General features: G+C 44.5%; 2 protein-coding genes and 1 long non-coding RNA gene across 3 annotated transcripts; 1 reads left to right on the plus strand and 2 right to left on the minus strand.

The window, feature by feature from the left end:
- The first annotated feature begins 65430 nt into the window (after window positions 1–65430).
- SYNGR3 (synaptogyrin 3) lies at window positions 65431–204842 on the plus strand. Its single transcript, XM_073636462.1, has 4 exons — window positions 65431–65792; window positions 165820–166054; window positions 183674–183816; window positions 191427–204842. The coding sequence occupies exons 1-4, from the start codon at window positions 65694–65696 to the stop codon at window positions 191634–191636; spliced, it is 687 nt and encodes a 228-aa protein (XP_073492563.1). The 5' UTR covers window positions 65431–65693; the 3' UTR covers window positions 191637–204842.
- Window positions 136752–155192, minus strand: LOC141147655 (uncharacterized). Its single transcript, XR_012245082.1, has 3 exons — window positions 155127–155192; window positions 154390–154632; window positions 136752–137892 (listed from the first exon to the last, which is right to left on the minus strand). It is a non-coding gene; the product is annotated as an uncharacterized lncRNA (long non-coding RNA).
- An 18821-nt stretch (window positions 204843–223663) lies between the features above and the next one.
- Window positions 223664–283146, minus strand: ZNF598 (zinc finger protein 598, E3 ubiquitin ligase). The gene is made up of 13 exons (XM_073636464.1): window positions 283008–283146; window positions 280085–280266; window positions 255497–255609; window positions 255275–255401; window positions 253223–253434; window positions 241753–241970; window positions 239493–239595; window positions 236286–236473; window positions 235687–235786; window positions 233941–234728; window positions 232249–232384; window positions 230901–231045; window positions 223664–227646 (listed from the first exon to the last, which is right to left on the minus strand). The coding sequence occupies exons 1-13, from the start codon at window positions 283033–283035 to the stop codon at window positions 227296–227298; spliced, it is 2691 nt and encodes an 896-aa protein (XP_073492565.1). The 5' UTR covers window positions 283036–283146; the 3' UTR covers window positions 223664–227295.
- Window positions 283147–288358: the final 5212 nt, after the last annotated feature.

The following is a 288358-nucleotide window of genomic DNA, read 5'->3' on the forward strand; positions in this document are numbered from 1 at the left end:
TTCACTAGGTCCCCCCATGTGGTTCTAGGATTTTTGCTCACCGTTCTTGTGATCATTTTGACCCCACGGGGTGAGATCTTGCGTGGAGCCCCAGATCGAGGGAGATTATCAGTGGTCTTGTATGTCTTCCATTTTCTAATTATTGCTTCCACAGTTGATTTCTTCACACCAAGCAGCTTGCCTATTGCAGATTCAGTCTTCCCAGCCTGGTGCAGGTCTACAATTTTCTTTCTGAGTCCTTCAACAGCTCTTTGGTCTTCACTATAGTGGAGTTTGGAGTGTGACTGTTTGAGGTTGTGGACAGGCGTCTTTTATACTGATAACAAGTTCAAACAGGTGCCATCAATACAGGTAATGCGCACACGTAGGCACATGACGACGGGCACACACAGGTGCGCAACAGCGGGAGCGTGCAGACACATGCGTTAACGCGTGCGCATCGCTGTAATCTTCGGCGCCCTTTTGCCTATTTAAGCCTGCTGCTGGTACACGCTGGTTGCTGGATTATCATCAGCTTCCTGTGTTCCTTGTGCCTGTCGTTATACCTGCTTCCTGTTACTACCGAGCTTGCCTGACTACTCCTGTGTTCCGCCTGCATTGACCCCGGCTTGGACCTGACTATTCCTCTGCTCTGCATCTGTACCTTGATCGTCCTCCCGTGTTTAACCCCTGGCTCGGCTACGTTCTTCGTCCCTGATTATCCTACTGTACCTTACCTCAGACTGATTCCTGTGCTGTATGACCATTGGCCTGGCTCTGACTCCGCTCCTGGTTGCTTCACGGCTCCATACCTGGAATCTCTCCTTGCACGGTTGCCCTTCAACCTTACCAGCGCACCCCAGCAGCTCCCTGCTATCAGCTACTCAGCAACAGCGCTCTGGCAACCCGTGCACCTTTGGGCATCGTACTCCCTGTCTCATTCCCAAGGTTACGCTGTACTTAGCCGCAAGGGACGACACCCCTCTGCAATCCGGCCTCACATCCAGGACTCTGACAGTATAATCCAGCCATGACTGAGGCAGGCGGAGGTGCATTCCCAATAGAGACTTTGTGCAAACAGGCTACTACCCTTACACGAGTGGTCCAAAGTCTTCAGGAAGGATACCTCCAATTAGAAGGAAAACTCCTACATCTTATGCTACCATCTGCCTTTTTGGATCCTGGTCCTTCCTCCATCAATCTCCCTGCTACGGCCTCTTCAGTACTGACTTTGCCCCCAGAACCATGGGTACCTACCCCTGAACGTTTCTCCGTTGGCTAACAAGGGGGTCCATCTTCAGGCCATAGTCGACTCAGGGACATGCAGCTGCTTCTTGGACTTGGATTTAGCAGTAAAGCTTGGCCTGCCTCTGCTCCCCAAGAAACGTAGATTGGAAGTTCTCCTGGCTGATGGCACCCTGCCTAGCTCCGGTCCTGTGACTTAAGAGACTGTTCCTCTTTTTGTTACTACTCCTGATGGTCATCAGGAATTTATACGTTTCGACATCCTAAGCTCACCTATGTTGCCCGTCATCTTGGGTACCCCATGGCTCCAAGCCCACAACCCTCAGATAAATTGGATCAAGAAAGAAATTTCATTTACTTCACTTTATTGCCTACAGCACTGTCTTGCTCCTGAAACCAGCAATGTAACCTGTACCTGTCAATAACCAGAATATACCACCAGCCTTCCAAGAGTTTTCAGACGTCTTTGACAAGAAAAACGCTGATGTCCTGCCACCGCACCGGTCATACGGCTGTCCAATCTAATTACTCCCAGGAGCCGAAATCCCATTCGGTCGCATACTTCCCCTCTCGGAGATGGAACTAGGAACATTGCGACAATACATTGATGAAAACCTGGAGAAAGGCTTCATCCGTCCCTCCTCTTCTCCTGCTGGAGTCGGAATCTTTTTTGTCGAAAAATTGCAGGGAATATGTCAGTTCCTGCACCATTTGTCAACCTAACAAGGGGTCTAACATCAAATCTTGGGGTTTACTACACCCATTGCCTGTGCCGGAGCAACCATGGAAAGAAATATCTATGGATTTCATAGTAGAGTTACCACCCTCTGAGGAATTTACAACCATCTTGGTAGTCGTTGACCGCCTGTCCAAAATGGCGCATTTCTTGCCCATGATGGGTACACTATCTGCTGCTGACGGCGAAGATCTTCATAAAGGAGATAGTCAGACTTCACGGCCTACCGAGCAACATTGTGTCTGACAGAGGGGTGCAATTCACCTCTAAGTTCTGGAAGGAGCTCTGCAGAATGCTTTCCATTAAAGTGTGCCTATCTTCAGCTTACCATCCTCAAAGCAACGGTCAAACCGAAAGAACTAATCAAACCTTAGAACAGTATTTACGTTGCTTCTGCTCCTTCTCCCAGGATGATTGGTCCCTGCTACTCCCGTGTGCGGAGTTTGCATACAACAACTCAATCCATGCTTCCACCAATCAGTTACCTTTCTGGGCCAACTACGGTTTCCATCCCTCATTCTTGCCTAATGTTATACCAGAGACTTCAGTCCCCGCAGTCCAGGACAGGATAAATGCCATTCAGGCTAATTACATAACTCTCCAGGCAACTATACAGAAAGCCCAAGAGAATTATAAAAAAAAACATTATGACAAGGGGAGGAGAGATCCTGTCTTTAAAGTTGGAGATAGAGTATGGCTTTCCTCAACAAATCTCAAGCTTCCTTGCCCCTCCCGGAAGTTAGGTCCGAGGTTTATCGGTCCATTCACAATTAAGAAAGAAATTAACCCAGTGGAATTTGCATTGTCTTTACCAAGTTCCTATAAGATCCACCCAGTATTCCATGTTCCTTTATTAAAATCTGTTGTTTCCAGTCCTTTTCCAGGGAGAGAAGAAGCTCCACCGCCTCCAATCTCAGTGGACAATGAAACAGAAAATGAAGTAGAAGCCATTCTGGACTGCCGTTGGAGAGGTAGGACTATTCAATTTCTTGTTAAATTGAAAGGTTACTCTGTAGAAGATAATCATTGACGCCCTTTTGCCTATTTAAGCTTACTACTGATACATGCTGGTTGCTGGATTATCATCAGCTTCCTGTGTTCCTTGTGCCTGTCATTATACCTGCTTCCTGTTACTACTCGGCTTGCTTGACTACTCCTGTGTTCCGCCTGCATTGACCCCAGCTTGGACCTGACTATTCTTTTGATCCGCATCTGTACCTTGATCGTCCTCCCGTGTTTGACCCCTGGCTCGACTACCTTCTCCGTTCCTGATTATCCTGCTGTACCTTACCTCAGACTGATTCCTGTGCTGTATGACCATTGGCCTGCCTCTGACTCCGCTCCTGGTTGCTCCACGGCTCTATACCTGGAATCTCTCCTTACACGGTTGCCCTTCAACCTTACCAGCGCACCCCAGCAGCTCCCTGCTATCAGCTACTCAGCAACAGCGCTCTGGCAACCCGTGCACCTTTGGGCACCGTACTCCCTGTCTCATTTGCAGGGTTACGCTGCACTTAGCTGCAAGGGATGCCCCCTCTGCAATCCAGCCTCACATCCAGGACTCTGACAGCAACCCATGAAACAGGTCTACCCTGAAATACCGCTCAGTGACACACTGCATCTATGGTCAGGCTGCTGGTGGAAAGTGTCAGCCCCCCTCCCTCTCTGTCCACCACCCTCTCTTTCAGCACCCCACTCTCTTTCAGCCCCCCCTACCTGTTTCAAGCAGAAACACCGCACATACTCCTACCACCATGACCACTTCAAATCACTGAAGTGGTCATGGTGGTTAGAGTGTTCCTTTAATATCTCTCAGAAGTAAACCTCTGTATACTGATTCTATCTCATTTCATCATCCTCTAGTTGTGTTAAATTCGGGGGGGGGGAGCACGGGGCGCAGAGTGCCACTTCCTTGAAATTAGTTTGCGCCTTCATGGGCACGGGTATAGCTGCATCTAATTGGCACTGGTAAGGCTGCATTCTATTGGGGGGGTTTGGCTCTGGCGTGAATCGTCACCTCCCTGAAATGAGTTTGAAACCTCCCTGAAATCTGCATACAGTTTAGCTAGATCTCACTGTGGTCTGTTCCTGGTGTACTGTTTTTAATATACTTCAGGCAGGCAGGCGATTCAGTGATCTGCAGTGCATAAAATATATATATACAGTCTCCTACATATATATATATCCACTGCATTCTAGTCTAGCCAAGCCTATATCGGACTGCAGGTAGTTCCTGGTGTACGTTTTCAAATACACTTGCAGGCAGGCAGGTGATTCAGTGATCTGCAGTGCATAAAATATATGTACAGTCTCCTACATATATATATACACTGCATTCTAGTCTAGCCAAGCCTGTATCTGACTGCAGACCGTTCCTGGTGTACTTTTTCTAGTAAACTTCAGGCGGTGTTTTGCTAATAAAATTTTACAGCATGTTTGGAAGGCCACCAAGGAGAGGCAGACGCTCACAGGCCACTAAAAGAGGGCAAGCAGGCTCTGTGTCTGTGTCTACAGCCAACAGTGCTGGTCATGGACATGGTGCATCCTCAGCACGTGGCCATGGGGCATGCTTGTCCTTTTTTTCGGCAGCTGGCCATGTTGATCCACAACATGCAGAAGAGTTGGTAGAGTGGATAACTAAGCCGTCCTCATCCTCTGTCACCCAGGCTCAGAGCAGTTTGCCTGCCAATGCAGCTGCCAAAGCGGCCTATTCCATCAGCTCAATGTCACCAGTCACTCCTTCCCTAGCCCCACCATCATGCACGGAGGAGTCCCCCGAACTGTTCGATCACAGTGTCAGGTACATGCTGCAAGAGGATGCGCAGCGTTTTGAAGGCTCCGATGATGGTACCCAGGTTGAGGAAGGCAGTAACGTGAGCCCAGAGAGAGGGGGTGCCCGAGAAGGACAAGAAACTGGCAGTCATGTTCCCCCAGCTGCAGCATACTGCCAGGTTTGCTCCAGTGACGAGGAGGGAGGGGATGATGAGGTCACTGACTCTACATGGGTGCCTGATAGAAGAGAGGAGGAGGAGGCACATCTCCAAGAGGCAGGATGCCCTCCAGGGGCCAGCTTAAGAGCCCTTTCACACTGGGGCGGGGGGTGGCGTCGGCGGTAAAACGCCGCTATTATTAGCAGTGTTTTGCAGTCTGTATGCGGCCGCTAGCGGGGCGGTTTTACCCCCGCTAGCGGCCGAGAAAGGGTTAAATACCACCGCAAAGCACCTCTGCAGAGGCGCTTTGCAGGCGGTATAGCCGTGCCGTCCCATTGATTTCAATGGGCAGGAGCGGTAAAGGAGCGGCATACACACCGCTCCTTCACCGCTCCGAAGATGCTGCTGGCAGAACTTTTTTTACCGTCCTGCCAGCGCATCGCTCCAGTTTGAAAGCCCTTGGGGCTTTCACACTGGAATGAAAGTAGCGGCACGTTCGGGTCAGTTTGCAGGCGCTATTATTAGCGCAATAGCGCCTGCAAACCGCCCCAGTGTGAAAGGGCTCTTAGGGTAGCCACCCGACTGCATCACACTGCAGAGCTCCGCATGTGCAGGGCACTTCTGACTCCCCTTGTATTTTGAAAAGTTCTTTGGTGTGGGCCTTTTTTGATACGTGTGCAGCAGATCGCACTGTTGCTGTTTGCAACATATGTCTGAAGCGTATCAAGCGTGGCCAAAACAGCAGCCGCTTGGGCACCACATGCATGACCAGACATATAACGACCTCCCATGCAGTCCGTTGGCAACACCAAAGAACAAGGCAGACCTTTTCTTGCTCCTCATCAGCTGGGATCTCCAACCCCACTATACCTTCAGTCAGAAACCTGCACTGAGAGGAATGAAGGTGTAGAATTAGGTGTGCCAAGTACTTGTGGGCAATCTGCTATCGCTACACCAACATCCGATTGTAGCAGGCAAATTTCCCTACCCCAGTTGCTAAACCGTCGAAAGAAATTCGGTCCCAGCCATCCACATGCTAAATTGCTAGCACTCCAACTGCTGCCTTTTCAGCTGGTAGACTCTGCCCCCTTTCGTGAATTTGTGGAATGTGCAGTAGCTCAGTGGCAGGTTCCCAAACGCCATTTCTTTTCACGGAAGGCCATTTGGCTCTCTACCGGCATGTGGAAGGCAATGTCTTGGCCTCGTTGGACAGGGCGGTCAGTGGGAAGGTGCATATTACGGCTGACTCATGGTCCAGCAGGCATGGACAGGGACGTTACCTTTCTTTCACGGCGCACTGGGTAAGTCTGCTGGCAGCTGGGAATGATGCAGGACAGGGTGCAGTATTGTTGGAGCTTTATCCGCCACCACGCCTCCAAAATGCTAGTAGTGGTAATTCTGCCACACCTCTCTCCTCCACCCCCTCCTCTTCTTCTTCCTCTATGGCCTCTTCCTCTGCAGATTTCTCCTCTGAACCAGCAGTGCTCTGTAGGCGTTCAAGGGGCTACGCAAGCACTCAGGCAAAAAGATACCCTGCGGTGCTTGAGTTGGTCTGCTTAGGGGACAGGAGCCACACTGGGGCAGAGATTCTGTCAGCTCTGCAGGGGCAGACTCAGAGGTGGTTGACGCCACACCAGTTTCAGCCAGGAATGGTGGTTTGCGACAATGGCACCAACCTTTTCTCCGCCCTCCGACAGGGACACTTGACCCATGTTCCCCGTCCTTAATTTGGTGGTGCAGCAGATCTTGTGCAGGTACCCGGGCTTACTGGATCTCCTGAGGCAGGCCAGGAAAGTCTGTGGGCATTTCCGTCAGTCGTATAATGCCAGTGCTCGGCTGGCTGACCTTCAAAGGGAATGCAACCTGCCCAAGAACCACCTCATTTGTGACATGCCCACCAGGTGGAACTCAACGTTGGCAATACTGCAGCAGCTGCACATGCAGCAGAGGGCCATCAATGAGTACCTGTCTGAGTATGGCACCAGGACAGGGTCAGGGGAGCTTGGCTTTTTTCGCCACACCAGTGACTACTGATCAAGGATGCATGCACTGTCCTTTCACCATTTGAGGAGGTCACGAGGATGGTGAGCAGTGACAGTGCATGCATTAGTGATACTGTCCCTCTTTTCTTCCTGTTGGAGCACATGCTTCGTGGAATAATGGACAGGGTACTTGAGGCAGAACAGAGGGAGGAAGAGGAGGACTATCTTACCTCTCAAGGCCCCCTTTATCCTGACAGTATTCCTGTGGGCCCGCCAATCACACAGGAAGAGGAGGAGGCGGAAGATGAGGATTGTGTCAGCATGGAGGTGGAGCCTAGCACTCAGCATCAGCAGCAGTCTTCAAGGGATTGTTCTCAGTCCCCAGAAATCCATGGACTTGTACGTGGCTGGGAGGAGGTGGCTGTGGATCATGTCATCCTTAGTGACCCAGATGACTCCAGATCGAATGCCTCAGCAAACCTTCGCTGCATGACCTCCCTGATCCTGCAAAGCCTGTGAAAGGACCCTCGGATTCGTGGTATCAAAGAGAGGGATCAATACTAGCTGGCAACACTTCTTGATCCAAGTTACAAGGGTAAGGTTGCGGAACTTATCCAGCCTTCGCATTGGGAGCAGAGGATGAAACATCTTGGGGAGGCCTTGCAGGTTTGTGCAATGCGTTTCCAGAGCCTGGGAGGTTATCATTTCCTGATCCTCCTGGACAACGTGTTGCTGAGGCTTCGGTCAGTCACAAAAGGAGCGGTGGAGAAGGTGGCCGTCTGACCGATGCGTTCAGACAATTCTTTAGTCCACAGCCCCAAGGTCTGATCGTTTCCAGCAACCATCGCCAGCGTCTGATTTACATGGTGCAGGAATACCTAGGGGCAAGATCAGACTTGGAGACCTTTCCAACCGAAAATCCACTGGGTTACTGGGTTTTGAGGATGGATCACTGGCCAGAGCTTGCACAATATGCAATTGAGCTACTGGCCTGTCCTGCATCCAGCGTTCTTTCTGAATGCACATTCAGTGCTGCTGGAGTCTTGGATCACCAGCTACCAAGCACCTGATGCTGATGTAACCAATTATTTTTTCTGTGAATGTGAGATCTGCCTATGCTGAGTGACTATCCTGTTATGCTGAGTGACTATCCTATTCTTCCTCAATGTTCATGTTGATAGCTTCTAATGGGGCGTACACACGGTCGGACTTTTCGGCTACAAAAGTCCGACGGATTCCGACGGACCAAATCCGGCAGACAATCCGATCGTGTGTGGGCTTCCCTGGACTTTCAGCTGACTTTTCCAGTCGCAAATCTGACAGACTTTAGATTTGGAACATGCTTCAAATCTTTACGTCGTAACTCTGCCGGACCCAGAAATCCGCTCGTCTGTATGCTAGTCTGACGAACAAAAACCCACGCTTGGGCAGCTATTAGCTACTGGCTATCAACTTCCTTATTTTAGTCCGGTGTACGTCATCACGTACGAATCCGTCTGACTTTTGTGTGATCGTATGTAGGCAAGTCCGTTCGTTAGAAAGTCTGCCGCAAGTCCGCCAAAAGTCCGTTGAAAGTTTGTTGGATGGGCTGTCTGACTTTTGTAGCCGAAAAGTCCGACCGTGTGTACGCCCCATAAGAACATTTTTGTTTCAGGGCACCACCACCTGTGCCTAAGGCCCAATTTTTCTGCCCCTGTTTAACACGGGTGTATAATTATAATTTTTGCTGTAATATTTCGGAGCAGGGCTTGTTCTTGTGCTCAACTAGAGTATCTGTGAGGGGTTGCAGTGTTGTGGCACCACCACCAGTGCCGAAGGCACAATTTTTCTGCTCCTGTTTAACAAGGGCATGTAATTCCAATTTTTGCTGTAATATTTCACAGCAGGGCTCGTTCTTGCGCTCAACTAGAGTATCTGTGAGGGGTTGCAGTGTTGTGGCACCACTACCAGTGCCTAAAGCCCAAGTTTTCTGCCCCTGTTTAACAGAGGTATGTAATTACAATATTTGCTCTAATATTTCACAGCAGGGCCCGTTCCTGCGCTCAACAAGAGTATCTGTGAGGCTCTACAGTGTTGTGCCACCACTGCCTAAGGCCCAATTTTTCTGCCCCTGTTTAACAGGGGCATGTAATTACAATATTTGCTCTAATAGTTCACAGCAAGACTCGTTCCTGCGCTCAACAACAGAATCTGTGAGGGGTTACAGTGTTGTGGCACCACCACCACTGCCTAAGACCCTATTTTTCTGCCCCGTTTAACAGGGGCGTGTATTTACAATTTTTGATCCAATATTTCACAGCAGGACCCATTCCTGCGCCCAACAAGAGTATCTTTGAGGGGTTACAGTGTTGTGCCACCACCACCACCTCTACTGCCTAAGACCCAATTTTTCTGCCCCTGTTTAACAGGGGGGTGTAATTCCAATTTTTGATCTAATATTTCACAGCAGGGCCCATTCCTGTGCCCAATAAGAGTATCTGTGAGAGGTTGCAGTGTTGTGGCACCACCACCAGTGCCGGAGGCACAATTTTTCTGCCCCTCTTTAACAGGGGCGTGTAATTCCAACTTTTGCTGTAATATTTTGCAGCAGGGCTCGTTCTTGCTCTCAACTAGAATATCTGTGAGGGGTTGCAGTGTTGTGGCACCACTACCAGTGCCTAAAGCCCAAGTTTTCTGCCCCTGTTTAACAGGGGCATGTAATTGCAATATTTGCTCTAATATTTCACAGCAAGGCTCATTCCTGCGCTCAACAACAGAATCTGTGAGGGGTTACAGTGTTGTGGCACCACCACCACTGCCTAAGACCCAATTTTTCTGCCCCTAATCAACAGGGGCGTGTAATTCCAATTTTTGATCTAATATTTCACAGCAGGGCCTGTTCCTGCACCCAACAAGAGTATCTGTGAGGGGTTACAGTGTTGTGCCACCACCACCACCACCACTGCCTAAGACCTAATTTTTCTGCCCCTGTGTAACAGGGGCGTGTAATTACAATTTTTGATCTAATATTTCACAGCAGGGCCTGTTCCTGCGCCCAACAAGAGTATCTGTGAAGGGTTACAGTGTTGTGCCACCACCACCACCACTGCCTGACGCCCAATTTTTATGCCCCTGTTTAACAGGGGCGTGTAATTAAAACTTTTGATCTAATATTTCACAGCAGGGCCCGTTCCTGCGCTCAACAAGAGTGTCTGTGAGGCTTTACAGTGTTGTGCCACCACCACCACCGCCTAAGGCCCAATATTTCTGCCCTGTTTAACAGGGGCATGTAATTACAATTCTTGATATAATATTTCGCAGCAGGGCCCGTTACAGCGCCCACCAAGAGTAACTGTGTAAGAGTAAGATCAAAATTACAAATGACTCCTGCTTGCAAATGGAGGGAGACAACAGGAAGTGAGAGGAAATCTACCCCTAGGAAGGGAAATTCTCTCCTGTAAGAGTTAATATGGGAAAAAGGTGTCTCCACTGATGCTTTATCACCAATCCTTGTTTCTACAACAACCCAACATTTTCAAAATCCATTTCTCATTGGGACAGAAAGTGAGGTGAAATCTTCTGAACAGGGGCACAGAAAGCAAAACATATGTTACAGGGGTGATGATAACCCTTCCCTATGTTATCCAAAAAGCTTTTAAATAGATTTTTTGGCTGGAGCTACACTTAGAAAATGTACCTGTTCCAAATTACAAACAGATTCAACTTAAGAACAAACCTACAGTCCCTATCTTGTTTGTAACCCAGGGACCGCCTGTATACTGCTGCTGTTCAGAGTATATAGGGCCTGGGGGCACCCCGCCCTTTTTTAAAAATTTGGGTGCGGGGTTCACCTTAATATCCATACCAGACCCAAAGGGCCCATTAATGGGCTGGGGGGGGGGGGGGCAAGATTACATTACAGCCGCAAGCAGTTTTGAATTACTTTTTTCCTTTAGAAATGTCATTTTGTACAGGGACTGTTCTAAACACAGGAAACATGCGCCACTTTACAGGCATACTATAGACACCCCCCAGGTACGATATTTAAAGGAATATTTCACTTTTATTTTTTCACTTTAAGCATTATTAAAATCACTGCTCCCGAAAAAACAGCCGTTTTTAAAACTTTTTTTTTGCATTGATACATGCCCCCTGGGGCAGGACCCGGGTCCCCAAACACTTTTTAGGACAATAACTTGCATATTAGCCTTTAAAATTCGCACTTTTGTTTTTTCACATTCGAGTCCCATAGATTCAAACGGACAAAAAAAAAAAAAAAAAAATTTTGGCGCTCAGCAGATCGATGTATAATAAATGTTGACAAAAGCAATAATAGCATTGTGATAAATCCACTATAGTTAATTGATATATAAAAAGTGTCCAATCAACAAAGAAAGAAGGTCCATAATACCTGATATGTGGGAGGTGTCCGATCAGCAATAATTAGTGCTTGATGTGTAGGCTGAAAAGATGAATCAGAAAGATTTGCTCACTGTCACAAAGGGATGCTCTTCTCTGGAGTGAAGCCGACTCAGAGTCATCAAGGAAAAACAAAGATAGAAGAGCGCCTCTCAGATAAAGTGTTTTATTTAGTATTAAAAGAAAGTAGTAAACACTTACATGTAAAAATGCAAAGGCGCTCTACACAGGTTAATCATCAGCAGGAAGATGTGGCCGTAGTCAGAGGCATGTTTCCAGGAGTTTACAATTCCATGCTGTGATAGCCTCAAGGAGCCGGGGAGGAACCTGGCTGTGTCTTGCAGAGGAAAGTAATGGTCAGCTCGTGGAGACAGCATGTGATGTCAGCAAGTAGGGGAAACACAATGCTTTTCTGAGCATGCGCGAAGTCTGTGAGGCGCGTGCGCACTCCTTTCTCAAGTGTAGGGACAGGGAAAGGGAAGGACGGCACTTACAGTGGGGACGGAAAGTATTCAGACCCCCTTAAAATTTTCACTCTTTGTTATATTGCAGCCATTTGCTAAAATCATTTAAGTTCATTTTTTTCCTCATTAATGTACACACAGCACCCCATATTAACAGAAAAACACAGAATTGTTGACATTTTTGCAGAATTATTAAAAAAGAAAAACTGAAATATCACATGGTCCTAAGTATTCAGACCCTTTGCTCAGTATTTATTAGCAGCACCTGGATTAGGGATTCTCTGCCATTCCTCCTTGTAGATCCTCTCCAGTTCTGTCAGGTTGGATGGTAAGCGTTGGTGGACAGCCATTTTTAGGTCTCTCCAGAGATGCTCAATTGGGTTTAAGTCAGGGCTCTGCCTGGGCCATTCAAGAACAGTCACAGAGTTGTTGTGAAGCCACTCCTTCGTTATTTTAGCTGTGTGCTTAGGGTCATTGTCTTGTTGGAAGGTAAACCTTCGGCCCAGTCGAGGTCCTGAGCACTCTGGAGAAGGTTTTCGTCCAGGATATCCCTGTACTTGGCCGCATTCATCTTTCCCTCGATTGCAACCAGTCGTCCTGTCCGTGCAGCTGAAATACACCCCCACAGCATGATGCTGCCACCACCATGCTTCACTGTTGGGACTGTGTTGGACAGGTAATGAGCAGTGCCTGGTTTTCTCCACACATAACGCTTAGAATTAAGGCCAAAAAGTTCTATCTTGGTCTCATCAGACCAAGGAATCTTATTTCTCACCATCTTGGAGTCCTTCAGGTGTTTTTTTTAGCAAACTCCATGCGAGCTTTCATGTGTCTTGCACTGAGGAGAGTCTTCCATCAGGCCACTCTGCCATACAGCCCCGACTGGTGGAGGGCTGCAGTGATGGTTGACTTTCTACAACTTTCTCCCATCTCCCCCGATTGCATCTCTGGAGCTCAGCAACAGTGATCTTTGGGTTCTTCTTTACCTCTCTCACCAAGGCTCTGCTTGGCCGGACAGCCAACTCTAGGAAGAGTTCTGGTCGTCCCAAACATCTTCCATTTAAGTATTATGGAGGCCACTGTGCTCTTAGGAACCTTAAGTGCAGCAGAAATTTTTTTGTAACCTTGGCCAGATCTGTGCCTTGCCACAATTCTCTCTCTGAGCTCTTCAGGCAGTTCATTTGACCATGATTCTCATTTGCTCTGACATGCACTGTGAGCTGTAAGATCTTATATAGACAGGTGTGTGGCTTTCCTAATCAAGTCCAACCAGTATAATCAAACACAGCTGGACTCAAATGAAGGTGTAGAACCATCTCAAGGATGATCAGAAGAAATGGACAGCACCTGAGTTAAATATATGAGTGTCACAGCAAAGGGTCTGAATACTTAGGACCATGTGATATTTCAGTTTTTCTTTTTTAATAAATCTGTAAAAATGTCAACAATTCTGTGTTTTTCTCTCAATATGGGGTGCTGTGTGTACATTAATGAGGAAAAAAAAATGAACTTAAATGATTTTAGCAAATGGCTGCAATATAACAGAGTGAAAAATTTAAGGGGGTCTGAATACTTTCTGTCCCCACTGTACATACTCCGTCTACTAACAGGACACAGCTGAATGCATGGTACATTCTATGCTACATAGATGGGACAAGGAAATAAATGATTAAATGATTGTACTGCATATCTTACTAAGAATAAATGAGTAATCAAGTAACGTAATACTATATGGTTAATGCAATCTGAGAATAAAGTGAAAGTGAACATACTATGTGGCAAGTGAATCGTGGTTGGCATGGCTGCGCGCCCAAAAGACAGGTGTGCAGCTAAACTGGAGTGCGCACCCGCATCAGAAAGCACACACACACGCCGACCAGATTAAAACACTAGTTTGGACCTTAAATAGACACTAAACAGCAATTATACTGACAATAGATAAAACAAAAGTAAAGATAAAAATGATGTAAAAATACCTATGTATACACATACACAGAAATGATTAAAAATCACTTAAAATTCACATAAGACATCAAGATATTTTTTTTAAAACATTTAAAACCATATCAGGACTTCGAGAATCCCATAACTAAATTATATATATATATATATATATGGGAGAACCGTACACAAAACAATTGTAAATTATGAAAAGGAATAGAATCAGTATTTTTACAGGAGGTGTGTATTGATGGTAGTAGAGATATATATGTTCATAAACATGCATGCACACGCATGCAAAGACACCCATATGCTTGCATACAGATGCACATGCACGCACCCACACGCAACTACTAGTAGGTTAGAAAAATGACTAATATATGCAAATTATTATAAAAAATGATAATAAAAAATTTATTTAAAAAATAGCCCAGATATGATGTAAAACAGATATCATGGAGCTATATATCAGAGGAGACCCAAAGGAAAACGATGAAAAAGAAGAAATAATCTGGATAAGCAAGCAATATGGCTGTCTAGTCATAAGAGGACAGGCAACGTGGGATTATAGAATAGTGTTTACCTCAAGTTCCTCGTTGAGGCCGTTGGGTGCAAGGGTGTCCAAAGTGAAAATCCAGAAAGTTTCATGTTCACATAGTCTTGAAAAATGTTCTGCTTCAGACAAGCCCCCCGGGTGTGGATTCAATAACCCACACCCGGAGGCCCGCTGTAGACTGGGCATGATACTCCAAGAAATGACGTGGCTCGCTATGTTTGTCGCAACCAACTTCCACGTGAAGCAGAACGTTTTTCATGGGGTGGTGAAAAATGGGGAGTACTCGGAATGGTCAGGGGTGGGTAGTGGGGTTCCCCAGGGTTCTGTGCTGGGACCAATCCTATTTAATTTGTTCATAAACGAACTGGAGGATGGGATAAACAGTTCAATCTCTGTATTTGCAGACGATACTAAGCTAAGCAGGGCAATAACTTCTCCGCAGGACGTGGAAACCTTGCAAAAAGATCTGAACAAATTAATGGGGTGGGCAACTACATGGCAAATGAGGTTCAATGTAGAAAAATGTCAAATAATGCATTTGGGTGGCAAAAATATGAATGCAATCTATACACTGGGGGGAGAACCTCTGGGAGAATCTAGGATGGAAAAGGACCTGGGGGTCCTAGTAGATGATAGGCTCAGCAATGGCATGCAATGCCAAGCTGCTGCTAACAAAGCAAACAGAATATTGGCATGCATTAAAAAGGGGATCAACTCCAGAGATAAAATGATAATTCTCCCACTCTACAAGACTCTGGTCCGGCCGCCCCTGGAGTATGCTGTCCAGTTCTGGGCACCAGTCCTCAGGAAGTATGTACTGGAAATGGAGCGAGTACAAAGAAGGGCAACAAAGCTAATAAAGGGTCTGGAGGATCTTAGTTATGAGGAAAGGTTGCGAGCACTGAACTTATTCTCTCTAGAGAAGAGACGCTTGAGAGGGGATATGATTTCAAAATACAAATACCATACTGGTGACTCTACAATAGAAATAAAACTTTTTCGCAGAAGAGAGTTTAACAAGACTCACGGCCACTCATTAAAATTAGAAGAAAAGAGGTTTAACCTTAAACTACGTAGAGGGTTCTTTACTGTAAGAGCGGCAAGCATGTGGTAATCCCTTCCACAGGCGGTGGTCTCAGCGGGGAGCATTGATAGCTTCAAGAAACTATTAGATAATCACCTGAATGACCGCAACATACAGGGATATATAATGTAATACTGACACATAATCACACACATAGGTTGGACTTGATGGACTTGTGTCTTTTTTCAACCTCACCTACTATGTAACTATTAATAAGAAACAAGGAGTATTCTTTGGTATATAATGAACATTACAAAATATACAGTGATCAAGGAATACAAAGAAAGAAGTATTGGTAACGGGGCACAAAGCAGTGTAGGGTGGTAATGAAATTATGTGGACTCAAGGCCTCTGGGGTGTTGAAAGACACTTATGGCAAAGGCACTTTAATGTGAGCAGAGAAGAAAAGTATCACTTCGGGAGTTGGAGACAAAAAAAACAGAGTTTTTTTTTTTTTTACACCAATGCACCACTCTACCAATGGTGTACATTGGGAGGGGGGATGAGAGAGAGAGGATAGAGAAAGAACAGTCAAGAAAGGGGGGGGAGAAGAAGAGGAGAAGGCTGTGAGAGAGAGGTTGGGGGCACCACATGAGCCCAAGTTTTGGAGTACCATAAGTGCGGGGGGGGGGGGGGAGAAGTCAAGGTTCTAAGAGGGATTCATCGAAGTCCAAAGGTAGAAATTGATCTACCCAAGGTTGCCAAATTTTAAGGTGCTGAGGGATTCTATCTTGAATAGTGGCCTCAAATTTACCGTGAATCATGGCTTGACTGATTCTGTTTTTAACTTAAACAATGCATAATTTAGGGGATTTCCAAGCTCTAGCTATTGTTTTGCCACAGTCATAAGCTGTAGAAGGAGACGGAGCTGAGCTGTAGTGCAGTCTAAGGTGACATGGTTCAATAGCTCAAGAGATTGGTCAGGGTCTAAAGAAACATGGAGCAAAGCAGAAGCCATATGGAATATTGAGGCTTTTAGATTATTTTTAAGCTCACAATACATGTTAAAATCTGACCATACAATGTTTGTACAATCAGCCCTAAGTTTACCCCAAGTATGTAATATCAGGACCTACTGTAGCTATCCATTCAGGCAGACATTGCACCATATCGTTGGTATATCTAAAGGAGATTGTATGGTCAGATTGTGACAAGAGTGGTGAGCTTCAGAGAATAACGGTACTTTTAGTACTGTGCTTTGAGCTCAACTATTGATGGGCTCAATAAGAATAAATGGTAAATTTACTGTGCATGTGCAGACTGGCTGGGAGACTTTTGTGCATCACCCAGTAGCCTCACCGCGAATATCTGCATGGACCGTGAACAGGTAAGTAGAGGACTTGAAAGACTTCTTGGGGAAGAGGAGACACCTCCAAAAGCTTGCCACTTCTGCTGCTTCCCAGAGCATTCTGATTTACAAAACTCTCAACACTTCCTGCTAGTATTGACACCGCTCCGTCCCGCTACGCATTCCTATTGGTCACTTTTTATGTTAGGCTGATTAAGGACCAATAGAAAGGAAAGTGCAGCCAGCAGTGGGCAACCAATCTCCAACACTGCCTGGAAATGTCAGAAATGTGCCTTCCAGAATGGCCTGGGATTTGGCGTAGTGGCAGGGTCCTTGGAGGCCCCCTCTGTGTTTGCACTCTGGAGCTGATTTTCATTCTTTGCCCACAATGTTTCTTTAAGCCAACTAAGATCTGCAAAAGATGGAAAGGCTCACATCTGGCTTAATAAACACTTTTTGGACTTGTCTTCACTGGAATTTTTACTACTTCTTTTTTCAGAAACTTTTTTAACCACAATTAAAATATAATTTGTGATAAAATTTCCTACTAAGATGTGTGGCTTAATCTTGTCTCTGTAAGCAAGAATGTGAGGTGTTGTGCAATGTATAATACGAAAAAGTGCTTGCTAATGAAAATTCTCTGATCTCTCTTGAATTGTATTGTAACTTTACTGTCCCTCCATTTTAAAAAATGCTTCACATACTCTTTGCACTGTATAAATCGTGCATAATAAAATAATATCTATGAAGCCACCAATCATTCATTAGGAGGAATTATCAAAAAGGATTGGGTTACTAAAGCAAATAGGCTGTTTACATTGCAAGGGAAATGCACTTTTTCCCAGAGCTTAGTGAAAGTGGAGAAATTCCACTTTGCAAATAATAACCAATCACTTGCAAGGAGTCAATGTCCCATTCGGACTGCCGTGGCTCAACCATTTAGAAGACGATCTGCCCAGCAGTAATCCCTGCAGCTGCTGTGATTCTCACAGAGCCAACAGCAGGCGGCAGGGCAGCTCTGGACGAGTTAAGAAGCAGGTAATTGGTTGCTAGGATGCAGGGCAGTCCTAGCAACCAATCACCAGCTTGCAGATCCCGCCCTCTAGATCTGCTGTGCCTCCTGCCCTCCGCCCTGTCTGTGTAGGTGGGACAGGAAGAGGGGGGCAATGTGAAAGGGCGCTGAGGACAGTAATGGTGGGCTGAGGACAGTAAAGGTGGGGCTGGGGACAGTATTTCGGGGGGTGGGGGGGGGGGGTGGGGCTGAGGACAGTAATGTGAGGGGGAATTTGATGTGATGGTGAGACTGAGAATGCTGTAAGAATGGGATTCTGATATGAGGCTCAATTCAGATTGGTGTATGTATGGTGTGCATGTCGCAGGGGGGACAGCCCATTTATTTTAATGGGCTGCACTACCCACAAAAAACGCAGGGAAAGACGTCCCAACCCCTTTTTTTTTTTTTTTTTTAAACCAAGCCACATGCTACCACACTGTGGTTTCGCAGACACAAAAATGTGCTGTAGGTGCTGATGTGTGTGGGTCCCATTAAGAATTAGTACCACCCCCATGCATCTGCTAACATACAGCGGGCTGGGAACATATGCGATTCCATTAACGTTCCCCAGCCACAGAGGTGTGAACCTAGCCTAGAAGGAGAGGAGAGCTGTGATGTGAAGGATCTGAGCCATTGCACAAACATGTGATTCAGACCTCTGCTGGAAGAATATTTTACTGACTGGACCTCTGTGAATTGTAATTCAATACCCCTGATGTATAGGGATAAGCTCAGGCATGTTTTGAACCCCCAAGGAAGTTATAATTGTACTGGGCCAATCGTAAGCAGCCGATGCAATCTGTGTGTAGGTGGGGTGCAGCATGGTGCGGAGACAATAATTCACAAAGGCAGGTGCAATGAAACTTGTATTGTAATAATTCAACAATATTTCACAAGAAGCTGGTGGGACAGTCACCCAGCCAGGGACATTCACAGTTCAGAATTGTTGCAGGATTAGATTCCAGCTGGAATGACAGCATCTGTTGAGAGGGGACCAAATGCGGCCTGGCCGTCTGCCCCACAGCCACACGTATACGCGCCCCTTGTATAGCGCAGCTGCTAGGCAGGGAATGCCTTAGTTGCAGATGATTGGCTCAGTACGGGTGATGGCTACATGGTGGGCTCGCTAAGGGGGGTTCGGACTAGGATCTGAATATGCCTGACTCTGAGCACATCCCTAACAATGAACACTTGGATCACCTGAGCATTTATGTTTATAGCTGCCGCTGACCCAAAAGACCCTCCTCTGATATATCATTCACTCATTGACTCATTCAAGCATCATCTGGGTTTTTTTACTGCTCTTTGCAAACCTTTATTACTCTTTGAACTTCCTTATTAATTAACACATTGTGGCACTAGTAGATTAAGTGAGGTGGCTCATTGTTATTAATATATGTAAAGGCTTTGGGTAGGGCACAGTTTTTTGTCTATTTCAGCTTTTATATGTTTGTTGACAGTTCTTCTTGGTTACCCTCATTATTATATGAACAGCATACTTCTTATTGTAAGACCGGCTTTTCTGGATAATAAGTTGCTCCAACCACATTGCGCAATCTGAAAGTGATACAGAAGAAGTGACTTTTATATTTACAGTTAATATGTTAAATGTATCCCAGATAACAAGGATAACTTGCCACAAATTTGTGCTTGTGTTGAATTGTAAGTCTGTTAACTTGCTGCACTTTTTCACTGGCAAGTTGTACGCTTGAAGAGCACTTGAAGCACAAGTTCTAGTTGTCACTTTTCCAATTTGTAGCAAATTTGCGTGGCAAGTCTCTAGCAAGAGCAAAGGTGCAGTGGTGAGTCTACAGCAAGAGCTCTGCAAGTCTACAGCATTAAAATTCAGCCACAGTGACCCCCTGTGGTGAGACGACTATTGCACAACGTAACTGAACCAGAACTTGCTGCAGACTTGCAGAATGTTTGCAAAGAATGTTGATCTGGAGTAATGCAATGCGGACTTGCTGCAACCAACTTGTGAAGCCTGGCAAGTCTAGTAATAGCTTAGCAAGTAATTTTCATGCTTGCAGCTCAATTGCTTGCTACCTGGGATTTTAAGCGCTAGCCGACCAGCCGCCGCAGTTATACTGCAGCAGGTTGGCACAGCTGTGCTGTACGTCTTTTCTTTGTGAGGTCACAGACGTGTCCCCCCGGAGCCGATGCACGATGACCACTGGGCACCCGCGATCGCTCATGGCAGAGCGAGAACCGGGATCTGTGTGTGTAAACACTCAAATCCCAGTTCTCTCAAGGGAGAGGAGACAGATCGTGTGTTCATACTAAGTATGAACACTGATCCTCCCCTAGTCAGTCCCATCCCCCCTACAGTTAGAACACACCTAGGGAGCACAGTTAACCCCTTGATCGCCCCCTAGTGTTAACCCCTTTCCTGCCAGTGACATTTATACAGTAATCAAGAATATTTTTAGCTCTGATCGCTGTATAAATGTCAATGGTCCCAAAATAGAGTCAAAAGTGTCCGATCTGTTCGCCCTAATATTGCTGTCCTGATAAAATCACAGATCACCGCCATTACTAGTAAAAAAAAAAATAATAATAAAAAAATGACATAAATCTATCCCCTATTTAGTAGAAGCTATAACATTTGCGCACACCAGTAAATATACGCTTGTTGCGATTTTTTTTTTACTAAAAATATGTAGAAGAATACATATCGGCCTAAACTGAGGAAAAAATTTGTTAAAAAAAAATTGGGATATTTATTATAGCAAAAACTACAAAATATTGTGTTTTTTTCCAAAATTGTCACTCATTTTTTGTTTATAGTGCAAAAAAATAAAAACCACAGATGTGATCAAATACCACCAAAAGAAAGCTCTATTTGTGGGGAAAAAAGTACATAAATTTTGTTTCGGTACAACGTTGCATGACTGCGCAATTGTCAGTTAAAGCGGCGCAGTGCCGTATCGCAAAAATTGGCCTGGTCATGAAGGGGGCAAATCTTTCCGGGGCTGAAGTGGTTAAAGTCCTAGCAGTATAGCAGTGACCTATTTTAACCTTCAGGTTTTTTTTTTTGTGAAATTTCTTTCACTTCCTGTCCTGGTATCAACATTGAACATTGTCGCTGTGACAGGAAGTGGGGGCAATGGGGACAAAGACAGCAATTAAAGCTAAACTCTGGGAATTGCATAAAACACCCTTGCAGTGGAACTCCCCATGCACATGCATAGGAGATGCGTCATCCTGCACCAGCCAATCAAGATGGCTGAAGACCAGCACCTGGAAGAAGGCAGTGAAAAGATAATGGTGCCATCAAAGGACTTCACTAATGTCAGACCATTGGAGCTAAGGTACGTATTACGGAGTATGTTTAACTTTAATCCAAGGTTAGAGGAATAACCCTCTAGTGTGTGCTACTAGAAGTGAGAGTAGGCACACTATAGTCTGGCCCAGGTATAAACCTGAGTCATTGAATCTGGGTCAGAGTTATTACAGGCCAGGGCTGAATAACTCATCTTGGCAGCTTTCTGGTGCCTCCCCCTGTTTCTAGAATGTTGGAGAATGGTCTAGAAAATAGTGGGTGGAGGCTAGGAGGGGTTGCTTTAAATATTTGGGGGCTGTTAGCCAATCCCCACGTTGGAGGTCTGGCAGAGAGAGATAAATAAGCCCCTAAATAGACATGAGCCATGCCAGCAGAGGAGTTGGGTAGAAGATGGAGAAGCAGTGCTGAGGGAAGCTGTCAGTAGCTCTTGAGGGACCCCTGCTGGGGGGGTGTTTACCTCAGGCTAGAGCTTGGGAGGCTTGCCTGGAAGGATCCCACCACAGGAGGCAGCTGGAGGAATTCAAGGAGAGATAGTGAGTAGATCAGCACGGTACAGGGACAGACAAGGGGAGAGACTGCCATCTGTAGCAGTGCTCTCTTGAAGACAGCATTGTGCCAAGTCTTTATCAAACCTTGCCCTGGGGAATCTCCATGTGTATGTCAGTCAGGAAGACTGGGAACAGGAAAGCAGCCAGGTGCGGCTGGTGGCAGCCAGGAGGGATGGCATTTTCTGTGAGTAATGGAACTGGGATCAGTGGCCACCAGGAAGCAGAAGGTGATGTTGAATGCTGCTCCTTATGTGTTACTTTGATAAGGAACTGAGACTTCCTGTCTGTAAGAGGCTGTTGCTGAACTGACAATAAACTGTTAGTTCCCTCAGGATTGAGCCAGCAGAAGCTGTGCAAAGAGGAACCAAGTTTGTGCAGGAGGAAGAAAGAAGAGGAGTCTGTAAATAGGGAGGAAGTGTCCCTGAATTGTTGTTGTTACACTGGACACCCCATAATCCCCATCCAAGTTATCATCCCCTAATAAAACTACAAAAAAAAACAAGCCAAAGACTGATTTTCTGTGTCCGGATGAAAGAAGAAAATTCTGCGTGACTGGCTTTGTAGCAGTGGGGAACCCTGACTTCAGCAACTCCTACTCCTGCTACACATACCTTATTCCTCCCTCCAGGCAGGTTTCATCCGCGCTGTGCGAACAGGCCCCTAAAGCTTGTGCAAGACACAACAATGAAGCATATCAGTTACAGTAAAGCTCTGGTTATTTTTATTAATGGTTCCCTAGGAGGTTAAAAAAATGTAGCTCAAGCTGTAACATTTACCTCGACTTTGGTGCTGCTCCATGCAATACCTCTTCTTCAGCATAGGAGGTCCTCTGGGGTTGAATGACACAATATTCTGAGTACAGGGGGCCATAGACCCACCCCTGAGGGAGCATCTCACAGTGTAATGATACAGAGAGCAGCACTGACATCATCATGCCTCATTGAGGTCTTTCCACTTTGCCGAAAAAGATCTGAAGAGGACCCTGCAAATCACACATCCAGCCTCAAGAATCTGCAAAGGATAAAATAGACATAAAAGCAAGCCTCGGGGGTAGGAAGGAGATCCTGAAGTTGGGCTCTTACAATACATACAGTGTATTGACACAGGATTGGTCAGGATTTGTCTTTTGCTTGATGGCTCTTTTAATAAAGGATTTTAGTGTATGCTTTGTTATAACACTTTATAGAGCTGGACTTCAAAATAAAATTATGCCCAACATGGATTGTTATATAATGGTATCAATTAAAACAGCAATGTGCAATGAATGAATGCAGGATAAATTGAATGAATGCAGGATAAATTGACAGTGCAACTAGAATGTGTAAAATGGTATGCAATCTGTGTGGAACAGGATATACCAGTCTATGGAACCTATTTCAATGGCATGCTAGGAGTAGTTCCCACACTTGACCACTAGGTGACAGTGAAATATAACAGATTCCTAGAAAACAGGAAGCTCATTTACAAAACAAATTGCAAATCAATATAAATGCAGTTACTTGCGGTTCTCTGGGAAAAGGGTGCAACACCTCTCCCACTAGGAGACTGGCTGTAGCTGATAGTTAGGGTAGCTGATCACAGGAATCCTGAGGTAGGCTCCACAAGCAGTACAGGTTTTTCAGCGCCCAGGATTGCAGTAGAATGGGTGTACCACCCTGCGCCCATACATGCAGTAGAATGGGTGCGCCACCCTGTGCCCATACATGCAGTAGAATGGGTGTGCCACCCTGGTTTCCATGAAGTGTTCTTGAAATTTTTGGCCAATTTCTTGCTTTTTAGCATATTGAAGGTACTTGCATATGCCCGGTGTGTTTTTTCTTTTATTCTGTCGGTTGGGGTTGGGAGTGGGCAACTGGAACATTGTGGCATCAGTAGCTCTCAGAATAGAAATTAATCTGTGCCCTGCTGGTTGCTAGAAACTGATCTGGGGGTTGCGTGTGGTGAAGAGGCGCCCTCCCTACCACTGCGCCCTGGGCGGCTGTTTCTCCTGCCCACCCCTTGTCCCGGTCCTGTCCACAAGGGTGTACAGTAGTTGGAGAAGTCTTTGGTCTGGAGGTTAAGGTGGTTGAAGGTAATGCCAACTCACTGGAAGGGCAGTAGTCCTTCTGGCACAGTGTCTAGCACAGTGACTGGGGCTTAACCACTTCCTGCCCGCCGTATAGTAAAATGATGGCGGGCACGATGCACTCTCGTTCTGGGATGACGTCATCTGACAGCGCCTAGAACCACCGCTTTCGTGCGCCCGCGAGGGAGAGCAGCGATCTATTCATGCCGTGTTCCTAGGACATGGCACGACCCCAATCTCAGTAAAGAGCCGATGACGCGGCTCTTTACCCATGTGATCGGCTGTGTCCAATCACAGCCAGTCACATGTAAACAAGGAAGTGCCATTTATCTGCTCTCCTCACCTCACACTGACAGAGTGTGTGATGAGGAGAGCTGATCAGCAGCATCTCCTGGCAGGGGAGACCTGTACAGGTTATTAGGGCACTGATCATCAGTGCCTTGATTACAGTACAGCCCCAGCAGTGCCCATCAGTGACACCAATCAGTGCCCATCTGTCACGTAACTAGTAGATGAGCCTGATATGCAAAGGAAGGCCTCTTCTACTCCTCTGACTCGAGACCCCTGAAAGAGCAGACAGGAGGCGCGGAAGTGAAGACTAGCACGAGTGCCTGGCAGGATCACTAGCAGGGGAGCTGGTCCGGAGTTCCTGATGACACCATGGAGGGTTGCCATTGAGATGAGAAGCTTGGAACAGTGGACTGGCTGGAGCAGGCTAGTATCTGGATGTCACACACAGGAGTGCAGAGAGTAGCAGGCAGAGAGGAGGTTCCAAGTGGTCCACAAGAGATTCCCTTAATTTTCAGGGATTCCCTCTAGCTTCCTATTTGGCCATAGGACAGGAAGTGAAGGAAAATCTTCGCAATGAGACACAGATGGCGGAAAAAAAATCTGGCAGGGGTTAAAACTCTCCTTTGCTCTATCCAAAAAAAAAAAAATTGCCTCTAGTTCTACCTTAAAAAAAAAAAAAACCCTGCATGCTCTTGTGATCTCCCCCAGTGGCCCACACACTAAACATCGCAATGAAAGACCCAGTAGCTGGTTCAGCTCTTGTGCCCAATCACTGCTCCATCAGGAAGGGTCTCTCTGAGCACCAGAGGGTGGGATAAGCTGCATCCCTGGGGTGTGTCCATGAGTCCAGGGGATGATGGAAGCCTAGGGGATTGTAGGGAAGAGAGTTAAAGGAGGCTGTACCCACCACTGGGGAAGGCAAATAAAGGGGCACTTTGCTACAGATTTATATCGGAATTGCTCTTCCCCCATCACTTAAGTATAACAGAACACCCGCCCCCCCCCACAATATCATCCTACAGGCATAAAGGGGAACACATCATAGCAGCCAAAGCAGGGAACTTCTGCCTTTTTACTAATTTCGGAAAACCCCTTCAAATTGTTCAACAGAAGCAGAGTCATATGGAGAACTTGGCTGTTTTAATGATAAACAAGCAGAAATAAAACGGTAATGGTGAACTGGGAATGTGAAAGTTTAATAACAAGATATAACAGGAGATGCAGTAACCTTGCCCATATAATTTTAATATTATAAAAGTTGTTGAAGACGATTAATTTTCATGATGTAATTTGCCCTATATGGGAGCTTACTAGTATCAGTGCCAGCACTCTAATCGCTATATTTGATTCACGAGGTTAGCAAATGGCAAACTTTTGTAAAAATATGGAATAATGAACAACCTATAATGCAAAGCATAGTCTTTGCTCCTGGTCAAATGAGCCAATAATTTAAAGGAATGGATAATCCAGCCCCTCACTAGAGGAAGGTAGGCTCATAGCAGCCATATTGAAAATTGGCAAGTCTCAATTTGGCATTGGTACATGTCCTTCCCGGCAGAGCCTGGCTTGCCAGGCCTTTTATTTGACAATAGCCCATTTATGAGCCCTAAAACAGGCCCAGGGTACACTGGGAATTTGCCCGGTGGATTGGAGCTGTCAGACCACATGTCCTGGCAGCAGTGGCCTGTTGGTGACCAGGCCATGTTACGGGAGGTGGACGGCAGCCACGGTCCAGATGGAGCTGATGTGGGCCCTGGTTGCCTCCCGCTTCCCACAGTGTGGCCATGCCTGTGTCCCCTCTTCCAGTGTAGCTGTAGTGGATTGAGGCAAAACAAGCCGAGCGCCGAGCTGCACCCAAAGAGGTAACTCAACTAAATGTTAACTCCTTACATGCCGAATGGTCAGTGGGGGGACACAGGCACGACACAAGCTCAGGCACTTTGACAGCCAAGCGGTGACACAGTCGTGAGTCATCATTATTAACAGTGGGGATACACAGGATTTCACAGCAGTTGTAGGATAAAGATTGGGTGGGTTAGGTGTCTGCCAGTGGTGGAAGGTGGTGGTTGGGGGTTGGTATTTGGGTGGTGAAAGTCTGTGAATGGGAGGCGGTGGTTGGGGGAGGGGATCTGTCAGTGGTGGGGAAGGGGAAGAGCAGTAAGTGGGGGATCTGTCAGTGGAGGTCTTTTGGGGAGGTGACCCCCGTGGGCGCCCTCCCTTCCCCCACTCCCTCACCCTCCAGTCCCCTGGAGGAATTGGCTGCTCAGTCTGGAATGCCTCGGCCTGTTTTTCTCCCAGTCTGGGTCTGCCTACAAATGACCAGAATTAAATAAGAGGATGCAACCCAAATTAGCTTTCAATAGGATTTGCCTGAAAGGTTGTGAAGTCTCAGCAAGATTCACAAAAATGTTTTGGCAGCCAAATCCAGGCAGCTTCACTCATCCCTACCTGTGATGTAAGCACAACTGGGCCCAGTGACATATCACAGTTCTTAAAGTGGACCTCTTTTCTGTAGAGATTTTGCCTAATTTGATTCGATTAAACAAAATTGCCGGTATTGCATTTGCCAAAATGTAATCTAAATTAGCCTCAAATTTCACAATGTAGACTGCTACACAAAGCCTTTTCCCTGACAGCTGCCACCTTCTAGCTGCACTTGAGGTGCGCTCTCAGAGTTTTATTGGTTCCTATGTCCGAGTGACCCCTGTTCCACTCATTTCCTTGTCTTTGAGCAACTGGGACAGAAATGAAGGGAGAGTCTCCACAGGGGGGCACAGAGAGCAATAAAAATGCGAACATGCATTTAGTCCCACAATCTCTTTTTCAGTATCTTTGACAACATGCCTCACTATACAGTTTTCCTAAGCGACCCCGTTTTGTGAATCTGTTGCAAAGTTTTTTGCTTGGAGATCCTGCCAGTAACAGCACTTCCTTTTGCAGGCTAACAATACTAGGTCATTGCCTCTAAATTAGCAGCAGTGTTGTCAGCCTGCAATGCATGCTCTTTCAGTTGGCTGTTGGGATGCCTTATCAAGTCCTAATGAAGTACATGTAGTGTAGACCTGATATGGAGCAGAGTTTACATAAAAAGTAGAACATTTTTGGCTAGAGTTGAGATTTAAAAGGTTCTTTTGGGAGTTAGATTACATTTTAAGATTTCAGGTTGGCAAGGTTTAAGTGTAAGCAGGGTGCTTTAGAGTTTTTGAAACTTTACAACCCAATCACATGTAGGGGAACATTGGGTTTTGACCCAAAAATCACATCATAAAAATGACAGAGCCATACTCTTGGCACGGAAGACTAATATAAACTGACTGAAGATTCCCTTTAATATTAAATGTTTTAGCAGCCCGATTCATTAGTCGTGTATCATGGGTTTTACCGATCGAAATCTTTTTTACATGTATGTCTTTCTAATGAATGCTAACCACATTACTGGACTACACAAGTCATAAGCCAACGTTCAGTCTTGCATATGTGATTTACTCCCTATATTTATTATCCCCTCGTGATCCAGCACATCGTGAAATACTCTGCATGTTGAGGTTTTGACAAATGCTGATACGCGCAGCCATGTCTCAGAGCATGCACTAATAATAATTTAGCACCTCGCCATTAATAAGCAGTAAGATGTCATGTTCATTGATCTCCAAGGAAGAGACAACACTTTAAACGGCAGAGGATCTCTGGAAAGTCTTCTCATGGCCAGAGAGGTGAGTCACCAGCATTTGATGAAGATAAATTCAGCTCCTGGGTAATGCTGTTACACATTATTCTCCAGAGTTCTTCTAGATGCTATATCACAGAGTTCTAATGTCGCGTTGACATAAAGCAGATGCTTTCTGATGCTACTTTCAATATGTCTGGCTAATCATCTCTGGCCAGCACATTCATCTTATGTCAGTCTATGCTTCTGATTTGTCTGTATACACAGGGCAGGCTTTAGGGTTCATATAAATCTCTAAGACACCTAAGATCACCTGGACAAGAAAAAGGAAAAGCCCCTCTAAAGCTGGGTTTCCCGCCCTTGTGCAACCGTGTTGTGCAAAAAAGAGGAAAAAAAAAACTTTAAAGCACACTTTTTATTTTTCTTACAAACAAAAAAAAAAGAAAAATCATTGACCTTTCTTTGCATGTGTACACACACACGTGTTTGAATTCAAAGATACATTTAAAAACCAGAAATATGAATACAAGATTAATTATTTGTAACTAAACTAGAGACAACGGGTTTTAATGTTGGCACGCGTTATTCAAACAATTTGTCAAAATGTATTGTACAGGATGAGACCAACTACCTGCGGTCAGCAGTGGGTTAATTCTGAGCAGGAAAAGGTTCATGGACTTAAAAAAGTTTAAAAAGGTATCTGTCTTGACAAAGTTTCCCCGCATCCAATTCGCATGACAGGAGATTGTGACTGGCTCTCTATGCAGCCGATTCACATATCTCCGTTGTGGCTGCGGAGCAGAGCGGCTGCGCGTTTTTTGGCTCCATTTCAGGGCCAAATTCAGGCAAAAATTTGGCCCTAATTTGTCCCTGAAATGGAGAACAGGGACGCACCAGACCCCTGCTGCGAGCCGCATCCGTCAGAGATGTGAACCCAGGCTAAGTGTAGACTGTAGTGTACTTTAATAAAGCCAAAAAAGGCCACTCACATCATGTACATAAAAGATCTGAAACATGCCAGGAGGTTCCATCCGTGAGGATAAATGCCAAGGACTGCTGTCACTGTGGGTAGACATACAAGGAAGCTGGCTGGAATCTCCCAAGATGGTATTGAGGTGCAGCGTGGACCTCAATGTCTGCAAAGTGACGTCACCAAGGAGGGACTGGAGAGATACACGTTTTTCCGAGCATGCGATATGCCGACTTTGGGCATGTGCCCTCCTTCTTCAAGCTCAGAGTGGGATCAGAAAGAGCTGAGTTATATATATATAGATATAGATATAGATATATATATATATATAGATATAGATATATCTATATCTATATATATATATATATATATGTATATATATATATATATATATATAGGTAGGTAGGTACTAGTGTAGTGTTTGTGTTTTTTCTGCCACTGCAGGTACTTTTAGGCAGGCCTATGCTGTGAGCTAGGTCTGTTTGTTTTGATCTGGAGGCAGGGGAGTGGTTTTTACCATAGCAGCAGGTGATTGATATGTGCCTTAGCTCTTAGGCACCTCCTCTATTTCCAGCGAGAAGGTTCTGGAAAAGGGCAGAGAGCTGGAGTGACATGGGCAGCATGTGGGAGCTCTGACCAATCCCCAACTAGGATTGGCAGGGGACAGGCCTCCTATATATGCCCATGGTCAGCCTGCTGTGGGAGGAGTTGTCGGGTGGAAGAACTGAGGTGATGGTGTGTTAGACTGTCATGGTCTGAGGGAATCCCCTTTCTAGGGGGGTGTACCTCAGGCCAGGAGCTCGGGAGCTGGGAGGGAGCTGTCATTAAGAGGTGTCCTGGAACAGGAAGAGGACAGTTGGAGGGCACGGCCAGGCAAGTCACTCAGGAGGGATCCATGCCGGGGTCAGTGTGTGAAAAGCACAGTGGAAAGCACTGGAAGAGACATGCCAGGCATTGGATGTGGAGCCAAAGGGAGAGACTGTGGGGTTGTTGTGTAGTCAAGTCACTGCAGCCAGGAGGGCTGGTAGGATTTGCACCAGACGTGCTGGGATTAGTAGTCCACCAAGTGCCAGTTAGCACATTTATTCTTCTCATCTAAATGGTTGCTACTGCAAAGGGGACTGCAGACCCCTGCCTGTAATGGGCCATCAGAAAAACGTTAGTGCCGCGTACACACGGGCGGACTTTTCGACGGACTAGGTCTGAATGAACGGACTTGCCTACACGCGATGAACCAAAGTCCGACAGATTCGTACGTGATGACGTACGACCGGACTAAAACAAGGAAGTTGATAGCCAGTAGCCAATAGCTGCCCTCGCGTCGGTTTTTGTCCATCGGACTAGCATACAGACGAGCGGACTTTTCGACCAGACTCGAGTCCGTCAGAAAGATTTGAAACATGTTTCATTTCTAGGTCCATCGAACATTTGGGGAAAAAAAGTCAGCTGGAGCCCAAACACGATCGAATTATCCGACGGACTCCGGTCCTCCGGACCAAGTCTGCCGCAAAGTCTGCTCGTGTGTACGCGGCATAGGACTTATTCAGAGTAAGGCCTAGCCATGTGCTAATGTGACAGGAATCTAGATTTGGACAGTGAAGTGAAGCAAGTGATCTCAAGTAGTGTGCTGGAGGAGATGTACAGAGGAAGAGACTGTCAGATCTACTCTTATTCTACTAAGAATGAATCATTATCTGGGTATCCCATGTCCCTTTTCCCCATCCAAGTTTAATCCCCTTAAAAAAACAACAAAAACAAGCAAGATCATTGTCTGGAAAAGTGTGCCAAAATGGATGTCTGACTAGCAGTGTGAAATGCGTGAATGTTGAAACACGCAGCGACCCCACGGGGCCATCACTACATATATATGGATGCATTAGTGATGTCAAACCGCAATTACGTCATTTAAAGGGAAAAAACATCTGCCAACAAGATCCTGCACCTTGGTGCCGTGTAAATGAGCCTCCTGTGACATGACCCTTGCCGATTTTGGCATAGCACATGCTCTGAAACTTGTTGCCCTCCAGCCCCTCCCCGGTGATGTCTCTCCGCAGATGCTGCGGTCCATGCTGCGCTCCAGTACCATATTAGGAGAGTTCGGTCAGCTTCCTTGTATACCTACCCACAGTAACAGCAGACCTTCGCGTAGTTCCTCATGGATGGAACCTCCTGGGCCTCGGGCATATTTCAGATGAGCCGATCTTTAATGTACAAGATGTGAGTGATCATTCTGTGGGTTTTATTAAAGTACACTACAGTCTACAGGTAGAGGCACTTTTCCTTTTCCTTGTTTGGATTTTTGCATACAGAGTTTGCTTCTGCTCATTGGATCAGCTAGCCCTAGTGGATGGATTTTAAAGTGGAGCTCCAGTCTCCACAAATTTTTTTTTTTAAAGCGCCAGCATTGAAACTGGGTCCTGGCTAGGCTTGCTCATGCTTATCCTGGCAGAAGTGACAGATGTTTTTGGAATTTTGGTCAACGTGGGGATGTCCTACATGTATGGTGGTTTTGCCCACATTTGATTAGCTTCTGGTCCAGGGTCTTTGGCCTATTGCAGACGTTATTTCATATGGCAGTCTGTAAGGATGCCCGACTGGCTCTCTTACATTGCCCTATACTGGGCCTTTTTGCACCCCAGCAGAAATTGGCCACATTGGCCACCTTTTTATCTCTGCCAAGAGAGCCACTGTCCATGCCTGGAAGACTCCGTCTGTTGCTTTCCGGGGGGTGAAAACCAGAATGACCGCTCTGATAAATGATGAGCAGATGTCTAGTATACTGAAGGATTCACATTCAAAATTTTTGAAAATCTGGCAATCGTGGATACGTTTCTCCATCCTATCCCTGCCCCCAAATTGGTTATGGTGGCTTTAAACCTTGTTTCTGCAGGTCCTGCATCCGTGGTACTCACCCTCTCTTGGGGCCCCTCTTTTCCTTTGTTTTCTTTCTCTTTTTTCTCTGCTTCCTCCTTCTTCTCTTCCTTCCTGATGTGAAGGCTAGCAATGTAGACTGCTGTACTCCAGGGTACAGAGTAATATAGTCTATGACATATGCCTAATTTTCAACCTGGTCCTATATGGCCCCGGTAACGGTTTATTGTTATGTTACTCACTACGCGTTCACACGCTGCTTCTCTACATGATGTTGCTCCTGCGTGGGCAAACCATGGCTTGTTATGACTTTTGAAACTTCAATAAAAATATTGAAACAGAAAAGCACCAGCATGATTGTTATTACTTGTACTGCAATAATTGGCTATTATTATAACTGTATTCATACGTTATTTTGATATCTGTAATCGATCATACAATTTCATCAGCAGGCAGGGGCCATGGTGGATGTGGGCATCTGATGCCCGCTGCTGTATACTTCTGGGATTCAGTGCAGCTGGCTACCCAGCATGCACCTCCCGATCTAACGCCTGCACAGTAATGACACTGCGTGGTGCAGCTTGTTCATTGCAGGTTGCCATAGCAACGGCAGCAGCGGCGGAAGTTCCTGCCTCATTGTTATGGCAACCTGTCAATCAGAAGACAACCTGAAAGTCAGATACGGTCGGGGAAATAATACGAGATCTCAGTATTAGGCGATTCCCTTGGACTCCTAGGATAGATGACACCGATATCCCAGGAGTCCAAGGGAATCGTCTCATGATGACAATGCCTAGGCAGCCGGACCGGAAGTGCCGCATACACAGATAAAAATAAGGTACTGAGACATTAATAAAAAATAAAAATTATTATCCATTTAGGAATGCACTGCGGATGGGAATGTGGATGAAAGTAACCTAAAAATGAGTGGAACTCTGCTTTAATAATGTATTGTGAGGTGTTTGACCAGTTTGCACCTACATTTCTCTCCTGTTCTGACCTAAGATTACCTGTACAGCCAAGCTTGGCTTGGCATTCATGCTAAAGTCATTGAAAGAAGGGAATGCCAGAAGTAGATGCTGCTGGTTTTTATCATTTCATGAGGGGGGCAAAAAGTTAATGGAGATGGATTAACCTGACCCATCAATATTCCCTAATAATGCCCTGTACACACGATCGCACATTCCGACTGTCCGCTGGAGCACACACACGGTCGGAATTTCCGACAACAAGCTCCGATCGCACATTTTCCGTCAGAAAGTCCGATCGTGTGTACAGGGCATTAGAGTTATTGGCATCCATCTGCTCCTATAGAAATGGCATTTTCACCTGATGTGGCCCTTTTCCATCTTCTTACTTTTTGGACTGAGCATATACACTGTATGTCCAAAATGTTAAGGACACCTTACTGTTACACCCTTGTGAGCTTGTTGGACACACAAGGGTTAATATACTAGAAGCGAAAAGTGCAAAATCTAGTGCAGCAGTTCATGGTAGCCAATCAGCTTCTAACTTCGGCTTTTTCAATGAAACTTTGACAAAAAAAAAACTGAAAGCTGCACCAGATTTTGCACTCTCCAGTTTTAGTAACCAACCCCAGAATTTTAAAACCATTCACATCAGGGCAGTTATCACAGCCTTCACTCATCTGGCAAAACTTCCCGGGTGTATCTGTTGGAATTTGTTCCCATTCAACCAAACTAAAATTAGTGAGGTCAGGTACCAATGTTGGATGAGAAGACCTGGCATACATTTCATGTTCCACTTCAAACTCAAAGGTGTTCAATAGAGGTGAAGGCCAGGGTTCTGTACAGACCTCTAATGCCGCGTACACACGGTCGGACTTTTCGACCGGACTGGTCCGACAGACTTTCCAGAGTACTTTCGACTGACTTTTGACGGACTTCCAACGGACTTTCTAACAAACGGACTTGCCTACACACGATCACACCAAAGTCTGACAGATTCGTAAGTGATGACGTACACCGGACTAAAATAAGGAAGTTGATAGCCAGTAGCCAATAGCTGCCCCAGCATCGGTTTTTGTCCGTCGGACTAGCATACAGACAAGCGGATTTCTGGGTCCAACGGAGTTACGACGTAAAGATTTGAAGCAAGTTCCAAATCTAAAGTCCGTCAGATTTGCAACTGGAAAAGTCCGCTGAAGGTCCGGTGAAGCCCACACACGATCAGATTGTCTGCCGGCTTTGGTCCGTCGGCGTCCGTCGGACCAGTCCGGTTGAAAAGTCCGACCATGTGTACGTGGCATAACTCCAATAAGATTGAGCTATCTCAAAAGAGAATCTCTCGTTCTGGCCAGCTCAGTAGATTGTTTTTAAAAAGAACTGGATTATAACATTTTAGATAATAATACCAGGGGATTAATAACATTTGGGGGGATCAAGAAGGAATTTATTTTTCCTCTGCTGGAGCAAATTGGATCATGTTTGGACAGGTTTTTTTGCCATCCTCTGGATCAACTGAGGGTGTAAGATTCTCTATATAGAGTTTTTCTATTTTTCTATGTATTTATTTTTCTGTTGGTTAATTTAGATGGACTTGGACTTGTATCTTTTTTCAAACTACGTAACCAGTGGAGAAATGGTTCATTTTTGTTGAACCAATGCCCTCTGTCCCACTTTCCTCTTCAGTGGTTGCTCTTTTAGGTCTCTGTAGACTATGTACAATTTAACCACATGGCATCCAGGGCATTTTTTCAACTACATGTTAAGATCTGCATTTTTTTTCTAGAGAATTACTTAGAACCTCCCAAACAATTATACATTTTCTGAAAGCAGAGGCCCTGTAGAATAAATATGTGAATGAATGAGATTGTCAAGCCTAGACAAACAAAAGCACTCAGGAGTGGTCTGATAAACCAGGCATAATGTGGATGGTAATATTAATTGTAGTGCACCCCCTAAGGAGCCGCAGATGAACTTGGATCCCCCACTCCTGCACAGCCAGGCACACCAAATCTTCACAGGCACTTCAGAGGCAGAGAACAGTCAGTGACTTTGTTTTTTGTGTTATTTATTAGGGGTTAAAACTTAGATGGAGATGGGAGGTTGAGGGATTGCCCACTTGACTTCAGCAAAACTTTGGCAACAACTTCAGGGCCTTCCTTTATACAATCTATATACAGTGGGGATGGAAAGTATTCAGACCCCCTTTAAATTTTTCACTCTTTGTTATATTGCAGCCATTTGCTAAAATCATTTAAGTTCATTTTTTTCCTCATTAATGTACACACAGCACCCCATATTGACAGAAAAACACAGAATTGTTGATATTTTTGCAGATTTATTAAAAAATAAAAACTGAAATATCACATGGTCCTAAGTATTCAGACCCTTTGCTGTGACACTCATATATTTAACTCAGGTGCTGTCCATTTCTTCTGATCATCCTTGAGATGGTTCTACACCTTGAGTCCAGCTGTGTTTGATTATACTGATTGGACTTGATTAGGAAAGCCACACACCTGTCTATATAAGACCTTACAGCTCACAGTGCATGTCAGAGCAAATGAAAATCATGAGGTCAAAGGAATTGCCTGAAGAGCTCAAAGACAGAATTGTGGCAAGGCACAGATCTGGCCAAGGTTACAAAAAACATTCTGCTGCACTTAAGGTTCCTAAGAGCACAGTGGCCCCCATAATCCTTAAATGGAAGACGTTTGGGACGACCAGAGCCCTTCCTAGAGCTGGCTGTCCAGCCAAACCGAGCTATCAGGGGAGAAGAGCCCTGGTGAGAGAGGTAAAGAAGAACCCAAAGATCACTGTGGCTGAGCTCCAGAGATGCAGTCGGGAGATGGGAGAAAGTTGTAGAAAGTCAACCATCACTGCAGCCCTCCACCAGTCGGGGCTTTATGGCAGAGTGGCCCGAAGGAAGCCTCTCCTCAGTACAAGACACATGAAAGCCCACATGGAGTTTGCTAAAAAAAAAACACCTGAAGGAATCCAAGATGGTGAGAAATAAGATTCTCTGGTCTGATGAGACCAAGATAGAACTTTTTGGCCTTAATTCTAAGCGGTATGTGTGGAGAAAACCAGGCACTGCTCATCACCTGTCCAATACAGTCCCAACAGTGAAGCATGGTGGTGGCAGCATCATGTTGTGGGGGTGTTTTTCAGCTGCAGGGACAGGACCACTGGTTGCAATTGAGGGAAAGATGAATGCGGCCAAGTACAGGGATATCCTGGACGAAAACCTTCTCCAGAGTGCTCAGGACCTCAGACGGGCCGAAGGTTTACCTTCCAACAAGACAATGACCCTAAGCACACAGCTAAAATAACGAAGGAGTGGCTTCACAACAACTCTGTGACTGTTCTTGAATGGCCCAGCCAGAGCCCTGACTTAAACCCAATTGAGCATCTCTGGAGAGACCTAATGTCACGTACCTGGTGGTGGAGCCCAGAATGCAAGGAGTAGCCTCTCGTGTGCCTCTGCTTCGAGAGCCCCTGATAGAGAAGACAGGGACTCAAGAGCGCAGGGGGCCACAAGTGCTTGGTAAGTGGCAGGTGTAGGGTTGATCCGGACCTCTGGTGCAGCAGCAGAAGAACTATCAGGAACACTGGATCCACCGACAGGAACTCAGGAACAACAGGCAACTGGGAGGTGTTCTGTAGTACCACTGGAAGCACTTAACGAAGTCAGACAGGCCGGGTCAAAACACAGGTAAGCAGAGCAGGTACAAAACGGAACCAGGAGAGTAGTCAGGGCACGGACCGGGTCGGCAACAGACAGGCAGGTAATAACTGAAGGATGAGGCAGGAGAATCGTCAGACAAGCCGAGGTCAGGGACTGGCAGCAAACAGGAGAAGTCAGGAACGAGCCGGGTAACAGGAATCAGGTAAACAGGTATACTGGAAGCTTAGGGTCACAGGGAACGCTGTAGACCGGACAGCAAGGAAGCATGCTGACAGGCACCTTTAAATAGGCCTAATGGCGCCAAAAGGCTGTCACACCGCACGTCTGCGCGCCGCCGCGTGCACACGTGCACGCCCGAGTACCGATCGTACGTGCCCGTTCGTCTCATCGTGTACCCGCGTACACCCGCTCGTATTAGCGCGCACCCGCATGCGTCCGTTCGTGTCAACGCGTCTCCGAACGCGTCCTCTGGTTCTACTGACAATAGTTCTGTTAACCGATCTTCCGCCGACGGCTGAACTAACAGGACGTCTTTCATGACATTGCCCCCTCCCAAGGGGCAGCCTCCGGATGCCCAACTGTGCCATCTTACTTGGATGAGACCTTTTAAAGGCAAGTATCAATCTCCTAGCATGGATGTTGGACTCCGGCTCCCAGGAGTTTTCCTCAGGCCCATACCCCTTCCACTTTACCAAGAACTGGACTTGGTTACGTCTCTTCCTACAATCCAGAATGGACTCGACCTCATATTCAGTTTCTCCGTCAATGATCACGGGTTCAGGGGGATTGACCCTCCGGTTGACAAAAGGATCAGGAACTGCGGGTTTGAGTAGGGCAACATGAAAGACCGGATGAATCCGGAATGATTCTGGTAGCTTTAGTTCGTAGGCCACATTATTAATTTTTCTTGTCACTGGAAAAGGACCCACGAACTTGGGACCCAATTTTTTGGAAGGACAGGCCAATCTTAGATTCAAAGTAGATAGCCAAACCAAATCTCCAGGTTTAAGATCAAGCTCCCCCCTTCTCTTCTTATCAAACACCTCTTTGTTGTAGTTCTGGGTCCTTGCCATAGTCTCTTGCAGAAGCTTATTATTCGATTCAAAGAAGTTTAGGTTTTCTTGAACAGCTGGTACTGGACACTCCGGAATGTTAGTGGACAAGAACAGAGGATGGAACCCATAATTTGCAAAAAATGGTGTTTGTTTTGTAGCGGAATGAACAGAGTTATTGTATGCAAATTCGGCAAGGGGAAGAAGCGGAGCCCAATCATCCTGGGAGAACGAGGAAAAGCAGCGCAGATACTGCTCCAGCGTCTGATTCGTTCTCTCCGTCTGGCCATTTGTTTGGGGGTGATAGGCAGAAGAGAAGGCAAGATCAATTTTCAGGGATTCACAGAGAGCTCTCCAAAACCTTGAGGTGAATTGTACCCCCCGATCGGAAGTAATATTGGCAGGGATGCCATGAAGCCTCACCACCTCCTTAATAAATGTCCTGGCAGTTTCAACAGCAGTAGGAGTACCTTTCATTGGTAAGAAATGTGCCATCTTGGATAATCTATCCACAATTACGAAGATCGTAGTGTAACTTTCAGAAGGTGGCAACTCGACAATAAAATCCATGGAGATCATCCTCCATGGTTTCTCCGGGACAGATAGTGGTTTTAACAGGCCCCAGGCCTTAGACTTGCTACCTTTATTTTGGATACAGGTGACACATGCTTCCACGTAGTCCTTGCAGTCCTTTCTTAATGATGGCCACCAGAACGTGCGCTGAAGAAGTTCAGATGTTTTATGTACTCCAAAGTGGCCAGCTAACATATGGTCATGGCAAGAACTAAGAGCTGCCGTTCGCACCTCCTGAGGTACGAAGATCCTATCCTTAAACCACAGAAGATCATCTCTGGCCTGTAGAGTTGTATCAGGTGGAGCGGAAACGCTCCTGGAGGCTTGCTTAATCTGTGACAGTAGATCCCCTTGGAGTAACAGAAAGTTCCCTGCGGACAAGATGGTATCTGGTGGGGAAGGTGCTTCCGAATCGCTGTACATCCGTGACAGAGCGTCAGGCTTGATATTTTTTGACCCGGGGCGGTAGGTAATATGGAAAGAAAATCTAGTAAAAAACAGTGCCCATCTGGCCTGTCGTGGTTTCAACCTCTTGGCAGTCTTTAAATATTCTAGATTCTTGTGATCTGTATAAACAAGAATCGGGTGGGCTGCTCCCTCTAACAGGTATCGCCATTCCTCCAACGCAGCTTTGATCGCTAACAATTCTCGATCACCCACGTCATAGTTCCTTTCTGCTTCTGATAATTTACGGGAAAAAAAAGCGACTGGGTGCAGAAGAGCCCTAGGTCCCTGTCTTTGGGAGAGTACTGCACCGACCGCTATCTCCGAAGCGTCCACCTCCAGGATGTAGGGTAACGTGGAATCAGGATGTTTTAAAACTGAAGCTGAGACAAACAGATCCTTCAGCGTAGTAAAGGCCATCTGAGCTTCCGTAGACCAGTGGAACTTGAGGCCCTGTTGGGTCAATCTTGTAATGGGAGCAATGATGGTGGAGAATCCCTTGATGAATTTTCTATAAAAATTTGCAAATCCCACGAAACGTTGAATCCCTTTCTTGTCAGTGGGAGCGGGCCAGTCCAGAATGGCGGAGACCTTCTGAGGGTCCATTTTGATGCCTTCCACAGAGATAATAAGACCAAGGAACTGAATACTCTCCTGCTCGAAGACACATTTCTCAGGCTTGGCGTAAAGGCCGTGCAGGCGAAGTCGGGTCAAAACGTTTCTGACATGTTCACGGTGTTCAACTAGGGAAGAAGAGAAGATTAGAATGTCATCTAGATAAATAACAACAAACAGGTCAAGGTAGTCTCTGAAAATGTCATTTACAAAATGCTGAAATGTGGCAGGAGCATTACAGAGTCCGAAAGGCATAACTAAATATTCGAAGTGCCCAAACCGGGTACGGAAAGCAGTCTTCCATTCGTCTCCCTTGCAAATGCGGACAAGGTTGTAGGCACCACGAAGATCCAATTTTGAAAACACTACTGCAGACCCCAGCCTCTGAAAAAGTTCTGGCACTAATGGTAAGGGATAGCGGTTCTTGATTGTAATTTTATTGAGTGCCCGATAATCTACACAAGGGCGCAAAGAATGGTCTTTCTTTTCCACAAAAAAGATTCCTGCTCCTGCCGGAGATGTGGAAGGCTGGATGAAGCCTTTCTTAAGATTATCGTCAATGTAAGTCTTTAATACTCCTAGTTCTAACTCTGATAAAGGAAATATTCTCCCAAAAGGAATCTCTGCCCCTGGGAGAAGCTCAATCGGACAGTCATATGGCCGGTGGGGAGGAAGGGTCTCGGCCCCTTTTTGACTGAAAACGTCCAGAAAGCTATGGTAGACTTCCGGTACAACTTGACGGGTCTCGGCATCAGTTTCCATGCACAACAGGGCAGAGGGAGCTTGAGTAACTTCTGGTAGACTGTGTTGGTGGCAATAAGAGGAAGGAAATTCAATTTTCCCTGAGGCCCAATCAACTTGTGGATTATGGGCCTTGAGCCAAGGCATGCCCAATATGATGGGGAATAGAGGAGATTCAATGACGTCCAGGCAAAGTAGCTCTTGATGAGTGCCAGCAATGGTGGTGAGCATGGGTTCTGTTTCCTGGGTTACTGGTCCTGATCTGAGGGTAGAACCATCGGCCAGATATACTGAAAGTCCTTTCGCCCTGGGCCGGATGGGAATATGATGTCTGGAAGCGAAGGACAAGTCTATAAAGCCGCTGCAGGCCCCGGAATCAATGATAGCGCTGGTTGGTATATTCCCTCCTGGGAGCTGTAAAAGAAGCGGGACAGCCAGGTGAGACATATTATTCAGTGAAGCTGGGGTAAGAGCAGGAGAAACAGAGAGGCACTTACGAAGCTTGGCCGGGCATGTCCGTACAAAGTGTCCGGGTTCCCCGCAATATAGGCACAGGTTACCAGCCCGACGGCGTTGACGCTCTTCAGGAGTGAGGGATGGCCGTAAGAGTCCCAGCTGCATTGGTTCTGGTGTATCTGAAGTCATGGTAGTAGAAGCTGGAGGAGCGGAGTGGGGAGAACTAGGCACCCGGGGCAGCATCCAGACAGGACGAGCAGGGCCAGAAGATCGCTCTGTACGTCGTTCTCTTAGGCGTCTGTCTATTTGGATGGAAAGGTCTATGAGGTCCTCTAGAGTCTCAGGAAGGCCCACTCGGGCTAGTTCATCCTTCAAGGATTCTGAAAGGCCCATACGGAACTGATACCGTAGGGCGGCATTGTTCCAATTTGTATCTGAACTCCAGCGTCTGAATTCTGATGCATAGTCCTCAACAGGTCTGCGGCCTTGCTGTAGGGTGTGCAAGGCTGTCTCTGCCGTGGCAGTCAGCTGTGGGTCTTCGTATAGGGATGACATAGCCCGAAAGAAGGTATCCAGAGTATCAAGTGAGGTGTCTTTCTTTTCTAACAAGCGATGGGCCCAGGACTGGGGCTCGCCGGTCAGCAGCGAGATCACGAACCCCACCTTGGTGGCTTCCAGGGAGAAAGTCCTTGGTTGAAGGGCAAAAAAGAGCTCACATGAGTTGCGGAAGGACCTGAATTTGCTCCGGTTACCCGAAAATCTTTCAGGCGTGGGGACCCTGGGTTCAGGCGGCAACATGACCACTGATGGTGAAGCAGAAGTCCCGGATACTGGAGGTGTAGAAGCTGCTAGGGCCTGGACTTGGCCTTCCAGCTGGGTGTAGCCTTCTTGTAGGCTCTTTACTGCCTGGGTAAGTCCAGCAAGATGGCGGCAGAGTTCATCCATGGGAGAGGCTCCCTGCCTGGGCTCAGACATGGCTGTCCGGTACTGTCACGTACCTGGTGGTGGAGCCCAGAATGCAAGGAGTAGCCTCTCGTGTGCCTCTGGTTCGAGAGCCCCTGATAGAGAAGACAGGGACTCAAGAGCGCAGGGGGCCACAAGTGCTTGGTAAGTGGCAGGTGTAGGGTTGATCCGGACCTCTGGTGCAGCAGCAGAAGAACTATCAGGAACACTGGATCCACCGACAGGAACTCAGGAACAACAGGCAACTGGGAGGTGTTCTGTAGTACCACTGGAAGCACTTAACGAAGTCAGACAGGCCGGGTCAAAACACAGGTAAGCAGAGCAGGTACAAAACGGAACCAGGAGAGTAGTCAGGGCACGGACCGGGTCGGCAACAGACAGGCAGGTAATAACTGAAGGATGAGGCAGGAGAATCGTCAGACAAGCCGAGGTCAGGGACTGGCAGCAAACAGGAGAAGTCAGGAACGAGCCGGGTAACAGGAATCAGGTAAACAGGTATACTGGAAGCTTAGGGTCACAGGGAACGCTGTAGACCGGACAGCAAGGAAGCATGCTGACAGGCACCTTTAAATAGGCCTAATGGCGCCAAAAGGCTGTCACACCGCACGTCTGCGCGCCGCCGCATGCACACGTGCACGCCCGAGTACCGATCGTACGTGCCCGTTCGTCTCATCGTGTACCCGCGTACACCCGCTCGTATTAGCGCGCACCCGCATGCGTCCGTTCGTGTCAACGCGTCTCCGAACGCGTCCTCTGGTTCTACTGACAATAGTTCTGTTAACCGATCTTCCGCCGACGGCTGAACTAACAGGACGTCTTTCATGACACCTAAAAATGGCTGTCCGCTATTTACCATCCAACCTGACAGAACTGCAAGGAGGAATGGCAGAGGATCCCCAAATCCAGGTGTGAAAAACTTGTTGCATCTTTCCCAAAAAGACTCATGGCTGTATTAGATCAAAAGGGTGCTTCTACTAAATACTGAGCAAAGGGTCTGAATACTTAGGACCATGTGATATTTCAGTTTTTCTTTTTTAATAAATCTGCAAAAATGTCAACAATTCTGTGTTTTTCTGTCGATATGGGGTGCTGCGTGTACATTAATGAGGAAAAAAATGAACTTAAATGATTTTAGCAAATGGCTGCAATATAACAAAGAGTGAAAAATTTAAGGGGGTCTGAATACTTTCCGTCCCCACTGTACAGTCTCCTTGTCACTCCTCCTGCACACACTTGCTTGCTGGCTCCAGCTGAATCACTGTTAGCAGATCTGACAAGCTCTCAGTCAGATGCAGCAATGGCCCCTTACAGGCAGAGGCTTGCAGCCCCTTGTTGTGTAGCAGATGTCAGTAAAACCGCTTGCCCATCTCATCCTGTGGCTACTGATCCCAGCACCACCTCTTCAGGCACTGCCAACCCACCTGGCTGCAGCTGCCCTTTTCACTAGCTCCCCAGGCTAACTCTTCACCAGTCTACCCGGCTGACTCTCACAGGATATCTCCTGTGGAAAGATGAAGTTTTAGGAACACCACTGTCTTCAGGGACTGTGCTGATCTACTCATGCTGTCCTCTCTCTTGCTCCCATGCCTCCAGGAAGGGCTTCCTTTGTGTGTTGTGGCAGGATCCTTCCGGCCCAAGGCAGGATGCCCCCCCAAACTAGGGGGTACCCCTGATGGCCACCGACTGCGCCTCCTCAGCACTATATCTCCATCTTCCACCCAAATGTGCCTGCCGTAATGGCTCATGCCTATCTGTGAGTTAAGCTCTGCCCCCTGCCAGCTCACTACTAGGGGATTGGCTGAGGCCTCATAAATATTCTAGGCACCTCCTCCTAACCTTATGCCCACTAGCTCTAGAACAATCTCTAATGTTCCAGAAACATGGGAAGGCACCAGAGGAGCTGTCAGGATGAGTCATCCAGCCCTGAATCACTGAACACCTACCCAGATTCCACAGCTCAGACTTTGCCCTGAGCTTACCAAAATTGACCTACACTAACAAGCCCTACTCTACTTCTAGCACACACTAGCTGGTGCTACATAATGAATCTACCAAATGGATGGGTCATACAAAATGGGTAAAAAAACTAAAAGTACTAAATAAGAAAAGGGGTGAAAATTGTGGAAAATATTGATTGGTAAATGACAATACTAATACGTTTACCAACAGTTTTCAAAGGTTTGCGTAGTGCCTTGAAAAAGTATTCATACCCCTTGACATTTTTCACATTTTGTTATGTTATAACCAAAAACTTAAATGTATTTTATTGTTTTTTTTTGTGATAGAACAACACAAAGAGGCACATAATTGTGAAGTGGAAGGAAAATGATAAATGGTTTTCAACATTTTTTACAAAAAAAATGTCTGAAACGTATGGCGTGCGTTTGTATTCAGTCCCTTTGAGTCAATACTTTGTAGAACCAGCTTTCGCTTTCGCTGCAATTACAGCTGCAAGTCATTTTGAGTATGTCTCTACCACAGGGGAACTGCAAGTCCCATCATGCCTCTGCCTGTGGGAGGCATGCTTTTAACCATCAGCCTCATGGGACTTGTCGTTTCGCAACAGCTGGAGGGCAAGTTTGAGACACCTGTTCTACCAGCTTTGCACATCTAGAGAGTGACATTTTTGCCCATTCTTCTTTGCAAAATAGCTCAAGCTCTGTCATATTGGATGGAGAATGTCTGTGAACAGCAATTTTCAAGTCCTGCCACAGATTCTCAATTGGATTTAGGTCTGGACTTTGACTGGTCCATTCTAACACATGAATGTGCTTTGATCTAAACCATTCCATTGTAGCTCTGGCTGTATGTTTAGTGTCGTTGTCCTGCTGGAAGGTGAACCTCCACCCCAGTCTCAAGTCTTTTGCAGACTCTAACAGATTTTCTTCTAGGATTGCCCTGTATTTGGCTCCATCCATCTTCCCATCAACTCTGACCAGCTCCCCTGTCCCTGCTGAAGAAAAGCATCCCCACAACATGATGCTGCCACCATCATGTTTCACGGTGGGGATGGTGTGTTCAGGTTGGTGTACAGTGTTAGTTTTCCACCACACACAGCGTTTTGCTTTTAGGCCAAAAAGTTCAATTTCGGTCTCATCTGACCAGAGCACCTTCTTCCTCATGTTTGCTGTGTCCCCCACATGAAAATAGAACTTCTTAAGGCTTTCTTTCAACAATGGCTTTCTTCTTGCCACTCCTCCAGAGTTACCACTGGCCTCTTGGCTGCTTTTCTTCTTGTCCGGTCTGTCAGTTTAGGTGGACGGCCATGTCTTGGTAGCTTTGCAGTTGTGCCATACGCTTTCCATTTTCAGATGATTGTTTGAACAGTGCTCCAAGAGATGTTCAAAGCTTGGGATATTTTTTTTATAACCTAACCCTGCTTTAAACTTCTCCACAACTTTTCCCTAATCTGTCTGGTGTGTTCCTTGGCCTTCATGATGCTGTTTGTTCACTAAGGTTCTCTAACGAATCTCTGAGGGCTTCACAGAACAGCTGTATTTATACTGAGATTAAATTACACACAAGTGGACTCTATTTACAAATTTGGTGACTTCTGAAGACAATTGGTTCCACTAGATTTTAGTTAGGGGTATCAGAGTAAAGGGGGCTGAATACATACAGATATTTATTTGTAAGAAATTTTGAAAAACATTTATCATTTTCCTTCCACTTCACAATTATGTGCCACTTTGTGTTGGTCTATCACATAAAACCCCAATAAAATACATTTACATTTTTGGTTGTAACATGACAAAATGTGGAAATTTTCAAGGGGTATGAAAACTTTTTCAAGGCACTGTAAGATTGCTCAGAGTGCTAAACATAGCCAAAACTAGGAGCTGCCGCTAGAAAATCAGAGAGGACGCTTACATTCCAACCACTGGAAGAAAACAAAAGAGACAACAGCGCAACCCCAAAGTGTAGCATTAAAAAATAAAATAAATGACAATTTAATAAAAAAATAGAAATGCACTCACAAAAGTACGCATGAGTAGGGCAAGGCATAAAGGTGATTTGGGAGAAATGTCTGAGGGGCAACCAGAGGACCACCAGCCTTGACCATTGGCTGGGGATGAAGCATGCTGAAGATGGAGGAAGCCACTGTCACTGCAACTGCAAGCCTGGGACTGGAAATCCCAATGTCACTGTAGACACATGCGTTGTAGACACATTTCAAAGCCGATTGGCTTCTTCATCAACCTTCATCAAACTGTCTATGCTGGGCTATCCTAACCCTTGGCAAATCTAATCCTTGACAAATACACAGAACTCTCAGCACAGACAGCGATCTGTTTCTTCTCCCTCAAATTAACTCTGAGTTCAGGGAGAAAAAGCAAACAAATCTGTTAGTAAAAGCACATCTTACACTTATTAGGCACACAGTTAACCCCTTGATTGCCCCTTGATGTTAACCCCTTCAGAGCCAGTGCCATTAGTAAAAGTGTACAGTATTATCACTGATACCTGTATTAGTGTCACTAGTGATGTCCGCGTCAGTTAGTCAGCCACTGTCCCTCCCAGCCAGTATCAGTTAGCATCAGATTGTCCACCACACTATCACAACAGTCACACTATAAGTCCCTGTTTACCGCCATTACTAGCATAGTGTCTGTACGGATCAGTATGTTGATCACAATCAGAACTATACCAGTGTCCCCAATTGTATAGTGTCCCCAAAAACTCAGTTTGGTTTTTACCAAAGACATGTAGCAGAATACATTTTGGCCTAAATTTATGAAGAAATATGATTTTATGGGATATGTTTTTATAACAGAAAGAAGAAAAAATATATTTTTTCTAAATGTTTTGTATTTTTTCATTCATATAATAAAAGTACCACCAAAAAAAAGCTTAATTTGTGTAAAAAAAATAAAAATAAATGTTGTTTGGGTATAGTGTTGCATGACTGCGCAATTGCAAGTTAAAGTAGCACAGTGCTGAATTACAAAAAATGCACTGTTCAATAAGAGGGTAAAACCTTACGGAAATCAAGTGGTTAAGGGTCTGTGTAGGCCAGTTTTTGTTCCCATCAGTCTGCTTCTCTCCTAATGCAAAACGATGGAAAAGCAGCCTGAAACAGGATAATGAAGGAGGTCAAATGCAGGTAAGTAGGAGGTCAAATCAATGCACCTGTCAGTGATCATCACAAGCCCAACGTCCATTGATCCAGGCATTAATTCTCACCGCCAAGAGCTCCACGTAAGAAATGACCAGCACCAAGCACTCATCAACAAGAACTAATATGAAGGAATTTGGTTCATAAAGGTGGCCCAACTATTTTTGTAGTACATTCTTTGCATTTTTATAGTATTCTTTTTTTTTTTTGCCGATGTTGACCATTAAAAAAGCATCTTTTGCACAAGAGGCATAAAAGGTCATGCAAGGGCATTGTCTTTTGCCTTAATCGATCGGCATTAAAATAGCCCACATTTCCTGTTTCAGAAAGTTGGAGTTATGTTAGTAGAACCAGGCACACATTATGTAAGTAGATTTATCATTTATTATGTATTGCTGTAGGAAGAAAATGTTTCCGAACACAATTGTGCCAATAGCTGCCTCATATCCTTTAAAAGCCTAAGCAAAGGTCTACTGTAACTAGTTGTTATTATGCTCCTTCGTGAATGTTTTTCCAGCACAATTACAATTTTAGTTTCATTCTTAAAGTAGATGTAAACCCAATCTCATTTATACACTTTAACATGTTATTATAAATTAAGTCACTTTCTGTATTTTTTAATCTGTGGCTTTTCTTAAAATGGTGATTCTGCCATTAGTGCCTTTGTTCCTGTTATAGAGTGACAGCACTTTGTCCCTGTCTACCAATTGTGATGTTGTGTTGTCACCCTGTGACAGGGTTGCCAATCGTCAGTAAATTTACTGACAGCTTATAAAAATCTGTGATTTTTTTTTTTTACAACTGTCAGTAAATATCAGGGGCTGATAATTTGTCATGCTGTGTTGACTTTGTAAGTGTAAATCGGGAAAATTACTTTTATTAATTGTCAGTGTTTCCATATCATGTTTATACTGTTTAACCACTTGCCGACCGCCTCACGATGATATAGAATACAGATACAGAATGGCACGGGCAGGCAGAGTAACGTATGGGCATGTTACTTCCCTCCTGTGGGCGGGGGGCACGATAGCGCCCCCCCCAGTGCAAGAGGCAGTCAGCATCGTTCAAGGAGCGATCCGTCCTGAGGGAGCGGTCACTGATTCATGGCCTCTTCCTCACTATCGCTCCTGACCAATGAGAAGCTTCCTCTGCTTCTGAAACTGTAAACAGAAGCAGAGGAAGTGACCCCCTGTCACCCCCTTTCACCCCCTGTCACAGTGACACCAATAGCAGTTTTCATTTTTTTACTGATCACTGCTTTGGTGTCATTTTGTGACAGTTATAAGTGTTAGGGCAGTTAGTGGTAGGCCCCTTTAGGTCTAGGGTACCCCCCTAACCCCCCCTAATAAAGGTTTAACCCCTTGATCGCCCCCAGTTAACCCTTTCACCCCCTGTCGCCAGTGTCACTAAGCAATCTTTTTTCTGATTGCCGTATTAGTGTCGCGGGTGACACTAGTTAGCCTGTTATTTATTTAGGTTCACCGTCAGGTTTTTATAGCGTCAGGTAACCCCATATACTACTACTAATAAAGGTTTTAACCCCCTGATTGTCCCCTAGTTAACCCTTTCATCCCCTGTCACCAGTGATCACCGTATAAGTGTTACGGGTGATGCTGGTTACTTAGTTTGTATTTTATAGCGTCAGGGCACCCGCCGTTTATTACCCAATAAAGGTTTAACCCCCTGATCGCCCGGCGGGTGATTTCAGTTAGGTTATAGGAGCAGTTAGGGTCTGTGTCGCCCCAGGCAGCGTCAGATTAGTGCCAGTAGCGCTAACACCCTTGCACGCAGCATACACCTCCATTAGTGGTATAGTGTCTGAATGGATCAATATCTGATCTGATCAGATCTATACTAGCGTCCCCAGCAGTTTAGGGTTCCCAAAAACGCAGTGTTAGCGGGATCAGCCCAGATACCTGCAAGCATCTGTGTTGTGCCCCTCCGCCCAGCCCAGCCCAGCCCACCCAAGTGCAGTATCGATCAATCACTGTCACTTACAAAACACTAAACACATAACTGCAGCATTCGCAGAGTCAGGCCTGATCCCTGCGATCGCTAACAGTTTTTTTGGTAGCGTTTGATACATTTCCTGACACTACACTAGTGAGACTCCTGTGAGTCTCATTATTGTACCAGTAAATTTAGAGCCCAATATGGCAAATCAAAGGTACACTAGTGAAGAGGCCTACACGTTTCTGAGCATGACAGATAGTGAAGAGGAAGTCACTCATCTGTCAGATTCAGGCTCAGAATACGATCCTGTAGACCACAGCAGCTCCATGACAGATAGCTCTGATGACGGAGTTGTGGTCTCTGCCAAGGTCAGGCGTACCAGACCCCGATCTTCTTCTGCTGTTGTTGAGGTGCAAGAACTGCAGGGCTCTTGTATGGAGCAGATAAGTACTAATGCCGCTCATGCTTCTGATGAACTGGCAAGCACCAACTGCCTAGTACACCCTGGTCGTACATCCAGTACTGCAGTATCACGTGGTTATGTGGCGAGTGTCATAAGTGCAATTCAAGCTGGCGAGGTGGCAAGCACAAGTAGTGTCCCGCTGCCGCCAAGAAGACAAAGACAGTCCCGTCGTGCCCATAGCGTCCTTCCTGCAGAATTTGCCAATCCTAATTGGGAGTCCACCACTTCTGCAGCACCCGTACTTCCCCCATTCACTGGCCAACCCGGAATTCAGGTGGAAACAGTTGATTTTACGTCACTTGATTTTTATTCGCTGTTTTTCACGGAAGATCTCTATAGATCTATTGTGAACCAAAGTAATTTGTATGCTGGTCAATTCATCACCGCTAATCACCAGTTGTCCTCCCTTGCCAGAGATTGGAAACCAATTACGGTTTCTGAATTTAAGACCTTTCTGGGCCTATCCCTCCACATGGGCGTAACTAAAAATAGTGAGTTGCGGTCATATTGGTCCACTGACCCAATTCACCATACGCCCGTGTTCTCTGCTTCCATGGCCAGGGCACGATACCAGCAGATCTTGCGGTTCATGCACTTCAATGACAATGAACTCTGTCGTCCTCGTGGAGACCCTGGATACGATCGGCTCTACAAAATTCGGCCTCTCGTAAACCCCTTCAACCAACGTTTTGCAGCCTTGTTTACTCCCGATTAAGTTGTCTGCATTGATGAGTGTGAATAAAAATGTAGCGCATAAACGTGATGAAGGTTCTCCACAACACACCTTAGTAGTAAAAAATGTGCGTGATTTATCAAGACAAAAAACGTGAATAAAGGAAAAGTCCTTATAAATGTCTCTGCAGATGTGTATAAAGCAACAATACTGGCTGTGAAAAAGTTGGTGATGTAAATGGAAAATTAAAAAAGGCCCCAGTAGAAGACCTATGGGTCGAAACATGTCGGGCTTTTTTATCTTCTCTTAGGTTGCCCCATATATATATTTTTTATTCTGTGATCACTTTGTTTTTATGTATCTTGTTTTATTACAATAAAAAGATACCACCGTTTTATCTGCACTATGGAGAAGCTCTCTTTTTCTTTCCACATATGATTGGGAGAGGACTAATATAGCCCATCCTGGCTATACACCATATACTTCAGTCGCCAGAATTCCGCTTATAACCACTATAAGGATTCGTTTGATGATCCCGTGAGAACCCGGGGAATCGATACTCATGACCGTTGTTGATCCAGATATCGACCTACAGGCCTGTTGTGGTGTAACGCTCCCATGACTCCATGTCATACGACAGGGGAGTCCACGAGATCTGGTAAGAGTCCAGCTTACTATTGTTTTGCCCTGTTGGAATTCTAGATGGAAGTTGCATCCATGTGTTGAACCCACCTAATTTTCCATTTACATCACCAACTTTTTCACAGCCAGTATTGTTGGTTTATACACATCTGCAGAGACATTTATACGGACTTTTCCTTTATTCACGTTTTTTGTCTTGATAAATCACACACATTTTTTACTACTAAGGTGTGTTGTGGAGAACCTTCATCACGTTTATGCGCTACATTTTTATTCACACTATTCATTGTTGTTTGTCACATCGTGTGTAGCTGCTCTATGTTAACAATTTAGCGCAGTGTTTTTCTGTTTTTTCCTCATTTTGCATTGATGAGTCCCTGATTAAATTTTCTGGCTGCTTGTCTTTCAAACAGTATCTTCTCAGCAAGCGTGCCAGATACGGGGTCAAGATGTATAAGCTCTGTGACAGGGCCACAGGCTATACATATAGTTTTAAGGTTTACGAGGGAAGAGATAGTCACGTAGAGCCGACGAACTGCCCAGATTACACAGGGGGCGCTGGCAAGATTGTGTGGGACTTGGTGTCACCCTTATTCGGAAAGGGGTACCACTTGTATGTGGACAATTATTACACGAGCGCGACACTTTTTAGTCACTTGTTTGATCATCAGATTGGCGCATGTGGCACCGTGCGATCTTATCGCCGGGGCTTACCCCAGAGGCTTGTAGATTCCCGTCTTAGGCTGGGGGAGAGAGCCTGCTTGAAGTGTAATAATTTGCTCGCTGTGAAGTGAAGGGATGATAAGAATGTTTTCGTTCTGTCCTTCCTTCACGCAGACACGATGGTCCAAATTCCTACAGCGACTGATGTTGTGGAGAAACCCCTCTGTGTCCACGAATATAACCAAAATGTGGGAGGGGTGGACCTCAGCGACCAGTTGTTGGCACCGTACCTAGTTGCCCGTAAGGTCAGATGCTGGTACAAAAAAGTGTCTGTTTATTTATTTCAATTGGCTTTGCTGAACGCTCATGTGCTATACAGAGCTTCAGGACGAACTGGATCCTTCCTTAAATTCCAGGAAGAGATCGTCAGAGCCCTTCTGTTTCCAGACGTTGCTTCAGCTCACCTTCCCACCGCAAATGCAGTAAGCCAGCTGCATGAGAGGCATTTTCCGTATGTCCTCCCTAGTACCCCTACCTAACGAGCCCCCCAAAGAAGATGTTCTGTCTGTAGCAAGCGTAGGTATAGGCGTGACACCCGCTAGTATTGTCCCTCCTGTCCTGACAATTCTGGTCTTTACATTGGTGCATGTTTTGAACGCTACCATACACTAGTGGAGTTTTAGCATAGGGTACAGCACTGCACAGACTAGGACACACTTTTACAGGGTCTCCCAAGATGCCATCGCATTTTGAGAGACCCGAACCTGGAACCGAACCGTTACAGTTACAGTTACAAATAAAAGTGTAAAAAAAAAGTAAAAAAACAAAAAACAAAAAAATATATATAAAAAAAAAAAAATTAGTTGTCATTTTATTGTTCTCTCTCTCTTTCTATTCTCTCTATTGTTCTGCTCTTTTTTTACTGTATTCTATTCTGCAATGTTTTATTGTTATTATGTTTTATCATGTTAGCTTTTCAGCTATGTAATTTTTTTATGCTTTACTGTTTACTGTGTTTTATTGTTAACTATTTTTTTGGTTTCAGGTACGCCATTCAGCTGCAGTGCGGATTTATTTATCTTGACAGCAACATCGTTTGCTTCCACGATACATAAAGCCGTGACTCCAGCGCTGTAGGAGGTGATTTCACCACCACAGTTAAAAAAAAGAGCAGATATGCCGAAGCATGGGGGCAGCAGGGGTGGAGGAGTGATTTGCTCCTAACTTTTGGGGCGGATGCCCCCATGCTTCGGCATATATTTATTTTAGGCACAGATTGCGTTAAATTTTTTTTAATTTTTTACTATTTTTTTTTGTATTTGCTTTGCAGGTATGGTATGTCTTACTGTTATACTGTAATGTTACTTTGTTTTATTGTCAACCATCATTTGCTTAGCAGGTACGCCATTCAGTTGCAGCGCGGATTTATTTATCTTGACAGCAACAGCGTTTGCTCCCACAATACATAAAGCCGTGCCTTCAGCGCTGTAGGGGGTGATTTCACCACCACAGTTAAAAACAAAATGGTGCATGTATGCCCATCATTAGAAGTGGGTGGATGAAGGGAGGTATTCTAATGGTGGGCATACCCTCCGATCAATCTCTTTTTTTTGTTCAGCCCACAGGCTGCATGAAAAAAAAAAAGATTACAATATATGCCCAATGAGGACCAGTAACGTACTGGTATGTTGCTGGACTTTGAGTGGTTATACCAAAATGATGCCTGTGGGTTTAGGTATCATCTTGGTATCATTCTTTTCAGCCAGCGGTCAGCTTTCATGCAAAAGCAATCCTAGCGGCTAATTAACCTCTAGACTGCTTTTACAAGCAGTGGGAGGGAACGTCCCCCCTCCCACCGTCTTCCATGATTTTCTCTGGCTCTCCTGTCCCAACAGGGAACCTGAGAATTCAGCCGGTGGTTCCGCCAGCTAACCATAGAGCTTATCAGAGACCAGAATGGCTCCAATCATCTCTATGGCCTAAGAAACCGGAATCTACGAGCATTTCATGACTTAGATTTTGCCGGATATAAACAGCGCCATTGGGAAAGCATTTTATCACACCGATCTTGGTGTGGTCAGATGCTTTGGGGGTAGAGGAGAGATCTAGGGTCCAATAGACCCCAATTTTTTCAAAAAAGAGTACCTGTCACTATCTATTGCTATAATAGGGGATATTTACATTCCCTGAGATAACAATTAAAATGATAAAAAAAAAAAAAAAATGAAAGAAACAGTTTAAAAATAAAAAAGCAAAATAAATAATAAAAAAAAAAATCACCCCTGCCTAACCCCCCCCCCCCCCCCGCTCTCGCGCAAAGGCAAATTCAAGCGTCGGCCTGGCATCGTATGTAAACAGCAATTGCACCATGCATGTGAGGTATCACCGCAAAGCTCAGATCGAGGGCAGTAATTTTAGCAGTAGACCTCCTCTGTAAATCTAAAGTGGTAACCTGTAAAGGCTTTTAAAAATGTATATTGTTTGTCGCCGCTGCACGTTTGTGCGTAATTTTAAAGTATGTTGTGTTTGGTATCCATGTACTTGGCCTAAGATCATCCTTTTTTATTTCATCAAACATTTGGGCAATGTAGTGTGTTTTAGTGCATTAAAATTAAAAAAGTGTGTTTTTTACAAAAAAAATGTGTTTGAAAAATCGCTGCGCAAATACTGTATGAAAAAAATGCAACACCGACCATTTTAATCTGTAGGGCCTTTGCTTTAAAAAAATATATAATGTTTGGGGGTTCAAATTAATTTTCTTGCAAAAAAAAAAATATTTTTTCATGTAAACAAAAAGTGTCAGAAAGGGCTTTGTCTTCAAGTGGTTAGAAGAGTGGGTGATGTGTGACATAAGCTTATAAATGTTGTGCAAAAAATGCCAGGACAGTTCAAACCCCCCCCCCCCAAATGACCCCATTTTGGAAAGTAGACACCCCAAGCTATTTGCTGAGAGGCATGTCGAGTCCATGGAATATTTTATATTTTGACACAAGTTGCGGGAAAAAGACATTTTTTTTTCTTTTCTGCACAAAGTTGTCACTAAATTATATATTGCTCAAACATGCCATGGGCATATGTGGAATTACACCCCAAAATACATTCTGCTGCTTCTCCTGAGTATGGGGATACTACATGTATGAGACTTTTTGGGACCCCAAAATCCAATCACCGCCTTCAGGGTTTCTAAGGGTGTAAATCTTTGATTTCACTCCTCACTGCCTATCACAGTTTCGGAGGCCATGGAATGCCCAGATGGCACAAACCCCCCCAAATGACCCCATTTGGGAAAGCAGACACCCCAAGCTATTTGCTGAGAGGTATGGTGAGTATTTTGCAGATCTCGCTTTTTGTCACAAAGTTGGGGTCATGGGGTCATTTGGGGGGGGGGTTTGTGCAATCTTGGCATTTTATGGCCTTCAAAACTGTGATAGGTAGTGAGGAGTGAAATCAAAAATGTATGCCCTTAGAAATCCTGAAGGCGGTGATTGGTTTTCGGGGCCCCGTACGCGGCTAGGCTCCCAAAAAGTCCCACATATGTGGTATCCCTGTACTCAGGAGAAGCAGCAGAATGTATTTTGGGGTGTAATTCCACATATGCCCATGGCATGTTTGAGCAGTATATCATTTTGTGACAACTTTGCGCAACAAAAAAAAAGTTTGTCATTTTCCCGCAACTTGTGGCAAAATATTAAATATTCCATGGACTCAACATGCCTCTCAGCAAATAGCTTGGGGTGTCTACTCTCCAAAATGGGATAATTTGGGGGGGGGTTGTGCTATCTGGGCATTTTATGACCTTCAAAACTGTGATAGGTAGTGAGGAGTGAAATAAAAAATTTTCGCCCTTGAAGTGCTTGGTTTTCGGAGTCCCGTACGCGGCTAGGCTCCCAAAAAGTCTCATACATGTGGTACCCTGTACTCAGGAGAAGCAGCAGAATGTATTTTGGGGTGTAATTCCACATATAACCATGGCATGTGTGAGCAATATATTATTTAGTGACAACTTTTTGTAAAAAGATTTTTTTTTTGTCATTTTTCAATCACTTGGGACAAAAAAAATGGGCTGAACATGCCTCTCAGCAATTTTCTTGGGGTGTCTACTTTCCAAAATGGGTTCATTTGGGGGCCGTTTGTACTTCCCTGCCATTTTATCACCTCAAGAAATGAGATAGATAGTCATAAACTAAAAGCTGCGTAAATTCCAGAAAATGTTTGTAGACGCTATAACTTTTGCACAAACCAATAAATATACGCTTATTGACTTTTTTTTTTACCAAAGACATGTGGCTGAATACATTTTGGCCTAAATGTATGACTAAAATTGAGTTTATTGAATATTTCTTATAACAAACAGTAGAAAATATCATTTTTTTTCAAAATCCAGAGGGGCCCAAAATCCAAGGAGCACCTTCAGGCTTTCTAGGGACATAAATTATGCATCTAATTTCCTGACTACATTTTTTGAGGCCCTGGAGCACCAAGACAGTGAAAACACCCATAAAATGACCACATTTTGGAAAACAAACACCCCAAGGTATTTTCTAGGCATGAGGAGTTTTTTGAAGACTTAATTTTTTTTGCTACAAATTGTTTGGAAAGTGCGTAATGAAAATTAAAATTACCCTTTTTACACAAAGTGGCCAATTTAATAAGATATTTCTCACACACAGCATGGGTATACTCAAAGTTACACCCCAAAACACATTCTGCTACTCCTTCTGAGTATGGTGATACCACATGCATGAGACTTTTTCAGTGCCTGGATTGATTATGTACCAGAAATTGTATCTTGTGTATCACACAAATCAACCAATTGTATGAAAACCAATGTACTGATGTGGTCACCTTTATACGAGCAGTTAGGGAATGTACCTTAGTGTAGTGTCACCTATAACATTCCCTGTTTCTATAAGCCAAGCAAGCCTAGTCTACTGGTACGTGGCTGTCCCCCAGGAATGCAGGAAATACAGGAGGTCAGAAAGGAAGAACAAGAAAGGTTTGGGGAGTGCAGTTGTTTGCAGGAGATGGCTGGAACTGGTGTCTTGCAGGAACATAGTAGTGCAGATAGGTCAGTTCAGGCCGCAGGCAGAGACATGGTCCGCATACGGGCAAAGGATTGGTCCAGGCAACAGACAGAAATGTGGTCAATAAACAGGCAGGAACCCTAATTCTAGCTACACTGGTCTGTCAACACTGTGGCTTGTGTGATTGAGAACTGTGACTGGCTGCTCATTCATACGTGAGATTGGGGGGAAGCAAAACCTTGCGGTTGAGCTGCAGTTTTACTACCCTTCAACCGCTAGTTCCTTTAGCTGTAGAGGCAGTGGCTGGGGGTGTACACCTGCTGTGCCTGCAATGCTCTGCAGCTGTGGAAGGAATTATACCCCCTGTATGTGTATCAATTTTGACCTATTCAAGTGAATAGGGTTGCTTGTATGGGATCCAATGGGTCAAAGCAGGTGGTGAGGAAGTGATACAATGCCTCCTCCTCAGGGCAGAGCGGACATTATTTACATTCTTTCACTCGGAGGGGAGCATGAACAGGGGGACTGTGCCTGTGGATTTCGTTTGAGGCTCTGATCGAGGATATCATGTGGAGGTAGCATCTGGATATCTGTTGAGGCTTGTGAATTACAGTGGTTCGGTGCGTTTAAACCCCAGAGGGGAGTGTGACACACTGTCTTGAGGAATCTGGTGAACGGTGCATGTTTTACAGACAACACTAAGATTACCACCTGTGTCTACTCTGGACTCTTTCTCATCACCACCTGCTACCCCTGTTGTTGCTCTTTGTTCACTTATGTTGATAAACATTTGTTAGCCAGTCATTTTAAATAGTGACAGGAGCGCTGCTTTTGATGAATTGCTTGATACAGGGGGTCCCCTACTTACAAACATCCGACTTACAAACGACTCCTACTTACAAACGGAGGGAGACAACAGGAAGTGGGAGGAAATCTACCCCTAGGAAGGGAAATTCACTCCTGTAAGAGTTAATATGAGAAAAAGGTGTCTCCACTGATGCTTTATTACCTATCCTTATTTCCCTAATAACCCCAAATTTTCAAAATCCAATTGTCATTGGGACAGAAAGTGAGGTGAAATCTTCTGAACAGGGGCACAGACAGCAAAACAAATGTTACAGGGGTGATAACCCTTCCCTATGCTATCTACAAAACTTAAAAATAGATTTTTTGGCTGGAGCTACACTTAAAAAATGTACCCGTTCCGACTTACAAACAGATTCAACTTAAGAACAAACCTAAAGTCCCTATCTTGTTTGTAACCCGGGGACCCCCTGTACTGTGTAGTATTGGGAAGTATTTATCTTATGAGAGGAATGCCTTCTCACTGAATGTCAAATGCACTCTGAAACGTGATCCGGTGTGTGAGGTGTGAACTGGTGTGAAGGTGATTAGGGTCAATATGACTGATGTGGAGGTGATCAGGGACATTGTAACTGGGATGGCGGTAATTAAGAACTATATTACTGGTGTGGCGGTGATCAGGGACACTAACTGGGATGGCGGTGATTATGAACAATATGACTGGTGAGGTGGTGATCAGGGACACAGTAACTGGGATGGCAGTGATTATGAACAATATGACTGGTGTGGTGGTGCTTACAGGGCCGGATTTCCCAGGCCTCGGGGCGGCAGTGGTACAGGGGCGGCGCCGCCGCCCCCCACACTAACATCAGCATGCAGTGCACCCGGGCGCCAGAGAGGTGGGGGCGCTGAAGCGCTAGAGTGCTCCTCTCCCGCCTCCTCCTCTCTGTGTCCAGACTGAGGCGGCTCCCTCCGCAGGTCACCGCCGCCACCGCTGTGTTTTCGCTGCTCAAGCCCGTCCCCCCTCCCTCCTCCTGTCAGAGAAGGAGAGCAGCCGCCGAAGATCGGAGCGGCTGGTCTCTGTGCGGCGGCGGCGGGGGGGGGGGCGTGTTCTCCTCTGTCTCTCACCTCCCGCCTAAGCCTGTGCCTGTCTCCATCGGTTCTGTTGTACGCACTTGGAGGGGAGGTTGTCCTGGGGGGTCTGTACTAGTGAAGGGGGGGTTGTCCTGGGGGGTCTGTACTAGTGAAGGGGGGGTTGTCCTGGGGGGTCTGTACTAGTGAAGGGGAGGTTGTCCTGGGGGGTCTGTACTAGTGAAGGGGGGGTTGTCCTGGAGGGTCTGTACTAGTGAAGGGGAGGTTGTCCTGGGGGGTCTGTACTAGTGAAGGGGGGTTGTCCTGGGGGGTCTGTACTAGTGAAGGGGAGGTTGTCCTGGGGGGTCTGTACTAGTGAAGGGGGGGTTGTCCTGGGGGGTCTGTACTAGTGAAGGGGAGGTTGTCCTGGGGGGTCTGTACTAGTGAAGGGGGGGTTGTCCTGGGGGGTCTGTACTAGTGAAGGGGAGGTTGTCCTGGGGGGTCTATACTAGTGAAGGGGGGGTTGTCCTGGGGGGTCTGTACTAGTGAAGGGGAGGTTGTCCTGGAGGGTCTGTACTAGTGAAGGGGGGGTTGTCCTGGGGGGTCTGTACTAGTGAAGGGGGGTTGTCCTGGGGGGTCTGTACTAGTGAAGGGGGGGTTGTCCTGGGGGGTCTGTACTAGTGAAGGGGGGTTGTCCTTGGGGGTCTGTACTAGTGAAGGTGGGGTTGTCCTGGGGGGTCTGTACTAGTGAAGGTGGGGTTGTCCTGGGGGGTCTGTACTAGTGAAGGGGGGGTTGTCCTGGGGGGTTTGTACTAATGGAGGGGGGGTTGTCCTGGGATGTCTGTACTAGTGAAGGGGGGGTTTGTCCTGGTGGGGGTCTGTACTAATGTAGGGGGGGTTGTCCTGGGATGTCTGTACTAGTGAAGGGGGGGGTTGTCCGGGGGGGTTTGTACTAATGGAGGGGGTTTGTCCTGGGGGGTTTGTACTAATGGAGGGGGGTTGTCCTGGGGGGTTTGTACTAATGAAGGGAGGGACGGTTTGTCCTTGGGGGGTCTGTGCTAATGGAGGGGGTGGGGGTTGACCTGGGGGGGTTTGTACTAATGGAGAGGGGGTTTTCCTGGGGGGGTTTGTACTAATGGAGGGGGGTTTTCCTGGGGGGGTTTGTACTAATGGAGGGGGGTTTGTCCTGGGGGGGTCTGTACTAATGAAGGGAGGGGTGGTTTGTCCTGGGGGGGGTCTGTACTAATGAAGAGAGGGGTGGTTTGTCCTGGGGGGGTTTGTACTAATGGAGGGGGGTTGTCCTGGGGGGGTTTGTACTAATGGAGGGGGGTAGACCTGGGGGGGTTTGTACTAATGGAGGGGGGTTGTCCTGGGGGGGGTTGTACTAATAGAGGGGCGTTTGTCCTGGGGGGGTCTGTACTAATGAAGGGAGGTGGGTTTGTCCTGGGGGGGTCTGTACTAAGGGAGGGGGGTGGGTTTGTCCTGGGGGGGTCTGTACTAAGGGAGGGGGGTTTGTCCTGGGGGGGTCTGTACTAAGGAAGGGGGGTGGGTTTGTCCTGGGGGGGTCTGTACTAAGGGAGGGGGGTTTGTCCTGGGGGGGTCTGTACTAAGGAAGGGGGGTGGGTTTGTCCTGGGGGGGTCTGTACTAAGGGAGGGGGGTTTGTCCTGGGGGGGTCTGTACTAAGGAAGGGGGGTGTGTTTGTCCTGGGGGGGTCTGTACTAAGGGAGGGGGGTTTGTCCTGGGGGGTCTGTACTAATGAAGGGAGGGGGGTTTGTCCTGGGGGGGGTCTGTACTAATGGTGGGGGGTTTGTCCTGGGGGGGAGGGTCTGTACTAATGGAAGGGGGTGGTTTGTCCTGGGGGGGTCTACACCCAGGAAAGTACACCCAGGTCTCCAGAGGGAGAGGGCAGTGCTGAGGGAACACCATCAGAGAGAGAACCCTGCTGCCCTGCACCACCAGAGGGAAAGCCACACAGCCTAGCGCCATCCCTGGCGGAGAAAGGAATGGAGTCATTGCAGGAATACAGATCTGGGTGCTACCCAGCGGAGTCGCCACAGGCAATTCAGAGTGAGCTGACTCCTGATCAGGGGAACCATTGCTGTATCGCTGGGTCAGGTGAGAGGGCCGATCGGCCATTATCTACTAATGTTCATAGGAACTGCAGTCTCTGACCAGCTCCTGTACTATGTCTGCCGTCTCTGACCATCTCCTGTACTATGTCTGCCGTCTCTGACCATCTCCTGTACTATGTCTGCCGTCTCTGACCATCTCTTGTATCATGTCTGCAGTCTTTGACCGTATTATGTCTGGGGGCTCTTTCTGGTGGTGTGGTGTGAGGGGGGGCGGCATTGAAGGGCCCGGCCTTGGGGCGGCAAAGGGAGTAAATCCGGGCCTGGGTGCTTAGGAACAATATGACTGGTGTGGTGGTGATCAGGGACGCTGTAACTGGGATGGTGGTGATTAGGAACAATATGATTGGTGTGGTAGTGATCAGGGACACTGTAACTAGGATGGTGGTGATTAGGAACAATATGACTGGTATGGTGGTGATCAGGGACACTGTAACTTGGGTTGGCGGTGATTATGAACGATCCGACTGGTGTGGTGGTGATCAGGGACAGTGTATCTAGTGTGGAGACAATCAGAGACACTGTAACTGGTGTGACGGTGATCAGGGACACTTCAACTGGTACAGCGATGATTAAGGGGACTCTGAGTGGGTGGTGGTGATTAAGAACACTGACGTGACAGTATGTATAAAAAATATTTTATTTACACTTTTTATTTTTTATTTATATACTGTCACCAGAGTAGTGCAGAGTTACCATAGTGATACTGTACAACTCTGAGAAGGTGATCATGATTTTTTTTTCACTATGATTGCTTGTACAGAGATGATTACTTTAAAAGCAATCACTTTAAACTTTTAAAAATGGCTTCCATTTATGAATCATTGTTTACTATTGTGACTGGCTACAGCTATTACATGGTGCAGGGCCGCTGTAAATGGCCCTGTACCATGTGATCACTGTGACCAGTGATTGGTCACAGGGATCACGTGGTTACTGGGCCAGTCACAGTGGTGCGGTACCGAGCACTGTGATCCCCTGTGTCCACTGGAAACAGTGGTCACAGGACCACACTGCTGGTTTAAAATGAAAGTGATTGCTGTGATTAAAGATTTCCTTTAACAATGTATAGATGGATTAAAAATAAAACAGCGAAGCATGCTCTGAAATGAGGCCAGCACATTGCTAGAGATGATTTTTGAAAACAGGAAAAGCGAGAACTAGTATAAGAATTAGGGAAGAAGTATAAGAGTATGTAAACCCATGTCAGGTAATTTTTGCAGTCTGTGTCCCTCCGGGGAGATATAACTTAATTTCCTGTCCTGAAGACGCAAGTGGAAATTAGAGAAAATTTACCCCAAAGTGAGAGGAATCCCCATCTTAGACAGTTGTCACTGGAACATTTGCTCCCATTGGCAGATTTACTCTGAGCTTTGGAACTGGTCACAACAAGGCCCCTTTTACACAAACATTCTGATTGGTCCACCTGTCCGTTTTTCAAGCAGACCCAAGAGGACCATCCATTCTTCTCTATGGAGCAGCGGTTGTAAGCGAACATGTGTACTGTTTACACCCACCTACATCCAATCCAATCTGTTAAGTCCAGTGGATTGGATGGCAGGCGGCCCGTTTACACCTGACTGCCCAGAGAGTAGAGCGGGCTGTGTCCGTGTCTGCTTTGCATAAGCGGAGCGGACACGGACCTGTCATCTGCCTGTTCAGCGTGGATCAGCGGAGAGATCCCCTACTGAGCAAAAGGATCACAGCCGGAGTCCGTCCGTGTGAAAGGACTGTAAAATTTTGAATTTCCCTTGTCTCTCTCAGTAGCAGTGGTAGGCAGGATAAATAAAGGAGTCCCAGTGGGGACACAGACATCAATAAAAACTAACCCTCCCCGAATATTTTCAAAAATAATTTGGTTTTTGGTTTTCTCTTTTTTTTTTTCTTCTTCTTCTTCTTTAACATTCTGCTTAAAAATTTGTGAATCAGTACTGCTTGGACCTTGAAGAAGGGGACATACCCCGAAAGCTTGTCCTGAAAAATTGTATGTTAGTGCAAATAAAAAAAGTATCACGGACAGTACTCAATTTTCTCGGTCACAATTGCACTAATACAATCAATTAAAAAAAAAAAAAAGTTTTGCCTTTACATAATAATGAAGCTGAACTCTAGGATAAGTGAATATTGTCTAAATACAAGTGTCATGAGTATTCTTCCTTGAATCTTGGTGTGCTTTGCATCTTTCTTCCAGATCTGTTTGGTAATCCAGCATGAGACTTTCTCTCTGTGCAGGAGCTTCCTGTAATAAAGACCGCTCACTGCTGCACTCTCCCCTTGTGCAGGGTGACTGGTCTTGTCTCCGCCCCTTCCTGTAGTTTTTCTGCAAGCAGCCTGTAGTGGGTGGAGCCTGCTGGGCTCTGCTTTCTGCACAGGCTATGTACAGCACAGTGATGAGATCGCTGCTACACATCTGGTGCACACAATATACATTTATATCGTTTGTGGCTTTCGAGGAATAGATTTTCAAGAAAGGTTTTGTACCCTGGGTTCAGCTTTAAAATGGTTGTAAACCCTGTTAAAAAAAAAAAAAACTGCAAGACAAAGGCATAATGAGCTAGTATGCATAGCATACTAGCTCATTATGTATTAATTACCTGAGATCGAAGCCCCCCTCAGAGGTCCTCGTCCACCGTTCTGGTGGCCGACATCTCTCCGGGGGGTTACTTCTGGATATCACGGCTCTGGCGCTGTGATTGGCCGGAGCCATGATGGCGGCACTCCTGCGCATGCGCACGGGAGCCACCGGTAACGGCACAGTACAACTGAAGCAACGACACGTATGTGCCGTTGCTTCAGTTTGCTTAAGTACACATGTGCCGATGACGTCGACACATGGAAATACAGGGATATCGTCTAAAGCGTTCAGATTTAGGCGATATCCAGTGTAGCTATAGGTGAGCCTTATTATAGGCTTGCCTGTAGTATAAAGTGGTTGTAAAGGGTTTACAACTACTTTAAATAAGATTTATCTAAAGATGCAATATGGTTGGCTGCTTCCAGTAATAGTTTTTCTTGTGCTCTGGATCTCTTTGTAGAAAAGCTGTTTCGAAAAAATACCAGGCACGCCACCAAAAATGATAATTTTCCGGTCTGACTGGTCCCTTTCTTTTTGATACAACCTGAACAAATCAGAAGAATCTAAGACTATATAGACGCATGCTTTAACCACTTCAGCCCCGGACCATTTGGCTGCCCAAAGACCAGAGCACTTTTTGCGAATCGGCACTGCGTCGCTTTAACTGACAATTGCACGGTCATGTGACATGGCTCCCAAACAAAATTGACGTCCTTTTTTTCCCACAAATAGAGCTTTCTTTTGGTGGTATTTGATCACCTCTGCGTTTTTTATTTTTTGCGATATAACCAAAAAAATAGCGTCAATTTTGAAAAAAAAGCTATATTTTTTACTTTTTGCTATAATAAATATCCCCAAAAAATATATATAAAAAATATTTTTTTCCTCAGTTTAGGCCAATATGTATTCTTCTACATATTTTTGGTAAAAAAAAAAAAATCGCAATAAGCGTATATTGATTGATTTGCGCAAAAGTTATAGTGTCTACAAAATAGGGGATAGATTTATGGCTTTTTATTATTAATTCGTTTTTTACTAGTAATGGCGGTGATCTGCGTTTTTTTATCGGGACTGCGACATTATGGCGGACACGTCGGACAATTTTGACACATTTTTAGGACCGTTGGCATTTTTACAGCGATCAATGCTATAAAATTGCGATGATTACTGTAAAAATGTCACTGGCAGTGAAGGGGTTAACGACTAGGGGGCAGTGAAGGTGTTAAGTGTGGCCTAGTGTGTGTTCTGAAGGGGGGGTGGGACTGTGCAGGGGGAGATGACAGATTGCTGTTCATACTCTATATGAACAGACGATCTGTCTATTCTCCCCTCTGAGAACCGGAAACTATGTGTTTACGCACACAGATCCTGATTCTCCGTGTGCCCCAAGCGATTGCGGGAGCCCAGCGGTGATCGCGACCACTTGGCACTCGCATCGGCTCCGTGGGCGAGCAGGGGGCGCGCGAGCGTGCCTCCGGCGGCACACACACGCGCCCCTAGTGGCCGTCTATGTTACCGACATAACATGACGGCAATTCGCGCAGCCGAGCCATGTTGCTGCACTATAACTGCAGGGGCTAGTCGACAAGCGGTTAATCGTTCCTCGATCTAATCAGATTTTGCAATTTAAAAGATGGGATCAATATGTGCATAAAATAGATTAAAATTATTAAAAGCTGAAATCTAATTGGTTGCTGTGACAATTGATAGTATGGAATAATAGAAGCTTCTAGTGCTAATTTATTTTTCCATGTACGAGCTTCAGGACCTCCCTTCTCACACTTCATTCACTACTTACGGGAACAAGCATGTAGCCAGTGAAATGTTGGATTACTTGATATGCATGTGTTTGTTCACAACGACGGCAATTTCCAAGTCAACAATGGCCGTTTTCTCTAAGCTAAGTCTGTATGGGTGAAATGCGTCAGTAAGGGGTGGTCTTCTGGTGAATAACTCAGCATGTGCTTTGCTGGTTCAATAAAGTTTTTCAGTGAAGTGACGCCATCAGTGTGCGGTTGTTGTTTCCCTTGAGCAAGAATGGCAGCTCCCATATTTCAATCATGGCAACTTTCCTTGAGGCTCATGGTGCCCTCTGATGAGCGATCTTTGGTGGATCACTTTTCAAAGGGCATTTGACAGGCAGCAAGAAGTGATATGTAACCTCCTCACCACCTACTGTAACCCTATAATTGCTGCACTACTGCATCACAATCATGTGCATTGCACACAGTTGCGGTGTGGTTGCGGCACAGCTCTACAGGACTGTATTAGTCTTGTTGGGCAGCGGCTTTACCTGCTGAAATGCTGCTTAAAATTTGGTTGTGGCTGTGAAGCACAGCATTGTGGCCGCAGCATGTGCACATGCACTGCGTCATTGGATTTGATTGACAGCAGCAGGAGCCAATGGCTGCGCTGCTATCAATCTATCCAATCAAGAGCCAAGAACCCCGGGCAAAGGGACAGCGTGTCCCAGTGGGTTAAGTTCGAGGGCTCAGGTAAGTAAAACTGGGGGGGGGGGGGGGGCTGAGGGGCCGGTCACTGCCAGAAGTTTTTTCACTTTAATGCATAGGATGCATTAAGGTGAAGAAACACAAATGTTTACAACCCCTTTAAGTTTTCAAATGGAGCACAAGAAAACAAATTCAACAATCATAAAACTCCACACAAGGGCGGTGCTATACAAGTACAGTATATACAGTACAGTATGCTGTATATACAGTTTATGTTGAATAAGAAGGTTATTCGCACAGTCATAAAAATAGCAATCGGGGTGGAATACAATCCAAGCGCAAATGCATTTTTTATTATTTCCTTAAAATTAGCCGCAGTTTGATTTAGCATATCCCCTGGATGACCGCACATTTGTTTTTTCAATCAGGATTTTCATTTGTATTTGAATGTGTATGTGCGCCTTCAATTACCCCGCGCAGACAATTGCTGGTATTTTCGACACAATCCAAATTAAATATTGTGACCGTTTTCCTATATATTCCACTTACGTTTTTTTTTTTTTTTTTTTACAATCTAAAAGATCGAATAAGAAAAAATGAGCTCAATTTTATTATCTGCAATACAGCTGGTGGCAAGAATGGCCATTTTTCGATTTTACTGCTTTCTGATTTATTAAAGAACAAAAAAAATGTAAAAGCGCACAAATTGTGAAATTTGAAACGATCGCACGCGGGGGGCATTGCCAATTATTTTTCACTATAGAGACAAAGCCATATCACTCAGCGATGCAATAAGCAGATAGATGGGACCAGGATGGTCTTTATTAGAAGAGCTTTGCTTTGTATAATTCTGCAATCCTCATCCATGGAGGAAATGCCTTACCTTCCAAAACCACCTTAACCCTGACTACCAGAGGGAGAGAATGAAGAGCATCAAAAGGAGAGGAGGGAGGGTGTAAAGAGGGGGGGAGATAAGGAGAGGAGAACTGTGAAGGATGATAAGGAGGAAGCAGAAGAGGGGAGAGGAGAGCAGAGGGAGAGAAGGACTGGAGGAGATGAGGGAGGAGCAGCATGAGATGAGGTTGTAATGCTCATACACTCAGCACCACAGACAGAGACTGAGTGCACAGACTGACAGCAGCAGGAGGAGGAGGTGGGGAAGGGTGCAGACGGACAGAGGGACAGCGCAGGGGGAAGGACAGCCGCTCTGCCAACAGCTAAAGGAGAAGGCAGACAGTGAGACACAGAGGGGTCAGCTCAGCTCTGACATTGCAGACATGGAAGGAGCCTCTTTTGGAGCTGGAAGGGCAGGAGGGGGCTTTGACCCTATAGAATTCCTCAAACAGCCCCAGACCATTGTCAGGATATTATCTTGGGTAAGTGATGCTCTTGGTCAGACCATCCTTTAAGGGGGGGTAGAATGGGTATCACTGATTAAATTTTCGAGATTCTAACAGTTGAGCTACATTGTCACCAGCGAAGAATGAAAAATGAAGATAGATCTCTAGCTGCTGTTTATTATTAGGTGACAACGCTTGGGAATGGCCCCATACCTGAGCTTCTGGTGGTTTCATGGTTTAGATGCCAGTAGACCATTAACAAAGAACCAGTACCTAGGTGGTTGGTGGCAATCTTATATTTCGCATAGGCGATGTTATCTATCTATCTATCTATCTATCTATCTATCTATCTATCTATCTATCTATCTATCTATCTATCTATCTATGTTTTAAATTTGCTAGAGCTTTCTGTAGATTTTGCTTATGATCCCAGTTGCCTTGAGATGTGCCCACAAACCTAGGCTCGGTGACATGGACACCTATGTCCACGGTTTAGATGCCAGAATAACACGAGAACATTAATGGAGAGCCAGCCCCTTGAAGGGAGCAACGATATAATATGATCCCTGTTGCAATGAGATGTTCCCACAAACCTAGGCTTGGTGACCTGGGCACCTATGTCCACGTGCTAAATGCCACCATAACATGAGGACATTAATGGAGGGCCAGCCCCTTGAAGGGAGCAATCATATAATATGATCCCAGTTGCACTGAGATGTTCTCACACACCTAGGCTTAGTGACATATAGGCACCTACGTCCACCGTTGCCAGCGGAACATGAGGACAATAATGAAGGGCCAGTATCTTGGAGGTGACAATCATTTTATATGATCACAGTTGCATTTGAGATATGCCCCACACCTAGGCTTGGTGATATGGGCACCAATGTCCACCATTTAGGTGCCAGCAGAACATGAGGACATTAATGAAGGGCCAGGTCCTTGGAGGTGGCAATCCTTTAGTTCACAGAAGTGATATTTTCTATCTATCTATCTATCTATCTATCTATCTATCTATCTATCTATCTATCTATCTATCTATCTATCTCTTTTGCTTATGATCCCAGTTGCATTGAGATGTGCCCCCACACCTAGGCTCAGTGACATGGACACCTATGTCCAGTATTTAGATGCTAGCAGACCATGAGGATAATAATGAAGGGCCAACACCTCAGAGGTGACAATCTTATAATCCACAGACGTGATATTTCGTATCTATCTATCTATCTATCTATCTATCTATCTATCTATCTATCTATCTATCTATCTATCTATCTATCTATCTATCTATCTATCTATCTTTCTATCTATCTATCTATCGCTTATGATCCCAGCTGCATTGAGATGTGCCCTCATACCAAGGCTCGGTGACATGGGCAGCTCAGTCCAGGGTTTACATGTTCCCAGATGCAGACCACTTTGGCCATGTAATAAAATCATTAAAAAAAAACAGGGATGATATTTTGCAGCTGGTATTATCACAAAATAAAAAATAAGACATGGAAGAAAACGGTGTGGAACAGACATGATTATGTTCCGCTGTCTTCTTTCATTGGCTCATTTGCAGGAGATGGGACCGCCGACCATAAGGGAGGAGATGGCTTCTGTATGCAAAGGTTGTATGCAGTGAGTATTGTGAGAACACACGCACAGCGCTACATGTTATAATTACCATCCATGCACACACACTCTCCTGTGGCTGCACAGCCTTGTAATCATGTCAAAGCTTTGTAGTCCCAATGTATTATTAAAACGAACATTATTGATAAAAGAGTTGAACTGAATCTCTCCCTCTCCACTGCAGCTTTAAAGTGGACCTGTCATCCTGTACAGTGAAGGCAGGCTTTTTTTTTTTTTTTAGGGTTCAGTCTATTGGTTCAGGGAATTAGTGGCCACATTAGTCATATTGAGGTTTGTGTGCTTTTAAAACGGTTACTTTTCAGTGATTTCCAGTGAACTTGAAGAAGGAACCTACCCTGGCACTCTTGTCTCTAGGGATTTGTGTGCTTTGTGCGATTTGGGTACTGACCATTTGTGGATGTGCATGCACTTGGCCTTCTTTCCACTTGCAGTGATCCTTCACAAACTGCACTGTGATTGGTTGCCGTCTCACTAAAAAGCATTCTGGGTGGATTATGGTTGGCTACCATAGAGTTCAATAAACTGTCTGTTAGGTTGTAATTTGGATTGGTACTTTAGTTTCAATACTGAGAGATTGGTATTGGTGGTTTTTGGCTCAGAGTTCCTGATACAGAGAGCATGCCATTCCCTGAGGCCCCCCGCATTGATCCATCCCTATTGCTCTCCTCATAATAATAACCCTCCCTCTAACCTTATCATGGCTGGTTTTGGTATACAGCTGGGGCGAGTTGAAAACATTGCCTAATCATCTGGTTATGCCACCTTCTCATGCCCATGAAAAAAGGGCCTAACCCACCCTTTAACCCTAACAGTAACTATTCCTGTGATCCTAACACTAATTCATCCTATAACCCTAAAACAAATTCTCCTTCTAATCCTTAAACTAACACACCCTATAACCCTAACACTAACTCTCCTTGTAATCCTAGCACCAACCCACCTTATGACCCTGACACTATCTCTCCTTATAATCCTAACACCAACCCACCCTATGACCCTGACACTAGCTCTCCTTGTAATCCTAACACCAACCCACCCTTTGACCCTGACACTAGCTCTCCTTGTAATCCTAACACCAACCCACCCTTTGACCCTGACACTAACTCTCCTTGTAATCCTAGCACCAACCCACCTTATGACCCTGACACTATCTCTCCTTATAGTCCTAACACCAACCCACCCTATGACCCTGACACTAGCTCTCCTTGTAATCCTAACACCAACCCACACTTTGACCCTGACACTAGCTCTCCTTGTAATCCTAACACCAACCCACCCTAAAACCCTAACACTAACTCTCCTTGTAATCCTAACACCAACTCACCCTATAGCCCTAACACTAACTCCTTGTAATCCTAACACCAACCCACCCTATAGCCCTAACACTAACTCTCCTTGTAATCCTAACACCAACCCACCCTATGACCCTGACACTAACTCTCCTTGTAATCCTAACACTAACCCACCCTATAGCCCTAACACTAACTCTCCTTGTAATCCTAACACCAACCCACCCTATAACACCGACACTAATTGTCCTTTTAATCCTAACACCAACCCACCCTAAAACCCTAACACTAACTCTCCTTGTAATCCTAACCCCAATCCACCCTATGACCCTGACACTAACTCACTTTGTAATCCTAACACCAACCTATAGCCCTAACACTAACTCCTTGTAATCCTATCACCAACCCACCCTATGACCCTGATGCTAACTCTCATTGTAATCTTAACACTATCCCACCCTCTAACCCTAACACTAACCCTCCCTGTAATCCCAACACTAACCCACACTGTAACCCTAAACCTAATACTAACTCATCCTGTAACTGTAAACCTAACACTAACCCACCCTGTAACCTATAATCCCAACTCTAACATAAACCCATTCTATAGCCCCAACACTAGCACTTCCTGAAAACCCCAACGCTAATACTAACCATAACACTAACCCTTCCTGTAATGTTAGGCCTAAAATGAACCCTCTACCTAGTTTCCATGGGAGCCGGTTTCCATGGGGGCACTCGTGCTGGCGCGCTCCCGAGTCCTGCTGCTGCTTTCATTGACACAGACAGCAGGACTCGGCCCTGCGCCCCGGCTCCCATGTCACTGAATTTGATTGACAGCAGTAGGAGCCAATGGCTCCCGCTGCAATCAATCTAACCAATGAGGACCTGAGACACTCATGCTAAAAAATATGCACTGTCACTGTACTAATGACACTGGTAGGGAAGGGGTTAACATCAGAGGCAATCAAAGGGCTAACTGTGTGCCTAGCCAGTGTTTTACTACAGTCGTGGAGGTGCTTTTACTAGTGGAAGACATGGATCAGTGTTTCTGCTTTACCAAAACACAGGATCCATGCCTTCTGTACTGACAGAATGGCAATTTGCCTTGTTTATAGGTAGACTGGCATTCTGTCAGTGTACCGAATGATCATCAGGTCTGCGGGACCCACTTATCAGCTCCTGGCTGCCGGCGCGCACTTGTGCCTAAAACCCGAAAGTACAGAATCATGTATATATACGTGATTCTGCAAAGCGCGACCGCCCTGTCGCAGTAAATTTGCTATGGGGCGGTCAAGAAGTGGTAAAGAACAAGATCTCAACCCAAGCCCTAACTCTCTAACTGCTTGTGCTGTAAAATAATTCATTCTCAGAGATCAAAACAAATGACTAAAGTCAGCTTTAGACGTTTGCTAGCTTCTCAGGAACACCTTGCCTTATGTTTAAATGAGAAGGTTTAGTGGCTTCCAAGATTCTACTTCTCATAGCAAGTAAAGCAGAAAAGAGACGTGATTCCAGTGCCATTGTTAACTTTGAAGATTCATTTCTCCACAAAGTCTAAGGCTACAAAGCTGATTGACTGCTTATTTAAAGTGCTTTTTTCTGCTTGTTCAGAATATGTAAAAGATTTATAGTGCGTATTTTGAGAACAGGTTCACTTTAAAAAAATTTCCCTCTTAGATATTTGCTTATGGTTTGGCCTCAGTATCAGATAACTAAAGTCTACTTTCATTTTCAGTGTGACCTATAGTCTTTACAGAAAACCACCTGACAACATTTTATCACACACCGCCTATACAGGTTTTATTTGTTGATGCATAAAATAGAAGCAAAACAGAGACAGCCATACTGAAGGCTGAACTGATCCTTTGGCAATGGCATTAATCCCTAGTTAAAAGAGAAGTATGGGTTGTTTGTTTTTTCAGATTCACACTTACCTAGGTGATGTATACCTGGCTGTCCCCTGCCGGCTTTAAAGTAACACTAAAGGTTCATGTTTTTAAAAAAAAAAAATAACAAACATATCATACTTACCTCCACTGTGCAGCTCGTTTTGCACAGAGTGGCCCCGATCCTCCTCTTCTGGGGTCCCTCGGCGGCTCTCTCGGCTCCTCCCCACATCAGATAACCCCCTCGGAGAAGTGCTTTCCCAGGGGTGGGGGTTACTTTGCGGGCGCGATCCCGAGACGCTGAATGTAGGACTCGGCCCTGCCCTCCGGCGCTCGCGTCATTGGATTTGATTGACAGCAGCGGGAGCCAATGGCTGTGCTGCTATCAATCTATCCAATCAACAGCCGAGAACCCCCTGCAGAGAGAAAGCGCGTCCCTGTGGGACAAGTTTGAGGGTTCAGGTAAGTAAAACGGGGGGCTGGGGGGGCCGGTCACTGACAGGTGTTTTTTCACCTTAATGCATAGGATGCATTAAGGTGAAAAAACATGAACCTTTACAACCCCTTTAAGACTGGGGACCGAGAGATCAAACACCGCCGATCACTTTCTCAGAGCTCCCTGAGCAGAGAGCTGGTGACTGTCAGTCACCGCTGTCTGCTCTGCCCCGCTCACTGGCGTGCTGGGCTGTGGGGGAGGGAGGGGGCGGGAGGGGCCGGCTCAGGCTCTTAGCGGCTCCCTGAGAGGCTGAGCTGGGTGACAGTCCAGGCATGTGGGCGGATCCTGACCATATGGTCACGATCTTGCCCGAGCCTGGACCGGCTCTGTGACATCAGCCGACAGCGGGCTTCAGACCGCTGTCTGCTAAAGACGGGTCACAGGAGTGCAGAACGAACTTCACTCCTGTGATCCACAGTAGAAGTACAGCCCAACAAGCTTTGGCTGTACTTATCCTTTAAAGCAGAACAGTGTAAAAAATTGCAATGATAGTTCTTCCTCAAAGTGATACTAAAACACACACTGTTTAATTTTACATTCTCCCGTCTATTACTGTATGTGGATGATGGCACTGTAATTATGTAATAAAAAAAAAAAACCCTTTTCCTAATCGATATACAGCTGTCACATGACTCAGCTCTTTCCCAGCCTGTCTGCAGGGAAACATAAGCAGGAGGAGCTTCTAGTCCTCTCCTGCTGGTCACATGTTCAAAAAAAAAAAAAAAAAAAAAAAAACAGCCTTTCGAATACAGAGTAAAAATAAATAAGATCAATAAACTGTTTTAACCACTTCAGCCCCGGAAGATCTGGCTGCTCAATGACCAGTCCATTTTTTTGCGATTCGGCACTGCATCGCTTTAACTGACAATTGCGCGGTCGTGCGATGCTATACCCAAACAAAATTGACGTCCTTTTTTTTTTCCCCACAAATAGAGCTTTCTTTTAGTGGTATTTGATCGCCTCTGTGGTTTTTATTTTTTGCGCTATAAACAAAAGAAGAGTGACAATTTTGAAAAAAACACAATATCTTTTACTTTTTGCTATAATATCCCACATTTTTTTATCAAAAAAATTTTTTATTCTTCTGCATATTTTTGTTAAAAAAAAATCGCAATAAGCGTATATTGATTGGTTTGCGCAAAAGTTATCGTGTCTACAAAATAGGGGATAGATTTATGGCATTTTTATTATTATTTTTTTTCCACTATTAATAGTGGCGATCTGCGATTTTTATCTGGACTGGGATATTATGGCGGACGCATCGGATACTTTTGACACATTTTTGGGACCATTGACAATTATACAGCGATCAGTGCTATAAAAATGCACTGATTACTGTGTAAATGTCACTGGCAAGGAAGGGGTTAACAGTAGGGGGCGAAATAAAAAATGAACATAGCATAGCTTTCTATAGTGTTTATTTGCCTCAATCCAAAGTACCTACAGTGATTTCTGTCTGCTCTCTATTCCCTCTGCTATCTGCAAAAGTCACTTCTGACAAGTTATACTAACACCACAGAATCTCAGGGGGGGGGGGTGGTCCCTCCACCCCCTCCAGCACACAGAAGCCTCAGCTGTACATGTTTTCTTATGAGACATTGTATAGGGAGGAGTATTCACTCAGGTCACAGATTACACTCAGCTCTCCTCTCTGGGCTGTGCAATGTGTTAGATCAGATGCCCGCCCCCTGCCTTCAGGAGTTTAGAAATGCTGTGTAAATTGTGTACTTTGGAAGACTGTAGAGGAGAGATTCTGCAGATAAACAGGTACAACCCATGTAGAAGGATTTGTTTCATTTGAGGCTAGTCACTTCACTGGGTATATTTAAGGGTATAAATGTGATTGGGTGGGAGCAGGAAAGAGATACAATAGACTTGTCCTCATCCAAACAGTACATGCAAAACTATCCTACAATGACGGACTATATCGGCCACAGAAAGGAGACATATTAAGTAAAATCATCATCATTTTTTTTTTTTTAGAAAACAGTGGGAGCAGGGTAGGTAGAAGGGATATTTTGCCCAGAAATAAGCTTTGGCCTCTGTTTTGGACATTATACATATAACATAAGAGGCACCATTACAAGGTATTTGAGGGCACTATACAAAGTGCAGTAGCCTATCAGAATTGACCATTCATTCACACATGTGACTGCAGTAAACTGATTGCACAGCGTTGCTACACTTTACATATGATCACTGTGTGCATCCCAATGAGAGAAACCCATAAATCGCACACTCCTCCACACTCCATTACAGAAAGATTCCAGATTTTGAAGGGCGAATACTTGAAGAGGAGTGAATAAATAAAGGAAGTAAAAAGAATAAAGTCTGCCATTTATTTTAGCTTCCGGATTGCAGAGCTTCAGGAAAGTCCCTTAGAAATATCTAGCAGCTGTGTCATTGGGCTGGGTTTATACTTTGCACCTTGATCATATATCATGGATGTTACACGGATACTTTACATGCTGTGGCTGCTCATTTTAGATAACAAGGCACCGCCTTATATTGTTACAAGTAACATTTTATTCATTTAATTTCCAAAAATGGACAGTGACTTCACGTAAATTCTACGGAGTTGTGGAAAAATGCAGCATGAATGGAGCATATAGAAAACATTTGTTTTCTATGGGCCCTTATGGTGATTAGCATTGATCAGGTGCAGAAACACATCATTCACTACGTATACAGGCATAATAAAACTTTTAAGTACACAGTGGGACCAGAGCATGTACAGTATCTCACAAAAGTGAGTACACCCCTCACATTTTTGTAAATATTTTATTATATTTTTTCATGTGACAACACTGAAGAAATGACACTTTGCTACAATGTAAAGTAGTGAGTGTACAGCTTGTATAACAGTGTAAATTTGCTGTCCCCTCAAAATAACTCAACACACAGCCATTAATGTCTAAACCGCTGGCAACAAAAGTCAGTACACCCCCTAAGTGAAAATGTCCAAATTGGGCCCAAAGTGTCAATATTTTGTGTGGCCACCATTATTTTTCAGCACTGCCTTAACCCTCTTGGGCATGGAGTTCACCAGAGCTTCACAGGTTGCCACTGAAGTCCTCTTCCCCTCCTCCATGATGACATCACGGAGTTGGTGGATGTTAGAGATCTTGTGCTCCTCCACCTTCCATTTGAGGATGCCCCACAGATGCTCAATAGGGTTTAGGTCTGGAGACATGCTTGGCCAGTCCATCACCTTTACCCTCAGCTTCTTTAGCAAGGCAGTGGTTGTCTTGGAGGTGTGTTTTGGGTAGTTGGAATACTGCCCTGCGGCCCAGTCTCTGAAGGGAGGGGATCATGCTCTGCTTCTGTATGTCACAGTACATGTTGGCATTCATGATTCCCTCAATGAACTGTAGTCTCCAGTGTCCCCCAGCACTCATGCAGCCCCAGACCATGACACTCCCACCACCATGCTTGACTGTAGGCAAGACACACTTGTCTTTGTACTCCTCACCTGGTTGCCGCCACACACGCTTGACACAATCTGAACCAAAAAAGTTTATCTTGGTCTCATCAGACCACAGGACATGGTTCCAGTAATCCATGTCCTTAGACTGCTTGTCTTCAGCAAACTGTTTGCAGGCTTTCTTGTGCATCTTTAGAAGAGGCTTCCTTCTGGGATGACACCCATGCAGACCAATTTGATGCAGTGTGCGGCATATGGTCTGAGCACTGACAGGCTGACCCCCCACCCATTCAACCTCTGTAGCAATGCTGGCAGCACTCATATGTCTACTTCCCAAAGACAACCTCTGTATATGATGCTGAGCATGTGCACTCAACTTCTTTGGTTGACCATGGCGAGGCCTGTTCTGAGTGGAACCTGTCCTGTTAAACCGCTGTATGGTCTTGGCCACCGTGCTGCAGCTCAGTTTCAGGGTCTTGGCAATCTTCATATAGCCTAGGCCATCTTTATGTAGAGCAACAATTCTTTTTTTCAGATCCTCAGAGAGTTCTTTGCTATGAGGTGCCATGTTGAACGTCCAGTGACCAGTATGAGAGAGTGAGAGCGATAACACCAAATTTAACACACCTTCTCCCCATTCACACCTGAGACCTTGTAACACTAACAAGTCACATGACACTGGGGAGGGAAAATGGCTAATTGGGCCCAATTTGGACATTTTCACTTAGGGGTGTAGTCACTTTTGTTGCCAGTGATTTAGACTTTAATGGCTGTGTGTTGAGTTATTTTGAGGGGACAGCAAATTTACACTGTTATACAAGCTGTACACTCACTACTTTACATTGTAGCAAAGTGTCATTTCTTCAGTGTTGTCACATGAAAAGATATAATAAAATAATTACAAAAATGTGAGGGGTGTACTCACTTTCATGAGATACTGTATGTAAAACAAAAATGTATTTAAAGTGAAGCAATACCTTTTTTCACTTCTCAATGCATGTACTGCATTGCAATAGTCATTTACAGGTATAACTGATTTCCTAGCAAGCAGCTGACCCCACTTTATAGCCTTATGCACATGGGTAGTTTGAGGCTTAAAATATGCTCTAGCATAAAATCATGGCAATTTTCATTAGGGGCGCCCGGACACCGCCCTCTCTTTCCAGGCCACCCCCTATATGCATATATATATAGCATGAATCTATCCATGGCCACCGCGGCCACCCCCTATTCATGCGTCCGGCCCCTTTCAGGGCACCGTCGCATGAATTACAGCAGCCAGGGTTTTTTTTTTAAGCACCTGATTAGAGCCAGAGGCTCTAATAGGCTTTAAAATAGGATGGGTGGGCTTGGGTTGCAGAGGATGTGTCTGGAGCCCACCCAGGTGTGTTGCAACAGCGAATTAATATTTGCTGTTGTATCCTCCTCCCGGTCTGTCACCCGATTGGCTGAAAGGACAGGCGATCCTGTTGGATGCCTAGGATGAGGGGAGGAGACGCACAGCGGAAGCGAGGAGGAGAAGAGCGGCTGGCCGATGCCTGGATGCCCGGTCCCCGCCGATGCCTGGATGCCGGATCCCTGCCGCAACTCATCAGATGCCCGATCCCCACCACCGCTCTTCTGATGCCCGCCGCCTAGATGGGGTAAGTGCCGGTGGACTGACTGGCGGACAGCGGGGGGAGTGGGGGGGGTTTGAATTGCCGCGGGGGGGTTTGATTGTTTGCCGCCCCCCCAAACAAAAAACCACCAGCCACCACTGCAGTCACAGCCAGAGCATACAAGAGCCATAAAAGTAGATGGCTGTACGTGGCTGTACTCGGGTAAATACAGTACACACATGCATGTATGATGGATTCCCTGACTGTAAATTACGTCATATGGTCATGCGCGTGCTTAGTCTGCTTACATCAATGCATAAAAGCATTGGAATATACCTGAGTACGGCTATGTACGGATATTCACTTCTATTGGTCTATACTTTAAAGTGATACTAAACAGAGAAGTGTTAATTGCATTAATTCGTTCACATAAATTATATATACCATGGCACTGTATTGTGTTTTTTTCATTCCTCTTAAAACCTTATTCCTGCAGCACTGTTGTCTGATCACATGATCTCTCCCTGTTCTTTGGCATCTGCAGGGAAAGATCTTTGGGTGAGGCTTCTATTACACTGCTGATGTATGCTCCCTACAATGTGAGTCTGTGTCTGCACAGCCGTGATTGGTGCTGTGCCAGTCACATGATTAAAAAACAAAAACTTTCAGAAGAGCAATTCAAATAAAAGGGAGTGTCATTTACCACTGTTTATATGCCCACAGGGTTGCCACCTTTTCTTTGATCCAAACCCGAACAGTTTAGCGGCCTGGGACACCTTTGGGTGGCCCAAGGAGAGTAGTAATGCAGTGCACAAAGCGTGCCACAGCGAACAGTGGTTGCGGCCAAATTGCTCTTGCTGACATCATCGCCCTGCACCCCCCCGTGATGCCGAACCTGCCCCCAGACAGCCGCCTGCAGCTCCTGGACGGCAACAGATTTATGTGTGACTATCTTGGTTACTTGGGGAGCCACAGGCCAGTTTAAAGAATGTGTTTGGATTTTAATCTGCCTGAATCCTGGACACATGATTCAAAACCTGGACTGGCCGGGTGAATCCCGGACAGGTGGCAACCCTACTCTATAGTCATGTGGGCTGCACACATAAGAAAAAGGAGAAAATGAAGAGCTTAAATGGGAAATTAAATTAGAGCATGCTCAGTAGAGGACACCAGCTGGTCTACACAATCTCAGCCCGCAGTTGGGACATAGAGAAGATGGGAGGGACAGCTGAAGGCAGGATCAATCAGGTATCACTCTATACAAAGCAAATGCTTTAGTGGCTTTGTGAGTATGCACACTCTGTTATAAAGCGTGTAATGAGAGTTTTACATTGCCTGTGTGCACGAGGCCTACAGATATCTGAAAACCTGGTTCCAGGGTCTGCACACCTGCTGTGCCCATTGTAGGGGCTCCTAATTTCCCTGCTGGTAGTTATATTTTACATTAAAATGCAATGAGGAGCTGGGACCCACAAAAGTGGCCAGGGACACCTAACACTCCCAGGTGAACAGGAACAGTCTTTAATTAACCACTTCAGCCCAGGACCATTTGGCTGTCAAAAGACCAGAGCACTTTTTGTGATTCGGCACTGCGTCGCTTTAACTGACAATTGCGCGGTCGTGCGACGTGGCTCCCAAACAAAATTGACGTCCTTTTTTTCCCCACAAATAGAGCTTTCTTTTGGTGGTAATTGATCACCTCTGCAGTTTTTATTTTTTGCCCTATAAACAAAAAAATAGCAACAATTTTGAAAAAAAACGCATTAGTTTTCACTTTTTGCTACAATAAATATCCCCAAAAAATATATAAAAAACATTTTTTTTCTCAGTTTAGGCTGATACGCATTCTTCTACATATTTTTGGTAAAAAAAAATCGTTCATTGATTGGTTTGCGCAAAAGTTATAGCGTCTACAAAATAGGGGATAGTTTTATGGCATTTTTATTAATTTTTTTTTTTTTTTTTACTAGTAATAACGGCGATCAGACAGATCGGACACTTTTGGCACTATTTTGGGACCATTCACATTTAGACAGCGATCAGTGCGATTAAAAATGCATTGGTTACTGTGTAAATGTGACTGGCAGTGAAGGGGTTAACCACTAGGGGGCGCTGTAGGGGTTAGGTGTGTCCTAGGGAGTGATTCTAACTATGTGGGGGAGGGGCTATGTGTGACACATCACTGATTACTGCTCCTGATTACAGGGAGTGGTGATCAGTGTCCCTGTCACTAGGCAGAACGGGGAAATGCTTGTTTACATCAGCATTTCCCCGTTCTTGCTCTCCGTGAGACGATCGCGGGTATCCCCGCGGAGATCGAGTCCGCGGGACCCGCGAACATTGAGCGCGCGCCCGCAAGCTGCTTCTTAAAGGGCAACGTACAGGTATGTTAATATGCCTGTACGAGCCCTTCTGCCGACGTATATCCGCGTGAGGCGGTCGGCAAGCGGTTAACTGTGGCAAGGAGATCTCATTGTTGGAGTATCCAGTACATAATAGAAACCAATGGATGTAGGAAGCCAGCAGCCAGGTAGATAAAACATCGCTGCCGAGTGGACTGACCTATTAAGATTTGCATAATACTAAGGCCTCTTTCACACGGACGATCCGTATGTCCGTTTTTCATCCTTCCGTTTTCGGATGAAAAACGGACATACATTCATCCCTATGGAGCGTCGGATGTCAGCGGTGACATGTCCGCTGACATCCGACCCGCTCCGATCCGAAAAGTGTAACGGAGGAAAAACCTACTTTTCCATCCGTTTTCGGATCGGATCGGGTGACGACGGACACTACGGACCGTCATCATCCGATCCCCCCATAGGGGAGAGCGGCGCTCTGACAGGTCCGCCGCTGCACAGCGTGCAGCGATGGACCTGTCATCTTCCTGCTCAGCGGGGATCGGCGGATCGATCCCCGCTGAGCAAGCGGGTGTTCACGGGGCGGATCATGACTGATCTGCCCTGTGTGAAAGAGCCCTAATGGCACAATTTAGCCAGCTTTATTTGGACAGGCTACAGTTGGCATATCTATAGAAATTGTTGCCTAGCTCAGTGGTCTCCAAACTGTGGCCCCTGGGCGGAGTATGGCCATTTTTGCTTGCCTTACAACCAACCTATTTGTCCTGGGACTTTAACCACTTGCTGACCGCCGCACACAGATGTACGTTGGCAGAATGACGCAGGCAAATAGGCATACCTGTACGTCCCTTTGAATTTGGTACCTATTGGACACGCGCGCGCGCCGCGGGAGCGTGCCTGAGGGTCCCATGAACTCGATGTTTACCAGCGGCCTGCGATTGCAGTGAGGAGAGGCAGAACGGGGAGATGCCTATGTAAACAAGGCATTTGCTTGTTCTGCCTAGCAACATGACAGAGATCCACTGCTCCCTGTCATCAGCAGCAGTGATCTCTGTCATGTTGTAGTGAGCCCATCCCCCCGTACAGTTAGAATACCTCCCTAGGACACACTTAACCCCTTGATCGCCCCCTAGTGTTTAACACCTTCCCTGCCAGTGTCATGTATACAGTAATCAGTGGCTATTTGTTGCTCTGATCGCTGTATAAATGACAATGGTCCCAAAATAGTGTCAAAATTGTCCAAAGTGTCCGCCATAATGTTGCGGTCCCGAAAAAAATTGCAGATCACCGCCATTACTAGTAAAAAAAAAAATTAATAATAAAAAAATACAATAAATCTATTCCCTATTTTGTAGACGCTATAACTTTTGCTCAAATCAATCAATTTACACTTATTACATTTTTTTTTTACCAAAAATATGTAGAATAATACATATCGGCCTAAACTGTGGAAGAAATTAGTTTTTTATATATTTTTCGGGGGATATTTATTATAGCAAAAAGGAAAAAATATTGCTTTTTTTTTCAAAATTGACGCTCTTTTTTGTTTGTAGCACAAAAAATAAAAACCGCAGAGATGATCAAATACCACCAAAAGAAAGATCTATTTGTGGGAAAAAAAGGACGTCAATTTTGTTTGGGTGCAACGTCGCACGACCGCGTAATTGTCAGTTAAAGCGACACAGTGCCGAATCGCAAAAAATTGTCAGGAAGGGGGTAAAATCTTCCGGGGCTGAAGTGGTGATCACAGCTCTCTGTCAGGTGAGGTGTAGCCCCTCCCCCCCACAGTTAGAATCACTCCCTAGGACACAATTAACCCCTTGACAGCCCCCTAGTGGTTAACCCCTTCACTGCCAGTGTCATTTACACAGTAATCAGTGCATTTTTTTAGCACTGATCGCTGTATAAATGCCAATGATCCCAAAATAGTGTCAATAGTGTCCAATCTGTCCGTCATAATGTCACAGTCCCGATAAAAATTGCAGATCGCCGCCATTACTACTGAAAAAAAAAATAAATAAATAAAAATGCCATAAAACTATCCCCTATTTTGTAGACATTATAAATTTTGCGCAAACCAATCAATATACGCTTATTGCAATTTTTTTTTACCAAAAATATGTAGAAGAATACATATCGGCCTAAACTGAGGAAAAAAAATGTTTTTTTATATATTTTTGGCCAATATTTATTATAGTAAAAAGTAAAAAATAATGTGTTTTTTTTTTTTAAATTGTCGCTCTTTTTTTGTTTATAGCACAAAAAATAAAAACCGCAGAGGTGATCAAATACCACCAAAAAAAAGCTCTATTTGTGGGAAAAAAAGGACGTCAATTTTGTTTGGGTACAAGGTCGCACGACCGCGCAATTGTCAGTTAAAGCAACGCAGTGCCGAATCGCAAAAAATGCTCCGGTCAGGAAGGGGGTAAAATCTTCCGGGGCTGAACGAGGCACATTACATAAGACCAATGAATAACTCGTTTCCAACGTTATTGTTTAATAAATGAACAAATATTGCATGACCTCAAACTAATGAGGGGAATTCAAAACGAATCTTCGAAAGTATTATTTTACTGAATGTATAGTTGATGCTTGGAATAAACTTCCAGCAGAGATTGTGAGACAGTCAAACATGCTTAGGACAAACATACTGTAAATCTATACTCAGACAAAAAAGTTCATGAGAAAAAAAAAATGTATAAAACATAAAAATAAATATTAGGTAGACTTGACAGACTGCTTTGTCTTTTTTCTGCCGTCACTTTTTTTTATGTTTCTATGAGATCACAGTGAGGAGTGTTGTCAGTGGAGTAGAAGAACACTGATGAGCTCATCCTTCTGCTCACTCTTACAAATCCTTCCGCACAAGTATCATAGAAAAACATCCTTCTGCTGATACCGAATCGATTTCAGGTAGTTACATGCATTTTTAAATGCAAAGAGTGCAACAGTTTTCTAACTAATGTACAAATGCATGGAATTGTGCTTTTCAATATCTGCATGGAGTTTGGATTTAAAGCTACACAATAAAGAAATATATAAGAACTGTTGTACATTTCAGCAGATGTGTATGTCTGTCCATCCAGTCCTGAGATTTACACAGCTCTGCCCCACAGCAAGATCTATCTAGCAGGGAACCTGATTTTTCTATGCTGCAGTTTCACTTTCCCTTAGTGGTTCCCTCTCCCCCATCCCCAGCCTGTGACTAGATACTTAACCACTTGCCGACATCTGGCCGTCATATGACGTCCTTGACTTTGTGCGGGAATATCTGAATGATGCCTGCATGAATGATGCTAGCTGCTTGATCATTCTTACGGACGGCGAGGGGAGACGCCCCCCTCTCCCGCCGCCCTCCGGTGCTTCTACCATCTCACCGATGGCAGCGGTGAGTCGGAGAACGGATCCGCCGGCCCCGGATGTTAACCATAGAGATTTGATCACCGGAGTCTCTATGATCGTTCGGAGGCCCGGGCGCGATGTTATGACGTCACGCCTGGCCTCTGTATTCAAACAAACGACGACACCTTGGCTGGGAAGCCAGGGTCGTTTTTTTTTTTTTTTTATTTCAGGCTTCCCAGCCTAGAGGTGAAATGTGGGGGTCTTATTGACCCCATATCTCACTGTAAAGAAGACCGATCATGCCATACTTCTATTACAAGGGATGTTTACATTCCTTGTAATAGGAATAAAAGTGATCAAAATTTTTTTTTTTTTAAAAAGTGTTAAACTAAATGTCCCCGTGTGCTCGCACGCAGAAGCGAACGCATATGTAAGTCCCGCTCACATATGAAAATGGTGTTCGACCCACACATGTGAGGTATCGCCGCGAACATTAGAGTGAGAGCAATAATTCTAGACCTAGACCTCCTGTGTAACTCTAAACATGTAACCAGTAAAAAATTTGAAACCGTTGCCTATGGGGATTTTTAAGTACCGAAGTTTGGCGCCATTCCACGAGTGTGTGCAATTTTGAAGTGACATGTTAGGTATCTATTTACTCAGCGTAACTTCATCTTTCACATTATGCAAAAAAATTGGGCTAACTTTCTGTTTTTTTTAAACATGAAACAGTTTTTTTCCCAAAAAAACACGTTTGAAAAATTGCTGCGCAAATACTGTGCAAGATAAAAATTTGCAATGACCGTCATTGTATTCTCTAGGGTCTCTGCTAAAAAAACATATATAATGTTTGGGGGTTCTGTGTAATTTTCTAGCAAAAAAATATGATTTTTACATGTAGGAGAGAAATGTCAGAAGTGGCCTGGTTGGCAAGTGGTTAAAGTAGAAGCAGCATACTGATGAGCTCTTCTCTCTGTCACTCTGCTCTCTTCATCAGCCAGCATGCTGCTTCTCCCCATGCAGTAGAGTGCAAGAGGCTGATACCAAGTTAAATGCAGATACTTATACCACTTGTATTTAATGCAGTAATATTGAGTACAGGGCTACATTATTTTCTGTCACTTAGACTGGGTTCACACTATTGCGAACTGGATGCGGGATCCCCACATCCAATTCACAATAGCAGGAGAATGTGACCGGCTCTCTATGGAGCAAGTTCACACATCTCCCATGTGGCTCTGGTGCGAATTTGCATACTAGTCCTGTGCGTCTTTTGGTCCGTTTCAGGTCCGAATTTAGCCTGAAATTCGCAAAAATGTCACTCTCTAGATGTGCAAAGCTGGTAGAGACATCCCAAAAAAGACTTGCAGCTGTAATTGCAGCAAAAGGTGGTTCTACAAAGTGTTGACTCAGGGGGGCTGAATACAAATGTACCCCACACTTTTCACATATTTATTTGTAAAAAAATTTGAAAACCATTTATCATTTTCCTTCCACATCACAATTATGTGCCACTTTGTGTTGGTCTATCACATAAAATCCCAATAAAATACATTTACGTTTTTGGTTGTAACATGACAAAATGTGGAAAATTTCAAGGGGTATGAATACTTTTTCAAGGCACTGTATATAGTCCCAACAGTTTACATTCACATCAGTCCTTGCCCCCAAGGTACTTAGAATCTAAGGCCCCTATCCTACATACATATACTAAAGCCAATTTACCTTCCAGCGTGTCTTCAGGGAGGAAACAGGAGTACCCAAAGAAAGCCCAGGCAAGCAGGGGGAAAATGCAAACTCCATGCAGATAGCATCCTGGTTGGGATTTGACCCTAGGACTGCCAGACAGAAGTGCTAACTACTAAGCCACTATGCTACAGATGGATGGTCTCTGCTTAGGAGGACACACTGGGATCTGTAGCTCCTCGACATCTGAAGTGTTACTGCCTGCAGGTCTCTTCCTAGCGGGGGGCTTTTCAGGAAACTCCTAGAACTATACAGCACTCTACCACTTCTCTTGTCCCAATCCAGAGCACTAAGTGTAATTTCTGTCTGCTGCTTCATTCCTCTGCTATCTGCATGAGTCACTTCTGCCAAGTTTTCCTGACACCAAGAGAAAAATGGTGACAGGGGAGGGAGCTCCAGCTGATTGACAGCTTCAGCTCTGTTCCTGTGTGCTGTGTGAAGGGGGGGGGCTGTCCCTTCCCTTTCCTCCAATCAGCTCTCAGACCTCTCCTCACTGAGCTCTGCAGAATGTGACTCTCCACCCCCTTTTTCCTGACAACTCAGACAAGCTTTATGAATTCTGGACTTTGAACAGAGGTAGAGGAGAGAACACCGCAGATAAACAGGTACAACTTATGTAGGAGGATTTGTTCCACCTCTGTGTATCACCTGAAGCCAGTCACTTCACTGGGTATATGTAAGGCTTTACAACCACTTGAAATATTTTTAAGGAAAAAACACTGCTAAATGCTGCACCTTGTGGGCCTGCACATATTTGTGTTAAGCTGCGTTTTCAGCGGGAACGCAGGGGAACGCAGTTCCAACCCCTCCAGCACTGACTGTATCTAATGGCAAAGGGTGCTGGGGTGTGCTGCAGGGTCTATTGATGCTGGCTGCTGGGTAATCTATTCTAGCATTCAGGGGATCTATTCTTGCAGGGTGGTCTATTGTTGAGGAGCTCTATTGTTGCTGGAGGGGGACCTACTGTTGTGGGGGGGTGGGTCTTATTTCGCTGAGGTGTCAGATGTTGCTGGAAGAGATTTACTGTTGAGGGAGGGGTCTATTGTTGCTGGCTGATGAAGAGTCTATTGATGGTGGCTGTGGGGAGATCTGTTGTTGCTGCCGGGAGTCTGTTGTTGCTAGGGGGGGAATTTTGTTGTGGGTGGGGGGGCACTATTGTTACTTGCTGCATGAGATCTATTTTACTGCTTTTCATGTTGTCATTACCAAATTCCATACAAATTAATTTGCACCAAAAAAATTATAATTGGTTCTGTATTCTCTAAAAAGGCAGTACTTGGAGGTGGGTAGAGGGTGGAACCAAGAAATGATGCCCGAAGGTGGGTAGGGGTGGAACCAAGAAATGATGCCCGGAGGTGGGTAGGGGTGGAACCAAGAAATGATCCTCGGAGGTGGGTAGGGATGGAACCAAGAAATGATGCCCAGAGCTGGGTAGAGGTGGAACCAAGAAATGATCCTCAGAGCTGGGTAGGGGTGGAACCAAGAAATGATGCCCAGAACTGGGTAGGGGTGGAACCAAGAAATGATCCTCAGAGGTGGGTAGGGGTGGAACCAAGAAATGATGCCCAGAGGTGGGTAGAGGGTGGAACCAAGAAATGATCCTCAGAGGTGGGTAGGGGTGGAACCAAGAAATGATCCTCAGAGGTGGGTAGGGGTGGAACCAAGAAATGATGCCCAAAGGTGGGTAGAGGGTGGAACCAAGAAATGATGCCCAGAGGTGGGTAGAGGGTGGAACCAAGAAATGATGCCCAGAGGTGGGTAGGGGTGGAACCAAGAAATGATCCTCAGAGCTGGGTAGGGGTGGAACCAAGAAATGATCCTCAGAGGTGGGTAGGGGTGGAACCAAGAAATGATGCCCAGAGGTGGGTAGAGGGTGGAACCAAGAAATGATCCTCAGAGGTGGGTAGGGGTGGAACCAAGAAATGATCCTCAGAGGTGGGTAGGGGTGGAACCAAGAAATGATGCCCAGAGGTGGGTAGAGGGTGGAACCAAGAAATGATGCCCAGAGGTGGGTAGAGGGTGGAACCAAGAAATGATGCCCAGAGGTGGGTAGGGGTGGAACCAAGAAATGATGCCCGGAGGTGGGTAGGGGCGGAGAAAAAGGAGTGACTCGGAAATGGGGAGTTCCTGCACCTATTCTCTGAGAAAACAATCTCTGGAACATTCAAATGTCATTTGAAAGATTTAATGTGCTTTTAACATTTGATTTTGGAATAAATAGACTTCACTGAAAGAAAACCACATTCACTGTTAGAAATCCATTTTTTTAAGAAAAAGTTTCCATCCTGCTCCTTCAAATTTCGTTGTCAGTCAAAAATGAATGTTGGTTTAACCCACTAATTATTTGAAAAACAAAAAAGCTTTCTTAGAAAATTCTATACATTAGAATTTTTGTTTGGAATTCTGCCCTTCTATGGCCAGCTTTAGTCTTCAGACAGATTTCCGTGGAACTCCGAAGACCCTAGGCCCAGGCCGTACATAGGATCATGGCCACTGCCCAAGTAGAGATAAAGCCTTGCTACTTTCTGATGGAAAACAAACACAAATCTATGTGCAACTGTATGTACATAATACCACTCAACACTCCAGGTAACTGAAATGAAAGTTCATAGAGTCCAAAATGGGGGACAACTGGTGAAAGGTATTTTTGAAGCTCCTAGGTTAGAATCAAGCATGAATCCATTTAAAGCACATGCAACTGAAACAAAGCAGCAGGGTGCAGGAATTAGTAAAAACAATGTATGATCACTTTATTGAAACATACCACACTTACATCTAAGTTGCTCATGTCCAGCCCAGAGTGCAACAAATAGATGGAAAGTACAATGCCAGAAATAGATCAGGACTAGCAGATAAAGAAAGCCACTGTGCAGTGGCGCCACTGACAGAGAAGCCAGCCAGTAGCATCAATTGCCATGCCTTGTGTAGCTCTAGGACAGAATACTGAGCAATGTCATGGGAGTGGGCGAACGTGTTTCAGGGGGACCACCCCCTTTGTCAAGCTAGCCCACAGGGAGAGAGGTGCCAACTAAAGACACTTTTTGATAGCTAAGCCCCGCCTCTGTCATTCAAATGTCAAAGCTGCAATAGACAGGGGCGGGACTAAAAACTAGGAGGTGTGGCTGTTAATTTCAACTTGGGCAGAAGTCAAAGCTGCTTTTAATGTCTGAAATGTTGGAGGTAGGTGACCAAAAAATGCTTATCTTTTGTCTAAAGCCATTTGTGCTAACGGCGTTCCTTTTTCCCATTTTAAAGAACTGTGAGGTACATTAGAATGTATTTGAGAAATATAATGAGGTTTTATAATGAGGTTTTGTTGTCTTCCCTGGCATGCTGAGACCCGTAGTTTCACAGTTGCTGGCTGTTTTGTTAACGACTCCAAAAAGTATTAGGTGAAGAATATCCATCATTAAAGTGGTTGTAAACCCTTATATATACACAGTGAAGTGACTGGTCTTGGGTAAAACACAGAGATGAAACAAATCCTCCTACATAAGTTGTACCTGTTTATCTCAGTCTTCTCTTCTCTACATCCGTTCAAAGTGCTGAGTTTATGCAGCTTGTCTTAGTTTAGTATAAAGGGGGCGGAGAGCTGAAATTACACACTGCAGAGCTCAGTGAGGAGAGTTCTGAGAGCTGATTGGAGGGAAGGGACACACCTCCCTTCAAACAGCACACATGAACAGAGTTTAGGCTGTCAGTCAGCTGGAGGTCCCTCCCCTGTCACCATTTTTTCTCTTGGTGTCAGGAAAACTTGTCAGGCGTAATTCATGCTGATAGCAGAGGAACAAAGCATCAGACAGAAATGACACTTAGTGCTCCTAATCGAGACAAGAACAAACTATAGAGGGACATGCTTTATTCATATTTCTGGTTCAATATTTTTATTAGGTTTCAAGAGAGTATAATAACAAGCCACGGTTTGCCCACGCAGGGGCGACATTGAACAGGCACGTAAAAAAGCTTTCTTCATATTTCATTTCTGAGGTTTACAACCACTTTAAGTGAAACCATCCTCCCTCCCAAGATGAGCACGGCCCTAAAATAATTTTGCTGCTCTAGGATCCCACCATGGTAGCTGGTATAGAGACCAAAAGACTAAGCATTTGGTCTGGAAATCCAAGTTGATACAAGAGGATCAGATTTTGTATTAACCAATGAACAGAGTTCAGCTACGGGCGCATTTACACCTCCTGCGATGCAGTAACACGTGATTTGCTTTGAATGGAACCCCAACACACTGGCGCCTTAGTGCACCACCACATGGTGTATGCGGTGTACTGCAATAAATCAGTTTCTTGCTATGTCAAGGTGCATGTAGGGATTCTATCACATGGGTGCCTGTCATGGCACTGTAAATCAGAACTTTGTACTTTGTAAGGGAAGTAAATTGCCTGAGCAGAGAGGCCGTATTCACTGTTTGATATACAAGGCCTAATTTCCAGTTATAATAGTAATGTTCCATTAATATCAGGGCATTTGCTGGGGTAGCACTACAGGTACCTCCTAGAGGGCTGCTGGGTTTTTAGGTCCCCCTTGTTTTTGTTGTTTTATAGGGGAAGACAACGTGGAAAGGGTTTATGGGATGCCCAACTTGATAGAACAACTTAAGGACAACTTCCTTCACTATAAACACTAAAAAATGACAAATCCTGGACTGTATTCCCTCTGGAACAATATCAGTCTCTATGCAATTGGCAGTAAGAATTCCTTTTGTAGGAGCTCTGTGTCCCCTTAGTGGAGTTTAGCAAAATCTCAAAACTTGTAGGAGCTCTATGTCCCCTCTCTTGAAATTACAGACCGTCCTGGCTGCCTTGTAAAGTGTCCCAGGACAAGGGATTGGGTTTAGCTGTAATACTGACCCTTGAAAGATTGCTGGGGTGTAGAGGTACTCATGCTGTCCCTGGAATCCTGCTGCTTTGGAAAAGACTGTTCAGGCCTCCTGCTGCCCAGATCCTCCCATGCTAGCCAGGGTGTCTCCAAGAAGAGACTAAAGGGTAGTGGAGATCACTCTCGTCAGCTTCTCTCCTTCCTCAGCTCCCAGCCTGGAGGCGGAGCCCCCTCAGCCTCGGGGTTTCCTCCCAGGCTCCACAACACAGCCTCAGCACTCCATCTTCCACCCGACAAAAAAAAAAAAAAAATCCCAGCTGGCCAGGCTCCACCATATTTATGGGCTGACCTAACCACCCTGCAAGGCACCCTACCTGAGGATTGGCCAGATTCCGATGAATATGCAGATCTCAGCCTCTTTGCCTCCACCCACTAGCTTCTAGAAACTTCTAGCTGCTTCTAGAACCAGGGAGAGGTACATGAAGAGCCCTCCAGCCTGACCTACAGTAACCCCGACCAATTACCCAGAATCACACAGACTACTTTTCTTCACAACTAGACTACACACTAGTGGGTGCTACACTGGCCTCTTGGACATGCTGAAAATTATAGTTCCTCAGCGACTATAGGATCCCAGCTATATCCAATGATGCTCATACGCAGGTAAAACATGTTGCAAGGTACGGCATTGTCGGCATTGCATTGTCGTGCAATTTTTGACATGTCTGGTTTTTGGGGTGTTTTGGTGCATTGGAAGCCCATTGATTTCAATAGGCTGCTTTAATACAACGCGCATTAACCTGCGACCTAACGCACATTAACGCACCCATGTAAACGGGTCCTTAGTGTCACTATGAGGAACTGATTTTGCTACGAGAGAGTTTTGCTCCATTGAATTAACACAGACGAGCAAGAAGCAGACAACGTCACCGCGACATGCCGTTCAACTACTTAAATGTCGATAATAAAATTCAGATTGAAGTGAGTCAGTGAGTAAACGTTTATTGGAAGGAAAGCACAGCAGCCTATAGGGTGGTAATCTCCGTTCTTCCAATAAATGGAATGATCCTATTACCTAAGTGGGAATGAAACCCACAATGACAGTACTGAAAGGCGTCTCACTGCACTGCCTTTTAAACTACAAGGTCATTTCAATGTCATTAAAAAGGAAAATGACCGGATGACGTCTGTCTGCGGTGTTTTTATATTTATAGAAAAAAAAAAAAAAAAACCTTAAATGTTTTAAATTTTTTTTTATTTCTTTTTTGCTTCGCCCTTGCGTATTATTCGCTCAAGCGTTGCATTTAGCCATTGAAAAAACAGTAGAAAAGCCTTGATGCTGGAACAATGGGATTTTCTTTACTCTCCAGTGTCATTTATAGGGCTGTATTGATATAGTGGAGAGGCAGGGCTCTCCTGTCAGACAATAGACCTCACTCTTCCTGGAAACAGCATCACGGATTGCGGTGTGTCAGCGTGACATCAGCAATGTCAATAAAGCTGTGCTGTGATTGGTGGAGGGATGCCGGCAATGGGGATGCCACATTTTACAGCTAGGGAGATGGATGGATACAATGATCTATTCCTACAAAAAGGAAGAGAGTACAGCTGCTTGATTCCCCGTTATAGCAGGAGCTGTGATTTTTTTTTTTTTTTTTTGCATTTGATATATATTTAGCATGGATCTCTCGTACCTTGGGTGGATATTATTTTAATGAAGTTAGCTATTTTTAGAAGCTGAAAGGAGCTTTATGAAAAGAAGCGACACGCTGAGTATGTAATTCACTGCTTAAACAGTGCCACAATAGAGCTTTATAGGGAACGTATAGCTTTTATATATTTTTTTATTTTATTTTTATTAAGGACTTAAAAAATACAGTTATTATTATTTATTTATTTTAGATAGACACATATTAACTGTTGCAAAAAAAATTTTTCTTTAAGCTAGTCAAATAAGGAGTATCTATAAGATTAATTGATATTATTTTTGTTTTAGCTGGCAAAAATAAAGTAAAGATGAGCATAATTCACATTTTTTATTTTTATTTTTTTTAGCTAGACAAACATGAAGTATTGATAAGAATACTATATTTTTTGTTTTGTTTTAGCCTAGCAAATATGAAGTAGTGATAAGAATAAGCCTGGCCTCTCTAAAGCCGCAAGGCCAGTAAATTGGCCCGTTTGTTCAGAAAGTTTGGAGACCCCTGCTGTAGAGACATAGTGACATTGAACTCCCAAGGCAACCTATACCTATGAATAATGGAAACAAGTCCAAAATTTCACCTACTATCTCCAAAACAGAGGAGTGGCCTGGCTGTGTATAGTTCACGTAGTCTAAAAGCTGGGTGTAATTCTCAGTATCTGTTCTTATTGTGTATTTATGGACTCTGCACAGTACCACATCTCTTGTCCTGTATACTGGGTGAAATTCTTGGTATCTATTCTTATTTTTTATGTATAAACTCTGAATAGTATTACTCCTCTTGTTCTGTATGCTGGGTGTAATTATCAGTATCTATTCCTATTCTGTATGTATGGACCAGGGGCGGACTGACAACTCATGGGGCCCCCGGGCAGTAGAAGGTCATGGGGCCCCCTGTGTCTCCGCCCACATGCAAGCCACACCTACACAAAGCCCCACTTACATAAATCATGGGGCACACAGTAAGGCACATCACAGGGCACACAGCAGAGCACGGGGCACATCATGGGGCACAGGGCATGGGGCACACAGTAGGGCACATCACAGGACACATAATGGGGCACCCAGCAGGGTTTATTATGCTGTACACATCAGGGCACATTATTGAGCACAGCATGGTGCATCACAGGGGGTACAGGGCACATCAGTGGGTACACAGCGGGGAACATCACAGAGCACATCAGGAGATACACAGCAGGGAGCGGGCCGCACATCACAGGGCATGTGGCAAATAGTAGGGCACACAGCAGGGCACACAGTAGGGCACATCCTTGGGAACAGGACACAGGCGGTACACATCAGGGCACACATCCCAGGGCATGGGGCACACAGTAGAGCACATTACAGGGCACACAGTAGAGCACAACAGGCTGTACACAGCAGGGCACATCACAAGGCACATCACAGGGCAAGGGGCACAGAGTAGGGCACATAAGGGGGTACACAGCAGGGCACATCACAGGCCATGGGGCACGCAGTAGGGCAAATAGCAGGGCACAAACCAAAACACAGGGCACACAGTAGAGCACTGGGATCCTCCAGACTTAACACAGTGTCTCTCAGGGTAGCCATCAGGGGTGAAGGCGACACAGTGGGGGTGGAGGACACAGGAAGACACCGTGGGGGGGTGGGTGGCACAGGGGGACACTGTAGATGGGTGGGTGGCACAGGGGGACACTGTAGGTGGGTTGAGGGCACAGGGGGACACCATGGGGGGGATAGAAGACACAGGGGGACACTGTGGGGGGTGAAGGGCACAGGGGGTCACTGTGGGGGGTGGGTGAAGGGCACAGGGGGACACTGTGGGGAGGTGGAGGGCACAGGGGGACACTGTGGGGAGGTGGGGGGCACAGGGGGTCACTGTGGGGAGGTGGGGGACACTGTGGGGAGGTGGGGGGCACAGGGGGACACTGTGGGGAGGTGGAGGGCTCAGGGGGAAACTGTGGGGAGGTGGAGGGCTCAGGGGGACACTGTGGGGAGGTGGAGGGCTCAGGGGGAAACTGTGGGGAGGTGGGGGGCACAGGGGGGACACTGTGGGGAGGTGGAGGACTCAGGGGGAAACTGTGGGGAGGTGGGGGCACAGTGGGACACGGTGGGGGGCACAGGGGGACACTGTGCGGAGGTGGGGGACACTGTGGGGAGGTGGAGGGCTCAGGGGGAAACTGTGGGGAGGTTGGGGGCACAGGGGGACACTGTGGGGAGGTGGAGGGCTCAGGGGGAAACTGTGGGGAGGTGGGGGCACAGTGGGACACGGTGGGGGGCACAGGGGGACACTGTGGGGAGGTGGGGGGCACAGGGAGACACTGTGGGGAGGTGGAGGGCTCAGGGGGAAACTGTGGGGAGGTGGGGGGCACAGGGGGACACTGTGGGGAGGTGGAGGGCTCAGGGGGACACTGTGGGGAGGTGGAGGGCTCAGGGGGAAACTGTGGGGAGGTGGGGGCACAGGGGGACACTGTGGGGAGGTGGGGGGCACAGGGGGACACTGTGGGGAGGTGGAGGGCTCAGGGGGAAACTGTGGGGAGGTGGGGGCACAGGGGGACACTGTGGGGAGGTGGGGGGCACAGGGGGACACTGTGGGGAGGTGGGGGGCTCAGGGGGAAACTGTGGGGAGGTGAGGGGCACAGGGGGACACTGTGGGGGGGGGCTCAGGGGGAAACTGTGGGGAGATGGAGGGCTCAGGGGGACACTGTGGGGAGGTGGAGGGCTCAGGGGGACACTGTGGGGAGGTGGGGGGGGCACAGGGGGAAATTGTGGGGAGGTGGAGGGCTCAGGGGGACACTGTGGGGAGGTGGGGGGCACAGGGGGACACTGTGGGGAGGTGGAGGGCTCAGGGGGACACTGTGGGGAGGTGGAGGGCTCAGGGGGAAACTGTGGGGAGGTGGGGGCACAGGGGGACACTGTGGGGAGGTGGGGGGCACAGGGGGACACTGTGGGGAGGTGGAGGGCTCAGGGGGAAAACTGTGGGGAGGTGGGGGCACAGGGGGACACTGTGGGGAGGTGGGGGGCACAGGGGGACACTGTGGGGAGGTGGGGGGCTCAGGGGGAAACTGTGGGGAGGTGAGGGGCACAGGGGGACACTGTGGGGGGGGGGCTCAGGGGGAAACTGTGGGGAGATGGAGGGCTCAGGGGGACACTGTGGGGAGGTGGAGGGCTCAGGGGGACACTGTGGGGAGGTGGGGGGGGCACAGGGGGAAACTGTGGGGAGGTGGAGGGCTCAGGGGGACACTGTGGGGAGGTGGGGGGCTCAGGGGGAAACTGTGGGGAGGTGGGGGCACAGGGGGACACTGTGGGGAGGTGGGGGGCACAGGGGGACACTGTGGGGAGGTGGGGGGCTCAGGGGGAAACTGTGGGGAGGTGAGGGGCACAGGGGGACACTGTGGGGGGGGGGGCTCAGGGGGAAACTGTGGGGAGATGGAGGGCTCAGGGGGACACTGTGGGGAGGTGGAGGGCTCAGGGGGACACTGTGGGGAGGTGGGGGGGCACAGGGGGAAACTGTGGGGAGGTGGAGGGCTCAGGGGGACACTGTGGGGAGGTGGGGGGCACAGGGGGACACTGTGGGGAGGTGGGGGGCACAGGGGGCCACTGTGGGGAGGTGGAGGGCTCAGGGGGACACTGTGGGGAGGTGGAGGGCTCAGGGGGACACTGTGGGGAGGTGGGGGGCACAGGGGGACACTGTGGGGAGGTGGAGGGCTCAGGGGGAAACTGTGGGGAGGTGGGGGGCACAGGGGGACACTGTGGGGAGGTGGGGGGCACAGGGGGACACTGTGGGGAGGTGGGGGGCTCAGGGGGACACTGTGGGGAGGTGGGGGGCTCAGGGGGACACTGTGGGGAGGTGGAGGGCTCAGGGGGAAACTGTGGGGAGGTGGGGGGCACAGGGGGACACTGTGGGGGGTGGAGGGCTCAGGGGGACACTGTGGGGGGGTGGAGGGCTCAGGGGGACACTGTGGGGAGGTGGGGGGCACTGTGGGGAGGTGCTTTCACACTGAAGCGGTGCGCTGGCAGGAGAAGAAAAAATCTCCTGTCAGCCACATTTTTGGAGCGGTGAAGGAGCGGTGTATTCACCGCTCCTAAACCGCTCCTGCCCATTGAAATCAATGGGACAGCGCGGCTATATTGCGGCAATACCGCGGCTATAGCCGCGCTATACGAGTGGTTTTAACCCTTTTTCGGCCGCCAGCGGGGGGTTAAAACCGCACCACTAGCGGCCGAATACCGTGGTAAAACAGCGCTAAAAATAGCGCTGTTTTACCGCCGACGCCCCCTACCGCCCCAGTGTGAAAGGGGCCTAAAGCTGACATCATAACCTTGTCTGTCAGGGAGATTGATGACTGCCAGTATGTCTGCAGGCGCAAACCCCATCTGATGACACAGAAAATCCGTTACTATAAACCTCCTATCAGGGAGCTCCTCTCTGGAACCCCTATGCTTCAATCTGACCACATTTCTCCTCTGGCCTGACCAGTATAACTGTTACTGGTGGAAAAAGAAGGGGCCCCACGGCTCCAGGCATTCCGAGGAGGGACATGACCAGATGGACCAGCATTCCCTTGTGGAGCAGGTGGTGGGTCCACCAAAGGGGGGAAGTCCTGAGAGTTATTCTGAACTGACTCCTCCATCGCTACATTCTCAGAGCCCTCAGACTGCTGATGACCCCATTCAGATATACCAGCATTGATAACATCAGAATTATTCACCACATCATCACTGCACCTCATATCATCATTACTAGCAGCATCATTACTAGTTACCCCAGTGTTACTCCCCCCATGAACACCAGTCCCCCCAGCATGGCTCCCACCAGGAGTACTAGTGGCAGCAGCACTGTTCTCACAATCCATGTGCTGGGAGTCCACCATGTCACTCCTCTGAGTCTCCTGTACTGTGAATGTCTGCTGGGTTATACTGATGTTCCCACTATCCTCCAGAGCTGGAAATCCAGCAGGAGGATCTGCTCCAACCTCACTGTCCTCCAGAGGCTGTACAGTCTTCCCTTCAGGAGACACATGTGGTGGCTGCATGTGTTGGACCGGTTCCCCAGAGTCTGACTCTGTAGAAGACTCAATCCTTCCACTCAATCCCGCCTCAAATCGATCACGATTGTGGTACACCTCCGCCACTGGTCCCAGTTCTTCCAGAACAGTATCAATGTCCTTTGACACACCGGCCAGTTCAATGCCCAGGGAGTTTAGTTTGCTGTCATATAAAATTTCCTTCTTGGGGTTGGCAGCTTTAAGTCTATATACAGAATCAATCTGCTTCTGGATTCTAGCCTTGGCTTTTCTCAGGGACTTCATTCTTTTTACAAGGAAAGGAATCTTGTCAGCCAGGTGCAGCGCAGGTTCAGACTTTAACCCCTTCTGCTTTGCGGCTGCAGGACACTTGAAATCCTGATCCACCTTCCCATTACCAGTACTGGTCTGAGGGTCTCTGCTAGGTGTAGATGGTTTCACTGGGGCGGATTGTGGAAAATTATTACCACCCTCTTTATTCTGCTGCAGCTTAGAGCGCGATGAATGTCCCTGGCCGCTGTCCACCATTACACACTGTTGTAAGTTCTCTTTAATGGTTTTCTGTTCTAAGGAAGTTCTGGTGTATTTGCGAGGAGTACTGGGAGAAACCGATGTCTCTGCTCCACTCTGAGCTCTATGAGCTGCACTCTGCTGAGCTTGCTGTCGTTGTAATCGCTGGCTGGATTTGATCACGCTTCCAGAACTTGGACTGTACTGGGTGGTATTAGTATGTTCCTGGACTGAATGAGCCCCACTCTGCGGGGTTCTTTGAGTTGCACTTTCAGAGTTTGGACTGTGCTGAGCGATAATAACATGTCTCTGAACAGACTGAGCTGCACTGTGCTGGGCTTGCTGGGCCTGCAATAGCTGGCTGGATTGAGAACTCTTTTGCTGAATAACATCCCCAGACTTCCTCTTATCAGTATTATCGGTACTTTTCATACAAACATTTCCACATCTACTTACAGTCTCTGCAAGTGTCTTCCCATTCCCAGAACTCTGTCCTCCAGCTTCACCACCAACCACAGCTTCACCAGACAGTCCTTGTGTAGGCCGGAAAGCCTGGGACTCTCCTGAGAGAGATCCCCGCCCAGGGGAGCCCAACCCTGGGCTTGTACCACACATCAGAAGAGACCAGCACCACACAGACTTCAGCTGCTCCACAAGCAGCCACAGCCTCTGCACAGTACTACTTCTCTTGTCCTATATGCTGGGTGTAATTCCCGGTATCTGTACTTATTCTGTATGTATGGAGATTTTTATTTGTAAAAACAAACAAGATACATAATAACAGACTAACTGACTTAAAATAACATAAATACAACAATTACTGACATGTTGTTTAGGTCAAAAACTTAGCAGTTAAAAAAGGGCATTAATAGGAAACAAATGTCACAATAAGACTCCTTTCCATAAGTCTATACTTCTCCAACATTTCCTAATTTCCAAACCCTTAATCCATCGTAACTCGGATAACACTAAACCTGCAATTTTACTGGAGATAAACTGTTCATTATGCATGGCAACTTTAGTCCTTGCATGCCATTGATAGTACTTGACTACGGTAATGATGATGTACATTGTCCCTCTATCTACACCGTGTATTGTTGGGGGAACACCATAAAGCCTGTCTGAGCAACTTAGGTTTTCCAACCTTTGGATCCCAACTCCAGCAGCTACTTCCTTCCAGACTTCACGGCTTCCCCAACAATCCACCAAGAAATGCTCCATGGACTCCTCCTGATTACAGCCCAAAGGGCAGATCCTTTCAGATGCGGCCAGACCTTTCATGTTCCCCCTCACATACATCTTCCCATGGAGAGACAGCCAGGCAATGTCATGAAACTTTGAGGGTAATCTGGGGCTATTCAACAACTTTAAGCTTTCCTCCATAACAGCTGTAGTGCAGTCTCTGAGTACAAGTGGAGAACAGAAAAAGGTCCTACAGATCCTCCGGTATAACAATTTCCTTGGACTTTTTTCAAGGTAGGATTTCTCAATCCCCCACCTCCTCAGAGACTTCAGAGCTGAGTCCAGATATGGTGGGAGATAACCCTGAGTACATCTCTTCCTCTTGAGAGAACCGCCCCGCATCCAGGACTCTGCACGAGGCAATATCCAGGCCCTAACACTGTTTACCCACGGAGGGCCAACATCGGAGTCCAAACACCCAAAATTAACTTTAAGAAACAGAGAATCAAAAAACACCTTAGGATTTATCATATTCAACCCACCCTCTTTGTTCAGCAGGTAAGTAACCCCTCTTTTTATTGGATTCAGTCTATTACCCCAGAAGAGCTGAAAAAACAGACTGAAGAGCCTTACAGAGAAAGATTCTGGCAACGGAAAAACCATAGAGACATATAGAAAGATAGGAATTAAGTACGTCTTCAACATTTTGACCCTTTCTCTGTAGGTCAACTTGCAATTCTTCCATCGCTGAACCCTTGCATTACCAGCATCCAATTTCTCCTCCCAATTTAGCCTGGCATTATCTTCCCTTCCAAACTTAACCCCTAAGATCTTAAGACAACTTGAAGCTTTTGCAAACTGGGGCAGATCAAAATCTGGATCACCCTGCAGTGTCCAGAGAGCTTCAGTCTTCTCAAAGTTGATAAGAGACCCAGAGGCCTCAGAGTAAGTTCCAATGGAAGCTGCTAGCAACTGGGCCTCATGGGAGGTGGACACCACTACAGTGACATCATCCGCATAAGCGAATACGGATAGGGCCGAGGCATGGGGCACAGGTACCCCCCGAAAATCACACTCCTGCAGTGATCTCAAAAAAGGATCAATGGCAAAAACATATAAGAGGGGACTCAAGGGGCAACCCTGCCTCACCCCAGCCTCAACCCCAAAAGTACCGCCCTGCCACCCATTGATAAGTGGAAAACTCTCAGCTTTCCAGTATAAAGTTCTCAGCCAATCAACAAATAACCTTGGGATACCATACTTTAACAAAGTCGCCCACAGATACCCATGGTCAACCCTGTCAAAAGCTTTAGCTTGGTCTAAACTCACCATATACTTCCCATGCCTAAGAACCTTACACCTCTCAAAAGCTTCCCTCAGGGAAATGAGAGCACCATAAATATTCCGCCCTTTTACCGTGCCATACTGACAGTCTGTCAATAGTGCTGGAGAAAAACACTTCAACCTAGAAAATAATATTTTTGCCAGAATCTTCCGGTCTACATTTAAAAGGGCTATAGGCCTCCAATTCTTGATGTCATTAGGTTCTCTACCCTTGAACAGCAGAACTAAGGATGATACTCTCATGGATGGAGGCATCAGGCGTTTCTCCAAACAACTTTTAAACACATCCACAAGAATCGGAGCCAGGAGCTCTTTAAATTTCTTATAAAATTCAGCTGTAATGCCATCAGGTCCTGGTGCCTTCTTTTGACGTAATTTATCAATAGCTTCCCTAACTTCCTCCACCGTTATGTCTGCTGTCAAAGGAGAAAAATCCAAATTATCAACAACAGGACCTGGAACCGCCTCCAAGAACTGTGCCATCTTCTTCTTATCCAAACCCTTCTCCCGAAATAAGTCAGCATAGTATGATCTTACCACTCCCAGAATACCCTCCTGAGACTCCTGCAAAATCCCCTGGGAATCCTTCAGGCCCATCATTAACTTCCTAGTCACCTTGTCCCTACAATTTTCAAAGGGATCAGGTGTCCCTGGGGATCCATAATCCCGTTCAAATACCAGGGAGTTGTATCTGCTATATTGATATTGATTTAGCTCAGATTTTACTTGATCAATCTTCCTCCCTGCCTCCAACCCGCCAGAATAAAGCGACTCCAGCTCTTTCCTCAGCCTGAGATAATAGCTATATCTACTTTTCCCCATTTTAGCAGACAACTTCCTCAAGAGAGAAGAGATGTCCTTTTTAACATCCTCCCACCAATCCGCAGTACAGTCATAGAAGTCTAGTCTCTCATCATGGTGTTGCAAGAGGTTCTGTACTTGTTGCTGGACAGATACATCTTCTAAAAGATTAGAGTTTAGCCTCCATAGCCCCCTGCCCATATCAGGATGCTTACAGGTTCCCAGACAAAAGTAAAGGGCCACATGATCTGAGTAAGGTACCAGCTTCTCACTCATATTGGTCACCAATTCTGTAGGACTTACCAGTGCCATATCTAGTCTGCTTTTGATATTACCGCGAAAGAAGGTGAAGCCTGGCTTCCTGCCATTTTGTGCAAAAATATCACTTAAACCGGTTTGCAAAATAATACGATTAAGAACTTTGGAGTCACTACCCACCACCCTACCAGAAGAACGGTCACTTGATGTCCTAGTGACATTAAAGTCTCCTACCATAACCACAGGGACTGATGTAAAAAGATATGATTTCACATCATTAAATAACCCAATTCTTCCTGCTATTGTTTGAGGCCCATATATGTTAACTAATCGGAGTCTCCTGCCGTGAATTGTTACCTCCAATATAAGACATCTTCCCATTGACACCTCAGTGAGTCTATGCACCGTCACATCCTTAGTATTGAAAAGGATGGCAACACCTGCATAAGACTCCACAGCCAAAGACCAAAATGAGGGTCCTGTGTGCCACTCCCTCTCTGCCTCCCGCATAAGTCCAACAGATGTTAGATGTGTCTCTTGTAAAAAATAGACATCAGCATCCAGGTACCTGAGGTGTTCAAAAACGGCATGCCTTGTCCTCCTGTTTTTAATGCTGTTCACATTGCTGGAGACAATGTTTAGAGAAAAACCTGCCATCACAGCAAAGAGGAGAAAAAATAAGACCCCCATTATAAGTCAGAATCGGAGTCACTCTGCTGACTACCAGTTTCCATATCAGATTCTGCGGATCCAGGATCAGGGGGCGGACGCCTTTTAGTGGGCGGGTCATCCTCTGAGCCAGTCGCATACTCTTTTCCCACCCTTTTTAATTCCTGCTCCAGTTCCTGGGCCTCCAGAGAATAGGAACCCACATCCGAATCCGATAACGCTTCATACCTATTGGTGGAAAGTGCAGTACCCACTTCTGGTGCCCCTTTCACTTTTTTAGCTGACTTCTGCACTAATATCCAGTCACTTTCGGGTTTACGGGTAGACTTATCTTTTTTATTCCTCCTCTTCTGACCAGTGATCTTCACAGAGACAGGAACTGGAACAGAAGAAGAGTGTGGGGCCGGCTGCTCCTCAGCCTGCTGAACACTGTCCGCCCGCCCGGGAGTAGTCTCCTGGACCTCCGGGACCACCTCCTCCCTAGTCAATACAGCCCCATTCATTAAAGCTTCCTCCTCTAGTTGTTCTGCTGCAGCCAACAATTCATTGTCTGCAGATTCCCCATCCTTATTATGGAAGGCCTCCGGGCAATCCCTATGGAAATGGCCAAGCCCACCACACAGATTGCACTTAACCTTCTCACAGGTAGAACTGATGTGGCCAACCTCCCCACAAAGATTACACTTCAGGATCGTACAAACATTCGCCACATGGCCAGATTTACCACATTTATAACATAACCTGGGCTGACCTGCATAGAAGCAAACTCCTCTCTCCCGCCCAATGAAAAAAGAGTTTGGCAGGTGATGGGTAACATTGTTACTTTGCCTCAACTTAACAAGAACCCTCCAACCACCCGTCCAGATCCCATCACTGTCTTTAGTTTTTGTCAACTCAGAAACCATTTCACAATGTCTTCTGAGCCAGATGACAACATCCTGGGGGGGCACAGACTCATTCCAGAACATGATGGTAACATTTGCTGTGTCAGGTTTGGAGATGGGAATAAAGATGAAATTCCTCCAACCCTCTTTGTCCCGCAAACCACTGAAACTGGCCCAGAACCTGTCTAAGTCAGACATGAGCTTAAAGCTGACATCATAACCTTGTCTGTCAGGGAGATTGATGACTGCCAGTATGTCTGCAGGAGCAAACCCCATCTGATGACACAGCAACTCCCTTACTACAAACCTCCTATCAGGGAGCTCCTCTCTGGAACCCCTATGCTTCAATCTGACCACATTCCTTCTCTTAAAGGCCTGACCAGTATAACTGTTACTGGTGGAAAAAGAAGGGGCCCCACGGCTCCAGGCATTCCGAGGAGGGACATGACCAGATGGACCAGCATTCCCTTGTGGAGCAGGTGGTGGATCTACCAAAGGGGGGAAATCCTGAGAGTTATTCTGAACTGACTCCTCCATCGCTACATTCTCAGAGCCCTCAGACTGCTGATGACCCCATTCAGATATACCAGCATTGATAACATCAGGATTATTCACCACATCAATATTAGTGACATCATCACTGCACCTCATATCATCATTACTAGTTACCTCAGTGTTACTCCCCCCATGAACACCAGTCACCCCAGCATGGCTCCCACCATGAATACCAGTCCCCCCAGCATGGCTCCCCCCAGCATGGCTCCCACTATGAACACCAGTCCCCCCAGCATGGCTCCCACCAGGAGTACTAGTGGCAGCAGCACTGTTCTCACAATCCATGTGCTGGGAGTCCACCATGTCACTCCTCTGAGTCTCCTGTACTGTAAATGTCTGCTGGGTTATACTGATGTTCCCACCACCCTCCAGAGCTGGAAGTCCAGCAGGAGGATCTACTCCAACCTCACTGTCCTCCAGAGGCTGCACAGTCTTCCCTTCAGGAGACACATGTGGTGGCTGCGTGCGTTGGACCGGATCCCCAGAGTCTGACTCTGTAGAAGACTCAATCCTTCCACTCAATCCCGCCTCAAATCGATCACGATTGTGGTACACCTCCGCCACTGGTCCCAGTTCTTCCAGAACAGCATCAATGTCCTTTGACACGCCGGCCAGTTCAATGCCCAGGGAGTTCAGTTTGCTGTCATATAAAATTTCCTTCTTGGGGTTGGCAGCTTTAAGTCTATAAACACAGTCAATCTGCTTCTGGATCTTAGTCTTGGCTTTCCTCAGGGACTCCATTCTTTTTACCAGGAAAGGAATTTTGTCAGCCAGGTGCAGCGCAGGTTCAGACTTTAACACTTTCTGCTTCGCGGCTGCAGGACGCTTGAAATCCTGATCCACCTTCCCATTACCAGTGCTGGTCTGAGGGTCTCTGCTGGGTGTAGATGGTTTCACTGGGGCAGATTGTGGAAAATTATTACCACCCTCCTCTTTATTCTGCTGCAACTTAGAACGCGATGAACGTCTCTGGCTGCTGCCCACCATTACACACTGTTGTAAGTTCTCTTTAATGGTTTTCTGTTCTAAGGAGGTTCTGGTGTATTTGCGAGGAGTACTGGGAGAAACCGATGTCTCTGCTCCACTCTGAGCTCTATGAGCTGCACTCTGCTGAGCTTGCTGTGGTTGTAATGGCTGACTGGATTGGATCACGCTTCCAGAACTTGGACTGTACTGGGTGGTATTAGTAAGTTGCTGGACTGAATGAGCCCCACTCTGCGGGGTTTGCATTGACTGTAATGACTGGCTGGATTGAGTTGCACTTCCAGAGTTTGGATTGTGCTGAGCAATAACAGGTCTCTGAGCAGACTGAGCTGCACTGTGCTGGGCTTGCAATGGCTGGCTGGATTGGATCACGCTTCCAGAACTTGGACTGTACTGGGTGGTATTAGTATGTTCCTGGACTGAATGAGCCCCACTCTGCGGGGTTCTTTGAGTTGCACTTTCAGAGTTTGGACTGTGCTGAGCGATAATAACATGTCTCTGAACAGACTGAGCTGCACTGTGCTGGGCTTGCTGGGCCTGCAATAGCTGGCTGGATTGAGAACTCTTTTGCTGAATAACATCCCCAGACTTCCTCTTATCAGTATTATCGGTACTTTTCATACAAACATTTCCACATCTACTTACAGTCTCTGCAAGTGTCTTCCCATTCCCAGAACTCTGTCCTCCAGCTTCACCACCAACCACAGCTTCACCAGACAGTCCTTGTGTAGGCCGGAAAGCCTGGGACTCTCCTGAGAGAGATCCCCGCCCAGGGGAGCCCAACCCTGGGCTTGTACCACACATCAGAAGAGACCAGCACCACACAGACTTCAGCTGCTCCACAAGCAGCCACAGCCTCTGCACAGTACTACTTCTCTTGTCCTATATGCTGGGTGTAATTCCCGGTATCTGTACTTATTCTGTATGTATGGACTCTGCACAGTACCACGTCTCTTGTTCTGTATGCTGGGTGTAATTCCCGGTATCTGTTCTTATTCTGTATGTATGAACTCTGCACAGTACCACTTCTCTTGTCTTGTATGCTGGGTGTAATTCCCGGTATCTGTTCTTATTCTGTATGTATGAACTCTGCACAGTACCACTTCTCTTGTCCTGTATGCTGGGTGTAATTCCCGGTATCTGTTCTTATTCTGTATGTATGAACTCTGCACAGTACCACTTCTCTTGTTCTGTATGCTGGGTGTAATTCCCGGTATCTGTTCTTATTCTGTATGTATGAACTCTGCACAGTACCACTTCTCTTGTCCTGTATGCTGGGTGTAATTCCCGGTATCTGTTCTTATTCTGTATGTATGAACTCTGCACAGTACCACTTCTCTTGTTCTGTATGCTGGGTGTAATTCCCGGTATCTGTTCTTATTCTGTATGTATGAACTCTGCACAGTACCACTTCTCTTGTCTTGTATGCTGGGTGTAATTCCCGGTATCTGTTCTTATTCTGTATGTATGAACTCTGCACAGTACCACTTCTCTTGTTCTGTATGCTGGGTGTAATTCCCGGTATCTGTTCTTATTCTGTATGTATGAACTCTGCACAGTACCACTTCTCTTGTCCTGTATGCTGGGTGTAATTCCCGGTATCTGTTCTTATTCTGTATGTATGAACTCTGCACAGTACCACTTCTCTTGTTCTGTATGCTGGGTGTAATTCCCGGTATCTGTTCTTATTCTGTATGTATGAACTCTGCACAGTACCACTTCTCTTGTCCTGTATGCTGGGTGTAATTCCCGGTATCTGTTCTTATTCTGTATGTATGAACTCTGCACAGTACCACTTCTCTTGTTCTGTATGCTGGGTGTAATTCCCGGTATCTGTTCTTATTCTGTATGTATGAACTCTGCACAGTACCACTTCTCTTGTCTTGTATGCTGGGTGTAATTCCCGGTATCTGTTCTTATTCTGTATGTATGAACTCTGCACAGTACCACTTCTCTTGTTCTGTATGCTGGGTGTAAATCTCAGTAAAGATTTCCCCCGCAAGCTCATATAGGTGTGATAGTCAGGTGTCCCCACACCATATAGCAGACAAGAAACATAATTATAAGATAATGGCACAGCAGTGAAATAAAAAGCATTAAAATCACATCAAAATAAGACAGATTTACCACAACAGCTCAGAATGAAAGTACTGTTTTCCCTAGAAAAAGACATAAAAGTGAACTGTTTACAAGATTCACAGTGCAACAAATAAAGGAGAAGTCTAGCCATCGAAATAGAGAACCTAAACCTAGCTTGGTTCTCATTTTGCATTGTAAACATTTTAGTTTGGCACATGGTATGCAAGACATCTGATTTCTTTAAACAGCCATGACAGTCAAATCAAGCCTCAATTTGCAAGAATTAATGAGTCTCAGCCATCAATGGATATCTGTAACAATGCGAATCTCAACTATTTAATTGGTCTAACAGCTCAGCCTTACCGATCAGGAATTACTTATTTTTTCCTTATTTACCAAAATTCTCTAATCGTCAGAGCTGAGTGTCAGGACTGAAATCAGGCTGTAGGTGCAGCATCCTGTCCCTTGATAAAGTCTGTTGATGACGAAATGCGTCGGAAGGAGAGGCTGCATCATGCACGCTATTTTATTCTTCCCCTGGCCATTCAGAATGAGTTATCCTGGTTTACCTGGCAGGGTGCAAATATTTGTTTGCATACTAGTGCGGTTTTTCAGCACATGTACAAGTGAGTGTATTTCTCTTTGTGTATTTCTCTTTATTAATATTTTAAGAAACCGGGGAGTGCAAAATCTGGCGCAGCTGTGCATGGTAGCCAATCAGCTTCTAACTTCAGAGTGTTCAATTAAGCTTTGACAATAAAACCTGGAAGATGATTGGTTTCTATGCAGAGCTGCACCAGATTTTGCATGCCCCAGTTTTGGTAAATTCAGCCCAATGTACAATTGTATATACAAAGAAATAACGGGAAATGTTGTAACTCTCCACCATCCCCAATTATCCACAATCACAATTTTAAAGAAAAAGGGTGCTATCAAAATCCAAGAAAATGCCCAATTCCATCTACCAACCCATCCTCCCCAACATTACTTGGTCTTGCACCCCAGGATTGTAAACTGCCAATAGGTGGAAGGAAATTCAGCAGGTATTGGATTTCAATCATCTTTGGCCATTCCCACACAACAGAAGTCAATCTGATGATTGGCTTCTGTCGAACAGGACTGTTGGAGTCAGGCTAATCGAAGACTTATCTATATAAAAAGACTTATCTATAGGCAGGTCTACCTTCCTCATTATCCATTTCTTCTTCCATTCCCCAACGCCTATCCAACAGCTACCCCCACCTCACCATTTTAAGCAGAAAAAGTTAAAGTGTCACTTAACCCAGGACCCTGCATTCACTATATCTGGTCTCCCACAGTACACAGAAAATGCACTTATTTTATTAAATATAAACTGCTAAATACCTTTTCTCTTCAGCAGTATATAGCAGTCTTGTGACTTATATCAGTGTCTGGTTAAAGCTTGTAGGAGAAGTTTTCATTCTCCTCTGACTGTCCTATGAGGCTGCAGCACCCCTGACCCTCTGTCTGGACAGTGCTGATTGGCCTTGTGCTGAGCACATGCACCTTCCCAAGAAAAAAAAAAATTCTCTAACAATACAAACCAACTGAGCATGTGCAGATTGTCTCCAAAGACTCTGTCTTATCAGGAGAGGGATTGGGACAGTCATCATCAAATGGAGAAAATATGGCACAACAGTGACATTACCAAGAACTGGATGTCCCTCCAAAATTGATGAAAAGATGAGAAGAAAACTGGTCAGGGAGGCTGCCAAGAGGCCTACAGAAACATTAAAGGAGCTGCAGGAATATCTGGCAAGTATTGGCTGTGTGGTACATGTGACAACAATCTCCCATATTATTCATATGTCTGGGCTATGGGGTAGAGTGGCAAGATGGAAGCCTTCTCTTATGAAGAAAAACATCCAAGTCTTCCAAAAGCCTGTGGGAAAATGTGTTATGATCTGCTGAAACCAAGGTTGAACTTTTTGGCCATAATTCCAAAAGATATGTTTGGCTAAAAAACAACACTGCACATCACCAAAAGAACACCATACCCACCGTGAAGCATGGTGGTGGCAGCATCATGCTTTGGGGCTGTTTTTCTTCAGCTGGAACAGGGGCCTTAGTCAAGTTAGAGGGAATTATGAACCGTTTCAAATACCAGTCAATATTGGTACAAAACCTTCAGGCTTCTGCTAGAAAGCTGAACATGAAAAGGAACTTCATTTTTCAGCATAACGACCCAAAGCATACATCCAAATCAGCAAAGGAGTGGCTTCACCAGAAGAAGATTAAAGTTTTAGAATGGCGCAGCCAGAGCCCAGACCTGAATCCGAGTGAAAATCTGTGGGGTGATCTGAAGAGGGCTGTGCACAGGAGATGTCCTCGCAATCTGACAGATTTGGTGTGTTTTGCAAAGAAGAGTGGGAAAATATTGCAAAGTCTGAGACTGAGTGCTGTTATAAAATCAAAAGGTGCTTCAACAAAGTATTAGTTTAAGGGTGTGCACACTTATGCAATCATTATTTAATTTTTTTATTTTTACTTCCCTCCAACTAAAAGGTTTGTTGTTCAACTGAGTTGTACAGTTTATAGGTCACATTAACCACTTCAGCCCCGGATCATTTGGCTGGCCAAAGACCAGAGCGTTTTTTTGCGATTCGGCACTGCGTCGCTTTAACTGACAACGGCGCGGTCATGCGACATGGCTCCCAAACAAAATTGACGTCCTTTTTTTCCCAAAAATAGAGCTTTCTTTTGGTGGTATTTGATCACCTCTGTGGTTTTTATTTTTTTATTTTTTGCGCTATAAACAAAAAAAGAGCGACAATTTTGAAAAAGACACATTTTTTTTTTCTTTTTGCCATTAATAAATATCCCCAAAAAATATATAAAAACATTTTTTTCCTCAGTTTAGGCCGATACGTATTCTTCTATATATTTTTGGTAAAAACAATCACAATAGGCATTTATTGATTGGTTTGCACAAAAGTTATAGCGTCTACAAAATAGGGGATAGTTTTATGGCATTTTTATTATTAATATTTTTTTTACTAGTAATGGCGGCAATCTGCGATTTTTATTGGGACTGCGACATTATGGCGGACACGTCGGACAATTTTGACACATTTTTGGGACCATTGGCATTTTTTACAGCGTTATAAAAATGCATTGATTACTGTAAAAATTTCACTGGCAGTGAAGGGGTTAACCACTAGGGGGCGATCAAGGGGTTAATGTGTTCCCTAGTGTGTGTTCTAACTGAAGGGGGGAGGGGACTGTGTAGGGGAAGAGACAGATCGCTGTTCTTACTCTGTATGAACAGACGATCTGTCACTTCTCCCCTCAGAGAACCGGAAACTGTGTGTTTACACACACATCCCGGTTCTCTGTGTGACCCGAGCGATCGCGGGAGCCCGGCCTCGTGGGCGAGCACACGTGCGCGTGCCCCTAGTGGCCACAGGGCAAAGCGACATTACATAACGTTGTTTCGCCCAGCTGTGCCATTCTGCCGCAGTACAACTGCGGTGGCTGGTCAGCAAGTGGTTAATGTATGGCTCATCTAAATAAAATTTCTGTGGTGTTCCTAATAAATTTAATCTCTTTATAATCATTCTTCAATACCAATATTTAATCTGGATATCAAACGTTTGTTTGTGTTAATGGGTGCAACACATTATCATTTTAACAATATAGTATTTTTTTCTGAAATACTGGAATTATTATTATTATTATTAATATGTCATTCTTACCTGCTCTGTGCAATGATTTTGCACAGAACATCCCCGCTCCTCCTCCTCTGTCCCCTGCTGTTCTCAGCCACAGCGCTGGATCAAAATTGGGCTCAGGGAAGTATTTGAGAGGGCTGGGGGAGCTGACAATAGAAAGTTTTTTTTCCCTTAAAGCAGAGAATACATTAAAGCAAAAAAGAACCTTCAGCCTTTAAAACCACTTCAAAAAAAAAAAAAAAAGCCACACGATTTTTATTTTTTTGCCCTATTATATTTCTTTTATAACCCCTTTCCAAGAGCCTTTTAATTATTAAAGTGATTGTAAACTATCACCTCGTAAAACAAGCTATTCCATTTAAAATAGAAATGAAAGGCAAAACATTTTTGTATAGACATAAAAATACCTTATAAATACTGTTTTTCCTTTTTTTATAAGTGATCACATTCCCTCTGTTCTCAGCTGCATAAGACCTGGTGGAGGAGAAGCAGCAGCACACAGATCTTCCCAGTGAATGGCTGTACAACAGGGACGTGTCAGGATAAGTCTGATCATTGGAGGAGAGTACACCAAATTCCCAGCATAGCTAGAGAACTGATCACGCTGTGTTCTCCTGCTTAGTGTGGTCAGTTTTTAATAGGAATGCAGAGGGACTGACAGGACACCAGGGATTTCACATAAAGGAAGCAATACAAATAGAACAGGATACTTTCTCATACAAGTACATGACACAGCAGGCACATATCAGGAATATGAAGTGTTGAGGTAACAAACGCTTTAAGGCTTGGTTCACACTGGTCAATGTGAAAAACCTGTGAATCCAGTGCGGATTCCCACAATGCACCGGAATCGCACAGTGGTTCACACTGGCATATGTGAACCGCTGGGAGTGTCAATACAAAGTTAATGACACCCCCAGATCGGTTTGCATATTGCAGTGTGAACTGTCAGTTCAGACATGAATCAGATCGCATAGGTGTTCACACCCATACAATTCAATTCTGGTGCGGACCAAAAAAAGGTCCTGCATGACTTTGGTATGAATGTGATGCAAATTCAGCCATAAAATCTGTATGGCTGAAATCGCATCGCACAGACATCGCATGTGATTTCCGGTGCATGGCGCACCAGTGTGAACCGGGACTAAATCTGACTCTTTAAAAAGAATTATCCTCACCTAAACAGTTTATCCTGATGAGTAAATATTTACCATATGGAATGCATTTACCCAATAAAACTGGGTGCGACCTACTAGTAAGCAGTTGGTTTAGAGTAGAGTGTGCACGCTAAGTTATTGTCTTCTCATATTACTTTTATCACATATGATTGTAAAAAGCAAATTAAAATTGTTCAGACATGTCATGAACTCATCCAGTTCTTCCCGTTTACCATCCCAGACAATAAACTAGTCATCTATGTAACTGTGCCATAACAGAATTTGGCACAGGTACAGAGACAAGGTTCATCTGAGATAAGATGATGCTTCCATCTCCCCAGGAATAGCTTGGCATAGACAGTGCTTTTTTTCTCAAAGAATAGGTGCAGGAACTCCCCCCTCCTAAGTCACTTTGTGTCTTCGCCCCCTACCCGCCTCTGAGCACTGACCCTTGGTTCCGCCCCTACCCACCTCTGAGCACTGACCCTTGGTTCCGCCCCTACCCACCTCTGAGCACTGACTCTTGGTTCCATCCCCTACCCAGCTTCCAGTACAGCCCCTTTTAGAGAATATAGAGCCAAGTATCATTTTGTAGTGCTAAGTAATTTGTATGGAATTTAGTAATGATAACAAGAAAAGCAATAAAATAGATCCCCCACAGCCAGGAACAATAGACCCCCAGCAGCAACAGATCTCCCAGCATCAATAGACTCTCCAGCAGCCAGAAACACTAGACCCCTCCCTAAACAGTAGATCCCTTCCAGCAACAATTGACCCCCCCCGTAACAAAGGATCCTCCTCCAGCAACAATAGATTGCCATTCAAAAATAGATCCTTTCCAACAACAATAAATACCCCAACAGCCAGCATAAGTAGACCCCAAGCACCCCTTGCCATTGCATGCATTTAGAGCTGAAGGTGCCGGAACTGCGTTACCTTGCATTACCGCTGAAAAAAATGCCCTGGGCGTAGGACATAGCAAATCATGTCTTCATCGCTACGCCCTGCACCTGGAGGTAGCATCCTAAGGGGCTTCAATTGTGACAGGGTATCACTTCATCTGTGATGCGTTTCATTGTAGTTACCCTCCTTGGATGACCTTTGTACTATAGAAATGGTGATCTTTTGTTTTCCAAGATGGCACATGTGTGAAAATCTGAGGATACATATTTGGATCTAAACCTTAGATAATGCTGTGATTTATTACTTTGGAACTGATGCTGGATGATGTACTGTGCTTGATTTGCAATATTACACAGGACATTAATATGTTATTATGTGTGTGGCATTTTTGCTCTCTTCTGTAGTGCACTGTGACTATTTGGGTATACCATTGATTTTTCTCATTTTATGAAGAGGACTGTGATTAAGGACTCATTGGGTGTACTTCTGTATAAGTCTCTCCCACACCCAGGGCTGTCTTAATGATTGGGCACTGCCCAGGGGCCCCAAGTGCATGGTGGCCTCATAATCAGGGCCAGGACAAGGGGGTGGCAGGCACTCTGATAGGGAGGGAGGTGCACTGACGATTTGGCTGCTTGTCCTGCTCTTCTTTGACGGGATTAACTGCAATGTCACTCCTGTCAGAAGGAGCAGTCGCTGGCTTCTGCTAGAGAGAGGGTTCAGCTTTCTCCCCCCTCCTGCAGGGAGCAGAAGAGAGCCAGTACTGAGAACTAACCTCAGTCTCAGCGTGCGGGGGGCGGGGGGGGGTAGCTGCCTTCATTGCATGCAGGTGGGAACAACATTTGTAATCTGTGAGTACAAGGGAGGAGGGGTGGCACTAATGCAAGGGGGCACTGTAATGGGGGAACCTGATGTATGGGGACACTGTAATGGGAACACCTGATGTTTATGGACACTGTGTTGGGGACATAAGATGGATAGGGACATCTGATGTATGGGGACACTTTGATGGGGATATCTGATATAAGGGGACACTCTGATGAGGACACCTGATGTATATGGGCACTGTGATAGGGACAATGTGATAGGGACACCTGATGTATATGGGCACTGTAATGGGGACACCTGATGTATATGGCCTCTATAATGGGGACACCTGATGTATATGGGCACTGTAATGGGGATACCTGATGTAAGGGGACACTGTGATGGGAACACCTGATTTTTATGGACACCGTGATGGGGACATAAGATGGATAGGGACATCTGATGTATGGGGACACTTTGATGGGGATATCTGATATAAGGGGACACTCTGATGAGCACACATGATGTATATGGGCACTGTGATAGGGACAATGTGATAGGGACACCTGATGTATATGGGCACTGTAATGGGGACACCTGATGTATATGGGCTCTGTAATGGGGACACCTGATGTATATGGGCACTGTAATTGGGACACCTGATGTAAGGGGACACTGTGATGGGGGAACCTGATATATGGAGACGCTGTGATGGAGGAACCTGATGTATTGGGACACTGTGATGTGGAATCCTATTGGTTGGGGACACCTGATGTATGGAGACATTGTGATAGGGGAACCTGATATTTGGGGACACCTGATGCAGGCTGGTAGGGGCCCCAGTGCATTACTTTGCCCAGGAGCCCATGATGCTATTAAGATGGCAATGCCTGCACCACAAAGAGGCCTGTTTAATACATTTACTGCATTCTGTTCATTCATTCAGTATTATGGTGATTCATAATCAGTGCACCATATGGTCAGGCGTTCACATTTGCCAACTACAGTCTGTGATAATTAACACACACACAGCTCAACTTTATGTGTGAATGAGTTTTATGCTGGATATCTGTACCGTCCAACTATGAGAAGAAAAATATACTGTATATCTAGCATATTTATTTACACATCAGCCATCATGGGGAATAACTGAGGACTTCCTCTTTCAGCTTCCTCTATGTTCTGTTATAAATAACAGTGATGCATTATTGATACTGAATGTAATGGGTGAAGATAGGCTTGCTCCGTTTGCTGAAATACGCAATATTGGAAATAACTTAATATATAAAATGTTTGCTTGCTTTTGGATATTATAGTTGGGAATTATCCACATTTCTTTGAGACTCCTCCAAGGAAGTTCACCTTATTTAATTATACATACCAACCTATAATTGTTCGGTAACATCCTTGTGACAAAGATATAGGACATAAGCTAGATATGCAAGTTTATATGGACTACTATGACCTATGAAAGGGATCTTTTTTCTTGCTAAAGGAAAGAAAGAGGGAAGCGCCACCTAAGTGCAGCACCAAACATAAGCCTTTATTCACAGAAACATTCACAGGAGATAATAAGTAAATAGACTTATAGTATAGTGTATTGTCCACCACTCCTTCTACTCCTTCTAGAGGCCTTTAGAAGGATCAGGGAGCGCCGAGCAGGTAGCCTGACCTTCCCAGCCACCTCTTCCCCTCCTAGTGACGCCATGTCCACCGGTGCATTCCACGCTGGTCGGTGTGGACTTCCTGGTTTCCAACAGGGTGTCCATTCCTTATCCCAGGACCCAGGCGGCTCCTGCAGGACATAGAGGAGTGGCGGACACTACACTATAAGATAAGCCTGTTTCCTTAACTTCTGTGAGTGTTTTTAACCTGTGATAATAAACCCTAATGTTTGATGTTGCACTTAAGGTAGCGCTTCCCCCTTTTTTTCTTTTTGCATTTACACAGAGCTGGCTCAGCTCTAAGGACAGCCACCAGTGCACCACAACACATGCACTTTGTGTAGGGACTTTTATAGTAGTATTAACCTTGGACTTTACAGACAGCTACAGCTCAACCTGTTGTACACCCTCTTGAGCTGTTTCCACATATACTCCATGCGCCACTTGTATATTGTTTCTTTTTTTTCTGGCTAATAGATTTGATTTTTTGTAACAAGAAATAAAGTTTTTTTGTATATTCCTTTCTTTATATATACAATAGCTGCAATGCCTTAAAGAGGAACTAAACCCTCTCATCCTTTTCAGCCAAGGAATCTGCTATCCTAAGCCTAGTTCACACTATTATTTTTGAAAGGAAAAAAAACTGACAGTTCAAGTCGGATCTCCCTGCTGTGCTTTTGTGTTCTGACAGGACCCCCCGCCCTGCCAGAACACTCCGGTCAGCGCTAATCGAGAGTTGGTTGGCAGACCTTTTTGGTCATGCCTCTTCGACAGAAGCCAGCCAAAAAGCCGGCTTCTGTCGGCCTGGCTGCAGTACACACGGGCCGAATGTCGGCCGGTTTCTATTGAACCAGCCAATGTCACCCAACATTTGGCCAATGTGTACTAGGCTTTAGCCTCTGTTTGATCTGCAACTGCCATAGTGCTGCACATCTGCTCAGTTATGACACCAGCCATATGATGGTTTGACAGTTTGGATGAGAGCACAAGCAAATGTGACAGCTAGCATTCCCAGCATGCCAGGAACATTACTGTTTTGAAATCGATGGGTTTAGTCTCCCTTTAAAATGTATTTTGAAAAGTCCCATATCAATATTATTTTGAAGTCAGGGTGTTCTCTTATCTGATATACCACCCTCTACACAGCAATAAAGACATGTTCATGGTTCTGACTTTTCTCCACTCTAAGCAAAACCAGGAGTTGGGCTTTTATATCTTCCATGTCCAAATTCATTACCCTAGTTATGCAGCCTCTCTATTGAGCTCTAACATACTCTTTTAATTGTTTTGTGATATGAAGTATCTCTTTTCTGTTTTTAAAGGTTAGAAGGTAAGAGATATGGTGCCAAGGCAATAGTGTTTATGTAAGGATATGTTAGGGGTTCCTAAGGGGGTGGTGTTGTTATACCTTAATAGGGATGAGCCGAACACCCCCCGGTTCGGTTCGCACCAGAACCTGCGAACGGACCGAAAGTTCGCACGAACGTTAGAACCCCATTGACGTCTATGGGACTCGAACGTTCGAAATCAAAAGTGCTCATTTTAAAGGCTAATTTGCATGGTATTGTCCTAAAAAGGTTTTGGGGACCCGGGTCCTACCCCAGGGGACATGTATCAATGCAAAAAAAACTTTTAAAAACGGCCGTTTTTTCGGGAGCAGTGATTTTAATGATGCTTAAAGTAAAAAAAAAAAAGTGAAATATTCCTTTAAATATCGTACCTGGGGTGTGTCTATAGTAGGCCTGTAAAGTGGCTCGTGTTTCCCGTGTTTAGAACATTCCCTGTACCAAATGTCATTTTTAAAGGAAAAAATCTCATTTAAAACTGCTTGCGGGTTTAATGTCATGTCGGGTCATGGCAATATGGATGAAAATCAGTGAGACAAACGGCATGGGTACCCCCCAGTCCATTACCAGGCCCTTTGGGTCTTGTATGGATATTAAGGGGAACCCCGCACCCAAATTAAAATAAGGAAAGGCCCTATATACTCTAAACAGCAGTATACAGGCGGTGCAAACAAGACAGGGACTGTAGGTTTGTTGTTAAGTAGAATCTCTTTGTAATTTTGAACGGGTAAATTTTTAAAGCGTTTAGCTCCAGCCAAAAAATCTTTTTTAAGCTTTTTGGAAAACATAGGGAAGGGTTATCACCCCTGTGACATTTGTTTTGCTGTCTTTCCTCCTCTTCAGAAGATTTCACCTCACTTTTTGTCCCAATGAAAAATGTTTTTTGAAAATTTGGGTTTTTTGTGGAACAAGGATTGGAAAGCATCAGTGGAAAGGAGAAATTGTTTTCCCATATTAACTCTTACAGGAGAGAATTTCCCTTCCTAGGGGTAGATTTCATCTCACTTCCTGTTGTCTCCTTCCGTTTGCAAGTAGGAGTCGTTTGTAAGTTAGATGTTTGAAAGTAGGGTCCTGCCCTATATACTCAGCAGAAATTTGGGCCTTAGGTGTTGCTGTGGCCACAACACTGTAAGCCCTCACAGGGCCCTGCTGTGAAATATTAGATCAAGAATTGTAATTACATGCCCCTGTTGAACAGGAGCTGAAAAATTAGGCCTTAGGCACTGGTGCTGGTGCCACAACACTGCAACCCCTTACAGACACTCTAGTTGGAACGCAGGAACGAGCCCTGCTGCAAAGTATTGCATCAAAAATTGTAATTACACGCCCCTGTTAGACAGGGGCAGAAAAATTGGGCCTTAGGCACTGGTGCTGGTGCCACAACACTGCAACCCCTCACAGACACTCTAGTTGGAACGCAGGAACAAGCCCTGCTGCAAAGTATTGCATCAAAAATTGTAATTACACGCCCCTGTTAGACAGGGGCAGAAAAATTGGGCCTTAGGCACTGGTGCTGGTGCCACAACACTGCAACCCCTCACAGACACTCTAGTTGGAACGCAGGAACGAGCCCTGCTGCAAAGTATTGCATCAAAAATTGTAATTACACGCCCCTGTTAGACAGGGGCAGAAAAATTGGGCCTTAGGCACTGGTGCTGGTGCCACAACACTGCAACCCCTCACAGACACTCTAGTTGGAATGCAGGAACGAGCCCTGCTGCAAAGTATTACATCAAAAATTGTAATTAACACGCCCCTGTTAAACAGGGGCTGAAAAATTGTGCCTTAGGCACTGGTGGTGGCGCCCAGAACCAAAAATGTTCTTACAAGCTATCAGCGTGATGATTGAGGAGGAAGAGGATAATTACTCAGGGATAGTCACTCAGCATCAGCATAGGCAGTCTTTGAAGGGATCTGAGATTTCAAAAAAAATTATTCGGTTACATCAGCATCAGGTGCTTGGTAGCTGGTGGTGATCCAAGACTCATTCATTTTTATGAAGGTCAGCCGATCGACCGAGTCGGTGGACAGACGCACCCTGTGATCGGTTACCACGCCTCCAGCAGCACTGAATGTGCGTTCCGAAAGAACGCTGGATGCAGGACAGGCCAGTAGCTCAATTGCATACTGTGCAAGCTCTGGCCAGTGATCCATCCTCAAGACCCAGTAACCCAGAGGATTTTCGGTGGGAAAGGTGTCCAAGTCTGATCTTGCCCCTAGGTATTCCTGCACCATGTAAAACAGACGCTGGCAATGGTTGCTGGAACCGATCATACCTTGGGGCTGCGGACCAAAAAATTGTCTGAACGCATCGGTCAGACGGCCACCTTCTCCACCGCTCCTTCTTTGACTGACCGAAGCCTCAGCAACACGTTGTCCAGAAACAGGAGTTTGTAACCTCCCAGTCTCTGGGAACGCATTGCACAGACCTTTCTGCAAGGCCTCCCGAAGATGTTTCATCCTCTGCTCCCTCTGCGATGGCAAGATAAGGTCCGCAACCTTACCCTTGTAACGTGGATCAAGGAGGGTTGCCAGCCAGTATTGGTCCTTCTCCTTGATACCACGAATACGAGGATCCTTACGCAGGCTTTGCAGGATCAGGGAGGCCATGCAGCGTAGGTTTGCTGAGGCATTCGGTCCGGAGTCCTCTGGGTCACTAAGGACGACAACGTCTGCAGCCACCTCCTCCCAGCCACGTACAAGTCCATTGTTTCTTGGGACTGATCCCTTAAAGACTGCTGCTGATGCTGAGTGCCAGGCTCCACCTCCATACTGACACAATCTTCCTCCTCCTCCTCCTCCTCGTCCTCTTCCTGTGTGATCGGCGGGCACGCAGGAACACTGTCTGGATAAAGGGGGCCTTGAGAGCTAAGGAAGTCCTCCTCTTCCTGCCTCTGTTCTGCCTCAAGTGCCCTGTCCATTATTCCACGCAGCGTGTGCTCCAACAGGTGGACAAGGGGGACAGTGTCACTGATGCATGCACTGTCACTGCTCACCATCCTCGTGGCCTCCTCGAATGGTGACAGGACAGTGCATGCATCCCTGATCATGGCCCACTGGCGTGGGGAAAAAAAAACAAGCTCCCCTGACCCTGTCCTGGTGCCATAGTCGCACAGGTACTCATTGATGGCCCTCTGCTGCGTGTGCAGCCGCTGCAGCATGGCCAACGTTGAGTTCCACCTGGTGGGCATGTCACAGATTAGGCGGTTCTTGGGCAGGTTAAACTCCTTTTGGAGGTCCGTCAGCCGAGCACTGGCATTATATGACCGGCGGAAATGCACACAGACTTTCCTGGCCTGCCTCAGGACATCCTGTAAGCCCGGGTACCTGCCCAAGAACCGCTGCACCACCAAGTTAAGGACGTGAGCCAAACAGGGCACATGGGTCATTTGTCCCTGTCGGAGGGCAGAGAGGAGGTTGGTGCCATTGTCGCAAACCACCATTCCTGCCTTAAGTTGGCGTGGCGTCAACCACCTCTGAACCTGCCCCTGCAGAGCTGACAGAACCTCTGCCCCAGTGTGGCTCCTGTCCCCCAAGCACACCAGCTCAAGCACCGCATGGCATCTTTTGGCCTGCGTACTTGCGTAGCCCCTTGAACGACTACGGAGCACCGCTGGTTCAGAGGAAGAGGCCATGGAGGAAGAAGAAGAGGAGGGGGTGGAGGAGAGAGGTGTGTCACAATCAGCATTTTGGAGGCGTGGTGGCGGAACAACCTCCAACACTACTGCACCTTGTCCTGCATCCTTCCCAGCTGCCAGCAGAGTCACCCAATGTGCCGTGAAACTTAGGTAACGTCCCTGTCCATGCCTGCTGGACCATGAGTCAGCGGTAATATGCACCTTACCGCTGACCGCCCTGTCCAGCGAGGCATGGACATTGCCTTCCACATGCCGGTAGAGAGCCGGAATCGCCTTCCGTGAGAAAAAGTGGCGTTTGGGTACCTGCCACTGAGGAACCGCACATTCCACAAACTCACGGAAGGGGGCAGAGTCTACCAACTGAAAAGGCAGCAGTTGAAGTGCTAGCAATTTTGCCAAGCTAGCATTCAACCGCTGGGCATGTGGATGGCTGGGAGCAAACTTCTTTCGGTGGTGCAGCAGCTGGGGCAGGGAAATTTGCCTGGTACAATCTGACGTCGGTGTACCAAAAGCAGATTGCCCACAAGTACTTGGCTGTGACACACCTAATTCTACACCTTCATTCCTCTCACTGCAGGTCTCAGAGAGGACTGGAGGTCTAGTGGGGTTGGAAATCTCAGCTGATGAGGAGCAAGGAGAGATCCTCTTTGTTCTTTGGTGTGGGTCTTTTAGATACGCTTGCCAACGAACTGCATGGCAGGTCAACATATGTCTGGTCAAGCATGTGGTACCCAAGCGGGAGATGTTTTGGCCACGTGAGATACGCTTGAGACATATGTTGCAAATAGCAGCGGTGCGATCTGATGCACTCGTCTCAAAAAAGGCCCACACCAAAGAACTTTTTGAATAACGCGCAGAGACTGCAGCGCCCTGCACATGTGGAGCTTTGGGGTGTGATGCAGTCAATGTGCTGCCCTTAGGCTGGCCCCTGGAGGGCATCCTGCCTCGTTGGTGATGTGCCGCCTCCTCCTCCTCCTCCTCCTCCTCCTCCTCTCTCCTATCAGGCACCCACGTTGAGTCAGTGACCTCATCATCCGCTCCCTCCTCATCACTGGAGCAAACCTGGCAGTATGCTGCAGCAGGGGGAGCATGACTGCCAGATTGCTGTCCTTCTTGGGCACCCCCTCTGTCCGTGCTCATGTTACTGCCTTCATCGAGCTCAGTATCATCATCAGAGCCTTCCAAACGCTGGGCATCCTCCTGGAGCATGTACCCAACACTGTGGTCAAACAGTTCGAGGGAATCCTCATGAGGACATGGTGGAGCTAGGGAAGGAGTCACTGATGACATTGAGCTGAGGGAAGAGGCCGCTGCTTTGCCAGACAAAGCACCCTGGGCATGGGTGGAGAGAGGATGAGGAGGATGAGGACGGCTTGGTCATCCACTCGACCAAGTCTTCCGCATGTTGCGGCTCAACACGGCCAGCTGCCGAAAAAAAGGCCCAGCGTGTCCCATGGCCACGTGCTGATGAGGATGCACCGTCTCCACGACCAGCACTAGACACAGAGCCTGCTTGCCCTCTCTTATTGGCTTGTGACTGTCTGCCTCTCCTTCTTGGCCTTCCAGACATACTAATGGCCTGTAGCTGCACTAAGCTGGGATAGAACACCAGTAATTTTCTTCAGGTAGCTTTATATACTGTAACAAGACAAGCCTGCCTGTCAGTAGGAAGATAACAGGAACGGATCTAGCTGAACACTGTGAGCAGGACGCACTGTACTAAATGTAAATAGTCTAGCTGCCTGACCGTGGTACTAATAGGATCAAATAGAACACCAGTAATTTTCTTCAGGTAGCTTTATATACTGTAACAAGACAAGCCTGCCTGTCAGTAGGAATATAACAGGAACGGATCTAGCTGAACACTGTGAGCAGGACGCACTGTACTAAATGTAAATAGTCTAGCTGCCTGACCGTGGTACTAATAGGATCAAATAGAACACCAGTAATTTTCTTCAGGTAGCTTTATATACTGTAACCAGACAAGCCTGCCTGTCAGTAGGAAGATAACAGGAACGGATCTAGCTGAACACTGTGAGCAGGACGCACTGTACTAAATGTAAATAGTCTAGCTGCCTGACCGTGGTACTAATAGGATCAAATAGAACCCCAGTAATTTTCTTCAGGTAGCTTTATATACTGTAACCAGACAAGCCTGCCTGTCAGTAGGAAGATAACAGGAACGGATCTAGCTGAACACTGTGAGCAGGACGCACTGTACTAAATGTAAATAGTCTAGCTGCCTGACCGTGGTACTAATAGGATCAAATAGAACCCCAGTAATTTTCTTCAGGTAGCTTTATATATTGTAACCAGACAAGCCTGCCTGTCAGTAGGAAGATAACAGGAACGGATCTAGCTGAACACTGTGAGCAGGACGCACTGTACTAAATGTAAATAGTCTAGCTGCCTGACCGTGGTACTAATAGGATCAAATAGAACACCAGTAATTTTCTTCAGGTAGCTTTATATACTGTAACCAGACAAGCCTGCCTGTCAGTAGGAAGATAACAGGAACGGATCTAGCTGAACACTGTGAGCAGGACGCACTGTACTAAATGTAAATAGTCTAGCTGCCTGACCGTGGTACTAATAGGATCAAATAGAACACCAGTAATTTTCTTCAGGTAGCTTTATATATTGTAACCAGACAAGCCTGCCTGTCAGTAGGAAGATAACAGGAACGGATCTAGCTGAACACTGTGAGCAGGACGCACTGTACTAAATGTAAATAGTCTAGCTGCCTGACCGTGGTACTAATAGGATCAAATAGAACACCAGTAATTTTCTTCAGGTAGCTTTATATACTGTAACCAGACAAGCCTGCCTGTCAGTAGGAAGATAACAGGAACGGATCTAGCTGAACACTGTGAGCAGGACACACTGTACTAAATGTAAATAGTCTAGCTGCCTGACTGTGGTACTAATAGGATCAAATAGAACACCAGTAATTTTCTTCAGGTAGCTTTATATACTGTAACCAGACAAGCCTGCCTGTCAGTAGGAAGATAACAGGAACGGATCTAGCTGAACACTGTGAGCAGGACGCACTGTACTAAATGTAAATAGTCTAGCTGCCTGACTGTGGTACTAATAGGATCAAATAGAACACCTGTAATTTTCTTCAGGTAGCTTTATATACTGTAACAAGACAAGCCTGCCTGTCAGTAGGAAGATAACAGGAACGGATCTAGCTGAACACTGTGAGCAGGACGCACTGTACTAAATGTAAATAGTCTAGCTGCCTGACCGTGGTACTAATAGGATCAAATAGAACACCACTAATTTTCTTCAGGTAGCTTTATATACTGTAACAAGACAAGCCTGCCTGTCAGTAGGAATATAACAGGAACGGATCTAGCTGAACACTGTGAGCAGGACGCACTGTACTAAATGTAAATAGTCTAGCTGCCTGACCGTGGTACTAATAGGATCAAATAGAACACCAGTAATTTTCTTCAGGTAGCTTTATATACTGTAACCAGACAAGCCTGCCTGTCAGTAGGAAGATAACAGGAACGGATCTAGCTGAACACTGTGAGCAGGACGCACTGTACTAAATGTAAATAGTCTAGCTGCCTGACTGTGGTACTAATAGGATCAAATAGAACACCAGTAATTTTCTTCAGGTAGCTTTATATACTGTAACAAGACAAGCCTGCCTGTCAGTAGGAAGATAACAGGAACGGATCTAGCTGAACACTGTGAGCAGGACGCACTGTACTAAATGTAAATAGTCTAGCTGCCTGACCGTGGTACTAATAGGATCAAATAGAACACCAGTAATTTTCTTCAGGTAGCTTTATATACTGTAACAAGACAAGCCTGCCTGTCAGTAGGAATATAACAGGAACGGATCTAGCTGAACACTGTGAGCAGGACGCACTGTACTAAATGTAAATAGTCTAGCTGCCTGACCGTGGTACTAATAGGATCAAATAGAACACCAGTAATTTTCTTCAGGTAGCTTTATATACTGTAACAAGACAAGCCTGCCTGTCAGTAGGAATATAACAGGAACGGATCTAGCTGAACACTGTGAGCAGGACGCACTGCACTAAATGTAAATAGTCTAGAAGATAACAGGAACGGATCTAGCTAAACTGAATACAGTGTATATATATATATGCAACACCTGGGATGCATATATATACACAATACACTGTAAGTGCAGCTAACTGACTGACTGTTCTGCCTAATCTATCTAACTCAAATCAAATGACACTGTCTGTCTCTCTCTCTCTCTCTCAATGAACGCCGGAACACACACTACACAGGGCCGCCGTGCAGGCGGCCTTATATAGTGTGGGGCGTGTACTAAATCCCCTGAGCCATAATTGGCCAAAGCCTCCTTGGCTTTGGCCAATTATGGCTCTCTGTTCAGGCGGCGCTGTGATTGGCCAAGCATGCGGGTCATAGTGCATGCTTGGCCAATCATCAGCAAGCAATGCACTGCCATGCCGCAGTGAATTATGGGCCGTGACGCGCCACACGAATTTGGCGCGAACGGCCCATATCGTTCGCAATTCGGCGAATGGGCAAACAGCCGATGTTCGAGTCGAACATGGGTTCGACTCGAACACAAAGCTCATCCCTATCCCTTAAGAAGTGCTCTGCATGGCCCTGTGACTGGTGGATTCTTCTGGTTAAGAGAGTATGCATAGCTTGGCCCAGTTTTGTAGAAGCCTAAAGGTTGTGAGGTTGGGTTAAACAGAGAGCCAGAGGATGAGAAGCCACCATGTTATCGGTGTTCAGATTCTCCCAATCCAGGGGGGTATTGCATTGTTGGGGATGCTTCCCTGATGGTCTTAAGAGTATTCCCCTGTTGAGGGAATGGGTTACAGTTCCTAGTCCTCCATACAGAGTAAAGCCTCGTACACACGATCAGATTTTCGGCAGGGAATTGTGTGATGACAGACTGTTGGCCTAAAATCCGACCGTTAGTATGCTCCATCAGACAATTGTTGTCCAACTTTCTGCCATTTGTGTTGGATGGTAACACAAATGTTGGATGGCAGGCTAGTAAATTTTTTCGGTGGACAACAGCCTGTTGTCATATTTTCCAATCGTCTGTACACAAGTCCGTCACACAAAAGTTGAAAGTACAAAGACGCATGCTCAGAATCAATGCTCACCAAACACGACATTAGCAGAAGGTGCCCAAAGGGTGGCGCTCAAGAGCTGAAATTCCACGTAGTATGTCACTTTGTTCGTGTTTGTTGGCCGACAATTGTACTGTTTGTATGCAAGACAAGTTCACGGCACACGCCCTTCGGACAAAAGTCTGACGCTTTGTCTGCCAACAATCTGATCGTGTGTAGGAGGCTTTAGCCTAAAGTGCTCTTGTTGGCAACACTTAGGTCCATTTCACACATGCAGACAGTTTTGTCTGTTTTTCATCCATCCTTTGATGGATGAAAAGCGGACACCAATACATCTCTATTGAAAATCAGATGTAAATGGATGATTCATTTACATCTGCTTCTGTCAACATCTGGTTTTTGGAACTGATCAAAGCCCTGTTTTCTTCCGTTAAATATACGTGTCCGGGGGAAAACGGATGTATACGGACAAACAGTCTGTTTTTGCATGAAAAAATGGCTCCGGGACTCAAGCTGGACGATGTAAAAAACTGATGTAAAAACACATACAAAACTGATGAAAAACTGACCTAAACTTCATCCATTTTTTCTTATAAAAAAGTGACTGAACTGATGAGACAAACAGTCTGCATGTGTGAAAATGATGATAGTTTGTCACTGGTAACTTGGACAGGGATATAAATAACGTATGCTGCTGAGAAGGAACATTAATTTCTTGTGTCTGTGAACTTTAATCGCTTCATGTGCACCATAAATAAGTACCTGTCTGAAGGCAATCACAATTTATTTCAGACTGCTTTGCCCATCATGGGACAACGTACATTTACATATACATATACATGTTGCTATATGCTTCCCAAGTCTAGTTATGGGGTCCGACCTGCCCCATACCCTTCCTCCTGAAGCAAATCTGACAACAGCTAGGAAGGAGATGGACTCATCATAACTGCAGCTTATTCTGGCTTAGAGCACGTTCCCAGGAGAGGGAAGAGGAATGCAGAGGGAGGGGGGACATGACAGCTTCCCGTCTACATGCATTCTTCTTGTCTCAGGAAAGTGCTCTGAGCCGAGACAAGCTGCCATTATGAAGCAGCTGTCTCCTTCCTAGCTGTTGTCAGATTGGCCACGGTAGGAGGGGAGGGAGGCAGGTTAGGCTTTACAGCTAGGGTTAGGAAGCACATAGCAACATGGTACAAAGTGCTATGTGTACTTTGTCCCGTGAGGAGCAGAACAGTGTAAAACGTTGTAATGACAGTTCTTTTTCAAAGTGATACTAAACACACACTGCTTATTTTACATTATCCTTTCTCTTGTAAGTGGACAATGGCACTGTAATTATTTTATTAAAAAAAAAAACATCTAAGTACCTTTTTCCTAATCAATATACAGCTGTCACATGACCCAACTCTTTCCCAGTCTGTTGGCAGGGAAACATAAGCAGAAGGAGCTTCTAGTGCTCTGCTACTGGTCACATGTTCTAAATAAAAAAACAACTTTTGGAATACAGAGGAGGAATAAAAAATTAATATCAGTAAACTGTTTTAAGTCATCATACAAATATATATTTGGAATCAAATCTTTCTTTTTTGGCAATAACATGGTGTGGGTGGATTTCTGACAAGCCCCATCCTCCTGTGTCTTAGAATAACAGGGAGGTGAAGCCTCCATCTATCTACATGTAATATCCCAACCCCATTGTGTTTAGCTGGTTAGTTGTCATGGAGGAGGAGGAAGGGAGAGGGCTGTCATATACCACTGTGTATACACCCACATGTGTGACTCTATAGTCACTTGGGCTTGCTCAGATGTGATAGGGAGGAAATGCTCAGCATAGAAACTCACTGAAAACTGAGCATGTGCAGAACTGCCAACACTGCTCTGCAAAATTCCCAACTGCATTGGGGACATGTACAGAAGGGGGAGATAGAGAGCAGCAGGATCAACCAGGTTATTTGCAGAATACAGACAACGCATTTCATAGTGACTGAGTGAGTATGAACAGCATGTAATACACCATTTACTGCTAGTTTTTTATGATGGCGGTTTAGTGACACTTTAGTCGAAAGACGTCTACAGCGTGGGCCTTAATTGCATGAGCTGCCTGCGTGTCCTGTGATCAGCGAGTCAATGAGACTCGGCTGATCATAGATCGGAATAAGGGGCTGATCCCGACCCCTTACCCCTTGATCAGCTGTCAGCAAATGACAGCTGATCACGTGATGTAAACAGAGCTGGCAATCGGGACATCGGTCCTGAACACGGAGAGCCACCCTCTCCTCATCTGTGCCCACCAGTGCCACCTACCAGTGCAAATCAGTGCTGCCTATCAGTGCCCTCCTGTGCCACCAATCAATGCCCACCAGTGCCACCTATCAGTGACAATCAGTGCTGCCAATTAGTGCCCATCAGTGCCTCATTATCAGTGCTGCTTATCAGTGTCACCTACCAGTGCCTATTAGTGCCCATCAGTGCCACCTATTAGTGGCTTTCAGTGCCCTTCAGTGCTACTTATTAGTGTCACCTATCAGTGCCCACCAGTGCCTCCTCACCAGCGACCCATCAGTACCGCCTTATCAGTGGCCATCAGTGCCGCCTTATTAGTGCCCATCAGTACAGCCTATCAGTGCCCATCAGGGCAGCCTATTAATGCAGCCTCATCAGCACATATCAATGAAGGAGAAAAATTACCAGTTTACAAAATTTTATAACAAACTATGAAAACTGTTTTTTTAATTTTTGGTCTTTTTTTGTTTGTTTAGCAAAAAATAAAAATCCCAGTAGCGATTAAATACCACCAAAATAAAGCTCCATTTGTGTGAAAAAATGATAAAAATGTCATTTGGGTACAGTGTAGAATTTAGGTACAGTGTGCATACTAGCACATTATGCCTATACTTTGCAGGGAAGAAGAAAGAAAGGAATACCCACCAGGGAATTTATTGGGAATCATTAGACAGGTGGAAAAGAGGATCGGATACTGTGGTGTGTGTGTGTGTGTGTGTGTGTGGGGGAGAGGTACAGGTAGAGCCTGTGGGAGGTCCTGTCCCAGAAAGAAAGAGGAATCGCATAGTCGGGCACAGTAATTTAAGAAAGTGTGGCCCTGCAGTTTGAGAACTCTATTTGCAGTTAAAGATGACTACAGAAAAGCATCTGCAATGAAAGTCCAGTTCTGCCCTGGTGTAGGTGACACAAGGAGGTTTTTCATCTGCTGTAAAGCCACCCCTGAACCTTGGATGACATATACATAGCACTATTCAGTTAGATCTACATAGTCTCTGTTATGCTTTTCTATTCTTTTCTATCTGGTATTTGCATCTTGCACTTAAGCTAAAAATATGTTAAGTTAGTCACAAGTTGTCAGCTGATGGCTTTCTGCAGAGGCATATGAGTTTGCTAGTGCAGAGAAAAATGTAAAAAAACGCCAAGGTGTACCAATTCTTCTACATTCAACTAAATTAGGCTTTGCCATTTCTATCTGCTTTGAGAAGATTTCACCTCCCTTCCCATTCTTGTGAACATGTCACTGAAACAGGAAGTTAGGCGATATCTCTCCCATGGGGACATCTCCCCACACTGCGAATGGACAGTAAAAGGAGAAGCAGTACACTGATGAGCTCAGCTCTCTGTTGCTTTGTTCTCAGCTACTTCTTAGCAAATGAGCATTGAAAAACAGTAGATTGGCTCATTGGGCTGCTTTACCCACTCTCAGTTTGAGCTCTGCTTTACAGGGACTACAAGAGGCTGATGCCAACCAAATTCAGGTATTTACACTGCTTGAATTAAAAAAAAAAACACTATTTACTGATATTTTAATGAATGGCAAGCTGCATTAATGCACACAGTGCTCTGAACGGTAGTTTGAGGTGACTTGTAATGGACAGTGCTCTGGATGGTCTGAAGAGACCTGTAATGCACAGTGCTCTTGAAAGTCTAAGGAGACCTGTAATGTGCAGTACTCTGGATGGTCTGAGAAGACTTGTAATGCACAGTGCTCCGGATGGTCTGAGGAGCCTTGTAATGCACAGTGCTCTGGAAAGTCTGAGGAGACCTGTAATGCACACAGTGCTCTGGATGGTCGGAGGAGACCCATAATGCACAGTGCTCTGGAAAGTTTGAGGAGACCTGTAATGCACAGTGCTCTGGATGGTCTGAGGAGACCTGTAATGCACACAGTGCTCTGGATGGTCTGATGAGACCTGTAATGCACAGTGCTCTGGAAAGTCTGAGAAGACCTATAATGCACACAGTGCTCTGGAAAGTCTGAGGAGACCTGTAATGCACACAGTGCTCTGGGTGGTCTGAGGAGACCTGTAACGCACAGTGATCTGGGCGGCATGTGCTGACAGGAAACCAACTGGCAGGAATAGAGAGCAGGATGGGCAGAGTTTACGACCTAAAGTTAAAATTAAACGATCATTTTTAAAAATAAGATAAAAAAGAGGTTTTACTTATATTGTTGCACAGAGTGATCCCTTATCTCTTCTTTGGAGGTCCCACATTGGCATTGTCCACACCTTCTTCCTCCGGGTGCCCCCATAGCAAGCCATGTACTATGGGGGAACAAGTGGGGGTGTGCTCTCCATAGACACTTACAGCATCAGTAAGCCACGCCCCCTATGCTCCCCCCTCACAGGAGTTTGACTGACAGCAGCAGGAACCTATGGCTCCCATTGTTCTCAGTGTCTCAGGAAGAAAGGAGACTGGTGCTGCAGCCAAGACTGTACTGGATCGGTGAGAGGAGTCAGGTAAGTGTTTGGGGATGGTGGGGGGACAGTTAATGGGGTGTTTTTTTACCATAATGTAGGGAATGCATTAGGGAAAATAAAAACACACTTTAGAGCCACTTTAACAGAATTTTGCTGCTTCATTACTGTTTAACCATCAGGCTGTAGTTGGGGAGGTGACACCACTGTATTTCTTAACTACAAAAGAGAAAGTGGTGTCACCCCACTGACTGAGCTGGTATGAGCTTAGACAGAATTACAAAACTTTGTCAGATAAGACATTTTCGCATTTAGCTGTTTGCCAGGAGCTTGGCTTTCAATATAATTTTGATATTTGGGCAGCATGGTGACTAAGTGGTTAGTGCTTCTGCTTGGCAGCACTAGGGTCATTGGCTTGAATCCCAACCACAGCACTACCTGCCTGGAGTTTTCTGCCTGCGTCGGTTTCCTCCGGGTACTCCGGTTTTCTCCCACACTCCAAAGACTTGCTGGTAGGTTAATTAGCTCCTGTCTAAGTTGGCCCTAATATGTGTATGTATGAATGTGAGTTAGGGACCTTAGATTGTAAGCCCCATGAGGGCTGGGACTGATGTGTATGTATAATAAAATATGTAAAGTGCTGTGTAAATTGATGACGCTATATAAGTACCTGTAATAAATATTTGCAACATATCCACAGATTTTTCTGTTTTTAAGCAAGGGCAACAATATTGACTATCTATACATTTAATTATTGTTATTATTATTATTATACAGGATTTATATAGCGCCAACAGTTTACGTATTTAATAATTAATTAATTAATTAATTAATTTTATTTTTTTAACTCCAACCCTAAACTGAAACTTGTTTTTGAAAATGCAGCTTTCCTGCTCCTCCTGTCAGTAAGTTGTGATTCGCAGCTCCCAATATTGAGTTTGCATACAAAGTGCTGTAGGCCATCGTCAATTACCCAAAGCTGAGACATCTGCAGAAAATTAAATATGCAAATGGCATAATTGGCTGATTTCCAGTAAGAATCTTACAAGCAGTACAGAACTGTCTGCCAGGCAGATTGTAACCCATTCTGTGCCGCTAGGTAGTATGGTGATGGGGCGTATAACAGCCCCCCATAACAGTATGGGATTCATACTGGTGTATGTATGTGCAATGATGTCCTGGTGTGTGTGTGTGTAAGCAATAGTGTACTGGTGTGTGTGTGTGTGTGTGTGCACAATCATGTATTGGTGTGTGTGTAGATGGAATGGTGTGTGTGTGTAATGGTGTATTGGTGTGTGTTTATGCAATGATACTTACTTGTATATACAGTATATGTGATTTGTGTGTATATTTGTTGAATGTCTCTCTAATGAGGCCAACTCTGCAGCGCAGCACAATGCATATACCATTTCATGTGCTGCTTTGCTTAAAAATAGGTCATGTGCATTTATTGATTGATTATAGTGTCTGGTGCATTTCAAAATGAATAGGCGGCCTTAATGCAGAAAATGTTAATGTGTGCTGTAATATGCATTAAAACACCACCATAAAAGTGTGAATCAAGCCTTAGTGTTAGGGTTCTGCTCACTTTACTAATGGCGGCCAAACAATAAAAAGAGTGCAGTGAAAGAGGTTGGGTATGGCAGATGCCTGGAATCCATGAGTACTTTCTAAACAACTCTATAATGTCACCTAAATAATTATCCTTATTTCTCAGGGATGGCTGTTTGTGCTGTTACTCGTTTGTATTCTTCCCTGTTGAAGTACAAATGTCAGCTCAGTTTCCGGCTGCAAGGCCTCTATGCAAGTACTGACCCATTTCTCTGGGTTGTTGAGAGGTAAAACTGCTTATCAAGAAATCCTTTGTTATCATATAATAATGTGCCTATTATCATCTATGAGCTCAGGTAGGGGCTAGAGAGACCTTAGAAGCTTAAAAGAGAAGTATGTTTTTTTTTTTTAATGATCATACTTACCTAACTAAATGCACCATCATCCGATGATGCATCTGTCCCCTGCTGGCTATAAAACTGAGAAATGAGTGATCAAACACCGCAGATCACTCTGTTCTCAGAGCTCCATGAGCAAAGAGCTGGTGACTGTCAGTCATCGCTGTCTGCTCTGCCCCACCATGCTCCCTGGAGTGCTGGGCTGTGGTGGGGGTGGGAGCGGCTGGCTCAGGTTCTCATTGGCTTGCTGAGAGGTTGAACCGGGTACTGATCCAGGCATGTGGACTTCATCCTGACTTCATTGTCTTGACCTTGCACCAGCCTGGATCGGCCCTATGACGTCAGCTGACAGCGGGCTGAAGCTGAAAACTGGTCACAGGAGCGCAGAACGAACTGCACTCCTGTGATTCATAGGAGGAGTACAGCCAAATGAGCTTTAGCTGTACTTCTTTCAGTTTTGCTAGAAAAAAAAATTCATACAGCTTTAGTCACATCACTCACTTGTAATGAATTAAGCCCCACGTTGTGCAAGCAGCTGGATCCTGGAGGAATCTTCACTGCAGGGATGTCTTGTCTTCTTCCTGTCTCTAGACTTCCAGTGCTGCAGTGATTAAAGTGTTACTAAACCCACAACAGTAAAATCAGTCTGTATATGCAGAATAGCATGCTTTTTATACTCACTGTGGAACTTAAGGGGTTAATCCTCTGTATTGTGTAAAAAAAAAAAAGCTGTTTGATCCTGTATGGACAGATCCTCCCCCTCCTGCAGGATCACTCTTGGCAAGGCCAGATAAGACACAGTCAGAGTAGTAAATCTGCACATGCTCAGTTTGGTCTCTATTGCTGGAGAGAACATTTCCTTGTTGAGCTGAGCTTTTCAGGCCACATGGTATTGACATCACACACTTGGGCATGTATACAGATCCTAAATGACAGCCCAGTCCCTCCCTCCTCCTCCATGCCCAATAACTGATAAAGAACACAGTGGGTGGAATGTCACATCTTGATTGATGGATGACCCGCCTCCCATAACAGCATTAGGACACAGGCTGTAGTGGAAATCTCCTCCTACCCGGACATATTACTGGGTTTAGCAACACTTTAACTGCTTCAGATTTTCAGGCAGAACAGCAGTACAGATGGTCCAATGGAGACACGCCACCTCCCTTCTCCTACTTCACTGAGAAAAGTTATTTCATTGATTACACTGCATGCAACACGAACTATGAATCAGGGAGTGAATTCTGGCACTGACCACTAAGACTATATTGATTGGTTTGCGCAAAAGTTATAGAATCTACAAACTATGGAATTTTTTTTTTTTTTTTTTTTTACTAGTAATGGCGACGATCAGCCATTACATTTAAAGATGACACTGGCTGGGAAGGGGATAACATCAGGGGCCAGCAACGGGTTAGCTGTGTGCCTAGGTTGTGCTTATTCACTGTGGGGGAGGTGCTTTGACTAAGGTAAGGCAAAGAAACACAGTATCAGTGCCATCCCTACTGACAGAAGGACAATCTGCTTTATTTACATAGGCAGATTGTCGTTCCGCCTGTGTAATCGGTTTGCGCTGGCGGACATCTAGTCCGCGTTACCCACTGCTGGGCTCCCGCTGTGTAGAATCACAGCGGGAGCGGGTTGCCGGCAGCACGTGGGCATGTGCCCCAGACCTGAGAAGTGTCTGATTACACACTAGGTATGTGATCTGGTGCAGACCGGCTGCCCTGCCTCAGTATATGTGCGGAGCGCGGCCATTAAGTGGTTAAAGAAGATGACAAATTCGGGTTGTCCCCAAGACAGTAATAGAGGGGAAATCTTCCAATGGGGACACTAGTCCTGGTGACAGCCAGGGACTCCCCACTCTGGATGGCTGGATGGCTTTCCCCTCACTTCCTGTTGTAGCTATGGGACAGGAAGTGAAGGGAAACCGTTCCAATGGGACACAGATGGCAATAAAAAACTGACAGCAGTTATAACCCGCACTTTCTCTATCCAAAATGGAAACAAAAAACTTTAGTTCTGCTTTAAGCATAGGGCATATGGTAGGATGTCCAACAACAATTCCCTGTGCCAGGTGTGGTGTACTTGACATGCTTTTATTATGAAGAGGGAGTTAGTGTGGAAGATGAGGATACTCTGCCAATGAGTGATTGGAGCTACTTCTGTTCTATGGGGAGTCTGGAATGTGCTGACTGGGGTACTTAATACTGAGTTTAGTTTTATTATATATATGAGAGCAGCACCGCCGCGTTCATTGTCATTGGAGTGTGAAATACGACGCTGGATGTGCAATGCTACACCTCTCCTTCACACTGAAAAAATCCTGTCAGCCAGTGCCTCGCAATACATAATAGCATGCTATCTAAATGCTAAATAATCCCAATTAAAGACACAGGCCATCCATATTCCTTTAGTCTTGAATTTCTTTAAAAAATAAAATAAATTAGCAGTGTTATTCCCAGTATGTGACTGTGCCTAGGAACCCCTGTACCTACAGTCTCATAGCTGTATATCAGTAGTGTGGGATCTAAGGCACCGTTGCCACTGATTACTTGTCTCAGGACATTTGGAGTGATATTTGGTGATGTCACTACTGTTCTGCTTGCTAAAGGCTCTGATACAAAGGTGCACCAGAAGACGTAATCTATGACGAAACATGTAGGGCGGTGTTGCATGCTGACGTCATCACGTTTACACTGATCCCGGAAGTGTGGGTGTATCGTTTTGCCGGCAGGACTGTACAGTTGGCAAATATATCTCTTATTGGATGTGTAAGTACAACTTTTAATTGTTTTAATAAACTAGTAAACAATTTTACACTATTGGAGCATCTCTTTCCCTTTATACATCCGCCCATGTCAATTGATGTGGCTGGTCTGGAGTTAAAGTGGAGTTTTTGCCCCCCAAAAAATAAAAAATTAAAAGTCAGCAGCTACAAATACTGCAGCTGCTGACTTTTAAAATAAGGACACTTACCTGTCCAGGGCGCACGCGATATCCTCACCCGAAGCCGACCTGTCCCTCGCCTCCTGGGTGCAGGCACTGGCATCTTCAGTAAGGGAATGTCAGAAACCATGAATCAGACTGAGACAGAAGTACAGTTACCTTTTCTCACTCTTTAATAATAATTAAAAAAGGTAAACAGAGTAAACGTAGTCAAAACATAGCCAGAGTTCAGGAACCGGAACGGATAGTCAGACAAGCCAAAACGTCAGGGAGCCAGAGATGAGCGTAGTAGAACAGCAAGCAGGATCTGGAGCCAGAAGGAATGTCAGCCAAGCAAATCTTTAACAGGTACACAGGAGAGCATCTCTAGAGATGTGACCAAGGCGAAAACAGAGATCATATTAGCTGGACGGCTTAAGTAGGCAGGATTGATGAGCAGGATATCATCAACAGGTGAGTCACTGTGGAGAGATAGGAGTTGGCAATTAGCCGACAGCTGAGCGGCCAGCTCAGAGAAGGAAGGGCTGAGCCCAGCCCTGACAGGGTATCAGGAAGTGAAGCCTTGCGGCTTCACAGCCTGGTTCCCTACTACGCATGTGCAAGTCATGCTGCGTGTTCTGAGTGGTCCCTGCTGTCTTCTGGGACCTGTGTGTCTCCCAGAAGACAGCAGGGGGGGAACAGAGGAGGGGCCTGGACATGGCGTTCGCCGGAAGTGGGAGAAAATTGCTTTATTATTTTTTCAATATTTTTTCACCATTTCATGTGGACTTTATTAATTATATTGCATTTATTTAAAATAAATTATATGTACTTTGTTGATTTATATCTGATACAAAGAAGCAAAGCCCTGCCTCTACCAAGATGGCCACCCTAACTTAGAGCCACAGTTTAAACTAAGGTGTGCTAAGGGTGCTTAACCACTTACCGACCGCTGCGCGCTGATATACGTCGGCACAATGGCAGTGGTGGGCAAATGGGCGTACCTGTATGTCCCCCTTAATTGGCGGGGCTAGCCGGCGCATGCGCCGCGTACAGTGTGACCGTGCCCGCGGGAGCGGTGGACTTGATGCCCGCTGGTCTACCGGCGATCGTGTCATCGGGAGCAGTGATCGCTGTCATGTGAGTTGAAGCCCACCCCCTTACAGTTAGAATCACTCCCTAGGACACACTTAACCCCTTGATCGCCCTCTAGCGGTTAACCCCTTCCCTGCCAGTGTCATTTACACAGTAATCAATGCATTTTTTATAGCACTGATCGCTGTATAAATGAAAATGGTCCCAAAATAGTGTCAAAAGTGTCCGATGTGTCCGCCATAATGTCACAGTCACAATAAAAATCGCAGATCGCCACCATTACTAATAAAAAAAAATTATAATGAAAATGCCATAAAACTATCCCCTATTTTGTAGACGCTAACTTTTGCGCAAACCAATCAATGTACGCTTTTTGCGATTTTTTTTTTACCAAAAATATGTAGAAGAATACATATCGGCCTAAACTGAGGAAAAAAAATGTTTTTTTTTATATATTTTTGGGGGATATTTATTATAGCAAAAAGTAAAAAATATTGCTTTTTCTCAAAATTGTCGCTCTTTTTTTGTTTATAGCGCAAAAAATAAAAAACGCAGAGGTGATCAAATACCACCAAAAGAAAGCTCTATTTGTGGGGAAAAAAAGGACATCAATTTTGTTTGGGTTCAACGAAGCATGACTGCGCAATTGTCAGTTAAAGCGACGCAGTGCCGAATCGCAAAAAGTGCTCTGGTCAGGAAGGGGGTAAAATCTTCCGGGCTGAAGCGGTTAAAGTGTGAAAACTGCCTTGTGTTAGCAGCACACTGGAGAGGTGGACCGCTGCTCTAACACAGAGTACAGTGGTCAGTGGTCCGGTTTTCCAGCATTTTGACACATTCTAATACACCAATCAACAGGCCACTCAGACACCATGAGTATTATTGATTAGAGCATTGTCAAGGGGGAGTTTTCTCTGTGTGAAAGCAGCGGTGTGGCTCTCCAGTGTGCTGCCAAATCAGTACAGCTTTAACCGCTTGCCAACCCGCCGCAGTAGATTTACTGCGGCAGGATGGCTCGTAAAGGCACAATCACAGGCCACTGATCGGCTGAGCGAATGACAGAAGAGAGCCCTGTGTAGGTAAACAATACAGGACTCTCTACAGACAGCAGCAATGTGCTGTTTTTGTTTTCTTCTTGCAAAACAGGCATATTGCTTAGTAAAATCATCACACAGTACACACACTGAACATTTAACCCCTTGATCGCCCTAGATATTAACCCCATCCCAGCCAGTGTCATTAGTACAGTGACAGTGTATATTATTAGCACTGATCACTGTTATAGTGTCACTGGTGATGTCAGTTCCCCCCCAGCATCAGTGTCAGATTGCCCGCAGTTTTACTATTAGTCACCACTACTAGTATAAAAGAAAAAAAAATCTAGTATTTACACCATAGTTTGTCTTGTTTTAACTTTCATGCAAACCAATCAATATACGCTTATTGGAATTTTTTTTTTTTTTTACTAAAGATGTAGCAGAATACATTTTGGCCAGAATTTATGAAGAAATTTTATTTTTTAATTTGTTTAATGGCATATGTTTTATAGCAGAAAGTAGAAAATATTGTGTTTTTTTCAAAACTTTTTTTGTTTATATGGAAAAAAAATTTAAAACCCAGTGGTGATCAAATACCACCAAAAGAAAGCTCTATTTGTGTGAAAAAAATTATGTAAATTTCATTTGGGCACATCGTTGTATTACCACGCAGTTACCAGTTAAAAATAGCGGAGTGCTAAATAGCAAAAAAATGGGCTGGCAATGAAGGGGGTAAAATTCTTCCGAAGCCCAAGTAGTTAACCCTTTAAGCGCACACATAATTATAAATACACAGCCCAACATAACAAGTCAAATTTTAAAAAAAGTTTAACACAGACCCCCACAGATGGATATACTTAATTTTACATTCTGTTTGGCCACTGGGCATGTGAAGAAATATCCTTACTTCTAGGTATGGAGAAGCATGGGACCCTTTCTCCATCTTACCCCTCATCTTCCCCAGACCAGCAGATTTGAGTAGACTCAGCTAAGCAGCCTCCATCTGTAACCAAAATATCACTTTGGGTGGACTGACCGCCCAAATGTATCCTATTTTCTTAAAAGGAGTATTTTTACCTGGCTTAAAGTGGAACTAAACTCTTTCAATTAACACTATGGGGTTGATTTACTAAAGGCAAATCCACTTTGCACTACAAGTGCACTTGGAAGTGCAGTCGCTGTAGATCTGAGGGGGACAGGCAAGGAAAATAAAAAACTGAATTTTTGCTTGTACATGATTGGATGATAAAATCAGCAGAGCTTCCCCCCATTTCAGATCTTCCACTCAGATCTACAGCGACTGCACTTGCGGTGCACTTGTAGTGCAAAGTGGATTAGCCTTTAGTAAATCAACCCCTATGTCTAATCCATATGCTGCTAGCCTTTGTAAATATTCATAGGAAGGTATATTATAATGACTTGTTTTAAACTTTTTAACATTTTTTTACATTTCTTCAGTTGCTTCCTGTTTTTTTGTGAAAAGAAGTGGGGAAATTGCTGCGCAAAACCACTAAAAGTGAAGCTGCTAACACCAAAACAAAGTCCAAAGGGAATATAATATACAAAGTGTAGCGCTAAATGTAATAAATACAAATCCAATAAGAAAGGAAATGTTCATGAACATCAAATCGGGAAGTAATGATGGATTATAGAGCTTATGTCCAGTCTGAATGATTGATAGAAAGTCCTCAGTGACACATGGTGTAACAATGTAACCCGGGAACAGACTGTAAAACACGTTCAGAACTGGACCAAAATTCTTCAAATGGAAAATTGTAAATAAATACTTCTTACCAGACAGGGTGGGATGGAAAGGATCCGACATACCTGAGCATGAAGAAGCTCTTTTTTCATTTTTTATTCCGGTCCCAATGGTCTAACCTTCCATGGGCCCTTGGTACAGATATGGACCCTCCATTGAGGTCCAACAGAAGACCCCTCCCTAAACGGTAGATCCCTTCCAGCAACATTTGACCCCCCAATAACAAAAGACCCTCTGCCAACAACAATAGATTTCCACACAAAAAACAGATCCCCTCCAGCAACAATAAATACCCCCACATGTATCCCCATTATTTGATTTGCATACCAGCCATTCATCGCCTTTGGAAGTGGACCTTCCCCTTTTGTCAGTTTTGGGACTTTGGTGTTTATATTTTTTTTGGAAATACACAATATTTTTTGCTTTGTTGTTTGATAGTGGACTTTCCTTTTTGTATGTATTTGAGTGTACCCACTATTTATGTACATTGTGATTATGGTTCAATGTTCCTGATCTGCTTTGTGTTTTAGCACTTTTGTACATGCACCCAGATTGAGTGGCTCATTATCACTCTTTTTTTATTCACATTTGTGATTTTCATCACTGTGCATTTTATAGTCCACAGAGGCATTCACTTGAACAATTTCACCATTTAGCGCTACACTCATTTTTTGCACATTTACCTGCACTTTGTTTGTTTGAGTGTTAGTAGCTATACTCTCCCTTTTTTTTCGGTTTAGCGCAGTTCTTTCCCCCCACTTCACATATCTTAATATGTATGTTCGTAATTTCGTGTTCTCGAATCATTCATTCGAATGGGCAGTGTATTAGTGAGTGATGTATCTTACTTAATATCTTTAGCCAATCAGCTTATCCCTTTTGTGTCTGAGTCACACTGCATTAATGAATCTTTTTAGATTCAGTTAAGGAGGAGACGGAGTCAGGTCTCGTGACTGAGGGAGTGGACTGGAGTAAGTACAAGACTTATTAGAAAAGCAAGCATAGGATTATTATTATCTTTATTTCCTACGAAGGTACGAAAAGTAAGGCAAACTCACAAAAGTAACAATTACTAAATTAAGAGTAGTGTACCGAATAAACGAAAATTATCAGCTAACAAAATTACGAATTTTGAATCAAAAATAATTAGATGGAATTACGAATCATTTCGTAGAAAAGAAAATATAACTGTTACGAAAATACGAACGAGTCCGAATATGAAACCTCGCGTCTTACGAAATTACGAATTGTTAGACTAACGGAATTACGAATCATTTCGTATCAACGAAAATATATCTGTTTACGAAAATACGAACGAGTCTGAATATAAAAACTCGCATCTTACGAAATTACGAATTGTTACGAAACAACGGAAACGTAAAGAAACGAAACGAACCAAATTTTTTTGTTGTTCACATGAAAGTTGAAAAATGGCCAACTCATCCATCCTCCAAGACAGAGGGGTGCTTCTTTGCTACAAGCAGAAAGTCTTGAATGACTTCTAAAAATCATCCTGGTTGCTCTTGCATCTATGGCCTTGTTGGTACCTTCGCTTGCATTATTCCCCATTCATGCTTTTATCCATCTGTAGCACCTAATACCCAGCTATGTGATAGATTTACATCAGATACCAAACAAAAGAAGACATATATACAGTTCTAGCATGAATGGGGTTTTTTTTCCGGTCACCAGGTGCTAAGATTTTGCAGAAATGAGAAGCAGTTGGTACAAATATAGAATCCCCCTCACCACAGAGTCAGGCATCTGTGAAATAGAAGAGATAAAAGGTTATAAAAGGGTCACCAATAACATTTTGAACCTTGAAGATTTGAATGTCCTTTTAACCAGTCAAGGCAAGTTCAAATATCTCCTGCAACGAACTGGTTGGTATAAGGACATCATAGTTACATAGTTACATAGTAGGTGAGGTTGAAAAGTCCAACCTATGTGTGTGATTATATGTCAGTATTACATTGTATATCCCTGTATGTTGCGGTCGTTCAGGTGCTTATCTAATAGTTTCTTCAAACTATCAATGCTCCCCGCTGAGACCACCGCCTGTGGAAGGGAATTCCACATCCTTGCCGCTCTTACAGTAAAGAACCCTCTACGTAGTTTAAGATTAAACCTCTTTTCTTCTAATTTTAATGAGTGGCCACGAGTCTTGGTAAACTCCCTTCTGCGAAGAAGTTTTATCCCTATTGTGGGGTCACCAGTATGTTATTTGTAAATTGAAATCATATCCCCTCTCAAGCGTCTCTTCTCCAGAGAGAATAAGTTCAGTGCTCGCAACCTTTCCTCATAACTAATATCCTCCAGACCGTTTATTAGCTTTGTTGCACTTCTTTGTACTCGTTCCATTTCCAGTACATCCTGAGGACTGCCCAGAACTGGACAGCATACTCCAGGTGCAGCCGGACCAGAGTCTTGTAGAGCGGGAGAATTATCGTTTTATCTCTGGAATTAATCCCCTCTTTAATGCATGCCAATATTCTGTTTGCTTTGTTAGCAGCCACTTGGCATTGCATGTCACTGCTGAGCCTATCATCCACTAGGACCCCCAGGTCCTTTTCCATCCTAGATTCCCCCAGAGGTTCTCCCCCCAATGTATAGATTGCATTCATATTTTTGCCACCCATATGCATTATTTTATATTTTTCTACATTGAACCTCATTTGCCATGTAGTTGCCCACCCCGTTAATTTGTTCAGATCTTTTTGCAAGGTTTCCACATCCTGCGGAGAAGTTATTGCCCTGCTTAGCTTAGTATCGTCCGCAAATAGATGAACTGTTTACCCCAATCTTCAGGTCGTTAATGAACAAATTAAACAGGACTGGTCCCAGGACAGAACCCTGGGGGACCCCTGACCATTCCAAATACTCACAAAAAAAAGAGGAAAGTGCACCAAAAATAAGCCACGTCCATAAATCATTGAGGATACAAAATAAGGTAGTACTGAGTATTACCAGGGAGGCGGACTTTTTAGGCTAAGAACCAGTGGAGAAGATATAGCAGTATAAAAAATATAAATTTATTGAAAAATACAATATCTAAAAAACAATGACAATTGTAACATATAGCATCTATGATTATTGTGCAGTGAGCCCTTGCATGTCTACGCGTTTCACTGTTAGGCTTCCTCAGGACACGGCCAAGGTTCACAGATGAGACAGAGAAGGAAATATGTCTCTCTATCTTAAATTGGAATGCAAAATTATGCAAGTCAGGGTAGCATGAGAAAGTTCAATCAGCAGTAAGAAAGTATATTAGATATAGCTAAATATCTCAGCAGGGGCATGTAAACAATATTCCTAATTAAGGGAGCAGCCATAAGAGGGAGGAGGGCCAACACCGGATGCACCACTTAGATCCTGGATTTAGTATCAGCAATGCTGAAGGCTCAATACAATCCCATCGCTGCATATTCAGGATACAAATAATCCAGCGTGCTCCTGGGAGACAGCAGTACACTGCAGTGTATTGCTGTCTCCCAGGGGCACGCTGGATTATTTGTTCTTGTATGCCTATTTCTTGAAAGAAAAAACTAAGGATTAAAAAAAAACAAAAACGTTTTGGTTCCAGAAGAATGACAAATTGGGAGATTTATGAGGACACTTGTGAAGGCCAAGAAGATCAAAAGTGTTCTATAAATAGAAATAAAAAATCCCCCAGTTTTCTGTGAGTTGAAAAATCCCCAGTTACATTTTGGTGCTTTCCAATATGCGGTTATGGTACAATGTAACCACAATGTTTGTCACATAATAGGAGCAAGTAACTAGACTGACTCAGACATGCCTAAGGCCCCTTTCACACTGGGGCAGTTTGCAGGCGCTATTGTGCTAATAATAGCGCTTGCAAACCGACCTGAAACAGCCGCTGCTGTCTCTCCAGTGTGAAAGCCCCGAGGGCTTTCACACTGGAGCGGTGCGCTAGCAGGACGGGAAAGAAAGTATATACACCGCTCCTTCACCGCTCCTGTCCATTGAAATCAATGGGACAGCGCGGCTATACTGCCGGCAAAGCGCCTCTGCAGAGGTGCTTTGCGGTGGTTTTTACCCCTTTCTAGGCCGCTAGCGGGGGCGGTTTTACAATAGCGGCGCTTTACCGCTGACGCCGCCCCCCGCCCCAGTGTGAAAGGGGCCTAAGACCATTAATTCTCAATCAAGGTTCCTCCAGAAGTTGTTGGGGTTCTTTGAGCTTTGGTTGGATGACCTCCTATCTGATGATGCCTGCATTGTTCCAGGGCCAACACCACTTGGCAGAGCCAGCAACATGAGACCAGTGATTTTTCATTTGTCTGTAAGGGTGGCATTCTGACCGCCACTGTGAGGGACATTCTTCCCACTCACCCTCATGAATTAATTTTAGCATGGGTTCCCTGAGACCTGAAATGTATTTGAAGGGTTCCTCTGGGGTAAAAATGTTGAGGACGCCTGCCTTAGAAGGACAGGCTTCAGGGACAAGAGATTTAGACCTTTTTCACATAGGCGGTTGACCTGATAGCCCATCTAAAGTCTACCATACAGCCAGAGGGGGCTGTTCACATGCCACAACCGCAATGTTTTGCGTTGCAGCCGCAGAAAATTTAATGCAGCATGTCCAGTTGACGGGAGGTACCGCCTGTAAAGCTAGGACAAAAATCTTTCCAACAGGGCACTTCTAGCAGTGAGGTCCCATTCACACCTGCATGAAGCGACGCGTTTTTTTAGCGCATTTTTTGGTGCGTTTGTCAGACAACAGAATAGGGAAGTCCATTGACCTAAACAACCTTCCCTATTTTTGGCACGGAGCAAAAACGCGTTTTGCATTCTACGTTTTGTTGCCCAACAAACATGCAACAAAACGTGAGGCTTCTACCCATGGTTGGAGGTGCCGTTAAAAAATAATGGCATGACTAGGGATGAGCCGAACACCCCCCGGTTCGGTTCGCACCAGAACCCGCGAACGGACCGAAAGTTCGCACGAACGTTAGAACCCCATTGACGTCTATGGGACTCGAACGTTCGAAATCAAAAGTGCTCATTTTAAAGGCTAATTTGCATGGTATTGTCCTAAAAAGGGTTTGGGGACCCGGGTCCTACCCCAGGGGACATGTATCAATGCAAAAAAAACTTTTAAAAACGGCCGTTTTTTCGGGAGCAGTGATTTTAATGATGCTTAAAGTAAAAAAAAAAAAGTGAAATATTCCTTTAAATATCGTACCTGGGGTGTGTCTATAGTATGCCTGTAAAGTGACGCGTGTTTCCCATGTTTAGAACAGTCCCTGCACCAAATGTCATTTTTAAAGGAAAAAATCTCATTTAAAACTGCTTGCGGGTTTAATGTCATGTCGGGTCATGGCAATATGGATGAAAATCAGTGAGACAAACGGCATGGGTACCCCCCAGTCCATTACCAGGCCCTTTGGGTCTTGTATGGATATTAAGGGGAACTCCGCACCCAAATTAAAATAAGGAAAGGTGTGGGGCCACCAGGCCCTATATACTCTGAACAGCAGTATACAGGCGGTGCAAACAAGACAGGGACTGTAGGTTTGTTGTTAAGTAGAATCTGTTTGTAATTTTGAACATTTTTAACGTGTTTAGCTCCAGCCAAAAAATCTTTTCTAAGCTTTTTGGAAAACATAGGGAAGGGTTATCACCCCTGTGACATTTGTTTTGCTGTCTTTCCTCCTCTTCAGAAGATTTCACCTCACTTTTTTGTCCCAATGAAAAATGTTTTTTGAAAATTTGGGTTTTTTTGTGGAACAAGGATTGGAAAGCATCAGTGGAAAGGAGAAATTGTTTTCCCATATTAACTCTTACAGGAAAGAATTTCCCTTCCTAGGGGTAGATTTCATCTCACTTCCTGTTGTCTCCTTCCGTTTGCAAGTAGGAGTCGTTTGTAAGTTAGATGTTTGAAAGTAGGGTCCTGCCCTATATACTCAGCAGAAATTTGGGCCTTAGGTGTTGCTGTGGCCACAACACTGTAAGCCCTCACAGGGCCCTGCTGTGAAATATTAGATCAAGAATTGTAATTACATGCCCCTGTTGAACAGGAGCTGAAAAATTAGGCCTTAGGCACTGGTGCTGGTGCCACAACACTGCAACCCCTCACAGACACTCTAGTTGGAACGCAGGAACGAGCCCTGCTGCAAAGTATTGCTTCAAAAATTGTAATTACACGCCCCTGTTAGACAGGGTCAGAAAAATTGGGCCTTAGGCACTGGTGCTGGTGCCACAACACTGCAACCCCTCACAGACACTCTAGTTGGAACGCAGGAACGAGCCCTGCTGCAAAGTATTGCATCAAAAATTGTAATTACACGCCCCTGTTAGACAGGGGCAGAAAAATTGGGCCTTAGGCACTGGTGCTGGTGCCACAACACTGCAACCCCTCACAGACACTCTAGTTGGAACGCAGGAACGAGCCCTGCTGCAAAGTATTGCATCAAAAATTGTAATTACACGCCCCTGTTAGACAGGGGCAGAAAAATTGGGCCTTAGGCACTGGTGCTGGTGCCACAACACTGCAACCCCTCACAGACACTCTAGTTGGAACGCAGGAACGAGCCCTGCTGCAAAGTATTGCATCAAAAATTGTAATTACACGCCCCTGTTAGACAGGGGCAGAAAAATTGGGCCTTAGGCACTGGTGCTGGTGCCACAACACTGCAACCCCTCACAGACACTCTAGTTGGAATGCAGGAACCAGCCCTGCTGCAAAGTATTACATCAAAAATTGTAATTACACGCCCCTGTTAAACAGGGGCTGAAAAATTGTGCCTTAGGCACTGGTGGTGGCGCCCAGAACCAAAAATGTTCTTACAAGCTATCAGCGTGATGATTGAGGAGGAAGAGGATAATTACTCAGGGATAGTCACTCAGCATCAGCATAGGCAGTCTTTGAAGGGATCTGAGATTTCAAAAAAAATTATTCGGTTACATCAGCATCAGGTGCTTGGTAGCTGGTGGTGATCCAAGACTCATTCATTTTTATGAAGGTCAGCCGATCGACCGAGTCGGTGGACAGACGCACCCTGTGATCGGTTACCACGCCTCCAGCAGCACTGAATGTGCGTTCCGAAAGAACGCTGGATGCAGGACAGGCCAGTAGCTCAATTGCATACTGTGCAAGCTCTGGCCAGTGATCCATCCTCAAGACCCAGTAACCCAGAGGATTTTCGGTGGGAAAGGTGTCCAAGTCTGATCTTGCCCCTAGGTATTCCTGCACCATGTAAAACAGACGCTGGCGATGGTTGCTGGAACCGATCATACCTTGGGGCTGCGGACCAAAAAATTGTCTGAACGCATCGGTCAGACGGCCACCTTCTCCACCGCTCCTTCTTTGACTGACCGAAGCCTCAGCAACACGTTGTCCAGAAACAGGAGTTTGTAACCTCCCAGTCTCTGGGAACGCGTTGCACAGACCTTTCTGCAAGGCCTCCCGAAGATGTTTCATCCTCTGCTCCCTCTGCGATGGCAAGATAAGGTCCGCAACCTTACCCTTGTAACGTGGATCAAGGAGGGTTGCCAGCCAGTATTGGTCCTTCTCCTTGATACCACGAATACGAGGATCCTTACGCAGGCTTTGCAGGATCAGGGAGGCCATGCAGCGTAGGTTTGCTGAGGCATTCGGTCCGGAGTCCTCTGGGTCACTAAGAACGACATGGTCCGCAGCCACCTCCTCCCAGCCACGTACAAGTCCATGTGTTTCTTGGGACTGATCCCTTAAAGACTGCTGCTGATGCTGAGTGCCAGGCTCCACCTCCATACTGACACAATCTTCCTCCTCCTCCTCTTCCTCCTCGTCCTCTTCCTGTGTGATCGGCGGGCACGCAGGAACACTGTCTGGATAAAGGGGGCCTTGAGAGCTAAGGAAGTCCTCCTCTTCCTGCCTCTGTTCTGCCTCAAGTGCCCTGTCCATTATTCCACGCAGCGTGTGCTCCAACAGGTGGACAAGGGGGACAGTGTCACTGATGCATGCACTGTCACTGCTCACCATCCTCGTGGCCTCCTCGAATGGTGACAGGACAGTGCATGCATCCCTGATCATGGCCCACTGGCGTGGGGAAAAAAAACCAAGCTCCCCTGACCCTGTCCTGGTGCCATAGTCGCACAGGTACTCATTGATGGCCCTCTGCTGCGTGTGCAGCCGCTGCAGCATGGCCAACGTTGAGTTCCACCTGGTGGGCATGTCACAGATTAGGCGGTTCTTGGGCAGGTTAAACTCCTTTTGGAGGTCCGTCAGCCGAGCACTGGCATTATATGACCGGCGGAAATGCACACAGACTTTCCTGGCCTGCCTCAGGACATCCTGTAAGCCCGGGTACCTGCCCAAGAACCGCTGCACCACCAAGTTAAGGACGTGAGCCAAACAGGGCACATGGGTCATTTGTCCCTGTCGGAGGGCAGAGAGGAGGTTGGTGCCATTGTCGCAAACCACCATTCCTGCCTTAAGTTGGCGTGGCGTCAACCACCTCTGAACCTGCCCCTGCAGAGCTGACAAAACCTCTGCCCCAGTGTGGCTCCTGTCCCCCAAGCACACCAGCTCAAGCACCGCATGGCATCTTTTGGCCTGCGTACTTGCGTAGCCCCTTGAACGCCTACGGAGCACCGCTGGTTCCGAGGAAGAGGCCATGGAGGAAGAAGAAGAGGAGGGGGTGGAGGAGAGAGGTGTGTCACAATCAGCATTTTGGAGGCGTTGTGGCGGAACAACCTCCAACACTACTGCACCTTGTCCTGCATCCTTCCCAGCTGCCAGCAGAGTCACCCAATGCGCCGTGAAACTTAGGTAACGTCCCTGTCCATGCCTGCTGGACCATGAGTCAGCGGTAATATGCACCTTACCGCTGACCGCCCTGTCCAGCGAGGCATGGACATTGCCTTCCACATGCCGGTAGAGAGCCGGAATCGCCTTCCGTGAGAAAAAGTGGCGTTTGGGTACCTGCCACTGAGGAACCGCACATTCCACAAACTCACGGAAGGGGGCAGAGTCTACCAACTGAAAAGGCAGCAGTTGAAGTGCTAGCAATTTTGCCAAGCTAGCATTCAACCGCTGGGCATGTGGATGGCTGGGAGCAAACTTCTTTCGGCGGTGCAGCAGCTGGGGCAGGGAAATTTGCCTGGTACAATCTGACGTCGGTGTACCAAAAGCAGATTGCCCACAAGTACTTGGCTGTGACACACCTAATTCTACACCTTCATTCCTCTCACTGCAGGTCTCAGAGAGGACTGAAGGTCTAGTGGGGTTGGAAATCTCAGCTGATGAGGAGCAAGGAGAGATCCTCTTTGTTCTTTGGTGTGGGTCTTTTAGATACGCTTGCCAACGAACTGCATGGCAGGTCAACATATGTCTGGTCAAGCATGTGGTACCCAAGCGGGAGATGTTTTGGCCACGCGAGATACGCTTGAGACATATGTTGCAAATAGCAGCGGTGCGATCTGATGCACTCGTCTCAAAAAAGGCCCACACCAAAGAACTTTTTGAATAACGCGCAGAGACTGCAGCGCCCTGCACATGTGGAGCTTTGGGGTGTGATGCAGTCAATGTGCTGCCCTTAGGCTGGCCCCTGGAGGGCATCCTGCCTCGTTGGTGATGTGCCGCCGCCTCCTCCTCCTCCTCCTCCTCCTCCTCCTCTCTCCTATCAGGCACCCACGTTGAGTCAGTGACCTCATCATCCCCTCCCTCCTCATCACTGGAGCAAACCTGGCAGTATGCTGCAGCAGGGGGAGCATGACTGCCAGATTGCTGTCCTTCTTGGGCACCCCCTCTGTCCGTGCTCATGTTACTGCCTTCATCGAGCTCAGTATCGTCATCAGAGCCTTCCAAACGCTGGGCATCCTCCTGGAGCATGTACCCAACACTGTGGTCAAACAGTTCGAGGGAATCCTCATGGGGACATGATGGAGCTAGGGAAGGAGTCACTGATGACATTGAGCTGAGGGAAGAGGCCGCTGCTTTGCCAGACAAAGCACCCTGGGCATGGGTGAGAGAGGATGAGGACGGCTTGGTCATCCACTCGACCAAGTCTTCCGCATGTTGCGGCTCAACACGGCCAGCTGCCGAAAAAAAGGCCAAGCGTGTCCCATGGCCACGTGCTGATGAGGATGCACCGTCTCCACGACCAGCACTAGACACAGAGCCTGCTTGCCCTCTCTTATTGGCTTGTGACTGTCTGCCTCTCCTTCTTGGCCTTCCAGACATACTAATGGCCTGTAGCTGCACTAAGCTGGGATAGAACACCTGTAATTTTCTTCAAGTAGCTTTATATACTGTAACCAGACAAGCCTGCCTGTCAGTAGGAAGATAACAGGAACGGATCTAGCTGACCACTGTGAGCAGGACGCACTGTACTAAATGTAAATAGTCTAGCTGCCTGACCGTGGTACTAATAGGATCAAATAGAACACCTGTAATTTTCTTCAGGTAGCTTTATATACTGTAACCAGACAAGCCTGCCTGTCAGTAGGAAGATAACAGGAACGGATCTAGCTGAACACTGTGAGCAGGACGCACTGTACTAAATGTAAATAGTCTAGCTGCCTGACCGTGGTACTAATAGGATCAAATAGAACACCTGTAATTTTCTTCAGGTAGCTTTATATACTGTAACCAGACAAGCCTGCCTGTCAGTAGGAAGATAACAGGAACGGATCTAGCTGAACACTGTGAGCAGGACGCACTGTACTAAATGTAAATAGTCTAGCTGCCTGACCGTGGTACTAATAGGATCAAATAGAACACCAGTAATTTTCTTCAGGTAGCTTTATATACTGTAACAAGACAAGCCTGCCTGTCAGTAGGAATATAACAGGAACGGATCTAGCTGAACACTGTGAGCAGGACGCACTGCACTAAATGTAAATAGTCTAGAAGATAACAGGAACGGATCTAGCTAAACTGAATACAGTGTATATATATATATGCAACACCTGGGATGCATATATATACACAATACACTGTAAGTGCAGCTAACTGACTGACTGTTCTGCCTAATCTATCTAACTCAAATCAAATGACACTGTCTCTCTCTCTCTCTATCTCTCAGCACACCGGAACACACACTACACAGGGCCGCCGTGCAGGCGGCCTTATATAGTGTGGGGTGTGTACTAAATCCCCTGAGCCATAATTGGCCAAAGCCACCCTGGCTTTGGCCAATTACAGCTCTCTCTACTGACGGCGCTGTGATTGGCCAAGCATGCGGGTCATAGTGCATGCTTGGCCAATCATCAGCCAGCAATGCACTGCGATGCCGCAGTGAATTATGGGCCGTGACGCGCCACACGAATTTAGCGCGAACGGCCCATAACGTTCGCAATTCGGCGAACGATCGAACAGCCGATGTTCGAGTCGAACATGGGTTCGACTCGAACACGAAGCTCATCCCTAGGCATGACAAGTGCATTGCATGTTCTACTGAGTTTGTAGTGCTTTTCCAAAAACGCATCCAGGAATAGGCATTTCTCCTGTTAGTAAGATCTGTTTCACTCTCTGTACCAGTAAATATTGCCAAGGCCCCGTTCACACCTGAGCGATTTTCTGCTTGAAGCTTTTAGTTCTAAAACGCTCAACAAGCCAAATCCCATTCATTTCAATGGCCCCTGTTCACATCTGAGCATTCTGTCACCTGAAGCAAAATGCCTTTTACTCTAAGGAGTACATGAGCTTCTTTTTGGCAGATTACAAGCGTTTTTGGCCCCATAGACTTCAAAAGAATCGCCTGACTTGAGCATTCTGCTTAAATTACAGCTCTCTACCCATAATTTCCTCTCCCTCTCTCCCCCTAGTGCTTTCTATTGGCTAAACAAAAACACTTGAAGCTGTAAAATGCTTGTAATACACTTCAAAAAACGCTTTAAAAATGCTTGTAAAAAGTTACAAAAACGCTTTTAAAAAATGCCCAAAAAACGCCAGTAAATCACTATGCTCAGGTGTGAATGGAGCCTTAAAGCTTAATGAACCTTGTTAGGTGCTTGTTTAAAGCTACAGCCAGCACCACCCATAGGATCTGTATTTAAAGTATAACTAAAGGCAAAACTGTCTGGAGTTTATTGCTGTCTGCATCCTTGTTGAGGGGAGAATCAGCCTCTCTGTCACGTTTACCGTTATAACCAAAAGTGAATGTAAAAGAAAATCTCAGATGCCAAATTCCAGAATAGAGGAGAAATCTTCCAAAGGGGACGCTAGTTCTAGTGATAACCACTTTGGAGGGATTTCCTCCCACTTCCTGTCTTGGCTATGGGACAGGAAGTGAAGGAAAATCTCCCCAATGGGTTATAACCCTCTCTTACTCTATCCAAAATGAAAAAAAAAAAGTTTTGCCTTTATCCCTGGTTCACATTGATGCTACTTTGAAATCGCGCTACTTCACTTAAAGTAGCGCAACTTCAAAGTAGCAAGGTCAGCGCGATTTCAGCTGCTACTTGATAGACATCTGTGCGGCTTCATGCACAGATGTCTACTGAAGTCGCACCTGAAATCAGCAAAAGTAGTGCAGGAACTACTTTTGCGAATCGGTGCGGCGCCGCAAAATCAGTGTCGCCCCAATTGGAACAGTGCCATTGCCTCCAGTAGGCTGCGACTTGCCATGTGATTTGATCTCTCAAATCACATGACAAATCGCTCCAATGTGAACCTAGGCTTAGTTCTACTTTAACATTCCCAGCCTGGAAATAAAGGGCATGTTTTTGGGCTTCAAGAAAACTGAAGCTCGTATAGTGTTTTCCAGATACAAGCATGCAGGCATAGATTGCACAGGCAGGGTACTCAGGTAGCTATTTGAGAACAATGATGATCAGCTGATGCTGGGGTGATTTATGTAGACTGGAAGTGGCTGAAAGGGGCTGGAAGATCTCAGCAGCACTGAGATGCAAAAAAAAATTATGAAAAAATGTAAAGGTGAAAATTTTTATGAAACATAAAATGGCAGTTACATAGTTACATAGTTGGTGAGATTGAAAAAAAAAAGACACAAGTCCATCCAGTTCAACCTGTGTGTGTGTGTTTATGTCAATAGTACATTTTATAGCCCTGTATGTTGTGGTCTTTAAGATGCCCATCTAATAGTTTTTTGAAATTATCGATGCTCCCTGCTGATACCACTGCATGTGGAAGAAAAGTCCACTTCCTTACTGCTCTGACAGTAAAGAACCCTCTACATAGTTTAAGGTTAAACCGCTTCTCTTCTAATTTTAGTGAATGGTTGTGTGTCTTTTTTAAATTCCCTTTCACTGAAAAGTTTTTTCCCTATGCTCACCAGTACGGTATTTGTACATCGATATCATATCTCCTCTCGAGCGTCTCCTCCCCAGAGAGAATAAGTTCAATTCTTGTAGTCTTTCCCCATAGTTGAGATCCTCAAGCCCCCTTATTAGCTTTGTTGCCCTTCTCTGGACTCTCTCCAGCACATCCTTCCTGAGGACTGGAGCCCAGAACTGGACGGCATACTCCAGGTGCGGCCGGACCAGAGTCTTGTAGAGTGGGAGAATTACCATTCTATCTCTGGAATGAAGCCCCTTTTTAATGCATGTCGGTCTTTTGTTGGATTTGCTTGCAGCAGCTTGGCATTGCATGCCATTGTTGAGCCTATCATCTATTAGGACCCCCAGGTCCTTTTCCATCCTAGATTCCCCCAGAGGTTCTCCCCCTAGTGAGTAACATGAATTCGTATTTTTGGCACCCAAATGCATTATTTTACATTTTTCAACATTAAACCTTTTTTGCCATGTAGTTGCCCACCCCATTAATTTGTTTAGGTCTGCTTTTAAGGTTTCCACATCTTGCGTACCGTGTTCATCCGAAAATAAGCCCGGGTCTTATATTAATTTTGGCAACAAAGACACAGTAGGGCTTATTTTCGGGGTAGGTCTTACCATGTAATGTGCTGTCTTCTCTTCCCCTGCCTGACAGGTATCCCCAGTGTGAACTGAGTTAAAATGCTTGTAAAATCCTATAAACCATTTTATTACAGTAGTATATAATATACAATGTGTGTGTTTATGTAATATAATTGTGCCAAATACCTTCGTTATAGTGCCGCTCTGCGCTTCTGTGACCCGCTGGAGCTCTCTTCCCCACATTTGTATTACAGAAACACACACATTGTACATTATATACTACTGTAATAGAGTGGGTTATAGTATTTTACAAGCATTTTAAACTAGGGCTTATTTTCGGGGTAGGGCTTATATTGCAGCCCTCCTGGAAAATAACGCTAGGTCTTACTTTTGGGGTAGGTCTTATTTTCGGGGAAACACGGTAGAAGTTATTGCCCTGTTTAGCTTAGTATCCTCTGCAAATACTGAGGTTGAGCTGTTTATCTCCCATTCTCCAGGTCGTTTATGAAAAAAATTAAACAGTATTGTTCCCAGGAGAGATCCTTGGGGGACCCCACTTTCCACTCCTGACCATTCCGAGTACTCCCCATTTATCATCACCCTCTGAACTCGCCCCTGTAGCCAGTTTTCAATCCATGTACTCAACCTATGGTCCATGCTGACAGACCTTAGTTTGTACAGTAAACGTTCATGGGGAACATTATCAGATGCCTTTACAAAATCCAGATACACCAAGTCTACGGGCCTTCCTTTATCTAGATGGCAGCTCTCCTCCTCATAGAAGGTTAATAGATTGGTTTGGCAAGAACAATTCTTCATGAATCCATGCTGATTACTGCTAATGATACCGTTGTCATTACTAAAATCTTGTATATAGTCTCTTATCATCCCCTCCAATAATTTGCATACTATTGCTGTTAGGCTAACTGGCCTGTAGTTCCCAGGGATATATCTCGGCCCTTATTTAAATATTGGTGTCACGTTGGCTTTTCTACAATCAGCTGATACCATTCCAGCTAGTAAACTGTCCACAAAAATTTGTTGTTTTTGATACTCAGTGCTTTACCAAACTCAGTGCCGCTTCACACTGTTGCATGGTGCAAGATCGCATGTGATTCGCAACCGCACTGCAGTGCAAATGACATGCGATGTCCGTGCGCTGCGATTTCAGCTATACAGATAGTATGCCTGAAATCACATCGCATTCGGACTAAACTTGCACAGGACACTTTTTTTCGGTTGGCACCAGAATCGGATTGCATGTGTGTTCATACCTATGCGATCCGATTCATATCCGAACTGACAGTTCGCACTGCGATATGCGAGCTGAAATTGGGGTGTCATTAACAATGTATCGACACTCCATGCAGTTTGTATATGGCAGTGTGAACTGCCGTGCGAGTCGGGTATGATGCAGTGGGTACGCAGGGTTCCCGCATCGCACAAGTGTGAACCGGCACTAACTGTCATCCACTTAGGACTTACACTTATGTTGATGTATTTTTTTGAGATCAGATAATAGCTGTTTCCATGCGTTACTGTCTAAATGATCTTTTGCCTTGATACAGTATATATTTTGTTTTACATAAGAACGCTGTTATCTGAGGCCAGCTGTGTGTCCTATCGATTTCACAAATTAACTGACAAGCAGATGACTTGAGGAGATAAAATGTTAAAAAGAGACCTTCCTCTCTATATTAGGTAATACATTGAAGTTCACAATGTACTGTACATAGAGTCACTCCTGAGTCTATTCTACCAGCCAGCATTGATTGTTAGGAGTCATTTATAGAATTATAGATAAAGTGTTTAGACCCCTCTCACACTGGGGCTGCGGCCACGTCAGTGCTAAAGCGCCGCTTTTGCGCCACTTTTCGGCCCCTGGCGAGGGCGCTTTTAACCCCAAAAAGGGGTTAAAAACTCCTGTTTTCCGGCGCTTTGCAAGCGATTTTAAGGCGCTTTGAAAGCGCTGCCCATTCATTCCAATGGGCAGGGGCGTTTCGGTAACGCTAAATACATCTCTCCCAACCCGCCCAAAAGATGCTCCTCGCAGGACTTTTTTTTCCAGTACCGCAAGCACACCGTCTGAGTGTGAAAAGGCACACTTGAATGAATAGGAGGCAGTTTTCAGGCACTTAGCAGAGGCTATTTCTAGTGCTGAAGCGCCTGAAAACCGCCCCGGTGTGAAAGGGGTCTTAAAGGCTCAGTTCACAGTAGTCCGACCCAAAAACCGTGCGACTTTCAGTGCAACTTTGGAATCCAACTTTGATACGACTTTGATGTGACTTTTTACACTCTATGGCATTGCAGTCATATCAAAGTCGGACCAAAGTAGGAACCTTTTCTAAAGTTAGACAGACTTGTGTAGTATCAGTTAAGACAGCTTTCATAGGTAAACATTGAATTTCACATGTCATCCGACGTGGGGCCTCACAAGTCAGATCCTATGTCCCATCAGTGTAAACTGAGCCTTATATGAATATATCTGCCTAATTGAAGATACACTATGTCACCAAAAGTATTGGGACACCTGCCTTTACACGCACATGAACTTTAATGGCATCCCAGTCTAAGTCCGTAGGGTTCAATATTGAGTTGGCCCACCCTTTGCAACAATAACAGCTTCAACTCTTCTGGGAAGGCTGTCCACAAGGTTTAGGAGTATGTCTATGGGAATGTTTGACCATTCTTCCAGAAGCGCATTTGTGAATTTAGGCACTGATGTGGACGAGAAGGCCTGGATCACAGTCTCCACTCTAATTCATCCCAGAGCTGTTCTATTGGGGTGAGATCAGGACTCTATGCAGGCCAGTCAATTTCTTCCATCCCAAACCCGCTCATCCATGTCTTTATGGACTGGGATGCCATTAAAGTTCCTGTGTGTTCTTCATATAGTGGTAGCCAAGCATGCTTCGATTTTTTTATCGGTAGACTCAATTTCAATCGGATTCCATCAAACCAAGTTGATCACTTGGGGTGGAATATTATCAATTGTTTTGCATCAGTCTGCAAACTGAGATACTTTGTTCATAAATACAATCATATTTTGTTTATTCAGATTATAAGATTACATGGTGGAAATAGAGATCAATAATTTATGTTCATAAGTTATGAACATATCTTAACTATTGATTGTAATTCAATTCCTTGTGTGTGGCATATTGATTAAATGTATTGATGAATATAGACTGATTTTTCCTATTGGAAGAGAATTATTGGAAAATAAATTGATTGGTTATCAAAGTGTGTATGGCCACCATTAAGACCCCTTTCACACTGGGGCGGTTTTTTTCAGGCGCATTAGTGCTGGAAATAGCCTCTGCTAAGCGCTTGAAAACTGCCTCCAATACATTCAAGTGTGACTTTTCACACTGGGGCAGTGCGCTTGCTGGACGTTCCGAAAAGTCCAAGCAGCATTTTTGGGGTGGGTTGGGAGCGCTGTATTTAGCGCTCCCAAAATGCCCTGCCCATTGAAATTAATGGGCAGCACTTCGGAAGCGCCGCAACACGGGAGTTTTTAACATCCTTCTTTGGAGTTAAAAGCATCCCGCTAGCGGGCGAAAAGCTCCACTTAAACAGCAGTAAAGCACCGCTAAAACGATCAGTGCATTACCACGAACACGGCCGCAGCCCCAGTGTAAAAAGGGTCTTAAGAAGTTGTAAACCCTATAAAAAAAAAAAACAAAAAAAACTTGTAAGACATAATGAGCTAGTATACATCGCATACTATCTTATTATGAAATACTTACCTTAGAACGAAGCTCTCGCAGCGGTTGCCCGCACACTGCTGAGTCGGCTGACATTTTCCCCCCGAGTTTCTTCCACGTTCACGGGCTCCGGCGCTGTGATTGGCATGCGCGCGGGAGCTGCCGGTCACAGCACAGGCCCTGAAGAAACTGCACGGGCATGCACCAATGACGTTGGCGTATATAGTAAATATCTCCTAAACAGTGCAGGTTTAGGAGATATTTACAGTACCTACAGGTAAGCCTTATTATAGGCTCACCTGTAGGTACAATTATAAAGGAAGACTTTACCCTCCTCTTTAGGGAACTTCACTCTCCCTCATCTTTTTTTCTCCCCTCCATCCCACTTTACCTGTAATGCTTTGTTCCATTAAAAATGCACACTCTCATTTTGTGTTGTACTTAGGCATTGGCGAGCCTCTCCTCTAACATAGAAGGTTCCTCTTTTTCTTTTTTTTTCATTTTTGGCACTGATGTGTAATGTATTACTGCTTCATAATTTGCACTATTTTATGTTGTGTACTGATCTTACAATGGTTCTTGATGGTTCCTACTAACTATGTTATGGATGTGCATCACCCTTGTAAATAACGCTAATGGAACTAAATCGCTTTTTTTTTTCAGTTATACTGTACCTCTCAATAAAGCACCTCTGTTTGTTATAAAAAAAAAAAAAAAAAAAAAGCACACTCACCTGCCCTGCAGATTAGTGTTGTCCTGCAGCGATTCACTGTTCAGCTGTCTGTGTTGTACACCGCCATCTTGGTCTTTCTCAGTAGGCTGCCTTTTCCAGGTCCAGACAGCCCCGATAATATATGAGGATCCGCCGTTCTGTAAATTTGCCTTCTGGGATGTGTGACGGAGTCTCCCACGGCACTGTTGGATGTGTCATTTTGGCCTAGGCCTGAATGGCGGCAGGAGGGAGGCTGTGCAGCCACTGGAAAAAATTAAAAAAAATAACAAGAAATCCTCTGCACAAGAGACCTTCCACTTTAACTTTTTCATAACTTTTCATTTTGTTTTTATAGAGTGAGGAAGGGTTAGGGTGTCTGTCTAAATCATTATTGCTGTCTGTGTCTCCATTGGGAAATTTCTTCTCGCTTCCTATCTTGGTGACCACTGTCATAGTCTGACGTACAAGCTCTCACCAAGACAGCAAGAGTGTAAAAATGTGCGTTACATAAATCTTGCAGTCATTCAAAATGTATAATGGCTTCTGCTATTTACTGACTCATTTCCCATATTTTCTGGATGTGTGCCCATTAAAGGAACGGTCTACCCAAAAGTGATATGCAAGTTATAGGAGGAGCTGGGAGGGCTGAGCTGGCTCCTGACTTCTTATATGTCTTGAATACTCCAGCATTGAGATCTCCCTGTCATAATCCCATCTCTGTTCCTTTCCATCTGGAAGTTTTGGGTGTCCCCACTCACCTTTATGCAGGGCTTTTTTTCTCAGCGAATAACTCTCCTGCCCCGGCCAACATCTCACAACCAACCACACCCAAACCCGCCCCCAACCATGCCCAAACCTGGCCCCAACTACACCCAACCCTGGCCCCAACCTTGCCAAACTCCACACCCAACCACACCTTCCTTAGAGTAGAAAAGTACAGCTGGACCAAATAATGGTAATAAGTAGATATCCCCTATCTGCATAAATCCCCCCCCACACACACACTTTTCCAGCTCTCATCTCTACTAACCCCCCAGCTCTCCTCTCTGCTAACCCCCCCATCCCAGCTCTCCTCTCTGCTAAAATCCCACCACCTCTCCTCTCTGTTAAAATCCCCCCACTCTCTTCCCTCCAACCCCCCAGCTCTCCTCTCTGCACAAATTACCCCCCCACCTCCCCTCTCTGCTAAAACCCCCCTCCCCTCTTCCCTCCAACCCCTCCAGCTCTCCTCTCTGCTAACTCCCCAGCTCTCCTCTCTGCACAAATTACCCCCACCTCTCCTTTCTGCTAACCCCCCCCCCCCAACCTCTCTGCTGAAACCCCCTCCCCCACATCGCCTCTCTGCTGAAATCCCCCGCCCCACATTTCCTCTCTGCTGAAATCCCCCCCCCAACCTCTCTGCTGGAATCCCCCCCACCTCTCTGCTCTGCTAAAATTTTCTCCCAGCTCTCTTCATTGCACAGACCCCCCCTTCCCAGTTCTCCTCTGTACAGATTCCCCAAAACCCCACTTTCACCGTTCTCTCTGCACATGTTCACTCTCGCAAAAGCTCTTCCCCTCCCCCTTTACACAGCTCCCTTACCTGCCGCCACTGCTGTATGGTATGCACAGCCACTTTTTTTTTAACTGATCACATTAAAGTCAGGATCGAAGAGCTCCACCCATTGGAACTGTCAGAGTAGCGGCGGCAGGCGGGGATGTAAGCTGCCCCTTGGATGGCCACAAGCAGCTGCAATGCTGGGTCCCGACCTGACCTGATCGAGGGCAGGGCTAGTACAGAGCAGCCAGTAGAGGAAGTAAGTTGTGCAGAAAACTTCCTCTTCCGGCTGTGTTACATGACAGGTTGGAGCAGAGAGGGCTGCCATAGGTGCTGGAACGACGTTCCGCCTCGCGTTCCGGCAGAAAAAAAACCCCTGCCTTTATGTGTCCCTGCTCCTCTTGTTACATTCTCCATGATATCAAAAAAATCTAACATCCATCAGGGAGAGTAAAAACTTCTCATAATGGGCACATCAGGTGTGCAGACCCAGGAACTCAGCAAAGATATCTCACCAATAGAGCCCCCAAGATAGTACAAAACTGTCAGGGGTTTAAAGCTTTAAAACTCCGGGAAACCTAAAGATTATCGCTTGCAGTGGGGCTGCTCACACACTGCAAGGGTAAATTGCTCATCTAGTCTATATGAAAATGTTTTCACTTTTACTTACCTGATCCTCTTCTGCCCCAGCAGACGGTGCTCCCCCACACTCCAGCGGTGGACTGTCCCTTGATTTCATCATGTCACATGTCATGACGTCAGGACCTTAGACCGCTGGAAAGTGGAGGAGAAGATGATTTGTGGACTGGTCTAGCAGCGGGGAGGAGCAGGTAGATAGATCTTTTTATTTTTCAATGCCTTTAAGGCCTCATTCACACTTGTACGACTCTAAAGTTGTGCCAGACTTTGTAGAGCACATTTGGATGGGTGCAACTTGGATACGACTTTGGCTTTGACCAGTGATAATGGACAGCTGTTGCATTATATAACATTCAGATACGTCTTTCATGCAACTTCTGAGGGTTAACATTGAAGTCTATGGCCCACAAGTTGCATAAAAGTAGTGCATGAAGTACTTTGAAGTTGCTGCAACTTTCAGCTGCGCATATATGCATGGTTATCATTGGAAATCTTGGGGAACGACTTGCCATTTAACTTTGATGTCCAAAGTTGCATGACAAGTGTGAATGGAGCCTAAATGAGCAATTAACCCTTGCAGTGCTGGCAAATCCCCACTGCAATGGATCATTTTTAGGTTTCCCGGAATTGTGCTTTAACTTTCCAGCATCTAGCAAACACTGACATATTAGTTCTGGGTGGTCCGACCCTTAAACAGGAATGCTTCTATTGAGGCTTCCCCAAAACATTGCATTTGTTGCTCTAAGCCAGTGGTCTCCAAACTATGGCCTACAGGATTCCCCTGGGGCCCTTTGTTGCCCTTGGGGCACTACTCCTCACACTGACACCATAGATGGAGCATAATTACTCCCAATGACACCAACAATGGGGCACTATTCCTCCGAGTCCTGCTATCAATGATGGGACATTGCTTACTTCCATTGACGCCGGGGCATTTTCTTCTCCCACTGGCCACAGTCTGGCCCCCCTAACGTCTGAAGAACTGTAAACTGGCCCTTTGTTTAAAAATATTGGAGACCCCATGTTCATTGCATTCATCAATGCCGTGTGATGGTGAGAATGCTGCCCATTTAATTCAATACCAAACTGCTTCAGACCAGCAGGGTACCACATCTGCCTAATAATTCACTGTGTCTGAATGCTTGCCTGACCTCCTTATACTGGAGTTTTGTATGTAGGTGATTGATCGGAATTGATCATCTCTGTGTGATATAATGCTCTCTGCTAGGTCACATGGAAAATAATAGAATGCAAACCCAGAGACTGAATATAGAAAATTATTATCCCTCAAACGCTGTATCTAATCTGCTGCATCCAAATACAAGATTTTGATTGGTCGGTTTAAACAAATGTATATTTTTAAAGCCCAGGTAATGCATTTTTTTCCATTTTTGATGGAGTGGAGAAGAGTTAAATCTTTTGTTACATTTTTAGTGCTGTCTATGGATTTACCACTCTACTTGTCCAGGTGACCAACATCAATAAGTCCGAAACTGAAGACAAATCCCAGATGATAGAGTTGTCACCAGAACAAAAAGGGAGGGTAAATCATCCAATGGGAACACTTGCCCCTATGACAACTCTCTAGGATGGGAATCTTGTTCACATTGGAGAGATTTCCTCTTATTTCCTGTTGCGTCCCCAGTACAGAAAGTGGAAGGAATTCTCCCCAGCGAAACACAGCCAGCAACATAAAAAAAAAATTGTCAGGAGTCTTAAAGTGGATGTAAACACATATACCCAGTGAAGTGAACAGCCTCCAATGATACACAGGGATGAACCAAATCTCCCTATATAAGTTGTCTTCATCTTTATATACTGTTTAGAAAGTGCACATCGTGTTAGGAGATTTTCTCTTCCTGGTTAGCACTGCAGTGAAGCCTGGGTATGCAGCCAAGAGAGCTGATTTGAGGAAAGACACACACCCCCTCTCCTCATAGGTGGAGACTTATGCCGCGTACACACAGTCGGACTTTTTGGCTACAAAAGTCCGACAGCCCGTCCGACAGACTTTCGACTGACTTTTGGCGGACTTGCGGCGGACTTTCTAACAAACGGACTTAACTACATACGATCACACAAAAGTCCAACGGATTTGTACGTGATGGCGTACACCAGGCTAAAATAAGAAAGTTGATAGCCAGTAGCCAATAGCTGCCTCAGCGTGGGTTTTTGTCCGTCGGACCAGCATACAGACGAGCGGACTTCTGGGTCCGGCAGAGTTACGACGTAAAGATTTAAAGCATGTTCCAAATCTAAAGTCCATCAGATTGGCGACTGGAAAAGTCAGCTGAATGTCCGTTAAAGCCCGCACACGATCGGATTGTCCGCCGGACTTGGTCCGTCGGCGTCTGTCGGACTTTTGTAGCCGAAAAGTCCGACCATGTGTAGGTGGCATTAGAGATCTGTTCGTTGAATAGATCAGCACTCTGCTAATCTATTTATAGCATCCTCCCCAACACAAAACTCCGGGTGCTTTTATCACGTGTCGGAGAACTTGTCAGGAGTTATCAGGCTGATAACAGAAGAACGGAGCAGGGGACAGCTACGGGCCATAGTGCTTTGAAGAGAGATAACAAAACACTGCAGATATTTGTGCCCAGCTCAAATTTCCTGAATTGGGTTTACATTCACTTTAACCACCTCAATACAGGGCACTCTCACCCCCTTCCTGCCCAGGTCATTTTTCAGCTTTCGGTGCTGTCACACTTTGAATGACAATTGCGCGGTCATGCTACACTGTAACCATGCAAATTTTTTATAATTGTCTTCACACAAATAGAGCTTTCTATTGGTGGTATTTAATCACAAAAAAAGCGAAATTTTTTAAAAACAAAAAGTTTTTCTTAGTTTCTGTCTGTAAATTTTGTAAATAAGTAATTTTTCTCCTTCACTGATGTGCGCTGATGAGGCTGCACTGATGGGCACTGCTAAGGCTGCACTGATGGGCACTGATGAGGTGGCACTTATGGGCACTGATAAGGCGGCACTTATGGGCACTGATTAGGTGGCACTAATGAGGAGGCACTAATATGCCGCACTTATGGGCACTGATAGGTGGCACTGATGAGCACTGATAGGCGGCACTGATAGGTGGCACTGATGGGCACTGATAGGTGGCACTGAGGGGCACAGTGCAGCACTGATGGGCATTGATGGGCAGCACTGATAAGCGGCACTGAAAGCCAGCACTGACTGTCATCACTAATGGGCACTGATTGCTGGCACTGGTGGGCATTGATTGGTGGCACTTCTGGTGCTTTATTGTAATGGGTGCCCTGATTACATCTCTTGCTGTCCCCTCCGAGGATCTGCTCTCCTCGCCACACACTCTGTCAGTGTGAGGCGATGAGAAACTATTAGCGGCACTTCCTGTATATACATGTGACCGGCTGTGATTGGACACAGCCGATCACATGGTTAAAGAGCCACATCATGTCCTAGCAACCCGGAGCGGCCATTCGGGTGCGCCATCATATAAAGTCCACCCAGAACGAGAGCCGCACCATTCCTTCGTCATTTGAAGGTGGGTGAGCGGCAAGTGGTAAAGCACTCCCTAATCTATCCAAAACTAAAACACATAAAGTTTGCATTTAGATATACTCTAAGCTAGCCCTTCTCAACCTTTTTAACATGGAGGAACCCTTGAAATAACTTTCAGGTCTTGGGGGAACCTCTGTTAATGGTTACTGTATCTACAGCTCATGGTAAATTAGCGTGAACAGTGGGTCAGTTAATACGTGCCCATTTATGTTGGTGGTCAGTTAAATCCTTCCTTACATAGATGGTTACTGGATACAGGCTGCCTAAGGCTAGCCATAGACGTTTCCTGCTGAACGGGCCGAGATTCAAACCAGAAATGGGCAGGCTGAATGTACCATCGATCAATCAACTTGGGTACAACCAGTCTGCCGCATTTTACATGCAATTATCACTAGCGGCTGGCATAGCTGCTAGCAATAGTCACTTGGAGAATACAATGGCTCAGCGGGAGTGATTCTCCTAGCAACACTGCCTGTCTTGATGGGGGAATCAAGCAAAAATTTGCTCTGTGTTTGGGCTGCTTAATATTGATATTCAGTGGCAGAAGGACCCATTTTATTGGTGGTAATTAGGAGGAGGACTCCAATACTTTGATGATCATTGGGTAAATTGCTTCTTACCTTGATGGTCAGCGGGAAAAATGCTACAGGTGGCTAAAAAGATCACTGGTTACTTATTTGAGAGTCAGAAATTGCTCACAGCTTGAGAAACCTCTAGCAACCTCTAGAGCACATATGTCAAAAACAAGGCCTGCAGGCCGAATCCAGCTCGCCAGGCCTTGTCATGTGGCCCTCTTACCCAGTTTTGCACCTGCCACATGGCGGAACTCTATTCCACAACCTCTGGCTCACACCTTCCACTCCTGCTCCCCGCTGTGACTGTCACTTGTAAACACAGCTTTGCTTTCAGTGGCTTCCAGATATACAGTGGGGACGAAAAGTATTCAGACCCCCTTACATTTTTTGATCTTTGTTATATTGCAGCCATTTGCTAAAATCATTTAAGTTAATTTTTTTTCCTCAATATTGTACACACAGCACCCCATATTGACAGAAAAACACAGAATTGTTGACATTTTTTCAGATTTATTAAAAAAGAAAAACTGAAATATCACATGGTCCTAAGTATTCAGACCCTTTGCTCAGTATTTAGTAGAAGCACCGTTTGATCTAATACAGCCATGAGTCTTTTTGGGAAAGATGTAACAAGTTTTTCACACCTGGATTTGGGGATCCTCTGCCATTCCTCCTTGCAGATCCTCTCCAGTTCTGTCAGGTTGGATGGTAAACGTTGGTGGACAGACATTTTTAGGTCTCTCCAGAGATGCTCAATTGGGTTTAAGTCAGGGCTCTGGCTGGACCATTCAAGAAAAGTCACTGAGTTGTTGTGAAGCCACTGTTTCGTTATTTTAGCTCTGTGCTTAGGGTCATTGTCTTGTTGGAAGGTAAACCTTCGGCCCAGTCTGAGGTCCTGAGCACTCTGGAGAAGGTTTTTGTCCAGGATATCCCTGTACTTGACTGCATTCATCTTTCCCTCGATTGCAACCAGTCGTCCTGTCCCTGCAGCTGAAAAACACCCCCACAGCATGATGCTGCCACCACCATGCTTTACTGTTGGGACTGTATTGGACAGGTGATGAGCAGTGCCTGGTTTTCTCCACACATACCGCTTAGAATTAAGGCCAAAAAGTTCTATCTTGGTCTCATCAGACCAAAAAATCTTATTTCTCACCATCTTGGAGTCCATCAGGTGTTTTTTTAGCAAACTCCATGCGGGCTTTCATGTGTCTTGCACTGAGGAAAGGCTTCCGTCGGGCCACTCTGCCATAAAGCCCCAACTGGTGGAGGACTGCAGTGATGGTTGACTTTATACAATTTTCTTCCATCTCCCGACTGCATCTCTGGAGCTCAGCCACAGTGATCTTTGGGTTCTTCTTTACCTCTCTCATTGAGGCTCTTCTCCCCCTGATAGCTCCGTTTGGCCGGACGGCCAGCTCTAGGAAGGGTTCTGGTCATTCCAAACGTCTTCCATTTAAGGATTATGGAGGCCACTGTGCTCTTAGGAACCTTAAGTGCAGCAGAACATTTTTTGTAACCTTGGCCAGATCTGTGCCTTGCCACAATTCTGTCTTTGAGCTCTTCAGGTAGTTCCTTTGACCTCATGATTCTCATTTGCTCTGACATGCACTGTGAGCTGTAAGCTCTTTTATAGACAGGTGTGTGGCTTTCCTAATCAAGTCCAAGACATGATGGGACTTGTAGTTCTGCTACAGCTGGAGGTCCGCTAATTGCATATTCCTGGTGTAGAACCATCTCAAGGATGATCAGAAGAAATATTAGAGTTAAATATTTGAGTGTCACAGCAAAGGGTCTGAATACTTAGGACCATGTGATATTTCAGTTTTTCTTTTTTAATAAATCTGCAAAAATGTCAACAATTCTGTGTTTTTCTGTCAATATGGGGTGCTGTGTGTACATTAATGAGTAAAAAAATGAACTCAAATGATTTTAGCAAATGGCTGCAATATAACAAAGAGTAAAAAATTTAAGGGGGTCTGAATACTTTCCGTCCCCACTGTAATGCCGTGTACACACGGACTTTTCGACCGGACTGGTCCGACGGAACAAATCCGTCGAACCATCCGATACGGGTAGTAGAGAGAGCCACCTACACAGGGTGGTACTAGCACTGCCTACAAAGGGAGTTACTAGAGTCTGGACAGGTGTGTGTCTGGGTTGGTGTTGCACACTGTGCATACCACACCCCTAGACCCTGCACTTTGTATGTAGCGCACCCCTTAACTCTGCACCCCGTGCATAAAGCACCCCTGGAATTGCACACTGTATGTAGCATACTCCTGAACTCTGCACTCTGTACGTAACGCACTCCTGAACTCTGCACTCTGTACGTAACGCACTCCTGAACTCTGCACTCTGTACATAACGCACTCCTGAACTCTGCACTCTGTAGATAACTCACTCCTCAACTCTGCACTTTGTATGTAACGCACTCCTCAACTCTGCACTCTGTACATAACGCACTCCTCAACTCTGCACTCTGTATGTAACGCACTCCTCAACTCTGCACTCTGTACGTAACGCGTTCCTAAACTCTGCACTCTGTACATAATGCATTCCTGAACTCTGTACGTAATGCGTTCCTGAACTTTGCACTCTGTATGTAATGCATTCCTGAACTCTGCACTCTGTACATAACACACTCCTGAACTGTGCACTCTGTACGTAATGCACTCCTGAACTGTGCACTCTGTACGTAATGCATTGTGTGTTCCTGAACGCTGCACTGTGTACGTAATGCATTCCTGAACTCTGCACTCTGTACGTAACGTACTCCTGCCCTCTGTACGTAACACTCATCTGAACTCTGCACTTTGTACGTAACGCACTCCTGAACGCTGCACTCTGTACGTAACGCACTCCTGAACTCTGCACTCTGTACGCAACGCACTCCTAAACTCTGTACTCTTTGCGTAACGCACTCCAGAACTCTGCACTCTGTATGTAACGCACTCCAGAATTCTGCACTCTGTATGTAACGCACTCCTGAACTCTGCACTCTGTACATAGAGCACCCCAGATACAACTGGCCCTTTGAGAGCAATCATACTGCTGATGTGGCTCGCAATACAATTTAATTTGACACCCTTGCTCTAGAGCAGTGGTCTCCAAACTGGGACCCATGGGCCAGATGCAGCCCTTTGCTTGTCTTTATCCAGCCCTTGGAGCACTTTTCCTTTCACTGGTACAAGACACTATTCCTCCCACTGACACCAACAATGGGGCACTATTCCTCCTACTAACACCAATGATGGGGCGCTATTCCTCTCACGGACACCAGCGATGGTGCGCTATTCCTCCCACTGACACCAGCAATGGGGCAGGCACTACTCCTCCCCCTAATACCGAATATGCATTGTTTACTCCTACTGATGCCAGGTCAATTTCTACTCCCACTGGCCACAGTCCAGCGCCCATAAAGTCTGAAGGACAGTAAACTGACCCCTTGTTTAGAAAGTTTGGAGACCCCTGCTCTAGAAGAACGCTAAGATTCCACACAACCCTGGTTGAGAAAGCCTGCTCTAAGCCCTAATTACAAGGAACACCCAAATATCGAACAGGGAGAAAGTTTTCAGCAAGCTTTGCGTGTATATATATATATATATATATATATATATATATATATTTATATGTGTGTGTGCTTTATACATGCATTTACACATATGTTTATATATAAATATGTACTTTTTTTGTGTATGTATGATTCAAGGACCACTAAACTAAGTGGTAGTCCCTGCAGCCTTAATACCTATTCTCCCTGGCATTCGTTGGGTTGTTGATTATGAGAGATAAATAGCTGTGACTTAGGGAACAGGCCTGGTACTATGTTTATTATATACACAGTATCTCACAAAAGTGAATACGCCCCTCACATTTTTGTAAATATTTTATTATATCTTTTCATGTGACAACACTGAAGAAATGACACTTTGCTACAATGTAAAGTAGTGAGTGTACAGCTTGTATAACAGTGTAAATTTGCAGTCCCCTCAAAATAACTAAAAACACAGCCATTAATGTCTAAACCACTGGCAGCAAAAGTGAGTACACCCCTAAGTGAAAATGTCCAAATTGGGCCCAATTAGCCATTTTCCCTCCCTGGTGTCATATGACTCGTCAGTGTTAGTGTTATGTGCATAGATAGATAGATAGATAGATAGATAGATAGATAGATAGATAGATATAAATATATCTATCTATCTATCTATCTATCTATATATATATATATATATATATATATATATATATATATATACAGTCAGGTCCATAAATATTGGGACATCGACACAATTCTAATCTTTATGGCTCTATACACCACCACAATGGATTTGAAATTAAACGAACAAGATGTGCTTTAACTGCAGACTTTCAACTTGTACCAGAGTGATGGGAAGAGAAGAGTATGGAGAAGGAAAGGAACTGCTCATGATCCAAAGCATACCGCCTCATCAGTGAAGCATGGTGGTGGTAGTGCCATGGCGTGGGCATGTATAGCTGCCAATGGAACTGGTTCTCTCGTATTTTTTTTGATGATGTGACTGCTGACAAAAGCAGCAGGATGAATTCTGAAGTGTTTCGGGCAATATTATCTGCTCATATTCAGCAAAATGCTTCAGAACTCATTGGACGGCGCTTCACAGTGCAGATGGACAATGACCCGAAGCATGCTGCGAAAGCAACCAAAGAGTTTTTTAAGGGAAAGAAGTGGAATGTTATGCAATGGCCAAGTCAATCACCTGATTTGGATGTAAATACCCTCAAATTAAAGTTGAAGTCTGCAGTTAAAGCACATCTTGTTTGTTTTAGTTCAAATCTATTGTGGTGGTGTATAGAGCCAAAAAGATTATAATTGTATCAATGTCCCAATATTTATGGACCTGACTGTATATATATATATAGATATATATCTATATATAGATAGAGATATATAGATATATATCTATATCTATATATAGATATATATATATATATATATATATCTATATATAGATATAGATATATAGATATAGATATATATATATTATTATACCATTTGTGATATTTTTCCACAAAAAAGTTTTGTAGAATTGAAAACTTTCCAAAAAAAAATTGGTCACCTAGGTCAGATTAAATGGATGGCGTTATTTACTAACCTGACATTTTGAACCTTTTCAGGTATTCTCCATCGTGGTCTTTGGCTCCATAATAAATGAAGGTTACGTCAACATTGACAGCCCTGAACTGCACTGTGTGTATAACAAAAATGAAGGAGCGTGCAACTATGCCATCTCCATCGGAATCATTGCCTTCTTCGCTTGTGTCTTCTTCCTCATCCTGGACATTAACTTCCCACAGATCAGCAGTGTAAAGGACAGAAAAAGGGCTGTCTTGGTGGACATGGGCTTCTCAGGTCAGTGTCACTAACTTCCATGTCCATTCAATCATAACCACAATTTGACCAAGGCATTTCAACCAAGTCTTTCCTCTTCGGTGGTCTGCAGTGCGGGACTGCTGTCGGATATGGGTGTGTTGGATCATGTATGCACCCCATGTTACTAGACTGCTGTTCTCATGCTGTGAATTTGCAATCAAACCCCATCTTTCACTGCAGACATCCTCAGCTCAAAGAGCGGAACTGTACAGACCACAACCTTTAAGTGGACCTGTCATTAAAAAATAATGCACGATTCATTAGGGCATATTTCATCACTATTTTGTATAAGAAAAAAACAACAACTTTCCTCTTGTGGCAAGAAAAGCTATCCTGCACAAATAAATTTACCCTGATCTCCCCACTATCTCATTGTTTGTAGATAAACTGTCTTATGTTTTTAGTATGGATTGGGTGGAGGCCTTCCTACATAGGGAAACAAAGGTACACATTTTTTTTGATGTCTGGGAATATTTCATTCAAACCTTTCCAACTGATACCCAATAATCCATAGTACAATGGTTCCAATATACTCAATGGTATCAAACCAGACTATTAAGTAATGACCATCCAATTAATTTACCATCTCTCACCTAAACCATATTTCATGTCAAACTAACCAAGGCCCCCCCTTCCTCTACTTGCTCTATAACGAACCAACCACCATCCACCCAATGTGTACTGGCTAATGTCTACTATTAGACCCAGTACACTAGTTCATTCCCAAACAGTATTATCATCACCGTATTGGCCAAATGTTGTGACCACCTTTATTGTCAACTGCATTCTCATGCCAAAAAAAAACTTTAATAGCTGGTAAAAAAAATCTCCAACTCTTGAAATCTTGGTGGATCACATGATCTCCAATTCCCAGGAGTTCTGTGTATTCAACATCATTAGAGACTGCAGAAAATGAATTGGCTTCAGTCAGGCAGACCCTGTCTGGTAGACTTGAAGTTTGAAGGATCAGCATGGTATGATCACTGAGCACCACTAGAAAGCTGAACACAATAAGCAAGTATGACTGCTCCAATGTGCATGAATATATTTAAACTACAGAGAAACAATGTTTTTAAAATGTTAACTTGTATGTAAACTCTTTTTGGTTTTGGACAGAGTGATGAAGGGTTGCATGTTCTGTCTATTTTTTATTGTTGTCTGTGTCGCCAGTCTGGGAGATTTACTCCTTTATTTGTGGCAGTGGTCATTGTCACTGAAGGTGACAGGAAAATCTAAAATCTTAGACTTGTCACAAGATCAAGAGATGAAGGTAAATCATCCCATGGGGACACATGATTTGGTGAGAACTGTCTGAGGCTAAGTTCACACCAATGCCTTTTGTAGTGCATTTTCAGTTTTGCAGAAAAGCACTACAGTCCATTTAAGATGATTTCCTATGGGTCACGTTCACATCTGTATGTTTCAACTGATGCGTTATTTGAAAAGGGTCAGGGTCTTTTTTGGGAGGTGTGGTCCAGAATGGTGAACACTCCCTCTTCTGTGATGCAGCAAGGCAGTGCATGCTGGGATATGACATACAGGAAGTGATGGAATCAAAAGCCATTTTTAAAAATTCAAATAGAAAGATGAAAATTGAAAGCTTCTGTAGATGAGGTAAGTGAGGGATGCATCTCAGATCCATCCAAGCAATGCCTTATCTTCAGTTGTCTGCCATTTGGTCTTCATAATACGCCATGTCATTCAGCTTTGCATAGTGTGCAGCTAGAGTAGGGACACTTCAGAGAGTTTCACTGTAGTGTAGTGAGACCGTGTCAGTAATCTTTACATTAATGTATAGCTAGAGTAGGGACAGATAGCGTCAGTGTAGTGACGGTTGAACACCGTCTATTTGATTGCCTTTCTGCCAGTTTAATGCAATTTACTTCTGTGTGCATTACTGCCAGTTTAACGCCATATAGTTCTGTCTGCCTTAGTGCCAGTTTAATGCCATTTAGTTCTGTGTGCGTTACTGCTAGTTTAATGCCATATAGTTGTGTGCGTTACTGCCAGTTTAACGCCATTTAATTCTGTGTGCGTTACTGCCAGTTTAATGCCATATAGTTCTGTGTGCGTTACTGCCAGTTTAACGACATTTACTTTTGTGTGCGCTACTGCCAGTTTAACGCCATATAATTCTGTGTGCATTACTGCCAGTTTAACGCCATATAGTTTTGTGTATGTTACTGCCAGTTTCACGCCATTTACTTCCGTGTGCGTTACTGCCAGTTTAATGCCATATAGTTCTGTGTGCGTTACTGCCAGTTTAACGCCATATAGTTTTGTGTGCATTACTGCCAGTTTAACGCCATATAGTTCTGTGCGCGTTACTGCCAGTTTAACGCCATATAGTTCTGTGTGCGTTCCTGCCAGTTTAACACCATATAGTTTTGTGTGTTACTGCCAGCTTAATGCCATTTACTTTTGTGTGCGTTACTGCCAGTTTAACGCCATATAGTTCTGTGCGTCACTGTACATTTGGTGCATTATATTGCAATATATTATAGTTTATCTGTGGAGTGTGTCTGTGTAGTGTGAGTACTCAAATTAAAGTGCACCAAACACCTCTTTACATTAAGTGCATCTAGGTACAGATTTCAACTTCTTCTTTACATTTGCTTATAAGCACAGCCCCTTCCCTCCCAATAATGTCTTGGAGGACAACAAGGAGAGGCAGACATTCCCTTGGCACTGTCAGGGGGCCATTAACAAATGTGTCCACAGGCAAAGGTGGATGTGGTGGTCAGTCCTCAAGCAGGGCATCATTTCCTCTGTTTAATAAGTTTGCCCGTGCTATCCAGCCACAGCATGCAGAGGAGGTGCTGGACTGGCTTACTAAACCTTCCTCATCTTCCTCATCCTCTGTCACGCAAGCAGAGACAAGTGTGCAGTCCCCTGCAGTTGCCAGAGTGGATAAACTTGCCTCCTTGTCCACATCTATTCATGCCATAGCCCCAACATCAGTCATTGAGGAGTCAGCTGAGTTATTTGACCACAGCGTCAGCCACTTGCTTCTTGATGATGCCCAGCCATTACTGGATTCAGATGCTGGTTCTGAGGTTGAGGATGACAGGAACATGAACCTAGAGAGAGGAACACTGGTAGACAAATTGGCATTCATGTTCCCCAAGCCACAGCGTATTGCCAAGTTGTCTCCAGTGGTAATGATGAAGATGGAGGTGATGGAGATGATGATGATGAGGTCACTGATGCGACTTGGGTGCCAGATAGAGCAGAGGAGGAAACTGAAGGTGAGGCGGCACAACCCCAAGGAGGCCAATATCAAGAAAGAGTAGAGAGCAGCCACCCTATTCTATCACATTCTGCAGCTGTTATCTCCCGGCCCACCCCTCAAAGCTCAGCTGTCTGAGCCTTTTTCAGCACTTCTGCAATAGATCGCACTGTTGCTGTCTGCAAACTGTGTCTCAGGCACATCAAACATGGCAAAAACACCAACCATATGCATATCATTGCAATTTTTTTTGTCTTCATCAAGAGCACCTCTAAAGGGTTACGGTGGGACCCCCAACATCCAAAGAGTAATTTTTCTGCACCTGTTTCACAGGTGCATATCATTGCAATTTTTTACAGCAAGGCTAATTCTTGCTTTCATCAAGAGTACCTCTATAGGGATACGCTGGGAAGGCGCCACCGACACCCAAAGATCAATTTTTACGCACCCGTCACTTCTATACAAAGTCAAAGTGACACCAGAATGTATCCAAAAAACGTCTAATCTAATCCAAACTAAATTGTGGCCTCATCATACACACTGGCACCCCAGCTGTTGCTGAGCAACATAAAGGCAGCTTGCCGGGAAAATTTCATTTTTTGTGGGCTTTATAAATGCAATTATTGCTGCAGCAGATTCTAGACATGGTACAGATCTGCCACTTTACAGGTAGACTAAGGGGCCCCCCCAGGCACTATATTGGAAGGCATTTTTATTTTTAGGCTTTTACTTTAAAAATAAAAAAATCACTGCTCATTTAAAAATGACGTTTTTCACAAACTTTTTTTTTTTTATTGATACATGTACCCCAGGGCAGGACCTGGACCCCTATAACCATTGTATGCCCAATTACTTGCATATAAGCCTTCAAAATGGGCACATTTGATTTTTGACGCTCGGGTCCCATTGACTTTAATGGGGTTCGTTATTCGGGTTCGAACTTTCGCAGTGTTTGAAAGTTCTGGTGCGAACCGAACAGGGGTCCGTTCGGCCCATCCCCACTCACCACCTGTCAAACACCACTGAAAAGTGATCAGAGCACATCTGAACGACAGTATATAGTCTCATCACTGGCGCAGAGAAAATGCTTCATCCTGCCTGCAGCAGACTGATGACATCATCAAAGCCTAGGCAATGTCTGTGTCTGACTGTGGCTACAAAAGCCAATATAAAGGAATAGTAGTGGTAAAAAAAAGCACTTGTGGGTTTAACCAATCTTGTTTTTTTGTACAATTCTCCTTTAAGGGGGCGCGGCAAGGGGTGTGTCCTATGCCTGCATACTTTTGCTGATAGGTGTCCCTCATTCCCATCTCAAAAAGTTGGGAGGTATGTAATCCTGTGATGGAGTTTCAGTAGTCGAGGCGGGAGATGACCAGGGAGTGAAGTAGGAGCTTTGTGGTGTCATTGGTTAGGAAGGGGCGTATTTTGGAGGTGTTGCAGAGCCTGAGGTGGCAAGTTTTTGACAGTGTTTGGATGTATGGCTAAAAGAATAGTTCAGAGTCCAGGGTTACACCTAGTACCTTGGCATGTAGGCATGGGCTAATAATAGTGCTATTGATCTTGACAGAGAAATCAGGGGAAGAGGCACAGGGGGGAAATCATGAGCTCAGTTTTGGATAGACTGAGTTTGAGGAAATGGTGTGATATCCAGGCTGATATGTTTGTTAGTAAAGAGGAGACTCAAGGAGAGAGCTGAGGGGTAGAGAAATAGATTTGGGTACCATACCATACCAATACCATAGAGATGGTATTGGAAACCATTGGAGGCTATTAACAAGAACAGAACCTTGGGGGACCCGACAGAGAAAGGGAGAGGAGAAGAGGAAGTAGAATTGTAAGTAACGCTAAAGGTGCAGTTGGATAGATGGGATGAGAACCAGCGAAGAGTACAGTCAAAGAAACCAAAGGAGTGGAATTTTTTGAGGAGGGTGTGGTCCATTGTGTCAAAGACAGCAGAGAGGTCCAGGAGTAGAGGTACAGAATAGTGTCCATTGGTTTTAACTGTTAGCAGATTGTTTGTGAGTTTTAGGAGAGCAGTCTCCGTGGAGTGTTGAGGGCCGAGTCCAGACTGAATGGGGTCAAGAAGGTTATTCTCGGCGAGGTATTGCAAAGAATGCATTAAGGTAAAATTTGTTTAGGGTTTACAACCACTTTAATTCTCTTATTATGCAGCATTTAGGTGTTTTTTTATTGGCCTTTTCAGTAAAGGACAACTTTGTATTAAACATATAATGTTCATGGGTGTACGCGGGGACTGCAGATTATGGCCTGTAGTGGCTATGACTCAGGCGCTCGCTGTTCATATTGTTGTAGGCAGTGTATGCTGTAATTATGCATTGTTTGCCCATTAGCTGAGCCTAAGCCCAGAGTCTACTCCATAGCTGGCATTTAGGAGCGCATGTACTCTGCATTGCCGTGTTTGGAACACAGAGTTATTACTAATTATACCCCGAGTAGAATCTGGACCCTGTACTTTCAGCTCATTGTGGAACATCTAATGAGTTCCTTCGCTTTTGTCTAATAGCTGCAGCGGTGAGATCACTCCTTAAAGAGGACCTGTCATGCTTTATTGTTGTCCAAGAGATGTTTACATTTCTTGTGACAGCATTAAAAGTGATCAAAAAAATTTAAAGGAACAGTGTAAAAATAAAAAAAATTTAATAAAAAAAAAAAGTTTGTAAACGGTGTTCTCACCAGATATGTAAGAAATCACCGTGAATGTTAAAGCAAGAGCTATATTTCTAGCACTAGACCTCCTCTGTAACTGGTAACCTAAAAACATTTTTAAAGCATCGCCTATGGAGATTTTTAAGTACCGTAGTTTGGTGCCACTCCACAAGCGGAACTGCAACATTGCGGCGGACAAATCTGACCCTAAGTGACACTTTTTGGGAACCAGTGACACCAATACAGTGATCAGTGCTAAAAAAAATGCACTGATTACTGTATAAATGACACTGGCAGGGAAGGGGTTAACATCAGGGTGATCAAAGGGTTAAATGTGTTCCCTCAGTATATTTTCTTACTGTGTGGGGGATCGCTGTTCCTGATCACTAGGAACAGCAGATCTCCATGTTGTCCCCTGTCATAATGGGGATCTGCCTTGTTTACATAGGCAGATCCCTGTTCTGCCTCTATGTACCACGATCGCGGTTGGCCGGTGGACATCGGGTCCACCGGGCATGCGCATCGGCTCCTCCTCCGTGAAGTGGACGCACGTGTGCGCCCAAAGTGTCTATTGCAGGAAACAACGCACAAGTATGTTGTTTCATGCAATAGATCCGCCCTGCCGCAGTATATATGCGGTGGGCGGTCTTTAAATGGTTAAAAATATCAGTGCACTTTCTGTGCCTAGGCACACCCATTCTGTAGCTGTGTATCTGCAGTTTGGAATCATCTAGGGCACTGGTATTCTCAGAGGATTTGGTGTGAGATTTGGCGAATCACTACTGTGCTTCTCACTGTTCTCCTTGCTGGAGAGGAAGCCGTGCATGAGGACCTGCAAGGCAAAGCTCTCTTTGATTCTGCTTCATTCTGTAGATCTGTGCTTTCTATACAGAAGTTGCAGGCAGAGAAGATGAATGCCAGGATCAGGATTACAGCCAAACAGGATGCTTCTTGTATCAGTTAAAGCAGAATTCTAGGATAACCTAATGCCGCATACATACAGGCAGACTTTTCGACCGGACTGGTCCGACAAACTTTCCAGCGGACTTTCGACAGACTTTTGACGGACTTCCGACAGACTTTCTAACGAATGGACTTGCCTACACACGATCACACCAAAGTCCGACGGATTCGTATGTGATGACGTACACCGGACTAAAATAAGGAAGTTGATAACCAGTAGCCAATAGCTGCCCTAGCGTCGTTTTTTGTCCGTCGGACTAGCATACAGACGAGCAGATTTCTGGGTCCGGTGGAGTTACGACTTAAAGATTTGAAGCCTGTTCCAAATCTAAAGTCCGTCAGATTTGCTACTGGAAAAGTCAGCTGAAGGTCCGGTGAAGCCCACACATGATCGGATTGTCCGCCGGATTTGGTCCGTCGGCGTCCGTCAGACCAGTCTGGTCAAAAAGTCCGACCGTGTGTACGCCCCATAACTAATCTTAAAAATCCCCCCCCCTTCTGGCATCTATGCTTACTAATCTGTATAAAATGCGTATACTTGCCTATTTTAATATCCCTCCGGCCTGGTTACGTGATCCAGATCATCTGTGTCAGCAATTGCTACTGCAGGGGAGAAGAGGGAGCGATGTCAACAGATGGGCCATAGTAGGCCTCTGGGTAACGTAACCGGTCAGGCATTATCAGTTGCTGTCAGAGTGCTCTCTCCTCTCCCCTGAAGCTGGCCTCTGGCTGACAAAGGGGTGGTCACGTGACTGGACCAGAGTAGCATGCAAATAGGTAAGTATACAGGTCTTTCTTACACTTATAGTCTAGCAGGCATAAGGAGGGGAGATGAAGTATTTTTAAGAATAATTGGGGTTGCCTGGAATTCTACTTTAAAGTACATGTATAGGTAACTCTTATAAACACATGCAAGGGAAGTGCATGGATAGCCCAACACTACTATACATATGTGCTTTAATAATTTCGAAGATAAATACCTCTTGGTGGTTTTAGTGCAGCTATGGATTGCTCAGTCTCTGCATGCTCCTCCTTAATGGAAGCACACCTCTTGCCATTGGAAGAACCACAGGAGACACTGTTGGCCCTCTTCTACAGTGAAGGGCCGGCAGGACTAAATCATCCTGCTATCCTATGGGAAGAATGTTCAGATAGGGTGACAACGCTTCTGCAAATTGAGCAGTGTTTTGCTGCATTATCAGCCTTCTAAAGTGTTATAAATATAGGAAGCCTTCGCGTTACTAAGATGTGTTCCAAGTGATCTCTTATAAAACTATAAAGCTTAATATAAAAGTTAATAAATGAACAATTAAATAACCAAAGTGCGTGCCGTGCAATAAAGTGCAATCAGATAAAATGAAGAAAGCTGTCTGCAGCAGAATCTTCCAGTGTATCACAATCCACTCACAATAAATAACAATCGTATAATGATCCCGCGCTACAGCAGAAATGTGCAAAAACGAATCAATAAGTAAAATATGTAAACACTGTGTAAATATAGTTCAATAATTAAGAATAATAAAAGTGCAAAAGTGATAAGTCCATAAATTGGCAAATCAATCCCGGGGCATAAGATTCAGTATGATAATAATCTCTTAATTACATATTCTTATAATAAATGTCCAAAAAAAGGGAATCGTGTAAAAATAAGTTCGAGTAAATAGCTCAGTAGACAGGGGAGAAGTTTAGATCACAAAAATGAGCTCACAGAACCCTCACCTTCATATCTTGATATACCAGCATATAATAATGAATGGGGGTCGATTCCATTATTCCAACTTCTACCACCAGGGGGTCCTCCGCTTCATTAAATGTAAGACCTAGATAACTTGAAGTGTCAGCATAAAACCATATACAGAAATCTATTCCGCTGTATTAATATCCACCTCCAGGGGGTCCTACGTTCCACCGAGTATGTAACCTGAATAGGTACTCCACATCCACGTCCTCATGTAATCTCGTATCCTCCGCAGGGGGGGGGGGAAGGGGGGAGAGAGATGGGTAAGGATGGGAGAGAATAAGCTCCAATGGTGTAGTATAATAAAGGTATATAGATTTTATTCAGAAGATAAAGCTGGACTCTTACAATAAAAATTCAAAAAACAAGCATAAAACAGCTGATAAGGTGCCTGGACGCCGTTCTCACATCACTTCCGGTATACTTCAACCTCCGGCCACTCCCTACGCATTACGCCATCATGTGACTTCATCAGGGGATATTAATACAGCGGAATAGATTTCTGTATATGGTTTTATGCTGACACTTCAAGTTATCTAGGTCTTACATTTAATGAAACGGAGGACCCCCTGGTGGTAGAAGTTGGAATAACGGAATCGACCCCCATTCATTATTATATGCTGGTATATCAAGATATGAAGGTGAGGGTTCTGTGAGCTCATTTTTGTGATCTAAACTTCTCCCCTGTCTACTGAGCTATTTACTCGAACTTATTTTTACACAATTCCCTTTTTTTGGACATTTATTATAAGAATATGTAATTAAGAGATTAATATCATACTGAATCTTATGCCCCGGGATTGATTTACCAATTTATGGACTTTTCACTTTTGCACTTTTATTATTCTTAATTATTGAACTATATTTACACAGTGTTTACATATTTTACTTATTGATTAGTTTTTGCACATTTCTGCTGTAGCGCATGATCATTATACGATTGCCTTCTAAAGTGTTGCCATGCTTTTAGCATGAACAAGTAAAACGTTGGAGGTGCAAAGGGATAAGAGCACTTGGGATTATGTGAAAGGGAACATAGAGGGAAGTACTGTTGACAGTGAAAAAAAATGATACACTTCAAATGCAAAATTCTCTTTTTAGAATGGAGTGTGCCAGCATCAGAAGTCATATCCTCACCCATCTGCTTCAAAGCTCTCCCCAGTTTTGTCACACACTTCCGTCTAAGCGGTTACAAAGAAATTTTGTGGTTTTATTGCATGCTTGCATTTCCTTATTTTATTGTTTCTTCACAATGAAGTGAAACTCTCAGTTACATGGAATTGTTTTTAGAGAAAACTGACGATCTCTGTGTCTACTGTACATGTTTTCTACAAATTACTCATGACATGTAATGGTCCTTCGACCAGTGGCACAAGATGTACCTGCAGGATGTAAAAAGTCTTTTTCAATTAGTATTTTTTTTCTTTACTTTTGTTAAACAAAGGCTTTTCTTTAGAGCAGGGGTGTCAAACTCAACTTCATGGCAGGCCGCATCAGTGTTATGGTTGCCCTCAAAGGGCCGGTTGTATCTGTAAGACTATACAAATGTATCCAGGGCATTTTCTTTTTCAGAGAATGGGTACAGTAAACCAACCAGGCCCCAACCCCCACCCCCCTCCGAAATGCATTGAACGGTGGGTGTGGCCAAATTAATCAGTGGTGGGATGTTAAAGGGTCAATAAATACCAGTAGTGTGTTATGTGCAGAGTTCAGGAGTGGGCTATGTACAGAATGCAGTTTTAGGGGTGCAGAGTTCAGGAGTGTGCTATGTATAGAGTGCAGGGTTGAGGAGTGCACTACATACAGAGTGCAGGGATCAGGGAAGTGCTTTGTACAGAGTGCAGTTTCAAGGGTGCCCTATACACAATGTTCAGGGGTGCGCTACATACAGAGTGCAGGGTTTAGGGGTGTGCTGTCTACTGTGTGCAGGGTTCAGCTCTCTTTCACAGGCTGTCCACATCTCGCCTCCACCCCTTCTTGGCTCTGACCTCTGCATCACTCTCCCCCGACCCCCACCTTTCTCCACAACTGTTATCTTTCCTCACCAAAAGCTTCCTCACATCTCACCTTCCTGGCCCGGCTCTAGTACCTCCTGGCAGTGTAGGCTCTCTCATTTGCAGGGAGATCATTGGTCAGCATTGCAGCTCACCACGTGATGTCCCATCCCACACTGCACCTGCATCTCCCTTGTCCTTGCCGTGAGTGCAGGGCAGGCAGAGATCTGTGAGAGTCGCTGAGAGGAAAGCTTTCCTTGTAACCACAAAAGCCTTCTGTGTTTACAAGTGATGTTGGTGAGCAATAAGTGAAGGACGAGAGCCACATTCCATCTGAAAAAAAGCCCTGGGTGCGACTGCGAGGGCAACATGAAATAGCCTGGAGGGCCGGATTCGAGCCAAGGGCCTTGTGTTTGACACGTGCTTTAGAGTATAATTGCACCAGGATGTATAGATTTCAGCCCGCATTTGATAGGTGTGTAAAAGTGTTGAGCAGTTCGCTAGATTTAGGGCCTTTTCTGCTCCTTTTGGCTCCTCCATAGAGGCACACAATGCAGTTCTGATTTTTGGGGCATAGTTATGAAAACTGGAGAAAAACATGTGCTCTAGTAAAGTAGAGGACTTGCCCCAAGTAACCAGCTTTCTTGTTCTATTTTAAACAATGTTCTGTCTCAAATGTCACTTTATGCAAAAGACAAACCTCCCGAGACCCAGTCTGTTTGGACAATATGGAAACATGCTCACTCAACAAGATCCACAGATATCCAATTCCTAGTCTGTTCTTGTAAGTTTGATATTAAAGCCGTGCATACTTGGCTGCAAATTTGTCCAGTTGAGCAGGGACCAGACAAATTTCGATTCATGTATAGGCAGGGTGGTTGAATTAGGATCAGTAGATCGACTTCTGTACAACCACCCTGTTGGATTTTGCCACTCAATCAGTAGGCTGTCAGAATACAATAGCTCAGCCGGAAGATTCCCCAATCCTCCTTGAATGTGTGGAGGGGGGAAGTAATGCTGCGTACTCACGGGCAGACTTTTCGACGGACTAGGTCCAGCGGACTTTTCGACGGACTTTCCGATGGACTTTCTGACGGACTTTCGAATGTACGGACTTGCCTACACACGATCAACCAAAGTCCGACAGATTCGTACGTGATGACGTACGACCGGACTAAAATAAGGAAGTTCATAGCCAGTAGCCAATAGCTGCCCTAGCGTCGGTTTTTGTCCATCGGACTAGCATACAGACGAGCGGACTTTTCGACCGGACTTGAGTCCGTTGGAAAGATTTGAAACATGTTTTATTTCTAGGTCCGTCTGACTTTTGGGGAAAAAAAGTCAGCTGGAGCCCACACACAGTCGAATTATCCGACGGAGTCCAGTCCGCCGGACCTAGTCCGTTGAAAAGTTCGATCGTGTGTACACGGCATTAGTCTTTTTTTTTTTCGTTCAACCCGCTGGTTGAATGGGAAAAAAAATGAATTCATGGGTTCCTTAAGGCACCACACAAGTCAAAACTGTGGGCAGGGTGGCTGAGAAGGTCATGTTTTCCTATTCTGCATCAGTAGGGCCTAGAGCTGACAACTGAAAAGGCAAACTGTCACCCTACTCTGCTAAGAGTTTGGAGCAGGAGTGAGTGATCTACACAGTCCACTGTTCCACAACATAAATGCACGCATGGTGTAGAGGCAGAAACAATAAGGGCTCATTTGTATTGTACTGGTGGGCAGGGTGTAAGTCTTCAGCGAAATGTCATCATTTTGGCAAAATGCATTGCAATCAATAGAAAAGGTGCCATTACCAGGGCTTTGCCTACCAGGGCAGTTTTTTAAATTCTTTTTGACACATTTTAAAATCTGCATTTTTTTGCTAGGAATTACTGTAAACCCCCCAAAAAGTATATATTTTATGACAACAGAAATCCTGGAAAAATAAAATGGTGGTAGTTGCAATTTTTTATGTTGCACGATATTTGTGCAGTTATTTATCATCCTCATATCTTCAGTAAAATACACTCCCTACCTTATTTGGTAAATAATGCATGTTTTTTAGTGGATTAACTACTTTTGAGATAAATACAGTGCCTTGAAAAATGAATTTTAGTGCAAACAAACACAATACTATGTTAAAATATAAAGGATGGTGCTGCATCAAGTAAATAGATACCAAACATGTCAAGTCTTAAAATTGCGCATGCCTGTGAATTTGCCTGTGTAAAAATGATGGTACCCAAAATTCTCCAAAGGCGATGCTTCAAAAGCCTTTACAGGTTATCAGGGAGTTTGCATGCGATATGAAGGTCACGTGACCCATTTTTTCGGAAATAACGCATGAGGTAATAAAAGAGTCAGTTCATCAAAGTAAAATATGGAATGTGAGGTAAATACTGCAAAAAAAAAAAAAAAAAAGATAAATCATTAAAGTGAATTTACTATAGAAAACACACAATCGTTGTTTTTCACCTGCTAGTAGGCAGTCAGTATTTTAGCAACATACAAAATAACAGTGAGGGGAACTATGCACTAGCTAGTAGGTTAAAAGTATACAATATATCAGTGTGTAAATGTTCTCCTCCTGAGCTCAGTAATGAAAATAAATTGTAACATTTCACTAGAGAGCGATCGATTTGTGAATGAAAGCACACTAGAATGTTTTCACAGTTTTATATTATTTCTGTGTGCATTTTTTACAGAACCATCTTCCTCTGGTGCAGTGTTAGCATGTAAAAAAAATAGTGAAAAAACAATGGCAAAATTAATGCTAAATTTAAGTGATAAATATCGCAAAATTTAAATATCTAACACATTTGGTAAATAACGCATGTTTTTAGTGAATTAATTACTTTTGAGATAAATACTGTACAAGTTGTTTTAACTCAAAAATTCATGTGGTATTTATCTCTTAGTGAACTGACCCCACAGTCAGGAAAAAAAAAAGTAAAAAAAAAGTGACGGGGTTTTAATGCTTCGCTACCTAAACAAAAGTTTTGGCTATACAGTGGGGAAAATAATTATTTTATCCCCTGCAGACTTTGTAAGTTTGCCCACTTACAAAGAAATAAAGGGTCTATAATTTTTATTATAGATGTATTTTAAATGATAGAGACAGAATATCGAATGAGAATCCAGAAAAAAAACAAATCTTATAAAGTGAGCTGCAGTTCATTGAGTAAAATAAGTATTTGATCCCCAAGCAAAACATGACTTAGTACTTGGTGGAGAAACCCTTGTTGGCAAGCAGAGAGGTCAGACGTTTCTTGTAGTTGGTTACCAGGTTACCAGGTTTGCACACATTTTAGGAGGGATTTTGGTCCACTCCAGATCTTCTCTAAATCCTTGGGCTGGATTCACACCTATGCAGTTTTAGTGCTTTTTGCATTTTGCAGATTTGCACTACAGAAAGTGTTCCATAGGAAACCATGTTAAATGGACTGTAGTGCAAATCTGCAAAATGCAAAAAGCACTAAAACCGCATAGGTGTGAATCCAGCCTTAAGGTTTCTTGGCTGTCACATGGCAACTCAAAGTTTCAATTCCCTCCATAAATGTTCTATGGGATTAAAGTCTGGAGACTGACTAGGCCACTCCATGACCTTAACCACTTGACCACTGGGCATTTAAACCCCCTTCCTAACAGACCAATTTTCAGCTTTCGGTGCTCTCACACTTTCTCACACTTTGAATAACAATTAGTCAGTCATGCAACACTGTACCCGTATGAAATTTTTGTCCTTTTTTCACACAAATAGAGCTTTCTTTTGGTGGTATTTAATCACTGCTGGGTTTTTTATTTTTTTGCGCTATAAATTAAAAAAGACCGACAATTCTGTAAAAAAATACATTTTTCTTTGTTTCTGTTATAAAATTTTGCAAATTAGTAATTTTTCATAATACATTTTGGCCAAATTTTATACTGCTACATATCTTTGGTAAAAATAATCCAAATCGGTGTATATTATTTGGTCTTTGTGAAAGTTATAGTCCACAAGCTATGGTGCCAATCACTGAAAATTGATCACACCTGAAGTACTGACGGCCTAGCTCATTTCTTGAGACCCTAATAAGCCAGGACAGTACAAATACCCCCCAAATGACCCCTTTTTGGAAAGTAGACATTCAAAGGTATTTAGAAAGAGGCATGGTGAGTTTTTTGAAGTTGTAATTTTTTTCCCACAATTCTTTGCAAAATCAAGATTTTTTTTTTCTTTTTTCACAAAAGTGTCATATTATCAGGTTATTTCTCACATACAGCATATGCATACCACAAATTACACCCCAAAATACATTCTACTACTCCTCCTGAGTATGGCGATACCACATGTGTGAGACTTTTATACAGCGTGGCCACATACAGTGGCCCAACATGTAGGGAGCGCCATCAGGCGTTCTAAGAGCATTACACATCTTTCTTGACTACCTCTTGCACTTTTGACGGCCCTGGAGTACCAGGAAAATAAAAACGCCCCAAAAATGACCCCATTATGGAAAGAAAACACCCCAACGTATAATCTATGAGGCATATCGAGTCTTTTGAACATGTCATTTTTTTCTACAAGTTTTTGGAAAATGTGGAAAGAAAATGAAAATCTTTTTTTTGTACACAAAGTTGTCCATTTTTACAATATTTCTAACACGTAGCATGTACATACCAAAAATTTCACCCCAAAATAGATTCTCCTACTCCTCCTGAGTATAACGATACCACATGTGTGAGACTTTTACACATCCTTTGACGGAGCGATCACGTGGTAAACGGCCGCTATCAGCAGCCATTTACCGTAATCCGTGATGCGCTGGGTCCTCCGGACCCGGCGGTCACAGATGTTCCCGGGTGCGCGCCCAAGGGGGCGCGCGGGAGCAAGATTCTGGAAGGACGTCCATGGATGCCCTCCCAGAATAAGACGACCGCGCTGTAACCGTCTTTCGGCTATGGCTCGGTCGGCATGTGGTTAATGTGCTTCTTCTTGAGCCACTCCTTTGTTGCCTTGATGATATGTTTTGCGTCATTGTAATGCTGGAAGACCCATCCACAACCCATCTTCAGTGTTCTGGCTGAGGGAAGAAGATTTTACAATACATATTTGCCCCTCAATGCGGTAAAGTCAGCCTGTACCTTTAGCAGAGAAACAGCCCCATGGCATAATGTTTCCACCTCTGTGCTTGACTGTATGGATGGTGTGAGAAACACGGTGAGTCGAGTTAATGCCAAAAAGCTCAATTTTAGTCTTATCTGAGCACAGCACTTTCTCCCAATCCTTCTCTGAATCATTTAGATCATTGGCAAACTGCAGACGGGCCTGTACATGTGCCTTCTTGAGGAGGGGGACCTTGTGGTTTTGGTTTGGTTGGTGACTATGGTCCCTACTGCCTTGAGATTATTCACAAGCTCCTCCCGTGTAGTTCTGGGCTGATCCCTCACTTTTCTCATGATCATCCTCACCCCATGAGGCGAAATCTTGGATGGAGCTCTAGACCAAGGGCGATTGATGATTATTTTGTATGTCTTCCATTTGCGAATAATCAATCCAACAGTTGTCTCCTTCTCACTAAGCTTCTTGCTGATGGTCTTCTAGCCCATTCCAGACTTGTGCAGGTCTACAGTCTTGTTCTGACATCCTTTGACAGCTCTTTGGTCTTTTGCCCCTCAATGCGGTAAAGTCAGCCTGTACCTTTAGCAGAGAAACAGCCCCATAGCATAATGTTTCCACCTCTGTGCTTGATTGTATGGATGGTGTTCTTAGGGTCATAGTCAGCATTTTTCTCCCTCCAAACACGGTGAGTCGAGTTAATGCCAAAAAGCTCAATTTTAGTCTTATCTGACCACAGCACTTTCTCCCAATCCTTCTCTGAATCATTTAGATCATTGGCAAACTGCAGACGGGCCTGTACATGTGCCTTCTTGAGGAGGGGGACCTTGCAGTTTTGGTTTGGTTGGTGACTATCGTCCCTACTGCCTTGAGATTATTCACAAGCTCCTCCCGTGTAGTTCTGGGCTGATCCCTCACTTTTCTCATGATCATCCCTACCCCATGAGGCAAATTCTTGCATGGAGCTCCAGACCGAGGGCGATTGATGATTATTTTGTATGTCTTCCATTTGCGAATAATCGATCCAACAGTTGTCTCCTTCTCACTAAGCTTCTTGCTGATGGTCTTCTAGCCCATTCCAGCCTTGTGCAGGTCTACAGTCTTGTCCTGACATCCTTTGACAGCTATTTGGTCTTGTCCATGATGATGAGGTTTGAATGAAAGAAAGAGATTCTGTGGACAGATGTATTTTATACACATAACGAGTTGTCGTTAGAATCACCTTCTTAAATTGACAGGGCTAATCTGTGTACCACATGAGCACAAACTGTAGCCAGTCTGTGGGAGCCAGAATTATTGTTGTAGGGGATCAAATACTTATTTTACTCACTGAACTGCAACTCAATTTATAACACGTGCATCATGTGTTTTTCTGGATTTTTGGTTGATATTCTGTCTCACACTGGATTACTACACATGTCTGGAAGAAATACACAAAGCACACCAAAACTCTTACATTAAGACATTATTTGTTTACCCTGGAGTTCCACTTTACAGGTGTAATTTTTATTTTTAAGGGTCCAAAAGGGCTTTAAATTAGCTTCATTATTTATTGTTTCAGCTACTGAGAAATTGGAGGTCTTACCATGCTCCTAGTTTGTTACAGAATATCACATAGACCATTCTTTCTCTGTATTTATCTATCTATCTATATACAATGAATACGTGTTTGCATTTTGGCAGTAGTCAATTGAAGGGGCTAAACATTGTTTTAGCTCAGGGGTCTTTGGTGAACATTATGATGAGTGACTGTCTCTGTACCGTCCTTGTTAGCTCTGCTGTCCTAGACCATAGTCTTTACCAATTATAGTCAATCCATTATTGGTCAATATAATGACCATCACAGATATACTAACCACATTGCACAACTGTGTTCTCAGCTCATACAGAACATTACTGTCTCTCTCTGCCTTCTACAGCATTTTGGGCCTTCCTCTGGTTTGTGTGCTTCTGTTTCCTGGCCAACCAATGGCAAAGAACGCCTTACTCACCAGCAGTGGACCAAGCATCTGACGCGGCAAGAGCTGCCATCGCCTTCTCCTTCTTCTCCATCATCACTTGGGTAAGATAAGGACTGTTTGTTGGGTATTTGTGGCACTGGCCAACAGGTGTAACCACTCACTTGTCTGGTGTTATTATGGGTGTGGAACTTGGAGCCAATTACATTTTACTACATAAAAATTATAATATTATCTATCTATGTATATACTGTATATATAGTAGAGATCCAAACTTAGAGAACAACCTACAATTTCCTAAATTTCAAGGTCACTGCTTAGTCCTATTTGAAATGATCTAAACAGGAGTAAGCAGTTTTTTTTAAGTATATTTCATGAGTTACATATATTTTGAAGCACAGAATAAAAAACTTGATATTTTAAAAAGAACATTGATCCAAATTAGAGAACACTTTTAGATACCTCCCAGTTATTGGTGTTAATATGCACCTTGTGCTAATTTCTTTAATTATCTGACAAACCCTATTTAACTGGCAGCCAAACTTGCCAGTTTTCACTGACTTTGCAAGATAGTGAGTCGTTCTAAAGTGACTGACCCCCCCCCCCGGCAGCAGGTTGTCCAGATAAAGGCCAAAGGGATGATCCTTTCAGCCATAGCAAGAGAAGTTTGTCGTTCCAAATCTGTAATTTCTAGAATATTGCATCTTTACAATGTCACAAACTCATTCAAGTCCCCCAAGAAGGCTGGCTGTCCATGAAAGACAAATGCAAGAGAGGACAGGATAATGCAGAGAATCTTAATGGGCAATCGGTTCGAAACTGCAGCTGCGATTGCTCACCAGTTCAGCACTAAACAGAGTAATGCTGGCCATACACTATACAGAAAATCGGCCGAACCCATTTTCGAAAAAAGAACGTTCGACCGTGACCGCAAACGATCGTGCCATCATATAATGACCGATAAATTGTTCAGTGGACATGAATAAATAATTTTTTGTTCGTTTTTTTACATATACCTAGTGCAGACAGTTCGGACGGGAAACACATTAACCTTGCAATTTATCGTACGTTCGGCAGAAATTTTCCAAACTTCCCGTTCGTTTTTTCCCCACAAAAACGTCACAAACGATTATCGATTTGTGCCCATTAACTTGCCGAAAAACGAACGAAGTGTCTATACGAACGATTTTTCGGCCGATTTTTCGTATAGTGTATGGCCAGCATAAGGATCTGTCTCGTCATACAGTGTCTCACCGTTTAAGAGAATTTATTCTAAAAGCCCACTCTGCAGTGACCAAACCTCTCATTAGCAGAAAGAATCAAAAGGCTAGACTAACCTTTGCTGAGGAGCATGTTGTGTGGAAAGAGAACTGGTCCAAAGTTCACTTTAGTGGTGAAAGCAAGTTTATTTATTTGGGTCCAATGGGAAACGTTATGTTCATCGTCCAACTGAGGTAAGATTAAACCCAAAGTGTATAAAGAAGTCAGTGAAAGGTGGAGGGGGAAGCGTTATGGTTTGGGGTATGTTTTTGCAGCAGGAGTTGGGCCTCCTATACAGCTACATGGCAGAGTGAATGCAAATGTTTATCAGAACCTTCTTCGACAACATGTGGTTCCTTCCCTGCGTTCATCAACCAATCAGCTGAAGTCAAATTTGCTGAAGTCATTCAAAGCAAGGGTCTGTACACTTCCTACTAATTGTTCATTGTTGTAACCTTCAGACATTGTTGCTGTAATCTTTCTCTGTTCTACAGTCATTGCTGTTCTCTGTGTTTTCTACAAAATATATATATATATATATATATATATATATATATATATATATATATTTTTTTTTGTTGAAGTGCCTTGGTTATTTTGAAAAACACTGTTTTATTAGCATGGTATAGCCCAACAAAAATTCCATCAAATGTTGAGCAATGAAGATTACATTATTTCTGAAAAAATCAAGTGTTCATAAATTGTTCTCTAATTTTGATCTCCAGTGTATATATATATATATATATATATATATATATATGTATATATATATATATATATATATATATATATATATATATATATATATATATATATATGTGTGTGTGTGTGTTACTACACATTATAGGTTGGGTACAAGGGAGAGAGGTGTCCTTATTATACTTAATAAATCCTATGATAGGTTGCCATCACCAAAATAGCAAAGGATTAAAGAGACATGGCTTATACTACAATCTACATCCACACATAGTTGATAATTACACATAATAGTAATAGATAAAGGGCTTTGATTTTCAACACTCTATAGAACCCTTTCTCAAATTTTTTTCTAAGTAGGAATCCTTAAAAAAAATTGTCAGGTTTTAGGGAACCCCTGCCCAAAATTGTTATATCCACTGCCAACAAGACTGCAGGCCACAAAGGTAACATAATGTCCACTTTCATTGGCAGTTAGTGTAAGTTCTCTTTACATTTGTGGTCAATGGAAAATGTCCCTTACTTTGGTGGTCAGCAAAGAAGGGCCTCCTTGCATTGGAGGTCAGTGGAGTATGGCCTTGTAACAATGGTAGTCAGTTGAGTAGAGCCCCCCTGATCTTCCTGGTTAATGGGAGAGGAAACCACTAACATTGGTGGTCAGTGGAATAGGACCTCTTACACTAGTTGTCAGTGGAGAAGGGCACTATGACTTTGGCCAGGAGAACCTTGATTTGCATCTGCAGAACCAGTAAATTTGTAGGATGAAAGCAATAAGTAAGTTAATTATCTTTGTTGTTTGTTCATTAAAGGATACACACTATTTGCATTCAGCCAATGAAACTTGTACCCTAGTCCTCAATGATCATGAAGAGAGTCCCTTTTTAATTTCGTGTTGCCACAGATGATAGATTTATTGATGACCTATTTCATAAGAAAACAGTTTAATGATTAAATGTTCATGTCAATTTCATACAAATTAATACAAAACTTATAATGAACGTCCATTAAAATACCGTACCCCTGCAAACATCTGTGGTTTTTCTTATTTCAAAAACAAACTTTATAGTTGCAAGGCAATACCTAGACAATAGTGAATTAGTACACATGGAAATCAGACCCAGATCTGGCACGATCACTGATAACTGAATAGCCTACAACTTATTATTATTATTATTATACAGGATGTATATAGCGCTTTACAAAATACAGTTATAATACAATTTGGTACAAGAGGAGTCTGTAAGATTTAGGGCCCTGCTCGTTAGAGCTTACAATCTAAGAGGGAGGGTCAAATGATACAAAAGGTAATAGCTGTGGGAGATGAGCTGATGGAGAGAGTAAAACAGTATTAGTTAGAAGCAGGATAGGCTTCTTTAAAAAGAAGAGTTTTCAGGGATCGTCTAAAGATGCTGTCAGAAACCATGAAATCAGGCCAAGACAGAAGTACAGTTAAATCACACTTGTTTAATAATAAAAGTAAAAAGAACAAACGTAGTCAAAACATAGCCAACGTTCAGTAACCGTAATGGATAGTCAGCCAAGCCAGAAGTCAGGGATCAATGTAGTGGAACAGCAACCAGGATCTGTAGCCAGAAGGGATGTCAGCAAGGCAAGTCTTTAACAGGTTTGCAGGAGATAGTTTCTGTGATGTGACCAAGGCGAAGGCAGAGCTCCTCTGGACTGGACGGCTTAAGTAGGCAGGACTGACATGCAGGATATCATCAACAGCTGAGTAACTGTTCAGAGATAGGAGCTGGCAATTAGCTGAAAACTGAGCGGCCAGCTCATAGAAGGAAGGGCTGAGCCCAGCCCTGACAAATGCATAGATTAGGAGACAGTCAGGTAGATTGGGGTAGGGAGCTCCAAAGGATGGGAGAAGCTCTGGAGAAATCATGGAGGCAAGCATGGGAGGAGGTGACAAGGGAGCTAGAGAGCAGGAGGACTTGGGAGGACCGAAGAGTGCAGCTTGGTTGAAATTTTGAGACCAGGTTAGTGATGTAGCTGTGGGGCAGAGTTGTGGATGGCTTTGTAAGTTGTTAGTACTTTTAATTTTATTTGTTGGGTAAGTGGAAGCCAGTGGAGGGATTGACAGAGAGGGGCGGAGAACACTAAACGGTTGGTAAGGTGGATGAGTCTTGCAGCAGCATTCATGATGGACTGAAGGAGGGATAGCCTATAAAAAGGTAATCCAAAGGTAAAGGTAATCCAATGAGGAGGGAGTTGCAGTAGTCGAGGAGAGATATAATCAGGGCAGACAGACAGTAAAAAGTGACATAGGTTTTACCCTTTTGTATTCTGTCTACAACCGAAAAGTTTTGGATATAACCACAATTTAATAAAGATGTACTATATTTACAGTGCATTCGGAAAATGTACACATTGCTTCACTTTTACCACATTTTGTTATGTTACAGCCTTATACCAAAATGAATACAATTCATTCTTTTCCTTAAAATTCTACAAACAATACCCCATAATGACTGACAACGTGAAAGAAGTTTGTTTGAAATCTTTGCAAATTTATTAAAACTAAAAAAACTAAAAAAATCCCATGTACATAAGTATTCACAGTCTTTGCCATGACACTCAAAATTGAGCTCAGGTGCATCTTGTTTCCACTGATCATCCTTGAGATGTTTCTACAACTTGATTGGAGTCCATCTGTGGTAAATTCAGTTGATTGGACATGATTTGGAAAAGCACACACCTGTCTATATAAGGTCCCACAGTTAACCTCCCTGGCGGTTTTCCCGAGTGTGGCTCGGGGTTAAAATTCAGGACCATTAGCGGTAACCCCGAGCCACACTCGGGATTACATCGCAGGATCCTGGTGTGGCTTTACTTACCTTGTCCCCGGGATCCTGCGATGTCCCCCGCTGTGTCTGCGGGCTCCGTCCTCCTCCGAAGCCTCTCCGTGCCAGGCTCCGTTCCCTGCGAGCGGCGCGACACACGGGGGCGGAGCCTGGCGGCAAATTCAAAAAAGTGTAAAATCATAACACATACAGTACTGTAATCTTACAGATTACAGTACTGTTGGAAATTATTTCACATCCCTTTTGTCCCCAGTGCTTTGTCCCATGCCCTGCATGCAGTTTTATGTTATATATACTGTTCTTTCTGCCTGGAAACTGGAGATTGTCCATAGCAACCAAAAAGTGTCCCTTTACATCAAAAGTGGCTTTAGACCAGCTAGAAAACAGCGATAGTAAATTAGAACACTTGCAGAATTGAGTGATAGTGAATCGTGGGGAAATTTATTTTATTATTAATTTTTTTTTTTTTTTAATTATTTATTTTTATTTATTATATTATAATTTATGTTTTTGTGTTTCAAACTTTATCATACCCGGGATATCTACTAGACTCTTGTTTGGACAGATTTAAGTGTGTTATTGTTAAGAATTACAGACCTACAATATAAAACGCCACATTTCCATGCAAAATAATTGTACCGCTTTCAGCACCTAAAATCCAAAATAATCATACCGCCAGGGAGGCTAACAGTGCATGTCAGAGCACAAACCAAACCATGAAGTCCAAGGAATTGTCTGTAGACCTCCAAGACAGGATTGTATCGAGGCACAGATCTAAGGAAGGGCACAGAAACATTTGTGCAGCATTGAAGGTCCCAATGAGCACAGTGGCCTCAATCATCCGTAAATGAAATAAGTTTTGAACCATCAGGACTCTTCCTAGAGCGGGCCTCCCGGCCAAACTGAGAAATCGGGGGAGAAGGGCCTTAATCAGGGAGGTGACCAAGAACTTGATGGTCACTCTGACAGAGCTAAAGTGTTTCTCTGTGGAGAGAGGAAAACCTTCCTGGAGAACAATCATCTCTGCAGCACTACACCAATCAGGCCTGTATGGCCAGACAGAAACCACTCCTCAGTAGAAGGCACATGACAGCCCACCTGGAGTTTGGCAAAAGGCACCTGAAGAACTCTCAGAGCATAAAAAACAAAATTCTCTGGTCTGATGAAACAAAGATTGAACTCTTTGGCCTGAATGGCAAGAATCATGTCTGATGGAAACCAGGCACCGTTCGTGACCTGGCCAATACCATCCCTACAGTGAAGCATGGTGGTGGCAGCATCATGCTGTGGGGATGTTTTTTAGCGGCAGGAACTGAGAGACTAGTCAGGATTGAGGGAAAGAGCAATGCAGCAATGTACAGAGACATTCTTGATGAAAACCTGCTCCAGAACGTTTTGGACCTCAGACTGGAGCAAAGGTTTTATCTTCCAACAGGACAATGACCCCAAGCACACAGCAAATTTAACAAAGGAGTGGCTATGGGACAACTCTGTCCTTGAGCCCAGATTTGAACCCAATTGAACATCTCTGGAGAGATCTAAAAATGGCTGTGCACCAATGCTCCCAATCCAACCTGATGGAGCTTGAGAGGTCCTGCAAAGAGAAACTGTCCAAAGTTAGGTGTGCCAAGCTTGTAGCATCATACTCAAAAAGGCTTGAGGCTGTAATTGGTGCCAAAGGTGCTCCAACAAAGTAAAGAGCAAAGGCTGTGAATACTTATGTACACTTAGTTTTTTTTTCCGTTTTTTATTTTTAATAAATTTGCAAATATTTCAAACAAACTTCTTTCACAATGTTATTATGGGGTATTGTTTGTAGAATTTTGAGGAAAATAATGAAATTGAATCCATTTTGGAATAAGGCTGTAAAATAACACAATGTGGAAAAAGTGAAGCGCTGTGAATACTTTCCGGAAGTAGATAATTGAGATTGACAAATACAACTAGAATTCTTGTTGGATCACTTGCTCTTTGACTGTGGGCCTGTTTATGACCTTGCAAAGGCGTCATTGGGTTGTTCAGCAGTGTTGCATCCTGTGCATCCCCGTGCCAGTAAACATGTCCTTCACAGGGCCTTTGCCTTAGAGGAACATAGTGCTATGGCATCTAACAGCACCTGGGTATAGAGGCTGTTGCAGATTTTTATTGCTCCCTCTCTCACAGCTCTTCAGTAATCCTTAGAAAGCAGCTGTGAAGCTCTGCGAAAATGGGCTTTACCTTCAGAATACATACAATGACATCATCCCTTCTCTACTGATTGGAACAAATTATTCTTTTTTTTTTTATTTGTTCACAGCTTACTCTGCTATGCTTTCACATTAAACTATCGGCCAATAGAAAAAAAAATAATTAAGAAATGAGGAATAGTGTCATTGTATCTGGGCATACTTACAGTGCTATGCAAGCATGCTACTGCTGACTTCTGAAAATAACATACCAAAAAGAGTAGCAAGGGTCACTTTAAAGCAGAACTCCAGCCATAGCCTGTTTAACCCTATTTTTTTAAACTTTAGGAAGAGCCTTTGGAAGGCTTTTATTGTTGCCTGTCTTGATAGCAAGCACTGTGATGTGAGACAAGCTTCCTGGTTCTTCTGTAGAGTACAAGCTCAATACATTATTGGGTAGATGTCAAGACAATGGGCTCTAGAGGGAAGAGGCCTACAAAGTTTGATTCACTGCAGGCTATTATGGAAGAAACCTCTCTGTTGGAGTCAGAGACTACAGAATAGAAAAGCTATCACCTCACCCCCACTCAGTTTTTTTTTAATAAAATGTTTACATGGAATTAAGTTTGACTTTATGTCTTATTAGCAACAGTGCTTTAGATTCCCATGTGTCATTTCTCAGAATTTTAAAATTTGTTAAATGGCAGAATTCTGTTCACTCCATCTTGCATGCCATGTCCTAACCCCCCCGCTAACCCTATAACCTTACTCTTCCTCTAGGTTGTCATGGCAGTGATGGCCTTCCAGCGATTCCGACTAGGGACCGACATGTCTCTCTTTGCGACGGATCAATTCGGAAGTGGACCCAATGGCGAATACCCAGGATACCCAACGGGCAGTGGAATTGAGAGCACGGAAACCTATCAGAGCCCTCCTTTCACTGAAAATGCGGACATCAACCCCAAGGGGTATCAGGCGCCCTCTTACTGATGGAGAGGAGGCAGCGCGGATGTTTGTATGCAGATAAAGCAGGTGTGCTGACACAGTACAGAGTATGAAATGACTAGTGCATTCTGCTCTACACTTTATATGTGTTAACCAGTGCTGGATTTTCTTCCTGTAGTTCCATGTACAGTGCACTCTGTACTGTGATATTGATTGCTTGTTTGTGATATCTTCGGAAAAGGGTTTATTTTATACTTTTTTTAATGGTATTCTTATTTTAGACAAAGTGTTCCCTCTAAGGTAGACCAACCCTCATTCAAAGTTGTGAAGGTTTCTTTGGTGTGGCTAGGAGCAGTGAGAATGGCAGACATAAAAAAAGAAAAGGTTGGACAGGATATCAGATTACTGTATAGGTGCCATACAATTGCTGATAGACCACCTTTGTTAACTAAGCCATTATTTGTGGACTCCAGTTGACTTGAAAAGCTGAAAAATATCCACTAGGATGTTAAATGGCCCTGCCAGAAGATTCCATCATATGCGGGCTGTATCAACACCTTATGCACCTCCATATCTGTCAGGTTTGGCCTTCAGTGTGGTTGGCCAAATTGGTTGCAGGTCAGGACACTTGCAGCTGAGTAGTTGAATCTGTAACTGGGCCTATTTGTCTATGCATAGGACATTTGCTTTCAGCTGTCACAAGAACCTAGAAGAAGGTGCCTAGACAGATCTATCTCTGTTCAGTCTTCAAAGTTTCCCGGGACCCAACTCCCATACAGTACATGAGTGTTGGAGCCATACCACACCTGAATTAATGGCTCTGTATTAGGTAAAATGGCTCAGTGCACTGCATTAAAGGATGTTAGGATGGTGGGGCATGACTAGAAGTAACATATCAAACATTTAAGGGATGCTAGAGATGAAGCTTTTATACTTCTGCTTGTAGGTTTCTGTGTCACACGAGTTCCTTTATTCAGCTTTGTTTTAAGGTCCAGGTTGCATTGAAGGGGAGTTTCCAATGATTGGAGGTAGTGAAAATAAAAAGTAGTGCCAATCATCAAAAAGTTTTCAATCCTGCAAATTTGTACCAAAGTTTACACTGCCTTGGATGACATAAAAGGTTGGAACTTCATCAAAATGCATGGTCTGCTAATCTTGTAGACAACCCATGTAAAAATGCACTTTAAATAACATAAATTATACACATCATTGGGCCTTTCCCCAGGAGCCCACAACTTGAAAGAACGTACCCCAGCACTGCACAGGTGCATTTTCTCATGAGATGTGGGATCCATAGCTTTCCCAGGATCCAGGGAGAGGGTCCAATTGTAAGTCCATTTGCTTAGCCATGCTTGTTGGAAGTCAGGTCTAAGTGAAGTATTGTTTAACTTTTTTTCTGTTAATGTTTTTTTCTTTTTTAACTGTGCTTTTTAACGTGGGACGGGGGTCTATAAGATAAGTGGAGTTTGGATATTGATGGAGTAAGGTGGAGTAAGGGGCCACAAAAATATTGAACACTGTAATTGTTGTATTGTTATGCCAACTTTATCAGCCCAAAACAATATATTGATAGGGGTTTTCTGTTGTCCCTTGATATGATGCATTCTCATTAAAGTGTTACTAAACCCAGGACTCTGCATTCACTATACCCGGTCTCCCACAGTACACAGAACATGGAAATTAAATAGTTTTAGTAAATATAAACTGCTAAATACCTTTTCTCATCAGCAAGTCCATAGATGTGGTGACTGCATTAGCTTTTTTTTCAGATTAAGTAAATTTTCTGCAAATACAAAAAATACCTGTTGATCAAGCTAATAATACAATGTCCTTGTAACATCCTGTGCACTGAACTGAAATCTTGTACAATATTATCAGCTTTCCCAGTTCTCTTCTGTGAACTACGGAACACCCCCTGTATATTATAGAGATGAGCAGAGTAGAGGGGGAGATGTTTGTAGTCCAAATCAGAAGAGCTGCCTAGAGTAAAAGCGCTGTTCCTATAGATTAAGAACAGAGAGTGAGTATTGTCACCCTAGGACAGGAAGTATGTTACTTGGCAGGATTATCAGGTGACGATAAAGGGAAAAAAACTCTGAAAAAATAAAACAAATACAGCCACCACAAAAGCTACAATATATTACATTTTAATGCTTGAGTTTAAATACTCTATAAATAACGCACAATGCTATGTATTATATCATAAAAACCAGATGATAGCAATCTGAGCATTGGATAGTGGACAGGTATGGTATTGTGAATGCTGAGTTTGAATTAAAGAATTGCTCCACCAAGTTGCATATATATATCTCTTGTTGTCTGTTGGCACTCCTCCCCTTAATAGTGCCGCCATGAAGAAACTGATAGACCTTTCCTCCTTACCCTTAGCTGACATGTAATTAAGATAAAGTCCAAAAGCTAGGTCGGGCAACCAAATACAAAGGCCTCACAGCACAGTGGTCAAAGGGGGAAGGGGGTACTTGAAACTCTTTCCAGAAACAGATTATAGAACAAATCTGCAGCAACGTGCGGAAACTGTGGTCTCCTTAAGGCCTGATTCACAGGTTGCAGTTTGCATATTGCAGGTGCATTTTTGCATTTTTCAATACACATCTTTAAACCATTGAAATCTATGGAACCAAAAACCAGAATAAAAACCCTGGCCTTTTCCAAAAAAAGGGCACAGATGTGAACTATATCCATAGCAAACCATGTTAAATGGACTGTAGTGTGTTTCTGCAAAACTGAAAATGCACTAAAAAATGCATAGATGTGAACCAGACCTTAGTGTGAAGAGCAATGATTGGCCTAAATGAGGGGGATCCTGTAATTTGGGTCCCTGACTTTCTTAAAATGGAAAACTAGTTTAATTAAAGTTCACCAAATATATTGCAGGTTGGCAGTATGTCAGAAAAATTCCAATTAGTTTTGCTAAGTCAGTTTTAATACCTTCTATCAGTGACCATCTTTTGTGGCTCCTTAAGAGTATCTGGTGACTTTGAGATGGGATATGTTGCTTCTTGAGTTCTGTAATGGTCCTGTCCACCCTTGGAATGATGAACTATAACATTATAATGTGCCAAACTAGAACAGATCCTTCTAATATGGTTCTGTGCACACACAATACTTGAACTTGTTGAAAACCCTACGAAAGACATTCCTGGAATCCTGTCTTAATGACAGGCGTTTTGTAGTAAGGAAATAACTACATGCAGATAGGAGATCATTGTACCTATTGCTTTCTCAGCCATTTTGTGCCTCAATGATGTTGAATCTAAGTGAATTGATTAGATCCTTAGTGCTTCAACCAACCCACTGAATATTGAAAAGGTACACTAAAGTGCCAATGGTGTCACCTACAATAGAGCAATAAAAATAAATAAAAAATTCTGTAAAAATAAAGTATCATGGACAATTGCTCTTACTTCTAGTTAGAGCAGGAAGAGGTGGCCCTATATCAGGCTGTTATTTTTGTCTGAGTCCCCACTGGGAAGATTTCAACTAATTTCCTTTTAAAATGGAAAGAGAAGAGGAAATATCCCTACTGGGGACACAGGGATTAAGAACTGACAGAGTTTATAACTCTAACCTACCCTATCTACCCATGAATTGGTGCTTACTCTGGCCAAAATTAGATCATATAAAGGTCCATTGTCTATGGGAGTCAGCAGGATACCACAGAGAATCTCATCTGTCTGATTTTGCTAGGTGGAGGAAATAGTGGCCAGCCATGTTGGATATTTTTATCCAACCATTGTTGGTTCCAAGCCTGCCCTGAAGGTCGCTGGCTACCCTTTCCCTACCTGCATGCATCTACCCAAAAACTGGTGATTAATCTGGCCAAAATTGGATCATATGAAGGTCCATTGTCTATGGGTGCCAGCAAGAGACCACAGACAATGTCAGCTGTCTGATTTGTGGGGGAATGGAGGAAATAGTGGTAAGCCATGTTGGATATTTTTGTCAAATCACTGTTGGTTCCAAGCCTTCCCTGAAGGTCACTGGCTACCATTTCCATTCACGCGTGCATTTACTAAAATATGCATGCTCAGATAACCTCATGTTTATGTCAGTGCAGGTGGGTCCTGGTTACCTCCTGCACTGAGTAGTCTAGGAGGGCATGAAAATTAATGTACATGGACATTTATGCGTTCCTTCAAAATTTTAAAAACTTTTTTGAAGACTGATCATTTCATTTTTTGGTTCACTGCCAGCAAGTTGTGTCTTACAACTCTTCAGAACACTGGTGATGAGATCTCTGCCCTGGCCACCTGCTTCACCCACATATCAGGACAAGTGTGTAAGAGTCTCATTTTCTCTGTTGGCTTTTTCATTCACCTCTTATGATGAAGATACATCAAGCAGGGCGAGGCACCAAGGCTGAAGAGCAAAGGTGGGGTATATTTTGCAGATTTCAATGTAGGAATTCCGAAGAAATTAAAGAAATTATGTGACTCAACATGCCAATCTTTACTGAAACTGAAATGTGATTTTTTGAGTGGACTAACCCTTAAAAAAAGCTATAAATAGTCCTGCTTCCTATTCCTAGGCAGCTTTATAGATTAATGTAGCAAACCTTTTTAGATAGCAATATATGATTATGACTTTTTGTGCTTCTTAGAGGGAACACTGAATGTTTTCACAGTGCAGGAATTGTTAATTTAAATCAGCCTGTATATTATAAAGTTCTGTTCACATTGAGTTTATGTACCTGTCAGATCATGTGTGTTTGGTGCAGAGTACCTCTTTTTCTAGATACATGTTTTACGGTAAATCAGCAGAACAGTTAGGCTGCTTCGCCCCTTGCTAAAGTAGCATAAGAACCAAAACACAAAGGGGCCACCTTGTACAATCACAATTAGCAGGTGATATTGATCAAATATGAAAAAGTGTGATCAAAATAAATTGATATCTCTATCTTTTAGCTACAAAGTAGATGTTAGATTACCATTTATATATTATTTTGATATATCTTGCTCTTAAAGGGATTTACCACTTTCAATGGAGACCACTGATTTAAACTTCTCCAACCATAGAACTCCCTCAAAAAGTGAAATGCTGAAGACCAATACACTTGTACTGACCTTCCTGCCTATGCTACATTGCATTACCACGCACTGTACTGCCCTCTACCTACTTTAATAATGGGCCATAAATGACCACTGTTACTGAAGGCCAGTGGTAAATCTACTGAATATAATTATATCCCCTGACTTTCCCAGAGGGCTGCACACAATATTCAAAATATGTAGTTCTACAGAAGTTTGCCAGAAACTGGGGACATACTACAGGTGTGGATGGGACTGATATAATACATGAGACTTGGCATGGTTCTGCCGGATGCCAACCTCTACCACATGGCCTGCCATTTGACACGGGTCCTGGATTAGTGTCGCCATGGCCCGCTTAAACAAGTACAAGTGGAGCAGATTCTAGCGGGGATCCCGCCGGAGTCGGTACTGTGGTGCCAAACAGATTTACCTTGCCGGATCTTAGACCACCCCACGATGGGAGGATATGTCTGAAGGCGTTCCGTGACTTCTCTATCACGCCAACGCCATCGCCACTCACCCCCAAAGTCTTTGGCCTTCAGTCCGGGACTCCAAGACTCAAGATTCCGGGAATTAAAATTGGTTGAACGTTCCCAGGCCTGTCATTTCATTGCCAATGGATGATGGATGACCAGACGGCAAATCGTTGATGATCTGGCTCTTGCGGGCCTATCTTTTTGGCAAAAGGTTCAACTTGCCCACTTCATTGGCTCTTTACCCCCTCCTAAGCCCTTTCAGAGACACCTTACTACCTTTGAACTATTATGTCTGAAACAAGCTCCAATACAGCATGCGGTCTCGCAGGCCTACCAATTGCTGATAGCCCCACCACAGGACTTCAAACTTCCTTATATCACCAGATGGGAACAAGAGTTAGGGCTCCAATTTACAGAGAAACAAGTGGACAGAATTCTTCTGTTCTCTTATAAAACTTCGATCTGTGCTAAATACCAGGAGGCTGGGTTTAAGGTGTTGACCCGGTGGTATCATACACCAGTGAAGATCAACAGAATGTTCCCCCAATGTTCAGATCTTTGTTGGAGATGTGGGGAGGACTCTGGTTCTCTTCTTCACATCTTTTGGTCCTGCTGCCTGCTGCAGTCCTATTTGACAGAGATCCACCGCATCATCCAAAAATTCACTGACCGGGAGTTACCGAGGGATCCTGTGTTCTTCCTTCTGCACCACCATGAGATTCAGAGCAAGGTTTACAGGAGATCCATCCTGCCTCTCCTGCTCACAGCAGCAAAAAGCTGCATCCCGCTGTTCTGGAAGCAGACACAGCCGCCGCCAGTTGCCGTCTGGTTGAAAAAAGTAGCCAAAATCAATGCGATGGAGAACTTGGTGGCCACAGCGAAGGGCCTTAGTGGGAAATGTCTTAAAAATTGTTTTATTGGCACGAGTTTATCTATTCAGAGGAGTACACAGATCTGGTGACTTAAATCCCCTAGTGTTTGGGACTATAATGCTGGCTCCACAGGCCTGGAAGGAGTTTTTGGCTGATGGACCCTTGCCCATACCCCCTCCCTTTTCCTCCCCCCCCACTTGTTTCTCTTTTGCTGCAAGGCTCCTTGGGTCTTTTCTGTTCTTTCTTTGTTCTTGTTAAATGGTGTATACCATGCAAAATGTCATGCAGGATACAGAGACTTCCTAGATCCTGACGCTCAAAGTCTGAACCTCATTTAAATGTTCACACCTTTATACGCAATGGATTTGTGATGCAGACTTATTATTGGAATTGTTCCTTGTTCTACACACCACGGTTGTGGTTTCTGTATTTACCGTGTGTTCTTTTTAAATAAAGTATTGAAAAAAATAATACAGGAGACTGGGTATATTCTATATAAGACTGCTACAGGTCACTGCTTTATCAACTAATGGTCCCTCACGCTGTACTGGTTGCTGGGGCACAAAAAACAATTGATACCAAAGGGCTGCATGTGGCTTTCAGGCCCAAAGTTGGGTATCAACACAAAAGAATAAGGTCTGTTGCCTGCCACTAGTGGTCAAGATGTTTCCTGACCTCTGTTGGTAGGGTACTTTATGTTTCCCTTCCCCTGTAGAAAATCAATTATCATTTGCTGTTATCGCAAACATTGGTAGGCCAGCTGTACTGGTTTTGCTTGGGCCGGTTTCCCATCAGCCCTTGGCTACTAGATTCAGATGATCTAGCCCAGAGGTCTCCAAATGTTCTAAGCAAAAGGGACAGTTTGCTGTGCTTTAGACCCTAGCAAGGCTGGACCATGGCAAGTGGGAATAAAAAATTCCTTGCCCCAGTGGGAGGTAACAATGCCCCATCGTTGGTGTAGGCAGGCCATACACGGTTTGAACCTCGACCGGTTCAGCAAGCTGAATGTAACAAGTTGATCGATTGATCAACTTGGGTATAAACAACATGCCGGGTTTTACCTTGGATTATCGCTAGCAACTGCTATAGCAATATTCACTGTCTTCGCCGGCGGGGACAGCTTCCCCCGCCCCCACCCCCTTGCCATGCAAAGACATTGGCCTGGCAGGAGGGGCCATTCCCACATCAACACTGTTTGTATTGAGGGGGATTACAAGCAAATTTATTTCCAGCAACCATGGGTTGAAGGAAAGGCATTTTCTCTGTGTATGGCCAGCTTTAGTGGGAGGAATAGTGCTCCATTGTTGGTGTCAGTGGGAGGAATAGTGCCCCATCGCTGCTGTCATTGAGAAGAATTGTGTCCCATTGTTAGTGTCAGTGGGAGGAATAGTGTCCCATCATTGGTGTCATTGGGAGGAATTGTACCCCATCAGTGTCAGTGGGAGGAAATATGCCCAATCATTGGTGTCAGTGGGAGGAATAGTGCTCCTTAGTTAGTGTCAGTTGCAGGAATTAGCCTCATAGTTGTGAGTCAGTGGATGGAATGTCATCATATGGTCTGGATAAAGGTAAGCAAAGAACCCTGGGATGCAGTTTGGAGACCACTGATCTAGCATCAGTACTGGGCTTCACTTACAAAGCTGGTGATTTCACATTTCTTGAGAGAAGGTCAAGGAGAGAACAACTGGAGCAGGTATCAACTTTCAAAATAAAGTGGAAAACCACTTTAAATATCCTGTGAGGGTTCACATACACCAAACTATTACAAAGAAGGCCAGTCAGACTATTTTTAGACATAATTGCCATAAAATCACCCCACAGACGATTTTGGGTAGCTTGGAAGGCCAGTATTGTAAGATAATGACTATGTAGCTTACAGCATACTTTGCCCGACGGACTTTTCGACGGACTTTATAACGGACTTTCCGAATGAACGGACTTGCCTACACACGATCAACCAAAGTACGACGGATTCGTACATGATGACGTACGACCGGACTAAAACAAGGAAGTTCGTAGCCAGTAGCCAATAGCTGCCCTAGCGTGGGTTTTTGTCCGTCGGACTAGCATACAGACGAGCGGACTTTTCGACCGGACTCGAGTCCGTCAGATAGATTTGAAACATGTTTCAAATTTAAGTCCATCAAACTTTTGAGAAAACAAAGTCCGCTGGAGCCCACACACGATCGAATTGCCCGACGAAATCCGGTAGGCAGGACCAAGTAAAGTCCGATCGTGTGTACGCGGCATAAGGCTTAGTCAGTTTTGGACACAGCAGGTCACCATTAAGATTTCAGCAAATACACAGTAAAATATGCAAAGTATTTTTTACACCACTGTTTCTATAGTGATGTAGGAATAATTGTTATTAAATTCAAGGCAGCACACCCATCTTGGGGGAATGATTATGCATAAATGATTCCCAGTCTCTTCTTTATCTGCGGCTACACAAATAGGAGGGAAAAAAAGACATGCAGTTCTATGCATTGTGGAATAGTGCACCGAACGCCTTATGTGCCCATAGGAGGAGCAAAGCAGCCCAAAATATGAAATTCCCTCCAGACCATTACTGCCAGGAATATTGTAATTAAAATGTCTATGTAGAAAAGGTTTTACATTTTTTCATTTTGGCCTTTGGATAAACTATACACAGAGTGGTGGATAAGGGATCGGGTATGAAAAAGACAGATATGTTTAGATTGTAGCTGTCGATTGTATATTTGATCATTGTTTCATGTATTCTTTCCAAGGACTTGTTTGAGGAGTGCGCAGGTCTTCAGTACAATAAAATACAGTATACACATTCTTTCCTGTCTTTCTAAGGAGGATTCAGCTCTGCAACGCCTTGTAATTTCACTGTTATCTGTAATACTTAGATGGATAAAAATATCAAACCTGGTCAAGCAAATTTAGATCAGCCATTCGCAACCAGTGATCCATGGAACCCTAAGGTTCCTCCAGAGGTGTCTAGGGGTTCCTTGAGCTGTGGCTGATTTGCGTTCCATATGATGGTGAATGCATAAGCTCCAGGACCAATGCCACTTGGCAAAGCCAGCAGCATGACAGCAATTATGTAGGCTTTCCATAAAAGTGTCATTCCGACCACTGCTGTAGGGTTGCATTCTTTCCACTGAACATCAATATAAGGGACATCTATTTCCATTGACCCCCCCCCCCCCCCCAATGAATTGGTTTTAGCAAGGGTTTCCCAAGATATGAAAATTATTTTAGGGGTTCCTTACTAAGGCTGGCAATAGACCAAGCAAATTTCTTTCCAGCAACCACGGCCATTGTTGACAGGGGAATCCCTCCCTTGGAACCATTGTGTTCTCCTGGCGGGGACTTGCTATAAAAGCCGCTAGCAATAATCGCATGCAAAATCCAGCAAGCTGCTTGTACCCAAGTTGATTATTCAACTTGGGTACAATTTAGCCTGCCCATACATAGTTTGAATCTCGGCTGGTTCCTGTTCAACTGGCCGAGATTCGAACCTTCTATGGGTGCTTCTTTTAGAATAATCAATTTGTCTGCCCCAAGTGTAGTAGATTGTTGGAGTGATAACACTGTAGAAGCCTGTATAAGTTCTGTCCAGGCCCACACATAAATAAGCAGCACTGTAATACTAGTATATACCATGGCGACCCATCCACTAGGGGCGCATGGGTGCTGCCCACCCCCTATCCATGCGTCCGGCCCCCTGATCTACATGCAGGGGCGCCGGATGCATGGATTCCAATGTTTTTTTTCTTTTGAAGAATGTGATTAGAGCCAGAGGCTCCAATAGGCTAAAAAAGGGTGGTCTCGGGGAGCAGAACAGAGCACTGCATTCTAAGCCCACCCAGTTGTATTACAATAGCGAATGAATATTCGCTATTTCGCTATTGTAACACTGAATCTCCTACCGGCCATTCAGGAAGCGGGTTATGAGACCTGTCACCCTATTAGGCGAAAGGAGATCCTATCAAATTGAGCGGCAGGAGACGCACGGCGCACGGAGGAGAGAGAGAAGACGCATGCAGGGGAATCGAGCAACAAACAAGCAGCCCAGAGAGAAGCCACCCGCTTGCCATGCTGCCCGCCCGCCATGCTGCCTGCGAGATGGGTTGCCGCCCATGACCCCCCGTGACCCGGCCAGCCGACTGACCATGGGGGGCTGCTGTCCGTGAAGGGGGGGGGGGGGGTGGCGTGGCAGGTGGATTGTTTGCCGCTCCTTCAAAATAAGAAAACACCAGCCGCCACTGGTATATACACTGTATACATTTATTGTATGAAATTATTATAATGGCACACGTAATGCAAAATTTTTATGGAGAAGAAGCATTTTCTAAAACTATCAGTATACACGGACATCTAGCCTTCATGAGCTTTGAACACATTTAGGTCCTCATTTTACTTGAATTCTAATTTCCAACCTTAACATAAAACACATTTTTATTAGAGAGAGGAATGATTAGAACGTGTGAACTTTTTATTGCTGTCCATATGGGCCGTCCTCTACCATTGACAAGTACCCCCTGCATTACTTGTTCTGGTGTCACAGGGACAGGAAGTGAGGGGTAATCTACCAAATGGCATTACACAGGGGAAATAAAAACCTAGAGGTACAAGAGCAACCCACCAAATGTTGAGAGACCACGAGGAAGTGATTTCATCACATGAGTTTAAAAGGACAAGCCAACACGGTTTTAGAGGTTCTAACAGGTTTCCTTCATCAGGGGTTGAAAAATTGCTGTTATGAATCTTGATGGTCTTGGTCCTGAATAGGTTAAAAATGATAAAGAACAGTGACTCAGTATTGATCTTCAGCCCTGAAAAAGAGAGACATCCACGACACATGCTTGTCTCATTTTATAAGATCAGCTCCCTATGGTCTCTCAGTATTTGGTCTGGTGCACTGGCTTGGATTTACCCTTAAAGGACCCCTAGAGGCCTCCTGTTGTTGCTGTGCTACCAACTATACCAACTAGTGCCCTTGTACACTTAAGTATAATTTATACCTTGACTGTGATATCAATATACACCTCCAACCTCCAACCTCAATCCCCCAAAAATAAAAAAATAACAGACATTTTAACCTTTCCTACTCAACCCAAAACTAAAAACAATTGGGCTTGAGTTAAAGTGTTACTAAACCCAGGACCCTGCATTCACTATATCTGGTCTCCCACAGAACATGGAAATGCAATTATTTTAGTAAATATAAACTGCTAAATACCCTTCCTCATCAGCAGTATAGAGCAGTCTTGTGACTGCTATCAGTGTCCAACCGAGCACTGGTTAAAGCTTGTAGGAGGAGTTTTCATTCTACTTTGACTGTCCTATGAGGCTGCAGGACCCCTCTGTCTAGACAGTGCTGATTGGCCCTGTGCTGATCACATGCACCCTCCCAAGAAAAAAAAAACTCTCTAGCAATACACACCAAAATGTGCAGAGTGACTCCAAGGCTCTGTACTATCAGCAGATGGATTGGGGACTGTGGAAAAAGGGGAGGATTGGAGAACACAGGATCAAACAGCCTTTTTACACAATACGGGGGATTAACTCCTTAGGTTCCACAGTGAGTATAACAAGCATGCTTTACTGCATATACAGACTGATTTTACTGTTGTGGGTTTAAGCTTTCATTTGGCCATAAGGCTTGCAACCACGAAGAACCAGTTTCCATCATTTTCTATAATGCTGCACACCTCATGCATTGACTATACATCATTAAAAGGGAAACTGCTGCAGTTACTGAAACATGTAGAGGTGTTTGATATTTTAGTATTATTCTCAACATAATAGTAGTGTAATATTTATAAAGAGTTTCTAAATCCAAAAACAAAGAGTAAAAAAAGTAATATATTGTAACTTACCCATTCTTAGATTTGGTGGCTTAATTTTTTTTTTCATTTTTCAGGCTTTTTTCTCTTCATTTTCAATTGGTGATCTTGCATATAACACACTTCCTGACCCCTCATGTCTACATTATTTTCTACAGTTTATCTATGGAGGAAGTCATAGATAACACACAGGGTGGACTTCAAACATGCCTGCCTTTGTGGTCATCTCCATTACATGGTGGATGGATGGGACTAGTAATTACCACAAAAATTCAAGATTGCTTTATGCTGCCACGTTAGCCCTCAGGAAGTAACATTAACATTGCATTTCTGAAATAAATCAACAGGTACTTTATGTACTTACTGAAAATGTTCTTATCCTGAAAAATAAACTAGTACAACCATCACATGTAGGGACCAGTAAGCCGCAATATATTACATTTTTGTTTTTAGGTTTGTATATGCACGTTAAATCCCTGCAGAACAAGGGACAACCATTGTGCTAACACTCAACTGCAACCAGTGACAATACTGCTGTACACTGTTATGTTCCCAGTTCATAATGGAATGATAGCATAGGAATTGTTCCCGTTGTCTGCTCCTACCATCTGCAGCTCATAGTACAGAGACCATGAACAACATATGTTGAAGAAAATCTTCTACCATACATGAAGATTTTCTGAAGAGCTCCAATGTCTTAGTGAATCCTTTATTATGTACATTCTTAGCAAATCACTGGCTCGTAAACTGTCTCACCGGGACATCTTGCCAAACTGTAACCCTGCTGTCCTCGCGCCTCTGCACTGCGTGGATGAGGCGGTTTGCAATCTTGTTGATTATACAGTGTGATCTGTGTGTGTGTGCCTGCGTGTCTGGACAAAAGTGACATGTTTACAATTTATCTGTATATATTGTATCTCCTGAAAGAACAATCTGTGATTGTGCGTTTTCAGTAGTGTTGTGTCCAAGATGTAATTTGTTTTCTGTACATTACGGATTAAAAAAAATAAAAATGAATGGAAAGAAACAATTTCTATATATCTCATCTTTTCCTTTTTTGCATAGTTACATATTACATAGTTACATAGTTACATAGTAGGCGAGGTTGAAAAAAGACCATCAAGTCCAACCTATGTGTGTGATTATATGTCAGTATTACCTTGTATATCCCTGTATGTTGCGGTCGTTCAGGTGCTTATCTAATAGTTTTTTTTACACTATCGATGCCCCCTGCTGAAACCACCGCCCATGGAAGGGAATTCAACATCCTAACCGCTCTTACAGTAAAGAACCCTCTACGTAGTTTAAGGTTAAACCTCTTTTCTTCTAATTTTAGTGAATGGCTATGAGTCTTATTAAATTCACGCAGAAAAGTTTTATCCCTATTGTGGGGTCACCAGTACGGTATTTGTAAATTGAAATCATATCCCCTCTCAAGCGTCTCTTCTCCAGAGAAAATAAGTTCAGTGCTTTTTTTTATAGAAATGCTTTTTTTTTTTTTTACAGAAAACCTTTTATTGTTTTAAAGCCCAATTCCAGGCATTTAATTTTCATTAAAATAAGCCCCCTCACAAGTTAAAGTGTTACTAAACCCAGGAACTTGCATTCACTATATCTGGTCTCCCACAGTACACAGAACATGGAAATGCAATTATTTTAGTAAATATAAACTGCTAAATACCTTTTCTCATCAGCAGTATATAGCAGTCTTGTGACTTCTATAAGTGTCTGGTTAAAGCTTGTAGGAGGAGTTTTCATTCTCTCCTAATGGTCCGACGAGGCTGCAGGACCCCTGACCTTCTGAATGGATAGTGCTGATTGGCCCTCCCAAGAAAGAAAAAACCTCTCTAGCAATACACACCAAACTGAGCATGTGTAGAGTATCTCCAAAGACTGTATTATCTGCAGATAGATTGGGAACAGTAAAAGAAGGGGAGGAGCAGAGAAGACAGGAACAAACAGCCTTTTAACTCAATGCAGATGATTAACCCCTTAGGTTCCACAGTGAGTATAACAAGCTTGCTTTATTGCATATACAGACTGATTTTACTGTTGTGAGTTTAGTAACACTTTAAACCACAATGAGGCATAGGCTGCAATACTCATGTCAATTTTGGAGCCACCCCCTGCAGTACCTCTATTGTGCCACAAGATGTCCTCTGTCTTTCCAGTAGAATGACACCTAGCAGAAGACTAAGGGCATGTTTTAAATCAGGGGTCTTAAAACTACGGCCCTCCAGTTGTTCAGGAGCTACAATTCCCATCATGCCCAGTCATGTCTGTGAATGTCAGAGTTTTACAATGCCTCATGGAATGCGTAGTTCAGCAACAGCTGGAGGGCCGTAGTTTGGAGACCCCTGTTTTAAATGATGGGGTTTCATGGGCCTGCCCCCTAATAGCACATTACAATGGCACCCTTCATTTATTGTCTGAAATTATTCTGTGCACCAGTTATATATATGCAAAAGCTGCAAGCAAAAAAAAAAAAAAATCCATGAATTAAATATAAATGTGCTGAGCTATACTCAGTCATTATTACTTAATAAATGACTCACATTAGTGTATCAAACACATACAATCCACAACAATGATTACTAAAAAATGTCCACATGTGAATCGGTGATCAAGTCTATACATATATTGGATCCAGTGAAATAAAGCTTCAAGCAAGTACAGAAGAGGTGTGAAAATAGGAACCTCCACCGGAATGCTCTTTGAGCACACGCTTACCTCAATACATTGACCCTCCATATGATCATTGAGATCTACACCAGCCTTTTTTAACCAGGGTGCCTTCAAGGTTCTTTAGGGGTGCCTTGGCAAAATGCCTAGAAATTGCCCAAAATTTGTATACAAGCCTGTGGGTAGAACAAGCCTACTTTTTAGTTACACAAAGCCACAGGTTTTCATTGTGCACCATTACAACCTTCTAGCTGTCAGCATCCTAAAGACCAATGACTTCATTGGTTGATAATGAGGACTTTGGGCACCTGCACAGCATCCTTGCTTGACCCTCTCCTTCTCCATCAGCTCCGGGGTCACATTAGCTGAATGAGATATAGAAAATGAAGGGAGAAGAGAGACATTAGAATACTAATCAGTACCAGTGCAAAGGTGTATTTACTTTGTAAGACTAAATCACCTAGAACGTTGGGTGTCCTACATGTGTGGATGCTGCTTCATTGTGTAAAACTTTGTTTCGTTTTTGACATTTTAGAAATGGGTGTCTCAAGATTGTGGAGAATTTTAAAGGGTACCTTGACTGAAAAAAGGTTGAGAAACACTGATCTTCACTTCAACTAGCTGGTTTCTCCTCAAAGGTCCTGCTATCCTCCCCAAGGTTCCAGTAATCAAAGTTTAGGTGGTAGGCAGGTGGATCAGTGCAGGTCAATATTCAAGACAATAAAGTCTGGTATAGTGCCCACTGCGATATTTGTTGATAAAACCCAAATAAAGTAACACTTACGTGATAAAAAAAGATTTACCACATGTATCACTTTAAAAATCGTTTTCTAGTGCTGATGGGGTGGATGACCCCATCAGCACTAGATGAGCTCCATGTAGCCATTCCCAGGCCACTCCCTACGCATTTCATCATGCTGACATCATCGTGGACTCCAGGCTGAGATGTGCAGAGAGAGTGATATTTACGCATAAGATAACATCAAAATGGGCTTCAGAAGTCACTTTGTTTAAAAATATTTTCATGTACACCACAACAGGGGACCCCAGGGGTATTAAATTTGGGCCATAAAAAAACTGCTAGACATTGGCGCAGTGGTAACTTTAAAAGAGCTTTATCCAAAGGAGAAATGTTATGGATTTATATATATTCATCCTTAATGTATTAACCACTTCCCGCCTGGCCTATAGCAGAATGACGGCCGGGCGGTGGTTCAGTTATCCTGACTGGGTGTCATATGACGTCCAGCAGTAAAACAGCCTCCGGACGCCCGCGGGTGCACGCATCGCGGCGATCGGTGGAGTGGTGTGTCAGTCTGACACACCTCTCCACCAATCTTGGTAAAGAGCCTCCAGCGGAGGCTCTTAACCACGTGATCAGCCGTGTCCAATCACGGCTGATCACGATGTCAATAGAAAAAGCCGTTGATCGGATTTTCCTCACTCGCGTCTGACAGACGCGAGTAGAGGCGAGCCGATCGGCGGCTCTCCTGACAGGGGGGATCTGCACTGATTGTTTACCAGTGCAGCCCCCCCTCGGATCCCACACTAGACCACCAGGGAAGCCGCCAGGACCACCAGGGAAGGGGGCAACATGTGAATGGCCAGGTATGTACCCCATGGCCATCCACATGTGCAAATTAGATGGGCATTGACTGGCACCATTATATATCAGTGATGCCCAGCAATGCAACCCATCAGTGCCACCAATCAGTGTAATCAGTGCCACCTGTCAGTGCCCATCCGTACCCATCAGTGCCCACCTGTCAGTGCCCATCAGTGCCACCCATAAGTACCCATCAATGCCACCTACGAGTGTCCATCAGTGCCGCCTACGAGTGCCCATCAGTGCCACCTATCAGTGCCTATCAGTGTCCATCAGCGCCACCTCATTGGTGCCACCTCATCGGTGCCCATCAGTGCCCGTCAGTGCAGCCATATCAGTGCCCATCATTGAAGAAGAAAACTTACTTATTTACAAAAATTTTTAACAGAAACAAAGAAAAACTTGTTTTTTTTCAAAATATTCGGTCTTTTTTTTATTTGTTGCGCAATAAATAAAAACCACATAGGTGATCAAATACCACCAAAATAAAGCTCTATTTGTGGGAACAAAATGATAAAAAATTTGTTTGAGTACAGTGTTGTATAACCACGCAATTGTCATTCAAATTGCGACAGCGCTGAAAGCTGAAAATTTGCCTGGGCAGGAAGGTGTCTAAGTGCCTGGTATTAAAGTGGTTAAAGAAGAGAGCAGCATCAAGGTCATCACTGCTCCCTGCATCAGCAGAGAAATGCCCCAGGCTAGAGAAGAGGCTAATAGGAAGAGGACCCAGTGTGCCATGTGGCTGACCTGAAGACAACTGAACAAGGTAAGTATAAAAGTAAATAAAGCAAAACATACACCATGGGGGACCTGGGCTTGGAGTTTAAAGGAAATCTCTCTGGTGAGAAATGTAAGGATTTTATTGATGATCTTGTCTTGAAAATGGCAACTTATTAAGCCCACTGGTTTAATAAGTTTTACGTTTTTGACCCCCAAGAAATATACAGATCAGAAGTGTCAGATCAAAGTCAAATCTCTTTATCTGAGTACTTGATCTGGGTCAATGACTGACATTATTTAGCTAAGGATGTTCAGACTGACAGTCAGACATCTAGCATTTGCAGGAGGAAAGGTGAGCAATCAAAGCCTTAATGCTGTTAGAGGTGCAGGCTGCAGGGATACCAGTCCCATCCAGGTTTTACTGCTTATTGACCCCAAATGTGTATTTGGAGCAGGAATTCAAACAGTTAGGCTCCCTGCACACTAGACACGCAAAAACTGCTGATAACAAAAAGCTGGTTAAAAACGCTAATATTTAGCATTTTTGCAGTGTTTAGGAGCGGTAGCATTTTTGTTAAGGAGCGAGTGGCCCGCCGGCGTCCTTAACAACCAGTGAATAGTTGGTCGTTAAGGGGCAGGTTCCCCACTGACAGCTAAATAAAAGCTAAACAACTGCCAGCAAGAAAAAAATTGAAAAAAACAAAACAGTGTCCCCCCCCCAATCCATACCAGGCCGTTTCAGGTCTGGTATAGATTTTAAGGGGAATTCCATGCCAAAAATGTTTTAAATAATAGGTGTGGGGTCCCCCAAAATCCATACCAGACCCTTATCCGAGCATGCAGCCTGGCAGGCCAGAAAAGGGGGGGCGGGGACGAGTGAGTGCCCTCCCGTCCCCCTCCTGAACCATATCAGGCTACATGCCCTCAACATGGGGAGGGTGCTTTGGGGTAGAGGGGCTCCCCAACGCAAAGCACCTTATCCCCATGTTGAGGAGGACAAGGGCCTCTTCCCCACAACCTTGGATGGAGGTTGTGGGGGTCTGTGGGCAGGGGGCTAATTGGAATCTGGAAGCTCCCTCCTATGTGAATGAGTATTTGGTACATAGTACGATAAAATTAAATGATAAAGCTGATTTTTCTGCACAGACATAGTTCTGTTATTGCTAATCATATTGGGTACAAAGTTTACAATCAGTAATAAACTCAAAATCAAAAATGTAATGTAAATAAGCTTGCCAATCCACCAATGTGGTGACTGCATTATTTTTTTAAGCATTTTTTCCTCTGTTTTCACCTGGTGATCTAGCCAGTAACCCACCATCTGTATTGGGGTGCCCCAACTGATGAAGGAGCTCAGGGCACCTTTGGATAACAGTGTTGTTGATCTGGGGGAAGGGGATTATTAAATGTACTTAGCAGTAGATTCACTAACAAATTGAAGCCAAACTCCATTTTTTTCCTTTGGGATAACTGCTACTATTTGCAGGACAGCTTGTTCTGTTGAAAAACAGATTTACTGGCAGGATCACCAGGTGAAAATAAAAGAAAGCCTCCAAAAGGAAACATAATGCAGCCATCACATTCAAGAATTGGTAAGCTGCAATGTAATAAATGTTTGCTTTTGGTTTAATACCTCCTTAAAGAGGTTGTAAACCCTAAAAAAACACCCCTGTAAGACAAAGGCTTAATGAGCTAGTATGCGTGGAATACCAGCTCATTATGAAATACTTACCATAGATGAAAGCTGTTGCAGCGCCCCACACACCGCTGTGACCAAAGACACGTCTCCCGGAGTTATTTCTGGGTTCGCATGCTACGGCGCTGTGATTGGTCGAAGCCACGATGACGTCACTCCGCCAGTCACGGCATGGCTGCTGAAGAAACAGCACAAGTGACCCTTTTCTTCAGTGCGCATGCGCCGATAACGTCGGCGCAAGCGTATATGGTAAATATCCCCAGGTAAGCCTTATTACAGGCTTACCTGTAGGTACAAGTGGTGTAACTAGGTTTACAACCATTTTAAAGTGGTAGTAAACTTAAAAAAAAAAACACTTCCTGCAAATTAATGTCATAATGTGCTAGTATGTATCGCATACTAGCACATTATGAAAGACTTACCTGAAAACAAAGACTTCCAGCAACGCACTGTCACCACTGACAGGGCTTCCATCTTTACCCGGTCTTCCTTTCAGATTCATGGGCAGCCGCCGTTTGACTGGGCGAGCCACGATGACGTCACTCCGGTGCATGCGCACGGGTGTCACAGCCATGGCACAGCTCTCTCTATGGACGGCACGCTGTCCATTAAGAGCACAGTGTGCACGCGCCATTGATATCATTGGCACTGCTAAAGTAAATATCTCCTACATGGCACACGTTTTGGAGATATTTACTGTACCTACAGGTGTCTTATTATAGGCTTACCTGTAGGTGTATATTTAAAGCAGAGATCCACCCAAACATGGAACGTCCACTTTAAGTACTTGTGACCCGACATGTCACATTTGGCATGTCATTTTTTTGGGGGCAGTGGGTACCTAGTTTTCACAGATACCCAGCTCCCACTTCCTCTCCTAGCGCCGCGGCCCCGAGCGGAAGTTCACCTCTCCCCCCTCCCTCCCTGCAATCTTCTGGGACATGTCACAGGTCCCAGAAGATTGTCCGGCCACTCACAACGCACAGTGCGGCTCATGCAAGCGCAGTGCGCGCCCAGCTGTGAAGCCACAGCCGGGCGCCCACACTTGCAATCACGGCGCCACAGAGAGGAGGGGGAGAGAAGCAAGGCTTTGGGCGGCCACATCACTGGATCGTGGGACAGGGGAGTGTCTGTTTATTAAAAGTCAGCAGCTACACTTTTTGTAGCTGCTGACTTTTAAATGGGTGGAACTCCGCTTAAAAAAAAGCCTTTACTACCACTTTAGGTGTTTACAGCTTTCATGCAAACTGCTGTGCCAGACTGAGCAAACAGCAGCTCCACCTTGTGACCAGTTATGATTACTGCATACAAAACCAATTTCAGTTTCTAGGACCTGACATTATTTTAATAGTGCAAAAACCTTGCAAATCCTGCAATGCTGTATGAATACAGCTGGCACCATTTAGAAAACTCCCCTAATGGGAAAAACTAGTGAACATTCAAATTTGCCCCCTCATGTATAAAATATCTGAAAATTAAATTGGTTTACCTGTAAAACCCTTTTCTTGGATTACATCACAGGACATATAGGACTTCATATTCATGAGCACTTGGTTTATGCTGCCGCTTTCAAATGAAAGGACACTGGCCAAAAATAGTCAGGAATCCCCACCCAGGCATACTCCTTCCAAGCTCAGCTAAGCCTCAGTTTTGTAGCAAGTAATGAGGAACAGACAAGAGGGAAGGCATCTCCTGGAATGTACTCCAAGAGAAGGAACCTTGCAAGGACCCTCACAGAACAATCAGGAACTTAGACTGTTGGAAAAAAAATGTAGACTTCAGATAAACTCGAATATATTGATCAACATCCTCCAGCAAAGCCCCTTCTCATTAGGATTAGCACACAAAGGTGGTAACGCAATGTCCTGGTTCAAGTGAAAGGAAGAAACCACCTTAGGTAAGAAAGAGGACTGAGGCCTCAACAGCACCTTATCCTGGTGATGAAACAGGAAAGGTTTCTTGCAGGAAAGGGCAAGCAAAAAGACAACCTTATGTGTAAGAAGCGACAAGGGAATCTATCAGAGAGGTTCAAAAGGAGAAGTCCCACAGAGACCCGCAGAGACAAGGGATGCTGTTCAAGCAGAACAATCCATGTAACACCCTGCAGAAAGGCTTTTACCAAGGAATGAGATGTGATGGTTCTCTGAAACAAAATGGCCAAGGCTGAAATCTGTCCCTTGATGGTACCACACCAGGTGAAAAAGGCTCTCCACAAATGATGGTACACCTTTCTGAAGGTTGACTTCCTTGCTTTAAAGCTGAAGTACAACCAAAACTCGTTTGGCTGTACTTCTCCTGTGGATCACAGGAGTGCAATTCGTTTTGCACTCCTGTGACCAATTTTTAGGAGAGAGCGGGCTGAAGTCTGCTCTCTGCTGACGTCACAGAGTCGGTCCAGGCTCGGACACAGGCCCAGACTGGGAGAAAAAATAGACCCGGGCATTTTTGACTGAGCAGCCCACAGCATATTTACCGGCCCCTTTCCCAATCTCCATCCTAATGGAGGCGAGGGGGACCAGGAATGAGCACGGGGGGGGGTCGGAGAGCACAAGGGGATGGCAGAGAGCATAGGGGGGTCTGGCGAGCGTGGGGGAGTGAAGGGCATTGTCGGGGGGGCATGTGGGGGGGGGGGGCTGGAGAGCATAATAGGGCCGGAGAGCATGGGTGGCAGAGAGCACGGGGGGGCGCCTGGGAGCACGGGGTGGATAGCACTGGCGGGGGGAGTCTAAGAGCACAGGACAGGGGGCCTGAGAGCACTAGGGTGCTGAAGAGCATGGGAGGAAGCTGAGGGCACACGGGGCGAGCTGAGAGCATGGGGGGGCAAAGAGCACAGGGGGGTGGGGAGCCGGACATCACAGGGGGGCTGGAGAGCACTGGGGGAAGTCAGAGAGCGCTGGGGGGGGTGGACAGCACATGGGTGGGGGGGGGACTGAGAGCATGGGGAGCTGGGGAGCACAGGGGGGGAGAGCACTATGGGGGGGTGAAAAGCACATGGGGGGAGCTGAGAGCACGGGGGGGCTGAGAGTATGGGGGGAGCTGAGAGCACTGTGGGGACCCTGAGAGCATGGGGGGGAGTTGAGAGCACAGGGGGGGACTGAGAGCATGGGGGGAGCTGAGTGCACTGGGTGGAACCTGAGAGCATGGGGGAGCTTAGATCACGGAGGGGTGCCTTAGAGCACTGGGGGAGCCAGAGAGCATAGGGGCGGGGACTGAGAGTATGGGGGGAGCTGAGAGCACTGTGGGGACCCTGAGAGCATGGGGGGAGTTGAGAGCACGGGGGGAGTCTGAGAGCATGGGGGGGAGCTGAGAGCATGGGGGGTCTGAGAGCACTGGGGGGGAGCCTGAGAGCATAGGGGAGAGCTGTGAACACTGGGGGGCCGGAGAGCACTGGGGGGGCTGGACCATTGGAGAGCGGGGGGGGGGAGAGCACAGGGGGGCTGGAGAGCACTGGGGGGGTGGAGAGCATATGGGGGGGACCTAGGAGCGCAGGGGGGTCAGAGAGAACTGGGGGGGGGTGGAGAGCACAGGAGGGGCAGCAGAGAGTAGCTGAATTGAAGGATATAGAAGAATCAATCTCTCCATTTTCCTCCTGCAACCTCTGAATGCATGCGGGAGAGAGGAGGAGAAAAGGCTGCAGGAGGAAGATAGAGAGATTGATTCTGCAATGCAGCCGCCCCGCCATTCCTCCTATTTAGGCACACAGGAAGCTTACCTTCTTTCTGGTCCGGTGTCTCCTCCAGATCCCCTCCCGCGCCATGGTCACAGATCACCTCCCGCGCCATGGTCGCAGATCACCTGACCTGTAGTATCCGCCCCCCCCCGGTCTGGCGGCAGAACAGAACTCGGCCGCGGAGAGGCCAGGTGAGCGGCGCGGGCTCAAAGAGCAGCCCAGCTACTTTGGCCTTACCAGGACATGTGGCCTGGCAGCCCCGGCCCACTAGGCAAGTGCCCGGTGTGCCCTATGGCCAGTCCGGGCCTGCTCGGACATTATCAAAACCATAGAGTCGGGATTCGCCCAGATCGCTGGACTGGCACCCGGCTCAGAGCCTGAGCCGGCTGCTCCCTCTACAGCCCAGTGCTCCAGTGAACGCTGGGTTGGGCAGAGCAGAGAGCCGCTGACTGACAGTCAGCGGCTCTCTGCTCATGGAGCTGTGAGAACTGAGCGATTGGCGGTGTTTGATCGCTCGGTTCTTAGTGTTAGAGGCGCCGGGGGACAGATGCAGCATCTTTTAAGGAGGGTAGGGGTAAGTGAGTTATAGACACCCCTGTATCTCAGGACTTTGGCTTTAATAGCCATGGAGTCAAAACCAGCAACCATAAAGCAGGATAAACAAACACCCCTGTATCAGCCTGACAAGTTTCCACTCCAGGAATGTCAACAGTGGAGAGAATCGGAACACAAAGTTCTCCACAAGACAAGATCAGTTCTGCTTGGTCTTTAGGTCTTCCTGAGAAGCACAACTTCTTGTCCCTCCTTGATGGTTGATGTATGCAACGGACATGGCATTGTCTGACTGCACCCTGATGGGGAGACCTCGAAGGTAGACAGGCTAGTGTAGGAGAGCCAGCTGAATCACCTGATGCTCCAGGATTGTTGATCAGCAACTTCCACTCGTATGATGACCATGTCCTCTGAATCTGGAGGCTCTCCAGAACACCTGAATCCTCTCATGATCCAGTGCTGTCCCCAGCTGCAGTGCAACTGCTCCCTCTTCCTGATTTCACAGGAGACTCTGAGAGCAGCGGGAGCCATAGGTTCCTGCTGCTGTCAGACAAGTCCTTTGAGGAAAGAGTAGGGGGTGTATTTAAGCTTTGCTGTGTGTCTATGGATGCACACAGCCAGGCTTGGGACAATGCTCACACGGGTGCTCTCATAGAGTGCCAGCAGCATAGTTGCCAACATTCTGAAAAAATGTATAGGGACACTTTTTTGTCTGTAGGTGGAGTATTATTTTAATTAGGGGGTGGGGCATTCATTTGTAGGTGTGGCCTAGATTGAGTGCAAAAATGTGGCACGCTCTGAGTGAAAAATGGGCATGGTTAAACTATGATAAATATTGGGCATGGCCTAAAGGGGGGGGGGGGGGGGGGTGTTGGTTAAATGAGTGAGTCTGAAATGAAAGAGGGCTGGAGAGAGAAGGAAGAGAGGGATGAAGGGAAAGAGAACGAAGGGGGGTGGGGGGGAGAGAGAGATGCAACATAAAATAGGAGATGGTCAGAGACTGCAGACATGATACATGGGATGGTCAGAGACTGCAGACATGATACAGGAAATGGTCAGAGACAGCAGACATGATACAGGAGATGGTCAGAGACTGCAGACATGATACAAGAGATGGTCAGAGACCGCAGACATGATACAGGAGATGGTCAGAGACGGCGGACATACTACAGGAGATGGTCAGAGACTGCGGACATACTACAGGAGACGGTCAGAGACTGCGGACATACTACAGGAGACGGTCAGAGACTGCGGACATACTACAGGAGATGGTCAGAGACTGCAGACATGTTACAGGAGATGGTCAGAGACCGCAGACATGATACAGGAGATGGTCAGAGACTGCAGACATGATACAGGAGATGGTCAGAGACTGCGGAAAATACTACAGGAGACGGTCAGAGACTGTGGACATGGTAGAGATAGTAAATGACTGGGGACACAGCTGACAGCAGAGGCTTCTTACATGGCCATAACTGTGTACAATGTTCTGTGTATGGGGTGAGTTAAGTACACTACACAGGTGAGTGAGAGTGAGTATTTGAAAACCTGCACCTCGCCCACCCTCCCTCACAAAAATAAACAGAGACAAACAACCCACCTATTGTGTGATTTTCCACAGACATTCACATACCCCCCAGCTTTTTGAGATGGGAAAGAGGGACACCTACTAGGAAAATATGTAGGCATAGGACACACCCCCTGCCATGCTCCCTTAAAGGAGAATTATACAAAAAAATTATTAGTTAAGCCCACAAATTCTTTTATTACCACTATTATTCAATTATTCTGTTTTTTGAAATTTACAAAATGCAGCAATTTAGAAATTGGATGCACTGGGAAACACTTTTCAAAGATAAAAAGTGCATTTTATATACTATATATATAACTATATCGATCAGACCAAAATGAGGGATAAATGAATAGGAAAGAGGGACAGAGGGACATTGTTCCAAATCAGGGACAGTCCCTCGAAATCAGGGACAGACATATGAGTGCTGCCAGCATTGCTGCAGAGGTTGAAGGGGGGGGGGGGGGGGTCAGCCTGTCAGTGCTCAGACCATACACTGCACACTGCATCAAATTGGGCTGCATGGCTGTTGTCCCAGGAGGAAGCCTCTTCTAAAGATGATGCACAAGAAAGTCCACAAACAGTTTTGCTGAAGACAAGCAGACTAAGGACATGGATTACTGGAACCATGTCCTGCGGTCTGATGAAACCAAGATAAACGTATTTGGTTCAGATGGTGTCAAGCGTGTGTGGCGGCAACCAGGTGAGGAGTACAAAGACAAATGTGTCTTGCCTACAGTCAAGCATGGTGGTGGGAATGTCATGGTCTGGGACTGCATGAGTGCTGCTGGCACTGGGGAGCTACAGTTCATTGAGGGAACCCTGAATGTCAACTATACTGTGACATACTGAAGCAGAGCATGAACCCCTCCCTTCGGAGACTGGGCCACAGGGCAGTGTTCCAACATGATAACGACCCCAAACACACCTACAAGACGACCACTGCCTTGCTAAAGAAGCTGAGGGTAAAGGTGATGGACTGGCCAAGCCTGTCTCCAGATCTAAACCCTATTGAGCATCTGTGGGGCATCCTCAAGCGGAAGGTTGAGGAGCACTAGGTCTCTAACATCCACCAGCTCTGTGATGTCTTCATGGAGGAGTGGAAAAGGACTCCATTAGCAACCTGTGAAGCTCTGGTGAACTCCATGCCCAAGAGGGGTAAGGCAGTGCTGGGAAATAACGGTGGCCACACAAAATATTGACACTTTGGGCCCAATTTGGACATTTTCACTTAGGGGTGTACTCACTTTTGTTGCCAGCGGTTTAGACATTAATGGCTGTGTGTTGAGTTATTTTGAGGGGACAACAAATTTACACTGTTATACAAGCTGTACACTCACTACTTTACATTGTAGTAAAGTGTAATTTCTTCAGTGTTGTCACATGAAAAGATACAATAAAAAATTGAGATACTATACGTGCAATACTAACTTAACATTTTTTTTTTGAGAAGTGAAAATTTAAAAAAATATATTGTGAAAACTTCAACACAGTCTTTCATGTGCTTATTTGTGTGCAGTCTCTTCTCGACTCGTGCCTTCCTTCCCCTTTAAAAGCGGGGTTACTTTAAGAGCAGGATCTCTCATGCTTTCACTTTCCTCCTTCCTTTCCTGGTGATGTCTCTCTCCTTTTTAGTGTTGTTAGTCTTCATTTACAATTTTTTTTAAGATAGATTAGATACACTCCTTCTTACTTCAGGCCAGTTCACACCACATGCAATCCAGTGCATTTTTCCTGCTTCAGAAACGCATGGATAGTAGGTAATATGGTTTCCAATGGCATAGTTCACATCAGCGAGGTCAGTTTCACTGTGTTCCAGTACCAGAAAAAAAAGTAGAACATGCTGCATTTTTTCTGCAACTGTACTGGAACGCGTAAAAAAACCACACTGGAATGCACCAAAAATGCACTGGAACGCACACGTCCCCATTTAAGGTGAAGAAACAAAGAGGGGGAAATAATACACTGGAAAGCATGAAAAACGCACAGAAACGCATCGAAAATGTGCAGACAGAAAAGCATCTGGAACGCACCAGTACTAAGTTTTTATGGTGTGAACTGGCCCTTTGTCAATTTGCTCAAAGAGGACAAAAACATTCCTTCACAGTGCATCTCCATAAAATATTGCCACCTTTATTAATAGGTGCAAATTTTGCACTTATATGAAATTGTGCACTACAACCATGGGCGTAGCATAAGGGGTTGCAGGGGTCACAATCGCAACTCCGCCCCTAGCTCCGGGGGGGCATCTGCAGCCTCCCTGTCATATTATCATATCCTCCACAAAATCCAGCTCTGAACTGCCCTAGGGCCCCACAGCCACTCTCCAGTACTGGGCTTCTACTTTGCCTTCCACAGTCAACACCCCTCTGTTCCCATTGGCTGGGGAGAAGCTGTGAGCCATTTCCTGAATGGAGAGGAGCACGAGGTGAGAACAGCCCAGTATGGGGAAGTATCTGTGCTGTGTGCTGGCAATATGGAATGGTAACAGAACTCAGCGAGGCAAGAGGAGGACAGTGCCGTCCTGTAGCCATGATGGGACTGATATCACTGGTGAGGTATGACACTGCTCAGTGTCTCCTAGTCACCAGCTGGGATTCTCTGTACCCCCCCCATCCGGGGATGACTACTTACCCCACTTCCCTGACAACTGGGGGTGACCTTCCCCCAACACCTGCCAACACTGACAGAGAAACCTTCAGAATTTGCTAAAAAAAATCCCTTAACACCTCCTTGGGGGGCCCCTGAAGGGCTGCAGGCTCCAGATTTTGGGCCTTTTCACACTGGGGCGGTTTGCAGGCGCTATTGCGCTAATAGCGCCTGCAAACCGACCCGAAAGCCGCTGCTGTGTCTCCAGTGTGAAAGGGGCCTTTGTGTCACATGGCTTTGCCCTCCAAGATCTAAGTTGCCCCCCCCCAAGCCCCCTGACCACCCCCTCCACCCTGCATGCTATGCCTGGCTGCTGAGCTCCTTTCCCATTACAGCACTCTATACTGTTTCTCCTCCGCAGGGCTGAAATCACATTCCTTTACAACACAGCCAGTTAGCCATGATCTGCACAGGGTGTATCTGCCTACTGCAACTACACTGCCATTCAGACCAGAGAATTTCACAGGTCAGAAGGGCAACATAAAAGCCAGATACACCTTGTGAAGACTGATAGTGTGTAAAGGAATGTGATTTCAGTCCTGTGTAGTGTGTGTGTGTGTGTGTGTGTGTGTGTGTGGGGGGGGGAGCTGTATACAGTGATGGGATGGGAAAGGAGCTCTGCCAAGTGACCTGGATGTATCTGCACGCAAGCTGGAAGTAGTAGGGGGGGCCCAAGTCAACTTTTGCATTGGGGCCCACAAGCTTCAAGCTACGCCTCTGACTACAACTGGTGCACTAGAAGTAATAATCGCATACAAATACATTTGGATTTACTGGCCCCTTAAGGTATTTGCTCAAGCAAAACCCAACCTCACTTCTTGCTTGAACGCTCTGCCCCTATTCAGCTCAGACATCTTTGTGAACAGTGTGACCAGCTCTCTTGAAGTCATTCCACAGCATCTCTATGGGGTCAAGGTCTGGGCTCTGACTGGACCACTCCAAAAGGCGCATTTTCTTTTTCTCAAGCCAGACTTTGATGGGTTTACTTCGATGCTTAGGGTTATTGTCCTGCTGCATCACCCAACTTCTACTATACTTCAGCCAGCAGACATGACATTATCCTGCAGTATATATTGCTAAACTTTGGCATTCATTTCCCCTTGATGGTGGCAAGTGGAACCCCCCCCCCCCCAATAAATCACTGTTGGAAAGCTGTGTACTTTTTGCACTATACATAGTGCTGAGTATTCTGCAGCAGCATCCCTTTTGTGGTGTTCTGCTATGAAAATCTTTCCTGTTCAAAGTCTTAAAGTGGTTGTAAACTCTTACAGACCACTTTGTGCTACAGGTAAGCCTATAATAAGGCTTACCTGTAGCCACCCAGGATATCTCCTAAACCTGCACGGTCATCGGCTCATGCGCACTGACACAAACTGAAGCAATGGCACGTATGTGCCGTTGCTTCAGTGAGTGTGCCATTACTGAGGGCATGCGAGGGAGTGTCATCATCGTGGCTCCGGCCAATCACAGCGCCGGAGCCGTGATAGCCAGAAGTAACCCCCGGGAGTGATGTCGGCCGCCGGAGCGGTGTACGGGCACCGCAGCGAGGGCTTCGATCTCAGGTGAGTATTACATAATGAGCTAGTATACTATGCATACTAGCTCATTATGCCTTTATCTTGCAGATGTTAGTTTTTTTTTTTTTTTTTTTATTAAAGTGGGTTTACACCCACTTTAAGTATGGTAGACTCATGAGCAAGGGATGTTTGCCAATGCCAGTGATGTCTTCAAGCCTTTAGCTATTAACTGTGGGTTCTTTTATATTAATGTATTGTCATAAGAGTCTCCCAGTGTCTGTTCTCTCGCAGCCCGCTCTAAAGAGCTGACTGGGGCAGACTGACGCTGGTTGAGACCTGTTAGGTAGTGAAAAACTTCCTGTTGTTTGGAGAGAGGTGTTTGCGGAGAGAAGACATGTCTGCCAGCAAAGGGCCCCTGTGCAATGCACAGAACGATCATCTGGTGGGGGTGTGTTCGCTCTGCAAAGACATTATCAGTTTAGCGGTTGTTTGCTCGTGTCACCCCGGTATGCCTGATCAACATATTTGGGGTGCCATGACGTACACCTACAGATAATCTCCCATGCACGAGAAACTCATCCTGTGTTCATTTCCTGTGAGGTCACAAGCTTTGTAAGAGGTGTTTGGCTGTTGGAAGCCCAACCCTCGAGTTTTGGGACTTCCTGTTATGCTAATAAAGAGCCAGGAGACTGCTCGGCAGGGGGGTCTTGCTGGCAGAGTGATGCTGGAGCTGAGAACGTAAGGATGTGTTGTGTCTGTTTGTGGGGAAAGGGCACACACCAGAGGGCTACACCAGAGGATGGCATACGATCAGAAGGTGAGATGCATTTATATCGTTAGACGAAATTGTTATTATTAGAAACAGGAGATTTGGCTGTGTGCAGCCAAATTTCGGTAACATTCTTTACCTCAGTGAGGATTCTGGGCTGTGCCTTGGGAGTCTTCTTGGCCAGGCACCCACTTCTTGAAGTAGCCACCGTACTAAACTGTCTCCATTTATAGAAAATTTGTCAACTGATGGATGAAGACTTTGAGATTGCTTTGTATCCCTTTCCAGCCTTATGCAGATCAACTACTGTTGATCATATGCTTTCAAAGAGCTCTTTTTTTTTTGCACGCAAGGTTCACATCAGCTAATGCTTATGAATGGCAGTCTTAAAATGTTTGAGTGTGTTTTTGCAATCAAAAGTAGTTAGAGTAGTGTAGAAACTACACCTCCAAATTAATTTCATTAATTGGACTCCAGATGTGCAAACTACTGACTCCAATTAGCTTTTGTTGAAGTTATTAGGCTCCATGCACACTGGACGTTAAAATAACGTTATAAAAATGCCAGTAGCTTTCAACGTTTTTGCAATAGCGTTTATTAGCATTTTTCCACGTTAGCTTTTTTTTTTTAAATTTTTAATGGATCAAAAACATTAAAAACCGCTGGTGAGCCACATTTTTGAGCGTTTTTTAAGGTCCGAAAAATGACTCCTGAATGCGATTTTATGGCGTTCAGAAGATAGCCCATAAACTCCACTGCTGATAAACATCCAAAAACATCCATGTGTGCATGGACACATAGGATAACATTGAGGGGAGTTTATGGGCTGTTAAAAACAAACAAAAAAAAACACCAAACCCCATTTATCCATTCCCCCACCTCTCTGCCTGGCTACAGCCATGGCTTGCTGAGGGTCTGTAGGCCTTTTATACCTTGCAGGGAGCGGCCACACAGCTGAGAGGAGTGTAGTCACAGCCAAACAATGCTGTGGTAGTCCTATGACCAAGTGGCCTCCGTATACTTGCTGTGCAGTTGTTAGATCTTAAAGGCAGGAACACTGGCTGCACCAATCTGCAGGAGTTGCAAACAAGTGCTGACTGCAAAAAGGAACTGGCAAAAGGACGTACTTGATGACATCTTCACTCACGTGCACAACTCCAGCTTTAGTGAACACTTAGTTCAGTGTAGCACACCAAGGGATGGGCGAACGGTTCAGGCCAAACATTGGCTGTTCACACGTTCGCCGAACAACCAAGTTATCAGGATGTTCGACCATTTGTTCGGCCCGACGAACAACCACAATGCACTGCACCGTCGCACAGTGCTTTGAAAGCCCCGATTGACTGAAGCAATGAAAGCTTGGCCCAATCAGGGCACAGAGCACTGTCAGAGCCTTGATTGGACGCTGTCAGGATGACTGTATCCAGTCATGGCTCATTGCTCTTAATCCCGGCCCACACTATAAAAGTATTCTTTCCACAGCGGCCATTTGTAGTGTGATAGCGGCGGAGAGTGATAGAACAGGGCTCTGTTCAGTGCTATTAGACAGCTAGTGTGCTATTCTGATTCTATTGTCAGTGTAGAATATCAGTTTAGTGTGCATTTAGGGATAGTTCAGTGTGTGTGTAGTGCAACCATTCATCTTTACATTAGTGTGAATGTAGGGCTAGTTCAGTCAGTGAGAGTGTAGTGACCGTTTAACACAGTATATCTAATTGTGTTACTGCAAGTTTAACGCCGTATAATTCAGTGTGTTACGTGCCATTTAACGCAGAACATTTCAGTGCGTTACTGCAAGTTTAACGCAGTATATTTCAGTTGCGTTACAGCAAGTTTAACGCCATACAGTTCAGTGCATTACTGCAAGTTTAACGCCGTATATTTAAGTGTGTTACAAGCCGTTTAACACAGTACATTTCTGGGCATTACTGCACGCTTAGCGCAGTAAATTTCAGTTGCGTTACTGCAAGTTTAAATGCCATATATTTCATTTCATTGCGTTACTGCAAGTTTAACGGCATATAGTTCTGTGCATTACTGCAAGTTTAACACCGTATATTTCATTGCGTTACTGCAAGTTTAACTCTGTATATTTAATTGCGTTACTGCAAGTTTACCGCCGTATATTTCATTGCATTACTGCAAGTTTAACGCCATATAGTTCTGTGCATTACTGCAAGCTTAACGCCATATAGTTCTGTGCGTTATTGAAAGTTTAACACTGTATATTTCATTGCAGTATATTATAGTGTAACCATGGAGTGTGTCTGTGTAGTGAATACTCAAATTAAAGTGCACCAAACACCACTTTCCATAGATCACCCAGAGGGGAATGCTTTTTTTTCCCCACAAAGGTGGCTTTACTCTTCAAACATTTGGGATTTTAAGGCACCAGGTATCAAACAAATGACAACCACATATCAACATATATATTTTTATTTTTACATGATATAAAAAAAAGTATTATACATAAAACACATATTAAAAAGGGGTAAAAAAAAGGATTCCGAGTCATTATAAGTGAACCCTAAACAAATATCCAGCTCTCTACACGCTTATTGCAGTTAAGTCAAATCAAGACAATCAACTGCCCAGTCCCAAAATGGACAGTGTATAATGCTATAAACAAATTAATTATTCACGTAAAGGAAAGAGAAGAGGGTCGTCAATGAGCTCTATGTGTTTCGCAGCCAAGGCCGCTTCATCAGGGGAAATGCATATCAGAATCTATATTTCAATCTATAAAACAAAAACAGTACATTTATACAATAACAAAGTATAACAATGTAAATACACATTTCTTTACCACATCATATTTACCAAAGATGTACGTGGTTATCCTTATGTAACCATCAGCCCAGGACCTCCCAGAGGGGGTGAAGTGGCTTTGGCCACAAAATGCGTAGAGCTTATTTGGTGACCCTCTTCTCCTTCCGGTATGTTAAAATGTGTTTATAGCAGGGGCTCCCAAACTTTCTAAACAAAGGGCCAGTTTACTGTCCTTCAGACTTTGAGGGGGCCGGACTGTGGCCAGTGAGAGTAGAAAATGCCCTGGTGTCAATGGGGATAAACAATACCCCATCATTGTTATTTAAGGGAGGAATATTGCCCCATCATTGGTGTCAGTGGGAAGAATAGTGTCCTGCCGTTGCTGTCAGTGGGAGGAATAATGCCCTATTCTTGGTATTAGTGGCAGGAATTATGCCCCATTGTTGTGGTCAGCGGGAGGAATAGTTGCCCCAAGGGCCAGATAATGGCAAGCAAAGGGCCACAGTTTGAAGACCACTGGTTTATAGAATTATACACGATCCATTTTTAGACTGGACAGTTGGATATTTTGACTTAAAGTGGAGTTCCACCCACTTTTACAACTCTTCAGCATCCCTCACTAAACTGTGCACTGTAAACGAATTGGATATTTTTAAATTTTTTTTCTCAGCACCTACTGTATATCTGCTGTATTCATTTTATCACTTCCTCCTCCCTGGCCGTGGCCCATCGCATCATTTCCTGTTTGCAATGCCTTCTGGGAAGGGGCGGCAACTTCCTCTGACACTGCCGTTGCTATGGAAACCTGACCTGAAACCTATTACACTGCTTGCGCTGCACTGAGCATGTGCGAGATCTGCAAGGATGAGATCCAGGAAGAAATACAGTCTGGCTTCAGATGCCCACGGCCTGCTGCAAGTTTATAAAATAACAAACTACTGCTATAAACTAACAAAACAGACCTTAGTATACAGACTAACTTTACTAGAATACATTAAGCTTGTGTATTATAGGGGTATTTTTATTTAAAAAGTATAATTTCGGCCGGAACACCACTTTAACTGCAATAAGCGTGTAAAGGGTTGGATATTTGTTTTGGGTACACCTATATCAGTGACTCAATCTTCTTTTTCCCCCTTTTGAATGTGTTTTATGTATAAAAAAAAATGTCATTGTGTAAAAATAAAAATATGCATGTTTATATGGTTGTCATTTGTTTGATATCATGTGTCTTAAAAGCCCAAAATGCTTAAAGTGATACTAAACACACACTGTTTAATTTACATTATCCATTCTCTTTGTGTATGGGGATGATGGCACTAATTATTTTTATTAAAAAAACATCCAAGTACCTTTTTACTAATCAATATACAGCTGTCACATAACCCAGAGCTTTCCCAGTCTGACTGCAGGGAAACATAAGCAGGAGGAGTTTCTAGTCCTCTGCTGCTGGTCACATGTTCAAAAAAAAAAAAAAATCAGCTTTTGGAATACAGAGTAAAAATAATTAATATATATTTGAAAATATTATATATTTGAAATCAAATCTATAATTTTTTGGCAATAACATGGTGTGGCCAATTTCTACCAATCACAGGCTGCGTCACACCCCTCCAGCCTGTGTCTTCGAATAAGAGGGAGGTGAAGCCTCCATTAATCTACATGTAATATCCTGCCCCCACTGTGTTTAGCTGGTTAGTGGGCATGGAGGAGGAGGGAAGGAGTGAGTTGTCATTTACCACAGTGTATACACCCACATGTGTGACTCTATAGTCACATGGGCTGCTCAGATGTGATAGGGAGGAAATGCTCAGCATAAAAACCTCACTGAAATCTGAGCATGTGTAGAGCTGCCACCACAGCTGCAAAATCCCTAGCTGGACATGAACAGAAGGGGTAGAGAGAGAGCAGCAGGATCAACCAAGTTTTTGCAGAATACAGAAAACAAATCTCTAAAGTCTCGTACACACGATCGGATTTTCCACAAAGCGTCAGACTTTTGTCCTAAGGGCATTGGCCAGGAACTTGTAACGGCACACAATTGTCGGCCACAAACACGAACGTAGTGACGTACTACATGGTTTTTCAGCTCTTTAGCACCACCCTTTGGGCACCTTCTGCTAATATTGTGTTTGGTGAGCATTGATTCCGAGCATGCGTGTTTGTACTTTGTACTTTTGTCTGATGGACTTGTGTACACACGATCGGAGAATCTGACAACAGACCATTGTCCACAGAAAATTTATAAGCCTGCCACCCAACATTTGTCCGTGGAAAATCTGACAACAATTGTCCGATGCAGCACACAAACAGTCAGATTTTAGACCAACAGTCTGTCAACACACAATTCCCGTCGGAAAATCCGATTGTGTGTACGAGGCTATAGTGACCGAGTATGAACAATATGTAATACAGTATTTATCTATAGTTTTTTATGATGTGGGTTTAGTGACAATAAGTGTTTTTGTGATTGAACCCGTGTCATGTTTATCACCACAGCTGCACAAAGTCTCCATTGGTAGTGTGTGTGATAGGGTGACAACACAGAAACCGCAACTAGAAGAGAGACTGTTGTCACCTTGGTTTTTTTTCGTCTTTTACCCTTATTGGAGAAATCTCCTATTCTGTTCTGAGATAGCTAGTGATAATGCCAACTGATATGTTTCTTTATTCTATTTCTACAGTTAACAGCTCACTGAATTCCTGGCAGGATCAACAGAATACTTTTAACTGTATAGTTTTCAGACCAAACAGGGGCATATAGGAAAGGGTAATTGTTTGGGTTTGCACACACTAGAAAAAAAAATGTTTTATGCCATTACCATATTAATCTGCAAAGCTTTGTGAGGAATCGGCAGAAAAGGTGGCTCATGATACTTGCAACAAGAATTCATTTGGCTTTTTGTTTTTAATTGCACAAAATAATTTATGATCAAACATTATTACAGCAATACTTGTGCGGTCTCCATATAATTTTTGGGAGAGTGATAACACAGCAAGAGAAAAATGGCGCACTGTTGGGACCAACATGGCCCGAGGATGCCCCGGAGGGTCCTGGGACATGAGAAGCAGCACCAACCCAGCCTCTTCTTCTGAACTCTGTTCCTTCCTCAGAAACCTTTTCATTGGCCATTCAGAGCATTGTAATTAACTTCAGGATAACCAGGCAGCTAATCGCAGCCTTCACATGCTCATTCGCTTTACTATTTCTGGCATTTTTGTTGCATTTTATTCTCTTTCCTTTTAAGTGCAAATGCCAATATTGGGGAACAACCTGCCATGCTTAACTGATGATCCTGCTGGTGGCTTGGAGTGATGGGAAGTCTTTATCCTCTAGGTGCAATGTTTTGTGATGGGCAACGTCCCGGGGGGCCAGCACCTGTCTGCAGGAGGGGCACACAGAATAGTCCAGGTCAGGCACCCTGGAGTCTGTTAACCAGGCGGACTTCTTATTCTTCTTTATCTTGTTGGAAGTTTGCTTTTCTTGCACTCGGAGCTCTTGGTGAGCGGTGAGCAGTTCCTGTTGCTTGGCGTTATCAGGAAGCAGCACCAGCAGCTCGTTAAAAATTAGACTGAAGTTGTCACCGAGAAGTTTCCTGCAGTTTTTATAATATTCAGAGGCTGAAATCAACCCCTAGAGAAACAAGAATCAGAATTGTCAGGTACTTTACTCTAAAACAAATGATTAAAAAATGTAAAAGGCAAAATTTACATGTTAACTAATGAGACAATTATTTTGTCTGCTTTGATTGGTTGGAAAGGAATGGGGGGCTGGTATTGTGTGGATAGAGGTGCACCATGCGAAGTGTTTTTTGCAGAGGTCAAGCTCTGTCTTCCCCACTGCAGGCTGTCAATGATGAGACTAGACAGAGGCTAAAGATGGCTATTGTTAGTTAACCTTAGCTATTCAGCTGGGAGAGGAGTCTGGGAGGACACAGTTGAAAATGTTCAATGAAATGTAATTGCAAAAGATAAAAGATAGGTTCATTTTTAAGAGCATGTTACACCCATATTTAGGGTGTAACATGTAACATGCTCCTATCCAGCCACCTTCTACCACCAGCACTCCCCACTGCGTGACAGCAAATGGGGGATCTTCTCTCCGCCCACGCCATTCATTCACAGTTTCCTGTGAAACTCGCAAACTAGTTTTCTTGTATTCTAGCAAGTCATTCACAGTTTCCTGTGATTGAATAGTCTACAAATACAGTTCGCCATTGCGGCTGATGGCTTGTAGTTCTCAATGAACTGTGAGGGTGCTGATAAACGCTCTCGTAGGTCACTGAATATTCCTTCCATTCAGTAACTGTCTGCCCGTATAGGAGGTACGAGCAGGTAGTGTACCGAGAGTCTGCAAGATCCAGGCTTTGCCCCAGCGATCTTCAGATCGCAAGTGCAATGCTTTACAGCATGGGTCTTCAAACTATGGCCCTCCAGTTGTTCAGGAACTACAATTCCCATCATGCCTAGTCATGTCTGTGAGTGTCAGAGTTTTACAATGCCTCATGGGATGTGTAGTTCTACAACAGCTGGAGGGCCGTAGTTTGAAGATCCCTGCTTTACAGGATGCAATGTAAACAAATAATAAATGCACATTTTGTTACCTGCAAAAGATGTGCATTTGCGATTTTATTTTTTTTTTATAAAAAAAGGTGAGCTTAAAAGGTGTTCTTTAATTTTTGTTTGAATGAAGGGGACTGATACTCTTGTCAGGGGCCCCATATAGCATTAACAGCCCCATATAGCATTAACCACTTGCCGACCAGCCACCGTCATTATACTGCGGCAGGTCGGCACAATCCCACGAGCCGTCGTAGCTATACGTCGGCTTGCGGGATCGGGATAGCAGGCACGCGCACGTTGCACTGCACGAGTGCCTAATAGCTAGGAACTAGTGTCCGATGTGTCCGCCATAATGTCGCAGTCCCGATAAAAAAAAAAAAAAAAAAACGCAGTTTTTTTTTTAATCGGGACTTGTATTTGTTTTTAATTTATTTTCTATTTATCTCTATCTGCCCTAAACCTTTTTTTTCTTTTGGTAAGCCTGTCCATCTGGGTTTGGATGCTTAACCACCTCCAGCCCAAGCCAATTCTGGTGCTCCTCTCCTACATGTAAAAGTCATCATTTTTTTTGCTAGAAAATTACTCAGAACCCCAAAAAACATGATTTATGTCTTTTCCATAGGGAATAAAATGGTGGTGGTTGCAACTTTTTATGTCACATGGTATTTTATAAACGCTTTTTTTTGGAAAAAAAAGTTTCATGAATTAAAAAAAAAAACAAAAAACAAAGCCCTAAAGTTAGCCTGATTGTTTTGTATAATGTGAAAGATGTTACGCCAGGTAAATAGATACCAAACATGTCATGCTTTAAAATTGCGCACACTCATGGAATGGCGCCAAACTTCGGGAACCTCAAAATCTCCATAGGCGACAGTTTTCAAATGTTTTACTGGTTACCAGTTTAGAGTTACAGAGAAGGTCTTGGACTAGAATGATTGCTCTCGCTCTAACTTTCACGGAGATACCTCACATGTGTGGTTTGAATGCCATTTACATATTTGGGCGCGATGTACGTATGCGTTTGCTTCTGCGTGCGAGCACGCTATAAATTTTTTTTTTTTAATTTTTATATATGGTTTTTTATACTTTTGTTTTAACACTTTCCCTTGAAATTTTTTTTGATCACTTTTATTCCTATTACAAGAAATGTAAACATCCCTTGTAATAGGAATAGGGAATGACAGGTCCTCTTTACAGCGAGATCTGGGGTTTTCCCAGCCGAGGAAATGGCAGTGTTTACATCTGCCAAGGCCGGACGTGACATCAATGTCGCGCCCGGCCCCCGAAGGTCATAGGGATTGCCGGGGACCATCTGGTTCAAGGTATTCTCTATGGTAAACGGCCGCCACCCGCTGATTTATTCCCCTGGCTTACCATTCGCACCGGTGAGCCAGTAGAAGCTCTGGAGGGCAGCTGGGGAGGGGGTGTCCCCTCCTCTTACTGCCTGTAAAATCAATCGATTGTTATTACATGACAGGGTATTGCCGGCAGAAAAAGATGATATCTTTATCTGCACAGCTGCAGGCATCATTCAGATTTAACCACTTGAAGTCCAGGACATTATGACGTCCTTGGGCAGGAAGTGGTTAACGGAAGGTCACCTGATACTTGTAATTATCCATGTATATTTTTGGTAGCTTATGACCTTTCCTGAAATGTAACTTATATGTTGTAATGTAACCGGGTATACCAGCTTATTTTTGGTTTACTGTATGCTTTGTATTTGTATTGCAAACTGAACAAAAAAAATAAATAAAATAATATCAACAAGGGGTTCTAAACCTTCCTCACGCTATCCAAAACTATAAAAAATGTTTTGGCTGGGCCTACACTTTAAGGCTGCTTTCACACTGAAAGCGCTGCTAAGTTTAGCGACGCTTTACTGCTGTTTAAGCGACACTTTTCAACCGCTTTTGGCCCCAAAAAAGGGGTTAAAAAATCCCCGTGTTGCGGCGCTTCTGAAGCACTTATGGGCAGGGGCATTTTGGGAGAGATGTATACAGTGCTCCCAAACCACTCCAAAGATGTTGCTTGAAGGACTTTTCCAAAATGTCCCGCAAGCGCACCGCCCGGGGGTGAAAGCACCCGTTGTAGTGAAAGGGAGGCAGTTTTGCAGGCGCTTTAAAGGCGCTATTTCTGGCGCTAACACGCCTGAAAACTGCCTCAGTGTGAAAGGGGTCTTAAAACCAAAGCAAATTGATGACTTACATTTATAGCACTGAAACATAAAAAGTATAAGCCAAGGTAGAAATGGGAAGAAAATTCCTACAGCCTTGTGTAACATGTAACAGTACATGCATAAACTAGCAGAACCAGATCTCCTACCTGTCGAAATTGGCCAGATTGGGATTTAAATTCATTAAATTTGGACTCGTCGCTGTGAAGATAATCCTTGATGGAATTAATCAGGTCAATGTTCCTCTGCTGGAAATGTTCAGGTACCAAGTAAGTTTCAGGGCAGAACGATACCCTTAAAAAATAAATAAAATAATATATGATCATTATATGCAATACAAGCCATAATTTTCCTACTTGTTACAGACATATTAATTCTGTAAATAGTAATCAACATGCAGAATTGGTATAGTATAAGAATTATTATTTGTATAGCATATTTGCAGTGCTGTGATGGAAAGCCACATGAGGGCCCTTATACAGAAAAACACTAGACACGTCTAAGCACGTACACTGCCCCTTCTGACCATTCTACAATACTGAGAGAGGTGTATCCATGTACAGACAAAACGATAAGTTCACAACCATCATCATCTAGATTTAAAATACAAGAGCTACCCAGCATTCAATTTAAATTTGCAAAGTGACATGGTTGAGTGCTGGGGAACTTTTGTATTTTGAAAGTAACTGGGGGGCTCTTGTTATGCTTCTTCCAAACCGAATGGGCATTTTGTTGGCTTGTTGCATACACATGTAAATTCTTCAGCTTTCTTGAGCATATCTGGCTGCATGTCCTGAGCCCTAAAGTAGATCTAAACTAATGGAATGACATTTAGCTTGCTAAAGCACTTTGCATTACAAACAACTGCCTTTTTTTTTAATATAAAATACTGCTTTCCTCTGTTTTCATCCTTTCTTTGTCAGTGCTGTTGATCTCCTGCAGCCTCTCTAAAGCCACTTTCAAATTAGTTGCATTAAAACCTGCGTTATGTTTTGAATAGGTTGCCTTACTGCAACGCACCAAATAGTTTCACAATGCAGCAAAAATGTCCTAATTTCCTACAGTTTGTCAGTGCTGACTGCAAAGGTCCTATAGTATAGGATGAAGGCAAAGTTTTATAACCAACAACATAGTAAAAAATCAAGCTAAACAAAAACTACACGTATGCTTACTGTTTAACCTATGAAAGATCAGTTATTTTGGCCAGCCTTTCCTGGGATATGTACACCTCTGCTATCCAAGATACTGCTACTTCCTGCTTTACCATCACTGATTCCCGGGTCAGCTCCCTAGAGAGAAGTGATAGTCCTGATTTCCTGCCCAATAAGGATCTTAAGAGTACATGTATTACAGCACTGCATTTATCTTGCCAAAAGTTTCCCTCTAAAGAAGCTCTCACTTTCCACAACCCCATGGATACATGCCATATAAAATGGCTCTAGCAATTCTCTGGAAAACTGATATAAAGCATTAAGGCTATCACACTGTTCAACTCACTCTTTTACTGGTTTGATAGGAGTTTCGGCAGGAATGGGTGTAGAAGAGACACTGGCAAAACCTGGAGGGGGTTTACCCGCAGAGGACAGTCCTGGAGGTGGTGCCAAAGGGGCCACAGATACTACAGGAGAAAATCCTGCAGAAAAAAAAAAGGATTATAGCACAGTCTATTTGTACATCTTTATTAACCACTTGAAGCCCAGGGTAAATTTTTTTTTTTTTTTTGCAAAAAACTACTTTAAGTGAAACTGTAGCCTATATAAATAAAATTGGCGGACAGCAAGATTTTTTCTAATGAAGAAGAGACATGATTTGTTTCTTCTGCATTCAAGCTACTTACCTGCCTGTCCGCGCCATGCATGCACAGCTCACTGTATAAATTTGGTGATGCCAAATCCGAGTTAACTCCTACGCATGCCTGGGAGTGACATCATCCCCACTTGGCGATCAAGACCTGGAAGCCAGCCAGCCACCGGAGCAAGGAGTGGCAAGTTCTCCCTCACAAGAGATAAAAGCAGCTGGAAATTTGTATCAGGGAGGGAGCCTCGAGGTAGATAAGCAGAAAGCTTGTCTATTCATAATACAGCTCTGCAAGTTGCTTCTTTCCTCTGCCTATGTGGAGGGGGGGTGTACGCGCGCCTTTTCTCCAACCAGCTCACACAGTGTAAGCTCTGCGTATCATCTGAGGCTATTCAGTTCACTGGGTATAGGAGAGGGTTTACATCCACTTTAACTAAAAGTGATTGGGTGCTTCTATAGCTCTTTACTGAAAAGTGCTGAGCCTACTGAAAAAAGTGATACCAAGCTCAAAGTTGCAGCCATTAACTTTTTTTTAACCACTTGAAGTCCAGGCTATTTATAAATAGACAAAGGACAGCAAGTAGTTAACTTTGTTCAGTACAATAAAAATTAACTTTTGTTTTCCCTTTAGCAAAATTAACATGAAATTTTACACACACACACACACATATATATTTATATTATACATACATACATACATACATATGTATTTACTGCCAGCTTTTTAGAGAAGGCTCCACATTTATTTGCAGAGTGCTTTACTGTGATCAGCTTGTATTGCAAGAAGATTTGAAATGAAGGAGAACAGATGACATGTGTATATGTACACAGGGACTCATTTATTACATACAGCGGATATTGCTATACACTCTTAGTTATACACCACGGTAACACCTAATACCATGGTCTGCATTTTGCAGCCCATTCATGAAATGAAGGCTGTAGTTGTGTACAACCTCATGGAGTTTTCTCCTCTTAAAAGCAGCAAAGAGGCACTGTGAATGGAGAACAGGTCATGTGACTGAGAGGCCATGTGACCAGCCTATCTTGCGCCCCCCCCCCCCCCCCCCTTAACAACTTTCCTTTTGTTTTATTGTGCTCTCCCAGATTTCAAATCCCCAAATCAGTCGAGTGCAACACACACCTAGAAAAGACATCACTGTACATACATACAATATATATATATATATATATGCAGAGCTGGAAACATAAATATGCAACTGGAAGTTGATAGAAGAGGGCATATAAATGAATGGGCATTCATTCGAATGCTTTTCTATCTCTGTGACACTTTTCAAAATCATCAGATGCAACTCACTGATTGCTGAGGACAACACATATTTTATTGCTAGAGGTTATCTATGCAGTCCAGTTTTCCCTGGATTCTCTTACCTGGTGGTGGCTTTGTCAGGATGTTGTTGTTCACCAGTGCTGGAAAGTCCTCCTCTGGTAGAGGGTATTTTGGTACAGAGTTTGCCGTTTTACTAAAACCAGGAGGTTCCCTTTCTCTGCCCCCTTTTTCTGGAGGTTTGCGCTCACTAAGTCCATTTACAACAGTGTTTGACTTGTCACTGAGGATGGACGTGGCAGGTGGTGTTGGCGTACGCTCGGTCTCTGTGGCGTTTTCTTTGAAGGAGGAGACTGAGGACCTGTCTTCTGGCAGCTGAGAACTAGAGGGAGTACTTTGCTTCTCAGAGCCAACCCGCTTCTTCTTGTTGAGCTTAAAGCTGGTTTGTGGATTAGCTGTCAATAGTCTCGAGATATCCATCATGGTCGGAGCATTACGAAACTCTTGCGCAGTAATACCAGTGCCATCATCTTCATCTTCTGAGAGGGACAAAGCTTTTTTTGCTTTGGCCAATGCCCCTTTCCCAATGCTCGATGCTGCAGCTTTATTTGAGACTTTGGCAGTAGAAGCCAGAGTGGGAGCTGTAGATTTTGTTGTGCTTTTTGAAGAGGAAGCAGCCCATGCAGAACCGACAGATGAAAGTGGTTTTCCAGGCTTGCTTTTAGACACCAAAGCTGGGAAGTCCTCCTCCTGGAAGGCATTGGAAGACCTAGTAGTTGTGGTATATGACATTCTCTCTATACGTGGTGGGACAGATGAGGGTGCTGAGGACACCGCTGCTCTCAGACTGGGAAAGTCCTCTTCTTTCAGCTTAGGAGGAGGCTTGGCCATGCTAAAAATTCAGTCAAGAACATGAATCATTTTTTTGACAATTTTTACACAAATAGTACAAAATTATGGACAAATGAAAGTGACCCTGTAAAAAACAAAAACAAAACAAACACACCCTTAAAGCAGAACTATTCTAACTTCCGCAACAGCAATGCTGCTTCCCGAATCTCACAGCATGGCCGGCTTTTTGGTCTCGATCGCTGGATGCTTTCATTGGCCGGGCATGAATGATTCACTTTAGTAGATGCGCGGGAGTTCAGTCAGATTCAGGTTTGACGAATATATACGGTTATCTGCGCGTGTGTGGCTAGCTGTACAGGGGCAGACAGGCAGGTAAGCAACTTTAATGTACAAAAGACAAAGCATGTTTCCTCTGCATTAAAATTCCTGCCTGTTTGCCCCTTTATTTTTGGCCTAAAGTTCCACTTTAAGCAGATGCCCTCTGTAAAAGAATGAGTTGTATAGTTACTATTCTGGCAGGTGAGTAAAACTCTTTACTCTTGCATAGATTAACAATTCAGGCACATAGCGCATGCTCTGCTGGGCACTGCGAATCCTTTTAGTGACCCCAATGTCACTAGAGAACACAATCCTGATGAAGGGTCCCATAAGTGGAAACAAAATAACCCAACTGACTGCCAGACAGGTACGTATTCTAGTTAGTTATAGTATTCAACCTATACTTTTACAGTGGACAACTGCTGGATATGTTCTATACTACTGTCAGGATCACTTTACCGCAGAATTCACAGCTAGTCAACCCATTATATGGCTCAAAGAAAGAACCAATGCTTCATCCGATCATAAGAAGCTGAAACGTGGGCAGCAGAATTTTTTTCACTAGTTGCTTGTTATCTGGGCTGCTGGACACACAAGTTAAGACTACATACACAACAAAGTTGAATTAAAAGAATACGGTTTTGATTATCTGAACTGAAACGGAGAACCAACTTTCTTACCTTAGTAAAGGAGTGGTCACTGCTGAGCCGAAGGCAGGGAAGTCCTCCTCCCTCAAGACGCCATTAGATATGCCAGTCACATTGCTGGAATCACTAGGGCCTAGAAGAAGATAGTACATAACCATGGCAGTCACTGACAAGTATTAAAAACTCGGTCAAATGGCATCACTCAATATACACAAAAGGGGGGTCAACTGAAATGCAGTCAACTTCCACCTTTTAGCCTTCATGTACACTGGAGCTTTTATAAATGCGTATCTCCTGGCAGGAGAAAAAGCAGCTACATAAATGCTCCTGAACCATATTTTTACAAACACGTTTAGGTGCAGCAAACGCTTGGGAGTTTATTTAATTAACCAGATTTTTTATTTATTCTGGCCAATGAAAAAAAAAAAAACACTCACCCACTAAACGCACCTAGGGCTTAGATGCATTTACGTGTATCAGGCGCTTCTTTTCCTGCCAAAATGCTCCTCTCGAACGCACAGGCAATGTTTTTTTTTTTGAAAGGCCCCTAAAGGGGACTGTGGGCAAAACAGACTCTGCAATGTACTTTGGCTGTTTCTGTAACATATCAGAAATAACATGGCTATCCTCACCTGCAGCTTCAGCAGGGGGTTTTGGAACAGCCTTAGGTCTGCGGCCCTCGTCAGCGTCCCGAGTCTCCTCTTTTCGAGATTTTGAAATATCAGAAACTTCCAGTACTGGTTTCCTCCCCATCTCTTCCTGTCGCCTGGCTGCTACAGAGGCTCTTACAGCAGCTGCCACCTCCCGATCTTCTTCTTCCCTGCAAAAGCCACAAACATGTTAAAAAAAAAATCTAACAGAAGTTTACCTTTAGGACCCTTCCACACCAAACACAGTGGGATGCAGTTGGCTGCATTTTGGACTGCACTCCAACTGCATAGACAGTCCAAAATCCAGGCTAGCCTATGGGCATAGTTCACACCATTGCAGTGCAGAAAAGTACAACATGCTGCATTTTTCCACGCCGCAAAAAGGCTTGCAAACTCACTGCAATGCATCACAGTGCACATACAGTGGGGACGGAAAGTATTCAGACCCCCTTAAATTTTTCACTCTTTGTTATATTGCAACCATTTGCTAAAATCATTTAAGTTCATTTTTTTCCTCATTAATGTACACACAGCACCATATTGACAGAAAAACACAGAATTGTTGCCATTTTTGCAGATTTATTAAAAAAGAAAAACTGAAATATCACATGGTCCTAAGTATTCAGACCCTTTGCTCAGTATTTAGTAGAAGCACCCTTTTGATCGAATACAGCCATGAGTCTTTTTGGAAAAGATTCAACAAGTTTTTCACACCTGGATTTGGGGATCCTCTACCATTCCTCCTTGCAGATCCTCTCCAGTTCTGTCAGGTTGGATGGTAAACATTGGCGGACAGACATTTTTAGGTCTCTCCAGTGATGCTCAATTGGGTTTAGGTCAGGGCTCTGGCTGGGCCATTCAAGAACATTCACGGAGTTGTTGTGAAGCCACTCCTTCGTTATTTTAGCTGTGTGCTTAGGGTCATTGTCTTGTTGGAAGGTAAACCTTCGGCCCAGTCTGAGGTCCTGAGCACTCTGGAGAAGGTTTTCGTCCAGGATATCCCTGTACTTGGCCGCATTCATCTTTCTCTCGATTGTAACCAGTTGTCCTGTCCCTGCGGCTGAAAAACACCCCCACAGCATGATGCCAGCACCATGCTTTACTGTTTTCTCCACACATACCACTTAGAATTAAGGCCAAAAAGTTCTATCTTGGTCTCATCAGACCAGAGAATCTATTTTCTCACCATCTTGGAGTCCTTCAGGTGTTTTTTAGCAAACTCCATGCGGGCTTTCATGTGTCCTGCACTGAGGAGATGTTTCCGTCAGGCCACTCTGCCATAAAGCCCTGACTGGTGGAGGGCTGCAGTGATGGTTGACTTTCTACAACTTTCTCCCATCTCCCGACTGCATCTCTGGAGCTCAGCCACAGTGATCTTTAGGTTCTTCTTTACTTCTCTCACCAAGGCTCTTCTCCCCCGATAGCTCAGTTTGGCCGGACGGCCAGCTCTAGGAAGGGTTCTGGTCGTCCCAAACGTCTTCCATTTAAGGATTATGGAGGCCACTGTGCTCTTAGGAACCTTAAGTGCAGCAGAAATTTTTTTGTAACCTTGGCCAGATCTGTGCCTTGCCACAATTCTGTCTCTGAGCTCTTCAGGCAGTTCCTTTGACCTCATGATTCTCATTTGCTCTGACATGCACTGTGAGCTGTAAGGTCTTATATAGACAGGTGTGTGGCTTTCCTAATCAAGTCCAATCAGTATAATCAAACACAGCTGGACTCAAATTAAGGTGTAGAACCATCTCAAGGATGATCAGAAGAAATGGACAGCACCTGAGTTAAATATATGAGTGTTACAGAAAAGGGTCTGAATACTTAGGACCATGTGATATTTCAGTGGCAGAGGATCCCCAAATCTAGGTGTGAAAAACTTGTTGAATCTTTCCCAAAAAGACTCATGGCTGTATTTGATCAAAAGGGTGCTTCTACTAAATACTGAGCAAAGGGTCTGAATACTTAGGACCATGTGATATTTCAGTGTTTCTTTTTTATTAAATCTGCAAATATGTCAACAATTCTGTGTTTTTCTGTCAATATGGGGTGCTGTGTGAACATTAATACAGAAAAAAAATGAAACTTAAATGATTTTAGCAAATGGCTGCAATATAACAAAGAGTAAAAAAATTTAAGGGGGTCTGAATACTTTCCGTCCCCACTGTAGAAGCCCAAGGAAAGAAAGGAAGTGACCTCACAGGACAAATTCGGTTAGAAAAACGCACATTAACTGCATGCATAGGTACAAGGAAAAAAACATGCAGTTACTTGCAGTTTCTGGTGTGAAAGGGGCCTTATGGTCCCTTTCACACCGAACGCAGTTGGCTGCCGTTGGATGCAATTTGAACTGCACTCAAACTGCATAGACAACCTAAAATCAAGGTAATCCTTCACATCATTGCAGTGCAGTTAAAAAAAAAAAAAGTAGAGCATGCTGCATTTTTCTGCACCGCAAATGCAGGGAACAAGCTACGAATGTGCCTCAAAAGCACCGCACCCCTTTTAAGCAAAGAAAGCCAAGCCCAAATCTGTCTAGAAAAATGCACTGCAAAACACAATGCAAAATGCATGCAAAACGCATTCACATGCGCTTCAAATGCATGTAAACATGCAGTCAAAAACACACAGTTATGTGCAGTTTCTAATGTGAATGGGCCCTAATAGGATAAGTTCACCTTTGGGAACATGTTACATGTTCTACTTGTTTTTAGGGTGGAACATGTAACATGTTCCCAATGATGCAGCCGCTGCCCGATACCTCCCTCCCCCCCTTCCCTGTGACAGCAGTATGGGGAAAAGTTCCCCGTACTAGGTGTCACTTTCTGAAATCAGTGCGGCCACGTGGGGGGTCCTCCCACATGGCCGCGTCATTCATTCATATAGCTCTGTGTATGAATGAGCCACAAGCCCTGACATTCTTTGTGGCTGTCGGCTTATAGTTCTCAATGGTAGTTCATGGCCTCTTCTTGTCAGTGTATCCGATTGCCTGTATGGGATGTACACAGGCACACAGATACACGGAAAGATCTGCATGGCACCAGCAATCTGCTGATCGATGGTGCAATGCTTTACAGGCTCCCCAAAAAATAAAAAAATAAATATTTTTTTTTCCTGCAAAAAAATGTGCATTTTTTATTTTTTTAAAGTGAACTTATCCTTTAAATAACGGATCTAAAAGTAGAAGACACCGCTCACCGTTTATATCTCCAGCTCCCCCTTCTGTTTTGCTGGCCTCCACGTCCTCTCATCTGCCTGTTAAATCTGTCAACCTCCACATAGTCCTCTCCTCCTACCACCGCTAGAAAACAGCACAAAGTAAAAATGGTCAACAAAAAAAAAAGAAGTTACATGTCTTTAAAGATGGCAAAACAGCTAAACGGATGATATGGGTGCTGTTGCTGCTAAAGGATTTGTATTTCTGTCTATGCAGTCCTAAGGTTTACACAGATCTGCCACTCAGCACAGTCCTGTCTGGCAGGGCATGAAACCCAATTTCTCTTTGCTACAGTTAAAAAAACAATTACAGGTCTTGTCCCCTCCCCAGCTCTCCTCTCTCCTCCTAACAGTATTAGCTCATTGTTAGCACATGTGCAATGCAAGACACTGAAGAGCAATTTGTGCTTCTTCTCATTCTCCAAGAGAACTGCAAGAGACTAATATTTTCCTTCTTCCCCCCTTTTTTTCCCCCTGGGCAGGGGTAGCCGGCAAGGTCCCCTGCAATTAGTGTCAAATTCATATACTTACACTGATGTATTACTGAACACAGAGCTGCACTGATTTAGATCTCTTTATTTCTGCCTGCAGTTCAGAAGCACTGGGCCCAACCAATTCCAGTTCTTGCAAGGTGTGACAAGCTATAGCCCTAAACAGATTCTTTTATTTTTACATCTACTGAAGGCATATGTACCAAACAGAATGGAGTTGGGGAAAATCTTCCAACAGTCTTGTGGTACTGGCTCTTAGGAAGGACATAAAGATGAAGTTTAACTGTAAAGCAGATCTAAACCCAAAAACTAATTTTATATTTTGCAGCTTACCAGTTTATAGATGGTGCGATATGCAATAGGTGACTGCATTAGTTTGTTTTTTCCATTATTACAGTAACCAGGCATATTTTTAGCACTGATCGCTATATTAGTGTCACTGGTTCCCACAAATGTCAGTTAGTGTCCGATGGTCTGCTGCAATATCACAGCCCCATTATAAAAGTCGCTGTTCGCCGCCATTACTAGTATAGAAATAAAAAAATTCCATAAAAATATTCCACCGTTCGTAGATGCTAAATATACCATCGTTTGACGATGCTATAACGTTTGCGTAAACCAAACAATATACGCTTATTGGGATTTTTTTACCAAAAATATGTAGCAGAATACATATTGGCCTAAATATGTATACCTTTTTTTATTTTATATGTTTTATAGCAGAAAGTAGAAACTATTGTTTTTTCTTTCCGAATGGTCAGTCTTTTTTTGTTTATAGCGCAAAAAACGCAGAGGTGATCAAATACCACCAAAAGAAAACTCTATTCGTGGGGAAAAATAAAAAAATTTAATTTGACTACAGCATTGCATGACCGCGCAACTGTCAGTTAAAGTAATGCAGTGCTGTATTGCAAAAAATTACCTGATCATGAAGGGGGTAAATCTTTAGGACGTCAAGTGGTTAAGGGTGACTATACTCATTTCTGCACTCGAAGAGCAGCCTTGTCACTTTACTCTTCTCTTTGGACCCCCCCCCCCCCTAACATAAGACAAATGAGTTGTGACTTTTACATAAGATTATTTGGAAAAAAACAACATTGTGGGGGATTTCAAACCAATAAACAGGAAGTTACAAGGACACTGGATTTCTGGCAGAATCAACAGCTATTTTCTGAATTTGCAGAAAATGTACTTACCCTGAAAAAGAAAACAGATGCAGCCACCACATCAAAGGACTAGTAAGGTGCAATATATTACAACACAGACAGTGCTGACAAATCAGCAATTGTCTTTTCCTGGCAGAGGGGCGGGGGAAACCGTACCCGCCCGGAGAAGACAGCGATTATTGCTAGTGGCTATAGCAGCCGCTAGCGATAACCGCAAGAGAATCCCGCAGGCTGGTTGTACCCAAGTTGATCGATCAATCAACTTGGTACATTCAGCCTGCCCATTAACAGTTCAAATCTCGGCCTGTTAATGTTGAACCGGTCAGTCAAGATGCAAACCGTGTATGGTTGGCTTAAGGCAGTAACGATCCAATTTTTTACAATAACGTTATCATTTTTCTCACACTTTATTGTAGTTATGTTGTGAAGAAATTTAGGATGCAGCTAGTTAAAGAAATTGAATGTGTGGTTAAAGAGACTTAAACAGATACAGAATCACAAGACAGAAGATTAATATATGTGCTCTGACTAAGTCTTGTGACAGGTCAAGGAGGTAATCCAACAGATCTCTTTGTCTCGTGATACCTTCAGGCCTGCGGTTATGCCGAGGAACGTAGCTGAACTGGATGTCGATCTGACGGTTCTGCCTGGCCTCTGCGCGGTTCTTGCTGTGACAGGTGGTCTTGTGGGCCTTGTAGTCTATCTCAGAACGGAATGCGTGCGTGAACTGCTCTGTGTTGCACCGACCCTCTTCGCACAGGAAATGACTTTCACGGAAGTGTTCCCGCAGAAAATTGTACTCGCTGCAGGAAAAAGGATAGTTTCAATCTTACATCTAGCCAAAAGTTAATTTTTTTTTTGCCGCAGACAGAGAAACAGGTAGACCTTTTTAAGGTGTGTATTGCCATGACCACACCATTTCCCTGCCATGTGACACCAAGACAAGAAAATCAGCTTAAAGTTAAAACTATAGGCAAAACTTTTTTTTCCCCATTTTGGATAGAACAAAGGGATGGTTATAACTCCTGTCAAATTTTTTTTCGCCATCTGTGTCCCATTGCAGAGATTTCTCTTCACTTCCTGTGTCATAGCCAAGCAGGAAGTGAAGGGAAATCCCAGTAAAACAAGGCTATTTCTTGGGGCCCATTAGGTCACCAGAACTAGTGTACCCACTGAAAGAGGAAGAGGAAAGAAGGAGTTTTGCCTTTAGTTATACTTTTTTTTTTTTTTTTTAACAGAAGGTTCTTTAGTTATACTTTAAATAATGAGCTTCTGTTCTACTAAAAACAACACAGTTCTTCCTTTAAACATTTTATACTAGTTGTTTTTTATTATGAAAATAACATCATCATTAAAAGGTGTTTCCAAAGGATAAAGGTTTTTTTTTACCTTAAAAGATAAGTTCACCTTTTTTATTTTTTTTTTTAAAAAAAAGGCAAAAGAAATAAATTCACGGCCTACTGACAGTTGCTGGATGGGGTGGAGCGTCAACGGGTCCTGGGCCGCCAGCCCTCTCTGCACACCCGCTCTGATTGTAGGATGGAATGGCGGGACGCTTAGAACGTGGTATAGAGAGATAGAGCCGGCCCTGCCTGATGAGTCGCCGCTCTCTCTCTGCTGGCATCGGGTGGCCGCGTCCTTCCTCTACCACTACCCCTGGAACTCGGACATCAGGTACCTCCCTAACCACAGCGTCAGCCGAAGAAAGCGCTGCTGGAGCTGGAGAGAGGCTCCACTGAAGGATCACCACTGAGAAGGCTGCCTGGAATCAGACAGAGCAACCACTGCAGCAGGAAGGGGGAAACCCGTCATACGATCCCGGAGACCAGCGGTGAAGGAGGAGGTGAGAGTATCCCTGTGTTCTCCCTGGAAAAGAGACCACAGGGACCACATTGCCCAGAGTATCTCCCTGGACTGGCCAGACGCTCCTATTGGGGTAATACATGGGAGTTGTAAATTTGGTTACGTATAATGTAAGGGGACTAAACACAGCAAAAAAAGGTATAGAATAAATAGGGAATTGCAGTATTTGGGAGCAAACATAGTCTGCCTACAGGAGACTTATATCACACATGTATCAGGGGATAACCTGGCGTCACAGCAGTTCCCAAAGTGGTTCTATGGGGATGCGGGATCAACACACTCAAGGGGTGTAGCCATTGGATTTGATAGGACAATGGTGTTTGTAGAGGGAGAGCATCTGGCCGATCCAGAAGGAAGGTATCTCTTTATAAAGGGCAAACTGTTTGATATGAAATGTACAATAGCAAATATATATTCCCCAAATAGAGACCCTGATAAATTCCTAAGGAAAGTGCTAAAAACTTGAGACGTTCAAAGAAGGGAAATTAATAGTGGCAGGGGACTTGAATTGGAGCATGGACCCAGGCTGTGACACTTCAGGAGGTGCCTCCAAACTTATAACTCATAAGCGGGAGGAACTTAAAAAAACGCTCGTGACCCTTCAGTTAATGGATGCATGGAGGATATGCCACCCAATGAAACGAGATTATACTTTTTATTCCCCTGTACATAAATCATTCTCGAGGATTGATTAGATCTTAATAGAACACCAATTAGTCCAACACCTCAAGGCTGCAGAAATCAAAGCAATCATACTGTCCTACCATGCCCCAGTGAAAATCCAATTGGAGATAACTGGGGATGCTCAGACTGGGTATGAACTGGAAATTGAATGATTCTCTCATCCAGGAACCGGATTCAGTTGAAAGGGTAGAGCAGGAATTGAGGACATACTTTGAGATAAATGATACAAAGGAAATATCTAAGGCTACGCTTTGGGAGGCCCACAAAGCTTACATAAGAGGGATCCTGATCAGCATAGGAGCGGGGAAAAAGAAAGAAAGGGGGAAAAAAAATGTCACTTTTTATAAGGAGATCCAAGAACTCGAACAAGATACACGACCAAGGGGGATCCCTGAAAGACAAGAACTAATAGAAAAAAGAAGGAAGTTAAGGAAGGAACTATTAGAACAGGAAAGGTAATGCGCCTTTGAAACCATAAATAAGGAAAAAATATCAGGGGGGGGCAATAAATCAGATAAATGGATGGCAAGAAGGGTCAAGGAAAAAAAAAGAATAAGACCTTTATACCCAAGATTAAAAATGAGAAAGGCGGGCTAGAATTCTCTTACCCCAATATTACAAGAATATTCCACTCCTATTATAGTGATTTATACAAGGTGCGGTGGGTGGAAAAAAGGAAGAGGGAGAGAGGAGGAAGGAGGCTATGAGGGAGTACCTGCGGGGCCTAGACCTTCCCAGGGCGGAGAAGGAAGAGGTAGAGCTCCTTGAGACTCCTATCTCACAAGAGGAGGTAGAAAGAGCAATAAGTAATACCACTCTGGGAAAGAGCCCGGGCCCCGACGGATACTCTATTCTATAAAAAATTTTCGAAAGTCTTGGTACGTAAACTTTGTAATTATTTAAATGAGAAGAAGAGATGCTCCGAGGGGAGTCTCTTCTGGCTCACATTACTCTTATCTTGAAAGAAAGAAAAGATCCAGCATCTCCAGGTAGCTATAGACCAATCTCGCTATTAAACACTGAAATAAAAATCTTTGCCAAAATACTTGCAGATCGGTTAAAGGCCTGGATACCTAGGTGGGTCCATAATGACCAAGTGGCGTTTGTGCCGGGTAGGGAAGGGACAACTCCTTGAAATCCATCTTTTTGGTTCAGGAGGTAATTAGGAGAGGTATCCCGGCAGTCTTCATGTCAATTGATGCCGAAAAGGCTTTTGATAGAGTTGACTGGGGGTTCATGTTTGAAACACTGCCGCATTTGGGAATTGGCGAGAGGATGATGAGGTGGATTACTTCCCTATATCAGCACCCAAGAGCCAGAATTAGAGTGAATTGGAACCCTGTCTTCTCCCCTTGAATTATTTAACGGGACAAGACAGGGTTGCCCCTTGTCCCCAATCTTATTTATAATAATTTTGGAACCCCTACTGGCAGCGATTCGTAAGAACCCAGATATTAAGGGAATTTGGGCGGGAGAAAGGGAATATAAGGTAGCAGCATTTGCAGACGACTTGCTTTGCTACATCTCTAGCCCCAGAACAACAATCCCCATTGCGCTTGAGGAGTTCAAGCGCTATGGGGAACGTACAAATTTTAAAATAGACATGGTTAAATCAGAACTTCTAAATGTAAACACTCCAGATAAGAGAGCAGAGGGCAATAGAACCTAAGTTCCCTTTTACCTGGCGCAGGAAGGAGTTGGGATACTTGGGAATAAAATTGACATCAAACCCGAATGATCTGTTTAAAGCTAATTATATCCCTCTGCTCAACAAGATTAAGGATCAATTGAAAGAGATGAAGTACCGATCTTTGTCGTGGATTGGCAGGATAAATGCAGTTAAAATGTTTGTCCTGCCAATGCTGATTTATACCTTCCAGATGATCCCAATCACACTTCCCCCCGATTTCTTTAGAAAATTACAATCCATGGTGTTGAGGTATATTTGGGTATGTAAATATCCTAGGATAGCATATGATATTCTGATTAAGGATAAACGACAGGAAGGATTGGGAGCTCCAGATTTTAAAAAGTATTATGAAGCAATTTCTGTCTCTAGAATCGTAGATTGGCTGCACGTTAAAAAAGAAAAAAGTTGGGTGAATATAGAAATAGCACAAAGTAGGGTGAATCTAGAAAAGATGATATGGATCCCGCCACAATTTCGTGAGTTAGGGCACAGCACTAATATTTTGACGAGGAACACATTCAAGATTTGGGACAGGTTAAGTAAGAGATTTCAATGGGATTATAACTCACCACTAATATCACTTGTTAACACTAAATTATTTTAAACCAGGGAAGGAGGAACATATATTTTACAAGGTGGGCAAAAAAAGATGTAATACAATTGCAGGATGTGAGGAGGGGCAATAGACTTTACACGTATATAGAAATCACTAGGGAATGGGGAAAGAGGTATGCTCAGATACAGCACTTTATACACTCTCTCCCACAACCACTGAGGGGAAGAGGCCAACTTAGAGCAATAGAAAAATTGCTTAGCTCCCCCATGAGTACAACTGGTAGTATATCTAAAATCTACAAAATACTTAGGGTTGAAGCAAACAAGGGGTTTCCCCGCTTATCTGGATAAGTGGGAAAGAGAAATAGGGTCCTTGAGAGATGAGGAACATAGGCTTAAGATACTAAAAATGGTTTATTCATTGGCAAGAGACACCCAGATGCATGAAATGAGTTCTAAACTAATAGCAAGGTGGTACGTGACCCTCCCAGAGGGCGCATGAATATAGGACAGAGAACCCCCAAACCTGTTGGAGGGGGTGTGGGGCCCATGGAACTTTTGCGCACCTCTGGTGGGAATGTCCCAAAATCCATATCTTTTGGGGAGAAATCATAGGAATAATTTCACAGATCACGGGGGGAACAGATTAAAAAAAGCCCATGGACGTGCTTGTTTCACGATACAGATATGAAAGTACCGCAATATAGTAGGTCATTAGTTCCGTTTTTCCTGAACGCTGCTAAAGCTTTAATACCATGCCTCTGGAAAGTCTCGGAAGCTCCAAGTTTGAAAGAATGGATAAGGGTGGAGTGGGTGAGATCTATGGAGGAGTCAATACATTTAATAGAAGGATCACGGAAGAAATATCTAGAGATGTGGCAGAAATGGTTTGAATTTAGGAAAACGGAGAAGAGTCTATTCTTGATGGAGACATAGAGGCAGTTGGTGTATTAGGAGAGAGAGAGGGAGATTGGGGGGGGTGGTTCTTTTTTTGGGTGATCTGGGTGGGTAGGATAAATGTGTGTACCATTTTTAAAGATTGTAATGAGCCTAAAATTCCTTGGTCGGGGAATGCATGTATATTTTTGTAGTATTATAAAATAAAATAAAGAATATATATATATATATATATATATATATATATATATATATATATATATATATATATATATATAAAGAAATAAATTCACATTTTATTGCAGGTAAAAATGTTATTTTTTTTATTTTAGGAGCCCAGAAAGCATTGCACCAGCAATCAGCAATTTGCAAAACATTCAGTGGAGCCCAAAAAGGAGACATGTAGGATCTTTTAGACCCTACACGTCTCATTAAAGAGAACCTGTCACCTTAAAATCATCACATAGGGGACTTTTTGTCCCCTATGTGATAAAAAAAAATAAAATAAAGTTACACTCAAGCGCATAAAATCCCCCCAAAAACAAATTTGATGTCCCCCCATACCCACATATACACACGAACATAAAAACATGCATCGGGGGCGCCTACGTGTGAAAACCTAATTTGAGATACACTCATTACAGATCGCTGCGCAATAATTCTAGCATAAGACCTCCTTCATAACACTAAACTGATGACCTATAGGGGGCTTTTGAAGTGTCAACTAAAAATGTAGGGTACCGAAGTTGGTTATCATTTCACGGGCGCACACATATTTAGGGTTATGTTGAGTATTTACTCGGTGCAGCCTCATCTTATATTTTACCAAAAACTTGGGCAGTTTATTGTGTGCCCTAGAATTCACTTAAGTGTGTTTTTTACTGAAATTTTGCGTTTCCTAAACCTTTGCAGTAATATCGTGTGACGTAGAAAATTGGAACTGCTTCTGTCAGCCCATTCACGGTTGCAGGGATGCATAATTTGTATCGCCCAGGACATGCAGTTCTCAGAGCATGCAACATGTTCGTTATTATAAACAAAAAAAAACAACACAACCAAGGTGTTACAATTACTTTAGGCTGGCCATAAATGGCTCAAATTTCATCCAATTTCTGCTGAATTGGCAAGTATTGGAGCAAACACCACTTGGCTGGACAAGTCAATTTAAAAGTCCATTGAGCCATGCAAAAGGTTATCGGATGAAAAGTAATTGCTTCTGATGCAGTCACTTTTCAGGTATTCAGGCAGCTGCAGGTGTCAAGGCTGGATGAACACAATAACTGTCAGTGAAGAGTCCCTCCATTTAAGGCCTCGTTCACACCATACGTGCATGAAAACTGATGGGGGCTGAAGGGAAAATCACAGATTTAACTTGTAGAGACATCATTTTATATCAGTTTTCAGTTATGTGCCCTGTTCACACCAATGTTCTTGTCATGTTTTTTTCACGTGCAAAAAACTGCATATACGTTTGCAGATTCCTGCGCAGAAAAAAATCTGCACATTGTGGTGTGAACAGGGAACATACTGTAGAGAACAATTGTTTTTTTTGGTGCCCTTGCAGAACGCAGGCAGAAAAACTGAAGTGTCTGCAGTATGGTGTGAACAAGGCCTAACTGTTTCCCAAAACAGGCCTCACTCACACCATGGTGCAGAGACGTTAGTTCTTCTGCATGCATTCTGCAAGGGCACCAACAAAAAAAAAAATTGTTCTATGTGCCCTGTTCACACCACACTGTGCAGATTTTTTTCTGCGCAGGAATCTGCAACATGTATGCACGTTGCATGACATCAACAATAGTGTTGAACAGAGCACATAACTGACAAGTATGAAAACTGATGTCCATGTGCATGAAAACCGAGGTAAACAGATGTGAAACTGATGTAAACTCATGTTTCTGCATGGTTTTCCCATCAGTTTTTATGTAGGTATGGTGTGAACGAGCCCTTAAATTCAAGGCATGCTATGAATGAGAACGGTCACATTTGCTTTTGCCCTGAACTGAAATGTCAAGCCATCAAATGACTGGTGTCGTAACTGAACACGTGTGCAGACAATGGCAACTACAAATTAAACAGAGGCTAAGATGGCAACTTGCTTGGTTGTAAAGGATGTAAAGGATTTTGTTTTAAAGAGGAGGTCCCCGAAAAAAAAAAAAAAAATTAAAAGCCGGCAGCTACAAATACTGCAGCTGCTGACTTTTAATATATGGACACTCACCTGTCCAGGAAGCCCGCGATGCTGGCAGCCGAAGCCAATCTGTCTGTCGGCATCCTCGGTAAAGGAATCAGGAAGTGAAGCCGTGCGGCTTCACTTCATGGTTCCCTACTGCGCATGTGCGAGTTGCGCTGCGCGTCCTCACTGGTCCCTGCTGTCTTCTGTCTCCCAAAAGACAGCAGGGGAGGACAGAGTAGGTGCCGGAAGTGGCGTAGGTCACCACGAATGCCGCGGTGATCTATGCCAGAAAGTGGGAGCAAAGATAGACTGTGAGGCGCAAGGTCAAAGCGGAGCAAGCAGCTGAAACTTCCCCAGAAGCTCAAACGTCTTCACGTTTCCTACAATCCATGATGTGTAGATGATAGAGCACACAGGCTACCGAAAATGTCCTCATCTCCCGGCAGAGAAACCTTGTGATGTGCTAGCACACATCCATTTTTATAACGCAAAAGTGATGCTTGCCGCAAAAATCTACCAGAACCCCTTTCAATGGGATTGCCCTCTACGCAGACCTATCCAAGGCGACCATGGAGAACCGCAGGCAATTTATCCACTAACGCCAAAACCATCACATACCCTACAAATGGAGATTTGCCACTAAGCTGCTGGTCACCCACCACGGCAATACCCAATGCTGTGTGCACGCTCTCTGCTGGCCTCCAGCTACTAAGGTCATGGAGAATAATACCTGAAGAAAGTCAGAGACCACACTTGTTGGTTACCGGCTCCCTCCTCACGCTGTAACAGTGTGAGGAAAGGAATGCTGATAACCGGACACAGCTGATCACATGGTAAAGAGCTGCTGCGATTGGCTTGTTACCTCGATCTGTGATCAGCCATATCTGAAGGGCACATGGATCGCAAAGCGCCCGGTGCAGTTCTGGGAGGACAACAACAGACGTCCTACTAGTACTGGCCAACCGTGCTGTAGCTGTCATTCGACTATAGATTGGTTGGCAAGTAAAAGGACAATATGAGGAATATCAGGGAATTTGAGACAGTTTATATAAATGCTCATATAAACAACATAAAAAAAGAAAGAGAAAGCCTGCGCTATCAAGCAAAAAATTAATATAACTGCAGCTGCAACAAAACCACAAATATCAATGAGGTGAAAAATTACATACAAAGAAAAAATTGTGCGCTTGCATTAGATATTTAAATCTATATTACTACATGATTATCATAAGTAGATAAACAAATAAATAAAAAATAAATAAAATAACAAACATCATCAAAGTTAATTGTGAGTGATTTAGAAAGTCGCTATGCTACAGAGCAAACAGCGACATGATGCCGAAAAGGCTTTTGATAGAGTTGACTGGGGGGACGGTACCCATGAATCTCTCTGTGAGTTTATGGAAAATCTAAATAGGAACGACAGGGGGATTGAATTTAAGTATGAGGCCAGTTTAAAATCTGTGAACTTCCTAGATCTTGTAATTAAGGGAGAGGGAGACTCTTTGCATACCTCTACTTATTTCAAGACCACAGACCGCAATTCATTTATCCCCAGAGACAGTTGCCACCATAAAGCGTGGCTTGATTCAGTCCCTAAAAGTCAATACTTACGTATTAGACGTAATTGTTCTACCATCAATGACTTTAGAGTACAATCTAAGATACTTACTGAGAGGTTTTTGGGAAAAGGATATGAATTTCCTTTCCTTGAGGAAAAAATGAGAGAGGTGGAGTTGGTTGATAGAGTCACTCCTTAGAGATAAGAGTAGGGTGGAAATTCCTGAAAGGAAAGAGTCCATTTGTCCCTTTATAACAGGCTACTCTCATCAATATTCCTTGGTTAGGAAATTGATGTATAAGCACTGGCATATTATAAAAAATGACAGTGTATTAGGCCCTCTACTTCCTGAGAAACCTCGTGTAATTTTCAGAGGAGTACCTTCTATCAGATCGGTGATAGCTCCCGGTGTCTGCGACCCTCCCATCAGGAAACCCATGTTCTTTCAGAACTTGGTTGGGTATTATAAATGTAAAAACTGTGCTGTTTGTACTATTAATGACATCAAAGATCGTAAAGTGAAACAGTTCCATTCTACCAGCACTTCGAGGATTTTTTCGATTAAATCCTTTATTACCTGTTCCACCACCCACGTAGTATACCTCTTAATCTGTCCATGCGGATTACAATACGTGGGCCGTACAGTACAACCCCTTCAGGTCAGATTGAACGAGCACATTGGAAATATCCGAAGAGGGTTTATAGGCCACCCAGTATCCAAACATTATTTGGATGTACAGGGGCGAGATCCTAGGGGTACAAAATTCATAGCCATAGATAGACTCAAGACACCATGGAGGGGTGGTCCGAAAAAACGAGCTATATTCAAGCTCGAAATGGAGTGGATATATAAAATGAAATGTTTAAAACCCTTTGGGCTCAATGTAGATGTCGAGATTAATGCGTTTATTGACAATGCTTAGACGATGTTGTGTGTGGACGCATTGATTACGACACTTGGGAGAATAATTTGTAAACCTCCCCCCCTCTCCCTCTTTTTCTAGGGGTGGTTATATTGTATCTAGGGGTGGTCGGTTTTGTAAAAAATATAGGGGATACCATGTCGAGATATGGCTGCCCTTTGAATGTAGTAATACACATAAATATAGGACTAATGTATGACGATTCTTAGTAATGTAACCCCCAAATATAGAGATTTTTTTTCAATAATACAGTAGTTGTGGTCTGAGGAAAGAACAAGCAATATTGTTTAGATTTAGCAGTTTTTTTTTTTTTTTTCTTAATTAATTTTTCGTCCTTTTCAAAATTTCCCCCTTTTTTTTTTTTGCTAAATGTCTATTACTGTAGGAGTAGTATCCTACAGTATGTAAAATGGGACGATTTGACCCAAAAATTACTAATTGCTTAGACCTATAATAGATGACATATATTAGTTTGAGATGAGAACAAAATTTTGGCCATATAAAGTGTGCTAATGACATTCAGGAACAAGCTTCTTGGTTTGCGTTTCATAATGCGAGCTACGTCGAGGCTTGGTATCCTTTGCACATGCTCAGATCGTAATTCGTTCTTTGGACGAAAACGAGGCTTGAATAGAGAGGAAGCATTATAACGGGAGCCATATCGAGGCTTGGTATCCTTTGCACATGCTCAGATTGTAATTGAAACTCAGATGAAAACGAGGCTTGAATGTAAGGAAGTACTATAAATGGCGATGGTTCACTGCGTCGCCCGTGCCCCTTTAAAGACGTGACCTATCACGAAACATGTAGGGCGTGGCTACGCAGTGTACGCCAGATCGCCATAGAGCCCCATGTAACCTAGCACGGGCGTCTCTGTTGTTTTTATATTTTGCCGGCTTTTATGTTTTTATGTTTTGGATGTTTTAAAGATGCCTAGTTGTCTGAGGCAATAAAATTCCCCTTTTTTTACATACTATACCATTGGAGTTTTTTCTTTCTCCCCTTCTTTACCTACGAGTCCAAACGAGGGAGTGTTTACATCAATGCGGAAGTGTCGGAACCATCTCCAGCTGTGTGGTGAGCTGACATCTACTGTCCCTGCAGAGGGCTAAAACTGCATGCTTCCAAGACCTTGCTATAAAGGAGGTCCAACGTGTCTGGTAAGGATACATCTATTATCAACCTTCAGATCCACTGGTGGTTGGAGGTCCCTTCACGTCCCCTTATTCCTTTATACACACTAAGGAATACAATTCATGAGCTTTGGATATGCGTTTTTCCTGCGACTCAGGATGCAATTTTGAACTTTTTCACTTATGACTTTGCACTTGGGTGGAATAACCTTTGTTTTTTCTTTTTTGCACACCAGTTTATAACTTTATTGTTGGTTTATATGTATGCAATGGTCCATATTAGTATTTGACTTACATGTCGCTGTTTGCTCTGTAGCATAGCGACTTTCTAATTCACTCACAATTAACTTTGATGGCGTTTTTTATTTTTTATTTATTTGTTTATCTACTTATGATAATCATGTAGTAATATAGATTTAAATATCTAATGCAAGCGCACAATTTTTTCTTTGTATGTCATATAAACAACAGCCTAGATAGTAAACGCTCTGTGATAGTATGATACTGTCCACCATCCTACAAACAATGAACGGTTGGTCTAATTTCTGGTTGTATTTTATATGCTTAATTTACCTATAGTATTCCTGGGCCCCCTCAGAGTCACAGAAGTGGCAGAAGTAATGGTCCCTGCGTAAATGTTTGAGCAACTCGTCGTTGTCGAGATATCGTTCATCACAGAATTTGCAGAGAGGATGGCCACGATGGGAAGTGTCCTCCGGGTCACCATGGATACGATGGCGAGCCAGATCCTTGCGGCTGTACCACTTCCTCTCATAGGTAAAATTCTGAAATAGAAAGACTGTTCAAGCAATCCAGACCAGGACTTTATACAGTGCAAAAACACAGGCTTGTTTACATGGAGCAGTCATATTATGGGCTCTCTTCATTATTTATTTTTAATTTATTTCAGGTACTTATATAGCACTATCAATTTACGCAGCGCTTTACATATACATTGTACATTCACATCAGTCCCTACCCTCAAGGTGCTTACACTCTATGGTCCCTAACTCACATTCATACATACTAAGGACAATTTAGACAGGATCCAATTAACCTATCAGCATGTCTTTGGAGTGTGGGAGGAAACCGGAGTACCCGGAGGAAACCCACGTAGGCACATGGAGAACATGCAAACTCCAGGCAGGTAGTGTGGTTCACACCAGTGCTTGCAGTTCCAGAAAAAAAATTAAAATAAAAGTGGAACATGCTGCATTTTTCCTGCACTGAAACACTGTAAATTGCATCAAAAACACACTGTGGAACGCACAAGTCATTTATGGTTAGGGGAAAAAAAAATGCACTGGACTGCATCAAAAATGCACCAAAAAAATGCATCTGGAATGTATGCGGACTGGGTTTCTGTGGTGTGAACTGGCCCTAAAAATATTTTCAATAAAGCTACATTCTCACTACAGGTTTTAAGTTATGTTAAAAGCAGACCTAAACTCTTCTGGGCAAACTGGACCATTTTACAGACCCACCGCTACCCTTTTAACCACTTGCTTACTGGGCACTTAAACCCCTCTCCTGTCCAGACCAATTTTTAGCGCTGTCGCACTTTGAATGACTTTGAATTGCGCGGTCATACAACACTGTACTCAAATGAAATTTTTATAATTTTTTCCCCACAAATAGAGCTTTCTTTTGGTGGTATTTTAATCACCTCTGTGGTTTTTATTTTTTGTTTAAAAAAATAGCAAAAAGACCGAATTAAAAAAAAAAAAGTATATATTTTTTATATTTTGTTAAAAAATTTGCAAACGGGTAATTTTTCTCCTTCATTGATGTACGCTGATGAGGCGGCACTGATGGGCACCGATAGGTGGCAGTTATGGGCATTGGTGGGGGGCAATAATGGGCACTGATTGCTTACACTGATGGCAGCACTGCTAGGTGGCACTGATTGGTGGCACTGGTGGGCATTGATAGGTGGCACTTGTGGGCATTCACAGGTGGCACTTGTGGGCACTGGCAGGCACAGATGAGGCATATGTGCCTCCTTCCTCTTCGGGACTGATGTCCCTTTAACATAAGCCGGTGATCGCCTTTTTTTTCTCCTCACGCTATCAGCGTGAGGAGAAAAAAAAAAACACGATTACTGAGCTTTTGTTTACATCATGTGATCAGCTGTCATTGGCTGACAGCCGATCAAATGGTAAGGGGCCGGGATCGGCCCCTTACTCGGATCTTTGATCATCTGAGTCTCTGTGCCTCGGTGATCACAGCGCGTGCACCGCACGCCCTGCAGGGTGCGCGCGGTGCGCCTGCACAGGGGGGGGCGTCCTATGACGGCCTCCCAGAAACTGAGGTCCACGCTGTGGCCATCATTCGGCTATGGCCTGGACCTCAAGTGGTTAATAATTCCAGCATGCAAAGCTGCCAAAAACTTCCCAAATAGGTTTACTGTACCACTCTACGGCTACTGGCACTGGAGTACAGTCAACTGTGGTGGGTAACGTGGGTGCTTATAAATACAATCAGGACCAACCAATGCTTCTGCCTGAACACACACCCCCCTCTTTAACAGTGACCACACATCCCCGTCACAGCTGTTCTCCAATGCCAGTAGCTGCTGGGAGGCTGAAGCTTCTATCAGCTTTCCTGCGACTTTGCTACCCTTACCTTTAAATAATTCACGCATAGCTTACAGCAGAACAACTCATGATGTTTTCTCATATGTTGCTCTAGGTCAGCAAAGGTGTGGAAAGGTCTGTCAGGGCACAGCCAACATTCGTGTTGCAGAAGCCACCTGCAGAAACAGTTACAAGAGATGAGACGGGACATACGGTGGAAAGCGGCAGATCACAAAAAAAGAGACAAAAAAAAAAAAAAAAAACCTGTTACCTGTAGAGAGAAAATACTTTGCCGTCAGTGAAATATATATCATATTTCTTGTCACTCTGCATCTGGGTGGTGTTGATACTAGAAAAAGGAGACACCTTTTTAACAAAAACCACCTGAAAAACAAAAAGACCAAAAATATCGATATGAAGAAAAATGAAGAAAAATGTCTGTAATAAACAGCTGAAAAACACAGTGGAGAAACAATCATGGTCAATATATTCAGTCACACAGATTTACCAAGTGTATGAGCTTATGTCATTTTTCAGTGATGCTTTAACATTATATATCCCATGATGCATTGGGAATATTAGATGTGGTTCCATCCACAGCTGCCATGGCATCCAATACATGACTGGACCTGCCATGACTTGACCCAACCCAGTACAAAACCCCTAAAACCATGACCCATGCATGACAGCGGTATCCAACCATTTGTCATTGGCAACATATCCACTTTTCATTTCATTCTGTTTACAGCAATACTTTAAAACTTTTTATTGGAAATAAAGTAAAGAGCAAAGTGTAAAAACCAATAACAAACACGTTTTACTAATGTGACAGCAGGCAGATATAATTTTTTTTTATATATATATATATATATATATATATATATATATATATATATATATATATATAGATAGATAGATATAGATGATATAGATATAGATATAGATATCTCCATTCTTTTTATTAGTAGGGAATGCTTAAAAGAAAAGTATGGCCAAAGCTTTTTTGGTCATACTTCTCTTGTGGATCATAGCAGTGCACTTACTTTTGCTCTCCTATGACGCTGAGAATGAATGTCAACAGCTACAAATACTGCAGCTGCTGACTTTTAAAATAAGCACACTTACCTGTCATAAGCGCCCGCGATGTCCTCACCCGACCCGTCCCTCTGCTCCGAGTGGAGGCGCCGGCATCTTCAGTAAGGGAATCAGGAAGTGAAGCCTTGCGGCTTCACAGCCTGGTTCCCTGCTGCTCATGCGTGAGTCACACTGTGTGTTCTACTAAATGGTCCCTGCGGTCTTCTGGGACCTGTGTGTCACTCAGAAGACAGCAGGGGGACTAGGGGGGACGGATGAGGGAGGGGTCGGACATGGTGTAGTTTGCCGCGGATTCTGTGGAGCTCTTTCGCCGGAAGTGGGAGCAAATACCTGGATTAGAAAGGTATCTGCTTTTCCCCTGAAAAGTGCCAAATGTGACACCGGAGGGGGGAGGAACCGGATCAGCGAAAATTCCATTTCTGGGTGGAACTCCGCTTTAACTTATCACTGGATTTAACTGTTCAGTAGGTGCTGTTGCTGAGTGTCCAGTGTGTCCCTGTACCTTTAAAGGAGGGGAAGGCTCTCTCCAGGCATACCTGCCCTTAAAGTGGTCCTAAAGACAGAAGGTTTTTTTTTTATCTTAATGCACTCTATGCATTAAGATAAAAACCTATGTGCAGCAGCCCCCCAACTTAAATGAGCATCATCACAATCCAGCGATGTTGCACGAGTGTCTCGGCTGTCTAGGGACTCTTCCACCTAATTGGTGAAGACACAGCAGCGGGCGCCATTGGCTCCCGCTGATGTCAATCAAATTCAGTGAGCCAATGAGGAAGGGGGGGTGGGTTCAAGCCACGGCTTTGTGTCTGAATGGACACACAGAACAGCGTCTCGGGTGCCCCCATAGCAAGCGTCTTGCTGTGGGGGCACTCAGCAGGAGGGAGGGGCCAGGAGCGCCGGCGAGGGACCCGAGAAGAGGAGGATCCGAGCTGCTCTGTGCAAAACCACTGCACAGAGCAGACAAGTATAAAAATTATTTTTTTATTTAAAAATAAAACAAGACTTTAGTATCACTTTAATCTATTAATTATTATTTAAGTGCTCCAATTCAGAAGACTTTCAAAATTAAAAATGATAGAGTTAGGACTGAAGATAATACTGGGGTGTGGTTACGTAGCCGCTGCAGCTTACGCATGTATTTGCAAATTTGTGCAAACTAAACCCCTTGGTTTTAACATGAACTGTTAGACAGTTCAGTTTTTTGCAGGCTGGTAAGTGTGCTGGGAATTTATGTTTGTTGTTTTTTTCACATGCGTTGCCCTTCCTTATGCTCCTTGTTGCAGTTATAGGTTATAGTTATAGGTTGAGGTGGTTGCCATTTGTTAGTACTGTCCAGATGCATCAGCTGTCAGCATCTCATAGATTTTACATGCTGCAAGAACTGGGACTGGACAGTGTGCCTGTACCTTCCACCTGCACATAAACACCGGACCAGGGCTAAACACCCAGTGTGCATGAGGCCTCACAGAGACCAGAGAAAGCTAGATAATTAGTATCATTAGCTGCAACACAGCTCCAAACTTCAACTATATATATGTAGCTGCTTCCAGAGTCCGGCTTAAAATGTGATTGGCTGCTAGAGCACCCTCATTATTGGTATTTGTCCTTCCTTATAAATAAGCCAGTCTGTTAGCTGGGCCACATGGCTGCTCCATTTATTGCTTCCTCAGTTGTGCAGTAGTCAGTTCTTCAAGGATCAATATCCTGAACAATCAGAGTAAATATTACAAGTACTGAATATCAGACACTGGCTGGCACAGGAGCCGTGTTACTGCTGATAAGTCTAAGGAATGACTCAAACCAAATGCACTGCTATTTTTTTTTAGTAGGACATCTTACACTGACATGCTGCATTAAAAAGAAAAGTCCTGCATTCATTCTTTCACCCTAGCAGGGTGAAGTGGAACTGAATAGGACCCTTGCAAAAACACAAAGCCACAGAAATTAATGTCATTGTGCTTATGCCTTCACGCACACTGCGGCTCCTAAACGGACCTTTTTGGAGCTTTTGGCGTTTTTTTGGCTAAGCCCCTGAATTTACCTCAATAAACAGCCTATGGGGGTTGATTTACTAAAAAACTTAAGAGTGCAAAATCTGGTGCAGCTCTGCATGGTAGCCAATCAGCTTTTAACTTCAGCTTGTTCAATTAAAGTGATTGTAAAGTCTTGTTTTAAAAAAAAAAAAAAAAAAAAAAAAAAAAAACTTTCTACTTACCTGCTCTGTGCAGTTGGTTTTGCACAGAGCAGCCGGGTCCCTCTTCGGTTCTCCTGGCCCCTCCCTCCTGTCGAGTGCCCCCACAGCAAGCAGCTTGCTATGGGGGCACCCGAGCCAAGCTGCAGCTTCATGTGTCCATTCAGACACAGAGCTGCCGTTAGGCCACGCCCCCCTCTCTCCTGATTGGCCTACTTTGATTGACAGCCGTGGGAGCCAATGGCTGCTGTGTCTCAGCCAATCAGGAGGAGAGTCCCGGACAGCCGAGGGACTCATGGACATTGCTGGATAGAGAGGGACCTCAGGTAAGTGTTAGGGGGGTGCTGGGGAGGCTGCTGCACATAGAATGCATAAAGATAAAAAACCTTCTGTCTTTACAACTCCTTTAAGCTTTGACAAAAAATCCTGGAAGCTGACTGTTTTCTCTGCATAGCTGCACCAGATTTTGCACGCTCCATTTTTACTAAATCAACTCCAATGTGTCCATGCACAAACACAGGCATTTAGGAGCAACAGAGTTTAATGGCAGTAAAAGATTCCTCTCCTGAATATTCAGGAGAGGAGCCTTTGGCCATAAAAATGCCCAAAGTGTCTAAACGTGCTTAACCACTCGGGATCTGCGCTATAGCCGAATGACGGCTACAGCGTGGACCTCCTTTGCCGGGACTACGTATATTGATGTTGTCCTGTGCCCGAGCGGCCTGCGCGCCCCCTGCAGGGTGCGCGTGGCACGCTCTGTGATCAGTGAGTCTGAGACTCGTAGGATCACAGATCGGAGTAAGGGGTCTATCCCGACCCCCTTACCACGTGATCAGCTGTCAGCCAATGACAGCTGATCATGTGATGTCAACAGAGCCAGTAATCGGCTATTTTTTCTCCTCGCGCTGACAGCGTGAGGAGAAAAAAAAGCCGCTCACCGGCGGCCGTGAGAGGGACATCAGTCCCGATCACGGAGATCTGCCGCCAGATCACCAGTGCCCACCTGTGCCCCCTGCCAGTGCCACCTAACAATAGGCAACAGTGCTGCCTACCAGTGCCCACCAGCACCACCCATCAGTGCCACCTATCAGTGCCCACAATCAGTGCCAGAACAGTGCCACCTACCAGTGCCCATCAGTGCCACTTATCAGTGGTACCTATCAGTGCCACTCATCCGGGCCCATCAGTGCCTTCTTATCAGTGGCTATCAGTGCCACCTTATCTGTGCCCATCAGTACCGCCTTATCCTTCCCATCAGTACCACCTTATCTGTGCCTATCAGTGCCCATCAGTGCAGCCTATCAGTGCCCACCAGTGCAGCCTATCAGTGCCCACCAGTGCAGCCTATTAGTGCCCACCAGTGCAGCCTATTAGTGCCCACCAGTGCAGCCTATTAGTGCCCACCAGTGCAGCCTATTAGTGCCCACCAGTGCAGCCTCATCAGCGCATATCAATGGAGGAGAAAAATTACCTGTTTGCAAAATTTTATATAAACAATTAAACATGATTTTTTTTTCAAAATTTTCCATCTTTTTTTTGTTTGTGTAGCAAAAAATAAAAATCCCAGCTGTGATTAAATACCACCAAAAGAAAGCTCTATTTGTGGGAAAAATTACAAAAATTTCATTTGGGTACAGTGCTGTATGACCGCGCAATTGTCATTCAAAGTGTGAGAGTGCTGAAAGCTGGAAATTGGTCTGGGCAGGAGGGGGGTTTAAGTGCCCAGTAAGCAAGTGGTTAAAGCAGAGTTTCACCCATTTAAAAGTCAGCAGCTACAAAAAGTGTAGCTGCTGACTTAATCAGACAATCGCCTGTCCTACGGTCCAGCGATGCAGGTGCACAAAGCCCAGCTCCTCTCCGTGGCGCCGGCATTCTAACTGTGGGCGCCTGGCAATCTTTTGGGACCTGTAACATGTCCCAAAAGATTGCAGGGAGGGGGGAGAGGTGATCTTCCCTCTGGCGCCTCTGCACCAGGGTAGGAAGTGGGAGCCGGGTGCCTGTAGAAGTTCCATTTTTGGGTGGAACTTCGCTCTAAGCACACTCTGTGTGTTTAGCACTTCAGTGTTTATTCATTTCAATGGCCAGAATTAATTAAAATTCTGGCCAATGAAATAAACGCCCAAACAACAAACATTGCTAAACTTGCCTAACGGGTTTGAAAAAACGCAGCTTAGGTGAATTTTTAAGCCTGATTTTCTCCTGTCAGGAGAAAATAGGATTTTTAAAAACAGCTTACCTGTAAAATCCTTTTCTTGACATAGTACATCACGGGACACAGAGCAATAGTAGTTACTATGTGGTTATAGGCCACCTTCAGGTGATGGACACTGGCATGCTTTAAGACAAAAAGTCCACTCCCTATATAACCCCTCCCACTACTGGGAGTACCTCAGTTTTGTAGCAAAGCAATACACGTGTATACCAAAAGAAGGGAGGGACCTCTGTGTCCTGTGATGTACTTCAAAGGATTTTACAGGTAAGCCGTTTTAAAAATCCTATTTTCTTATCGTACATCACGGGACACAGAGCCATAGTAGTTACTATGTGGGATCAGAAAAGAAAGTCTGAAGACTGCCCCCATCTCTATTTACATAGCAGAAAAACAAAGGTCGCCCCGGGACTTTAAAATGAGGTGTTCATGATGATCAAAAGGTGAACAAATATATAAGTAAGAAAGTTTATTTGAATAGTAATAGCATCATCCAACACATGACATGAGCATGGGTAACAGATTAATAAAAACAGCAACATGACATAATGATCCTCTAAACCTAGTCATAATATTGTAATATTACAAATGATACAGATATACATGATACACCTCTAACTCTACGCGTTTCGCGAGCTTTCCTCGCTTCATCGGGGGCTGATGTGCATATCTGATGTCTGTAAAAAACAGATGGGGTACATATCAGAGTATAGGTTATGATTGGACAAGAGCATGAGGCCTGAACCGATCATCCCATACTTGTCAAACAATTGGCTTCAAAAGCTGATCCCGAGCAAGGGTTGGCGGGAGAATCTCCCCCGGGAGTTGAAGGGACGAGGACCACAGCAAGGAGGACCGAGGCCAGACGCCGGGCAGCCATGGCAAAGATTTGAAAAAAGAGGTGTGAACCCAAACTTCGCCCATGGATCTTGCAGGGCGTACACACTGTATGGAATATATGAGTATAAGTTTGTATGTAAAACTGGAGTAGCTATGGAATATATAAGTATACACATTCTTTTCATCTCTCCCTTTCCCTTGGTTTGTTTTGTTATACTCCAACCTAACTTGTTTTTTCCTCTCACTCTACTTTGTTGCACTTTTTCACTTCTTCACTTCTCCGTTAGATTATTTTTTCCTCACTTCTTTTCCACTTTTTTTTTTCTTTTTTCTATACCATCTCCCCCCCATGCTCTGCAGGACATTTTTGGATACCTTGCATCAGTACACACATTTTATACCCTTATTATACTGCTATCCTGGCTACCTCATACCTTGTCTGTAGGATACTTCTCAATACTGTGTATCATGTACATTACCCTACATTTTCAGGACATTGATACCTTCAATATTGTGTACCGTGTACATTACCCTATACTTCTAGGACATTGATATTTTAGCTAACCCAGTTTTTCATACATACTCATGCTTATATATTCCATAGCTACTCCAGTTTTACATACATACTTATACTCATATATTCCATACAGTGAGTACGCCCTGCAAGATCCATGAGCGAAGTTTGAGTTCACACCTCTTTTTTCAAATCTTTGCCATGCCTGCCCCGCGTCTGGCCTCGGTCCTCCTTGTTGTGGTCCCCGTCCCTTCAGCTCCCGGGGGGGAGATTATCCTGCCAACCCTTGCTCAGGATCAGCCTCTGAAGCCAATCGTTTGACAAGGCAGTATGGGATGATCGGTTCAGGCCTCATGCTCTTGTCCAATCATAACCTATACTCTAATATATACCCCATCTGTTTTTTACAGACATCAGATGCACATCAGCCCCTGATGAAGCGAGGAAAGCTTGCAAAACGTGTCGGGTTAGAGATGTATCATGTATATCTGTATCATTTTTGATATTACAATATTATAGCTATGTTTAGAGGATCATTATGTCATGTTGCTGTTTTTATGAATCTGTTACCCATGCTCATGTCATGTGTTGGATGATGCTGTTACTATTCAAATAAACTTTCTTACTTATATATTTGTATACCTTTTGATCATCATGAACACCTCATTTTAAAGTCCCAGGGGCGAACTTCGTTACTATGTGGATGTCCCATAGCAATGCCAACTTAAGGGAGGGAGACACAACAAAAGTAGGGCACTAAGAGACTAGAGGACTCATACTGCAGCCTGCAGTACACTGGAGGCTTGGTGATGCACTGTCCAGGAAGTACCAACAGCCCTGGTGGAGTGTGCTTTAATATGAAAAGGTGGATTTTTCCTTTTTAAACCATAAGCTTGAACAATCACTTGACAAATCCATTTAGAAATAGTAGATTTTGACGCTGCCTGTCCTCTTTCAGGATCTTCTGGCAACACAAATAAAACATCTATTTTACGAATCTGAGCGGTCACCTTCAAATAGACCTTGACTGCTCTCACCACATCAAGAGACTGTAGTGACCTTTCTTCCGCAGAATGAGGTTCCGGAAAAAATGAAGGCAGAATAATATTCTGGTTTAAAAGAAAACCTGACACTACCTTCGGTAGGAAATTGGGATGAGGCCGGAATACAACATTATCCTTATGAACAATCAAATATGGCTCTTTACAAGAAAGAGCAGCCAACTCTGATACTCTTCTTGCAGAAGATATGGCAACCAAAAAAACTCATTTCCTTGACAAAAAGACCAAGGGAATATGTCGTATCGGCTCAAAAGGCTGTTTCTGTAACACAGACAGGACTAAATTCAAGTCTCAAGGGTTCAGGGATGACCTAACTGGAGGATTAATTCTATTTCCCCCCCTGAATAAAGCTACGAACCAGAGAGTGTGAAACAAGTGGTCATTGAAAAAACACTGATAAGGCCGACACCTGGCCTTTGATAGTACTCAAAGCCAGTTTCATTTCTAATGCCATCTGTAGAAATTCAAGGATCCAACCTATGACATATTTCCTGGGGTGCCAACCCCTGAATTCACACCAGGAGACATATGCCTTCCAGACTCTATAGTATATGACTCTGGAGGCCGGCTTCCTAGCATTAACCAAAGTAGAAACTACTGAAGATGACAGCCCACGGTCTTTCAGAATGTGGGTCTCAATAGCCAAACTGTTAAATTTAGCGTTTGTAAGGTAGGATGGAATACCGGATCTTGCGAAAGAAGGTCTGGCCGTTATGGTAGGGTCCACGGGTCCCCTACTGTCATCTTTATAATCGCTGCATACCAAGATCTTCTGGGCCACAAGAATCACCTCCTTCCCTTCCTGCTTGATCCTGTGAAGAAGGCGCGGGAGCAGCAGAACAGGAGGGAACGCATAGATCAGTGAAAACTGATCCCATGGAAAAACCAAGGCATCTGTTGCGCATGCCATCAGATCCCTTGTCCCTGACACAAAGTTGTCGATCTTCTTGTTGAACCTGGACGCAAACAGATCCAAGTCCGGAATTCCCCATCTTTGACATATTGACCAAAAGATGTTGGGGTGAAGAGACCATTCTCCCCAGAACAACTGTTGGCGACTCAAGTAGTCCACCTGCCAATTCTCTATTCCTGGAATGAAGACTGCCGATAGACAAGCAATGTTGTCTTCTGCCCAAGATAGGATACGATTCACCTCTCTCTGGGCCGCACAACTTTTCGTGCCCCCTTGGTGATTGATATAGGCTACTGTTGTGGATTGGATTCTGACAGGACAATCCCGTAATCTGAGCGTCCAGGCCTTCAGGGCCAGGCGTGCTGCCCGAATCTCTAGAATATTGATGGGCAAGGTCATTTCTGATTTGGACCATTTTCCTTGGACAGACGCTTCTTCCAGGACTGCTCCCCAGCTCAGAAGGCTGGCATCTGTTACCACCTTCCACTGGTAGAAAGGATTTTCCTTTTTGAAGATTCTTGAATATCAACCAACTGAGGCTTTGACGCACTTTGGGGGATAAACGCATTGGGATGTCCAGGCTTGGACCTTCTTGTTCCAAGTGGACAGGATACTGTTTTGCAGCAGCCTTGAATGAAACTGCGCATAAGGAACGGCCTTGAATGAGGCCACCATCCTGCCCAACAATTTCATGCAAAATCAAATAGAAGGGTTCTTCTTTGCTTTGACCAACTGAATCAGTTCCCTTATGGAACGGATCCTTGTCTGGGGCAAAAACACCCTCTTCTGAGCTGTATCTATGATAAGACCCAAGTAATGCAATATCCTTGATGGTTTTAAAGAGGGTTTTTCTAGGTTGAGAATCCAACCTAGGTGTTCCAGGTAGCTGACTGCGGTGACCAAACTTTAGGTTTAGGTGGGTTACCGATTGATCTATCAAGAGTAGATCATCTAAGTAAGCTAGAATCTTTATACCTTGAGCCCTTAATCTGGCTAAAGGAGGAGCCAGGACCTTTGTAAACACTCGAGGTGCAGTAGCTAGACCGAAAGGCAGAGCTACAAAATGAAAATGAAGATTTTCTATCTCGAAGCGTAGCTATTTCTGGTGAGCGGGAAAAATAGGTGCATGGAGATAAGCATCCTTGATGTCAATAGACGCTAGCAGCTCTCCACCTTGTAGAATGGAGACCACTGATCGGATTGACTCCATGCGAAAGAGCGGATATTCAAAAACTGGTTTAGCTCTTTGAGATCTAAAATAGGTCTGACATTCCTGTTTGGTTTTGGTACCGTTTTGAATAAAACCCTAATCCTCGCTCTTCCAAGGGGACCACCCATATCACTTTTTGAGACAAGAGATGATCCAAAGCTAGAGAGACTTCTTTTTTTCTGGATCTCTGGGAACGTTTGATCTGAGAAAACGAGGAGACGGAAACTCTCGAAACTATGGTTTGAAACAGAGATATTAAGGAGGTCACCTCTGTCTCAACACTGTTCCTGCCAGACCCTTGAGAACTGCAGAAGTCTTCCTCCCACTCAAGCGAGTGGCACGCCCCTTCATAAGGAGGTTTTAGTATTTTGTTTAGTGGGTTTTCTCCCCCAAAACCTCTTTTGACCCTGGGGCTGACCCTGAGGTTTACCTCTTGGACCTGATGGTGGAGGCCGTCACGACTGCCTGGAGGCTGACGCTCCTGGCACTGGAAAAGCGCTTAAAATTCTTCTTAACTGGTAAAAGGGAACGTTTTCCATGAGAAATTCATTGGATGTATTTATCCAGGTCGTCCCCAAATAACAGTTCACCGTGAAATGGAAAAACTGTCTAAGAGCTTTTTGCATGGCGCTTCGGCTGACCAATTTTTCAACCATAAATTTCTATGCACATGTACCAGCCCTAGCATAAGCCATGAGGCCTGGATAATAGAATCTCTCATAGCGTCTACTGTAAAACATAATGCCTCTGAGTACCTCTTTAAACTGGTCCTTTAAGGACTGAGATACCCCGATCGCTGCCAGCGCAGGCTGAACCGCTGAACCAGCCAGCGAAATATGGTTTTTAAACAGGAATTCCAACTTTTTAGCTGTTGGATCCTTCAGCATTGTCTACTGGACAAGTCAAATTTTTGTTCACCGAGGATATAGCAGCGTCAATTGCTGGAATCTCCCATTTCTTATTAAACTCTTCCTCCATAGGATAAAGTGTTGAAAACTTTTTTGGAGAAATACATAAGCTTTTTTAGTAATGAATGGATAGGAAAAGCATTAATAGTTTGGGGAGGCTTTAGCTAACCCAAACCAGAAGTGGGCTCATCTACTGACTCCGCTACTGACAGAAAAAATGTGGAGCGGACCAATTCAGTGAGAGATTGTACCAAGAACCCTTCTTGTGAACCTGATCCTTCCATATTAGGCTCTTCAGAAGAGGAGTCACTAGCCTCTTCCTGGTCCCCTGAGAGAAATTAGTCATCTCTCGCCCCCTGTTCCTCAGTCTGAGGGTCCTGAGTAATGGACAGGGGCCTGTTATGCTTAGTCCCACTCTGGGATGCGATTAAAGCATCAATTTTTTGCTCCAAGCCTAAAATGGTTGAGGAAAAAAACCTCTTTAGTAATATATATGGGGCTGCAGTGTTAAGAGCAGCTGCAACACCTGACGTCCCTGATGGCTCATTCTGACCAGCCAAATCACTCAGGGGAGGATGCCATCTTTGAGATGGTTCTAGGTTTCCTTGTGGCTGTAGAAGTCTTTCTAGAGCCCCTTTTTGAGGTGCTTTTACCCCCCCCTTCTGACCATAGTCCGATGCACAAAGCAGAGGTACTACCAGAAGGAACGCATCCACTGATTGAGCAATAACAGCGGCAGGGCTGGACTATTAATGCTCAGCCTGATGCAATAGTAAATGTGTCAAAAGAAATGCCTGTGTCACCAAACCTCTTTCATGCCACCTTTGCACTTGTGTCCCTCCGCAGCTTGCAGCAGTAACAATGGTGCTTTTGAAAACACTATCCGGCGCTGGACGTTGGAGGACGCCAACGCCGCGCTAAGCCCCGCCCCCCTCCGTCACCTACGGCTCCCCTCCTCTTTTTAAAAAAAAAGAGCTTTCCCGCGTGAGCGCGGGCCTTTGATCCTATGGGATCGTACAGTGAGGGGGAAAAAATGGCGAGAGGGAGCCTGGAAGCCGCCGAGTAGGACAGTGTGCCTTCGTTTTTGTTTTGTTTTTTCTTGACACTTCTTCCTCGTGAAGAGGGAGAGAAAACAGCACAGGTGGGGGGTGTCTGGTGGGGAGGGAAATCCCCCCAGACTTACCGGAGGTCTGCTGCTGGCTGAAGGAAAGGAAGCTGCTGTTCTGGACACAACGTGAGCTCTCTTGGGGCAAGCATGAGCTCTATACAGCCCCCAGTGGTGAGCTCTATACAGCCCCAAGTGGTGACACATGGGCATGACAACATTCACTAAATTAAAGGAGACATTCATAAGAAAATTCAAAAATTTCTTAGAAAACTCCACTTACCTTTCCCGCCACAGTGTTTTCTGTGGTAAACCAACAAATGCAATCTTCACCCTTCACGGTGGGTTCCATTAACAAACCTTCAGGAACTGGGGACCCATGGGGAAACCCACAATCCTGGATTTGTAATAGCACCACCGCCAGTAAAACTTTATGGTCTTAATACCAAAAGTACTGGATCCCTGGGTCCAGCTCTCTAAAAAGAGAACCGTTTACAGGCAAAACCTTGTTTTTTTGGACACAAAGCCCGGGTACCATTCAATTTGGCCAAAAAGACACTTTGAATGGATCCGGCTGCATGGCAAGCCCCAGCAAGGATTGCTCCAGTGGAGCTCAGCACAGCACATCTTTACTCTTGACCAACACCTTAGACACTGGGGAAAAACTGAGGTACTCCCAGTAGTGGGAGAGGTTATATTGGGAGTGGACTTTTTGTCTTAGGGCGTGCCAGTGTCCATCACCTGAAGGTGGCCTATAACCACATAGTAACTACTATGGCTCTGTGTCCCGTGATGTACGATAAGAAACAGCATTTACAATAAACCACAGTTGCACGAAGCCTTAAAGTGGTAGTAAAGGCTGAAGGTTTTTTATCTTCATGCATTCTTTACATGGAGGGGAAAAAAAAAAAAATAACAATCCACGTGTGCTGCTCCCCCCACTAAGGATTCATGTACCCCGCAGATAAACAGATGTTTAGGAGCAGTTGGGCGTTTTTTCCATCTGTCCCTGAACTCTCCTCTATTTTATTCCTCTATTTTATCTTATCAGTACATGTACACATTTATAGTATTTTCCTAATCAGTTGAGTTCAGAAGGATTGTTTGGAAAGCAAAAAATAAATAAATAAATAAAATGCGTCCAGGACGGATGTTCTAAGACTGTAGACGCGGTAATTCGGGTTTAGCCTAATTTTCGTTTACAGGCGTTTTTCATTTTTTACTATTTGCAAAAAAAAAAAAAAAAAAAAGCTTCTAAACGCAAACGTGGCATGTAAATGCGGCAAAACAGACGTTTTTAAACGTAGTTTACGATCTGTCAGGTTAAATCATTCAGGGAAGGTTGTAAAGCGTTCTGTGTACATTAAGCCTTATACTCACCTAAGACCCCTCTCAATCCAGCGATGTGCATGGGAGCCTTGGCAGTCCTGGGTCTCTCTCTCCTTGTCTGGCTGAGACCAGCGGGCCAATGAGGAGAGGGCGGGCTGAGCAAGGGCTCTGTGTCTCTAATGGATGCATAGAGCGGGGCTTGGGAGTGAGCACGCACCAGTGCCCCCATAGCAAGCGGCTTGCTACTGGGGGCACTGGTCAGGTCAAAGAGGAGGAGCCAGGAGCTCCGGTGGGGGCCTATGAAGAGGAAGATTGGGGCTGCTCTGTGCAAAATCATTGCACAGAGCAGGTAAGTATGACATGGCATTAAAATAAAAATGAACCTTTAATATATTTCTAAAGTATAAAAAATTATAATAGTATTGTAAAATAAAAAGTTTACACAAACCACAACAATGAACTCTCTGCCTTCTTTTGATCTGTTATATATTCAGTTGAATTCAATGGTGAATACACTGTTATACCTGTTGTAAGAGTGCAAAAAAACAAAAAAACAAAACCTGTTGATCCTGCCAGAAATCGTGTGAGCTAATAACTACCTATGCTTTCTCTGTGTATATGGCTAGGTTATGGAGATGGGGGGGGGGGGGGTAGGAAGAGAACAGTGAACTTCATAATCCATCAGAAATCAGGTAGGGCTGGCAACACGTACTTTGAAATTCAGAGCTGAAAATGCAAAGGTTTTCATTTTAACCCATTGCTGCTAGCGTCACACAGATTTGCAGCATCATGGAAGTGAGCATTCTTTCAAGGAGTTGCATTTAGTATACAGTATGTGCATCAGTGTTTGCTCAGGAAGCTCGTTCCAAGCACAAAGGCCAAGGTGTCGCTGACAGCTCTGAGTCTCATACCACTGTTGGTAGCCAGGAGGACTAGTTCCAGATCATGTTATTGGTTATGATACTGACCAATCAGTCCCTGTACAGTCTTTCCCCTCCAGAATAGAGAAAAAAATACATTGCAACTCTCTCGCTTTGTCAGAAGAGGAGAATGTAAAAAAAAAAAAAATAAATAAATAATATATAAATAAAGAAAATCAGGGGATATCAATTACCATTTACCAGCAAATGAAGATCCAATTTATTATGAAAAAGTATACATTTACTTGAATACACTATGTAGTTGCAGTGATATGTACAGTTTTACTAAAACACAAAAACTGTATTCAGGTGTTTTAACATCAGGGCCAGTTTATCATCATTAGGGCCAGTTCATATCAGAACACGGTAAGACCCCTTTCACGCTGAGTCACTTTATAGGCCCTACATCGCTAAAAAATAGCGCCTGCATAGCGCCGGTAAAGCGCCTCTCCTGTCTCTCCAATGTGAAAGCCCAAGGGCTTCCACACTGGAGCGGTGCGCTGGCAGGATGCTAAAAAAAAAGTCCTGCTAGCAGCATCTTTGGAGCGGTGTATACACCGCTCCTAAACCACTCCTGCCCATTGACCTGAATGGGCACCGCTGCCGAACCGCCGATGCAGCGGGTCGTTTTAACCCTTTTTGGCCGCTAGCGGGGGTTAAAACCGCCCCACTAGAAGTCGAAAAACCCCGCAACCGACGCCCCAGTGTGAAAGGGGCCTTAGGGAAACCCGCCTTCCGTGCGCGTTTTCTACATCGCTCTCAAAATGCACTGCAGTTCCGACCTGCAGAAGGAGTTAATGTTAAAGTGATTGTAAAGTGTTATTTTCATAGAAAAAACAAAACAAATGAGAAACACCTGCTCTGTTGCAGTGGATTTGCACAGAGAAGCCTGGGTCCTCTTCTCGGGTCCCCTCTTTGGTGCTCCTGGCCCCTCCCTTCTGTCCAGTGCCCCCATAACAAGCAGCCTGCTATGGGGGCACCCGAGCCGAGTCACAGCTCCCTGTGTCCATTAAGACACGGAGTCGTGGTCCAGCCCCCTCCCCTCTCTCTCCTGATTGGCTAACTGATTTTTATTGACAGCAGCAGGAGCCAATGGCATCACTGCTGTGTCTCAGCCAATCAGGAGGGAGAGTCTCGGACAGCCGAGACACTCATGGACATCGCTGGACAGAGATGGGGCTCAGGTAAGTACTAGGGGGGCTGCTGCAGCAGAAGGCTTTTTTATCTTAATGCATAGACCGTACCTTTGGTGCGGTCTGGCATGATTTCAGCCCATTCAAATGAATAAGCTGAAATTACACTGCACCCAGATCGCACATGAAATCGCACAGTGCGTTACTGTGCGATTGATGTGAACCAGCCCTTAAATGAAGATGACTGGAGGAGCAGTGTCTACTTCAGAGACTTTTAGCTTCCAGGGGCATCAGCCAGGTATGGTAAAAACAGTTACATTGGTCCAAGCTGGATCAATGTACCCATGTATAAAATACAGATACATGGAATTATTCTTTAAGGGGGTCAAGAGGAAGGTAGTACACTACGGTAGCACACTACGTTTCTACACACATTTGAAAAAAAATGTAGCTTACCTAAAATCCCCTCTTGCACATTTCCTCCATGAGCTCCCAAACATCTCCCTCCCCTCACTTCTATTTGTCTGGAATGAGCAGTACACTCAAGTTGTAGTCATATGCACTGCTCTATGTAGAATACACATCCCATAGTCCATCTTAGGAGCGAGCATGCGAGGGTGGCTAGGGTCCTACTTACAGTGAGACTATGGAGAACGAACATAGACAGCCTCCAACAGGAAGTCAGATCACAGCAATTTAAAAAAAAAAAAAAAAAAAAAAAAAAAAAAAAAAAGATACATTTGGAAATTTGGAGAAGGCAGAGAGCAAAGAAAAGCACATCTGAGTGAATACATACTTGGATAGATAGTTTTTTTTTTTCTTTAAACCAGGGTTTAGTGTCAATTTACCACAATGGAAATGATTTACTAAAGGAAAAGACACTGTTCTCTTTGCAGAGTGACTATTCACTGGGCTTAGTCAATAAGATAACACAGACTTCAGATCAATCAATCAACCAACCAGTCATATGATAACCAAATCCATTTTTAAAAAATTCCTTCACATATTGTTTATGTCAAGTGAGCACAGGTCACATTCACGCACATTTTAAGAGGGAAGTTTCAGGGAAAAAAAAAAAAACATTTTAATAAGGAACTTTGAAGCAAAATAAGGGTCAGTGCCCATCTGCAGCCTCACCGTTGCCATCAATGAAGTCTGATCAATGCCCATCTGCTGTCTCAAAAGTGCCATCAATGCAGCAGCCTCACCATTGCCATCAGTGCAGCAGCCTCACCATTGCCATCAGTGCAGCCTGATCAATGCCCATCTGCAGCCTAGAGGTGACAGGCAGGGGGGCGGGACGAGCGCCGACAGATTACATACAGTGAGAATCTCCTATGATGGACAGAACAGTGGTCCAATGCCGGCCCAGGAGACGGGACTTCCTATTACAGAGGCCGCCAAGTAAACAGGAGATTCTCACTGTATATAATCTGACGGCGCTTGTCCCGCCCCCTCCGAGGCAGCTAAAATTTAAGTATTGGCGTATAACACGCACACGCTTTTTGCACCCGATTTTCAGGGTGAAAAAGGGCGTGTTATACGCCAATAAATACAGTAATTATTATCCTTGCTACCCACTTCTTTAAACACATCAATACTGGGCACTTTCGCCCCCTTTCCTCCCAGGCCAATTTTCAGCTTTCAGCGCTCCCGCATTTTCAATGACAATTGCGCGGTCATGCTACGCTGTTGCCCAAATGAAATTTTTATCATTTTGTTCACACAAATAGAGCTTTCTTTTGGTGGTATTTATTCATGACTCCGTTTTTTATTCTTTGCGATATAAGCGAAAAAAGAGCGGAAATATGGAAATAAAAACAATATTTTCTTTATTCTATTTTAAAAGAAATACCGAGGAAATACTGAGGAAAGTCACAGCCCTACAAGATCATTTTTCATACAAATACATAGTACAGCAGGAACAGATCAGTAATTTGAATTATTGGGGTAACAAACACTTTAAAGCTGGTCATTCGAGCCTAAAAAAAAAAAAAAATAAAAAAAAAAAGAGAAATCCATAAATTCTCCCATAGATGGTAAACAGCGTACAGGTAGTCCCCGAGTTACAAACATACAACTCATACTTACAAAACGGAGGGAGACAACAGGAAGTGAGAGGAAATCTACACCATGGAAGGGGAATTCACTCCTGTAAGAGTTATTATGGGAAAAAGGTGTCTCCACTGAAGCTTTATCAACAATCCTTGTTTCCACAACAACCCAAAATTTTCAACATCAATTTGACACAGGGGAAGAAAGTGAGGTGAAATCTTCTGATCAGGGGCACAGACAGTAAACAAACCTTACAGGGGTGTTCACCCTTCCCTATGCTATCCAAAAAATACTAAAATTTTTTTGGGCTGGCTGGAGTTACACTTAACAGCTTAAAGACTGCCCCACAAACATATACTGCAGCAGGGCGGCCCTTTAGCGCGAAATCACATACCTGTACATGATTTTTTTCTTCTAGGGGGTGCACGTGCGCCACCGGTGACCCGCTTCTGCTGCAATTGGACACAGTGGGAGCCAATCAGTGGCTGAGATGGACCCGCCAATCGTTCCCAAGGCAGGCAGAACAGCAATCTGTCCATGTAAACAAGGCAGATTGCTGTTCTGGGACAGGAGAAGACAAAGATCTTGTGTTTCTGCACCAGGAATATGGATCACTGTCTTCTTACAGTACAAGCCCCCCCCCAACACAGTTAGAAAGCACTCCCTAGAGACACTTGTCAGTGTGAGGCAAGGAGAGCTGATAAACGGCATCTCCTTGTTTACAGGTGATCAGCTGTGATTGGACACAGCTGATCACATGGGTAAAGAGCCACGTCATCAGCTATTTACCGAGATTGGGGTTGCGCCGTGTCCCAGGGACACAGGGTGCCCACGATCGCTGCGTTCTCAGATGGTGCGTGATTGCAGCGAGACTGGGTGACGTCATATGACGTCGGCCCAGAACAAGAGGATCCCACCAACTGCAATTTGTCTATACGGCAGGCAGGAGGCAGTTAATAGCAGGTTTTCTATTTAAAAAGCTCACTCTGCTCTCCTCATTGCGCGGGCTCCCATCTTCAGTGTGGGCATCTAAAGCCCACTCGTTGCTCCTTCCGGGATATGGTGCTGCTGGCTCTTGATCTTGCGCATGCGCAGGGCGTACAATGCGCGGCGCACTAATTGAAGTGGAGGATGCATTCTATGCATTGAGGTGAAAAACCTGTTGCAGTGCAGCAGCCCCCCAGCGCCCCCTTTTTACTTACCTGAACCCTCTTTTTCTCTCGCCAGGGGCGAGCACACCAGCTCTGGCCGATGTCTCGATTGGCTAGATTGATAGCAGCGCAGCCATTGGCTCCTGCTGCTGTCAATCAAATCCAATGATGCGGGCGCTGGGGGGCGGGGCCAAGTCCGGCATTCGTGCCTGTGGACGCAAATGCTGGACTCGGGAGCGCACCCACAAGGTAACCCCTCGGGGAAGCGCTTCCTCGAGGGGGTTATCTGATGCGGGGAGGAGCCACGAGAGCAGCCGGGGGACCCCAGAAGAGCAGGTTCGGGGCCACTCTGTGCAAAACGAGCTGCACAGTGGGGGCAAGTTTGATATGTTTGTTATTTTAAAATAAAAAAAAAAAAAAAAAAATATATAAAAAAAAAAATTAACCCTTACAATCACTTTAAACAACGTCCCGTGTACGTGAAACTTAAGTTGTCTCCTTATTAGAATAAAGAAATTATCCTCCTTTTCACACAGCTTCTTATCAGGTTGGATCTTATTCACAAAAGTGATTATTTACTAAACAATCATCTGCAAAGTTTATAATAAAATAATGAAGTTTGGCAACAATTCTATCTCCCTACCTGCCTTGTATTTAATGGGGCAATTCTAAATAAATACCTTTTTCTCTATGAAAACCATCTTTGTTAAATCCAGATGTGACTTGTTTTCATATAATTAGAAAAATATTGAAGAGGAAACTATTTAAGAGGCTAATCCTGAAGGTCTCTGCCACATCCCAAGAAAATGTAGAAAGAGAAAAATGCCCCAAAGGGATAGTACGGGCAGGGAACCAACACAGGATCGATCGACAATAGATACAAAAGAAATCTAAAAATACACATTTTATTCAGTATATAAAAATATCAACATCTAAAAACATTTGTGAAAATGGTAACAGGAATATAGCAATACAGCTGCTAGATGCTGCAACGAGCAGAGAACCAAAGGTTAGAAGCAAATTGTATCTGCAACAAAAAACCCTACATGTTTCGAAAAATACAAAAAGATTTATGTACTTCGTTCTTCAGGGGTTCAGGCAAAGCGTGCTGTTATATTTAAATCGCATATTCCTCTACAGTGAAGATGATACACAGCAATAGTATAAGCAGATGGATTCCCACGTCCGGAGGTCCACTAGGTTGGATTATAACTCTAGGGCAGGGATATGCAATTAGCGGACCTCCAGCTGTTGCAAAACTACAAGTCCCATCATGCCTCTGCCTCTGGGTGTCATGCTTCTGGCTGTCAGAGTCTTGCTATGCCTCATGGGACTTATAGTTCTGCAACAGCTGGAGGTCCGCTAATTGCATATCCCTGCTCTAAGGTGACCCCAATAAGTTGGAACTCACCACCCTCTTCAATATACGGCAAGTTTAGATGTGAGACAAGTCTACTTGAGGCTAAGGGTGAACTGTACCCCCAGGGTGGAGCAGCAGGTCAGAGCTCACAGGAACCGCCAAAAAGACACAGGGTGCAAATCTTTTTCTGGATAATCCTCTCACATCCATGCAGGGGTAATGCTCATCTCAGCTGTGCAGCTGCAGAGTCACTGCTCGCTGCAGCATCTAGCAGCTGTATTTCTATATTCCTGTTCCCATTTTCACAAATGTTTTTGGATGTTGATATTTTTGTATACTGAATAAAATTTGTACCGGTATTTTTATATTTCTTTTGTATCTATTGTCTATCGATCCTGTGTTGGTTGCCTGCCCGTACTATCCCTTTGGGGCATTTTTTTCTTTCTATGTTTACATATAAATTTGGCATCCCTCTATTAGTCAAAGTTAAATTAGGCCTGAGCCAAGTGATATAAACCGTAAAATATGGCACCATGACTGCTATGCATTTCAATGAGAAATTTTTAAGCCAAGCTATTCCTATAGAGAGATGCCCAATTAGTATAAAACAAGTGGAATGTGGGTGAGCCAAGATGGTTTTCATATAGAACTTGCTTGGTTTCTTATTTGGAATTTCCCATTGAAATGCATGGATGACAGGGTGAGAAGTGTGGTGCCATATATGACTTGGCTCAGACCAAATTAAACTTTTCAATATAGAGAGATGCCCAGTTAGTATAAAACAAGTAGAATTTGGGTGAGCAAAGATGGTTTTCATATTGGAATAGCTTGGCTTCTCATTCAAAATTTCCCATTGGAATGTATGGCTGTCATGCTGCCATATTTTTAGATTTATATCACTTGGCTCAGGCCTAATTGAACTTTGACTAATAGAGGGATGCCCAGCTATATGAAAACAAGTCACATCTGGGTGAGCCAAGATGGTTTTCATAGAGAAAAAGAACTTCTAACTTCTGCATCTGAATAAGAAGCTAGGTGAATAAGCCAATAAAGACTTCAGCATGATAAAGAAAATCACAAATTTTGCTTTGTCCCCAGAAAAGTAATAGGAGGGAAAATCTTCCAATGGAGAAACTAGTTCTGGTGACCTGGGGGGCCCCAAGGAATTCCCTTCATTTGCAGGGATTTCCTCACAATTTTGCCTACAGTTCTAACTTAAAGGAGTACAGCCAAAGCTTGTTTGGCTGTACTTCTCCTGTGGATAACAGAAGTGCAGTTTGTTCGGCACTCCTGTGACCCGTTGAAGCCCGCTGTCTGATGATGTCACAGAGCCAGACCAGGCTCGGGCAAGATCGCAACAATGAAGTCGGGAACCACCCACATGCCTGGATCGGCACCCGGATCAGCCTCTCGAACTTGCCCCCCTTCCACAGCCCAGTGCTCCACTGACTGAGGAGGAGGCAGAGCAGAGAGCTGCTGAGTGATAGTCAGCAGCTCTATGCTTAGGAAGCTCTGAGAACCGAGCGATTGGCGGTGTTAGAGGCGGTGGGGGACAGATGGAGCACCTAGGCAAGTATAAATGTGCAAAAAAAAAAAAAAAAGTCCATACTTCTCTTTTAAACTAAAATCAGGACCTGAACTGTAGGACTTCAGTGTGATTTGCACCAAAAGTTCTGGAAAAAAAAGCCATTCTGAGCAGCCAGGAAAATCAATGGTCACCCTGCTAAAGCTTCCAGTAAATATTTGCCTGTGTGCTTAATTGTTAATGGGAACTGTCATGAAAGAATACCGGAAGTGAGGGAGTCATTGCTAACCTTCTCTGTTGATGGTTATTCCATAGCTTTCTCTTCAACACTATCTGAGTCACCAACACAAAACAAGTTTAGGACATAAGAGGTTCTGACATTTTCTGGCACTAATTTTCAGCACTCTTCTTCTGGGTCTCAGACTCAAAAGTACCAATGTCAGGCTCCGCCAGGCATCTAGCATTTTCAGCAGAAGGTAAAGCAGCTGGTAGCCACTATACTTTTCTCATGACGAGTATGATGACATGGCCTCTATAAACGTGACTAGATGGGCAAAGGTCAGAACACCCCACTGTTACCAGCAACAAGGTCATGTATAGCAGTGGGATGGACTGATTTAACATTGATATGGTTTGACAAATAATGGAAGCCCTGGCCAGTTACATTGCGTTCTCAATTTTGAATGGCAGTACAGCAGCCTGTAAAAAAAAAATTGGCACATCACCTCTTGTATAGTGAAAATAAAACTTATACTATCTCTTTAGAAAATAAATGCCACACCTTTTCTTTTCTCAATGACAGCCAAGCCCTGCGCAAAGCACTGAATCATCCCGTTCTTTCCAGGGCATGACGTCACTCTGACATTCCTATATACTTTATCATACGGCTACATATCCTAGAAACACAACATTGAAACACAGGGCCAAATTCTGACAGAAAATTCAGCTGGAGCAGTGGTATGCCTCACTTGAAGTTAACCTGTTATCAAAATATATCTAAAATTAAAAAGTTATTAAACCCTCCATGTGAAACCGATGTAGCAGCATACCTTAGCTCTCGCATTTCAGTGTGCATTTTGTTGACAGCCTGTCATTTCTTTTACATTCAGCCTGTATAGATTCTCTCTCTCCCATTACTGACAGTAGGTGGCTCCACCCCCTTGTCGGCACCCCTGGGCCACCCTTAAATGTGTGCTTCAGCCAGGACTACATCCCGATAGGCTGGCAGCTCCACAGCTCTGAGCTCATAGCAATGCCTCCAGCGGCTTTTCCCGAGACAATGTTTTCAACAGAAGATAATCAGCGATGCTGTGAAGGCTGAAATGTTACAGTGTGGGAAAAAAAAAAAAAAGGAAAATCTAATTTTTTTTTTTATTTAAAATTAGATTTTTTTAGTTTTTTAATAAAAAATGTATTTTAATAAAATGCTTTTGGAGTAAAAATCTATCTAAAGAGATAGTTTTCGATTTAAGGTACATTAATAATTGTTTATTCAGCATGAAATGGAGCTTAATTACTGTATGTAGCATAAGGCTACATATTCTGCAATATTTACATTTTGGTAAACTCATTCAATGAATCCAAGCTCCGAAAGCTGAGATAACATGCACTGTGCACTGGCAAGGTTATTGTTTTAATTACCGTATTTATCGGCGTATAACACGCGCCCCAAGTTTAGGAGGGAATTTTAAGGAAAAAAAAAAAAAAAAAAAAAAAAAAAAAACTTACATTTAAATGCCCATCAATGCAGCCTTATCAGTGTCCATCTGCAGCCTTGTATCATTGCAGCCTTTGCCTAGACTCATTGCAGGCTATTTAAAATTGGCACCGATCTCCGCTGATTGTGAGCGGAGCGAGCGCCGCCGACATACACAAAGCCGAGAGTACTCGGCTCCTCTCACAGTCCTGCCCCTATGATGGACATAACACAGGTCCAATGGCGGGACTGTGTGCGGAGCCGAGCCTAGTCGAGTACACTCGGCTTTGTGTATGACGGCGGCGCTCGCTCCGCTCACAATCAGCGGAGATCGACGTATAACACGCACCCACAATTTTCCCCTGATTTTTGCGTGTTATACGCCGATAAATATGGTAAATAAAAGAAATTGAGTAGTTCCCTAACTATGTGTGATTAGCCTAAAATCGGTTCGGATATCGATGTTTTACTAACATGACAGCTTATTTTTCTAAATAGGAAACCTTCATTTAGTTTTCAAATATTAAAGATTCTAACTACCAACAAGAATAAGTCCTTACAGTTAAAGAGCACCTGACATTTCAGATCCATTATGGCAGCGCTTGTTAGCGGCCATCCACTTACCTGCTGCCGCCACGTCCCTCACCTTGTTGTGTCACTGCCGCATCACCAGCCCTCCTATGAAAGTGAATGGGACTGTCGGTGAGTCAACAGCGGGTCAGAGGAGGAGCCACTGCGGGACAGAGATGACAGTTGCTCTTCAAAAATTATGATTTTAATCAAGTTGATTTAAATCAAGCATTTTTACTAGCAATTTAAAATTGACTTGATTTAAATCAAATCCACCATGGAATGTTAGTTCCCTGAACCTCCTGTTCAAGCAAGTAGCAATGAGCTCAGGCATGTTCAACCACGAGTCTAAAGCCTGAGCGATCCTGCCAGGAAGCTGTCCAAGTGGATAGCCAATCATAGGCAGCAAAGTCATTCACTGTCCTGCAACCACATATGTAAACAGGCAGTGCAGGGAGCTAAAGAGCGATGCATTTTTACAACTTTAACGTGATTAAGTCAAGTCGTTTATTAACAAACATGTTATACTTACCTACTCTGTGCAGTGGTATTGTACAGAGCTGCCATGAACCTCCTCTTCTGGGGTCCCCCGCCAGCGCTCCAGGTCGTTCCTCTTCTTGGTGCGCCACTATGGGAAGATGCTTCCTATGGGGGGGCACACCTGCGGGCTCGCTCTCAAGACAGATTGTGGGGTTTATTTACTAAAGCTAGAGAGTGCAAAATCAGTCACACTTCTGCAGGGAAACCAATTAGCTTCCAGGTTTTATTGCCAAATCTTAAACAAGCTGAGGTTAGAAGCTGATTGGTTTCTCTGCAGAAGTGTGACTGATTTTGCCTTCTCTAGCTTTAGTAAATAAACCTCACTGTCTGTATTTGACGTCTCCGAACTCACACTGTCTGTGTTCTGGATGCCAAATTGGGAGCAGCTGCTGAGACCCAGTAGACATAAATGGGACTCCCTGCAAAGAAAACCTGGGAAAATACAGCCCTTCACACGAAAATACATTAAGTACGCCGTGTGAATAAGGCCTTTGTAATTTTTTAGTCACAGTTATCAACAATTTTTAGAGGTACCTTATCCAATTCTTCTCTGCACACGGCGCAGTACTTCTGTTCACACAGCACCCTCATCTTGGTGGAGCAGCGGTAGCAGATGGGATGGTCACATTTGCCCACAGCGTATACATCCAGCTCCTGACAGCACAACACACAACTTCTCTCCAGATCCAAGGTGTTCACTGACTTTGATGCCATGGCTGTCTCAAGAGGAACAAATACCGTACTACTAGTCACAAAGAAGGAAATACTGATCCAAAGTTATAGTCTTTAAGATACTGCGTGTATATATAAGGTGAGATTAGTGGTTATTGGCAGAATTTGGCTACAACTAGTGGATGGGAGACACTGGAAAAGTGAAATGCAGTCAATTCCAAACAGAGAGGATACAGTAAAATAGGAATGGTGCAATAACGAGATCAGTATAAAGTAATACAAAGTTAGTCTTATTGGGTGAAAAAAAAAAAGGAAGAGCGACTGTGTGACTTGAGGTATCTAGTGAAGAGTGTGAGCCACAAATAATACCAGACTGGTCGTCAAGAATTAATGAAACCTCCAAAAGTATTAAAAGGTTAGATGAAGAACGGTGAAAAGTGACCCTGATGAATATAAAGTATCACCCTGGAAAACTTCTGGAGGGGAAGCTCTGGGCAGCAGGGAGTGAGACTATGAAATCGGATTATAAAAAAAAAAAAAAAAAAAAAAAATGGTTGTTTATAGAGGTAAAATAAAATGTAAGACTATGAAATCTAAGTCTAAATTTAAGACTGGAAGGGCAGATGAGAACAGTGATACTAGGGGCTGTAAGGGGATTAAATGAAAAATACTGAAGGAAGATTAGGATGTGGGCAGGGACTGCGTATGTAAAGTGCAGGTTGTGAAACTTTGGAAGAATGGACAGAGGAGAGCGGAAATTGAGGTAGGAGGGCCCAGAAAGTTGGCTGTTGTATTAAATGGTGTTTCTAGTTCCGCTCTAACCCTAGAGGATTCTGGGAGATCAGGAGTACAGGGAGTAGCACTGGCCCCAGAGGATTCTGTAGGAGTCAAGTACAGAGAGCAGTACTGGCCACTAAATTCTGGAACTGCAGAGTTCAGGACGCAGGACTAGCCACAGAGGATTCTGGAAGAGCGGAGTACAAGGAACAGGACTGGCCACTAAATTCTGGAAGAGCAGACTTCAGGGAGCAGGACTGGCCACAGAAGATTCTGAGAGAGACAAGTACAGGGGACAGGACTGGCCACTAAGAATTCTGGGAGATGAGAGTACAGGGAGTGGGATTAGCCACAGATGATTCTGGAAGAGCTGAGTACAGGGAGCAAGACTGGCCACTAAGAATTCTGGCAAGTTAAGGGAGTAAGACCAGCCACAGAGGATTCTGGGAGATCAGAGTAGAGGGAGCGGGATTGGCCCAGGAGGATTCTGGAAGAGCTGAGTACAGGGAGCAGAACTGGCCACTAAGAATTCTGGGCGATCAGAGTACAGCAAGTAGGGCTGGTTCCAGAGGATTCTGGGAGAGACAAGTACAGGGGGCAGGACTGGCCGCTAAGAATTCTGGGAGATGAGTACAGAGATTAGGACTGGCCACAGAGGATTCTGGGGATCAGAGTACAGGGAGCGGGATTAGCCCCTGAGGATTCTGGGAGATGAGTAAAGGGAGCAGGACTGGCCACGGAGGATTCTGGAAGAGCCGAGTACAGGGAGCGGGATTATCCCCAAAGAATTCTGGGAGATGAGTACAGGGAGTAGGACTGGCCACAGAGGATTCTGGGAGATGAGTACAGGGAGTAGGACTGGCTACAGAGGATTCTGGGGATCAGAGTACAGGGAGCGGGATTAGCCCCAGAGGGTTCTGGGAGATGAGTACAGGGAGCGGGATTAACCCCAGAGGATTCTGGGGGATGAGTACAGGGAGCGGGATTAACCCCAGAGGATTCTGGGGGATGAGTACAGGGAGCGGGATTAACCCCAGAGGATTCTGGGGGATGAGTACAGGGAGCGGGATTAACCCCAGAGGATTCTGGGGGATGAGTACAGGGAGCGGGATTAACCCCAGAGGATTCTGGGGGATGAGTACAGGGAGCGGGATTAACCCCAGAGGATTCTGGGGATCAGAGTACAGGGAGCGGGATTAGCCCCAGAGGGATCTGGGAGATAAGTACAGGGAGCGGGATTAGCCCCAGAGAGTTCTGGGAGATGAGTACAGGGGGCGGGATTAGCCCCAGAGGGTTCTGGGAGATGAGTACAGGGAGCGGTATTAGCCCCAGAGGGTTCTGGGAGATGAGTACAGGGAGCGGGGTTAACCCCAGAGGATTCTGGGGGATGAGTACAGGGAGCAGGACTGGCCACGGAGGATTCTGGAAGAGCCGAGTACAGGGAGCGGGATAAGCCCCAGAGGATTCTGGTAAAACTGTGGTAGACTGTAAAGGAATTTCGAGGGAATCTAGTACAGCGAGCAGAACTAACTGCAAAGGATTCTGGGAGAGCCAAGTTCAGGGAGCTGGTCTGGCCGCACAGGATTCTGGGAAAGCTGTGGCAGGCAGTAGGTCTCCAGCAGCAGAGGATTCTGGGAGAGCCGTGTATGGGGAACCAGTCAGGCCTCAGAAGATCCCTCGAGCACAGGGTGCAGAACAGGCCGCAGAGGATTCTGGGAGAGCTGAGTACAGGGAGGTCTGGTGGCAAAGGATTGTGGGAGAGCTGTGGTGGGTAGCAGTAGGTTTCGGGCCGCAGAGGATTCTGGGTAAGTTGTGGCGGGCGGTAGGTCTCCGGCCGTACGGAGTTCTGGAAGCTCTGGGCCGGCTGTGGGAGCCGCAGAGGATTCTGGGAGCTCCGGCGATGTTAGGACGCGGCTGCCGCGGTGGAGTCCCACGAATTCACAACCCGCCTTCCCACAGACGAGCCTAAGAGCGAGCACACGAGACCGGCTAAGGAAACGTCACCCACCTGCCGCTCCACGCCGGAAGCGCGCCATAGAGTCCAGCGGAATCGGGTACCAGAGCGCCACTGCAGGCGACGCTCTGTGCGCGCCGGAGGTCTGAAACTCGCTTATCTCTGTCAGACTTCAGCTTTCTCTCCTCTCACAGGGAGGTGACACACACACACACACACAGTACTCAGGTGAATGGGGACGCTAACACCGGCTGTGTTGTCAAAAAGAACCAGTTATGACGGTTTATGTGGCAGTATGAATGATTACAACATGGAGAGGAAGACTGGGGACACAAAATCCAAAAATGCAGCAATAAGGAGGAAGTGTGTGTGTGGGGGGGCTGATTTTTCATGTTTATTTCTATAATTATTATTTTTTTCATCTCTTTCTGATTGTGCAATGAGGCCCCTTGTGGCAGTGCAGGTTTTTTTTTTTTTTTTTTAGACAGTAGGCCCAAATTAGGTTTAGGCCCCTTTCACACTTGTGTGACTTTGGAGATCAGAGTTGCATGACAAGTCCTTCCCAAAGATGATCATTCATATCTGTGCAACTTCAAGTCACACCAATTTCAAAGCAGTCCCTGTACTAACTACTTTGGTCCGACTGATGGGAGTTGAGGTCTATAGTCCTCAAGTTTACACAGGAATTCCCTGAAATCACGGTTAAGTCATTCAACTTTCAAGTCGCGGCAATGTGAAAGGGGCCTTAAGTGGAGTACACACTATAAGAAAATCGGGCGAACGTTCGTCCGATTTCCCTCGATGTTTCACGGCAAATTGGAACCGATTGAAAGAAAATTCGTACGAAAATTCTTACGAACATTCTCGTACGACAAAGGCGTTTTTTTGTTGTTTATTGTCTCTGATCATTCACAGTCTTTCTTTTCTGATCTTTCTTGTACGAAAATCGTACTAAAACGTTACACCGCTTGCCGACCAGCCGCTGTCATTTTACTGCGGCAGGTCCGCATGATCCCGCTGCCATCGTAGCTATACATTGGCTTGCGGGATTGGGATAGCAGGCGCGCACCCGCTGCACAGCAGGGGTGCCGATGCTCATGGTCGACTGTCACAAAGACCGCCGGCCACGAGCGATCGGGGGCATGAGAGGCAGAACAGGGACGTGTGTGTAAACACATAAATCCCCGTTCTGTTCTGAGAGGCGTGACAGATGATGAGTTCCTATTAGCTAGGAACCAGAATCTGTCATTTCCTCTAGGTCAGTCCCCTCCCCCTACAGTTAGAAATACACACAGAGAACACAGTTAACCCCTTGATCGCCCCTTAGTGTTAACCCCTTCCCTGAATGTGACATTTTTGCAGTAATCAGTGCATTTTTATAGCACTGATCGCTGTATAAATGACAATGGTCCCAAAAACGTGTCCGACATAATGGTGCAGTCCTGATAAAAATCGCCGCCATTACTAGTAAAAAAAAAAAAAAAAATAATAAAAATGCTATAAATCTATCCCCTATTTTGTAGACGTTATAACTTTTGCGCAAACCAATCAATATATGCTTATTGCGATTTTTTTTTTTTAACCAAAAATATGTAGAAGAATATATATCGGTCTAAACTGAGAAAAAAATTAGCTTTTTTTAAAAAAAAAAAATTGGGATATTTATTATAGCAAGAAGTACAAAATATTGTGTTTTTTTTTTTTTTTTTTTTTCAAAATTGTCGCTCTTTTTTTGTTTATAGCACAAAAAATAAAAACCGCAGAGGCGATTAAATACCACCAAAAGAAAGCTCTATTTGTGGGAAAAAAGGACGTCAGTTTTGTTTAGATACAGCCCCAGAGCTGTATTGCAAAAAAATGGCCCGGTCATTCAGCAGTCAAATCTTCCGGGGCTGAAGTGGTTAAACTAAAATCGTTCGCTCTGTTCACGTGCAAGAAAAAATTTGTATCTGGCTCAGCCCTTCCTTCTCTGAGCTGGCTGCTCAGCTGTCAGCTCTCATCTCTCTCCACAGTTAACCAGCTGTTGTGGATCTGCTCGTCAGTCCCGCCTACTTAAAGATCTCCAGCTCACTTCATTCCTGCCTTCGCCTTGGTCACATCACAAGAAACCATCTCCTGCGTTCCTGTTTAAAGCTGACATCCCTTCTGGCTCCTTATCTTGCTTACTGTTCCTCTACTTGGATGCCTGACTTCTGGCCTGGCTGATTACCCAATCTGGTTACTGAACTCTGGCTTGGCTGACTACCCGATCCGGTTCCTGGACTCTGGCTATGCTTTGACTATGCTTACTCTATTTACCTTTTTATTTTTATTAATAAACAAGTGTGATTTTACTGTACTTCTGTCTCAGTCTGGTTCATGGTTTCTGACAGTAGACAAAGGCCATGAATTCAGAAGATACAATCTATCCACTTGTTGGTAATATTTTTTCCAGATTGGATGAGCAAGATCACCGCATGGATCAGTTTGCCATGGCGTTACAAACGCTCCTGAGTCGCACTGCTCACCTGGAATCCCCCACTGTGGCTGCTCCGGTACAGCCTGAGTTGCAGGCCATCCCTGCTGCGCCAGTCTCTGTGCAGGCACCCGCCTTGAATATTACCTCTATAAGAGGTATGTCTGGTTCCGCCCCGCTTCCCAAGCGATTTGGGGACGATCCAGTTCAATGCAGAAGTTTTCTCAACCAAGTTGAGATATACTTTGAGATGCTGCCCCAAGTGTTTCCCACGAACAGAAGCAAAGTAGGGTTTGCGATATCTTTGCTTTCTGAGAGAGCTTTGGCCTGGGCTAACCCTCTATGGGAGACGCAAAAAACTTTTGTCTTGAGTTACTCTGAGTTTGTGGCCTCCTTTAAAAGGGTATTTGATGTTCCCGCATGCTCCGCTTCTGCTGCCAAGTGCCTCATGTCCATCAAATAGAGTATGAGAACTGTTGCTGACTACGCCATTGAGTTCCGTACTCTGGCAGAAGAGGTTGCTTGGAACAATGAGGCCCTCGTGGCTACTTTTTCTCATGGTCTCTCAGATTCCATCAAGGTTGAGATAGCAGCCCGAGATATACCCACTGAGCTGGAGAGCTTGATCTCGTTTGCCATCCTCATTGACTCCAGACTCAGAGAAGACTTTCTTTTAAGGAGTGCTTGCAGAAGCCTCCTGTATGTTTGCCTCCGAGCTTTGCAGTCCCCGTGCCTTCCTCACCTCCAATGCCTCCTGGTACCGAGTCGGTCAGTGAAGATGAACCCATGCACTTGGGCTTCACGCGTCTCTCTGTGGATGAGAGAGCCTTTAGAAGGAGAGAGAGATTGTGCTTTTATTGTGGCCAGGCAGGTCACTTTTTGCAGTCTTGTCCTACCCTCTCCTGGGAACACTCGAACCTTGAGGTCCTGTCATGGACAGACCTTAGGTGGTGTTGTCGTCCCCAGTTATCCAGAAGGATAAGCCCCTGGTTTCGGTCACCCTTTCTTGGGCTAAGTCGTCTATCGAGATACCGGCTCTAATCGACTCTTGGGCTGCAGGCCTGTTCATTGATGCTGCCTTTGTATCAGAGCACTCGATTCCACTGCTGCTGCATGACACTCCACTTGCCATTCAGGCTCCTGACGGGAGACCTCTACAGCCTGCCCATGTGACTCATGAAACGGTTCCGTTGTCCATGGCCGTAGGGCCTCTTCACCATGAGATAATCCAATTCCAAGTGATTTCCTCTCCTAAGTTTCCGCTGGTTATTGGTTATCCTTGGTTACAGAGGCACAACCCCTCTTTTGATTTGCTACGTGCTGAGGTTCTCTCCTGGTCACCACAATGCAGTGAAACATGCTTCCGGCAAGGTAGCCAAGGTCCTGTGTACCTCTTCACTCTCCTCCCTGCCAGAGGAGTACCGTGATTATAGCGATGTCTTTGACAAAGGTCAAGCCGGTAGTTTGCCTCCACACCGGCCGTATGATTGCGCAATTGACCTTCAACCTGGTGCCACTCCCCCTCGTGGCCGGGTTTACCCTTTATCGGTCTTGGAGGAGTATGTTGCAGACGTACTTTCTCGGGTTAGTAGTACAGGATACCATCAACCCTATAAAGTGCTGAAAATTAGTGTGCAATAGTGCAATCTTCAGTGAACCAATTCATACCTAATACATGTGATCATATTTACAAAGTATAACAAACAAATATTTGGGGATTATGTGCTGAACCCCTAATTAAATATTAGGTTTTCACCAACAGGTCAGCATAAATACTGCCCTATCCGCAAAACCCATACACACACCTTAAACCAAATAAAATTAAATTAATTATAAATGTGCTAAACCATTGGTTTCCTGCAAACCTCTATATCACAGGTGTAAGCAGGACAATAGTAATAAGTGATAATAAAAATTATAGTCCATATAGTGATCAATCAAAATGTTCAGCTCCAATGTTCAAAATTAAATGTTCAAAATTAACTCCAAGCTGTGACTGAGGTGCTCTCAGATGATAATGTGACTTGTTGTGCTCCCCCTCAGGGGTCCCCACTCACCGACTCCCGCCACCCCGAAAGGGGCAAACAGCATAGGGTATCACGGTCACAGGCTCCTCTCCACCACAATCATCTGGGGTATCCGGATTGGTCTCCGCTCACCGAGTTCTATTTGGGGTATATTCTCAATGGCTCCTTGCTCCTCCGCTTCTCTGTCAGACTTCCGCGCCTACAACCAGCGCGCCAAAACCTCTGCACGAATCGCGCGGAGGTTTTGGCGCGCTGGTTGTAGGCGCGGAAGTCTGACAGAGAAGCGGAGGAGCAAGGAGCCATTGAGAATATACCCCAAATAGAACTCGGTGAGCAGAGACCAATCCGGATACCCCAGATGATTGTGGTGGAGAGGAGCCTGTGACCGTGATACCCTATGCTGTTTGCCCCTTTCGGGGTGGCGGGAGTCGGTGAGTGGGGACCCGTGAGGGGGAGCACAACAAGTCACATTATCATCTGAGAGCACCTCAGTCACAGCTTGGAGTTAATTTTGAACATTTAATTTTGAACATTGGAGCTGAACATTTTGATTGATCACTATATGGACTATAATTTTTATTATCACTTATTACGTATTACTATTGTCCTGCTTACACCTGTGATTATAGAGGTTTGCAGGAAACCAATGGTTTAGCACATTTATAATTAATTTAATTTTATTTGGTTTAAGGTGTGTGTATGGGTTTTGCGGATAGGGCAGTATTTATGCTGACCTGTTGGTGAAAACCTAATATTTAATTAGGGGTTCAGCACATAATCCCCAAATATTTGTTTGTTATACTTTGTAAATATGATTACATGTATTAGGTATGAATTGGTTCACTAAAGACTGCACTATTGCACACTAATTTTCTGCACTTTATAGGGTTGATGGTATCCTGTACTACCAACAGGGGTACTAT

This window comes from Aquarana catesbeiana, linkage group LG06 (assembly GCF_042186555.1).
Source record: "Aquarana catesbeiana isolate 2022-GZ linkage group LG06, ASM4218655v1, whole genome shotgun sequence".
Lineage (NCBI taxonomy): Eukaryota > Metazoa > Chordata > Amphibia > Anura > Ranidae > Aquarana > Aquarana catesbeiana.

Coding starts and splice junctions, on each gene's coding strand:
- SYNGR3 (XM_073636462.1), top strand. CDS start 65,694: ATGGAAGGAGCCTCTTTTGGAGCTGGAAGGGCAGGAGGGGGCTTTGAC. Junction 65,793..165,819: donor TTGTCAGGATATTATCTTGG/GTAAGTGATGCT, acceptor GAACCTTTTCAG/GTATTCTCCATCGTGGTCTT. Junction 183,817..191,426: donor TCTTCTCCATCATCACTTGG/GTAAGATAAGGA, acceptor CTCTTCCTCTAG/GTTGTCATGGCAGTGATGGC.
- ZNF598 (XM_073636464.1), bottom strand. CDS start 283,035: ATGGCGCGCTTCCGGCGTGGAGCGGCAG. Junction 255,402..255,496: donor AAAGTATTTTCTCTCTACAG/GTAACAGGTTTT, acceptor CTGTTTCTGCAG/GTGGCTTCTGCAACACGAAT. Junction 239,596..241,752: donor GCATAACCGCAGGCCTGAAG/GTATCACGAGAC, acceptor GCTGTTTTCTAG/CGGTGGTAGGAGGAGAGGAC.